Here is a 288358-nt window from a genome sequence, read left to right on the forward strand (position 1 = left end):
TATGTGATGGGAAAACTCTCAAGGCTGAGGGACTTTGTTTTCCCCTCAGACTCTCAATGCTCATCTGTATCGCACTTTGGATGGTAATAGCTGCATTTGTGCTGAACAGTATTTTTTCTTCAATAAATAAAAAATGGCAGGGATAAATTTCTTTCTTTTTATTTTTGCTAATGAAACATGAACATTTGGTTCCCCATTGTATTGCTATTATCCATGATCCTTAATCTTTTATTTCATGTGCATCCATGTCTTCATGTGTGAAAAACTCGAGGGTCACAGACTAGCAGAAACAGAAAGAATATTTAACATTTAAACGTTTCATGCAGTATAATGTCAGAGTTGTTATAATGGCCATTTTCTGTTTTCAACACACATTGCATTTGTTGTAGCTTTCTCTGACATATAAAAGCATCAGAGAGGATGCTTCTCCCTCCTATACCTCTTTTGACCTTTAAAAAAGGTTAGATATCTTACTAGTATACATGCTATTTGCAAATACATTTTAAGAAATGATATCAGGTGAAACAGATCCTACTACTTACAGCAATAGAAAGAAGAGTTGAGGTTGGCTTAAGTGAACAAAAAAATACCGTGCCTTATTTGAGATTCAGGATCCTGAATACGATGGGCTTCTTTTTCAGGTGTTGTAAATCTATTGTGATTTTCCTTTTTATGAATGGCATTTGACAACCATTTGACGATTCTTATAATAGAACCCAGTGTGAATATGAACACAAAAGTCTTTGGAATTCTTGCAAGTGCAGGAAAGTAATGTACATCTTCTAGGTAGCAGAGTTATCACACAAATAATCAACTCATGAAAAGAACAGAGCAAAACCAAATATCTACCTGGGAAAACAAGAAGTCTGAAAAAAAAAGTATAATGGCCAATGTCTGTGGTAGAGAGCTTCCATGACGACCCCAATGATCCCGCCTCCCAGTATTTGTGCTGTGCATATAGATGGTCCCTGACTTACGATGGTTTGACTTAAAATTTTTTGACTTTACGATGGTGTGAAGGGATAAGCATTCGGTAGAAACCGTACTTCGAATTTCAAATTCCGATCTTTTACCAGGCTAGGAATACGCAGTATGATACTCTCTGGTGATGCTGGGTAGTGGTGGCATGCCCATAGTTCCCAGTCCACCCTGTGATCACGAGGGTAAACAACTGATACAATTACAACCATTGTGTACCCATACAACCATACAAAAGTTTTTCACTTTTGGTACAGTATTCAATAAATTACATGAGATATTCAACACTTTATTATAAAATGCTCTGTGTTAGTTGATTTTGCCCAACTATAGGCTAATGTAAGTGTTCTGAGCACATTTAAGGAAAGCTAGGCTAAGCTATGATGTTTGGTAGGTTAGATGTATTAAATACATTTTCAATTTAACAATATTTTCAACTTACAATGGGTTTATCAGGGCATAACCCCATTGTAAGTCGAAAAGGTCTGTAGTCTTCATCCACACTGAATAGGGCTGACTGGTGTAATCAATAGGATAGTGGTGTAATGATGGTTTGTGACTTCCAAGGTGAGGTCATAAAAGACATGTTTTTGGGACTTCCCTGGTGGCACAGTGGTTAAGAATCCGCCTGCCAATGCAGGGCACATGGGTTCGAACCCTGATCCAGGAAGATCCCACATGCCGCAGAGCAACTAAGCCCGTACACCACAACTACTGAGCCTGCGCTCTAGAGCCCAGGAGCCACAACTACTGAAGCCTGTGTGCCACAACTACTGAAGCTCACACACCTAGAGCCCGTGCTCCACAACAAGAGAAGCCACCGAAATGAGAAGCCCATGCACCACAATGAAGAGTAGCCCCCGCTCGCCGCAACTAGAGAAAGCCCACGCACAGCAACAAAGACCCAACGCAGCCAAAAATAAATAAATAAATTTATATATATACATATAAAAGGACATATGTTTTCTGCTTTGCTTTCTCTTGGATCACTCACTCTGGGAGAAGCCAGATGCCATATTGTGAGACCACTCAAGCAGCCCTATGGTATGAGAATTTTCACTGCAGCATGTTTCTGGTAGTGGGTAGCTGGAGGTAGCCCGGGTGTCAGTTTGTGGGAAAGTGATGGGTGAAATGTGATGATTGCATAACAGTAAGCTCCATGATTAAATGCAAGAGGTTGGACCTGCATACATCAACATACGTAGGTATTAAAAATAGTGCTTCCCAAGAAATAATATTATTTATGCAAATAAAAATCCCTCAAACAACAATACACATTTCGCAAGAACACATTCAGGTAAAAAGATATACAAAAATACATTAAAATGCAGATCATGGCAAGGAGGAGAAAATGAATGGAATGTGTAGATAAAAATAAATAACAAATGAATTAAGCAAGAGAGGGAGTCTTAATGCGCCTTGGACTGAGGAATGTGATTTACTCAATCTTCTGTACTAGAAGTTGAGAACTAGAATTAAAGAAAAAAAACTACTGGAAAAAAATCCAGACTTTCAAAATGAAGGGCACGTGAAAAAGTGATAGAAAAAGAGGAGTAGCATCCAATGACACCTCAGACCAGTTTCAAAACAAAAAGACACCTGTGATCCAGGACTAGGTTGTTCTGGGCATAAAAGCAGGTAATTAATAGGGTGAGGGGAGGATGATTTAAGCTGCCAATCAAGGCGAGTTTTGCCTTCTACCTTAGGGTCCTTGTGTCTTTATCCAGGGAATGCATTGTAATGTAAAGTTTCTTATGAATGAAGAACGGTTATGAAAAAGAGGCTCAGAAAATAATGTCTTTATTTTAAAAGACTTTTAAAAAATACTGTGCCACTGTGGAGAACTGTATGGAGGTTCCTTAAAAAACTAAAAATAGAACTACCATATGACCCAGCAATCCCACTACTGGGCATATACCCTGAGAAAACCATAATTCAAAAAGAGACATGTACCACAATGTTCATTACAGCACTATTTATAATAGCCAGGACATGGAAGCAACCTAAGTGTCCATCGACAGATGAATGGATAAAGAAGATGTGGCACGTATATACAATGGAATACTACTCAGTCATAAAAAGGAACGAAACTGAGTTATTTGTAGTGAGGTGGATGGACCTAGAATCTGTCATACAGAGTGAAGTAAGTCAAAAAGAGAAAAACAAATACCATATGCTAATGCATATATATGGAATTTTAAAAAGCGGTACTGATGAACCTAGTGGCAGGGCAGGAATAAAGACACAGATGTAGAGAACAGACTTGAGGGCATAGGGGGAAGGGGAAGCTGGGATGAAGTGAGAGAGTGGCATGGCCATATATAAACTACCAAATGTAAAATAGATAGCTAGTGGGAAGCAGCTGCATAGCGCAGGGAGGTCAGCTCGGAGCTTTGTGACCACCTAAAGGGGTGGGATAGGGAGGGTGGGAGGGAGGGAGATGCAAGAGGGAGGAGATATGGGGTTATATGTGTATGTATAGCTGATTCACTTTGTTGTACAGCAGAAACTAACACAACATTGTAAAGCATTTATACTACAATAAAAATGTAAAAAAAACAAATTATATGCTTCTAGAATAAGAATTACTACATCGTGAAAAAGAAAAATCACAGGCCCATTCTAGGGGGTGTTGTTGACGCCCCATCACACAGGCTGTCCACCCACCTCTGAGCTCAACTGTAGTTGCAGAGGGCAGTTCCCCAAGCTGCAGCTTTGCCCCGATGGGCTTCTCTCTGTCTCTCCACCGGCTCTCGGACCCACAGCAGCTTGCTGAGTCCTTGTGTAGGGAAGTTCCAGAAGTGCCAGGGATTTGACTCCCCCAGGGCCAATATTTAACCAACGAGAAATGGAAATTTGTGGATAAAGATACTTTATTGCTGTAAAGAAGAGTGGCAAACTGGGAGTGATTCAGCTGGATAGTTAAGGAGGGGTGGGTCCATAAAGAGCCTTATAAAACCTTATGAGGACTTTACTGTGAAAACAAAAGCTCTTAAAGGGATTTAAGCTAGAAGAGACATGATCAGATCTGCTTAAAAATTATCTCTAATTGTAGTGAATGGATTTGGGAGGGACCAGACCTGACAGTGAGACTAGTTAATCCAGATGAGGTGATGGTGAACAAGGTCAAGTAGGAAGTAGCATTAGGAGGAGAAATAAGTGACAGGACCTGGGAGACATTTAGTTGTGGAACTAGCAGACTTGATGGCTGATTGGAAGTGGGGGAGGTGAGAGAAAGGGAGGAATCGAGAATGATTATTTCTCCAATTTGGATAATATTTGGTGGTTAGTGGGGCTGTTCCCTAATATGGGGAACAACAGAAGGAGCATTGGGGGAGCATTTGAGAGTGCTGGTGATGGCTGCCATTTTGGACAAGCTGTATTGTTGACTTTGAGGTGCATGTGGGAAAAGCAAGTAGAGATATCTATTGCTCAGACATCTAATGTGTCTGGAGCTTAGGAGAGAGACCTGGGCTGCAGGTGAGCACAGAGATGGCAGTGAAGCCATGGGAGTCGATGGGATCACCTGAGCATTGAGTAGAATGAGAAGAACAAGCCAGATCTTGAAGAAGTGAAATGGAGAGCCCACCACCGATTCTACAAACTAAGCAGCCACCTGGAAGACAAAGAAAGCTTCAGAGATGCCTAGTTGAGATAAAGGCTGAGGGTGTCCTTGTTGAAAAAGCCAGTGGGGTACAAAAGTAGGCAAAAGTAATCTCTGTTTCAAGAACTGGGGAAAGCGATTGCCCTTCAGGGAATAGGTAGTTACTAGTGGAGGAAGGGGCAAAAGGGGACTTCTGTTTCTTTCTCTTTCTGGGTGCTGCTGAGATGTGTGCATGAAGCTTGTGAGAAGACTGGGGACGCTGGGGCTCTGACATCTGCTCCAGAGGCGCAGGTTACTGTCTCGAGCTCAGACCTACAGTGTGCTGGCTGTAAAAACCCCATGTGAGGAATGAGGAATCTTCTTTTCAAGTAGAGGGACACGGCCAATTTCACACTTTTAATTGTTTAATTAATGAATATTTACATTAAAAAAAGCAGTTAAGGGACTTGGCATCAAAAGCATTGACTGTGAGGCAGAGGATGGATACACGTATCATTTCCAAGGCTTCGTAGAAGGAAAATCCAGGGAGACTGAGTTTCTTGAGTTCACAATTGTCATTCTGAATACAAATCGTTAGGCCTATCTATCCTCATTTAACACTTTAGTTACAAACATTATCAACCATGCTTCCATATGAGTGCTCAGCTGGGAGAAGATTGCTTTAGTTGACAAAAACTCTTTCAGAACAAAAAAACATGTGATTTTTCATTCTTGAAAGGACTTGACCTTGTTAGAATAAATCTATTGTAGAATGCTGGGCTCTGGGATATGGACAGTTGAAAACCTTGCTTATGGAAGAGATTAGAACTCACCCAAATCTGCTTGGTTGAGGTACCCTAATTGGACATTCTTTGCTCTCTCTAGAGGAAGGATCAGTAAACGTTTCTTAAGGATGGCAAGTATTCTCAGATTCGCAGATCATTTGGTCATGAGGCATGTAAACAAATGGACATGGCTACATTCAAATAAAACTTTATTTACAAAAACAGGAGGCCCAGCCTTAGTTTGCCAAAGCCTGCCATAAGGGTGAGGCTAGGGCCTGAGCTCTGTCCAGAATATCTGAATATTCTGAATGGATGGATGTTCACCAGCAAGTATCTGGTTTTTGCATCAGAAACATGTGCTCCAACTGCAATACTTTGGTATGAATTTTTAGAATGGTTGAGGAGGATATCAGTACCTTTGGCTCAGACAATTTTATGTGAAGAATCCAAGTGGAATATACGTTAGGAGAGCATGGTGCTACATTTCCTAGTGTTGAGCAGAAGTAGGACAACATTCACTTAAGTGCATTTATCTAGAATAAAGCAAACAATTATAGCTGCTAGGGAATAGGAAAGAGTAATTAAGTCTGCATTTTGGTTGGATTGCAATCCCAGTCTCTGATTTTAAAACTTAAAAGTTTAAAATGATTAGTGTGACAAATTTTCATTTATCTTACTTTGATTACTTCTTGTTTTTAAGTTAAAATTTAATACTGGTATAAAGGAAAAAAGAAAAAAACCTATAATAAATTAAGCCAAAGAATTTTTGTTTCCCTTAATGAATCCTTCCAATCTGCAGTCAAAGCCAATAATATATCACATGTGAATTAAATGCCACTAGGAATCATATCATGGCATCTGCCTCCCCCCAAACATAATGCGAATCCATTGATTCTTCACCTGCAACTTTTTGATAGATGGCAATGAATTCCTTTTCCAGTGAATTTCTAGATTCAACAATTTCTCAAGGCCCATGCCTGGTAAAACCCATTTTAAACCTCCAAGTTGCCAGTAGTAATTGACTGCAGAGGATCTTCCAAGGAAATAAAATTGTATTCCTAAGCACACTTAAAGTCCTTTAGCATTTGCTCACTTTTCATACATGGGAATTGAGAGGGATGAGGAGACATGAAGGGCCCTCTTTAGCCCCTCTCCAGAGGGTGACAGGCATCTGAAAATGCTCAAGTGCCACATCAGATCAGAGATGTTAAGAAGAACCATTACCTCTGTTAAAAAATGATAATATTTTGTCAATCACTTAAAAGTGTGAGTTAAACTGAAGATTTATTTTAGATGCCTAATGTTGTTTTTCCCCAGAAAGCTTTTTCTTGTCCTCTAAAATGGTTTCCATAATACAGAAGGGCTCTGGTTGGGGAAAGAGGTTGAAGGAATAAGGAATGAGGAGGGGCAGAAAGACATGCAGGATCTCCATGATGTGTACAAAATCTGTTCTGCCTGTCACCTTATATCTGCAAAAAGACTTCCTGGCTTACTGCCTTCATCTGGAAGACTGTTAATTCAGGATATGTTACAATTTCCCAAGTTATTACATAAGAGATTAACTGCTTCTGGTTTTGACTACCTAGAGACAAAATCTTCTTCTACACACGCTATTAAAATAAAACCAATGTTTTGTTTTACAACATGTCACTCAATTATCTAATGACCAGCTCTCTGTGACGCATTACAGCTGAGAATGAAGGCCATCCCACTGGAGGGTGAGTCCCTGAGTGGACACTTGCTCCACAGCAAATGCCTGAACTTGACCTGCTGTGTCTAGTATCCTCCAACCACTAAGCTTGGCCAATCTGAATAGCTTTAATAGGCCATGACCACTTTCTACACTTCACTTCTTATAATCATAGAATTTTTCCTTCTAGAAAGCAAAAATTATTACAGAGATTATCAGAGTGTCAGGTACAGCACTTATAGGCATTTCAAAAGATTATAGTCAATTTAAAATGTTGAACAGATTCATAATTGCTTTTCAAGACTGAATCACTTGCATTTTAATGTTTATATCAGACATTGCAATGTTAAAGATAAATTATCTGAACTTCTATTAGGTAGTAACGGTGTCAGAGAATGATGGGTAATTAGGCCATATGGTATATCTTGTGTCCACAGCCCATGCAATGTTTGCAGAATGCTGCTCTATGTTAACTGCTACTGCAAAGCAGGCAATTATGGCACTGAATTTTCCATAAAATCCACCCAAATAAATCTTGCAGTCCCTCTCTTTGCAGATGAGCATCTTGCCTTTAAGAGGATGCAGTAGAAAAGAAACTTGCTAACAGTTTCTTTAGCAACAGCAAGAAGATTTCTTGTCTGAGACCCCATAAGTTTTTCATTTCATTAGCTCTCTCCTCCACCTCCTTTATTCATCCGACAAACATGTACTGAGCACCTCCTATGAGCCAGGCACTGTTTCAGGATTGGGGGATACACTATGAACAAAACACAGGAAAGTCCCTGCCCCATGGAGCTTACATTCTAGTAGGGGGAGACAGACAAGCACATAAATACATAATATCACAGGGTTCAAAATAGCTTAGAGACATCCTGTCTCAAATCTATTTACTGTTATCTCCTCTTTTTGGGGCTGTGATGAGTGAAAGGAGAGGCCAGTAATGGACCAGCAATGTCACTGGTCCTAATGGGTAAACTTCAGTGAGTCCTTCAACTAACCTGGGTCTCAGTTTCCTCAGCTATAAAATGGGCAGAGGTTGGATTAAGTGACTTTTTTTTAAAGAGAAAGGGCCCTTTCAAGAGCCAGTTTGTTGACTGCTCTACCTTTTTAAAAAATTTAAAAAGAAAACATGAAAAATCCTTAGGTATTCCACATACACTCAGCACTTTAAATGCCAATCTAAACTTCATAAATAGCAAATGTCTTATTTACAACTGCTATAGAATGAAGTCATTTTACTATCTTCAGCCACCATAAAAGCATATTCATTTCCATTGTTGGTTACATAGTCCCACCTCATTTGTAAAACCCTCCTGAGTGTGACACTGTCTCTCTCCTACTAACCTAGTTCACTGACTTTGTGCTCCTGTTTAACCTTTTCCACTGGACTATCAGTTCTAGGAAAATAGGGATTGGGTCCTTACTCTTTTGGATGAGATTCTGTCCGGGTAATCCATAGAGGTGTAATCATTGCACCTACACCATGTTTTATGGCCTCACGCCTGTTGGGAACCCACATTAGTTCTTTAGGTTGTAAGAATAGTTCTGCTTAATAAAATTAGAGCTATGGGGTACCAAAGGGTATGTACACTAACATCCAAAAAGGAGAAATGGGTTTCCAGAACAATTCACAGACTAGGATAATGTGAATTAAAAAATAATCCTAACCTCTTTGGAACCCTGGTGGAATGTTAATGTATATTTAATAACACAAATGAAGTTGTATGCATTTTGCAAACAATTTTTCTTAAAGAAGGTAACATAGCTGGAGAGCTGAATGTCAAATAAGGTTAGGCTCATACCCACTAACTTGGCATGAGTTATGAAGCCCCTGATTCTCTTGAAAGACAAGTTGTATTCACTGGTTTGATTCTGAAATGTAGAAACTCAAATTTCAATCAGTCCAGCAGCTAAGGATGACCGGAAATTTTACAGGACTATAAGAAATCTTCTTTTCTTATCTGGATCAGAGTCCCACCAAAAGGTTGAAGATTGCTGAAGGCTGCATGCTGTGTCTTTGAGTTTTATCGGTTGCCGTGTAATCAAATATCCTACACGTTTTCAAATCTGATCGGGTGGGCCCTATCAAAAGGACACATCTTGTCAATGCCTTTGGAGGCAAAGTGAAATCTCTGCCTTAATAACTGAATTTAATTCCTTCCTGTTGATCTGTGGTGTCAACATCCATGCTGTCAATGTTATCAGAAGTGCCTAACATGGGCTGCTGTGTAGACTAAGGTCTGTCCTGTCCTGTCAGCCACTGGAAAGGAATAAGGACCACGTCCTTGGTTGGGTGCACACGACTACTCCAGGACCAGATGGGCAGGAGGAGAAGCATCCCGTGTAACCTTAAATAACCTTGAAGCAGCATCACAACATCTTCTAGCAATAAACAATATCCCAGACAGAGCCTGCACGGACTATGAGATGAAGGCAGGTCCAGCAGACATCAAGTGCATAAGCGAGGGTCAGAGAAAAATAAGGAGGTTCAGACAACTTTTGGCAAAGTAGATCACAGTGACAGGTAAATTCTTGTTAGCAAAGAAAATGCAGTTTGGTATACATCATGGAATTTTAGTATGTGTTTAAGCTGTTGGGTATATGCTACCTAAGAATACAGTCCTTTTTTCACAGGGATAGGCAGGAGGAATGATAAAGCCCTGCTGATTTTCACTGTCCTTATATCAGTATGACTACAGCCCTTCCCAGCCAACCCAAAGGGTCCAAGGTTGGATACAAGAGTGCACTGGGTCCGGCTTTGGCTGTTAGGTCTCCAGAAAGTCACTGTGTGACATGTACTCTTCAGGGTGGAAGTCTTTGGGTTGCAAACAAGTATGACTCTTAAGTCCAAACCTCGGTGGGCACCATGGCTTCTTTGGTTCCAACAGAAGGCAGTAGGTTTTCTTCAGACAGGAAATAAAAGGGAAACTGTACCAAGAACCCACGGATCTTTTTCAGTTCTTCCTCAGCTCTAATGGGATCTTCCTTTGCTAAGATGGGCTTGCTTATAAAGTCTCTCAGCTGAATTAAATTGTGTACTTCATCATTGGGAAGGCACCGGAACACCTGATTAAATAGGAAACTGAGTGACAGGCTTAAAAGAAAGCATATCCCCTTTACTGAAAATACTCATTCCGACGGACAAAACCTTTGTTTTATGAAACACATATTAGTTTTATGTTACAGCGCAGACCTGATTGAAGGGTTGCTTCTTTTATTTGCTACAAAGAGAGTGCTAGATTTGCTTCCATCAAAAAAAAAAAAAAAACAACACAGATCCTATATCTGATCTACATCAGTGATTGACCTCAGGATAAAGTCAAGCTAGTGGTAAGGAGTTTCATGGGTGATACCTTACTTTTTGGATAATAATCACCCCTGAATTTCACTGGAGGTTCTGGTCTAAAAGGAAAATTGTGTATTATATTTTCTCTAACTTTTTAATTTTGAAAAATGTTCATATCTGTACCTGTACTTAAAGTTATCAATTGTGTATGTATTTTGCTAACTGAAAATAAGTTTCACACATCATAACACTTCACACCTCAATATTTCAGCATGTATTTCTTAAGAATAAGGACATGTGCCTATATAACCACAATACAATTCTCACACCTCAGAAAATCAATTCTATGTTATTTAAGATATGGTCCATATTCAGATTTATCCGATTATTCCCAAAATGTCTTCTATAGCTGTTATTCCTCCCAATCCAGGATCCAAACTAGGCTGTGCCCTGCATTTAAAAAATTACATTTGAAAAGACTCCATGCACACAACCTATTTGATCATGGCCTTGAGGCCTCAGTATGAAACAAGGCTATGTAGATAGTTGTCATGTTTCATTAGAAATGATGAATTTTCTGTGCTGAAGGGACTCTGGAAGTCAGAAAAAGAATGCACTCTCTCCCAGTTTATGATAGATGGTCAGTGGATCTCAGCTTGGATATTTTCTATGATGGAATGCTGGCTACTTCATGATGTAACCTGTTTCAGTGTCGGATGACTCAACTCTTGTACACTTTTTATCATCATCAATGGACGGAACTTACCAGAAGATGCATTTGGCCTCCCTAACAAACGAAGTTGGTTTTAAAACACCTTTCCAAAATTAGAGTTGTCCAAATGAGGAAGTTTCTCATTATTAATAAGCTTCATCATTAGGATGGACACCATTTACTATATGTACTATGTGCTAAGTACATTTAAGAGACTGTTATTTATCCTCACGACCACGTAGTGAATGTTTCTCCCAGTTTATAGGAGAGGAAAGAAAGGAAGGCTCAGAACATCAAATTACTATACACATAGTTATATCGCCAGCAACTGTGTGAGCTGGGCTGAACCCAAGTCTGACTCATTTTTTGATCCCATCTGCCTCTTTCCTCTTTGTCACTAGACATGTATAAAGGCTGGGTAACCACCTGCTAAGGATGCTTATGATGGGATTCTGGAATCTGAGACCAGAATGCCACTAAAGTCTCTTCTAAACAATAATCTATGGCTCTTTTTGACTCTGTTTTTTAAATGTCTACCAAGAAGTATTTTATTACAAGTTGGAGGTGTATTGGTTTTTTACACTCATTAAGAATACTCTGTACCAATAATATGCAGAAATAATTATGTGCTTTTGTGACGTGATTCAGTTAAAAAAGGAGCAGGATATGTGAACCTCACCTTATCATAAATTGTAGCATTTCGAGCTGCCGTTGAAACCCACACCTCCTTGAAGAATTTGTCACTCACTGGATCCTGAATGTCTTCACTAGGGCCAGAAAGATAGCCGAGGACAACCCTGAAAAACAAGTGTCCTCCAAAATGAGTAACTGAGACAAAGCAGTTTGCTGCAGGCACTGTTTCTAATGGTACAGCAATTCAGACACTCAACCACAGAAGTCCTTTTCTTTTAAGGAAATCAAAGGAAGCCATTAAGACTAAGTGTGTGGGGCTTCCCTGGTGGCGTAGTGGTTGAGAATCTGCCTGCCAATGCAGGGGACACAGGTTCAAGCCCTGGTCTGGGAAGATCCCACATGCCGCGGAGCAGCTAGGCCCGTGAGCCACAACTACTGAGCCTGCGCGTCTGGAGCCTGTGCTCCGCAACAAGAGAGGCCGCGATAGTGAGAGGCCCGCGCACCGCGATGAAGAGTGGCCCCCGCTTGCCACAACTAGAGAAAGCCCTCGCACAGAAACGAAGACCCAACATAGCCAAAAATAAATAAATAAGTAAATAAATTAAAAAAAAAAAGACTAAGTGTGTGTCTGTGTGTCTATATAAAAAAAAGCCAAGTTGCAAAACAAAACCAAACAAAACAGAAAAACCTAAGTTGTTATGATGTTTGAAAGTTTTAACTCTTGGACAGAGAAACACCTTCATTTTGCTCTAAGAGAGTTCTTGTAATTTGGCCTAAGAGGGTGAGAACCTTGGAAGATAGGATTAGTATTCAAAGCATGTGCCTTTCAACGTGCTGAGCCTTTCCAAAAACGATCTCAGTAAATCCTCAACAGCCTTATGAAGAAGCAGCTATTAAAAAAAAAAAAATGTAAAAAAATAGTAAAAACAAAAGAAGCAAGTATTATTATTTTCCTTTTACTGAAAAGGGAACTAAGGGGACTTCCCTGGTGGCACAGTGGTTAAGACTCCGAGCTTCCAATGCAGGGGGTCTGGGTTCGATCCCTGGTCCAGGAACTAGATCCCATATGCATGATGCAACTAAGAGTCCACATGCCACAACTAAGGAGCCCACCTGCTACAAGACCCAGTGCAACCAAATAAATAAATAAATAAATAAATAGATCAACAGGTTAAAAAAAAAAAGAAAAGGGAACTAAGGCACAGAGAGGTCAAGTAACTCTTTCAAGGTCATACAGCTAGCAAATTGTATATCTGGGACTCCAACCAGGACCACCTGACTCCCAAACCTGTGCTCTTAACCAAGACTTGACTTTCCTTCCTCCCTCCCCACCCCTTCCTCCCTTCCTCCCTTCCTTCCTTCCTTCCTTCCTTCCTTCTTCCCTCCCTTGGGCCAAGAACTATGCTGAACTCTAGGGTACAGAAATGAATATGAAAGACACGGAGCCTCTCTGGGTGCAGTTATACTTGGTGGGTGAGATCAACAATGAATAAAGAATCACCCTCAAAAGGAATTAATTAAAATGTGGTAAATACCAGGTGTGCTTTAAGAGTGTGAGATGGTAGTAGTCCGGGAGGCTTTTCCCTCCCCTACCTGTTTGCCTAACTTACCTACCATCTTTCAGGATTCAGTACAAGGTCACCTCTATAAAACTTTTTATGGCTCCCTTTCTCCCTTCTCCCATTTCTCCCCATCAATCCTGAAAGATTTGAACTTTCTTCCTTTGTCCCCCTCACTGTGCTTCATCTGTGCTTTGTTTTTATCAGAGCACCTGCAATATTTCATGCACTTTTTGCTTTTAATAGGCCCATCTCCCACTTCTAGCATGTAAATTCTTTAAGAGAACATGACCTGGCTATTCTCATATCCTCAGAGTACCTGGCATAAAAGAAGCCATACAGTAGATTGTTTGAATTGATCAAATATAAACAGAGGACTAGAAATAATAAGAAATTCTCAAGCAAAGCAAGGCAAGTTTTAGAGGTCATATATGAAAATTACAAAAGCGCTGGTACTTACGTAAAGCCTGAGTGTTAAAAAGCACTTCCATCTTAATCCTGGGAGGTAGAGATGGTATAGGATTCCCATTTTGCAAATGGGAAACAAAAGGTTGGAGGCATTCTATTAATAGAGCTAGAATTGAAACTGAGTCCAAAGCTCTTTTCTCACATGCCTGGTAGGTTCAAGGAATACCAAAAAGGCTTGTGCTACATTGGAAATAAAAGTGGGGAGACTTCCCTGGTGGTGCAGTGGTTAAGAATCCGCCTGCCAATGCAGGGGACACGGGTTCGATCCCTGGTCTGCAAAGATCCTACATGCCGCGGAACAACTAAGCCCATGCGCCACAAATACTGAGCCTGCGCTCTAGAGCCCGTGAGCCACAACTACTGAGCCCGTGTGCCACAACTACTGAAGCCCGCACGCCTAGAGCCCGCGCTCCGCAACAAGAGAAGCCACTGCAATGAGAAGCCTGTGCACCGCAACGAAGAGTAGCCCCCGCTCGTTGCAACGGGAGAAAGCCCGCGTGCAGCAGCCAAGACCCAATGCAGCCAAAAATAAATAAATAACTAAATAAATAAATTTATTGAAAGAAAGAAAGAAAAGTGGGGAAATGGGTCTCAGATGGACTTTGGCTTTTACATTGCATGAAACTGGGACATACTGCTGACACTGGAGCAAGGAGTGACAGGATCTGACTTAAATATTAACAAACAGCTGCTGGATTGAGAATAGACCGTGCAGGGCAAGGATTGAAAACAGGGAGGTCAGTTAGGAGTCACTGCAGTGATCTCGGTGGGAGATGATGGTGGCTTGGGTGGTGGAGAGGAAGGTGGAGAGATCAGATTTCACTGATCCAGTGGACACAGGGTGTGAGAAAAAGTGAGGCATAAGGATGACTAAAAGGGCTTTGCCTTGAGCAAACAGAAGAATGTGGTTGCCATTAGCTGAGATGGGTAATTCTGTGGGTAGAGCCAGTTAGTGGGGGGAAGACCAGGAATTCAGGTTTGAACCTGTTGGGACATCTATTAAATATACAAGTGGTGATGCTGAGTAGGTAGCTGGATAAAAGAATGTGGAGTTTGGGAGAGAAGGTTTGGCTGGAGATGTACACTTGAGAATTGTCCACATATGTACACTCATAAAGCCATGTGACTTTAACTGACTTTACCGAAGTAGTGAGTATAGATAGAGAAGAGGACCAGTGCGCCTCAACAGTAGGGGAGAGAAGGAGCAGCCAGTGAGGCTGCAGAGAAGCCAGAGGATGGGTATCCCGGAACCACACGGAGTCAAATTCAGATGAGAATTGACCATTGGATTTAACAGGGTGGAGGTCATAATATTGTTACCCTCTTTGTATTTAAATGTGTAGATTTACGTCATCGTTTTCAATGGCTGCAGAATTTCCCATTATGTGAAATTTTATTTAACCAGCTATTTTATTATGACCTTTTGGGTTGTTTCCAGTTTTCCATTATTATAAACAATGCTATAATGAACATAATTTATTTATCATATATAATACTTTGTGAATTTCTATGATTATTTCACTAGGAGAAATTGAAGAATTAAAATCCTGGGTCAAACACTATGTAAAATGTACTTCAAGAAAGGCTGTTCCAACACACATGCTATTAACCATGTGTGTTCTCCCCAGTCAACTGCAATATTATCAACTCCTGAAAAGGCTCAGCCAGCTTATAGGGATAAAAGGGCATCACATTTTAGTTTGAGTCTGCACTTTTTCTACTATATAAAAATTTTCTAAAATAAATGGATCTGGCACCTGGGCTCACTAGGATTCCTAGAGTTTTATTACCTCAAAATTCTATTCCTAGAGTTTTATTACCTCAAAATTCTATTTCCACTTCAAATAAAGTCTCCCTCAGACTCTATAGGAATAACTTTCAAAAAGGTTCTATAGGATGATGTTTGCACCTAGATGCTGCCGCTCCTTAAGAACCAAAGCAAAATTTAACCGTGCCAAATTTGAAGGACAGCACAAGTTATAACAACAAGTCAATCAGAGTAATGCCTTTGATTTGAGTGGCGTCTAACCCACTGAAAACAGAGCTGAAAGAATATTTCTCTGACTTTGCTTTTAAATGAGAACAGGAGGTGAGGCAATGTGTCTATCAAGTTATCAGTTAAGAGCCTGTGTATAGAAAAAGTATTTAAATAAGTCTATAACAGACAATGTTCAGTGATAAATTATTTTCCCTGTCAGTTTTTTAATTATAAAAATTCATACAGTAAGAATAATATGAAGTACTCTGGATATCCTTTAGACGAGTAAGGTTTCAGAGAAAACAAATTTGATTTTATGTTGAAAATTGAATAATGTCAATTATTCAATGTTTAATTGTTTATGCATCAGTGGGACAGTAGGAAAACTGCAGAAAATTGTTTCTGTTCTTTCCATTCCTCATGTCTATCACTGTAAATGATTCTGAGCTCTACCTGTGTGGATAATGGTTTCTGTTGAGTGATGGTTACATCTGTAAAGTTTGGATAATTTTCTAGGACTTAATGAACTGTTTGGCACGTAGCTGTGACATTTAGTGCAGTACCCTGATGGTTGATTCTACTTAGAATTGATTTCACATTGAAATGTGTCTCTCTATTTCTATTCAAAAATAGCCCAGATGGAAAATGGATTGAAGTTGCATTTTTTTAAGGGAGAAAATGGCTCTGCGCTAGGTCACATTTATCTTTGCGAATATTTCCTAATAAAAAGAGCTAAAATCAACACAAGGTTTTCATGGTGCTTTTTTTTTTTTTTTTTTTAATTTTATAGCTACTTTATTTATTTATTTATTTATTTTTTTGGCTGTGTTGGGTCTTCGGTTCGTGCGAGGGCTTTCTCTGGTTACGGCAAGTGGGGGCCACTCTTCATTGCGGTGCGGGGACCGCTCTTCATCGCGGTGCGCGGGCCTTTCACTATCGCGGCCCTTCCCGTTGCGGGGCACAGACTCCAGACGCGCAGGCTCAGTAGTTGTGGCTCACGGGCCCAGCTGCTCCGCGGCATGTGGGATCTTCCCAGACCAGGGCTCGAACCCGTGTCCCCTGCATTAGCAGGCAGACTCTCAACCACTGCGCCACCAGGGAAGCCCTTCATGGTGCTTTTTAATGTATTATTTGTGTCTGCCATTGTGGCAAAGTGAAAATCCTTGTTCAAGAACAACTGCCTCTTCAAGACAGTTTGAAAGTTGCCAGGAAAAATAAAGCATCTAGGAATAAACTTAGCATGAAAGGCATAGGATCAGCAAAAAACCAAAAGAAGAGCAACAAAAAACTTCAGTGATCACTGAAGAACAACTTCTGCTTCCAATAATGAAAACCCTAGAGCTTTATTGAAGAACAAAAAAATGTGAATAAATTGAAGTCCATACCTTGTTCTTCAATAGGATGGCTCAATGTTATAAAGACATCAACTCTTTTTATATTAATCTATAAGTATACTGTAGTCCTGATCAGAAAACTAGTGAGAGAACTTGAATAAACAATTTTAAAGTTCGTGCGGAAGAATGACTAAGAGTAGTCAAGATTATTCTGGAAAAGAATACTAATTTGGGGAAGTGGTATGGTAGGAAGTAGTATTAAAGTGCACAGCTACGATAATTAAAGTGGTATCATAATGGCATGCAAGTCAACAGACTTTCAATAGGAAGTAGCAGAGAGTACACATAGGTCAGGATGTGTGGCAATTCGGTGCACCATAAAGAGGCACTGCAGGTTAGAGAGGCAACGAGTACTGCAGTCATGCAGTTCTGGATCAGTTGGTTTGCCTGGGAAAAAGAGTTAGAGTTCCTACCTCATTTCTTACATTAAAATAAATTGCAGATGTTGGCTTCCCTGGTGGCGCAATGGTTAAGAATCCACCTGCCAAGGCAGGGCACATGGGTTCGAGCCCTGGTCCGAGAAGATCCCACATACCGTGGAGCCCGTGCGCCACAACTACTGAGCCTGTGCTCTAGAGCCCGTGAGCCACAACTACTGAAGCCCATGTGCCACAACTACTGAAGTCCACGTGCCTAGAGCCCGTGCTCTGCAACAAGAGAAGCCACCGCAATGAGAAGCCCATGCTCTGCAACGAAGAGTGGCCCCCGCTCGCCGCAACTAGAGAAAGCCCGCGTGCAGCAACGAAGACCCAGCACAGCCAAAATAAATAAATAAATAAATAGATAAATTTATTAAAAAATTAAAAAAATAAATTGCAGATGTTAAATGTAAAAGTAATATCAAACGAGCACTAGAAGAAAATATAAGTAAATATTTTATCTTGGGGAAGCTATTCTAAGCATATTTTTAAAAAGGGGGGAAAAGAAAAAAACTGATAGATTTGATTAATAAGAATTGATGGTTCCCCCAAATACTCTAAATATGATTAAAAGGCAATTCGCAAATCAGCTTTGCAACAAATGGGAGAAAGAAATTAGGCTTTTATGTACTTAAATTACTGACAAATCATTAAAAGAAAGTGAAACATTCCAACAAAACGGGCAAAGGACATGAATAGTCTAGACAATTTGCAAAAGAACAATTACAAATGGCTAATGGATACATTTTTAAACCCTCAAATTGCAAATTAAAATAATGAAATTCCATTTGAAACCCAACAAATCGGCAAAGATAATAATAGAACTCAGAGGGCAAAGGAAATTGCACACTTTTTGGCTAGAAATCCTATAGTTAGGATTTAGTTAAGGAAACAACTAAGAAGGTAAGCAAGATACTATCTACAATCATACCCACTTTTTTATATCAGCAAAAAATCTGCCCGTCGATGAGGTTTTGGTTAAAGGAATTACGGCGGGCTCAAACAATGTAATACAATGCAGCCATTAAATGTTATAGAAGAACGCAATGACATGGAAAAGTATGTGTAATATTATTTAAATAATAAAGGACTCTGTAGAACTGCAAGATCCTAATTATGCTTAAAAAAAGAAATACAGTAGTGAATAGTTATGTATAGAAAAAAAGTGGAATGACATATATCAAATGTTAAAATTGTTAGCACTGGGTGGTGGGATTACAGATAAATTTAATTTCCTTATTGCTTTTCTGTTTGCCAAATTTTCTACAATGAAAAATATGTTGTAATCAGAACCCTCCCCCTCAATAATTATTATACATTTAGAAAGTTATAAAGGAGGCTACACCTTTAAAGAGAATACTTAAGTTCTCATGGAACTGAAAAGGTGTGACATTTATTTCTAGCTTACAGGAGGAAATATTTGTTTCCTTATATGAGCTGCAGTAGGCAATCAGTGGGTTGATTAACAGTGGGTTGCTAATCTTAAACTCTCCCCTGCTAAACAAAACAAATTAACATTAGAAGCCAATTAAAATATCAATGGTCTAAAAAAAAACAAAAACAAAAACCTTACTGACCTCCATTACAGCGGTTAACGCATTATTTACATAGCTGTAAACTCTGTGAGGGCAGGAATAGTCTTTGAATCCAGGGTCTCTGGAAGATCCAGAGAGAGAGCTTGATCTCTTCCAGTTTTTAAGTTCTTCATGTATTAAAAATGATTGAAATCCAAAGCAGAATTCTAATAATTTTGGTATATTTAAAATATTTACCTTAACAAATTCATTTTGTAATATGAAAATGACTGTATTTAGAACAAACCACACGATCATCTCAGTAGATGCAGAAAAAATATTTGACAAGTCCATGATAAAAACACTCAACAAACTAGAAGTAGAACTTCCTCAGCCTGGTAAAGGGCATCTATAAAAAACCCCATAGCTAACATTATACTTAATGGTGAAAGACAACTAAAAGCTTTCCCTCTAAGATCAAGAATAAGAGAAAGTTGGTCATTCTCAACACCATTGTGCTGGAAGTTCTAGCCAGAGCGGGTAGACAGGAAAAAGAAATAAAAGATATTCAGATTGAAAAGGAAGTAGAACTATTTGCAGATAACATGATCTTGTATATAGAAAATGCTAAGGTAGCCACAAAAAAATAAATGAGTTGAAGATTGTAGGATGCAAGATCAATGGATATAGGGTTTCTTTTAGGGGTGATAAAATATTCTGAAATTAGACTGTGGTGATGGTTGCCCAACTCTGTGAATACACTAAAAACCACTGACTTGTACCCTTTAAAAAAGTGAAATTTATAGTATGTGAATTATATGTCAAAAGAGTTGTTTGTTTGTTTTTTAATGACTACATTTATAACTTCATGTGTAAATAAGGATAAAAGGCTAATCTGAAGCCCTTTGTGATTGTCAGTCTTGGGCCAAAGATTTTCCTGTCCTTTTTTCCCCAACTTGTGAAAGACTCTATTTTCTGCTCTATATTCCTGGCATTACCAACCAGGGTTCTTGGCCTCCTTAATCAGTAGAAGTTGATCAGAGTCCAGGCAAGAAATTCAGGCAAGGTTTTATTGGGGCCCCTGCTGCAGCAGTGGGCAGTGAGAACAAACAACAGGTTCCCTTGCTTGCTGGCTCCCTGAGGCGGGGGGCGGGGGGGGGGGGAGCTTGTTCCTTATATGGGGTGAGGGTAGGGGTGTGTCCAGGGGTCGGGCCAGAGGGGTGGCTTAGGTGTTTTGCCCACCCCTTAGGTGGTGGTGTGTTGCGGGGGCATCTGCAGTACCCTGCTTTTGCTCCCCACCCCCTGCTTTTGCTCCAGGCTCTTCAAAAGTGGCAGTTGGGTTTTTTGGTCTCTTTGTATCTTTTGGGTCCAGAATTTACCCTAACTGCAGGCATGCAATTATTTTTAGTCCCAGACAGTTTCTTTGTATTTTGTTGCTGGAGGAGAGGTGTGTCCAGGTGCAAGTACTGCAGCCCTGCAGCAAAGGGTCCCAGGTCCCAGCCGGTCTCCCTGGTGCCCAGCACAATGCCAGACAAATAGTATAAGTTCAATAAATATTTGTAGAATAAATGAATAAATTATGGCAGCTGAACTGACTTTAAGCCTAGTTCAGCAAATCAGCTACATTTCTGAGGTTTTTTTTCTCTATCACCAAGGATCCATGAATTTAGTGACACTCACAGAAATTATAGACTGGCCCCATGATGAGTTTGGTTTTAGCCCTATAGAGCAACTTTTAGAGAAGACAGAATGGTCAGTTATGACTGGTACACTAGATAAAGGCCTTTCCAAAAAAAGATCTATGAACTGAGCTGAACATGAACATAAGTAAGAGTTTTTAAAATTAAGATAAATATACAAAAACAATTAAAAAATTAAACAATAATAACAAAATAAAAGAAATTTAATTCACCTGTAAAAAAAAAAAAACCTTACTGACAAAACAATTCGTAACAAAGGCGATAAATACAGCAATAAAAACTGTGAGAAGGTCTGACAGTCAAATTTTGAGGGATGGATTTGCTGAGCTCCTGGGGCAGAGGAAGCAGAAGGAATGTCTCCAGAACTGAAGCTTGGTTCTCAAGAGCCAGAGTGTGGAGTGAGGTAGGAGGTAAGGGCCGCCGGCATTTGCAGGAGGGAAGTGCTGGGTTTGTGCCCATTTGCAAGTGAGCCAGTTTTCAGAAGCGACCATTAACACTGGAAGGGTTAAAACAACAGCACCACCACAGTATCTGTGCAGTGCCTTTCATCAAATAGCTTAAAATACCACCCTTAATCGGGGACACTTGGCTCTATCTCACCAGAGGGGCCACACTGAAATCCCATCCTGGCCAATATAGCTCTAGAATCTTCTAATTGTGGACTTCCTGCAAAAGCCTACAGGTGGGAGAGTGGTCAGGGTGTGTTCCACAGACAGTGGGGAGCGCAGTGTGTCTTCAGTGGGTTGGGGGAGAGGGACAGGAGATAGATAAGAAGCCATTTGAAAAAAAAAAAAAGAGAGATAAGAAGGCATTGAGGATTGGTTGAACAGAGGAGTGATAGGACCTGAGTCAGGTTCTCGAAGGATCACTCTGACAACTGAGACTGGACTACAGGGGCTGGGGCGGGGCCAGTGAGACCCCCGCCCAGGAAAGTTCTCAGTAACACTTAACTGAATGAAGGACTCATTTAGGGACACACAACCCCTGCCACTTAGCCCAGTGCTCTCTCTGTTGGACCACAGGTTTGTTTAAAATTCACATCTTCTTGCATAAGATCAGGAATCTTCCATGTCTGGAGTCATCTTAAATCTGAGAAATGAAGTTTCCACATTTAATTTAACACCAGGAGTCACTAGCTTTCTCCTTTAGTGATTTTTATCATATCCTTGTATCGCTGGAACTATTTCGATTTCTAAAAATGGACTCACTATAAAAAACTTAAATAGACACTAGATGGTTTGACCTGGTCCTAAATCAATTAATAGATTTAAAATGCTAGTTTTCTCCATTACACATAAAAATAATAAAAGCTGTTCAAACAGGAAATTTTTATGCCCCCCACAGAGCCATTTTGTATACGACTGCTGTGGTTCACGCTGTGTTGGACAAAGAAGAACCTGGAGATGGCATGTGCGCTAAGGGCCAGAGGCTGGGCTGGGTTCCATTGCCCACTGCAGCGGGATTATGTGAGGGAGACCCAGCTTCCGAGACCCACCGAAAGCACTGCAGCCGAAGTCCTAGGGCGAAGTGGCCAGCTTGGTACTCTTTTCCATCCATTACTGAAGGGACCGTCTCCGTGTCCTGCACAATGACAGCCATTTCACTGTCCCGTTTTCCCAACATGCTTCGGTCGTTTATGTTGGCAGAGCCTATAAGGAGAAACAGTGAAACTGAACAATTTTCTTGTCCTGGCAGACACTCATTTGCCCTCCAGACTCAATTCTTCCTTGCTAAAAAACCCCTAATTTTGTTCAGGTATCAAGAGATGCTGTGCTCTAGGAAGGCAGGGCGCTCCCTAACCCAGGGGTAAATCTTGATCAGTCTAAGGCCAGTCATGGTCATTTCATTGTTTTTGCCAGTGATTAGCTTAGAAATGGGCACTTGTCATGATTCTAGTCAATGCAACATAAGGCAAATCTGCCAGGGGCTTCTGAGAAAGTTTTTCTCTTTCTTATAAATAGACACAAGAACAAGATGGTGTCACTTCCAGTCTGGATACTCTGGCTTGAAGGGTTGCATGAGGACATGATTGTGGGAGCTGCTGCAGCCACTTTGTAACCAAGGGACAAACAGACAAGTTGAAGATGGCAGAGCAGAAAGAAGAAAGACTCTGGGTCTTTAAGTCACTGAGCTAGCCAACCCTAGAACCTTCTTATTTTCTGTTATGTGAAGTAATACATTTCCCTTATTGTTTCACATACTTCTAGCTGAATTTTCTATCTTGTGGCTCAAAGGATTCTAACTGATATAGTCATTAAGCACACAAAGAAACAAGAACACTTACCAGCTCAGTGCAGTAAGGTTTCATACTTAGGAATCAAACTGTGTAGACTTTAACTCATGGTCACATAATTATAAATGTCAAAACACAAGAGGACCTTCACAAGCAATACAGTCCACTCCCAAATACAGATTATCATTAGTGGCTTTGGGTTTTCATTCTCTTGCCTCACTTGTGTGGCATGCCAACAGCTTCTGTATCAACTTCCCTCCATTCTATTTTTAAATCCAAACAAGCTGAGAATGCTGACTTTCACATGTGAAGGGCAAGTATTTGAATATTAGTTCAACCTGCACTTCCTGCGCTCCTCTGCTGTGTATTCAAAAACCTTGCTACATTTTCTGCATTAATCATCGCGGATCCACACTTTTGAATCCTTGAGGTGTCCTACAAACTACAAAAGGGGCCTGACTGACTCTTTTTTCTTCTTGCTCCTCTTGCCCTAGTCCCACACTCCACTGCTTCTGCAGACAGGGAGCAGAAGAGTTTGGTTGAACACAAGCTCGGGCTACCGTCTGTGATGGGGACCATCGGGGTGTAAGGTGTTAGCAGCCCTACCCAGAGCCCAGACGGTGGGATGTTGGACATGAGAGGAAGCTGGCTCTTCCTGAAGAGTCTTTACTGCCATTTGCTACAATATGGTCACATAGTTAATACACAACTCTATGATAACTGTGGATGGGAACGGTGTCCCATAGGGACTCTGGGTGACAGAAAGGATGGAGCACCTCACAGAAAGCTGGGAGCACTATTAGAGCACGGTAAGGTGGGTCCCCCCCTTCGAAACACTGTTTTGTTAGCAACAAATCAACCTTTATACATACACTTACATTTGAATTACACTATAAAATCTGCAGCCATGTCTTTGGGCTTAACATGTGGCCCAGCATTAATTTGGGCAAAGTCATTTAATCTTTCTCAGCTTTAATTTGATCTTTTATAAATCGAGATCATAATACAGACCTTGTAGGGTTGTCGTAAAAATGAAGTAAGACCATGTGAAAGCACTTACCGATCTATAAACTGCCCCACAAATGCTAATTATTACTGGCATTATTATCAGATACTTGTTACCTCGAGAATATCTGCACTAGAGAACACTGCCATAGGAAGGGAAGACTTGCTGGCATGTAGCGTTTGTATCAAAGAAGCCTCCTCTCTGGGTGAATCAACTGTCAGGGGCAAGGAATAAGGACTCCACAGTGCTGCTTTGGGACATCACTACCACAGGGCCCCAGCAGAGGCCGCTCTCACGCCGGGGCTGCCGAATTGGCAGGACATAGCTGCTCTTCACCGTCAGGGAGACTGGGGATGTGAGCCCCCTGGAAAGCCACACACACACACACACACACACACACTTTCACACCAGTCCTCTCAGACTCCCTCCCATCGCCAGGGGAGGAATGCATTCCTGGCATTCTGAGCTGGAATTCTTAGAGGGTGTGGTTCTTGTACTTCCAGGGCCCATCTGGAGTTTCCCAGAGCACTGACTCTCAACCACGCTGGATAAGTGAGTTGGCTACTACTTAATAGGAATGTGAAGAAAGGGAAGAGAAAATTTCAGATGAATAAATGAGATACCGAAAATGAGATATCGATGGATGTAAATGTTACCTCCCTTCTTGTTGTTAAACATTCCCATGTTCTGAAAATCAAATTCAGAACAGCAGGCATAGTATTACCCCATTTCTATAGAACATACTAGGAAGAAGAGAGGGCAAGTGACCTCTAGAAAGATGCACACTGAAGGGTAAGAGTGGTGAGTACCTTCTGGCAGAGAGAGGGATACAGTAAGTGGAATTCTGACCTTTTACTCTCTATGAGTCCTTAGAGTTTTAACTGTTTACAAGAAATATGCTCTGTATTCATGTACTACTTTTTATGGTAACTGCAATCCCTTGGTTTATTAGGACATTGCCTCGATAATTTTTGGAAAATGACCTTTTCTAAGTCCGCTATTAGGAACTTTTTAAACAGTATGTAATATAGCAAAATAGAAAACAGTATATGAAAACTTATAAGTCCAACTTAGGTAATAATTCTAGAAAATCACTGAATTTATCATCCAAGCTGAAAAACAGAACATTACCACATCCCAGAAGCCCTCAGCTGTCTTCCCATGAAAGACCTTCCCTTCCTAAGAGAGAATTTGTATAGAATTTTGTGTTCATCATGCTCTGATGATGTTTTCCTAAACAAAAAAGGTTTACTTTTGGCTTATTTTTAATTTGTATAAGTGGAATCATATAGAAGATAATCTTTGGAGATTTGCTTCTTTCATTCAAAATCATGTCTTTGGGATTTATCTGTGCATAATTGTAATGCATTATTTTCCTTGAATGAGCACTCCCAAACTTATTTTTCCATTCTACTGTTGATGGATATTTGGGTTGTTTCCAGAGTTTTGCTGTAATACACAATTATGTTCTGCATAGCTGTGTATGTTTCCTGGCGTACACATGTGGGAGTTTACCGGGGCTCTGTATGCAAGAGTGGGATCCCCGGGGTTCCTCAGTGTTGTCAATACTTGGATTGTCCAATTTTTAATTTTTGCCAATTGGTATTTTGAAAACCTGTTCTTTGTCTCATTATTATATTAATGAGGATGAACATGTTTCATATACTAATGGGCCTCAGGTATGTCCTCTTTGGGGACGTTCCTATACAATTCCTTTGCCCATCTTTCTTTGGATACTGTCTTTCCTTATTGATTTAAGGAGTTCTTTATAGTTCTGAATATTAACTGTATTGCAAATACCTTTTTTTCAGTTTGTGGTTTATCTTTTTATTCTATTTACAGCAACTTTTTTTTTTTTTTTTTTTTTTTGCTACTTTATTTATTTATTTCTTTATTTTTGGCTGTGTTGGGTCTTCAGTTCTTGCGACGGCTTTCTCTAGTTACGGCAAGTGGGGGCCACTCTTCATCGCGGTGCGCGGGCCTCTCACTATCGCGGCCCCTCCCGTTGCGGGGCACAGGCTCCAGACGCGCAGGCTCAGTAGTTGTGGCTCACGGGCCCAGCTGCTCCGTGGCATGTGGGATCTTCCCAGACCAGGGCTCGAACCCGTGTCCCCTGCATTAGCAGGCAGATTCTCAACCACTGCGCCACCAGGGAAGCCCAGCAACTTTTAATGAATAAAGTTCTGAATTTTAATGCAGTTGGATTTATCTGTCATTTCCTTTGTGGTTTTGCTTTTTTAAAATGTCCTGTTTCAGAAATTGTGAATTCTTCTGTGGTAGGCAGAATAATGGCTCCCAAAGATGACTATGGCCTAATTCCCAAAGCCTGTGAATATGTTATATTACATGGCGAAGGGGAATTAAGGCTGCAGGTGGAGGTGGAATTAAGGGTGCTAATCAGCTGACCTTAAAAATAAGGAGATTATCCTGGATTATTCAGGTGGGCCCAGTATAATCACAAGAGTCTTTAAAAGTAAAGAGTATTCAGAGAGAGATGTGGTTACAGAAGAATGGGTTGACACTTTGAGAACTTTCAGAGAGATCTAACATTGCTGCCTTCAAAGATGGAAGAAGGGAGCCATGAACCAAGGAATGTGGGCAGCCTGGAGAAGCTGGAAAAGGCAAGGAAATGGATTCACCTTTAGAGCCTCCAGAAGGGAACACAGCCCTGCTGATACCCTGATTTTAGCCCAGTGAGAGACCCATGTTGAACTTCCAACCTACAGAATGGTTAGATAATAAATTTGTGCTGATTTAAGCCAGTAAGTTTGTGGTCATTTGTTACAGCAGTAATAGACATCTAACACACAAACTCTACCCTGTTTTAGCTTATTTGTTTTAAAGGAAAACTGACTCTTCAATTGAGCCTCAGTGGGCTACTCAGTACTTTCTACCCACTTGTGTTCCCTGTGCCTCCAGTTCGGGAGTTCTCAGCTTGACTACACGGCAGCATCACCTAGGCAGCTTTCACAAGATATTGGTGCCAAAGCAAAGACAAAAAGCAAAAAAAGCTTGATGCCTGGGTCTCAAACCAGACCAATGAGTCAGAATTTCTGGAAGTAGGAACCAGGCATTAATATTTTCCCCTAATACCACTCCATCCCTTTATCTATCAATTAATCCATCTTCGGGGGTGGGGGAATCTATGTGAAAGTAAATTGCAGACATGAATAATCTTCCCCCTAAATGATAGTTTCATTTATCTGAACTGAAACTCACCTGTGTTCAAAATTGTTCTGTGGGGGCTTCCCTGGTGGCGCAGTGGTTGAGAGTCTGCCTGCCAATGCAGGGGACACGGGTTCGAGTCCTGGTCTGGGAGGATCCCACATGCCGCGGAGCAACTGGGCCCGTGAGCCACAACTACTGAGCCTGCGCGTCTGGAGCCTGTGCTCCGCAACAAGAGAGGCCGCAATAGTGAGAGGCCCATGCACCGTGATGAAGAGCGGCCCCCGCTTGCCGCAACTAGAGAAAGCCCTCGCACAGAAACGAAGACCCAACACAGCCAAAAATAAATAAATAAAATTTAAAAAAAATTGTTCTGTGGTGACAGTGAAAACATTTTAGGGGCTGATTGACTGAGTGGAGACAGGAGGACACCTGTCAGAGTGATGGAAATATTCTGTATCTTGTTCTGGGTGGTGGTTACATGAATGTAAACATGTGAATATTCATTAAGCTGTACACTTAAGGTCTGTGCAATTTACTATATATAATACCTTATTTAAAAAAGGATAGTCCACCAAAAAAAAAAGCCACCAGGCAATCCTAAGGCAGCCAGGGTTGAGACCCACGGGACTCGCTCTTTACTGGGGTGGCCTTTCAACTACAGACTCTCAACAGCTGCTCTCAAGCCTGCCCCTTAAGCACTGATATCCATTCTCTCTCCATAGGTTCCCACATACCCACCTTCGCTGACCGTCTCTAGACCTTCTCTAGACCTTCTCGTGCCAGTTCATCAATATCCATCCCGATGTTTCTGGTGTTTAGTGGAAAGAATATCTGCTTCCCCTGTAGCCCATGAGCTGTGTAGGGCAGTGGCACTGTGTGGTCATGTTTTGTATCTCCCTATTGTGTTGTGCAATGGATTAGTGAATACTAAAAAAAATCGTTTCACTTAGTCAACAGGATAGACTCAAATTCTATTTAAGGATAGTCTTGTTTTGTTTAGGAAAGCAAATAAATGTTAGTTCTGTTAAGTGCCAGTAAGATGAATTAGAAAACTAGACTTGGTCACAGATTTCAGGACCAACAGGGCCACCGGGGGTAAGAGATAATTAAAGGTACACACACAAGAGATCTCAAGGTGAGAAACCAAGTATTTCCTTGTGAGGAAAAAAAATGAGGAAAAACCATTAGTCATTTTTCTTACGTCAATTATTCAATAATTCTGGCCTAAGTCTGCCATGTTAGAAAATTTAATCACAGGTTACTTTAATTCCTTTTAAGCTCGCAACTACTTGCTTAACACCTGTAAAATATTGTCAACCTAACTTCTCAAGTTCCTCTTTGAGAATTTTAAACATTGTTCTCTGTGTTATGAAAACAGGCCAGATATCTGAGAGCAGCAATAACAAGCCTGCTTCTCATAGAGTTTCCACTGAGATAAAAAGAACAAAAGTACCTGTGGATTTTCCACGGGGGAAATGTGTTCTGCCCTTGGGGAAGGAGAAAAGGAAGTGCAGCCTCTAAAGACTAGCAAGTGAGACCTCGTCATACTCCCAAGGCCACGTCTTCAGTTTCAGTAAAGTCAGTAAGAACGATGTGCAAAATGGATCAGTTATTGCTAGCCTAAATAAACTGTAGCCTTTGAGGGGTCAGAGACCTTTCAAGAAAATAAGTCAACTAAAAAACTCTACAGATCTGTCTAACTGTTAGCTCAGATACTGAAAACTACTTTGCATTTATACTTGATGTACAGTAAAGCAGGCTGAAGGTCAAGATGACCTTTACAAGGAAAATATTTACATCTGTTAATTTTTACTTCAAGAGTTCTGAAATCTTGCTGAAGAGATCAACTGAATTTTATCTGGCTTTGTTTGTTTTTTCATTTCAGCAAAATCATATTTTTCCTTTCCTTATTGTCATTGCCAAATGTACTATAAAAATATTCTGAGATTGGCTTCTGAAGAGCAAGACCAGAACAGCTTGCGGGAAATAAGAGAAAACTTGTATATTGGGGGAAGTAAGGGAGGAAATAAATCCTTAAAGAGCTTTGATCCCTACTGAGCAAGAACTTGAAGACACAAGATATTTTTCTTAAATGCCCAGTAGGTATTAAAAGAATGTGTGCATGTGTACACACACATATATATATGTATCACCACACTGTGGTCTATACATTTTCTGGCTTCTGAACTACTTTTTCTTTTCAAATCATCTTCCAGACAAGACAGTCTCATTACTCCTAGGTATGAGATTTTTTTTTTTCTTTTCTCAGTGGAGGATAGACATGGAAAAGGCATATTTCCTGCCAAAATTTTTCAAAACACCCCATGACACTTAATTTCTTAAAGAATAGCTAAGTATCTTATTAAAGCTGAGAAACTACATTTTATTTAAAATGGATGAGTGAAATTTCCAATAGTGGGACACAGCATATCTCTAAGTAACATCCCCCCATCCTTGTCAATTCATTTATCTGGCTGGTTATTAATACTCTATTTCTCCTCCTGGCCTTTCAGTGTTTGTGTAACATGATATTAGAAGGCAAACCAATTCAATGATGGGAAAATGAAGCTTTTCAGGTGTATATAAGAATGAAGCTGCAAACCCACCCCTCTGGTCAAGATCTAATCTGGGTAGAATGTACAACCAGTAACTCTCCCGAATCTGTCAGTGGGGCAAGGACTGCAGGAACAGACTGCAGACCTTAGTCTAGGACTACATCGTATCGTTACTACACAATTTCCACCTCACCCCCGCCCCCAACAAAGCTGGTCTGCTCTGCACTCTGATTAATAACATCCAAAACATTGACTCAAGGGAAAAAATGGTAAGCACAGAGGCAGCAATATTTTAATATCCTTCCGATCCTAACTCTTGCAAAACTTCAGATCTGTGGAAATGGTTAGGTGGGTGTGATGCGCACATGTACAAATTACCACGAGGTACTCATTTGTGACACATTTCCCTCCCCACATCTCCTCCTTCCAAGCCCAGAAATCTAGGTACTTGGATTCAAAATAAAAACCAGGGAATAATAAAGAATTAATGAGAGCAGGCTTTTTATTGCACTGCTGGGTTAAATTGCTGTCTCTGGACACTGTAATTTACACGATGGCCATTTGATTGTTCTGTGCCTCTGTTACTTCATAGATAAAGGCAGGGATTAGACAGGACATAAGCAAAAAAGATTGCTTCAGAAATGTTTTAGATAACTGTGTGACTGTCCCTTTCAACTGCAAAGGAAGCTTTAGAAGAATAAAAAGAAAGATTGTTGCATGAGGTAAGTCAACTAACAAGGAATCCAATTAGAGACCAAGTACTTACCAATAATAACAGTGTTGTCATCAGCAATTAGCAACTTGCTGTGGACATAGACAAGCTCAGTGACTAGGTTTCCTTCAAGCTCTGCGTGTGTTCTAAGACCACAGAAGGATATGTAATTTATCCACTGATTGCCGACTGTAAATTCAATAAGAAATCACTAAAATTAATATGACCAAGCTCAATAATGGCACCTTAAATTTTACTGTCTTTCAAAACAAATACACCACATAAACAGGTTAAGAATAGACTGTAAAATATATGTGTGTATGTATGTGTGTGTATACATCTAGGATCTATTTTTGCTTTCTGAAGAGTTTTATATTGTTAACATGAATGGAGATACAATTTTAAAATATCATACTGAAGTGATTTCTAAGAATTCCTTATGCCGAGGTAATCCAAAGATAAATTCAAATATGAACATTTTATTTTAATGATTTGGTGAGCAACTACTGAAGAGTGATAAAGTATAGCTGCAGTAGATGACCCAAGATTTCAGTGTGACATTTGCATCTGTCTTGGTTGACACCTGCCGCTGTTTAAATCAGATGCAAGATGTGAGCCCAAACTACCTGATGTACACGTACTTTGCAGCGTATCCAGCGCAAAGCAGCAGATAAATTTTGCAGACTTTGGGTAAGTAAGAGTGTTGGCAATTAAATAACACTCCTCCTTCTAAATCATTAAAATTAGGAAAGAATCCTAAGTACATTTGACTTTGGAGAATTTTCTTCAGAGCAAGCAGTACTAGGTTTGTACTTTAAAATGTTGTCCTCTCATCATGTGAGGGTCATTTATGTGATAAGAAGAAATGCATTCCATATCAAACCAACCCATATTCATTACCCTGGCATGAGTGTTAGTCATGAGATTTTATGGTCCCTCTCCCACATAGCAATCACCCTGGATAAGCAAAGTCTGATACTAAGAATAAATGGAGTGGAACCAAACCATCTTAGATTCTTATAGAAAGAGAACATAAAGTTTTAAAAGAGAATCTGAAGCATACTAATAGAACCAATGGTAGTTCATGTTTCATTTACTGAAGTTTCCATGTATTACTGATGTTTTCTATTTTACTGCTGATGTTAGTGTATCTATTAAATTTAAGTATATTGGAAAGAAGTTTGTTCATAGGTAATATACAGAGGTTCCTCCATTTACAAATAACCCTTCCCATATTTTATATTAACACATACTATAAAGTCTGTATAATTAAAACAGTGTAGAACTGGTACATAAATAGACAGCCAAACCAGTGAATGGAATAGGAAGTCCAGAAACAGACCCAAGTAGGTATGGAAATTTTGCATATGATAAAGGCTGCATCTCTAGGAAAAGGGCTTTTTACATAAAGGAACAGAATTTTTAAATGAAAGGTGCTAGTACAATTGCATAGCTATTTGAAAAAGATAAAAATTATATACATTTCTCCCAGCAATCATAAGAACTCCAAATAAATCAGAGATGAAAATTTAAGCATATGAAACCATACAAGTGTTAGAAGAAAACAGGGTGAATTCCTGGTAACCTGAGTACAGGGAAGGCTTGTAAGTATCTAGAGCCAATAAAAGAAAAGATTAATAATGTTGGCTAAATTAAAAAAAACATATTTGCATGACACAAAACACAATAAGCAAAAACAAATGACAAAGAGGAAGAACATATTTGCAGTATATATTACAGACAAAGAACTGAGTCTGAACATATAAAGAACTCAATAACTGAAGGGAGAAAAAGATCAAAGTCTTGACAGAAAAATAGGCAAAAGACATGAACAGATAATTCACACACACGAAAAGATACATTTGAAAAGACATACATTCTCACTCATAATAACAGAAATGCAAATTAAAACCACAGTGAGAAACCATTTTTTAACCTATGAGATTGGCCAAAAAAAAAAGTAAGATAACACATTCTATTGGTGAGACTGGGTTGAAGCAAGCTCTCTCTCACATTGGTGGTGAGAATGCAAACTGGTACAAACTTGGAGGGGAATTTGGCAATATCTAACAAAACCACCTATGTGTTTACCTACTTACCTAGCATTCCCACTCTAGAAACTTATCCTAAATATACACTTCCAACAAATAAGAACATATATGCACAAAGTTATCAATTGCATAATTGTAGTCGAAAAATATTGAAAACAACCTAAATGTTCATACAGAGGAGACTGATTGAATCAACTATGGCAAATCTATACATGGGAGACTATGCAGAGCTAAAAAGGAATGAAGATCTCTATGAACTGATACGGAGTGATTTCCAGGATGTAGTGTTAAATGAAAAAACAAATGCACAAGAAAATATGTGGTATGCTATTCTTATGAAAGAGATTGGGAGAAATAAGAAAATAAACATGTATCTGCTCATTTGTACAAAAAGAAACACAACAGGAATAACTTAGAAACTGACAAAATTGGTTACCAATAGGGGATGAGTGGAATAGGGTGGAAAAGATGGGTGGGGAAGAAACTGAAAGGAAGTATAGCAGAGTGGCACTTGTCTAAGCATGCCTTTTGTATAGTTCTGACTACTGGAAGTCTGTTACACACACTTAATCAAGAAAGACAGAGAAAAAAAGAAGCCTAAAATGAAATACAAATTAAAGCAATGAACCTAACTGTATTTCAAATTAATAACATAATCCAAGTAAATTTTCAACACTGGTTTTTGAGCATATACTCTTAGGCTAAAGACAAAAAGAACTGTAAACAAATATTGAATTCTAGTGAGATTTATTTTTCATAGTAGTATGGGCTACAGATTTTCATGTATTCTAAGATTGAGGAAGTATATATATTAGAGATAATAGAAGGAATCCTGTGGCATGGGACTGGAATTATAAGTATCAGTATGGAGACAGGTAGATAATAGATAGGTAGATAGATAAATAGACAGATTGATATATAATAGATAATGTGTATACAAAAGGCCTAAAGCAGTAATATCCCAGTAGTAATGATCATATATAGCACTCAGAATTTGGTTTCTAAATGCCAATTTCCACTAAAAGAACCTAGGTTTCTTGGAGAAATGGTTGATTGCAGGGCTAGTTCTGGGAATATACAAGATGGGTCTGGAACTCTTGCGCCAGTAAGAAAAAAAGGCTGATGGGGACATGTCCAAAGCACATAGAAGCAAGCTTAAAAAGGCCCTCACTGGCCAAACCTGTGCAAGCTGATCATCAAAATTATTACCCACTGAATAACATAAGAATCCATAGGTCCACACATGAATAAATGCATAAGTGGGGAAGAAGGGAAAACTTTCTTATAGTAGAATTGCGACTAAGAAATTTAGAAGAAAGTAATAAATATAGAAGCAGCAATGGAACTCAAAAATCAACATTTGGAAATATAGTAATAATAACTGAATCATAGTGTAATAATTGATCCAGGAAGAATCATTAATATATGCTAAAACCAGTGGGTGAATGTTTGATAAGAAGCAGGATATTTACTATATAGGCTCAAAGTGTTTTCCCACGAAATATTTAATTACAAAGGGAAAAATGGTAACTTTATAGTGGAGAAACCTGGCAGATCCCACCTCCCCTAAGTGATCAAAGTTAATGCAACCAGTAATGGGGCAAATCAACACCATGTTCCTCCTGACATGCTATATGAAGGGTACACCACTTCTGTGATATTCCTGCTGAAAACGCATAACCTGACTCTAATCACGAGGAAACAATGGATATACCGAAACTGAGGGCTATTCTACAAAAAATAACTGTACTCTTCAAACATACCAAGATCATGAAAGTCCCCCCATCCTCCAAAAAAAAAAAAAAAGATTGAGGGATTATTTCAGATTAAAGGAAAATAAAGATACATACAACACATGTTGTTGACTGAAGCCTGGGCCACACACACACACACACACACACACACAAAACATTTCCCCCCCTTTTGCTATAAAGGACCTTAATTAGTGAGACAATTGGCAAAATTTCAGTAAGGTCTGCAAACAAGATAATAGTATTGTGTCAATGTTAATTTCATTAATTTCTATATTGAACTATAGCTGCTTTAAAAATGTCCTGCTTTTTCAGAAACACACATGTATTTAGGAGTAAATGAGCATCATGGCTGCAATTTATTGTCAAATGGTTCAGAGGGAAAAAACCCATCCACCTGTCTGTCTGTCTGTCTGTCTATCTATCTATCTATCCGGAGAGAATGATAAAGCAAAGAAGGCAAATTATTAACATTTGGGAAATCAGGATGAAGGGTATATGGCAGTTCTGGAAACTCTTCCATAAGTTTGAAATTATTTAAAAATATTTTTTAAAGATTAATGATACTGACTGGCTGTTAGCAGCCTGAAAGCTTAAGACATAATAACTTGTAATTTCCTAAGGCAGAGATTTGTGCCATTCCACAGCAGGTCTGGAGAGTCTCAGCAACACTCCAACTAGTGGGCGAGCCTCACAGCCCACAGTCCATACCTACTCCCATTCATCCTTGCTACAAAATAACTCTTTTTTTAAAGGATTTTTTGTTTTGTTTTGTTTTAGATTTAATTTTATTTATTTTTGGCTGCGTTGGGTCTTCGTTGCTGTGCATGGGCTTTTTCTAGTTGTGGCGAGCGGGGACTACTCTTCCTTGCTGTGCGCGGGCTTGTCATTGAGGTGGCTTCCCTTGTTGTGGAGCATGGGCTCTAGGCATGTGGGCGTCAGTAGTTGTGGCATGTGGGCTCAGCAGTTGTGGCACACAGGCTCTAGACTGCAGGCTCAGTAGTTGTGGGGCATGGGTTTAGTTGCTCCACAGCATGTGGGATCGTCCCAGACCAGGGATCAAACCCGCGTCCCCTGCATTGGCAGGCGGATTTCTGTCCACTGCACCACCAGGGAAGTCCCCAAAATAGCTCTTGTGAAGTGGTGAAAAATCTTTATTTCTTTATGAAAAATGCCTTTAAGAAGAAAGCTAAGGGTGAGTACCAGTCACAAGGACAAAAGAAAAACAAAGGTTCCAAGCCAGAAAGCAGACATTTTGATGAATTAAAGTGTGGCCTGTCAAATGAGGTGAATGGATCCACCATACACTCTAGTGAGAAGAAGACAAAGCAAATTGAGAAATTACTTTGGCCAGTACAGTTGTCCCCCAGTACCCGCAGGGTACTGGTTCCAGGACCCCCAAGGATAACAAAATCTTCCCTACTCAAGTCCCTTATATAAAATGGTACAGCATTTGCGTATGATCTACACACGTCCTCCCATACACTTTAAATCATCTCTCGATTACTTATAATACCTAATACCCTGTAAATGCTATGCAAATAGTTGCCTGCACATGGCAAATTCAAGTTTTGCCTTTTGGAACTTTCTGGTTTTTTGTTTTTTTGTTTTTTCCTTTTCAAATATTTTCGATCTGTGGTTGGTTGAATGTGTGGATGGGGAAACTGCAGATACAGAGGTCTGACTGTACTTCATTCTGTGAAGGAAACTGGCTCAACGAGTAACAGATACAAAGTTGGTGATGTTAACTTGTGGTGTGAAGATATACTGAAACAGTGCCTTCTGAAGAAAATATAAGAAAGCCAGGAGCATGACAGGTATTAATAAGAAGCAATAGATAGAAAAGAATCATGAGGGGTTCCAACTTACATGTTATGGAGGTATGTGAGAATCTGGAGGTTTATATAGGCCCCTAAGACATATCTGTTGTGAACGTTGGTGCATATATATCGATAGCTCAAAAGATGAGAAATTTGATACAATAGACTCTACGTTTATAAGGACACTTTGTGAAAGGACTTGAAGAGTTGTTACAGGCTTTTGCTGCTTAAACAAGCACTTCCTGTATGTACGTTTCTAATCCTGATTGAATACCTCTAGACCTTGTGTTAAATTATACTAAATTGGCTGCTAAAATGCCATAATTCACAACAATTATAAAAATAATAAAGAAATGCTTTAAATTAAACACTAAATCCCTGAACATTAGTGTATCAGAAAATTATACACTAATCGCAGCTGGTTTTCTTTTCAGGAATTTTAACATATTCGTAGCAGCAGTTTTGTTATTTCTAAAGAATTGAAACAGTACAAAACTACAGCTCTCTATCCAATTAGAGATTAGTTAGTTCATGTATTTAAAACCCACTATACATTTACAAAAACAAAACCAACAACACTGTACCTCAAAAAGGGGCATTATGTAATTAATCTGTTCTTCCATGTTCAATGAACATTTTCCCCACTGAGATGCGTGATTTTGACTTGTTCCCAGGGTACTTGGAACTCTTTTCATAAGAGGACTTAACATTGAAATTACTTATGTTAAATCCAATTTTTCCCCAGAATAGGCAGAGGCAGGAAAAGGGTCCAGAGCCAAAGAAAATGCTTTATAATAAGTTCAGGACATTTTTATGGTTGAGAAACTAAATAATAGGTTTGCTCTGACTTTTTATTCTCCTATAACCTCACCTTTGCATTTTTACTAGCCACTGTTATTACCGAATGGCTTTCCTGATTTTGTTTGTAATCAATATATCTTTTAGAACCCTACTCATTCACTATCAGTTTAATTTTAAACTGTTAGAAAATAGATAGGGTAATACTCTGGTAAATCTGTGTCCTGGATAAAATTAGATACACCTTTTGAAAGTACTTATTATTATTATTTTTTTAAATTTATTTATTTTCCTTAATTTTTTGGCTGTGTTGGCTCTCAGTTGTGGCACATGGAAACTTCGTTGAGGCATGCAGGATCTTTTCATTAAGGTGCGGTCTCTTTGTTGTGGTGCTTGGGCTTCTCTCTAGTTGCGACGTGTTGGGTTTTCTCTCTCTAGTTGTGGCACGTGAGTTCCAGAAGGCGTTGGGCTCTGTAGTTTGCGGCACGTGGGCTCTCTCTTTGAGGCGCGTGAGCTCAACAGTTGTGGCGTGCGGGCTTAGTTGCCCTGCAGCATGTGAGATCTTAGTTCCCAGACCAGGGATCGAACAGGTGTCCCCTGCATTGGAAGGTGGATTCTTTACCACGACCACAAGGTTAAGTCCCTGAAATTATTTATTATTGGTGATGTACATGTCTTCTGTCCAAAGTTCTTTCTAAGATATTTTAGATTGAGGAGACCATTAGTGAAAAATTATTGAATACCACACACCAATAGATAGATAAGTTTAAAATTATTTAGTCCTAAAAGCTTAATTCATTATTTCTAAACTTCCAAATCATTTAAAAATCCGTATGCCATAAAATTCACCTCTTTAAAGTATGAAATTCAGTGTTCATTTTTTTAAAGTATATTCACAAAGCTGTACAATCATCACCACTATCCAATTTTAAGATATTTTAATTATTCTGAAAAGAGATGTCATACCTATTAGAAGTCACTCCCCAGACCCTGGCAATGACTAATCTACTGTCCTGCCTCCAGGGATTTGCCTATTAAAAACATTGAATAAAAATGGAATTATACAATATGTGGCCTCTTGTGTCTTGCTTCTTTTCACATAGCATAATATTTTCAAGGTTCATCCATGTTGTAACATGGATCAGTACATTCCGTTTTAGATTTAAATAATATTCCACTGTATGGATATACATATTTTGTTTCTTCATTCACCCATTAATGGATACTTGAGTTGTTTACACCTTTTGGCTATAGTGAATAATGCTGCTAGAAACATTCATGTGCAAGTTTTTGTGTGAACATATGTTTTCAGTTCTCCTGGGTATATTCTATGGAGAATTGCTGAGTCATATGGTAACTCTATGTTTAACTTTTAGGGAATTACCAAACTGCTTTCCAAAGAGCCCACACCATTTTGAATTACCAGCAGCAACATATGAAGGTTCCAATATCGTCATATTCTCATCATTATCTTTTTTATGTTTTAATTTATTTATTTATTTATTTTATGGCTGTGTTGGGTCTTCGTTTCTGTGCGAGGGCTTTCTCTAGTTGCGGCAAGCGGGGGCCACCCCTCATCACAGTGCGCGGGCCTCTCACTATCGTGGCCTCTCTTGTTGCGGAGCACAGGCTCCAGATGCACAAGCTCAGTAATTGTGGCTCACGGGCTCAGCCGCTCCGCGGCATGTGGGATGTTCCCAGACCAGGGCCCGAACCCGCGTCCCCTGCATTGGCAGGCAGACTCTCAACCACTGCGCCACCAGGGAAGCCCTGTTTTAAATTATAACCATCTTAGTGGATATGAAGTTGTATCTTGTGACTTTTTATTTGAATTTCCCTAATGATTAATTATGTTGAGCATCTTTTTATATGCTTATTGGCCATTTGTGTATCTTCTTTGGAGAAATGTCTATTTAGATCCTTGGCCCATTTTTAAATTGGATTATTTTTTTATTGTTGACTTGTAAATGTTCTTTTGTATATTCAGGATATGAATCCCTTATCAGAGATATGATTTGCAAACATTTTCTCCCATTCTGTCATTTTTTTCTAGTTCCTTGATAGTGTCCATTGGAGCACAAAAGCTTTTATGTTTGATGAAATCCAATTTATCCATTTTTATATTTTTGTTATAAACCCAAGAAACGTGTGCTTAATCCAAGGTCATGATGCTTTTTGCCCATGTTTTCTTCTAAGAGTTTTATAGTTTCACTTTTTACATTTTAGGTCTTGATCCATTTTGACTTATTTTTTGTATGTGGCGTGAGGTAGAGGTCCATCTTCATTGTTTTGCATGTGAATATACAGTTGTTCCATCACCATTTGCTGAAAAGATTATTCTTTCTCCATTGAATTGTCCTGGAACCCTTGTTGAAATTCAAGTGACCATAATCATAAGAGTTTATTTCTGGATTCTCAGTTCTATTCCTGTGATCTGTATGTCTATCCTTATATCAGCACCACACTGGTTTTATTCCTGTAGGTTTATAGTAAGTTCTGAAATTGGGAGCATGAGTCCTCCAATTTGTTCTTTTTCAAGATTGTTTTGGCTGTTCTAAATGCCCTATTCATTTTTCTGCATTCTTTTTTCTTTCTGGTCCTCTGATTGGATAATCTCAATTGACCTATCTTCAAGTTTGTTGATTCATCTGCCTACTCCAATCTGCTACTGAGCCTTCCAATGTACATTTCATTTCAGTTATTATACTTTTCAACTACAGAATTCATATTTGGTTCTTTTTATGTAAAAAAATTAATAAAAATTTTAACTTAAAAAATTCTATTTTTTTATACTCTCTATTTGGGGAGAGATTGTTTTTAGACTTCTCTTTAGTTCTTTAGATTTGTTTCCTTTAGTTTTTTGAACATAGTTAAACTAGCCATTTTAAAGTCTTTTAAACTGTCAGACAGGTCAAATTAGGACAATTCTCTGAGAATTGTTGGGGGATGGGAGCTTCAAACCCATTTGGCTCCTTCCAGTGGCTGCTAGGCTGTTGGTTTTCTTTCACAGTGATGGGGAGCTGGTTTTCAAGGCTACTGTGGAATGAGGAGAAGGGGATGGGCATATGGCAAATTAAAAAGCTTGCTGCTTTTACCAAGATTCTGCTGCCTTTCTTGAATAAACAGATTGTTGCATGCCCTTGGTTAATTTCCAGAGTTCTGAAAAAGTTGATTTTTGACAATTTTTGTTAGTGTTTTTGTTGCTTTTATGTAGGAATGGATTTGGGGGGATCCTTACTATGCCATTTCTGCTAATGTCCTAATTCTTTATTTTTAAGGAAAAATATACATACATGGAAGGACTAATTTTTTCTCCCCACATTCTGATACATCACCCAGTGCACCACGATTAGGAGGCTCCCAGTGTAAATTAAAATTTTCAAAAACCTCAATTGAGGTGTATAGCGTATGTGAATGCCACACCACATGGCATCATATGATTGCGGTGGTTCCTCCTGACTTTTCAGACCTTCCTGTGGCAGCTCCATCCTCCTGATGAGTTGGGTTGAAACTCTTAGGATTATCTGACCCTTCCCTTACTCTTCTGCTCCCACATTCCCTCAAATGCTCCTTCACAGTTTTATCCATACATAACCTTTCTATCCATTCCCAAGGTACCATTTTCTCTCACCTGCCATCAGTCAGTGAGCGTTGATATAAACACCACTTTGATGAGTTCAATCAGTGATCAGAGGCATCCAACACCACATCTTGTCTTTTTCTGGATAAAAATCTAGTCTTTTTAATGCGACCTACAAATTTTCACAATCTTAACCCGATATGAACTGGAGGTCAGACAAATTGGGTTCTTTCTTCAGTTTAGTTCTTGTGGAATTTTCTGTACCTACTGTTCAGGGTATAAAAGATTATTGAGTACCTACTATGTGCTAAACTTAGAGCCAGTTCACAGAGATATAGGTAAGTAAACCCACAATTACAATGTACTGTAGCTAAGAACTATGTGGAAGGATCAATTAAGATATCTGAGAAAGTGCCTTTGAAAATGTGAAGAATTTCAGGAGTTAAAGGTATAACTGTGGGTTTTTTTCTTATTTACTTACCTCCAGTATAATACCCTCAAAGATTTAGTCAAGTGTTATGGTGTTAAAATGGTTATATAATTAGTTTTCCTCCCTAAATATGACAGTGTGTGAGAACCCTGGGACTTCTGCATCTGTAGGAGGCCACGTATATACATGTTGACTGTGTCCTCTTCTTTAAAGCAGGGATGACACCTTCCTGCTTACTTCCCAGGACTGTGGTGAAGGATCGCAGGAGAAGATACACGTGGGGTCATTTTGAAGTGCCTTACAAATCCCACTTCTTATCAAAACAATTATTATAAATAAATAAAAATAAATTATAAAAAATTGTAAACATACTCTCATTTTTATCACCTATGCAGCTCATGCTGTGATGTCTTCATTTGAACATCTGTTTGGACAATTTAATGAGAATAAGTAATTTATTTCTGTTAAGCATTTTGTGGGCTACCTTTTGTGAAGAGTCCTATAACCACACTGTGAAAACATTAATAATCACTGATATGTCACCAAAAACAACCATGGAGGAAAAGAAAAGCAGTTACTTACTCTCTGCTTTTAATTGTCCAAGGATGGAATTTTCTCCTCTGCACATGGTTCTGAACATATGTAAAGGAAAGAAATAATTATAGAGGTTTCAATGGTTTCAATTGCAATATCTGTGGGGTAGAGTCCTAATCCAAGTAAAAATAGAGCAAGTGCTTTTATGAGAAGATGCTACATAGATTTTTTAAAAGCCAAAAAAACATATGAATGTCACTTCTGTAATGTTATTGATGGGACAAGTTATTTTGAAGTGCGTAAATGGAAAAGTTATAAAATTGATCTTAGATTTCAGAAAGAGATGCTATTTTTAAAAGATGGGTTATGAATGAGCTTTCCCACTTAGAAAATGTGGCGACTGCAAAGATAAACTTAGAATGCCACAATAGATAAGAATACTTACAGAATCATATTACTTTCAGAGGTGAAAAGGGCAAACTTAGCAAAGTAATTCTGGAATTAAGGAAACTATTATACTGAGCTGTCTCTGTAAAGTCAGAAAACCCCTTAAAAGTGAAAAATATAGTCTCAAATAGCTGCCTCTACTAATGATTTTGCTTCTCAAGACTCTGATAATAGTCGATGAATTATAAAGACCGACAAGACAAAAAATTCTATGTTCCATCTGCTTGCTCTGTGAAAGTAATTAAAAGTACAGTTATGCCTGGGAAATGCTGATATTATTAAAGATGATGCCAGAAAATAGAGATGTTTTTGCATAATAAAAGGTTATAGTTTTGGTTGCTGAACAAAAGCGAAGCGTGTTATTTCATTCAGTTGGCTCAAACCCAAGAAAATAGTTACAGAAAATAATGACAATCGACAATATTCCAAAAATAATGTTAGCATGGCAAACGAAGTGCATAAAATTCAATTAAACATTATGTCAGTGCCTTAAATACTTGAAAAGCTTTGTTTGCCATGTTATAAATCAGATAATATTAGAAATGGGCAAATCTTCAATCCAAGTGTATAGACCAAAGCACAGTTAAAGTTTTCTCATACTGTAATGAGGCAAAATTACCCCAGATGAAACAAAACGCCTTACTTGAAACCCTGGCAGACAGAAAGATACAAGCTTAAAAAGTCGGAAAGAAGCAAGAGGATTAAAAAAAAAAGATTTCCACCACAGTGGTGCGCTCAAACTGTGCCTGGAGGACCTTAGATCTTGAGGAGGTGCCTCTAGGGAGGGGAACTCAAGCAAGAGGGCATCTAAGCCCCCAGCCCCAATTTGACCAAGGCCCTGAACCCTTATCTGCTTTACACACTGTGGGTTTGGGGCAAGACTTCATTTGTCCCTCCCCCACAAAAGAATTTGCTTAGAAAGGTGGGAAACTACAGGTGGTTCTGAAGAACAGGGGATATTAAAAGAAAATATCCAGGCACTAGTCCTTGCTTTGACTTATTAAGTGTGATCCTGAGTAGGACTCTTTTGTGCTTCAGGTCACAGAGCTTATAATTGGGACGTGGATTCATGCCAGGCCTGTCCATTTACCTCTTCTCAGCTAAGTGACCCAAAAAGAACGTCAGGGGGGCCTTTCCATCACTTTCTACAGCACCTCTCTACACCCGCCCACCAGCTAGCACTTCTCAACCCCCCTCATAATCTTCCACTGGCCAAGTCTGAAGTCTCATGTGACTTTTTGAGTGAATATGGAAACTCTGCTTTTTAGAATATTCAGAACAGGACTTACCACGTTCCCTAAAATTTTAACAAAGTGATGGTAGGGAAAACAATTAAAATTCCAGGAGACAGGAAAGAACCTTCATGCTTCACTTACTGGCAGAGACTATTATTACCAACCTTGTTGAAGGACTGCTGCCTAGAAAAATCATAAACCAATATGTGCAAATCATACCATTTTAAGCATTTAATTTTTTTCTTTCATCTACTTACTGCAAAGAATATGGAAAGCTCAATAACTATTTGGTGGCTTAAAGATAATTTTAAAATTATCTTTAAAAATTAATTATGTATAAAGGACTTCATAACTGTATCTATATAAAGTCTTTGTCTCCATTTATAATATATTAATATATATTAAAGAACAAAAATATTAGTCTTTTTTATATTCATATATATTGTGTGTATATATACATCTCATAAATGGAGACAAGCACTCTATATATGTGATAGGCAATGAGTATAAAAGAGACACTAATATTTTAGTTCTTTTATACGTGCCATGTGTCCTAGGCCTACCATTTATGATTTTAGGCTCTATTTGAATTTTATCAACTAGTAAACAGGCCAAGAGTCAAAAGTAAAATAAAGCAAAGTGTCCCATCTGTTCAATGCTCCACTGAATAGATGTGGAGAAACACTTCCATTGCTTTCGCCAGCTTACATGCATAACTGATTGAAAGCTGTAAACAGAGGATTTTAGAACTTTGGCACCTGTAGTTGAAGTGCATTATTGCCTGTAGAGCATTTCCTCCACCGGTTGAAATGTCTCCTTCAAAACCTGGCAGAAGTGGTATCACAACATAAACCCGGTATCTCTGGCTTTCCCTGCAAAAGTCAGATGGAAAGAGTTGCACAAAAAAAAAAAAAAAAAGACACAGTAACAGTTAAAAATGACAGTCAAGCAGTTCACATGGTTTTGGAGACCGAGTGAATGGCTTCCTACAATACATTCTATCACGTTCCAGGCTTTGGCAGGGAAGGGGATGCTGTTGGATTAAAGGCCAGAAACTGTTATCCAGGGTAACCGTTCATAACAACCTGAAAAATAAGCTGAACTTGGCAGTAAAGTGGGAATTGTTCCCACTATCTCTCTACAGCACAATCCTTCCTAGGACAAAATTCACTGTAAAAAAGCCTTGCTTGGATCCCATGGGAGGTGGAGGGGTTATAATAAAGTTTTGAAAAAGACGTTATCCTAACCGTTTTATGTATAACAAGTTATAGCCACAGTACCGAGCTCAGAGTCCAGCAAATAGTAGGCATTCAGTTAGTAATTACTGAGTAAATGAGCTCCCACAGCCTAAATCTCAGGGGCAAAAAAAGATATTGGACCCAGTATATTTTCCAATGCAGAAATCAGCATTGTTTAGAAACTCCGATTCATCTCTGGAAACTCTGCTTCAGATGCAAAATGTTACCCTGGGCCTGTCAAGAATTTTGAATGACTGATGTTGAGTTTTAAATCTCCTGTAGACATAACACAGTATTTCTTGGTCTGCTGTCCCAACTGATTAACAACAGCTTTTGAAAGAAAAGAAACAGAAGCAGAAAATGTGGCTCCTAATTTTGATCTGCATTCAGAAAGTCAGAAATTTGGAGAATTATGTTCAAATAGGTGTCGCCTCTTTGGAGGCTAGACTGTTAATATCCTTCTCTCTAGAAAACACACAGGAAGAAGAGAAAGTCCGGAGATGACTGTGGTATCCCTTATGGTCAGAATCTCGCCAGTTTATGTGAGAAGTCTGCATTCACACGAAGATGCTGCTACAGGTTAATTTTCAAATCGGAACCTACTTAAACTTTTCATAATACTTAATTTCTAGGGTGCACTGTCTTCTAAACAGCTACATTTTTCTTTCAGGTGAATATTATTACTACTCTCAGAGGGGTCAGATTTCATTACTGAGGTCTCTGATGCCAACATACCGTACATATCAGGGCACAGGGAAAGTGCAGTTTGAGACAGAAGCCGCGGCCAACAGGACGGAGTCTGGAGGCCTATGAGTTTAACCGCAGTGCTGAGAAATGAGGAATCTGAACCAGGGTGTTGTAATGGCATGGATTAATCGCTAGATGGCAAACACAGTTTGAGTTGGAAAAACCCCATTTTTAAAAAAAAATATAAACGGTTAAAGTTCTCTGTCAAATAAGGGTACGAAGCTCACATTCGTAGTCAGTAAACAGGATAGTGGGAAGAACAGAAAGAATACCTAAGCTATTTCCTCACAGCCAGTATTTAAAAGTCCAAATGAATTTTACAGTTGAAAATTGACACCATCTGGCTTCAACTGCCTTTACAGAATCACCTTCGTCCTGGTCCTCCCAGGCCCACACTCCAGGGACTGGACACCACTGCCCTGTGCTCAGAGGTGCACCCCCAGGTAAGGCAGGTTAGTCAACCTAACTCATCTGCCCCCTGAGCCTGGATGCCCTTCTCTGCCTCGCAGAGAGGAGCTGATAACCGGCTCCTTCCATCAAGCCGTCCTGGATGTACCAGTGAAAATTGGTTTGCTCCTGCCTCTGCACTCCCGCTGCACATGGTTGGGATGCCTACTCAGCATCTTTTTTGCTTTACACAACAGTGACAGGTACCTCTGCTAGGCGATAAGCCCTTTTGAAACACAGGACGTACGTCCACATATCTTTCTGTTTTGGGCGGTGCCCAACAGAGGACCTTTGCACTCAGTATGCACTTGGTACTATTTGCTTTGGGAGGATGGGGTCAGGTTGGAAGAATGTTTGTTTCTGGGAAGCCTCTGGTAGACAAGAGGTTAGACAGGATGTTTTTCTTTAAATTAGATTACATCTTATTTGAATTTTTTTTATTGTGGAAAAATATATGAAACATATAATTTACCATTTTCACCATTTTTAAGTGTACTGTTCAGTGTTAACAATTACCTTCACATGTTGTGAACCATCATGATCTCTATTTCCAAAACTTTTTCATGAGCCCAAACAGAAACTGTGATAATTAAGCAGTAACTTCCCATTTCCCCTCCCTGCAACCTCTGGTAACCTCTAATTTACTTTCGGTCTCTAGGAATTTGCCTGGTCTAGATATTTCAGCTAAGTGGAATCAAACAATATTTGTTCTTTTGTGGCTGACTTATTTCACTCAACATAATATCCTTAAGATTCATCTACGGTGTAGGATGGGTCAGAATTTCCTTCCTTCCTATGGCTGAATAATATTCTGTTATATATATAGACCACATTTGGTTTATCCGGTCATCTGTTGGTGGACACTTGCAATGTTTCCACGTTTAGCTATTGTGAATAATGCTGCAGTGGGCACGGGCATATAGTATCTGAGTCCCTGTTTTCAGTTATTTTGGGTATATATCCAGGAATGGTGTTGCTGGGTCATACAGTTATTCTATGTTTAGCTTTTTGAGGAACCACCAAAAAAAATTACATTTTCAAATGGATAATATATGTTCACAGGACAAACCTTCAGAGGTGGAAGATTATATGATGAAAAAACTTCTTTTTCACTCCTTTGTCCCCAGCCTTTGTTTCCCCTCCCTAAGGGCAACTTGTATTACCTTTCATGTTCTTTCAGAAATAGTCTATGAATTTATAAGCATATATATATGTATTCTCTCCTTCTACACAAATGTTAGAATACTGTAAACACTTTTCTGTTATTTTTTTGTAATTTATCAGTGTATCCTGGAAATTCTTTGATAACTGTACTTAGAGAGATGCCCATTTTTTAATAACAGTGACAGTATTCCAAATCCATGCCATAATATTTTAACCAGTTCTCTATTGCTGGGCATTGAACTGTTTCTAATTTTTTCTACCCCAAAATACCTATTTTGCTATGTGTGCCAACCCACATAAGTCATCTTTCACATTTATTAGAAGCAGTATTGCTGGTCTTGAACACCAAGTGTTTGTAATTCTGTTTGGAAAAGATGGTTTCCTTTTGCCCATGTGTTTTATGAAAGCAAAAATGACTTCAAAATGTAGACACTGGGAAATGTTCTATAAAAATCCTGTATCTTTAGATAAAGCATATTTGCAAATTTAGTTTGTAGAAATCAGAATATTCACATTTTCTTGTTCTTGGTTAGCTCTATATCAAAATCCTTGCTTTTTTATTTTTATTTTTTTAACACAATGCGGTTTTTGAATTTCCTAAATGATGAAAATTTTAAACTGTGTTCAGCAAATTAGCATAGATGACTTAGATTTTCACTGCTATAGAAAAAAAGGGCTCTGGAATTTCAAACCATAAAGTTGTGGCTAAGTTTAAGCCAATGAAGAGAAAATTCTATGTGCTAACCCGTCCAGTCTCCTTCCTTGATCTGGTCCCCAGAAAATAACAGTTCTTGGCCACTGAGGATCCTAACCTCTTCCGAAACACTGCAACCTCACAATGCTGGGGTGGTGCAAATGATAGCAATCAGCATAGGGCAAGAACCTGAGCCCCTAATGTGCAGAATTATTTATGATCTTAAAAGCAAGAGAAGAGCTAGTGGGCACCAGGCCATCATGCAGGCAATTGCTCCATCCACTTTAGTTCAGAACAATTTTATAAAATTGCATGCTCAGGCCTTTTGTTAAAATAAGTTTTTCTTTCAAAACCCACTAACTCTTATAGCGGTGTTATGTATAATAGATAAAAATTGGAAATGTCCAATAATGGGGGGATGATTAACTAAATTATGTTATAGTCACTCAATGGATGTAACTTCTTACAGCCACTAAAATGACCACTATGATGACTTACTAGCAAAGTACTTCTGGTAGTGTGTTAAAATGGCCCTAATGCAAAGTTACAATTACGAGACAATTACAGATGTGGCAGGCTGATACTATGAAATATTAAATAATTTTTCCCCTTAAATGTGTTAACTTCCCCCTCTCTGTGACTGGAGATATGAAGCAGGCATTGCTCCTAGGACGGCGCTCTCACCGAGGAACCAGGGCACAAAGATGTCAGCTTCTTAGATTTGGGGAACTGGGGAGAGATCCTTTGAGCTGAGGCGGGAGTATAAAGAAATAAGAGGAACTTCCCTGGTGGTCCGGTGGTTAAGAATCCGAGCTTCCACTGCAGGGGGTGCGGGTTCGATCCCTGGTCAGGGAACTAAGATCCCACAGGCTGGCAGTGCGCCCAAAAAAATAAATTAAAAAAAGAAAAAAGAAGAAGAAATAAGAGTCAGACTCAGTGCAGGGACCCTCTACTGGCAGCAGTAGAGGAGAAGGGACAGAAAGGCAGGTTTTAAAGGAGAAGGCTGAGGATCCCAGGTTACAGTAAGCAGATGCCAGAACAGGCTTGAGCCAGATGGATACTGAGTGTTAGAAGCCCCTTCCCAAAGATCCAGGGCCCCTTAGCGTCTATACCAAGGACGGGGGAGGGGAGGAAAGGCCAGGGGCACCCTGACGGACTGAATACGGAGCAGAAATAATGAGAAACCACTGAATCTGGCCACATTTATCAGGAAGTGACTAAACTAAATTTCCTTCTATTGTGTGGAAAAGGGACTTGAGACAGAAATCCAAGTGAGTTACAGGAAAAGGAAATAAATTACAACTCAGAAAATATGTCTGTATATTAATATGGACCAAAAAGAAAATAGGAAAACAAAAAGTAAATTGTTTAGGTGATGAGAATGTGGGATCTTTAATATTTTCAATTTTTGTGATTTGCTGAAATGCTGCTTGCCCCTTTAAAAACAAGTCCTAGTTCACCAACATAAATGGGTCTTAGCAGTGGTTTTCCTCTAGCTTCCCACCTTGTTCTCTCCGGAAGAACCCCTCCTCCTTCACCTCCTCCTTCCCCCGCATGGTGGGTAGTCAGCGGAAGAGGGGTCTTCTTCTCAGAGTGGGGTCTCAGGATCTATTAAGAAGGCCCCAAAGGAGCTCATTGTGTTTCTCCAGTGACAAGATGCTTTATTTTTTGAGAATTTGAGATTTATAGATCATGTTTCATTGCCATAAACTTCAGAAGCTGGTATAAATCCTCTCGTTGTAGATTTTGCAGCAGTGAATGCTGTCAGAAGTAAGAAGAATTGTGGTTGGGGATTAGTGGTTTTTTGTTTTTGTTTTTTTTGTGGAGAGAATTTTATTCTATAGTGGTATCAGTTATGGGAGAATTGGATCTGTAGCTTCTCAGTGGTTTGGGACACAGCCCATTTTATTTTGTGTTGGGCAAATCTTTTTAAATGCAGTAAACCTTTCTGGGTTTCAGTTTTCTCATCTGTAAATGAAGGAGTTAGTGAAAATCATTGCTAGTCCCCTAGAAATGCTGGTTCTATTTAGCACTGACTTTGCATATCATATGTGAGATTTTTATAGATTATGACATTACATATTGTGTGTGCACACAAAAACACACACACATAATTTTTTTCGTTGGTTATCTTTTGAAAACGGCAAGCTTTTAAATGTAAGAATGTTCAGGGTTAGCCCAGCATGTGTGACTTAGACTTCACTCTGGACTTGGTAACCTTTGGCAGGCATGTCCCTCAGTGTCCCTTAAATAAGATTCTACAAAACCTCTTATTAAACTGTTCCCACAATGGCCCAGCCGTTTTCATTCTCATTTTTAAAAAAAGAGTCTCTCCTTTCCTTCATGTCTCTGCCAGGGCACATGCTCAGACTCAAAATGATTTCTGGCCTCTGCCCAGTACTAATCTTTGCTCTCTCTATCTGCTGAGATTATCATTTATATAATTTTTGGAATCAAATAAAAGCAATTAAATGATCTAAATCAAAAGTTCTCCTGCCATGATCTGTCATCTCTGCCCTAATGTAACCTCTTCTCCATGAATTTCATAGAGCTTGGAGGTTATCCTACAAAATAAAATGTGAAACCAGCCATTGGCATACTTAATTTTCATATTTTTCTTCTTTTATTATAACTGCAGCTCAAATTTCGTTAAGACAGTGATTCTGAAATATACCCAACATGTCCTTTCAACTTGGTACACAAATTATAGGATGTGGTAATTATAGGATGTAGATTTTTCTTTAAACCTAAGAAATTTTTATCTATCAAGCAATTATTTTTTTTTAACATCTTTATTGGAGCATAATTGCTTTACAATGGTGTGTAGTTTCTGCTTTATAACAAAGTGAATCAGTTATACATATACATATGTTCCCATATCTCTTCCCTCTTGCATCTCCCTCCCTCCCACCCTCCCTATCCCACCCCTCTAGGTGGTCACAAAGCACAGAGCTGATCTCCCTGTGCTATGCGGCTGCTTCCCACTAGCTATCTATTTTACGTTTGGTAGTGTATATATGTCCACGCCACTCTCTCACTTTGTCACAGCATACCCTTCCCCCTCCCTGTGTCCTCAAGTCCATTCTCTAGTACTTCTGTGTCTTTATTCCCATATTACCACTAGGTTCTTCATGACCTTTTTTTTTTTTTTTCCTTAGATTCCATATATGTGTTAGCATACTGTATTTGTTTTTCTCTTTCTGACTTACTTCACTCTGTATGACAGACTCTAACTCCATCCACCTCACTACAAATACCTCCATTTCATTTCTTTTTATGGCTGAGTAATATTCCATTGTATACATGTGCCACATCTTCTTTATCCATTCATCCGATGATGGACACTTAGGTTGCTTCCATGTCCTGGCTATTGTAAATAGAGCTGCAATGAACATTTTGGTACATGACTCTTTTTGAACTATGGTTTTCTCAGGGTATATGCCCAGTAGTGGGATTGCTGGGTCGTATGGTAGTTCTACTTTTAGTTTTTTAAGGAACCTCCCTACTGTTCTCCATAGTGGCTGTATCAATTTACATTCCCACCAACAGTGCAAGAGTGTTCCCTTTTCTCCACACCCTCTCCAGCATTTATTGTTTCTAGATTTTTTGATGATGGCCATTCTGACCGGTGTGAGATGATACCTCATTGTAGTTTTGATTTGCATTTCTCTAATGATTAATGATGTTGAGCATTCTTTCATGTGTCTGTTGGCCATCTGTATATCTTCTTTGGAGAAATGTCTATTTAGGTCTTCTGCCCATTTTTGGATTGGGTTGTTTGTTTTTTTGTTATTGAGCTGCATGAGCTGCTTGTAAATTTTGGAGGTTAATCCTTTGTCAGTTGCTTCATTCAAGCAATTGCTTTAAAAAAAGAAAATGTTCATCTGATTTTTAAAAATTTTTAAATAAAGTACCTCTTCTAGATTTCTTGCAGGCTTAACATTAGAACATTTCTACTTCCCTTGAAATGAGGGAAGCTTTGTAGCTGAGCTACAAAGGTAGCACAAGGTAAAGAGCACAAGTTTAAGTCCTAAAGATGTGGTGTGAGTCCTAGTTCCACTCATTAATAGCTGCATGATGTGGGCAAGTTACCATAATCGCACTTGGCCTCAGCTGCCTCATCTGTAGAATGGAAATCATTATGCATCCACTTCATAAGGCTGATGTGAGAATTAAATGAAGGAATGCATAAAAAGCACCTTGGATGTGGAATGACTCAAAAACGATTTGATAACATTATCAATCAATTAACAACCAGTGATTTCAATTGGAAAGCTTCAAAGAATCATCAACAGTGCCTAAAATTAAAACAAAGCAAAGCAAAACTGAACACACATTATGTTTCAGAATACATTTCATTTTATATTTTGGGGGAAGGTGTAATCCAATCAATAATGGGGAATCTAAAAGTTGATTCCCATGAGCAGTCAGCTATAGCTTTCTGGCAGGACACCTCTAGACAGTGTTTTAATCATGTGCCTCTACTTGTCACAGGATGAAGAAGTGCCAGTGATAGGGAACCAAAGCAAGTTGTCCTTATCCAGCAATAGTCACCTAATAATTTAAAATGAGGCACATTAAACACCTCTTTAATTAAAACATTTGTTTCTAACATAAATATTAATTTCTAAATAGTTGATTTGATATTGTGGTTCTTTGTCCCTGCTAGAATTTACCACGAGCTAGCATATTTCCAGATGATGAATTTCCTGGAAATAACATAATTTCTTACATGAACTGGTGCTTTACGGTTTTCAAATTGCTTTCACATCTATTCATATGAGATAGGTAGGGCAGATATTATTATTCTCTTTGTTGGTGAAAAAACAGAGTACCAGAAAGGCAAAAATGATAGATTCAAAAGGTCACATACCTGTAGACACAGAGTTGGGAAGAACTCAGATCTCCAGACATCTGGTTCACAATTAATTTCAGATTCCCCAGAGGAGGTCCCTCATACCATCACCCATGGGCAAACTGCAAGTACTATCTGGCACTGTTCTACAGTTACAGGAAGCACGAAGAGTTCGAGTGATTTTCAAAATTGTGTATTTTCCAAGGCAGTTTAATTGTGTATTTTCCAGTGCAGTTTAATATTAAAATACAGAAGCATTAAATCAACTGCCTAATTTCATTGCATGTGTCAAACTTGTGGTGATAACAGTGCAAAATGCACTCTCTCCCTCCAAACTTTTTAGCAGGGCAGCAAAATTATGCATGTCAAGTTTCCATAAGCAAAACTGGTTTCACCCTCAGAAACCATACATTCATGGCACACAGTGTTTTAAAATGTTTTCTACTTGGACCATCTGGTTACGCTCTACGTTTTGGCTTATTCAAACATGGTATAAGCCAGTCAATTCTACACTGTGGATTATGATTTCTTCTCCCTGATCTCTAGTCCTATTTGAGTTGTCAAAGACAGGCTTCCAGTGGGTTGGGAGCTGGTCTCAACTCGAAGACAGTTTTACTTTTTTAGAGCAGACCTTTTGTTTTCTGCAGAGATTCCCACAGTTATTTTTAGTTCAGCTTGGGGTGAACAGTATTCTGAGGCTCTAGGTCATGAATCAGATCATGGAGGCTCGGCCTGTTTCTGTAAAGAACTATGGATGCTGGAGAGGGTGTGGAGAAAAGGGAAGCCTCCTACACTGCTGGTGGGAATGTAAATTGGTGCAGCCACTATGGAGAACAGTATGGAGGTTCCTTAAAAAACTAAAAATAGAGCTACCATATGATCCAGCAATCCCACTCCTGGGCATATACCCTCAGAAAACCATAATTCAAAAAGATACACGTACCCCAATGTTCACTGCAGCACTATTTACAATAGCCAGGACATGGAAGCAACCTAAATGTCCACTGATGGAAGAATGGATAAAGAAGATGTGGTACATATATACAATGGAATATTACTCAGCCATAAAAAAGAATGAAATAATGCCATCTGCAGCGACATGGATGGACCTAGAGATTGTCTACTGAGTAACGTTAAGTCACAGACAATATCTTATGATATCGCTTATATGTGGAATCTAAAAAAATGGTACAAAAGAACCTATTTACAAAATAGAAATAGAGTCACAGATGTAGAAAACAAACTTATGATTACCAAGGGGCAAAGTGGGGGAAAGCTAAATTGGGAAACTGGGATTGACATATACACACTACTATATACAAAATAGATAACTAATAAGAACCTACTGTATAGCACAGGGAACTCTACTCAATACTCTGTAATGACCTATATGGGAAAAGAATCTAAAAAAGAGTGTATATATGTATATGTGTAACTGACTCACTTTGCTGTACAGCAGAAACTAACACAACATTGTAAATCAATTATACTCCAATAAAAATTAATTAAAAAAAAAAGAATTACAGCTGCTGAGAAAGAATGAGGAGAAAGTGAGGGAAGCAGAGAACTCACTTTAGGGAACTGGTGTGGGACCGGATTCCAGCACTGGCGGAAAAGTAAAGGCTCAGCCCAGTTGAGAGAAGTTGGCAATTTAAAGACGCCAATCTCTCTAGGGTGGGAGGGTCCTGGGAGAGAGTCTGTGTTCCTTGGTCAGGTTGGCTGTATGCTGACTGTCATTTCCCTCCATCTGCTTTGTGCTCTATTCTATTCTTTTTCCAACAACCAAAGTTATACTTGTTGCTAGGCACGTGACTCTGGCAGGGAAGTTCTGAGTTTCAGAAGAGTGGAGAGCAGAAGAGTGGAAGGAAGAGAGAGGGGTAAGCTTGGGGATGGCACATGACGGCCCTCAGTGAGAAGGAGGGGAGCCTCTGTAGGCAGCCTGCAAGATGAGCTTTCTAATTCTACCTTCACCTTTGTCCTAAGAATACAAGCTCACAGATTTGAAATGATTCAATGAAAATATATTTTACAGTTTGGAATTAACACAGGAGATAAATGATAATGTGGAAATACAGAGAAGGGGGAAAATGTAAAATAGGTTTCCAGGATATGTGTGTGTATCCACTAAGTTTGAATGTGTGATATACATACCACTTTAAAATGTGACTGTCAAAGCAAGTGAGATTATTGAGAGATCAGAGCTAAATGACACACGGTTAATTTGAAATGTGACGAACTCATTTCCCAGTTTCTACAAAGTGAGCTTGAAATTGCCACCCTTTAAGGTGCTCTGTGAACTTCTAAGCATGAGATAAAATCTGCAACAAATGCTACCTTACCATGCTCTCTTACCGTGGATCCCAGGGTCACTGGGAAATGTTCAATCAGAAAATATCTTAACATTCCTTCCAGCCTTAAAGTGCTATGATTTTAGAAGAAGTCCAGATATTAAAAGACAAATTAATATGCTAAAGAAAAATATTCTTTCAGGCTCCTGAACACTTAAAAACAAATCTTACAGATATTTATTAAACCATGTACTAATAAGTGAATAACTGGGGTGAGTGAAGTTAGGATTCATCCTACTCTCCTAATTAGCTGTCAAAGTTCCAAAATTCACGATTCACTGCTCAGCCCAATGAGCTCATTTGTCAGTTTAATGTATTTTTGTGACATTTCAATTTCATGAAAAAATTATTCTTCTTTTTTGTCAAATGTGCTTTATAAAGGGGACACTCCTGCATCAACAAAATGCAAGAGTTGTCAGAAATATAATGCAATTTTGTAAATGAGACATAAATTGACCCAGAAAATTGGGAGACTGGAGACTGGAAAGGATGCAAGAAATCTCTGTGTGTACATATGTGTTTAACTGGAAACAAGACTGTTTTTAAGCCATCTCAGAAACAGTCCTTGGTGACTTTAATAAAAGCATATGAGAAGGCAAAGAATAAAGGTCACTTGTAAAAACACAGACCATCATTCATATTTATGGCCATATACGCTGTTCTAGATGAGTACTATATAGTCCTGGCTGTGCCTGTGGAATATTATAAAATACAGGTACTTGGGCCCTCCTCCAGAAAATTCTGATCCAGCAAGCCTGGAGTTGAGTCCAGCCCTCTGTGTTTTTGTAAAGTGGTGATTTTGATGCGTGGGAAGGGGTGAGAAACACTGGACACCCCGCAGGATGAGTGAGTATTGTGCCTTGCTGCCCAAAGGCCCTCACTGTGGGATCAAGACAGCCATTCCTCCAGCTGCTGAGAGAGCTGGCCGCTGGCTACTCACTCACAGTGAAGCCTTTCTCCAGGAACTGCCCTCCAGAGGCCAAAGGGGCCTGCCTCACCCAAGGCCATGCCCATTTCCTGAAGTCAGCCTACATCCAAAGACCAGTCAATGGGAGGAGGAGATTACAAAGGCCCAACCTACTTGCTTCAATCTGGGGCAACCCTGAAGTGGCCTCTAATCCTAACTGTCAATGCATTGGAGTTACATGGTGTGGGAGGCACTGGGTCCGAAGTCCAAAGACTTGGCTTCAAAGCTGTTTTTGCCTTTTGCTGTTAGTGGCCCAGACAAGTCACACCAACTCTTTCATCTCAGTTTAACTTTAAAAATGGGGACAAAAAAAAAAAAGATGCATATTGTAATCCCCAGACCAACCACTAAAAAGTGCAGAGGTATCTTGCTTAAATGCTAATAAAGGAATTAAGCAGAAAAAAAATAAAAATAAAAATGTACAGCAACAACAATAATAATAACAACAAAACTATATGATCTACTTTCAAGGGTAGTTGTGAAAATTCAGTAAGAGTCTGTGGATATAAACTGTGAATCATATAAAATGCTGGTAGTTGTTGTTATAAAATGTTCTTAGTCTAAAAGTCCCCACATATTTTGTGGAAAAAAGATATTAAAGTACCACAGGACACTGGAAGTCAAAAAATGTTTTAAGCCCCAAATGCATATGTACTTAGCATTCTCCACTGCATATGTTCAATGAATTAAGATAATAAAATGTAATAAGTTTGTTTGTTTATTTTGCTGTTTTTACACAGAGCTAAAATCAGCCATAAAAAGAAATAGTCCCAGGTGTCAAGACAATTCAGTAGGGAAAGAATAGACTTTTCAACAAATGGTGCTGGAACAACTGTATATCCACATGCAAAAGAATGAAGTTGGACCTCTACTTCACACCATATACAAAAAGTAACTCAAAATGAATCAAGACCTAAATGTAAGAGCTAAAACTGTAACATTCTTAGAAGAGAACAGGCATAAATCTTCATGATTTTGGATTAGGCAGTGGTTTCTCAGCTATGAAACCAAAGCACAGCAATAAAGGGGAAAAAAAAGATAAATGGAACTTCATCAGAATTTAAAACTTCTGTGTTTCAAAGGACACTACCAAGAAAGTAAAAAAGAAAACAGACTGAATGGGAGCAAATATTTGCAAATCATAAATCTGATATAAGACTTGTATCCAGAATACCTAAAGAACTCTTACAACTCAGTAATAAAAAGACAACCTAATTAAACAATGGACAAGGATAATACATGAATGGCCAATAAACAAAAAAATTCTCAACATTATTAGTCATTAGGGAAATTCAAATCAAAACCACATGAGATACCATTTCACACCTACTAGGATCGCTATAATCAAAAAGAGAGATAATAATAAGTATTAGTGATGATACAGAGAAATTGGAACCCTCATACACTATGGGAATGTACAATGGTGTTGCCACTTTTGAAAACATTCTGACAGTTTCTCAAAATGTTAAACATAGTTACCATATGATCCACTAATTCCATCCCTAGAGTAATGAAAACATGTCTCACATAAAAACTAGTACAGAATGTTTATAGCATCTTTATTCATAAGAGCCAAAAAGTAGAAACAACCCAAATATATACCAACTGATGAATGGATAAATCCATTTATATGAAGTATATCCAGATAATGAAATATTACCTGACCATAAAAATAAATGAAATACTGGTACATTCAATAACATTAAGCTAAGTGAAAGAAGCAAGTCACAAAAGATCACATATTGTATGATTTCATTTATATGAAATGACCAGACCAGGCAAATCTACAGAGAAAGAAAGTAGATTAGTGGTTGCCAGGGGCTAAGAAAAGGGGGAATGGGTAGTGACTGCTAATAAGTATGCAGTTCCTTTCTGGGGTGATGAAAACGTTCTAAAATTGATTCAGCGATGGTTGCACACAACTCTGTGAATATACTACAAATGACTAAATTGTCCACTTTGGGTGGATTGTATGGTATGTGAATTATATCTTAATAAAAGTGTTATTAAAGAAAATAATCCCTGAAAAAATACGACAGAGGGTAACAAGAATTTAAATATAACCCATGGAAAAACGTTATGACTATTTTGCTTTGAGTTTTAAGTGAACACAGCTCACTGTCTGCCTTTAAATAAATCAAATCACAAATCTAATGCGTGGGAAAGAGACTGGCCAGGAAAAAATGACTGTGCTCTGGGAGCATTCAGAGCCCCTCAAAAATGGACTCAAAAATTCTCAGCAGCTGACTCAGATTTAAGGAATCAATAACCTACTGGTAGTTGAACCAAAGTCATGCCTGTTAGAAAAAGATAGTATTTTAAAAATGGGCTTTCAAAAGTCATTTTAGCGGTAAATGCAAGAACATCTGCAGTAACAGCTCCTACCAAAATGCCAAGAACCTTACCTGTGAGCTTTCAGTATCCTCTGAGCAATGGCATCGCCAACCTTGTTGAACACAACTTTGTCATCAGCGCAGCTTATGAAAAACTGGTTCTACGCAAAACAAATGAGATTTATAATAAGTTTTTCTTATCTTAGTAGCATGCATATAAGGAAAATGTGGTATATAACAAAAAACTACATTGATATTTTTTTAAAAAATGTTTCACCTAGCAGACATGTTCTGATTCCTAAAATCACCTCGGGAAAGTAAATGACACTGGGAATAAAAGAAGTCTCATGTCACTCTGGGTCTCATGCATTTCTAAGCAATATCACCTATATCGTCTTAGTAAAGTGGAAGGCTAAACTATTATTTCATCATGCAAATTCCTTGTAGGTTACATTCTTAGAATGGCAGGAACATTCTGAACTTAATAGAGAAATCAGGTTTTTCAGATTCACACATTGTATAAATGCTTCTGATTAAAAATTCCATATTGGCAAACATTCTATCTCACAGTAAGTTTATTTTTGAACAGGGTAGGTGGCAGAATCCTGGTCTAATTTTCTCCACTATTTCCTAGTATCTGCCTTGATCTTATCTCATTTGTTTAGGTCTCTTATTATTCCTGAACTTCTATTTTAAGTAGTTACAAATCTCTTTTGTAAGTATGTTGCATTATATAAATAAACCAATAAGATGGAAAGAGAAATATTTTTATTTTTTTTTCTTTAAGTACTTCTGCTTATAGGTTCATGCAACATTCTTTAAAACTCTTACTAAAAAACCAGGGTACAACATTATTATTATAATGGTATGAAAGATTTAGCTGCTACATTACGGATTGTTGAAAATTAGGTACAAATATTATGAATATCACACGCTCTGTTTACTATACAAATAGTTATAACACACCTGTAATTTATAAGTATAATCATCACAGAGTAATCTTTGCTAGTCATCTTAGGTAAAGTGATATATAGGCAATGACTCGAAATAGGATTATCATCCTTTTGCCACATTATCATTTTTACTATTGTCCACGCTTTTAAACTTAAGTGCATAAAGCTGTAAACAGCTTCCAGAAGACAAACTTAGAGGAAGACAAAAACTCATTTGAGAATATATTTCCCTTTAGGGCATCAAACAATCAAAATCTCAGTGGCAACCAAACCATGTTTGTTCTGAATTCATATCACAGAGAAGCTTAGCATTCCTCAGCAGCTGTAACACAGACTCACATCCTTCACTTCTCCTTTTTTGGAGAGAGCAGGGTGAATGCCAACTGCTTACCTCAGCTACAGGCGTTTCAACCAAGTTTATGTCCACAGCCATGTGTATCAATATGGCATTCCTGACCTCATTTAGTACTGTGGTAGCGTTACAAAGAAAGGCTGATTTAATACTACTAAAAAGAGACAAAGCAAAAGGATGCTGGGTAATGGATGAACCAGCCAATTACATCTTACATTATTATGGTATAATTGTTGAAATTAATAACACTAATAGTATTAGTTTTATTAAACTCTAGACTTCATTCAGAATTCACTAATTTTTCCACTAATGTCCTTTTTCTGTTGCATGATTCCCATCCAGGATACCACATTGCATTAAGCCTGCTAATAGTTTTAATCAGCCTTCTCTTTCTCCAGGCCTGTAAAATAAATTAAGCTCCAATTCTTTCCCACTTGCCTTTAATTAATTGTCACTTCATGGAAGAGGATAGGGCCAGGACTCAAGGGGAAGGAAAGTAGGGCTAGAACGGTTTTCCCCAGTGACCCCATCTCTCTCCATATATATTTTTAAATTCAGTGAGAAAGAAAATACTAAAATAAAGAAGAGAGATGTGCTCTGAGTTATCTTTCCATTGTCATGGCTTTTTATTTTTTAAGGATTTTCCAAGTGCTCTGAACTAGCTTCAGATCTACTTTGAAGCACAATTAAGCTTCCCAAACTAAATCCAGTACCCGCAGGTTTTCTCCTAGTCTCTACAGACAAACTCTGAGAACTGAAAAAGCTTTATAATGAATGGTAGTTGACCCAGAATTGAAGAAGGTGGTACTTGCCCTTGCTATTCTTACATCTCCCTTTTCCATGTTCCTTTTCCTGCCCTCTCCCCACTCCAACATCCCCAAACCACAGGCATCCAGTGGTCTCTATGTTAACAGCTTACCCCTGTGTGTGCTCTCCTGAAGCAGCACATGCCTCACATTTACACCCTCCAACTCAAGCCAAATCAAAACTTACGTCTCCATGTTGGGATATTTCTGGCTAATAATATTACGAATTGATACATTTTAATAATAAGGATTTGGGAGATTCCTGTTAGAGTCCCGAGTTAATGAAAATGCAAAGTGAATGTCAGGTATGCTGGGGGAATCAAAATTCAGGTGACCTCTTCACATCTCAACATACACTTATTAATGTAGCAGGTCCTGAGTTCGGGGACCCTGCAGTCTCTGTGTGATATTTACAGGAAGGCAGGTTGTCATACCACTTTACACGAGCAAGACTTACTTCTATATAGATATAGTGCTTGCTGTTCTCTATCACATAGATGTAAGCAGCGTGGATGGACTCTTCATGGTACTTTATACCAGCAGACCAATCAGCAGCAGAACGGAGCAACTATAAGGCAGCAAGCAGAAATGAGCAAACATAAGACAATGGAGATGACACCAGAGGTATTAATAAATGAAGCCCATCTTTTTCTTCCAAACAACTAATTGATTACAGTGGCTTGTGTATCATGTGTGGGCCAAGGCAGAGTAGGTAGGTAGGGAACTGGTCCTTAAACATCATCCATAATGAAGGGGCCCAGCTGGAAATCCTGAATATATGTTCTTCCACCCAGGATTATTTTCATTCAAGATTGGAAACCAGGAGATGTGGTTTCTACAAAGAGCATTTCAGAAGGACCTCTTTTGGTGGCTGTGAGTAGAGTGACCATTTGTACTCTTTTTCTGTTATAGCCCCACAATCACACCAGAATGCCTCATGTATTAATAACACCACTTTTACTCTCAGAAGTGTCCTGGTTTGAATCATATGATACAGTCACCCTAGCTCTGACTTGATAATGTGATTACTCTTTTTCCCTCAAATAGATACTGTTCAGAATAATACATTCTAAGACAAATAGATTTATTTAGACATTTAATCTTGATTCTGGCTTTAATTAGCTGTCTGATCCTTGGTGTGTCACTTCAACTCTCAACTTTCTCATTCATACCACCTCCCTCTATTCAGACACTCACCTGCTTCCTCCTGGATTACAACAAGAGCATCCAGCTCAGACACCTGAATATATGTTAAATACACAGATGCACAGTGGGACTGCCTAGGTTCAAAGCTTAGCTCAACCACCTAGTGGCTTTGATCTTGGTCAAGTTTCTCAACCTCTTTGTGCCTCAGATTTCTGTTCTATAAAACTGAGTATCCACTTTATAGGGTTGTAGAGAGGATTAAATGAATTACTGTGCAGTGAGCCGAAGGAGACCAAGCACCTAGTAAGTGGTACATAAGTGTTTGCTGTTATTAATGAGAACTTAGAGGATGTATTTGAGCTGTGGTGGATCATGCCCGAGACACTTCAGAGCAGACTGTAGTCTGGCCAGGCTACAGTCGGGCCACATGGAAGGCCTTTTCAACACTAAGAATCCATTGGTTGTAATTTTTTTTCAGCACTCTAACTAGGGTTCCAGTATAATGTTAGTCATATAGTAGGTGGTCAATAAATGCTTATTACTGGACTTTCCTTAAGCAATAGAGTTTCATCACAGAAGAATCACTATAAAAATATATTCACTAATCCTGATTTGAAATAAATATTGAAACTGTTCCTCATGAGGTCAACTGAAATTGAAAATAAAAGAATAGCCCATACTTAGAAATTTATAAAGTGATCCAATACATAATCAGTTTTATATCTGTTATATATAAAAGGTCTGGTAAAATTCTTGCTTTAATCAATAACTTTAAAAATTGCACATATAAGGCTACTGAAATTCAAACCTAATACTTGCTAAACCTGATTGTGCCATCCTCAAAATGTTATTTCTTTATTCATTATGAGGTATTTACTACAATATAGTTCCCTCAAAGGATTTTATTTAATTTTATCAGATGAATATGTATAATGAAATTGGAAAATTTAACTGTGAACAAGAATAGTCAAATATCTCACAAGAAAAATTTAGGTAAATATAATGCACCCTTGGAAAATAGCTTGATTCACATAATCTTCAAGGACCTGCATTATTGTTCATCAGCAGAAATAACAAAGGTTGAACAAATAGAGGTTTCCATTCTTTGTCCACTCAAATTTATGTTGAATTTTGTTGCTAAGGAGCATAGCCCTAAAATGCAGGCAACCTTGAGAAGATTCTTTTGCCACCCATCCTGATCTAATTCTATATTGCTCTGGAAACAATGTATAAAACTGCAGAGTATACTGGAATGGTAGGAACTCTTGAGATATGCACTATTGCTCTGCACTTACTAGCTCTTTCACCTTGAACAAGTCATTTTAACATCACGGAGGCTCAGTTTCCTCCTCTGAACACCTGAGACTGCTCTCTCTGTCTCTGTCTCTGTCTCTCACACACACACACCTGCCCACCCACACACTCCCACACAGAGCTGTTGTAAAGAAAAAAAAAATGGCATAACAAACACAAAGCACTATGTTATGCAGCACATAGTAGATATTTGATATATGGTTGATCTACCTCTCTAAAAAGCTATGAGCAAAGTTTATACACCACCCTTGGTGGTAATGTCCTAGTCTTGCCCTCAAATCCCAAAACCTTATACTTTCTTTCCTTTCTCACTCTCAAAATTTGCTGCTTCAAAGACTTAATAAACTCATTTGCATAATACATAAATCAGGAGTGTCGAGCAAGTTTCAACTCGAAGGTCAAGACTAATTGATTCCAAGTCTTCCTGGACACCTATGTTGAAGAGCGGATTCTTGGAACTAGACACACTGGGGAAGAAATCTAAGGTTGAAGGCCAATGGCGGCCATGAAGGGAAAGCATGAAGGTCACATATCTGCCGTCTTTCTTGTGAAGGATAATGGTAAAAGTTTTCCTTTCTAAAGGCAGTTAAATGTTTATAATAAGTACATTTGTAAGCCAAAAGAAGACCATTTTGGGAGAGAGTAAGCAAAGTAGAGGGGAGCCCCCCTGATGCCGATAAAACCATAGAAGGTGGGGGGTTGCCTACATCCTAAGGGGGTTCAGCATTACCTGTCTTATTGTCTGAATCCAAATCTATATCATTTTCTCAAAATGAAAACTCACTTAACTTTAAAAAGTCGTCATTTTTGGTTAAACTTGAACATATCTTTCAAGTAATACAGAAAATACTTGGAATTATTATTCATTTACTATGATTCTGATTACTTAAAATCTGTTTATCACCACAAGATAAATTGAAAATATGAATTTCTCTTTTACCCCGAACCAGGGACCAACTCCACTGCTTAAATGCTTGATGTTCTAGGAAATTTGTAAACAAATCTAGTAAGTCAAAGACATTTTGATTGACTTAATTTTGTTTCAAATTTAAGATTTACTCACTTCTTTTTCTTAACTGACCTGGCTAACTTGTCTTGCATTTCTGTTTCAAACCAATGCAACTGAGACAAGCCTCAAACTCCTCCTTACACACACAGAAATGTGGCTTATCTTACTGCCCCAAGTAGATTGAGAATCAAATCTAACCCACACTTTTCAAACCTCAAGTTTGAATACACAATTTTAAAGTATATTTATGCCCTTTATAAAGGGCATATTTTGATTTAATGTTTTAGCCTCAAGATTGTAACTAAAACCAGTCATTTTCCTTTGTACTGTGTCCTATTTTTTGACTTCTTAAAAGATAACCTTCTCTTTATCCACAAGCTCTAATCCCCTTACATACAGTGGGCCCAAGCCAAATATGTGGCTTAAAATACAGAAATCTCTTCTTGAAGGAAAACTTTCAAAACTTTCTTAGTATTTGTCCCAAGTTCCTGTTCTCTTACTGCAATGCTTTTTATTCCCTATAAATTCAGTACATATCTTAATTCCTTTTTGTTTCTCTGAGCTCCCAAGTCGATCATGGAACAAAAGTACTATTTTTTTTTTTTTTGTCTCTCATGCAGAAGTTGACCTCCATGTTGCAGCTCACAGGTGGCATGGGTTGGGGAGAGAAAAGAAGTGCTCAAATGATTGGGCCTCATTCTTCCTGTCTGTACTGAGGAGCACTGCAGGCAAGGAACAGCAGAAATGGACTTTGTTCAAGAACCTGCCTCAGACTACCAAGCTCTTCCTTCTATTTTTTTTTTTTTTTGGCTGTGCCACATGGCTTGTGGGATCTTAGTTCCCCTGACCAGGGATCGAACACAGGCCCCCTGCCGTGGAAGTGCGGAGTCTTAACCACTGGACCACCAGGGAATTCCAAGCTCTTCCTTCTAAGAACCATTTTCCTACAGTTGACTGTCATCCATTCACAGCACAGTGTGTCATTATTCGAATAGGATGATCCTTTGGCCTGAGCAATAGGGAAAAGTTAAACTTGAGGCTGAAGGAAAGGAAGAGAATGTGCTTTTTGAAGAATAAGACTTAAGGGGAGAGACGTTCTAGGAAAAAATGTAGAGTTGAGGGCTCTTTGGAGCCAGAAAGCAAAAGGAGAGTTGGGGCTGGATTGGGCTGGATTTGGGTCTGTGGCAACAGAGGATAATATCAAAAGGCAAGCATGACATGCAGCTTTGCCTTACTGGGGCCCTTGGTGGTTACAACCATCCTGGGACTTACTGGAAACAGTATCTCTGCTGAGCAGTTATGACCTCAGCCTCTGGAAGCAGACTGCTTAGAATCCAGTCTCATCCCGTCCAATACTCACTGTGTAATAATAACCTCTCAAAGTCTTAGTTTCCTCATCTGTAGAATAAGAGGTCAAAGAAGACCATAATTTATAGACTGGTGAATATTAAATGAGATACTCCATAAAAAACTTAGTGCAATGCTGGGCACTGAGTGAACATTCTCTGTTCACGTGGCTTCAGCCAGTCAAGACCCACAGCAAGATGCACGGAAGTCTTACTGCAGGAAGACCTGGTCCGTAAACAGAAAGCAGCTTCTATGTTAAGGAACTTCCTTAGAAATAAATCAAGTGGCTTTCTTTCACCCTTCCCTACCTACTTTGTTCTATCACTATACAAAACACTTTGCTGTCCTTTGAAATCTACATTGATTCCTACATTGACATCCTTTGGAGTGTCTTTTGGACATTTTCCCCAAGTGTAGGAACAAATTTTTCCAATAGTATAATCTGAATGTCATTTACATTTGCCTTTATATAGTTTTTCTTTTCTTTTAATAGACAAAGAGATTGAAGACATGACTCCAGTGGAATATTTCCTTCAGTTTGGTAGAACTTCTTGGCAATGACTGTCTAAGAAATGACTTTTCTACTATAAGCTGCCCAATTTAATAAAAAGGATTGTTCCACGTATTGATTCCGTGTTAATGCTAATTTGGCATCAAGCACTTTCTTTTACCTTAATAGACATGTCAGATGTCCTCTGTCTTGGTCATTTATCCTAAGTGGCAACGATAGCATTCAGGAACATAGTTTGTTCTTTTTAGGGAGAAAACAAGTTCTTTTATAAACTCTGTGCCTAAGCAGTTTCAGAATCATCTTTCTTCCAACCCCCTCCCCACGTCTGTCTCCTGCTATGCCTTCTCTGAGTGTTCTTGGCAGGCTTCTGAGAATACCCAGCACTGAGGGGAAACACCCAAGATTATTTTAAAGTGTCAGTGGAAGTTGCTGAACTCAGCTCTCAGGTCTGGATGACTTTTTTAGAAGCAGAAATTCATGTTGGTGAGGGCAGGTCTCCATTCTGGCTGCTGTAGCTCTAGTCTCCTTGGCCGGCCCTGTCGGCCATAGCTTCTGCAACAGCTATGCACGTAGCTGGTGTGGAATCACCACTAGTACATGCCTAAGGGTGATCGGGCCCAGTGCTTTTGTATTAAAAAAATTAAATAACTGGGTTCCCTTCTGCAGATGAAAGAAAAACATGAATTTTTTTTCTTTAAATCTTTTTTTTTTTTTTTTTTTTGGCTGCATTGGGTCTTCATTGCTGCACGCGGGCTTTCTCTAGTTGCGGCGAGTGGGGGCTACTCTTTGTTGCGGTGCGCAGGGTTCTCATTGCGGTGGCTTCTCTTGTTGTGGAGCATGGGCTCTAGGCGCATGGGTTTCAGTAGTTGTGGCTCACAGGCTCAGTAGTTGTGGCTTGCAGGCTCTAGAGAGCAGGCTCAGTAGTTGTGGTGCACAGGCCTAGTTGCTCCGCAGCATGTGGGATCTTCCCGGACCAGGGCTCGAACCCGTGTCCCCTGCATTGGCAGGCAGATTCTTAACCACTGTGCCACCAGGGAAGCCCAAGAACAACATGAATTTTATCTATTATTTACTTTATTGTGTCCAATGCTCTTTCTCTCTCCATTTCAATATATATGGTATAAATAGTATAAAGATTTTTGTATCCAGAACTAGCCTGTGACCCATCCAGAGAAATGTCAGCTTCTTTGTTGCAAACTTTTGAAAACACTAGGGAATGCCTGAAGGTTGTAGCTAATATTGATAGAATTCAAACTAGTATCCTCTTCCAGGTGATTGGCATGGATTAATTTATTTAACTATCACCACAACCCTATGAGACAGGTACTATTGTGTTTCCTGTTTTAAAGATGAAGGAAACGCATTCAGAGAGGTGAGATAATTTTCCCAAGGTTATACAGCTCGTATGTAGTGAGACAGGAATTTGAATACAGTCCGACCCTTCCCCTGGCTACATTACATCACCCCTTTCCAGTTAATTAAGCTTGTGGTCTCTAAGTTATGTTATGAACAATAAACTATGTTAAAAACTATGTTTAAATCAATGTTAAAAAGAATAAGAAGACTTTTATTAAGTTTTATTAAATTTCTCAACCAAGAGTATTTAACAGTCATTTGGCTATTGCCACACGGTAACTGAGAGAGTGAAAGACTTGAAAATACAAAAATAAACTTTTTAAAACTTAAGTAGCCTCCTACACAGCCAGGTCCCTATCTCCCTGATGTCTTCTGGATTCTCTGGAAAACCAGGGATTGGACTAGATTATTGCTTTTACCCGCTAAGCACTATACATTTATAACTTGACAACAACAATGCCTAGAACAAGGTGAAAAATGTTTAGAGCCAGTAAGTAATGTGAAGTGAAACAATACTGTGGTCAGAATTTTACAGAAAAGGAGAAATGGAGCAGGGTAATTTCTTTCCTTTTCTTCAGTGTCTGGTCATCTCAGATTTTCCTGTCTTCAAAAAGATGCACTGCCTGGTGGTGCCCACTGTTTTCACAACTGGAGTTATTTTGGCAGTTCTGCAAAACATCTACTGGCAACCAATAGATGTTTTGTGAGGTCTAAAACTTTTTCAACTATGGGGGAGTCTTCTTTAAGAAAAAGAATACTAATTTATAAATAAAAAATTAGTGTATTCTAGAATTACTATAGCAGTCTCTTTACTTGTCTCCTTGTGTTCATTCCCTTTCTAGTCTTATAAGTTTTTCACATGTATAAACTTTAGGTCCCAAAGTGTGTTTGTTTGGAAAAACAGAAATAGGTGACAAATTGAGAGATCCTACATCAATTAAGCTTGGGAAATGCTCATAGAATATTCAGTCTTAGTAATTTCATTATGCACATAGACATAACGAAGGCACTAAGAAGTCCTATATTTTAAAAATCTGCGGGCTTCCCTGGTGGTGCAGCGGTTGAGAATTTGCCTGCCAGTGCAGGGGACGCAGGTTCGAGCCCTGGTCTGGGAGGATCCCACATGCCGCGGAGCAACTGGGCCCGTGAGCCACATCTACTAAGCCTGCATGTCTGGAGCTTGTGCTCCGCAACGGGAGAGGCCGCAACAGTGAGAGGCCCACGCACCGCGATGAGGAGTGGCCCCCGCTTGCCACAACTAGAGAAAGCCCTCGTACAGAAACGAAGACCCAACACAGCCAAAAAAATTAAATATAAATAAAAAAAATAAAAATTAAACTCTCCTGTATAAAAAAAAAATCTGCAAAAACTTATCTGTCCATGGAAACCTTTTTTTGTGGAATAGCTATTAGCATTTCACAGGCAAAACCCAATCAGAGAAACTCTGATCTAGATTAATCTTCATAAAACATTCACGTATCATGCTTCCTCTCAGATGACAAAAAAAATTCCTAAGTTCACTAATGCCTCCAGGATCAGGTCAAAATGAACCAGGCCAGCACTTCAGGGCATCCCCAATCTGGCCTTATGCTGTCTGAACCTCATCTACTACCTCTTCAAGAGCAAATGGTTTGCTGCATAAGTTGATCACTGAGTCAATTTTAATGCCATCTCAAATATTAAATTAAATTCTCTTATTTTCTTAATATCAAGGCTCCTATTTTATCTTACAGCACAGGTAATTTTTCCCTCTAAGTAGAATAAAATTAAACAGGTTCATAAAATATTCATTAACTTACATATGAATGCATATCTATCTGTGCCTCTAAGTTTACACTAGTTATCTCCTTTAGCCTGGGATGACGAAGTATTTGCTGTAGGTAATTCTCTTAAGTGATTTATCTTTTTGATTGTTCTATTATTTGATCTACGGTCTGAAATGTCTTTTTATTTCTTAGATACACACACCTCTCCTTGCACGTAGTACAAAGTAACTGATTTAGGCGTTTCATTTATATAATCATATTCACCAGAATCCATATCCAAATTAAATAAATCCATAATAGTGATGTCAGCAGCAGACTACTGGATCTTCATTTAAAAAATACTTTTTTAAAAAAAATTGATATATGTCTATATTGTGAAATGATTAGCACAGTAAGTTTAGTTAACATCCATCACTTCACATAGTTACAAATTTTTTTTCTTGTGATGAGAACTTTTAAGATCTACTCCCTTAGCAAAATTCAAATATACAACACAGTACTGTTAACTACAGTCACCATGCTCTACATTACATCCCAGGACTTATTAAGAGTAAAACGGGAAGCTGTACCTTTTGACTCCTGTCACCCATTTCTGCACCCCTACCATCCCACCCTTTGCCTCTGGCAAACACCAATCTGTTCTGTACTTAAACAATACATTTGACGCCGATAGTGATGACTTTGAACAAAAGGCAATGCAATCCTAGTTCTGTCCCTGTATGATCTCAAGACACTTGAGCTGGAGTTGGTACAGGGAGCAGATTGGGTAACAGTGGACTAGACTAGGATTTCAAGCTCCACCTCTGTTGATAACCAGCTCGATGACCCTGGGCAAGTCTCAAAGTTTCACTGGGTCTTAATTTTCTTATTTGTAATTTGAGAATGTTGTACTGGATGTGGTCAAATTTTGTTACTTTAATAAGCAAACTTCTCATTCTTTTAAAAGTGTCTCTAAAAGGCATTTGGTTAATTAGGAACTAAAATTAGATTGAACTATAACTAGCTTCCTATATGCTAAGTTTCAGCCGTATTCCTGGTACTTCACTGGTATCAGCTCCAGGTTTACTGGGTATCATGTTGCTAGAGTCACTTCAGAAGGAATTACAGGACAAGCCTCTCCTTGAGTGGCCTTTTCTAAAGATATGCATTTATTATATTTATATGAGAGTTTTAACAAGAGGATAAATTGAGTACATTTAAAATAGAAAATACAATACTAAGTTTTAAAAGGTCTATTTGGATTTGCTTTGGAGTTGTCCTTATTGCAAAACTTGAAGCCAATAGGCATTTAGTCCAGTAAGAGTGACTGTACCCACTAGTACTTCATGAAAAAGAAAAGCCAGACTTACCTGTACATTAGCATGGACAGACCCAGGCACTTGGTATTTCAACTCATGGGCTGTTGTTTGAGATTTTGGAAGCAGAAAAGGATAAGAAAGGGACCGATATTTTGGTTTCATAATCTAAAATAAAGAAAAACAGGTAAAAAAGATTCAAATGAAAAAACAGTTCCAGTCTTCCTTACTTTGTGATTATAAAAAAAATTCAGGTTCATTTGGAAAAGGAAAAGGGAAAGAGATATTAACAATGGGTGTTTCTAGGTGAAGAGGCAATAGATTATTTATTTTTGTTTTCTGTCTATTTCCCAGGGACAGAAAACTCCCTTTTTCCTTCTTTTACCTTTTGGAGTGAGCATTATTGCTTTGTATTTTTAAAGAAAACTTAAATACAACCTGGAGTTATAGAAGTATACAATTGCAAAAATGGGATTATTTTATAAACTGATTTTTTACTACGTTGTAGGTATCTTGCAACAGCAGTAAAGCACTATATATCATTTCAAAATAATTTCATAGTAAAATGGCATGGAACAATCATAATTTGTTTAACGATTTCTATTAATGAGGATGTCAGCTGTTTCTCATTTTATATGAATTATTAGATGCAATCTCAAGATAAATGACTTATTGAGTAACTTCTTTAGCTTAAATACCTGAAATAGATTTTCTGAGTCAAAGGTTACATACCTTTAAAAAGTTTTCTGCAGTTGTACCAATGCATCCTCCCAGGAGCAAGGTATAAGACCATCATAGATCCCAAACCCAATTGTAGGTATCTGCAGCGTTTTTATCTTTGTCAGTCCAATAAGTTAAAAATATTACCCTTTTGTTTATTCATTCATTTGCCTCTAAATTCTTGTTAAAAATATTTCCACTATTTCTAAGAGCTCCCACTAACTGTTTATAATGTTATTTAAATGAAAATAAGGTGACACTTTAAGTTGTTAATAAAACTAAATCTTTTTCCAAATTATCTCCAAATTATAGGGAGAAAATGCCTATAAAACCATTTTATTTATTTTATTTATTAAGATTCTATAAGTAAAATGGAATCTTAATAACACCTAGACGACAGGTACTTAACTTAGGAATGTTAGGTCAAATGCTTACAAGTAATGAAGGCATCATACTAAGGAAGACACAGACTGGAGAAAAGAAAACTGGCTCCATCTTCTCACTGTTCACTTTGCTCAGAACCGCCTCTCAGAAGCCTGTACCAATATGGGCCCAGGGCAGTGCCAGGATTGGAAGGCTTTGCAAGCTCCAGCTCTCTCACCTGAACGAGGCTCCCATCCCCCTACAGTAGCCCGACAGCCCTCCACGTGACTATCAGCCCCGGCCAGATGCTTAAACGACACTGAGTGTCCCAAGTGTTCAAAGGGTTAAACCATAGGCTGTGATAGTAGCAACATCCCTCCGCCCTCTGAATTGTCTGTGGTGTGAAAGTTCAGGAATATTTTTTTTTTCTTTTGCTCAGAGACCCAGGCACTCTGACAACCGGGCACCCAAGAGTAGATGGGTAGCACAGCTGCGGCCACTGCAGCCCCTCCTCGCCTCCTCTTCCTGGCCTGTCTCTCTTCATGTGGACTGAATCATGATAAAACCACCTATGTACCTTCGTGAAGTTCCAGCGCTGGATGAAGTGACGGGCCACGTCGCGAGCCGCCTTCCCGTGGACCGCAGAGGAGATGTCGTGCCATGGCATCCGGGGGGTGGAGTGCCTGTCAATGAAATCTGCCCGGGTGCACCAGGCAAGGTCCTCGCTAACTTCTGTGCCCAGAGGCACACAAGCCATCTGACCCCAGCTCTGACCCTGACTATGATACATATAAGAAAATGTGGTAATGCCCACCGTGTGTATATTACTTGGCTTGGATAGAACAATACCTTTATAGCCAAGAGAAACATAGATCTCACACTGGGGAACACAGTCTCCCATGCACCTCTCCCAAGTATGTTTCCACTTCACTTATTAGATAATCACTAGGCAAGGCAGATGTGAGTTGGTACAAAGTATTTAAAGCTGTGTACTTGACATTACATTTTTCTTTTTTATCCTGTTGAAATAATGTTAAGCTACGTTCCTATTTCCTGTTAGATATACAAGCACAGTGCTAATCTGAAATGTGTTGTTTTAATGTTGGAAGATGAAGACGATAAGCAGAAAAAAGGAGATGATCAAAGGAAGGGAACCATCTCCTGGAGAATTACAGATTATTACCCCCCTAAAATATGCCTATGTGGAAGCTGGAGATTTCCAACAAGTAAGCTCTATTTCATTTTCTTTTCTTACTATAAGGAAAAGCCCTAAAGTATATGACTGAATCATAGTTTCCAGTGTTTTATCAAATATTCAAAACAAAACAAAAGATATTAGATCATGCACATGCATACTTGTTGAGATACTGACAAGGAAAAGACAAAATATAAGCAGCCCCCACTACCATGGTACTTACCAGCAAAAGGTTTATCAAGTTGAACCCAATCTTTGAAGACAAAATTGCAGTAGTCCTTTCCATGCCAGAATCTGGTTTCCCCATGTAGCTCTCCCACACCTGTCTGTAAACTTCGGATGGAGCCCGTGTCTGTAAATGCAGCAAGACCCACTCAGAGACTGGTTCAGGCGGACCCCAGAGAGGGAAGCTCATCTCTTATCTATTAAACACCTAAAGACTTCTTAACTTTTCTTCTTAAGCCTCATAACTAGGACAGCATGTGTTCATGAGGCTGTGGGCTGACAAGGTTTTAAAACCCTCATGAATTTACTATTAGTGGGTAGTTGGGGCTATAATCAGGTCCATCATTTGACAGTGAAATTTAATATTCTTATTCTCACCATCTACCAGATCACTGGAGGAATAGATCACAGGGTTAACTGTGAATAAAGAACTTGCTAGGAGAGCCTATGAGAGAGCAGTAAAGTCAGGTCAGGTGGAGGAACATGAGATGCAGAGGCCATACAGAAGTCATGTCCTTCTTTTTCCTCAACCAGTATGGTGCACATCTAACGTATAATTCTTGTCTTTTGCATCTCAAAATGCAAGAACCTCAAATTTGCAGATAACCTGTGTTCCAGCCCTGGAACTGACTAGCTAAGTGACACTGAGCTTCATCTTTTTGGGTCAGAAATCCTTTATGTGTGAAAGGAAACATTTGGCCCAGATGACATCTAAGATCTTTTGGGCTTTAACATTCTATTTTTCTAAAATTATAAATGACATCCATAAAAAGTGTAACAATAGACAGAAGCTCATGACGACACAGGCGCAAAAGCAGCAATCCACTGCAATATTTCACAAAGAACTTTGTTGGGAACGTTTTACTTAAGGGTAAATATGTTGACTTAAATAGTTTGTATGTTTATGGAATATGCTGATCACAAAGACAACTAAGCAGGAAAACTAGCAGAACTACAAATCACAAAATGCAGCGCTTGGCACAAAAGAGACACTTAACAGATAGACATTGGATGCAAAAATGTTTGTTGAATGAATAAATGGTACCACGTGCAGGAGCCAGTGAGAGTACCGGACTGGTCTCCCTACCAACACGCTGCCCCAGAGCTGTCCTTCTAAAAATGCAGACTCCTTGCTTAAAAGCCTTCTAGGATGACCTACTGCCTAGAGGGGGGTCAGTCCTAAGGGTTTAGTATGCACAGAGAGCTCTTCTCAAACTGCTGACAATCTCTTTTTCTGGTCCTTGTTTTCCTCACACAACCCAGACCCCACGCACACCATACTTCTCACTGATTTTGACAGGCTTGGTTCATCATGCAGGTGGCACATTATTCCTTCTGCCTAGAATGTTCTTCCCTCCCTCTTGGTCTGAACTCCTCATCCTCCTTCAAGAGCCACGTTAGCTGTCATCTGTCCTAGAGACACCTCCCAGATCCCAGCAGGGAGAGGCAGTCCCTAGCACTGCTGTAGAACCATTAACAGTTGCACACCTCCGGGCCTCTGACTCTGTGACCCAGTTGTGTAAGGATGCTTCCTCCCTGCTCCCCACTCACTCATCTATAAACTCTGGGGTGGGGAGTGTGTCCCCTCAGTGCCTGGTATAGCTCCTGGCAATCAGTAGGCAATCAATAAGCATTTGCAGAGCAGAAGTTTTTAAACAATCACCACACATACTGCTAGTATTCTATCTCAGACTGAATAATTAACCTCCAAAGGGTATTGGAATTTTCTGTAAAAGGAAAATGTCTTAAAATGCTAACAATGAACAAAACTTAATAATGTTAAAAATAGAATTCTGTTGATTTCTCCCAGTGATTTATTTTCCTGCTCTCTAAGACTGAAAGGCCAAAGTACTGGTAGGTCTATTTGCTCACCTGTAGGCTCTTAGAGTAAGCATGGCACTTTGTTTATTAAAAAAACAGGAAAAGAAAAAAAGGGGACAAAGAACGAGGTAAATAGTGGGTCAATTCTGAAGTAAAATTAAAATATATATATATATTATATATAAAATTTGTTTTCATCAATTGAGAAACTCCAGGCTAAATCTTTATATGTATACACATATACTTGTTTAAAAATCTCACCTAATAATCAGCTTTGATAAGAAAAACAAAGCAAATTCTTAGTCTCAGATAATGATCTTGGTGCTAATTGAGTTCAACCTGCTCACAGTTCAAATTTGGTTTTGCTTTTAGTCATGGCCTAAACTAATCCAAATAAATCAGGGTCCTCCTCAGAACAAATGAAACAATATTAGGGCTAAACAGAACAAAATACTCCGACTTACTGCGATTACTGCTCAGAATTGCATGAACACGTATGAGCAGGAAAGGAGGACTTTTTACATCAGCAATGCCGATCTGAGGTGGTTCTTATTAGTCTATATCTGGCTCCCAGTTGATTTCATAATTGCATCTGCCTTGTCTTTTGGCAGCGGTTTTTCATGCCAGTTTACTGCAAGCCTCATCCATCGGTGGCCCAGACTCTGGCTGCTGAAGTTCATGAAGAGGGTATCTTTCTGCCCCTCACCCGGTGTCTTCTGACTTTGCCACATCCTCCTGTTTTTTCTCTCGTCTCTTAGCTTCCAAGGCTGCACTCCCCTACCATTACTCCAACTCACCCTTCTTGATCTTCTTTCCTAGCTCCTCCTCCCTCACAAGGTTTTCCCCAGCTTTCCCCTAAATGTACCCCTGTAGCCCTGGCTTCTCACTGGGGCTCTAGATCTACAGCCACGTCCAATGCCTCACTTGACCTCATCTACCTAGTTGTCCCACCGAACTATAAACTCATGCGTAGCACTAGAATCACCGTCATTCCCACAAAATCAAGTCTTCCCTTGAGATTTCTGCTTTCTGTTCATGGTTTCTCAAGCAAAACCTCAGAATCACCTTTGGCTCCCCTCTCTTCTTCACTGTCTTCTCCACCCACCTCCCCATCACCACTTCTCAAATCCTATTGAAATTTGCTGATTCTTTCTTCTGAAAAAATATTCTCTTATTCACTTCATTCTTGGGCCCACTGGAACAAGCTAGTCAGACCCCCCATGTCTCTAGTATGACCTTCGTAAAATACCACCCTTATTCCCCTACCCTTCCCCTCCACCCCCCACCCCCTCCAAATTCCGCCTCCCCAGGGATTCTCCAGCATTTAAGGAATGAGGGTCAATGACTCAGCCTGACTTTCAAGACTCCAGATATTGGTACAGTTATATCCCACCAGCCCAATCCATACAAATTAACTACCCATCAACAGCAATTCCAAAACCCAAAAGCTCTGAAAATCCAAATGTTTTTTCACAGCTCATTTGTTAGCAAAACCTGACGTGAACTTGAGGTTATTATCTTCCTTTATCCCACTTGATGTTGTTGCACGAATATAAACAATTTGCTTATAGGGTATTTCCTGGACTTTGCCAGGAGTGTAACATAATACAGAGTATAGGTATTGTATTACCTTTCTAAAATCCAGAATCTTCTAATTTCTTTTTTTTAATTGAGGTAACACTGGTTTATAACATTATGTAAGTTTCATGTGTATGACATTATATTTCTACTTCTATATACACTACAGCATGCTCCCCACCAAAAATTTATTCTCCATCCATCACCATACAGTTGATCCCCTTTACCCATTTCACCCTCCCTCAACCCCTTCCCTTTTGGTAACCACTACTCTGTTCTCTGCATCTACATAATGATTTCTGTTTAGTTTGCTTATTTATTTTGTTTCTGTGTTTGTTTCCTTGTCTTTTACATTCCACATATCAGTGAAATCACATAGTATTTGTCTTTCTCCATCTGACTTATTTGACTTAGTATAATACTCTCAAGGTCCATTTATGTTGTTGAATATGGCAAGATTTCATCTTGTTTTATGGCTAAGCAGCATTCCATTGTATATATTTACCACATCTTTATCCATTCATTGACTGATGGGCACTTAGGTTGTTTCCATATCTTGGCTATTGTAAATAATGCTGTAATGAACATAAAGGTGTATGTATCTTTTTGAATTAGGGTTTTTTTTTGTATTTTTTAGGTAAATACCCAGAAATGGGATAGCTGGATCATACAGTAGTTCTATTCTTAATTTTTTGAGGAATCTCCATACTGCTTTCCAAAGTGGCTGCACCAATTTACATTCCCATCAACAGTGCATGAAAGTTCCCTTTTCTCCTCGTGGTCGCCAACATTTTTTATTTTTTCCCTTTTCAGTAATAGGCATTCTAACAGGTGTGAAGTGATATGTCATTATGGTTTTGATTTGCATTTCCCTAACAATTAGCGATGCTGAATATCTTTTTGTGTGTCTGTTGGTCATCTATATGTCTTCTTTGGAAAAATGTCTCTTTAGCTTTTCTGCCCATTTTTTAATTGGGTTGTTTTTTGTTGTTGTTGAGTTATATTAATTCTTTATATATTTTGGATATTAACTGCTTATTAGATATATCATTTACAAATATCTTCTCCCATTCAGTAGGTTGTCTTTTCATTTTGCTGTTGGTTCCCCCCTTTGTTGTTGGCATTTCTCATATGTGTGTTAAGATATAATATCTACCTGGAGTGCCTGTTTCTCTCCCTTCTTAGTCTCTACCTACTGAATTTCTGCCTATATTCACGGCCAGTTCCAAAACAGGTCCCCAATGAGTTATATATATATATATTTTTAAATCTCTTGGTTCTTGAAACTTTTTGGATTTTGGCATTGTGGATCAGGTTTACAGTTGTGGAGAAGGCTTCACTGACAACTCTTGCCAGAGGATATTTCCCCCTGATGAATTACTAAGGCACTAGGTTAGTAATACCACCACTTACCTATTAGATAATAAGCTCTTTGAGAGTGAAAATAAGTGTTATACATTCTACACCACTGAAAACAGAGTTTAGAAATGACTTAACCTACTCTTCATTATCCCTTATGATTAGATATCTGAGTTTGAAACACTTGTCTCAACTAAATGGCAAGAATTATTTTCCCCATCAGCCATATATTAAATCTTGCTTAAAAGGAAAAGATTAGCAAACAATTACTAAATATAAGAAGAATAAAATTCAACCCTTTTAAAATAACTGTATCAAGGAAACAATGTGTTTGAAATTCTCCCTCTTGCAACATAATTTTAAGAGAAAAAAAATCTTGAAGATGGATGAGTGATTTTGAATTAAAATATATACTATAGAAATCTACCATAGTTACTAATCACATTTAAGATGAGCTGATTTTAGTGCAGTTTTTTCTACTTAAAAACACACAGTGATCTTGCGTGCACACTCTGTGTGCAGGAGGAAGACCCAACGCAGCCAAAAATAAAAATAAATAAATAAATAAATTTATAAAAAGAAAAAAGAGAAAACACAGACCATAAAAAAAAAAAAAAGGGATGGAAAACAAAGGAACCCATGATGAAGCATAAAAAACAAAAACAAAAACAAAAACAAACAAACAAAAAAAACGGGTCTTCTTCGCTAGGAGACCCGTTCAGCCATGGCCTTTTGCATTCAAGTGAAACATTGCAGAGAAGCTAATCCCGTTCATATCTTCAGGAAGGAAGTTATTAACTCAAGTAAACATTCAGTTTCAAACTTATAATGAAGAGTCACTCTGTGCTTAATTTGGGTTTCAAGTCCTATAAGACAATATAAGTTTAAAAGTTTACATGATTTAAATGTAGAGCTGTGCTCTTTAAACTTCCTTCATTATTAATAGTAGAACTTCCTTTTTTTTTTCCCAATACAAATTCACATGGCAGTCCAATATATAAAATAATATATGTGGGATTTTTCTGGTTGACACAGGTACCAATAGAGGTAGGAGGATCCGGGGCCCTCAGTATTATCCTCAGAGTCCCCCTGAGAAACACCAGGATCCAAGGAATAGACTTTGCAAAGCACTGCCCCAGAAGGACTCAACTATCCTTTGGCTTTCCTATTTAAGTAAACTAACTTTTTTCATATTAAAAAGTTAAAATTGTAACTTAATGTAGTTAATGGAAAGAGTCCTCTCCGTCCCCCACATCCCATATGCAGTGCATCAGCAAATGCTGTCAGCTCCACCTCAAGATGTATTCAGTACCTGCCTGGTCACTACTTGCCACCCCTGTCTGCTCTGAATTAAACGTTTGTAAAAATGCAAGTCAGACCTTGTCTGGCCTTTGCTCAAGACCATCTGATGGGCAGAAGACCTAAATAAACATTTCTCCAAAGAAGATATACAGGTTGCCAACAGACACATGAAAGAATGCTCAACATCATTAATCATTAGAGAAATGCAAATCAAAACTACAATGAGATATCATCTCACACCGGTCAGAATGGCCATCATCAAAAAATCTACAAACAGGGCTTCCCTGGTGGCGCAGTGGTTGGGAGTCTACCTGCTAATGCAGGGGACACAGGTTCGAGCCCTGGTCTGGGAAGATCCCACATGCCGCAGAGCAACTGGGCCCGTGAGCCACAGTTGCTGAGCCTGCGCGTCTGGAGCCTGTGCTCCGCAACAAGAGAGGCCGCGATAGTGAGAGGCCCACGCACCGCGATGAAGAGTGGCGCCCGCTTGCCACAACTAGAGAAAGCCCTCGCACAGAAACAAAGACCCAACACAGCCAAAAATAAATAAATAAAATAATAAAAAAAAAATCTACAAACAATAAATGCTGGAGAGGGTGTGGAGAAAAGGGAACACTCTTGCACTGTTGGTGGGAATGTAAATTGATACAGCCACTATGGAGAACAGTATGGAGGTTCCTTATAAAACTAAAAATAGAACTACCATACGACCCAGCAATCCCACTACTGGCATATACCCTGAGAAAACCATAATTCAAAAAGAGTCATGTACCACAATGTTCATTGCAGCTCTATTTACAATAGCCAGGACATGGAAGCAACCTAAGTGTCCATCATCGGATGAATGGATAAAGAAGATGTGGCACATATATACAATGGAATATTACTCAGCCATAAAAAGAAATGAAATGGAGGTATTTGTAGTGAGGTGGATGGAGTTAGAGTCTGTCATACAGAGTGAAGTAAGTCAGAAAGAGAAAAACAAATACAGTATGCTAACACATATATATGGAATCTAAGGAAAAAAAAAAAAAAGGTCATGAAGAACCTAGTGGCAAGATGGGAATAAAGACACAGACCTACTAGAGAATGGACTTGAGGATATGGGGAGGGGGAGGGGTAAGATGTGACAGGGTGAGAGAGTGGCATGGACATATATACACTACCAAATGTAAAATAGATAGCTAGTGGGAAGCAGCCGCATAGCACAGGGAGATCAGCTCGGTGCTTTGTGACCACCTAGAGGGGTGGGATAGGGATATGGGAACAAATGTATATGTATAACTGATTCACTTTGTTATAAAGCAGAAACTAACACACCATTGTAAAGCAATTATACTCCAATAAAGATGTTTAAGAAAAAAAAAAAAAAAGACCATCTGATGGCTTCCTTTTTCACTCAACGTATAAACCAAAATTCTATAATCTACCCAACCCTCTCCGACTTTGCTCCTATCATTCTCCCCTCGCCCACCCGACTTCAGCCACTCCTGGAACATACCAATCCCCTCCTGCCTCATAGTCTGCACTTGCTACTCCTCCTGGCTGGACTCCCTCCCCACAGACATTATCTTATCCTGATTCTTCTCTCCCTTTTGATCTTTCTCAAAAACTCACTTCATTGGAAAAGCATTCTCTGACCCCCTCCCCATATAAAATAGTAACTCCTCCCCTCTGCCCTTCCCCCCTTCCCCTGCTGTACTGTTTTCCATGATAATTCTTACCACCTGACACATTGTGTTTGATGATCTATTTGTATATACAATTCCCATCCTTACTCTCCTACTAGTTAACAGAATTTTGTCTGTGTTGTTCATTCCATCCCTAGTATCTAGAACAGTGATTGACATAGGAGCTCCGTAAGTACTTATTTAAAGAACAAATGAGTCGTATACATCTGTTTTTGTATCCCCACTTACAGTTTTTAATGATTGTGCAATTCCATCAAGGGAATGAACTGCTCATTATGTTCTCAACAATCCTCCATCCTCTACTCTTGGATTTTAGGTTGTTTACTTTCTCTCTTCTCTCTCTCTCAATAAAAAACACTGCACTGGACGTGTATCCAGTTTGTTAGGGAGAGGATCTCCATCAACACCTGAAAACCACCCACATTGCTGTCCCTAGTTCACCACTATGGGGATCACCCCTCGCAGCCTGCCATCAGCCTGAATTACTTAACGTATTCTGCACCCAGCTTGCATCTTCTTTTCCACTTGCCCCCAATCCTGCTGTCAGCAACACTAGCATTCAGTCCCCTTGACTTCATGTTTCACAACTTCATTCCTCCATCTCATCGTCAGTCCTAACGCAGCAAAGCCACACTCTGGGATTACAAAGCAATACCTGGACATGTTTGCAACCTTTTATCTTCAACGTCTGCCCTGGCATGCACCCCTGACCTGGCTCTCTGGACTTCCCAGTGCCCTGTCTCAGGGCTATGACGCTCTACGGAGCGCAGGAATTACTGTGAGCTATCGCTGAATCCACATAGGCATCAGGGACTAGCTGTATGCTAAATCAAGAAAATGTCTCCCCATATATGCTCTTCTCCATATTTTAATGTATATCAATGTTGTTTACGTATTTTATATCTATGTGATTTAAGACAAACAAATTTACTTAACACTTACATTGGAGCTTTAGTTCACTATATACGGTTAATCAGTTTAAAAGTTGTAGGGTCTCCAGACTACAGAATGCTGGTACCACTGCTCAAGGTCCAGCTTAACGTTCAGGGTCATTAGCTCCTGACGGCCACAAGTGACTCACAGCCAGCCATGCTAGCTGGGCTCTTTCTCAGTCATCTCCTAAATAGTACATAGAACTGTGGCCTTAAGAATTTAGCCAAAAGGTCCTGAGGACTGTCGGCATATCTGCTAAATCGCAAGTCTGAAGCATGACTTCTGGGAGACTGATGAACTAGAACTTCTCTGGGCACATCACTTATCACCTCTAACCCTGCGTTGGGTCACATGTAAAAAGGAGATAGCACTGTTATTACCGAGCCCCACAAGTGCTCGGGGCAGTGAGCGGCAGAGTCTGCACACACGATAAATGCTAGCTTACAATTTTACTGTGGTTGCTATTTATTATGATGATCACTTGTCACTAAATCTGATCCATTGCCAAATGCCTCTTCATTCCACCATATTTTAGGCCCTGATTAATTTATTCGAGAACCTAGTTCTTACAGAAACTTCTCAGATTATCAATTCTAAAAATATACGTGGGGTGAAAACTGTGAGAACAGAAAGCCAATCCAGAGACACAGTCACTCTGCTCACGCAGCAAAAGCTGAAGCCTACAGAGGTTGCGGCGCTTCACACATCACTTACCAACGTTAGGTCTAGTGAGCCCCTGCTCTGACTCACCGGAAGAGCGAAAGAGTTTCAAGTGGGGCTTTAAACCATGGATTAAATTCTGACGACTCCTACAGTGATTACAATCACCTGGAGAAAGTTGAGAGTTCTTTCTTTACAAAGAGATATGTATATATATAAATATATCAAGTTTTCTAAACTCAGAAGCAGTTTCAATCATTTTAAAAACAAGGCAAGGCTATAGAATCAGTCACAAATTCTGTGCAACAGAAAACCGTAGAGCTTTAAGACAAATCTTAAAGAATGGTAAATTTATAAGATGTAGAAAATCTGATGTTTCAGGATACAAGTTGGATGTATTTCTGGATAGAAAGAGACATGAAATCTCTTATATGAAAAGTTTATAAAGCACACCTAATACTCTTCTTTTTCCTTTATAACTTGGCATTATTTTAGAAATGCTTAGTCATTCTGCAACCATTTAGAAGCATGAATTGTGGTTGTTATGACTAGTGATGTGAATAAAACAATAAATCTGTTCTAAAATGAGTCAAACAGAGCCATGAGATGGCATGAGACTGAACAGGATGATATAATGACTTCTCAGCATTGTTCACTTTACTCCATTATAGAAGGACACGTTCTGCAAACAGGTATACGGTGTCTGGCTATGGAGGAACAGAGCATAGTTGAGATAAGTTCCAGTGCAGACGATGACTTACTGGAGGCACTGTCGAGGCTGCTGATGCTGTCTGTGCTGCGTAGGTGGTGTCTGTGCAGCTGCCTGTAGAGGCTGAATTTGGAGAACTTTCTGGGCTTTCCTATGCCTTTCAGTTTTGAATCTGCGTCATCAACAGTCTTCAGGACAGGCAGATTTTTGTTAGATTCGTTTTTATCTTTGAGGCTTAAGGATTCCATAGACTCTGTTGTTTCAGCCTGAGAAAATTATTAAAAAAAAAAAAAAGAAAGAAAGAAAAGAAAAGAAACTGCATAAGATAAGCTGCACTGTGGCCTTTTAATTCCAGTTTAAAGTTTACACACGATGGAGGCTCCCTAAGAGACACGCAATAACATGTGCGAGGTCAGCCGCAGGGCAGTGGGCGATTCTTGTGAGCTGTTTAAATACTTCCAAAGGGATACCAGGAAGTCCATTATAGTTCCTCTTTCACTGGGCCAGAAATTTCATGCCAATTAACCTGTTGGTTTCAAATACAATTACGTGAGTTATACTCACTGTTGAGCTACTGAACTTCTTCCTCTGATAAATATTAAGTAAGCAATGCTTTTTCTGTCAATCATTTTCCCCGTTACCTTTTCACTAAATCTCTGTTTTCCCAGAAAAGTCACCAACATATACAGCAGTAAAATAAGATGGAGCCCATCAAACTTTTTAATAAGCGTACTGATATTTTGGCAACCATTTGAGTTGAAATAATAAGTATACAAGTATAGGCATACAGAGATTTTGGCAGCTCTTGATTTGAAAGATACTTTGAGAAGTTATTAACCTCCTCCTTTCAAATAGAATTCCCTAAATGACTCCAGACTGACCTATCCTATTTTTGTATGTCTGTAAGAGGGAAGATTTCAAAAACCTTGGCAGCTAATTGTAATAAGGTTGCTTATTTAACTTAAAGTCCAATTTTGCCGCATATTTTTATGAACTTTTTTCCCAAATAGGAACTAAATCTTTAATTTAAATGGAAAGCAAAGGAACTGACTATGAGATAGCACATGCTCTATCAAATCTGTTTTCTCTTCTAACAAGAGAAGAGACTGAGATTAACAGATGCATAGTTACAGACTGACTAAGTGGTATTTGAAACCAGGTCTGTGTTGGACGCAATGTTCTTTACCCCTCCAGGGATATGCCACCTCTCATTCAATCCATCAGTCAACCAATCACACTATTAACACACACTTATACAAACTGTGTCTCTTATATGCAGTTCCATAAAGGTGAAATTTACTAACTGTGAGGGAACCCAGAGAAGGTCCCCCGGTGACACGCTTCACGCTGCCCACGTCCGTGAGTCTGTGTTCATTGTCATCCCACCTTCCATAGGCCAGGTCAATCCCACCCACAAAGGCCATCGACTGGTCGATGATGATGAGTTTCTCGTGATGAGCCCACAGATATACACTGGATGACACATGATCTGGGTGCCTCATCACCTTGAGAGGAAAAAAACCACACACGTAATATGCTTTCTAAAATGTCTTTTGTATCATAATAAAAGAGGTCTGTTTACTCCCCTGAACATTTCCTACAATTCAAATGCTAAAATGTGCTATCTATACATCAAAGAAAATCCCCAAACTTCTAATTTTATCCTCAGTATTTAGCAGAGTATTTATTTATTTTATCCTCAGTATTTATCCCTGGATACTTTTCAAAACTCCCCTGACCACCCTGGACCCGTCACATATGCGGGAAGCTGCCCTTTAGCTTGAAATTTGGCCGCATATTTCAGTAAAAGTCAGCTCAGTGGAATAGCAGATTCCCTTTTCCCCCAAAAGGGTTATGTTATATGTTATATAAAAAACACTAAAACTTTTTAGCCTACACCTATCTCTGACAAAATTTTTAATAAGTATATTGATATTTTGGCAGTCATTAAGTTGAACTAGTAATCATATTGATATAGGGATATAGATGTTTTGGCAGCTCTTGATTTTAAAGGTAATTTAAGAAGTTATTAACCTCCTGGTTTCAAACGGAGTTCTCTCTAAATAATCCCAGACTGACCTATTTTTGTATGTCTTTAAGTAGAAACATTCCAAAAACTTTGGAGGCAACTTTATTTTTTAATAACATGTTTTTATGGTGGTAAAATACACATAAAATTTACCGTATTAATCTTTTTAAGTGTACAGTTCAGTGGTATTAAGCATATTCATATAGTGCAACCATCACCACTATCCATCACCAGAACTTTTTATTTTGCAAAACTGGAACTCTATACCTATTAAACAAAAACTCCTTGTTCCCTCCTCCTCACAGAATCTGGCAACTACCATCTACTTTCTGTCTCTATGAATTTGACCACTCTAGGTATCTCATGTAAATGGAATCACACAATATTTGTCTTTATGACTGGCTTATTTTTACTTAGAATAATGTCTTCAAGGTTCATCCATGTTTTAACACACGTCAGAATTTCCTTCCTTTTTAAGACTGAAAAATATTCCATTGTATGTATATACCAATCCATTATTGAGAGTGTGAGATTAAAGTGTCCAACTATTATTATAGAACTGTTTTATTTCACCCTTCAATTCTGTCAATGTTTGCTTTATATATTTTGATGGTCAGTATTAGGTACGTAAATGTTTATAATTATTACATATTCTTGCTGCATTGAACCTTTTATTAATATATAATGTCCTTCTTTATCTATTGTAAACTTTATTGATTTAAAGTCTACTTTGTCCAATATTAGTAGAGCCACTCCTGCTCTTTTGGTTATTATTTACATGGAATATCTTTTTTTAATCAGGTGAAATATATAATCATTATATACTTTAAGCCTGCTGAAGATTAATTCATTGTCTTGATGTAGCTCAGTGACTGGGTGACAGTATTTACTGATAGGCTTCAGGTCTTTGGTAAAATATCAAAAGGCTTTTTTCAAATTGCTTACCATGTTTATTCACTTTACTAGTACTTTATACAAAGTGCTTTTAAGGAGAGCACTTTAAATCCTAAAGGAGTTCTCTTTGTTGCTATCAGTGTTCAAGGGACATCCCAGGGAGATCACATTTAAGAGGTTCCAGGATAACCTTAATGAGGAGTATAGGAACTTGACAGGGCTCTTAAAACAACTCTAGGAAGAATGTTCTTGGCTAAATTATCAGGGTAAGAGAAGCAGAAATGAGAACTCTGCTGACTCCATCAAGATCAGAAGTATAAGAAAGTATAATTATTTTATTTCTGAGAAGTTCACAATATTACTTATTCAAAATATACATTAGGGAATTCTAAAGATTACCACTGCTCAAAGTAAAATGTATCTGAAAAACTACAGAATAATAAAGAAGAAACATTGTTAAGCAAGATGACCTGAATACCTTTATGTTGGGGTGTAGATGCATCAAAGTCCTCTTGCTGTATTCACTATTGATTCCAAGAGCAAGTTCCACCTCTTTGTAGAGCATAATGAAGATCCGCACCCCCTGTTGCTGTCACAAGAGAAAACACAGGGAGGAATAAGAATTTCTGGAGGTAGGTTATGATTTTCTTTTTCTTCTTCATTTCCAGGGCATTGTACTTTCTAAAAATTTTTTCTATAAACAAGTATAATAAAATATTTAATGAAAAATGCAATACAAGAAGGTGAAACATAAGTGTATATTAAGACACAAATATAAAAAATAACAATTTATCGCCCTTCCATTCTATGACTTGTCATACTGAGACAGTCAATATTTGACTAATTATAGCCAGAAAGTTGAAATTGCAACTTTAAATACTAAAAGTATCTGATAGGCTTACAACTTTGAACATCTCAGAACAACTTGACATTGAGGAAAGTTTTGACCTGATTCATGTTACAGGATTAGGATTTTCTGCTTGTTTTTATTATACCACAAAGAATTGAAATAACAGTGTTTTTAAAACTCTGATGCAATAAATTATGCTAAACATGCCTTAAATGTTTCTGGGGGTATTTTCATAGAATTTTTCTTTATTAAAAAATTATTTCAGTGGAAAAAACATTTCTCGGTCTTCAGAGGTGAATGTATTGGTTCATACTCTTAACCCATAATTAAATCATTAATGTCTATTTCACCACTGAAATGACTTCTTCAGAAGTCAGCTTCTCTAACATTCAAAAATCCCCGAGTTTTAGCAGCAGCACAGAAATTAACATTGATCCATCTTTAGACCTTGGACCTAAAAGAAAGTAGACAAGGCCGTTGTGAAGGTCAAATTAAATCAAAATTGCCTCATAGCCTAATTGAAAACTTGCCCAAAGAAACTGCTATAAAGTTTCTTGCAGCAGTATGTACTTTTTAAAAGTTGGGCATGCATGTGTACACACACAAAAAGCAGATGAACTGGCATAGTCACGGTTTGTCCGGAATTACCCTCATGTAGTTTTTCTTGCTCTGATACCTTAGACACACAAACAATGGAAGAATCCCCACTTTACCATTTAGTATGTAAAAAAATCTCATCATTTAAGGATGCTCCTAACATTACTTTCCTTCTGCTCAAAAGCCTAGGGAAACCAGGAATTAGGATTACAGGAAAAAAAAAAAATTGCCTCATAAACTTTAATATGCTATACAAATAATATTTATTCTTAATATTAACCGTCAAAAAAATGTCCAACAGCTGGTAGTATAGAAAAGTACTAGTATTTTCTCTCCTAGTTCTGGGCGGTGACAAGGTTTTAGCTTAGGATAAATTGCCTGACACCTGAATGTCCTCCCCCATCCCTGTCCGCTTACACAGTTCCGCCACCAACATACAGTTCCTCCAGGAAACCCTATCTTATTTACCCCCACTTCTTATATCACTTTTTTACTTTTTAGGTTTGCATCCTCAGTGTTGCTGTGTAGTTTGCAACATTTTAATTTGCATTTACTGTACCCAGCAGCTCTGAAAGCATTCTGAACATATTACATGCATGTTGAGTACTGTAGCTACAACCTAGGCATTTAATATCCTACAGATTTAAGGCAAGAAGTTTTCCATAATCCTTTCTAGAGTATTTGAGATGCAGGCATATCTAATAAACTAGAGTGAATAATTTAGTTACAGTTTAAATGTAATCCATGGTAATTAAGTATTGTTCGTAAGGGACATTCAAGTCACAAATTTAAGAAGCCTTACTGGTTGAACACATCTAATTTACAAGAACTGGATATTTTTGCAATGCTATAAAAATGTGAAATAACATAGGAGTTACTATTTTTAGGCTGCAAGATGTAAAATCTTGGAGTAAACCAAACATATATACAGTTCCCCAATGTTGCTCTGCCAATAAAAAGCATATTTTGGCCCCTAGATCCTTATAATAACACATCACTTCAAAATACTAACTCTATCTTACTTGGTGTTAGTAATATCTGAAAAGTGTGCATATTTTTGAAGGGATACACTAGATTTACATTCTGGGCTGCATTAAAGAAATCTGAGTACTAAGAGAAGACCCATTCTTGCTCTGAAAAAAAAACAAGATTAAAAATACATATGTCATTTTATTTCTCTGGTTAACAGCTGACTTTTGGAACTTGCTTGTTACTTATTATATTACGCAACTATTGTAATCAAGTACATAAGTACAGACTTGAGTAAAGAAATAAGGAAGTGAAAGTGCAGGCAGGAAATGAACAGATTAATTTCTAATGATCTGGCCAGTGAGCACTCTAAATGAAAACTAGAACATTATTTTATTTTTCTCCTCTACTATTCAGATTTACTTTGCTATTTGAATATTTTAGGATTCAGCACTGAATAGCAGTTAAACAAATAGCCTCCCATTGAATGACATAATATAAAGTTTAAGACCCCCAATTTCAACCTAAATTATAGAACGTTACACCTGACATCTTTCATCACAGTTCATTTGTTTTAAGTGGATGAAATTCTGCTTCTTAGGCTTATGAGATTATTACCCATGAAGTACAGTAACTGAAAATTAGGAACTGGCCTGAATCTTACAATTTTCCATTTATCTGCATAACTAATGGATTTTTTAAATAACAGAGATTTTAATGCTAATGGATTATAGCATTATCCTCCATCTATTAATACCTGACATTTTCTTCTATACTGTGTCTTTTCACATTGAAATAAATAACTCTGTAGGAAATAGGATAGAGACTTTTAAGTCATTTTAGCTTAAATAGAAATGACTAATAAGGAAGTAATTAAATATAAAAAGTTCATTTTTATGTAGTCTGGTTTACAATTATTTACTTACGTCCATGTCCACAATAAACAGTTAATTAGTGACAAGATTCCTCTGATAATAAAGCAATAAATTCCTCTTCTTTTGGTCAAGGCATTACAACACTGCCATAAACTCTAAACTATAAAGGGCAAAGCAAAATACATCCCTTGGGAATGAAGGCATTTGTTGGGCCATAATAGTGCAGACTTATACAAAATATGGGAAATATTTGTGCAAAATGAAAGCCAAATTAGAAAAAAAAGGACTGATGTTAATTCTGTAATTTCAAAAATACACTTTTGAAGTATCCAATGTTTTACCAATGCCTTTTAGTGATCCCAGGGGAAATTACTTTTTGCTCAGAAGAAAAGTATTAATAGCGGAAGTAGGAAAACAAATAGCCTGGACTTGACTGTGCTTCTTACATTTCCATGCCATGTTTCTTATCTCTGCTGAAGTCAACTAACCCAAGGATTCCACAGAATAAACTTTATGACACCTGAATTTAAAAAGATAAAAGTTCTATCCTCTTTTCTGATTAGTTTTTAAGCAAGTAGAGCAGACATAATACTATTAACAGTAGGAATTTTTAGGTGCTTTACACATACAAATGCATGTGAAGAAAATGAAAAATAAACATCTTTTATAGTTGAAATCAAGAGACTTTGCTTCTGAGCCAGCTTTTTCTCTGATTGTTCAAGCACTGTGGTCAAAATATTTTCTAAATGTAGCTAAGTTTGTCCATTGCCTAAAGATAGCTTAGCTAACACATCTGCAGGATCATCACTTGTCAAGAGCTTCCCCGGTGGAGGCGGGGGATGGGAGGTGGAGGAGGTGTGCGATATTTTAGGAACATGCAAAGTAAAGGATAAAAAAAAAATCGTATCCTCACCATTTAAATGCAAGCAGCACTGGGATGTAAGAGCACACATGCTCATGTGCCTTTTTTAAAAGCCAGTTTTGTTCAAAGCACAGTCCTTAAGGTTGAAGATCCCTTCCCTCCTTCCCTGCCATGCCCCTCTAGCCCACCATTTTGGTAAGATTCCCTTTGATTTTTCTCTGCAGTGATGTGATTATTCATCTCGTTTGACAAACCTGGACATCTTTCCCTCCTGTTGGTCACTGACTGCAACTCTAGAATGTGCCTTGTGGCCCAGGACAGAAAGAAATTAACCTGACGACAAAATCCTCCCTGAGAACCTAGGTTCTGTTAAGTCTCTAGGTGGCTGCACTTGAAGAATCTTTTGGTGCAAGTCTCATCAGAAATACCACATATTTCTAAGGTTAAAATATACAAATTGGATACAGGGATGCAGTTACGATAACTATGATGCAACTTATCTCACCTCTTAGTGCAATAAATGCAGAACTGTGAAAACCCTGGGATGCTGCTTTGAGTTAAAGCAGTCTGCCTCTCAACATTGGCTTACAGTATTTTAAATGATGACATTGCATATCAGAAGGCCAGAGAAACAGGAAAATATCAACTTGGCTATTACCAGAGAAACAAAATATTGTATTTTCCCCCTAAGAAACATCCATTAAAAGAAATGTTTGCCTATATGTTGGCTATAAGGCAGAGACACTAAATTTCTCCCCAAAGATCTGCACAATCAGATAGAAGAAAAAAATAATTCATTTCAATCAACCTTGTGGACCTCTGGGACCCATTAATGCAAGAAGAAATGCTATTTTAAACCCGGTACTTTGTGAAGCTAGTGGCTTTCAGAAACTAAATTATTTATGTGAAGCAGTGTTTATGAGTGTATGAAATGTCAATCTGGAATGATCTGAATGTTAAAAATTTAATAATATTGTGTAACTGGATTAAGGAAGAGCAATTCTCTTAAATGTACCACTGAGAAATTAATATTTAATAGTATTACTATTTCCTTAGGAAATTAAAAAAACCATTTCAGGCAATTTAAAAATTACAAGTTTCAAAAAGCAGATGAAATTGAAACAAACAAAGCACGGTTATCGGGCAGCACTATTTACCTGGTCATGGTATTCACCTGGTACCTCACAGGATTCATGGGCCGTAAAAGCAAAGAGAAGCCACGATAGTGACAGAAAAGGGACCTGGACAGATATGCCGAGGGGAATAAACAAACACACGCCAGCTACCATGAAGTGGACGACGAGGTTTGCAGGACCTGCCTCCTGAGCCCTGATCTGGCAACTAGCTTTCTGGAGTGTACTTAGATGTCCTGTAGGCACCTCACACGCACGTGATCTAAAATGTAGCTCTCTGACTCTGGGTTCTTCCCACTTTCTCCTACTACCAGATTCACCGTCCCAACACACCATTTTCATCAGATCACCCTTCTTCCATCGTACCCCCCCACAGTGGTTCCCCACTGTCGTCCATAAAGTGCAAACCACTGGCTTGACTCACAAAGCCTCCACATCCCTACTGCCTTTCCACCTTGATCCCCCATCCTACCTATGCTAACACTCAGGTGTCATCAACTTTGTCACCTTGCTGTGACTGACAAGGCCTTATGAATTCCTGCATCCAGCGTGTTTCCTCATCACACTTCCTATACCTAGAAAGCTCTTCTTTTAAAATGTCTGGTTCATACCAAATGCCCTAAATCCCTCAGGTTGTGAGGAGCTTCCACATCAGACCTACCCAACGCTCTCCCTCCTGCTTTGAATCTTGCCACTGTCTCTGTACCCAGCTGACTCTTGTGTAGATTTTTAAGCTCCTTCAGGTCAAGAATCGAGTCTTTTATTTTTGTACATCCCCATGGGATTAGCCAAGTGCCCTGCACGTAAGAGGCATTCAACAAAAACATGTTAATTGAAACCTAAAAGAATAAAGTATCGGATAAGTACTATGAGGAGAGGATTTTCTGTTATGATTGATGATCGCTAGGCAAGGCTGGAAAAACTTATTAGAATGGAGTTTCTGGAGTTTACTTTTAGAGGAGAAATGGGAAAGCTGCCATTTCACGGAGAGAAACATGGAGAAAGTTATAGCCCATTCAATATGTAGAAAGATGTTTGGTAAGGCTAGGACTAAGCCCAGGATATGAATCCTTCAGCAAGCCCTCCACGGGCGGGGATGGAATACTATTCACACACATGGCATCCTTAGTAATTAGTGTAGTACCAGGCTCAGAGAAGACACAGTAACTGTATGATGGGTTATTTAATGAATATGCAAATAATGCTTTTCAAGACCAGAATTTCCAATTTTGTGAATGGAAGTCTGTTGAGACAACAGATTAGACTAGCCTTGAAAATGATGCTGTTTGGCAGAACATGTGTCTGAAATAAAGACAATCAACTTCTTTTGCCTTTAATATCAACAGTGAGGTCTACCTATACTATCCCCAGATATCCTAAACTAAAGGCATGGGGAAAAGACATTGAAAGAAGGAGGAAAGGTGAGTGGGAAAGGGGTAGTGGAATGTAGAGGATGGAAAAAAAGAAAGAAGTGATGGCTGTGAGAAATAGAAAATATTGATACTAACCCCAATTACTTAGGACCTACAAATCTGCTAGAATGTTTTAATGACAGAATTCTAAAAATTAAGACAGTTTCAAATAATAGTAAAAAGGCTACTAGAACTCCCTAATTTGGACATGATTAATAATAAGTTGAACTTAATTCAACTATTCTAATTCAACTTAATTTAACTCGGTTGAGGACCAACCACATAAAAAATTTCATTAGCAATATGAATGTAAAGTAGTTATTGGTGAGCCTATACTGCTTCAGTTGTTTACTTTTTATAACAAAAAAAGCACACTCAATGCTCACCCAGGATCTACAGGGTCACACTATTTCACACTGTTACCATGAACTGTCCCAAAACTGGAACCACCAATTCTTTATGTCCTTCCATTTGACATGCTTCAACATCAGCTTGACCCCATCTGACTGAAATCATTCTCAGATGACTCTGAATTTTGCTCAAATGACAAAATAATGAAAAATAAATAAATAAAATTCTACGTTTCATTTCATCATTTATTACTCAGTGATGAAATTTTATTACAATGTTTTGCCTAACAAATCAGCTGCCTACAACTGATTAAAAAACAAAAAATTAGAGTTGGTAATATAATCCATGCTGTGAATTAGGTAAAAATATTTATGATTCAAAAGTAATGGGAAAAAAATCAGAACCAAATGAACTTGAAAACAGTAAGTATTCTACTTTTTGTCAAGCTCTAAAGAAAAAAGTTATAAGTGTATATGAAGGGCTTTGGGGAAAAAAAGGCATTTCAGAGGCAATAAACTTTTAAAAAATTACATCAGCATTTGTTAGGAAAGTACATACTGCTTTTCGCTTAAGAATGCAGTCCAACCTCCAACGATTTCCTTCAACCACTGGACGTTTCAGGAAGATTTCTGGACTCAACCTGAAATCATGAAACCAAGATTTCAAGAAACTAAAACAAAATATAAAGTTCTGATTGTGTCATAGGAAGCAGAGGCAATTTTAGCTCAAATGCCATCACCATCCTCCACTGTGGCAGGTCATCCAAAGTTCCACTATGAGTCCACGTACAACTTCATATGGGAACAGCAGCCTTTACCCCAAAAATGTCAATTTCAATTTCTCTATCTTACTCACACATCATACATAGACACACTTGCAGATACTATTGACTGTCCACCTTCTGCTTCCCTGCTGTCAGAGCCCACCTCCCATGACTGAATGTGAATAATCTAAATAATTGCTTTCCCAGACTCCTGTGCAGCTCCAGCACAAAATAACACAATCCTGTACAATGAGATATATGAGGAGGTACACAAGGGGTTAATGGAAAAGTTCTTTCTCTGATGAGAGGAAGAGACACACGCACACACAAAAAAAAACCCCAGGAAAAGCGGCTCTAGGATGGATGTTGTATGGGGGTGTGATGCTTAGACAGGTGCAGCCAAATGGAAATTTAAGGGCAAAGCCGGAACCCTGAAATCACTGGATTACTTCACCAACTTTAGTACTGCCTAATTTTAGATTTCTCATTCAATGAGACAAATCCTCATTGTGTAAGCCACCTTTAGTTGAGAATTCTAGCAACCTAGGCCAAAAGTGTTCTAATAGATAAACATGAACACTGACTTCCTATACCAAGCAGTGTCCATGGGAACCTGGGGCTTTCTGAGCAGGGAAGAAGGCAGGCTTGCTGATAGATGAACTTTTCCCAGTGTGAGAATGGACCCCTGGGTTCTTCTCCTTAGTAGTGCCACAAGCAGCACAGTACAGGAGTCACTCTTTCCCTTGGGGGTGTGTTCAAAATTATTGCCTGAGTTAAACTGGTAAGTAGTGTACCTCCTCTATAATGGGAAAAACAAACAAACAAAAAAAAACAATAAAGAAAATTTCATCCACTGAAATGCTAGACCTGGAGGAGTCGGGTAGACTGTGTAAGGATCAAAGCCTTACAGAATACTAGGGTGGAATACTGGCTTAGCCAGGGAGTCTTCTAAGCATGTGAAAACAACAGGGTTTTAAGGAGCTAAAGAGATTAAAAGAAATGATTTTACGCTCTGTTTCATTCAGTTAAAGAAAATAAAAACCCAGAGAAAAAAAGTATCTAAAGAAACTCATAATGGGTAAGATAAATAAGAAAACAGACAAATAGAAGGGTGTGTACAGTATAAATATTAACATATTTCGTTTAGAATAGGACACAACTCAAACAAACAAAAAAAATGCAGCAACTGATAGGAAAAGATCTAAGATGAATTAAAAACAGATCTGTTTTAAATAGAAAAGTGTGTCATTGGGCACTGCTAGTTCACTGAAAGTAGGGCACACCCAACAACATATATACACTTGCAGTTTTTGATGTACACATTAATTATGGGCTCGGAGGGCTTCAGTTTTGGGGCCATTTTCAGGTCTATACTCTGCAATTAAGTCTTTATCATCTTTTTTTTTTAAATCTAAAAGCATTGTGTACCCTGTATGCAGAGTATTCTATTAGATGCTTTGGAGGATCTTAAGCAGGCTCTCAAGGAGACCTGGATTTTGAGGATAATACATGAAAAGATAAAAATAGACCTGCTATAAAAACTGACAGTCATGCTATAAACAAAGTATAAACAAAGGCAAGGAGAGAATAGCTATGACCCACAAGCATCATTATGTCAACATCTTTACTAAGTCATTATTAGCTAAGCAAAATTCAAAAGAATTGTGTAATACATTTCATTGAGTTTAGGACACCAACGACTGTAAGATGCATCATTACTGTGTGTATCACTAAGAAAGAAAAAATAATGACAGCTATAACTATAAGATGTTATTGAGTGTATGATGTATTACGACTTCAGAGATGTTGAAATGTGCTTCTAAGTAAATGCTCCTTTTAGAAGATTGTATAGCTGTAAATGCTTGTATGAGAAAAAAAGCTTAAAATCGATGATCAGAGCTTCCATCTTAAGAAGATAGAAAAAAAGAATAAATTAAGAAAAAGTAAGAAGGGACTTCCCTGGCAGTCCAGTGGTTAAGACTTCACCTTCCAATACAGCGGGTGCGGGTTCAATCCCTGGTTGGGGAGCTAAGATCCCACATGCCTTGCAGCCAAAAAAACGAAACAGAAGCAATATTGTAACAAATTCAATAAAGATTTAAAAAAATAAAAGAAAAAGTAAGAAGAAGGATGGGAATAGTAGATAAGAATGGAACTCAATGCAATATAAAACAGAACAACAGTAGACAAAATTCAATGAACCAAAATCTAGCTCTTTGAAAAGATTAATAAAATTGACAAACTAGCTAGATTAAAACAGAAAAAAGGAGTTTGACTATTTTAGATTTCTTATTTAAGTGGGAAGAAATAATATCAATCCTACCCAAACTCTTTCAGGAAACAAAGGCAGGGGAAATACCACCTCATACAATGAGGCTAGCATTATCCTAATACCAAAACCAAACAAAGACAATCCAAGAAAAGAAAAAAATTAAGTACAATATTCCTTACGATCATAGAGGTAAAAATCTTTACCAAAACATCACAACTTATAAAAAGGATAACAGATCATGACAAAGTGGGGTTATTTCTAAGACTGCAAGGTTGGTTTAAAAGTTGAAAATCAATCAATGCAATTCAGCACATTAACAGAAAAAAAGAAAAAAATGGTCATTTCAATACACGCAGAAAAAAGTCTTGACAAAATTCAATACCCATTCAGAATAAAAACTCTCAATACATTATAAATAGGAAGTAATTTCCTCAAAGTAATAACAGGCACCTATTAAAAAAAATCTACTTAAAGCATATAATAAAAGATTGAAAGCTTTTCTTCTAAGACTGAGAACAAGAAAGATGTCTGTTCTCATCACTTCTATTCAACATTTTACTGATGATGCTAGCCAATGCAATAAGGAAAAAAAAGAAAGAAAAAGAAAAAAAGAAATACAAGGCATGCAGATTATTAAGGAAAAAGGAAAACTGTCATTATTCACACATCACAAGATCATCTATGGGAAAAATCCTAGGGCATCTACAAAAAAGCTATTCACACTAGTAAGTGAACTAAGCAAGACTGCAGTAAATAAGATCAATATAAAAAAATCAGTTGCATTTCCATATGCTGGCAGTAAACAATTGGAACATGAATTTTTAAAAATACCATTTACAATAACATAAAAAAACACGAGTTACTTAGTGATAAGTGCAAGACCTGTATATGGAAAGTACAAAACACTGATGAGAAAATTTAAATAAGATCTAAAAAAATGGAGAGATATACAGTGTTTATGAATTGGAAGACTCAATACTGAGAAAGAAGAAAAAATTTGACATACTGTCTAACCAGTGGTGATTTTACCATTCTTTTCCCTGTGATTTCTCAGTTGGGAGGGAGAACCTGGAAATGGGCATTGGCACTGGTAGAGAGAGCCTCAGAAGTCCTCTAGTTCAGGCTTAAGGAGGAAGAGTGGGATTTCCTGACAGTGATAGGGGTAGCAGGGAGGGGCCCACAGGCATCAAAAATGAGGAAATGGAACTTTCCTCTCCAATGGAAGAGCTGTGGTTCCAAGAGGAAAATATAAATATCCATTGCTTGGCTCTGGACACAAAGTGTCATTGAAGAAAGTGTGTGGCAGAGCAGGGTAAATAAAGCCTCTTTCTAGCAAGAGGACTAAAAAGGGAAGCCACAGGCAACCCATAAGGAGTGGGTATACCATGGAGAGAGAGGAGCTCAGAAAAGCAATGCTATAAAGTTGTTTATGAATTTCTAGCTCACTCCTAAGCTGCCCATGCATGGGTTTGGTCCTAATATTATGCCAAAGAATTTGAAAACTGAAATAAGAAATAGACCACTGACCAAATTGGCCACTAGGTGGAGCACATTGGGGGGGGCAGATCTAAACAGCACTGCAAAGGCTTTGAAAACAAAACTGACATTAAAAACACACAGATAGAAGACTGGTTGGAACATTCTGCATGAACCCAAATGGGCCAGTTTCCTGCTAAAACAGAAATATCAACGTTCTCTATAAGATTTAAACAAGACCCAGAGTCATAATATTCAAAACTTCCAGAATACAGTAAAAAATTACTTAGCATACAAAAAATCAGAAAAATCTCCATTTGCAGGAAAGACATTCAACAAATGCCAATGCCAAAATGACATAAATGTTGGAAAGAATCAGTGAACTTAAAGACAGATAAAGAGAAATTATCCAATTTGAATAACAAAGAAAAGATTGAAAAAAATTAACAGAGCCTCAGAGACTTGTGGGACAATACTAAAAGACACAATTTGTGTCATCAGAGACTCAGCAAAAGAGGAGAAAGAGGGAAATGCAGGAAAAAAGTTTGAAGAAAAAAATGGCTGAAAATTTCTCAAATATGATGAATGATATAAACCTACAGATTCAAGAAGCTCAGTGAACTCCAAACAGGATAAATTCAAATACCATAATCAAACTGCTGAAAACGAAAGACAGGAAGAAAATGTTGAAAGCGCTCAGAAGAAAAACAATGCATTATTTAAGAGGGGAACAATGATTCAAAATGACCACGAATTTCTCATCAGAAAACATGGAGGCCAGAATGAAGTGGAGCAAATTGTAGCTAGACTGTATAAAGTTCTTCTACAGTTTAGTAATAAGAAAACAATCCAACCAAAAAAGAAGAAAAGTAAGATTTGAATATGTTTCCAAAAAAGCTAAACAAATGTCCAAAAGTCACAGGAAAATATGCTTAACATGAAAAGACATTGTTAATGCAAATTAAAAACACAGTGAGAGACTACTACATACCCTTTGGAATGGCTAACATTAAAAAAGACTAACAGTACCAAGTGCTTGCAATGATGAGGAGGGATGAAACTCTCATACATTGCTAGTACAAGCACTTTGGAAAACAGATTGACAGTTTCTCATGTTAACCATATACTTAACTCCTAGTATTGATATAATACAGTAACTTGAATCTACTTTCTAAGACAAGGGTTAGCAAACTGTGCTCCATGAGCCAAATCTGGTCCATTGCCTGTTTTAGTATGGCCCATGAGCTAAGAATGGCTGTTACATTTTTAAAGGGTTATTACACACACACACACACATACACACACACACAAAGAAGAATATACATCAGAGACTGTATGTATGTGACCTGAAAAGCCTAAAATATTTACTATCTGGCCCTTTACAGAAAAAGTTTGCCAACCCTGTTGAAAGTCAGAGGCTTTTGAACTTTTTGGGTCATAATCCACAGGAATACATTATGAATCCACCCCAATATTTTCATCTATCTATCTATCTACCTTCCTATCAATCAGTCTTCTACTGACTACTGAAATAAAAGTTTCACAAACTAATAACCCTTACTGCCACTTAAGTTGCAACTTGCCTTTCTCTTATTTCCTTCCTTTTCTTATCCTATTTCATTATTTAAATAAAATTCTGAACATAACCCACTAAATTCTTTTTTTTTAATAAATTTCTTTTATTTATTATTTTTGGCTGCATTGGATCTTCGTTGCTGAGCATGGCCTTTCTCTAGTTGCAGCGAGAGGGGGCTACTCTTTGTTGTGCTGCGTGGACTTCTCATTGCGGTGGTTTCTCTTGTTGCGGAGCACAGGCTCTAGAGCGCAGGCTCAGTAGTTGTGGCGCATGGGCTTAGTTGCTCCACGGCATGTGGGATCTTCCCGGACCAGGGCTCGAACCCGTGTCCCCTGCATTGGCAGGATTCTTAACCACTGTGCCACCAGGGAAGCCCAGTTCTTTTAAAAAATAATTACTAAAGAGTCGCAACCCACCATTTGAAAAACATAACATTAAAATCAACTTAAATGTGTCTCCTACTTAGAATAGTCTTAGCTTGTGAGCCAGTCCAAATGAAATGTTGAGTCTGTTTTTCACTTTATAGCCTTTGTCTCCAGCCCAAAGGAGACCTTGTTTCTGTTCCCCTTCCTCTGATAAACTCCCCCTTTAAATATCTTTGTTTATTGTTTTTCTTCTTTTTCTCCAGTTTTACTAATCCAGTCTGTCTCTGGCCTGTTTAATGCACAGACTCAGTACAGGCACTGTGGCAGACCCCACCTGCACCCTCACCACCGACAGGCCAGGCAGAGAACCAATCTAGGCAAAGACTCAACACACGTGCTCCAAACATCCCTGCTGACCAGTGGGAATGAGAGTCACAGTCATCCAGAGGAAAGCTGATCTACGCCACGCTTTGTACATCCGTCCTAAGTTAAAGCAACGGACTGGAAGCCACATCTTGGCACCCAGCCTCATTCTAGGACTCGCTCCAGGGAACACTGGGTAGTTCACAGGGGGACGTGAAGTAGCACCAAGCACAGAAAAGACATATGAGACATGTTCTCCTGGTAGATACAGAGAAACAAGTGAGGAATGCTCACTCATCTTTACACAGAAACTACCTCTTTTGATACCTTCAACTTCTAGCTAGGATTTACTCTTCACCTTAATTTTCAGATAGTCTGGGCTGTTTAATGAATCATTCTCTCTTCTAACCTGACAGCCTACCTTAGAATTTACCTCTTCAGAAAATTTCTTCTGACTAAATCTACCCAAATCTGATTATTACTTTATCCAGCACCTTAAAAAAATCCAATCTGCACTTAAAAAATGTCAGAGCTAAAAGGGATCTCGCACACCATGCGGTGCAGTCGGCTCCTGGGAGAGGCAGCTCCGTGACATGTGGGCACTAGAGCAGACACACTGGATCCAAGCCAGCACCAGCACGTACAGACCGTGTGGCTACGGGCAGTTTCCTAATCGGCCCCACTGAGCCTCACTTTTCTCATCTATAACACAGTCCCTGGCGTTTAGTAAGAATTCAACAAATAGTAGCTACTTAATGTTATTCAACTATGCCTTAGAAATGACCCCTTATAAAGGTGAATATGACTTGTCCCAAGTTAGTAATAGTAAGGCCCCTAAGGTGGTCTGAGCAGAGACTCTCACCATTCCTCTCCTGGACCACAGCAATAACTCGCTAGATGGTCTCTATAACCACTGTTCAATTCATCTTCTACACTATAACCAAAATGGTCCCTTTTAGAAAACAAATTTGATTAAAATTCCCATGCTTAAAAATGTTCACTGATTCCCAGTGTTCAAGGGACTGCACTGGAGTTCAAAGGACTCCAGTGTTCAAAGGATGCAAACTCTTTAGCAGCTCATGAAGGGCCCTTCACAATTTGGCCCTAACCCATCTTTTGAATGCTATCTCCACCCACCATCCCAAAGAATGCTATGCTTAAGCTGTTTACGACCTCTACCTTCCTCCAAAATTGCTGTGCCCTCTCACCCCTCTATGCCTTGGTCCTGGTTATCCCTCTGTCAAAAACATTCACTGTCTTCAACTGGACAGCTCCATCCCCCAGGACTCAGGCCAGCATTCTGTCCATTGAAGCTTCCACAGCTCCTGCAGGCTCAGTCACTGCCCTAATCCATTGTTCTACACATGACTTCCTGACTCTCTCTTGTTCCAGGGTAGGGGCTGCTTCTCTTCCATCTTTCTGTACATGTGGCCTCCTTCAGTACCCATCATAGAGGCTGCTCACTAAATAGCTCTGGAATGAATGAGTGAATAAATTAACAAATGAAAAGATGGACGGTTAAATGAATTAACAAATAAAGAAACTAAGAGCTTCTAGGTCCCAGGTTGCTTCTCATTTCACTAAATCTGCCTTTGGTTGCATACTAATTGTTTTAGAAACAGATTAACACAGTTTTCACTCATGTATATGATGTCTCTTGAATTAGACTGGAAACTTCTAAAAGTCATGTGCACCTTCTCACTATGCTTTTCACTCTCTCAGACCCAGATATATCAGGGTTTGATAAAGTTTCTGAATGCTCTCTTTTGCAACATACTTGCACAACAAGTATTTTCTTCCTTGTTATGAGGGAAGTTCCTGAAAAGGTTTTATTTCAAAGAGAGTGTTGTAATAAGATGTTATCCTAGTGCAGTCACGAAAAAGCAATAACCTCCTGATTTATTTTCTTGCTGACAGTAGAAGAAAAAACATTCAAGGTTCCATCTCTTTAGATGTTTAAATGAGTCTATATTTTAGTGTTCAGAACCTTCAAAATATATATTATTTGCTTGTGTAAAACATGAAAATATGGGCTCAGTGGAAATGCTATTTTCAGTCTCTTTCATGTCCCTGTCAAACTTTCAGAAATACTTTTTAAAGGAACATACCTACTACATTAAGCTTGAATCTACTCTCATAAGTGTTTAGAAAGTATTCAACCAAAGAGATAGCTTCTAAGTATGAAACTTTCTTTTATTCCTGGTAACTGACTGAAGAGACAAAATTTGGCAAGAATATAAAGGCCAAGATTAAGGTCCTCCATAAACATAAGAATAAACAGGTTCTCAGACATGCTGACTATCACACACCCTATCTATTGACTCTAGATCAATCGTTCTCAACCAAGAGGGACTGTGCCCTGCCAGGGGACATGTGATGACAGCTGAAGACATTTTGGTTATCAAAACTGGGAGCTTGCTACTGGCATCTAGTGGATAAAAGCCAGGGATACTGATGCTTCTAAACATCCCACAACAAACAGAACACCACCACCATAATAAAGAATTATCTGGCCCCAAAGGTCAATAGTGCCAATTGGGAAAGCATGCCCTAGAATTATAGATTTCCTCATCACTGAGGCAAAACAGTAGAAGAAGATGTGCTCACATTCCTAATTACTCTCCCCTCCCTGCAAAACCTAGAATTAGGAGGAAATGAATTATGACGATATTTTCATAGTTCAGTACAAGAGAGCATTTGGAAGGAAACAGGATAGGGAAAAACAGGGGGCATTTCAAGCATCTAAGTTCTTAGAAGGAAAACATATTTAAGACATTTTCATTTCCATTGTAGCAAATGTTAGCATCTACAATGGGTTTTAACTATCCAGGCATATGGATAATTGGAACTAAAGTCAGACTACAAAGCCTGCACCCACTCCAGGAGGAAAATTTCCCAAGAGCTAAATGAGTTTTAGGTACAAGACTTTCAGTGGCTTTAATAAACATAATAACTCTCATGGATGATTTTAAAGGGGATTAGAAAGTTGAAACCTGATGCATCTCCAAAAAAGCTAACCATTACAATGGATACTTTAATAGCAATAGGCAAATGGGAATATTCTAATTTCAAAGGGACAATTCAGAGGAAGCATATTCATTGGACCTCATGACAGACATAGCAAGATGAGGAAAGATACCCATGGAAGATTATTTTCCATTACCTCTACACCTATATTTGCATTGCAAAATAATCTTTACTAAAATGAATATTGGTTATCTGCTTCCAAATGGAAAGACAAAAACAAAACTGTTCAAACTAAATATTTTAAGAATATATATGGGTGCCAGGTTTTTTGAAAAGACCTTTTAGTGGAGGCTACTACAATTAATTAGTTGAGACTTTGGCCAAACCATCTGTGAGTACTGCTGTCTTTCCTAATGTACAATTCTATAACAGCACAACACTGTTCTATATTCCTAAACATAGAGACCGCCAAACAAACTCCCCAGGGACAAATACTAACCACCAATCTGTGATAAAAATCTCTTCTTTTGCCTCTTCCATTGCATTCGCCACATCTTCAAAATATCCTTTGGCATTAACATACCTGAAAGACAAGTTTTCTGTTTCATTTTTTTAACAACAACAACAAAAAAAGGAATCTATCGTATGACAAAAGAGAAGATGGAAGCCACTGCCTAGAGTTTCTACAAAACCACCAGTTTACTTTGTATAACTGGAAACAAGGATTGAAAACAACACCTTCTGTCTGCTATGTAGGAAGTACACTAAATAGACAGAAGTAGGCAACCTGATTCTTTTCTGGTGAGAGAATAACAAATTGATTGGTCTCATCATCGTATGGGGTCAGATGAATTCTCCCATCCTGTTGAACTCACACACAGTTGTTCTTCTGAGACTGAAAGCAGTCCAGTTTCTAATCCGTGGGCAGAAAAGCATGCTAAGCAGGATTTCATTTAAAAGAAATACCTGGCAAGTAAATTCTCTTTCTTAAATTATGGCTAATAACTTAAATAAACTTTCCATTTGCATCATTAAGAAAATGTATGAAGTTAACTTTTAAAATCAAACTTCAAAATCTAAAGCTAGCTATCTAAAGCTCTCTGTAAAAAATCATAAAAACAAAAAGTGGAAAACTAAGTGCTGCTCAGGTAGTCCTATAAAGAAAGGCCCTTGTTAAGTATAATGCATAATATCTTTTCACAGCTTCAAAAATTGATTCCAGGTGAATTTAGACCACTACAATATTAAATGCTATGACTACTGTGATTGTCTTAGAGCAAAAAGATCTTACCATTTAGCTAAAGTGTTCTCTTGGATAGCAGCATAAGACCCAAATCGATGATCTTTGAGAAAGTTGGGGCCATGTTTATGGATGAATTCTTCTATAGCCCCTCCCCACCACCGAGCATGTCTATAGCTGTTGCATTTTAAAATCAGCGTCCTTCAAAGAAAAGCAAAATGTGGAAAAGAATGCTCACTCTGTGTTCTGTCTCTTTAAACAATTTAAGAATTAAACATGTCCCATTTTGTTTTGTTACCGCAGCAAACATAAGTTGAAAATTTTAGGCAAAGAGCACCTTACCTATATCAAAAAAGCAGATTTTTAAACATTTTTGGCAGGATTTAAAACTATATTCAACGTAGCGAAAACAAACCTTCAGGTTACTTATTCCCTCATTCACTTATGCAAACTTGTGTAAAGGCACTTATTACAGGCCTTGAGCTCGCTGTGCTAGACCGTGAGGAGGACAACGGAAGAGACGTAAGGTGAGGTCCTACATTTAAGTGTTAGAGAGTTGTTGGCTCCTGTAGAGGACATTTCCCTTGGGACTGCCTGGTGTCCATTCCCTCAGCCTCCCTTCCCTACTCTGCGTCCACCAAAGCCAACAAAATGGCATCTTCCAGCCCCTGATCTCAAAGATTGGTTCAGGGATGAGGACATTAGCCAATTCCACCCAACAAGTGAGAATAAATGCAAGGACTTGCTCAGAAATGCCAGGAAGAGTCTCTTTCCCTTCCACTGAACTTGGTTTGAGTGAAAGAGGCAGACATCTTGCTACCACCAGGGGACCAGCCTGAGGATGGAGCAGATCCCAGAAGACAGAGCTGAGAAAGGCCAGGAAAACGCATCTCAGTGACATAGTTGGAAGCTTGGAATCAGCCATGGCTAACGTGGCTTATTAATGACTTCTGATGTAACCCAGATTGCCTGGATTTTTCTACTGCCAATGACTAAACTATCCTAAGTGGTTACAGATTTATAAGTGCAGAAAAAAAATTCAGAGTAGGAGATCATAAAAAGTTATTACATGACAAACGTCAGAATTGGTGAGTAACACCAAGAGGTGGGAATAAGTTATCCAAATTTGAAGTTCAGAGAAAACGAGGTGTTGGAGCCAGTGGTCTCCCTGCCATTTAGGGAGAAACCCACCTCAGTATAAAAGCCCTGTGAGTGAGGAGGGAGAGTTTGCCTTTGGGGGGAAATACAATGATCCTGATGAGAAGCAGGGGAGGGGCTATATTCACAGACCCCAAAATAATTATTTATAAAGATTAGGGACGTCCAAACATCCTAACATTGATGCTTGGCTTTTGTCTGCGGGTTGGCGAGGGGCGAGGTGAGACGTGGTGCTGGGAGCAGTGAGGCATTCTCCATCCGCCGCCGCAGGGCTGACACAGGACTCTGCGGGCAGGTCAGGAGGGCATGGAAAGTGCCTGGGCTTGAGCCAACATGCTAGTACTACTCCAACTGAGTTGAAATGCCTCTGAAAACCAGTTATGAGAAACAGATATTGTAGAAGAGATAGTGACAAACAGCGGTCTTATCACAGGATGTGAGCCAGAGTTAAGAAAAAAAAAATAACCATTCCAAACATGGAGACAGGAAGGAGAAAGGTGAAGAGGAATTTAAAAATGTGTGAGAAGGGATGGTGAAGAGAACCGTCTCCATAGAACTGAAAGGCTGTATTAGGGAGGGGTTGTCAATAAAGGCAGAGAGATAAAAGGCCTCAGATTGTAAATGGAGGAAGTTAGGCTTGTTTGATACAATGAGGAGGACCACTTAACACCAGGGAGGAAGCAGATGAAACCTGGATCTGTATGGATTCATTTGGCAAGGGTGTGCAAGTGAGTGAGGATAGGAGATGGAGATAAGATGGCCAGTAAGTAACTGTTATAGCGACCAATGAGAATTGTGGCCTGATTTCTACAGTCCCCCAGAAAACAGGAAAGTATAGTACCAGGAGAGAGGTGGGGTTTTTTTTGTTTGATTGTTTGTTTGTTTGTTGGCCATGCCACGCAGCTTGTGGGATTTTAGTTCCCTGACCAGGTATTGAACCTGGGCCCTGGGCAGTGACAGCTGAGAGCACAGAGTCCTAACCCCTGGACCACCAGGGATTCCCAGGAGGGAGGTTTATTGGCAGCACCACTACGTTTCCAATAACCAATCCTGAACCTTCTATTGTCAGAGATCAGGAAGTTCAGCACTTTTTTTCACACACACAAACACACATGCAAACATATTACTAAGTGTAGCATATTTATATAATATATATATATATTTAATGTCTGTGTATAAAGAGAGAAATTATATCTATAAGTATCTATATACATGAGGCTGAACTTTATAGAGACAGATGTATATATAAAGACACATATATTGTATAACCACAGTCTTCCACAAACAAACATTTATCAACACACACACACACTCGCTAATAAAATCTATAGTAAATGTACAGTTGAGTATCCTTCAAGGTATCTTTCTTAAAATCTGTATGTAAACAGAATTTTTGTAATCAAATCACTTTTTACATGTTTTGTTAATAAAAGGATATCAATTTATAAAGTAAAATTTTACTTTTTAAAAATATGAATTATTACTCCTTATCTGTTTGGTAAATTGGTATTATTGGGTAGTCAATTTTGTTAAAATAGGCATATATTTTATTAAAACAGGCACGTAGCAACACATGGGATCATTTATTCTGACTCGTGTACATATGTAATTCACATCTTAAAAATATACAAAAAGAAAAGTAGTTTCATCACTTTTGATTGAGAATGAGTTCTAAATAACAATTTTCTAACATCTAAATTATTTTACCATCTTCTTCACTTAAGGTTGGGAGAAAAACTCTGTTTTTAGAGAAATCTTTTAAAAATAGTTCCAATTTGTACCTTGAAAGATTATCAATTCGGAGTCCATATTTCGTCTCCGTCTCCTTCTTTCCCACCTTAACTCTGAATTCTTTATCTACCAGCAGGACGAAGGCTATAGCACCGCTGTCTGGTTTCATATATAGTAGAAAGGAATCTTTTACTATCAACCACCTGTAAGAAGGAAATAAGTATTTTTAAAATTGTACTGAATTACTGAAACAAAAAGAACAAATTATTATGACATGTCTGAAGTATAAACACTCTAGCAGACAGTAAACATAACTTTATTTTTTACACAAGGGATCTATTTTTTAAAAAATATGAAAACACTATAAAACAAAAAATAATAAAAAATCTTCCTATTATGTTTTTCTGAGAAGTACTGGCACCAAGCAATTCAAAACAATTCATTAGCTCTTTAAACACTAATGGCAAATCCTGGAAGAATGCCCCTGATATGGGCAGGCAGAGCTAATAGGATGCAAAGCAGGCACCATAGTTGTTCGAAAAGTGGAATGGGTTGGTGTTTGCTAAAATAAACTACCATAAAAGAGGCCAATGAGTCTCTGAGTAAGCAAAACCCCCCTTTCAAAAAAATCCAGTAAGCATCCAATAATCTACATATTGTTGTTCATTTGAAATTATTGGTGGCTTTAAGGACCATTAATAAATGATGCTGAGTGGAACACGGTCTCTCAAAAGTATATCTGCATTCAATCCAATATCTATTTAAGAGCCTCATGATGCAAAAGTACAGTGATAAACTGGGAGTTCGGGCAGAGGTAGAAACAACACAAAGATAAATCAGACATGTTCTCAAAGGGGCTTATTAGGCTAGTGAGGCACGATGACAATTCTAGGCTGAATGGATAGGTACTAGAGGAAAAAAGCAAAAAGTGATGTGTGTAAGGAGGAGGGAGTCCTTCGTTCTCACTAAGAGAATGAGCTAGTGGCATTCTCCCAAAGAGCTGGTGTCTGAGGGAGGCCAGGAAGAAGCCCACCACGTAGAGCCCAAAGGGTTCAAGGTGTACATCCCGTATGGAGGGAAGTTAGCAAAGGCTCTAACATGTGGGAATGCTGCCTGTATTGGAAGAAAGTCTGGGGAGGCTGGGGTTTCAGGAGGTGTAGTATGAGAAAATGGACAGTGAAGGTAGGTGGGGTGGGCGCGGGGAACAGGCAAAGGCCACACTGAGGAGGGTCTGAAGGCCATGCGAAGGAGGATGACTTTACATCATGCAACCAGTTTTTTCTAAACTTGCCTGATCATCAGAATCTCTTGAGATGCTTGTTAAAAAAACGGTAGATTCCTAGGCCCTACCACAGATCCATTAAAAAGGCCGGACAATCTGTGTTTCTAAAAAAACACCCAGATGCCTTTTAAATAAGGGAATCCTCCTGCCCTGGCAAGGCAATGGGAAAATAAATCATGGGAACTATATTTCAGAAAGAAAGGTCTGAAGGATAAAGAAGGATGTCCTGTAGCAGGTGAGCAAGCTGCCGTAGTAATAGAGAACAGTGCTTCTCACCACTTCACTGTGAATATGCATCACCAGGAGATCCTGTTAAAATGTGGAGTCTGATTCGGTAGGCCTGGGGCGGGGCCTGAGATTCTGCATTCTAACAAGACTCGAAGGGGATGCTGATGTTAGGACCTCACCTTGCGTAGTCAGGACACAGATGATAGGCGTGACACTGACAGTGGAAAGAGCAAGAGAGAGAAGGTGGGATTGATTTGAAGTGAAAACAAATGGCAACTTTGTCAAGCTGCATCTAACATCATAGCCACCTGAGATTGTATAGTGATCAAATGAATCGGTCGATAACTAAATAAAGTAACAATGGGAGTATTATATCACACATTAGGCAACGTAAAGTACATTATGAAATAGGTAAGGCCAGAACACCTGAACATAAATTAACTAATACTGTAAACGTAACATGTGAACTCAGCATTTAAAAGAAATGTATAACAAATCATTACTGAAATTGCTAACCACATTACATTTTAGTGGCTCTCTAATTTGGGATTTAATGTACACAAATCTACATTGATTTCCACATGGTTTCATTTAATTCATTTGTTTTTTAATATATAGGCCATCTCCTTTCCAATAAAAGGGCGTGGGATGGATTTAGGATAACACAGTAAAGGACATACATGTGCTATGGTTAATAAAAGGAAAAATATCAAGGTCACAGAAAGCAAACACCTAAGCACAACACTAATATAATTATGGTGATGGCATGCCAATGTGGGTTTGAGCTTCCTGGTTTTTCTTTCTTTTTTTGTAAATTTATTTATTTATTTTTGGCTGTGTTGGGTCTTTGTTGCTGCGCGTGGGCTTTCTCTAGTTGCGGCAAGCGGGGGCCATTCTTCGTTGCAGTGCGTGGGCTTCTCATTGCGGTGGCTTCTCTTGTGACAGAGCATGGGCTCTAGGCGCGCGGGCTTCAGTAGTTGTGGCTTGCGGGCTCTAGAGCGCAGGCTCAGTAGCTGTGGCGCACGGGCTTAATTGCTCCACGGCATGTGGGATCTTCCCGGACCAGGGCTCGAACCCGTGTCCCCTGCACTGGCAGGCGGATTCTTAACCACTGTGCCACCAGGAAAGTCCCTTCCTGGTTTTTCTTATCAAATGAATAAATTAAGGAAATAAAGAGGTCGCAAACCAAAAAACTAAATTCCAAAGGAAGTTTCTCACTTGGAAACTAATAAGGCAATTGAACAATATTAATGGATAACATTCTCAATAATTTTCAGCAAATGCAGAAATTTATGTTTTTTAAGAATTCTCATAACTCTGCTCAATATAAATGCCAAGGCCATGATATCACATGGTAACTCAGGCATCCTGATGGGGCTGAGTTATGAGTCCAGACATGTAGCTGCCTGTTGATAAAAAGTTGGACAAGGTTAAAAGAGAGTAGATGGATCACATATCTCGTAAAGGTCCTTCTTTAGCTACAGTCCCTTGTCCCAGCTTGACTTTCGATGCAAGCTAGAGAGCAGACAGCAGGGCACAGGCCCAGAGCACCGGTGTGCTATATTGCTGACGGGGAAGGAGCCACAGGCTTTGAAAACCACAGCTGGCAGGTTTGTCACACTGAGAAAGAAAGTCCAAGATGTGGCAGCCTGGAAATACAGAACAGTTTAGTCGTGACTGCTGGATTTTGAAAGTTGAAGGCCAAAGATATTGGCTTCCGTTTTGACAATGATGAGTTGCCCTCTACAACAGTCATTAGATATAAGGTGAATGGATGCCTGGCCTTTATTTAAAGCTCTTCTTATTTATGCCATTCATCAAACCTCTTCTGGTTTCTCCCCTTTCTCTCTGTTGTCAATAGATGTTTTTCTTTAACAGGGGAATATGCATCAAGAAAGGAATCCAGGGGCTTCCCTGGTGGCGCAGTGGTTGAGAATCTGCCTGCCAATGCAGGGGACACGGGTTCGAGCCCTGGTCTGGGAAGATCCCACATGCCGTGGAGCAACTAGGCCCGCGAGCCACAACTACTGAGCCTGCGCGTCTGGAGCCTGTGCTCCGCAACAAGAGAGGCCGCGATAGTGAGAGGCCCACGCACCGCGATGAAGAGTGGCCCCCGCTTGCCACAACTAGAGAAAGCCCTCGCGCAGAAACGAAGACCGAGCACAGCCAAAACTAAATAAATAAATAAATTAATTTAAAAAAAAAAATAAAAAAAAAATAAAGGAATCCATCAAGCAGCCTTCAGGGGGTCAGTCCCTGCTGCTCAGGGACTAAGCGTCTGCCTTGAAGTCAGCCTCCCTGGGCTCCAATTCCGGTTTTGCCACTTGTGCACTTGTGTGAACTTGGGTAACTGAGCCTGAGGTCTAAATCCATAAAACGAGGATAAAAATAATGCCCAGCTCATAAGTGTTTGTGAGGAATCACTGAGATGATTCATGGACGTTGCTTAACACAGTGCCTGGCACCAATATAACGTGAGCTTTTATGAGTACTGTTGTTCTAAAGAAGGTGAGATTATGGTCTGTTCTAACAAGATGTGACCACCTGTGCTACTACTTGCCGTGTCATTAAGATACAGAGAGACCCACATGAGCCAGACATCACCTTCTCAGCCTCGTCTCCTCCCCTTCACTCCCACCACGCTGGTCCCACTGGTCCTGAGACTTGCTAAACTTGTTCTTTGGGCTTCCACGTTTGCTATTCCTCACCCAGAAATTATTTCTTCCAGATCCTCCCATGGGCAGTCCCTTCCTATCCATCAACCTTTGGTTTAAACATTCCTCCACAGGGAGGCTTTCCTGGGCTCCCATCCCACCCACTACTCCATCCTGTTTAGCTTCTTCATAGCACTCATCACTATCTGGAACTATTTATGTCTGCTTGTTTATTGTCTCTCCTCCACTAGAAAAAGAGAGCCTTGAGAGCAGGGAATGTGTGTCACGTCCACTGGTATCTTCCCAGGGCCAAGAGCAAGTCTTCAGGCAAAGCCATCCTTTTGCCTAAATAATGGCTGTACAAATGGGCCCCAGAGAGTAAATGAAATCATTTAGACACTGTCACTGTCTAAAAATTGTAATTCTTGGTATAGCTCACAGTTCAGTGAATGCTAAATGTGTTAAAAACTATTTGTCTCTTCCTTTTAAGACATTATTTGAGATAAGAAACATCATCTAGTCCATCAATAGGATGTGCTGTTTAAGTAGATGTTTTAAATTGTGGGAAGAAACGTTTGCTGTGTTTGCCATTTTTTTTCCTTTCTACTTGTGCCTGAGACAAGGTCATTATGAGACTTGACTGAAAGTTTGATTGCCTTGTTTGCCTTATGGCAATTTGTCAATATAGAATATATAAAGCAATCAGAATGGTTTTTTATGGATACAAAAATAACACAGAGAGTTATGACCGAGTGTCGCCCTTAAAAGTAAACTCCCGTTTAGACACCAATAGCCTTCTAGTATGGGAAATTTTCGAAACAAATTTTGTCAGCTATATCTTATCATCTTTATTTGGTACTGACATTTTATACCCCACGAATGTGACTCAGGAAATACTTATTCATATGGAACCAAGGCTTCAAGCTTCATGGAAAGATTTACACAATTTAAAATGATGACACATTTCATTCCTGGGAGGATCATAGCTTTTTAGATTGTCCTGGTTGAAGTCTGATATAATCCAGACTTTAAAAGTCGGGGAGGTGTATTTCCTTTATATAACAAAGTCTTCCCCCCCAACTTTTCGGGCTGCCCCTTCTCATAGAGGTTAAACTCAAACATCAGTTCCTTGGCTCCCAGAGCTAAAGTCGCCATCTGCAGTCCTCAAGTCCCTCATTACCCCATTGCCTTCTTTTTCCTTCAAAGCTCTGATCACCACTTGCGTTGATGTCGTTCACATTGCTTCTCAGCTTCTCCACTGCCTGCATTCCCCTCCAATAGAGCTCTGTGAGGGCAGGGACCTCATCTTGTTCACCACTGTTCTCACAGCGGCTAGAATACAGCCTGGCAAACATTAGGTACTCAATAAATGACAAAAGGGACCAGATCAAGACTTCCATTTCTTGAGTAGATGTCTTAGGTTGGGTTGCTCCAGAAGTCAACTCTGAGACAAGGATGTAAGTGAAAGAAGTTTGTAAAGGGACTTATCAGGGAGCTTAATAGGAAGCACAGGAAGGGAAGGACGGGAAGGAAGAGCAGGAAGGGAGCCATCAAGGATGTGTTTTCACACACTTTACTGTGGGCAATTGGGCTGCAAATCTGCTGGGGAACTCCAGGAGAGGGTACAGAGCTTGCTGCAGAATCACCCCACCCGGGGGGTGAAGGGGCTGGACTCCTGGCAGCTCTTGGCTGAGGGCTGTTCCTGGGGGCTGCGAACACTTCCAGCCTGCTCTGTTCAGGCAGCCCAGAGTAAGACTTCAGTCAAAGTCTTGCAGTCTGAAATCCGTACTTGGCACTCAGCAGCAACCTTAGGCAAAGCTGGTGACTGAGGAGGAGTAGGCAGGAGGAATCTGTACCAGGGCCCCAGTGGGCTGGGAAGTTCTGTCTCCCAGAGAGGCATGACATGGGGCAGGAAGCAAGGGCAGAAGCAGGCTGGCTTATACTCTGCTCCTCTCCCGGCTTGGCATTTGGTGTTCCCCTGGGTTCTGTACAATTGGGGGTGGGAGAGGGTGGGAAGATAATTCAAGTGGGAGTCTCTGAATTTCCTGTGATGTTACTTATACCCCAAGTTTCCCTATATAAATTACAGAAGTTGATTTGAAAGCAAATATTTTTTAGTCTATTGTTTCCCTGTTTATTTTAGTAAAAAAATTTTTTGTAACACAGAAATTTTCTGTTTTCTCTAGCCAAATCTCTTGATCTTTGCCTTCTATCCTTTCAAAACCCAGAAAATAAGAGCTCAACTTAATGGTATTTTTTGCTGGCAGTGTATGTGAAATATGTTTAAAGGTAGATTCTAGTTTTAAGTTCGTGTATTTTTAACCCACACATAGCTCAATTTCATTTTTACACATGAGTTCATATATCTTTTTCAAGGTTAGAGAAATAACATATAGTTCTTAATATTTTTCAAAATTCCAGTAAATTATTATTGGAACAAATAGCTATTGTCTATTATGTTCAAAACATTGTGATAAATGCTTTGAGGAACAAATAAGAATCAGATAAGAATACTGCTACACAAGGAGTCTTTAGTTGGACAGGACATAGGTCTATATCACACTCACCATAATATACATTCTCACAGATATAACTAAAATTATCCCTGAACTCTGACCAATTTTTATCTTTTTAGCTTATACTTTAATATACAGCTACTCTGAATAATGCTGCTATGAACATTCACGTATAAGTTTTAATATAGACATATTTTTTCCGTTCTCTTTGGAAGTAGCTAGGAGTGGATTTGCTGGGGCATGTGGTAACTGTATGTTTAACATTTTGAGGAACTACCGCACTGTTTTCCAAAGTGGGTGCATCATTTCACGTGATGCACCAGCAATGTATGAGGGTTCCAATTTCTCTACATCCTTGTGAACACTTGCTATTTTCCATCTTTTTTTATCATAGCCATCCTAGTGGGTATGAAGTTGTATATCACTGTGGTTTTGATTTACATTACCCTAATGACTAGTGATGTTGAGCGTATTTACTTGTACTTATTGGCCACTGTCTATGTTCTTTGGCTGAGCAATTTTTGAATCCTATGGCCCACGAGGTCTTTATGTATGTAATTGGCACACTCTGCCTACAAGTCCAAGTTTGAGCAGAACGTTTAAATAGAGCTGAAACCTGGAACTTAATTTAAAATTTGCTCTGCCATGACTTTCAAAGATTTATCACTGAAAACTAGTATATAAAAACTCCCCAAATACTCAGTTTATTAAAACAAACACACAAGGGCTTCCCTGGTGGCGCAGTGGTTGAGAGTCTGCCTGCTAATGCAGGGGACACGGGTTCGAGCCCTGGTCTGGGAAGATCCCACATGCCGCGGAGCGGCTGGGCCAGTGAGCCACAGCTACTGAGCCTGCGCGTCTGGAGCCTGTGCCCCGCAACAGGAGGGGCCGCGATAGTGAAAGGCCCGCGCACCGTGATGAAGAGCGGTCCCCGCACCGCGATGAAGAGTGGCCCCCGCTTGCCGCAACTGGAGAAAGCCCTCGCACGAACCGAAGACCCAACACAGCCAAAAAATAAAAAAAATAAATAAATAAAATAAATAAATAAAAGGAATTATTCTCAGGGCCTGTCAAAAAAAAAAAAAAAAAAACAAACACACAAAACTCTCAAGTCCTACCTTTTGGACCACCGGTAGCAGGCCCTTCCCTGACCACAGCAGTTCAAGCCTGGTATTCTGTGTCCACCGGATCTTTTCATTATCATACCTTCTCTGAAAGAGACATCAAGGTAACCCATCATCTTCAAGCTTCCAGCTCACACTTAGCTGATACAGCCTCACAATTTAGGACTAAATAAACCGTTTCATTCTCCCGTGTCTTTCCTCCCCACTTTTTCCTCTTTCACTGTCAAACAGCTCAATGCTATGTTTACTAGGCTGAGTACTCCAGCAGCTAATCTTTTAAAGTACTCTGGTCAGATGTAGGCCTGTTGGCACTGGGGGGGGCAGCATAATTCTGTTGCACACACTGCAGGACCTTAAGCATTCCAGCTTCTGGCTCTAAATGCTGAGCGTTCCCTCCAGTCACTGTGACAGGTGAAAAAGACCCCACGCGTTGCTAAGTGCCTGCACGGGGAAGGTTCAGCTGCTGCTGAGACCACTGGAGATGCTCACCCACAGATTCCACAGATATATTTCTGCATCCCTTCACCTACAGTTCTGGGACAAAGCCATGCCAAAGAAGCAGAGCAAAGCTATTACCGATACTTTGGAAGGAAAAATATCCTGGTTTTGAAAGATGTGAAAAGAAAGAATAATAATAATGGCTAAACAAACAAAAATTAAAACAGCTGCTAACAACGCTCTTTACTACAAAAGTTAAGCTCTTCGCAATATCAGGCTCTCATATTATGAAGGAAAATAATCATTAAGTAAATTTCAACCCTGTTACTTGGCATACATTTTATACAGTATTATTTTTAGTATCAGTGATTAAAAGAAGGGATCTTGTATATTTGATTTTTAAGGCATTCTCCCACACATCATATTTGCCACCTCTGTTAAACACCCCTACTGTGGGGTGAGAGGAGGAGAGTGGAGCAGTTGACACCCTTGTTGAAAGTAGCAAGATACTCTGTTTTGTATAAATAGGTCTCTCAGTTGCTCTAACTCTGTTGGGAAGAAAAGCAGCTATCAGTGAAGCCAGGTGAGCTCCATCACCTTGGCAAATGTTAATAAATCAAGTGTTAATGCTCATCAACTTTTCACACTTCTCCTTAAAGATTCGACACTGGAACTTACATGCCCTTTGGTCCCAAATCATGGATGAAAGACAGCTGGCTTATATCAAGGAATTCTGCCTGAAAAGAGGCCAAAAATCCAAACTTTAGAAAGCAAAAAAAAGAGGGGGAGAAATTTATGCATTCAGAAAAATATTATTAGGTACCTTCATGTATAAACACATCTGGGGTACTCTACAGACGACACAGATCAATAATAACGGTATTGCCCTGAAAGAGTATATTTTAGAAGCATATACACAATTAATACAATCAAGAAAGTGATGTGTGCTCTAAGATGAAGAGACAAAGGCTCAAGAAGGTCATGGAAATGCTTATTCATTCAGTTCAGCAGTTCAGTTACCAGAAACTTGTGACTTTCTGTTTGAATTAAAAAAAAAAAAAATCCCACAAGGACTCAGAGGCAAAGAATATACAAATCAATTTTCACTGCAAAGTAAAGGAGCTGTTACAGTGGAGGATTACTGGACTGAATGTCAATATTATGACATAGTATGAGTGTGTTTCGTGTTTGGTAATTGCAATCATTGTTGCTTTTGTTGTGGTCATCCATTTACAATGCTTGGTGTCAGTCTATTTATCTCTTGTAAAAATAAAATACAGTGTGTGTGTGTGAAAAAAAAAAAAAAAAAAAAGAAGGTCATGGAGAGATCTGCCAATGGCAGTAAACCATGGCAATAACAGCCTTAATAGAAAATCAAAGACGAAAAAGATACACTCCTGGCATTAGGAGGCAAAGGGGAGACCAGACATGGAAAACACTCCACATCAACCAAGTTCTATGGGAAGAACCATAACAGTTACATGGAAAAGTAGTTATAAAGTTATAGAGTTACAGGGAGAGGGTGACCACTTCCTAGGTAATGTGACATCACAGAGGAAACGGCACTTGATCTGGGCTTGTAAATGGGATTAATAAAATGAAACATAACAATTTTCCTTTGAAGTTTTGTGTACATGATTGGGACTCTCTAATATTAACCTTGCAAGAAAAATTACACACCTCTCAAAGCTGTCAGTACTTGTGAAGTCCAATTAAATGCTTGGTTTTCTTTCTTAGGGTTATTTGAAGAAGTCTTTGAAATTCAAAAGGATTTAAATATCTTTAAAAACCCCAAATCAAACATATCCTCACATAGTACTTTTTATAAGGATTTTGAAAGTCAAGGTCTTTACATTTTATTTCTTATCTAAAACATGGTAATTCGGTACCATACATTTTAAAAATCTGATTTGTGGAACTGCTTTCTAATCAGAAAATACAGAAATACATAGGTTATTAGAAGTGATACCATAGACTTTAAGCCACAGAATCCAAACTGTCTCAAGATCCTAAGCCATAAGTTCTCATTTTATCTCTAAGGAGAAGAGAGAAAAATACTAACCCTAGTTTACACTGGAAGAAACTACTACAGAGGTGTAACTAAATTATGCAAAGTCAGAGACTAGTTGAATGGAAGAATAGGAAATGAAAAGCAAACTTCAGGGAAACCGCTTATCTATTACCTGGATATTTTCTTATGCACATAGCTCTTATCAAGTTGACAACAGAAATATTCTTTGAACTAATTCAGAAACTATAACTTCAGAATATCATACCAAAATTGCTAAATGTAAAGAATTAAATAAATAAAAAGGTACACATTAGCAATGCAGAAAATTTAAAGTTGTGTATTAAGATAAAATTTAAATTTATCCTAATGGTTTACTAAAGAGAAATTTGAAGGAAGAACTAGTCCTATTATATAGAAAAAAAATCTTTGGCAATAAATGTTCTAATACAGATTTATGGAATTGAAAAAAAATGTGGCAAAGCCAATTTAGAAGCAATCCTAAATAATACAATTTGAAATATAATATTGTATTGTCCAAACTTCTCCATGCATCTTCAGGGATAAGAATTCCATTCTCCATTTGGGCAGGTGATTCTCAGGAATAAGAATTTAAAGATCAATTTAGCCTGACAATAATCCATAGGGCTTATTGATCTCTGAATAATGTACTAATCAATATCTTCTTTCCAGTGGAACTCGTGAAAAGCACATTTAAATATTAGGGAAACAGGGAAGCAAAGGGTTCCCATGTCAAAGGGACAAGCAACAAACCTGAGGGGTAATAACGGACCCTAGAAATTACTGGGGGCTCGTTTCACACTTATAAAAATATAAGTTAATTACATGTGATTATATAAAAATAACTTTTAATATGTTTTTTGCAGACAGAAGTTTTAATATGTCTCACAATTATCAAAGGAGACACACAGATGCCAATCTAGTTTCTCAAATATGAGACAGAGGCCTGCAAATCTAGTCTCTGGGACAAATTATAATTAGTGTGAGAGGAAAATAACGTTAGAAAATTAAGACAGATCAAATTGTATCCCATGCTTGAAGCATTTTGGAGAATTGCGCTGTTAGGGAGAATAATCTAAGTAGCCACCAAAAAAGAGGGATTCCCTGGCAGTACAGTAGTTAGGACTCAGTGCTTTCACTGCCGTGGGCCCGGGTTCAATCCCTGGTTAGGGAACTAAGATCCTGCAAGCTGAGCAGGGCAGCAAAAAATAAAATAAAATAAAAAATAAGAAGTAACATATAGTCAGTTTAAACCAGGTTTTCCCTTCCAAAGGAAATGTTTAGAAGACACTCTGGAATATCTAAATACAATATGGCTCAACTTTTAAAAGATTTTTATAATTGGAAAAGAAATTAAAATGAACATTTTGAAAAAATGTAAAACATTTAAAAATCAACATTAGACTCCAAAATATAGAAAGGCACGCAGAAAAAGAAGACTAAACTCAGCAAGTACTGTTCAAGGGCCAAAAGAAATATTAAAGCCAAGTCACAGGCAGGCAGGAAAGTAAAACAAATGGAAAATTACTGCATGCTGGTACTAGCACGCATTTAAATAATTCTCTAAGAAAACAGCATGTCTGATTTCAGAGACTACGACAGGAAGCAGCATTTTTAGTAATAATAGAAGTAATATCCTTATTCGTTATGTTCTTTCAAAGATGCACATTCCTGAGTCCTAGAAAGGAAGAAATCCTTCCCATCAGCCTTCTCTTGAGGTTCTCTGGTTGGATCCAAATTGCTGGTTTCCCTGGGGAAACTCTTCTCCGGGATTATGAAACCACAGAAGGTCCTTTAAGTCCATGGAACATCACAGTGCAAGTTGCTGCAGAAGGTGGGCTGTGGCCCGGCCCCAGGTCATTTGTGTGTAAAGGGGACCAGCTAGGTGCATGCCCAGCATCCATTAACACACAGGCAGGCAGCAATAGGGCAGCGAGGCACCAAAAAACTCCCAAGAGTCAAGGCACTCTTGCTTCCTCTCCTAAATACAGCAGGCTTCCCTCTTTCTGTTCATGTGTGCATGCCATTCTCTAAACTAGAGGCCGAATCATAACTGCAGCTACTCTGATGTTCTGCACACATACCATACACACATATTCAACCTCCACAGCAATACGGTTTATACATACACAGGCACAGAATATAATAATGCAGTGCCCTCTCAGTTATCTGAACCTTTGGATAATTGAAGGCTAACCCTTTAACACCACCATCACACCCCTACCCCTGCCCCAGGCCTCAAGGGCCTCTAAGAAGGCGGAGCTCATTGTTTTCTGATGCCTTCTGTAAAGCCCACTTCCTCCTGCTTGCCAGCCACGTGCCTCCCATACTTAAGTTTCTGCAGCTGCTTCCAAGACTCACCACCTCTCCTCTCTTTTCTCTGAATTCTCTAGAGCTTTTTCTCTCCTTAGCTTTTCCCATGCTTCTCACTTACACGTGAAAAGACAAGCCTTTTACGGGCATCACAGGCCAATCAGATGGCAATCATGGTATGCTTTGTATAATCTTTGGGTATTCCACTCTGCTCAACTGTTTTCATCACCTACTACTCAATGTTTTTTCTTCAGCATTAGAAATGCTTTTCGGCATTATTCTGGAAGCCTGAGGAGAGAAGGAGGTTGATTTCCAGATAATCTAGCCTGTAGTGGCATTTCAAGTTCATTTAAATCTATTGTTATAGACATATTAATTAAGTTATATTTTGATATTTAAAAAACAGCATCCTCATATACTGGATCCTTGTTGACAAATCAATTTTGGATTCATTTCATTTAGTTTAACCCAAGGAACAATGCAGAAGTGAATACAAGCACTTGTGTTAATAAAATGATCCAAAATTTAGCTTTACAGTTTTATAAATTATTTCAAAATTTAAATCACTGAATAGTACTTACTGTTGCATGATAGTTTCTATACATGGGCATTTTTAGTAATTTTGTCAAGTAATCCTCTAGTTGTTTCTGTAATGCAAATATTTTACATTAGAGATATCATCGTACTTAGGGGAAAATGTAAACAGTGACAAATGACATGACTGTTCATCTTAACTTCTGTAAGTTATTTATTTATTCATGTTTTCATTGGACAAGGAACCCTGAATACATCCCTCTCAGAACATAAAAGTTTCAGATTACAAAACAGAACTGACATTTATGTGTTAGTTTTCTGGTAAAAAGTGAATTAATCTTCTGCCCTGTGCAGCACCATATCACTGAATCAGTGCGGGCAGAAGTGTCCCCCGTCCTGAGGTTTCTGTTCTACTGTTGTACGTGTCTGTACTTTGTCCTACTCTTCTGAGACTCTAACTGTCCCATCTATAGTTTGGGAATGATATTTACATATATTTAGAACAAGCCACTACAAATTCTTTTTTTATTTTTACTTATTTATTTTAATTGAAGTATAGTCGATTCACAATACTGTGTTTCAGGTGTACAGCAAAGTGATTCAGTTATACATACATACATACATATCTATTTTTCTCAGATTCTTTTCCGTTATAGGTTATTATAAAATATTGAGTATAGTTCCCTGTGCTATACAGTAGGGTTTTGTTGGTTATCTATTTTATATATAGTAGTGTGTATATGTTAATATACAAACTCTTAATTTATCCCTCCCCCCACTTTTCCCCGTGGTAACCATAAGTTTGTTTTCTATGTCTGTGAGTCTATTTCTGTTTTGTATGTAAGTTCATCTGTATCTTTTTTTTAGATTCCACATATAAGCAATATTATATGATATTTTTCTTTCTCTGGCTTACTTTGCTTAGTATGATATCTCTAAGTCCATCCATGTTGTTGCAAATGGCATTATTTCATTCTTTTTTTAAGGCTGAGTAATATTCCATAGTATGTGTATAACACATCTTTATCCATTCATCTGTCGATGGACATTTAGGTTGCTTGCATGTCTTAGCTATTTTAAATAATGCTGCAATGAACATTGGGGTGCATGTATCTTTTCTAATTACAGTTTTCTCTGGTTATATGCCCAGGAGTGGGATTGCAGGGTCATATGGTAGCTCTATTTTTAGATTTTTTAAGGAACCTCCATATTGTCCATAGTGGCCATAGAAGCCACTACAAATTCTGAAGCAAATATATGGAAATAGATTATTTTAAAAGAGTAGATCTCAAAGCCCTCAATGATGAGCTCAATCTTGCCTCACAATGAACCCCAAAAGGTTTCTGAGGGGTAGGCAGCTTCCACATAAAGTCACTCCTGACATAGAACACTCTTCCTCTTCTGGGAAAATGCAACCTCCCCAGGGCCAGAGTGGCTTGGGAAAGAAGGGTTACCTAACTAGTTCCAGAAAAGCTAAACCAGCCTGGGTGATGGACCAGCAGGTGAGAGAAGTTGCATCCAGGTCCACCTCACCCCTCAGTAGATGCCATGTTTCTATAGCACCACAGAAGTATGTTCAGAACAACAGACGAGCGAAAGGACTCACCCTTCTACCAAAGAACTGTTCTTCTTGGATCATGTTTTCAGATGAACGGGGCAAACTTGGCATCTCTCGAGGCTCTTCTTTGACATTCTGTCTTCTAAATGTGTGTCTAAAACACAGAGACACACACAGAGACACACACACACACACAATGCCAACATTTATTAGATTATTCTTTGAACCATGACTGTCATAGCATCTTTCAGGAGATAGCTTATTTTTAGAAGAGCCTATTTGATAAAAAAATATCCACCAACAATGGACTAATTAACCAATAACATGAATAAAGTATTCTTTCAATCCAACTCGTATACTGGGATAACTTTATAATTAATTCTGGAACAGTTACCTTCTGGTGGGAATGGGGATTCGGATAAAGGCTTTGTACTTGAGCAGCTCTCTGTGAAATTCTTGGAAGTGCTTGAACTTCCTCTTAACTTGCCATTTAAATTCCCCATGTGTTAATTCAATAGTGTAAAGATTGATGCTTGGTACCTATAGTGATAAATAAAAATGGTTGATAGTTTAGATAACAACAAAAATTCCAAAATCTCTCAATGAACAATAGCTAAGTAATAAGTAACATGGATGTATCTTTAAATCCAGCCTACTTATTCTGTGTAAGTACTGAAGCAAAAAGTTTTCCAAAACGACTGATGACAGAAATAATATGCTCTTAAATATTCATCTTATGATATATATAACACAAACTCTGAGTCATACCAAATGCAAACCCCCACCAGTCCTATTGTTTCACATACATAGACACACACACCCACCCTTGAAACAAGAAACCAGGTAAAAGAGACAATGAGTGAAAGCCTTAATCAGCCATCGGGGGATTGTCCAAAAGTACAAGCAGTGAACAGACAATGGAGTGGGTGAGAGGGAAGCTGGAGGAAGTGACTTCCATTGTCATTCTTAGCCCACTTCAGCTCTTCACAAAAGACACTAATGCCCTCTCCTTCTGAAATGCCTTGCAAGGTCCATCCTCGTCTATAACGTCTCCCTGTCCTGAAGCAACACCAGTGACTAGGAAGGTACAGGATGATTAGAGGGAAAAAAGCAAAAGATCTTCCTACACACAAAATATTTCCCCAACTACTTAACTAGAATGAATTTCCACTTAAAATTTTTAAAATATTTTACTAAAACACAAATATATCTTAGTGACTAGTGAATTATTTCAATCAGAAGAACTAACAGACCTGGGGAATACAAGTTTTGATTTTGTGGAAAGTGTCAGGAGATGGAGGGATATTTATAAAGCACAGGAGATTGTGGAGAAACTCCCATGGTGTGTGGAGGATAGGGGAGGGTAGTGGACACTGGACCACCTAGAGGGCACTGGCCCCTGCTGGGAGATTGAGGCGCCACAGGTATTGATAAGTGTTGGGGGTGAAAGAAAGTAAATGTCTCCTACTTTACTAGCTTATCCAGGCTTTGGTGTCAGCAACCCCACGGGTGATTCCCGGGCTGCTGCCAATCATTACTGATGTTTGGTATATTTTGCAAACTTCTAAAGCATGGACCATGCTGTGTAGATGTAGTATATAAAAATGAGCACGAGAATTAATGTAACTTGTGCTCTTAAGCCTGGAATCCAAACATATCGCTGGTAAATATTCAAATCCAGCTCTTGCTTTGCCTCTAGTTGGGATCCATGACAGTTACTATAACCAGAAGTCGAAAAAACCCAGTTCTGGGGTCTAATATTATATGCTGTCTTTCACCTTGGCCAATATTACAGGCATCATCCTGCATCATGTTTCACAGAGAAGGTTGCAGGAGAACTCAGAGTGGCCAGAAACTCTGCATTCAAGTGAAAAATGCTCAGTTTAAGACAAGCCAAATAAATAAGAAAAATTATACAAGTTAAACAAGCTGCCCCATATCCTAGGATTATATTCCCAATCTAAGAAAATTGAATACTTAAAAAACATTGCAAATGCCAAGTTTTACCCTTCACACATAAACCCAGAATTTTGGACACTAAACTTCTTAGCAATTCTAAGGTAATGTGGGGCAATGGAAACAGCCTGTCCCATCCTTTTTTTTAAAAAAATATTTATTTATTTATTTGGTTGCACCGGGTCTTAGTTGCGGCAGGCAGGCTCCTCAGCTGTGGCATGAGAACTCTTAGTTGCGGCATGCACGTGGGATCTAGTTCCCTGACCAGGGATCGAACCCCGGCCCCCTGCATTGGAAGCGCGGTGTCCTATCCACTGTGCCACAAGGGAAGTCCCTGTCCCATCCTTTTTGAAGATTTTAAAGGCTTGCAACCCTGTAATGCAGCCTACCAGCTATGAAGCCTTAGCCAAGCATCACTTCTGTCAGATAATATCCCAGCAGAATTACTGGAATTTTTTGGAACTGGAATAGTGTGAGAAGTTTTAATAAAAGGACTGCCCATGAAGGTGTGATAAGAGTAAGGAAACCACAGCGTGAGGACAGTTACCTGGGACTCATGAAGGCATCCCCAGTTCCAAAGGGACGAGAGGCAAGACCAGGTGCTGGAGTAGGAAGGAGAGAGCCATGTAAAGAGGCTGCCTTGGGGGGAGGATGCCTTTGGTCAAGGGACACAGCCAGCCCAGGGGGGCCCCAGTCTGGGCTCTCCACTGCCCGAACCCTGCCAGAAGACAAAGGCAAGGAAGCCTTGGGGGGACAGAGCACAGGGTGGAGAAGGGTGGGAGGAGCAGTGGGAGGGGCAAGTGGGAGATCTCCTGCTGGGGAGGCGGGCCGGGGGCGGGGGCAACATATGTCCCTCAGGGTTGTCATGAGAGTGAAAAGAGAAATACCTAACCATGAACCGGCACACAGAATGCATTCAGTCATTAGAAAAGTGTCATTTTTATTTACCTGGAATCACATTCAAACTGCATGAATTTAGTTCATATTTCTTAGTAAACTAAACACTAAGTAGGATAAGAAAGTTCCTTAGCTTTCCTACACAGACTAAGATTTAAAACAGAACTTGAAATTAATATAATATTGTAAATCAACTATACTTTAAAAATTAGGATCCAAAGGAAAAATTTACTATATATAAAAAAAGAACAAAACTAAACTCACTTGACTAACAGAAGAGTATGAGCAAAGAGAAGTCCCTGGTTTGGTGGCTTAAATATTTATCTTCATAAATAACATTAGCAGATATCTAGTAATAATAATAATACATAGTATTATACAGTATATACTTGTATAATACAATATATAATATTCTTATATTATGCTATGTATTATTATTATTAAATCCTTATAACAAACCTAAAAGGTGTGTTCTATGATACCTATTATTCAGATGAGGAAACTGAGAAACAGAGAGTTTAAGTAAATGGCTGAGGATCACAATGCAAAGACAGGAATTAAACCATGTGGTCTGGCTCTGGAGTCTGTGCATTTAACCTCCACATGTTATCACCTCTCAATCTAAATGCTGGTAGGCGAAATAAGAAGGCAAAGGTCATTTTAGAGACATTTCTTGGTAGGTTGTGTTCAGTGGTGCATCAGGGAGATATGGACCCAACTCACAGGAAGAGCCTGAAGGAAAGCTGAATACCGAGGTGGCTGTAAACCAGGAGTCGGGATGTGCACAGGTAGGTCAGGACAGAGCGCGAGGCAAAATCATCAGGAAGCGGGCAGCACGGGCCACCCTCCAGAGCCTGCCCCTCGGCAGAAAGATTATTCTACACTTCCCCCGAGGCAGGAGCCAATGGCGGCCTTACTCTGCCGGGGCCAGAGCTTAACCCGAACGGACAAAGACCACCAGCCTGCATCAATGTTCTCTACCCTCAGACTTGACAAGTGTGAAATCCAGTCAGTAACACAGCAAACGCAGCTACCCTAACAGCTTCTCCTAGTCCAATCCCCTTCAAAGGAATGCAGGTTTGCTTGACGAAAACTCTACTCCCAATGCCTTTCCAGAGCTTAAAGAGAAAACATGAGTGAAGCTTAAGGGATGGTGCTAGGAACAAGTCAGAGGGGCAGAGTATGCCAGCAGAATTCTCTCAGCAGCACTTCTGGGCAATGGCACTGGCCAGTGCAGCCTCCTGGCTTTGTTTCTTTCAAGAGCCAGGTAGTATCATTATTTTCTTGCTGAACAAGCATTAGGAAAGCTAAACTTTTCCTTGGCTTATATCTGGCATTCTAGGTGGAAGAGCAATGCCTCATGAGTCCACATTGAACAGAAAACTGGGGAGAGAGGAGGACGAGGAGAGGCACTTCGCAATTTATTAAATTTATAATCTGCCTTAAGTGCCTTTTCAAAAAAGCATTTCCCAGAATGGGGAAACAGATGTATAAGAATAAAGACTAAATGAGAAGGATGCAAAAACTTGAGCGGTGATGAGCCCTCAGAAGTGATAAACAAAAACACAAACCGAAAGTTGAAAGCATAGTCATAGCTAGGAGGAAGGAATATACAAGTCAATGTGTTAAATCGTATATATTGACAAATACAAGTTGAGTCCATAAATGCTCTGACCCTTTTTGTAGATGTTAAGCGCTCCACTTCCAGAACTTGAACTTTTATTGGACAGCCGGAGAGATACGTCTGTGTGTTAGGCTCCTTAAATCCTTGAGTCTTATAAACAGCAGAGAAAGGGATATACACTAAAAAATAAATAAGTAAACAAAGTTATTGCAAGAATACAATGATATTAGCATAACTTGCCTTTTACAGGCATCTTTTTTAAGAATCATAACGTGTGACACCAAGAACACAGCTAATGAAAATGAGCCCAGTGTTGTGACATCAGCAAGGATGATCAATCATCTGCTGGTTATTTCAAATCTGTGCTCTGCCAAGCAACCCTGATGAACTCTCTTCTCCTCGCTCAGACCATCAGCCTTTACCTTCCTGTATCCTGGGATCGCTGGGAGACACATCGTAGTCCACCTCCTCTCCCTCAAAGTGGAGCTCCCGCGTGTCCAGATTTTCTATCAAATTACTCATGTCAGCAGCGATTTTCTGCAGTGCAGAGGTATTTACTCTTGGCTCCTTTTTCAGTGACATGTTGGCTTGAGACAGGGTAAAAGCAAAGGAAAGAAGAAAAGGGTTACTAGACTTATTATTTTGGTCAAATAGAAAAAAGAACGAAATAATGCCATTTGCAGCGACATGGATGGACCTAGAGATTGTCACACTGAGTGAAGTAAATCAGACAGAGCAAGACAAACACATGATATTGCTAATACGTGGAATCTAAAAAAATGGTACAAATGAACTTATTTACAAAACAGAAATAGAGTCACAGATGTAGGAAACAAACTTATGGCTACCAAGGGGGAAAAGGGGAGGGAAGGGATAAATTGGGAGATTGGGATTGACGTATACACACTACTATGTATAAAATAGATAACTAATTAGGACCTACTGTATAGCACAGGGAACTCTACTCAATACTCTGTAATGACCTATATGGGAATAGAATCTAAAAAAGAGTGGCTATATGTATATGTATAACTGATTCACTTTGCTAAACACCTGAAACTAACACAGCATTGTAAATCAACTATACTCCAATAAAGATTAATTTTTTAAAAACCCAAAAACCCTATTTTACTATTTAAATCCAGGCTTAGGTATAGCATAAGGAAACAAGTCAGCTAGCTCTATGTGAGCCCCAGTTACCTCAAACAACCTTTTAATTTATTTTCCAGTTTAACATTTAAAGGATTCCTAGCTTGTAAATTAAATTGGAATGAGATACTTACTTGTATCTCAAGTAAGAAAACAAGCAAGAAAAAGACACACCACATTGACTAAATGCCAATATTATCTTTCATCCGATTTTATTAACTTGGGTAAGTGAGGAGAGATTCAAGGTAGATTGGTTTGGGAATTGTTATTCAGAGAAAAGGAATTGATTCTTGACTCTAACAAATACATGGAAAGAAAGAATACCAGCTAAAATAAGCAACTTTGAATATTTTCTACAGAAAATTTAGGGTATTTTACAATAATTTCAAGATGCAGATTTAAAAAGTATATTTATGTAGCACAACCTTTTCTACATTTCCCCTATAGGTGATATCCCCAGCAAAGCGTATACAATCTTTTTGAGATATGAGATTTGGCCATGACTTTACGTGAGTTATAGTGACGTACCTGTCCTGGAAGGTAACCAGTTAGTATACCCATTCTGAAAGATACCAGAAGCGCAAGAACTACACTTCTCTCCTTTTTTAGGAAAACTGGTTCTATTTCATTCCGACATTTAATAACACAGGTCATTGCACATCAGAACCCAGGAAAGAAGAGTCCACAGAGATTTTATTTTTCATTTAAAATACCAAGATTTAAGCCTTGAACGCTGTCACTGAAGTTGGCTGAAAAATCGGTACTGGCTGAAATAAGCTCTCCGTTACAACCAGACCCAAAAATGCGAGGGCTTCCGTACCAGTAACTCCTCCACATACGTTCATTTATTACTGCAAATCACAAACATTTACAGAGCATCCACCACCTACTCACCGTGAGATGGAATGAGTGAATATGTAAAGACACTGGTTCCCGCGATTAAGGAGTGCCTGATGGAGGTGATGGAGGTAAGCTACACAACCCCAAATACATCCCTGGCCTCCTCCACGGTCTTGGCCTTCCTGAGAATGGCATGTGCTGAGCGGAAGACACTTAGCTGCGTTCTCTCCTACAGGTGCTATCAAGAAGCAGGGGTGGGCTGGTCTCTGTGAGAAATGCTAGGACAGAGTCTTGGGCAGACTTGGGGAGCCCTATTGTAACTCAACAAGTCTCTCAAACCTATACTAACATGTGTGGTAGAAAGAGAAATTGTATGGAAATACAAAGATGGGAGTCGAGGAGGGAGGTTCTGGTTTGGCCAGGCATGTAAAATCAATATGTCTAACTTCTCTGTGAACTGTATAGTCAATCACGTTTCCTCCCCCATGTTGGCTCTAAGGAAGCTTGGAGCCAAATTTGTGGCCTCCTCTTAGCAAAATATAGGACTAGCCTCACCTATATCACTTCCCTTCAACTTTTCTCTCCCACTTCTAATTCATTTTATAATAACAGCTAATGTGTACTGATTGCTTACTATCACCTGGCTTGGTGATAGACCTTTATATACCTTATCACATTTATCATCAATAATAAATCTATGGGGCTTCCCTGGTGGCGCAGTGCTTGAGAATCTGCCTGCCAATGCAGGGGACACGGGTTCGAGCCCTGGTCTGGGAAGATCCCACATGCCGCGGAGCAACTAGGCCCGTGAGCCACAATTACTGAGCCTGCGCGTCTGGAGCCTGTGCTCCGCAACAAGAAAGGCCGTGACAGTGAGAGGCCCGCGCACCGCGATGAAGAGTGGCCCCCACTTGCCGCAACTAGAGAAAGCCCTCGCACAGAGACGAAGACCCAACACAGCCATAAGTAAGTAAGTAAATAAATAAATAAATAGTGCAATAAATAAATAAATCTATGAAGGTTTGTTATATCCATTTTGAAGAAGACAGGGCTTGTCATCCCCTCTTTATAGATAAGGAAACTGAAGCATGGAGAGATCAGGTAATTTGATGAATACTTTGGACAATCTGCCCAAGGTCACATAACTAGTAAGTGATGGAGAAGGGATTTGAAACCAGGTCTCTCTGACCCAAAAGATGATGTTCTTAACCATGGTCTTTATCTTCTGTATATTTTTTGTAGATATGTAAGTGCCCCTGGAATAGATGGAAGTTTTAGTAAAACCAGTGCCCTTGAGCAAGTCCCTTTAGAAGCTGACTCAAATGCAAAGAAAAAGAAATGAATTCTTGCAGCTCAGCCGTTTAAACTCAGGGCTCTGGTTTCCTCCTCTATAAATTAAGGAGGCTGAGCCATTTCATCTCTAGGGTCCCTTTAACACTAAAACACTAAATGTAAATAAAAGATGCTATAAATTGTTCAGCTTCCCCTTATAATGTAATCAATTTAACCCTTCTCCTATCCCAAGAAATTAACTGAAGTAGTTTTTCATATGGATTCATTCTCATGGAGCCATTGCCATAATTAAAACATTTATTTCCTTCCCTCTCAGTTCAACAAATACTTATTAGATCCCAACTGTGAGCCAGGGTTTACTTTATTTAAAATAAGGTAATGAAAAACTTAGAGGAAATGAAACAAGGAAAAACAAGTAAGAAATTACATCATGTCATTGCTACTTGTGAATTTGTCAAGACGTTAGGTATTTTCCATTGATTAAACAGTCTAATGGCTAACTCAGTTAACTTTCTCAGCATAGCAAAGGAAAACAAGGGTTACTCCAAATGACTTTCCTTTTGGACTGAGTGTTAATGTTAAAAATGCATGTTGGGGCTTCCCTGGTGGCGCAGTGGTTGAGAATCTGCCTGCCAATGCAGGGGACACGGGTTCGAGCCCTGGTCTGGGAAGATCCCACATGCCGCGGAGCAACTGGGCCCGTGAGCCACAATTACTGAGCCTGCGCATCTGGAGCCTGTGCTCCGCAACAAGAGAGGCCGCGATAGTGAGAGGCCCGCGCACCGCGATGAAGAGTGGCCCCCGCTTGCCACAACTAGAGAAAGCCCTCGCACAGAAGCGAAGACCCAACACGTCCAAAAATAAATAAATAAATAAATAAAAAATTTTTAAAAAATGCATGTTGAATTTAAGATATACAGAGAACAGAGTAATTTACACATTGCAAGCTAATTGGAATAAATAGTACAGAGTCATTGGGTCAAGCTAAAAAAAAAAATCCTATTTCAGATCAGGAGAACAGAAGGATATAAATCTGTGAAAAGCTTAAGGAAGAGTGAGAAAAGAAACAGAAAGGAATCCTCTTATCATTTATCCTCAAGTGTTTACTATGTGCTAAGCACCATTTGAGCTCAGTTATGTTATTTAGTACCCACAATGATTCTACTTGGTATTTATGATTATTCTGAATTATCTGCATTCAAAACTTTGATTATTTAGTTAAATAACTTATCCAAGGTCACTCCAGTTGTGTCAGTGTTGAATTTATAAAGCAGATTTGTCTCGCTCTGAAATCTCATGGACTTGGTTATAGAGGTTCGTAATTATTGATTTTATTTCGTGGGCTTGGATGTCTATAAATTGATCATTTATATGAAGTTGAAGTTCCATAACAATAGATCCCTTTGAAGGGATCCTACTGGCCCCACTGTCATTACAATTATGGAAACAACATATCCTGACAGCATCCTAAACTTTGTCTTAGCCTTTTATTTTTATGGTTCATAATATTTTATAAGGTTACATGGAATTTCAGTTGACCCAAAGGCTTTGCAGATTTGTTTATGCTTTTGTGAAGACCTTACCATTTTTATTAATGGGAAATGAACCAAATTATTTGTCCATCACTGCCTTCACTTGAGTGCATGGTGGCTTTGTGTTGACTTTTCATCCAACAAGTGTATTGCTGTTTCATTCTTGAATATGAAGCTGTAAGGCCTGGTTTCATTCTTGAATATGAAGCTGTAAGGCCACCAACACTCTTATGTTGTCAAATCATAATTTATTAGTCCATGTTTTCTTTCATCTAAAATAATCTATAATGGTCGGTGAGCAGCTGTCACAGTTACAGCCTATCTTAACCAGCAATGGGATAAGGCCCTTCAGTGTTTACACTTGAGATAGTGTAATTGATTTTGCTACCTCCTTATAAAATTATACTGCAAGATCATTATCTCTTTTGGTACCAAGTAGAGATGGTGCCCATGGAGCGACAACAGCAGCTGTGTTTTATTTCTATTTGCATCTGTATCCGGGAAGTAAATACGCTTTTTTTTTTTCTGGGGTTAAACACTAGAATTAAAATTCTTTGCAGGGAATATTTAATTACCTCCAGTTATTTACTGGTGAAATCAGAGAAATTTAGAATTTTCTTCCGATCTTAATTTTCAACATGATTGGGAAGCAGAACATCAAAGGGAGCAGATATTTTCCTTCCCAGATACATGCATAAACATTGCCTTAGCCAAAATACAAGAATAATAATATCAACTATAACTATTAACATTAAAATAAACATTAACATTAGCTAATATTTGCTGAATATGTACTATCTGCCAGGCACTATACAAAGAGATTAATCGCATGATCTCATTGACTCCTCACAACAACCTTAGGAGCTGGGTCTTACTGTTACCTCCATTTTCAAGATGAGAGGTTTAGAGAGGGTGGGCAACTTGTCCAGGGCCACATGGCTAGAAGTGATAGAGTTGGACCTGACCCTGCTTGATCTGACTCCAAAGTCCAGCTCTTTAACCAGCCAGAGGTGGAACTGGGGGTGGCAGGAGGGATGGACACTTTTACTTCTTACTTCACATAGTCTTAGAATAAAACAATTCAAAAAGGAACAATAATAACAAAAAAAACCCCTCAACTTTCATTTTGTGAAGATGACTGTGATTTACTTCTTGCTTCCCTTTCTAACATAAGTTAGAAAGTTTCCCCCATATTTTTTTCAATATGTGATGTTTGTTTACCAAGGGAAATAAATGCAATGGATTTCTAAACCAAAAATCATAATGTATGAATATGAAATGAATTATAATTAGATCATTTAAAACCAAACTGAGTCATGGGAATTTCTTGTCTTCCCATTTTTCATTTTGATGAAATTAATTGGCAGATCCATACTACATAACCTCCCTCAAACATATTATACAGCAGTGATTTGTACAGAACTGATTTGATGCTCCCTGAAATGCAAAAATCATAAATGTGTTTTCAAGTACTAAACTCAATATCCAGTGACACAGTAAGCCTTGGATAATTATTTTTGTAGTTCAGCTGACTTTGAATAAAGTAAATGATATTATCATATTTTACATTCCAGTTTATATATTTTGAGAAAGTAACATATCAAAAAAAAAAAAACTGACTCAATGTTTACTTGGATCTTTGAATTTTTTAAAGAGAACATCGGTTCCACAAATATCGCTGGAGGGCTTATCATGAACCTTGAATAGATAATTAAATGTCATCGGTGTAGAGGACGGGTCAGATAACCTAAGTTCATTCTTTCCTTATTATCAGCGTAACCTGGGCAACTAACAGCCTCCAGGGTTTCTCCTCTGTAAAATGCAAACAGGACAGACTTGCTATTACTTATATGGTTCCAAGAGATAGATGTTTAATTCCCAAACACTACCACCCTTTTGAGCTTCATATCTAATTTGGTCTTGAAGCCCCCAGAGCCCAGCAATCTCCCACTTTCTCATCCTTCTTTCTTGGTTTCACACGAAAGCCCCCATTTGGCCTAGCACTGACTCTGCTTTTCTCCCTGGGGTGTCGAGACTGGAGACGACAGTGCTAAATAAACTGGACTCCCTGTGTCCACAGAACAGGAGTTGGAAATCATGCTCTCTTTCTTCCCCTAGCTAAAAATAAAGCCGAATCTACAATTACAAAAGCAATTTTTAGCATGAAAATCATTTCTCAGTTCTCATGATTTTCTCTAAATCCTTTGACCTCCTTGGATGGCCTCTGTTCTCTGCCATAAGCTTGCTTAGTCATTTCCCTTGACGTGTTCTAGGGTTAAATATTACCCTCTTTGCAACAGTATCAGCTTCTTCTAGCTCATCTCAGTCATATCTTCGAATTCAAACAGATATTTCATTTCCAGAGGCGAATACAAGTGTTAAGAGAAACTGATGTCTGTTTCAAATATGAATGGATAGGAAAATATTACGTCATTTGTTGAGTACCTACTCTGAGCCAAGCACTGCAGGCACATTACATGTGTCACTTCTAATCCTCAGGACAATCTCATTGAGAATCAAAGGCACGGAGGCAGAGCAGCTCACTGAGGCTACACAGCTGTGAGTGGTGGGGCTGGTCCCAGTGCACGGGCCGCCCCCGGAAGGCTCCCTGGCCTCTGCCGCTGGCTCAGCGGAGACCCCCCCCATCGCCGCCACTCTCACCTCTTCTCCTAATGCCACCAAACCGTCTTGGCTTCCTCCCGGCTGAGGGCAGGGCTTCAGCACAGTGTCCAGGGTGCGACCCAGCAGGAGCTCTCACGGCTCCAGCAACCCAGCCCCACCCACCTCTGGCCAGACTGACAGAAGGACTGGCTCACCCTGAGGCTTCTGAGGAAGTTCAGCACCAGGGGCTGGAACCTGGCTTCCGCGGGAGTTGTGTGCGTGTGTCGGGGGGGAGGGAGAAAGAGGGGGGCGAGAGGAGCGTGGGGAATCAAGCCACACGACCTGTGAGCATGGAAGACATACCCCTGTCCCCTCTCCTCGCCTGCCTGTGCTGAGCACACTGGTCCCACACAGCCAATCTGGAAGCTGTCCCGTGCGACCAAGCCACTGTCTGATTTTTGGCCGGCCAGGTAATGCACCACCGCCCATGCTTTCCTGCCTCTCTTCTCTTCTCCCCTCCCTCTTGCTGCTCTCAGTAAAGCCTACCTTAGCTCAGGTTCTATTATCCAGGAAATGTGGGCTCAGACAGTGTTAGAACCAGCATGAACCACTGAGCCATCTCCCCTCTTGCAGAAGTCCATTTTGTGCTGAAGTTAATAGTAATAATAAAAAGTAATAGTAATGGTAATAATAAAAAGTAAACTTGAATAGTGCTTACCATGTTCCAGGCAGTGATACAGGTGCTTTGCATGCATTAACTCAATCTGCCCTCACAAAGGCCCTTTGGAGAGGGTGCTATTTTTATCCCCTTTTTTATAGACAAGGAAACTGAGGACACAGACAGCTTAAGTGACTTGCTCAAGGTCACACAGCAATCTGATGGCAGTCAGCCTGGTTTGCTCCTATTTTTGCCGTACTAACCTGGACTTTAGTACTCAGTTTCCTCATTTAAAACTGAAATTAACAAGCAACTATCTGTGTTTAGGACTTTACAACAAATACATTATTGTAAGGAAATCTCCTCTTTCAGCACCACTAAATGTCAGAGAAAACAACACATTCTAAGCAACCCCAACCAGGAAATTAAAACCTAGCCCAAATGCAAAGGGTATTTTAGGTGACGATTCTCAACCAATATCTAAGTAAGATTTCTTCCTGCCTCTATAGATCACAATGCACATATCAACATTTGTACTGAAGAGAAAAGATAAGAGGGGCCCTCTTGACCCCAAAGTTTGTTAATAAGTTTATTAGATATGATGAGTGAGAGACTTTGTACAGCCACTAAATTGACTTAAATCCAATAAGGATCCCAAAGGAAAAATTCTTCTTTATGAAAAGAAAGATAGGGTAGGGGGAAGGGTAAGCTGAGACGAAGTGAGAGAGTGGCATGGACTTATGTATACCACCAAATGTAAAATAGATAGCTAGCGGGATAGCAGCCACATAGCACAGGGAGATCAGCTCAGTGCTTTGTGACCACCTAGACGGGTGGGATAGGGAGGGTGGGAGGGAGATGCAAGAGGGAGGGGATATGCGGATATATGTATATGTATAGCTGATTCACTTTGTTATAAAGCAGAAACTAACACACCATTCTAAAGCAATTGTACTCCAATAAAGATGTTAAAAAAAATAAAAATAAAAAAAAGAAAGATAACTAACATTGCTATACACTGCGGTCAGACTTCTAAAAATAATATCCTTCAGTGTTAAATGAGTACTCAATTATTTATGGCCAAGAATAGAATATGCACGCATTGTGATGGGTCTTTAGGAGAGGAAGCTAACTGCACTTAAATTTATAGAAACACCCTTTATTCTGGCTAACAAATTATGCTAAGTGATATAAACATTTTTCTTACTAAGGGAGATTTAGAACACCAATGATTCAGTAGGTGAGCAATATATGAACAAGATAAATATTTTTCCAGGATAACCTCTATTAAAATGACTTTAAGAAAAAATTTCTTTCACTGGCTCAGAATAGTAAATAAAGATTTTTTTACTGAGCACAATGTTGCTTTTGATAAGAACACATGTTGATCAAGAATCTATAGATAGGATTTCCCTGGTGGCGCAGTGGTTAAGAATCTGCCTGCCAAAGCAGGAGACAGGGTTCGAGCCCTGGTCCGGGAAGATCCCATGTGCCACGGAGCAACTAAGCCCGTGCGCCACAACTACTGAGCCTGTGTGTCACAACTACTTAAGCCTGCGCGCCTAGAGCCTGTGCTCCACAACAAGAGAAGCCACCACAGTGAGAAGCCCACGCACCGCAACGAAGAGTAGTCCCTGCTCCCCACAACTAGAGAAAGCCCGTGCACAGCAATGAAGACCCAACGCAGCCAAAAATAAATAAATAAATAAATTTATAAAGAAAAAGAATTTACAGATAGTAATTCAAGGGTTTTAATTTAATCATTTCTACTCTTGCTTCTTTTTTTCTTAAAACTGTTCTTCGCATCTTATGATGGCCACCCCATTTAACTAGAAGAAACTGTGTTCTCACATATAGACTTTATCATTAAAATTCTGTCCAGCTGTGTAAAATTCTATGATTCCTTTTTTTCACTGTCCTCCAAAGGAATTGGCAAACAACCTCCATTAGTGTGAGTTTAGGCAGCATGGAAAGTATTTTCACTGATAACCCATGAATTTCACCTATGAAAAGAATGTAGCTGGCAAACATACATGTGTAAACTCCAGACATTTCTCCAGTGCCAAAGAGCTCTCAAATTTTGCCTTGACTGCTGGTAAACACAGCAAAATCTGAATTTTTTACTCATCTATATAATTACCAAAAAAATTTGTTGAGACAGCAGAGTACCATGGAAGGTATGTGATTCGTGAGTCAAACAGCTTGAATTCTGATTCTCTTTATGCTGAAACAAGTTACTTATAGCTCTTTAAAGTCTCTGTTCTAATGTGTAAAGTGGAGGCAATACTATTAAAGTAAGGAATTGTAAGAATTTAAGTGATATAAAGTGAGTAGCTTAGAGCTTGGGCTATAGTAGATGTTGAAATCACGTCAGTTCCTTCTACACTGTTAGCTATTCTAAGAGTTACAAGTCCTCTGTCCAAAGTCCATGTATCAATATCAGAACTCAGTCCCCTCTTGAGTACAGCAATTAGCAGCCAGAGTAGTATTCTGGGGGTGGTCTATTTGTTTCCCACTATAGAAAACACTTCTGCAAATGTCTGAAAACAAAATGGATTAAGCTAATGCAGGTACCCATTTTCCACTACAAACATGGAACTGCTGAATAAATTGTAATCATTTTTTGAAAATACTTAGTCAAGGATAAAAACAGAGGCAGCAGCAACAAAAACAATAATGAGGGAATGCTTCCAGCTTCCAAGAGTAAAGAAATAAAGTCAGGTGGGTATACTAGAACTAAAGCTAAAGGGACCCAAAGGGCTTTTTTTTTTTTTTTAATTTTTACTGAAGTATGGTTGCTTTACAATGTTGTGTTAGTTTCTGCTGTACAGCAAAGTGAATCAGCTATACGTATACACATATCCCCTCTTTTTTGGATTTCCTTCCCATTTAGGTCACCACAGAGCACTGAGTAGCATACCCTGTGCTCTACAGTAGGTTCTCATTAGTTATCTATTTTATACATAGTATCAATATCAGCTTTGCCCAAAGGGTTTTGATCGTGGATAAAGGGTCTGGGATTACTTTTCTGTCCCCAGGTGACTGTTAGGAGACATGATCCCAGGACTATGGGAGGCAGGGGCCTAAAAGTGAGACGTCTACAGAAACACGGAGCCTCAAAGAGCTGCACAATCTTGTTTCAAAGAGACTCGAAGAAGTATACCCAGCAGCTCTGGAAAGAAACTGCATGAAACTGTGGAAGCCACAAAATAAGAAACTTTATATAAAAATTATCTGGGATCACAACTTCCAGCTTTCAGTAATAGAGGTGTAGCTCCTATAAGGTCAGCCATCCCACAGATCATGACTATAAATTCTGGACAAAATGTATAAAATAGTTGACTGAAGAACAATCAAAAGCAAGCAGAAACTGGAAAGGAATCAACATTTGGAAGAAAGTAATGGCACTGTTTTTGTCTCAGGGCACACCTAGTCCATGCCAAGTGGGGTGCCTAAAACTCAGAAAGAAAATCCATAATTGTACTGGCTTGAAGACCCAGGAAACAGTTTCAGTGGCAATTACAACAGCTTAAAAGTAAATTGGGAAATCCTGGAAAGGAGAGAGCCACACAAAGGGAGCACCAAGTTCTGCTTAGGCTGATCCTTGAACCATGTAGGAATGGGGTACACTCCAAAGCACTCAGATAGTACTAAAATGACTTCAGCAGAGATTTTTGCTACTGCCCACCACAGGAAATATAGAGTTTGAAGTATGAGTCCAACCAAGTTAAGTGCCTCCTAAAACAAACAAATAAATGAACTCTTGAATAGAACATAACGGAATCCAAAGTCTCTAGACTATATCCGTTACAATATCATCTAAACTTATTTGACACAGAAGAAACAGGAAAAATGTGATCCATTCTGAGGAGAAAAGTCCATCAATGGAGGCCCATCCTGAGATGTAGAAATTAACTGACAAAGATTTTAAGGCAAATATTATAACATGCTCAAGGATGTAAAGGAAAATATGTTTTTGATGAATGAGCAAGTAGAAAATCTCAGCAGAAAAAAAGGAAAATTCACTGGATGGGCTTAACATCAAAATGGCAATGACAGAAAGAGTCAGTGAACTTGAAGACAGATCCATAGAAATTATCCAAAGTGAAGAACAAATAAAGGGGTAGAAAGATTTCTGAAAGACGAACAGAGCCTCAGTGACCTATGTGATGATATCAAAAGATCTAACATTCACGTAATTTGAGTTCCAGAGAGAAAATGAGACAGGGAAAAAGAGGTTGAAATAATGGCTAAAAAAGTTATCAAATTTGGTGAAAGACAGACATAGAGATCAGATTTGTGGTTGCCAACGGGGAGAGTGGGGGGGATTTCCAGATTATTTTTTTTATTTTTTATTTTTTTAAAACACCCTCCTTTTAAATTTATTTATTTATTTTTTAAAATTTATGGCTGTGTTGGGTCCTCGTTTCTGTGCAAGGGCTTTCTCTAGTTGTGGCAAGCAGGGGCCACTCTTCATCGCGGCACGTGGGCCTCTCACTATCGCGGCCTCTCTTGTTGCAGAGCACAGGCTCCAGACGCGCAGGCTCAGTAATCGTGGCTCACGGGCCCAGTTGCTCCGCGGCATGTGGGATCTTCCCAGACCAGGGCTCGAACCCGTGTCCCCTGCATTGGCAGGCAGACTCTCAACCACTGTGCCACCAGGGAAGCCCCAAACTTGACCTCTTTTGAGACAACTAAATTAACCTTCCAAATAGGGCCTTGATGCTCCATGGCTCTTGTCTATAAAGTTGGGGTGTCCACTATTAACGGTAGTGATGCTCAGGTAAGGGAAAAACAGTCATCAAAACTGAAGTTCTGTTTGAGTTTTCCTTCCTGGAGGAGCTATTAAAATTGCTTCAATTAAACTTTTAAAACAAGAAAGGCTTAATAAATTCATTTGAAAATTTCCCCTCCTCAGCACCGGGTATCTAACTCTCCAAATTAGGTAGTACCTTTATTTATTCTAAGAATCTAAGCATTTAAAATATAGTGAAACTCATTTCACAAGTTCTTCAAAAATATATAAGTACAGATAATATAATAATAATTATTAAAATTATAACCAACATATAGCCTTTTCCTTCTTTTAACACATTCTCCTAGACTTGATCTCATTTGAGCTTCAGAATACCCTAGACAGGAGGCATTCTTTCCTTTTCTTTTTTTTTTTCTTTTGCAATTAAAAAAAATTATTTATTTATTTGGCTGCACCAAGTCTTAGTCGCAGCATGCGGGATCTAGTTCCCTGACCAGGGATAGAACTCGGGCCCCCTGCATTGGGTGTGCGGAGTCTTAACTGCTGGACCACCAGGGAAGTCCCCAGGAGGCATTACTTTCACCTCCACAGCAGAGGTGAGTGAACTGAGACTCAGAAGAACAGAGGCGCTGTGCCCGGTCATTCAGCGACAGTGTGCAGTGGGCCAGGGCTCAAACATGAGTCCCAGCGAAATGACAAGAGAACACGTATTTCAGACTGAAAACAGATATTGGGGACCCTTCCTATTAGGAAAACACCTGAGTCACTGGCCCAGCTACCACCTGGATTCTAGCTGAGACAGTGTTGCAGAGTCATATGACTACCTGAGTTTGAATCTCCATTCTATCACTTACCAGCTGTGTAAACCTACATGAGTAACGTACCCTCTCAGTGCTTCACTCTCCCAGTCTAGAAAATGGGGAGAGTAGTAATGCCTACCACACTGGATTGTTCTGAGGATTAAATCAGTCAACACATAAAATGCTAAAAATAACATCTGGCCCAAAGTCGTGCTATGTACATGTGAGTTGCTGTTATTATAAACTGGCCTTCTTACTTTTTAAAAGTAAAACAAGGTGAATAATGAAGTCAAGAAGTTCCTCAAAACTCTAAGAAATAATACTTGTGGGTCCACTGCCCAATTTAAATTCTACTGGTGGTAGCAGTTTTTGATAAGCCATTTGGAAAAAGTATTTCTTTTAGAAATACTTAAGAATCTTAAGAAATTAAGATATCTTAAGCAGAATAGGTAATATCTCCCTCTCTTTCAACAGACAACTTTCTTAGATTTGTTCCTTTTACACCTCTTGACTTAAGATCCATGTTTCTCCCTAGACCTAGTCTTATAATATTTATAATGCTCCTCGAAAAAGTATGTATACTATGAACTTAATATTCCCTATTACATAGTTTCACTCACAAAGCATTTATAGGAAATTCTTAGCAACCTTATATCATAGTATTACAGAAAATGATAACCAACCATCTGCATATTATTTCAAGATTTCACACTCATTAGTTCACCCTTTTAACATCATGACCAACAGTCATTCCTATATAGATATGTGGCTGGAAAGGGTACTTGTGAAGATGTTGTTCCTTGACTCAAAAGCCTACAAAGTTGGCCTCCTCGAGTCTCCTCACTCCCTGCCACCTACACAAACACACACCACAGCTCAAGCTCACTATGACAGCACTCAAGGCACTTTCTGATCTGACCTCAAAATGCCTTTACAGCCCAACCTCCTACTCCAGTTCCATTCATTCACTCCTGCCTAGTCTAACAGGTCCTAGGGATTGAGGCTTCATCTGATCAGAAGACCTTTGGACGCAACTGCCAATTTACAGGACATGCAGAAGGCAGAGGGACACATTGAACTGTACCATGAGGTTGCAATCAGCAAAATCCAGATTGTGGGCAACTCTCCAAGTCAAAAGCCCTGGGGTCTTCAACAAAAAAATTATACGGAAAAGGATACAAGAGAATCTGTAGATTAAAGTGGCTCAAAATACATATCAAATAGAAAAATAATAAAATAGGCACGATTGAACTTTACTGTCTAGGGATGACACTCAGGTGATAAAACTATGAAGAAACACAAAGATAGCGATTGCTCTGGGAATCAGGGGGCTGGCACTGAGACGGGGCATGTGGAAGCGGCTTCTGGCGTGGCTGGCACGGGTCTGTTTCTTGACCTGAGTAGTGGTCATATGGGTGTCTGATTTATAATTACACACCAACCTGTACATGTGGCCTTGGCCCTTCTCCCCCCCATGCATCTTCTGTCATTTAAATACCCACCTCCTCCACTTCTCTGCCTGAGGAGACTTCCCACATTGCCTTTTACTAAAACTCTCCTGGCTCTCCCCACCCATCCCCAGAAGACAGAGGTAGCCATCTGTCTTGACTCAGCTTCCCAGTACTTGGTTTCTAAGTGTTTGGTGGCACTTGCATCTCAGAGGTTTAGGGGCATGCCTCATTTCTTCTGTGACACTGGGGATAGGAAGCTGGATCATTCCTACAGATGTAAACTGTAAGCACTCTAAACTCTTTGCTGAGTAAAAAATGCGAGTCAATTAAAAGCTAGGTGAGAACTTTGAATCCATTGGGTTCACCCTGTCACAAGATCCCCATCTTCAGCCTCCAATCTATCCTCACTCACTCCTTTGGCTTTTACCTGCAACCAAGGTACAGATCCTGAGTGCCCACCTGGGTTAAGAACATGGGCCCTTAATCCTGGTTCTGCTCTTTATTAGTCTTTCTTTTTTTAAAAAATATTTACTCATTTGGCCACGCTGGGTCTCAGTTGTGGCACTCTGAGGCACGTGGGATCTTTAGTTGCAGCATGCAGGCCCTTAGTTGCAGCAAGCGGGATCCAGTTCCCTGACCAGGGATTGAACCCCAGCCTCCTGCATTGGGAGCGTGGACTCTTAACCACTGGACCACCAGGGAAGTCCCCCTTATTAGTCTTGTAACTACATTGCTTTACTTACATTGCTTGAGTCTCTCTGAGCCTCAGTTTTCTCATCTGTAAAACGGGGCTAATCTTACTTAATAGGATGGTAGAATAGTGCATGTAAAGTAATTAACCCAGTATCTGACACAAAGTAAGATACTACTTAATACAGTCAATATTATAAATATTACTGTTACTATTAGTATCATTAATAAGAAAGGCATGTCAATCACCAAACACTGACACTCTAGCCAAGTGAAGTAAAAATGTAAAACCTAGTAACAGACATGTTTACGCAATGCCAAACAAACTGTGGGAGTAGAAAACTCCGTGTATTTGTCATTCCTTTGGTCTCCATCATACAAACCCAGCATTTTTTTGCTAAAGTGAAGTTATCTGTTCGCATTTCTTTCACTCTTACTGAGCTGTGAGCTCCTTGGGAACCCAGACTGACAATGTGTTACACTTGTGTCCAGCCTCTCCAATCACAGCCCCATGGCTAGTTTCACTTTGTGATCACAGCCCTCTTTCTTCCCTGGGCCTGGATAAAGCCTCCTAATTCTTCTGACCTCTCTATTTCAGGAGCTTTAAGCTCCTTGCCATCTCTGAAAGAAGTCAAGTCTGATCTGTCTCATATCTTTAGCATTTGTTGAGAAGAAATGAATTAAATGAACACAGTGAACTGCACCATCAGTGGGCACTATTTTACTCTAGGTGTGCATAAATGAGTGTGTGTGTGTGTGTGTGTGTGTGTGTGTCTGAGAAAAAACAGAAGCTAATGCAATCCAATTCAATAAACCTGTATGCCGCATGTATTTGATAACAGACACTGGGTAAGAAATGAGGATACAATCTTTAGACTGATGAAACCGATGGATACAAAACCTGGTCAGTGACACCTAGTACACGTGAGGATCTAGGTAATCATTTGGTTTCACCTCCTCTGATGCACTTAGAAGAAGAGGCCCGGGATCCCACACAGGAAGCAGAGATGAGACTAGAACTCAGGCCTCCTTCATGCCCTGCATGCTCACACAAGTCTGTTTCCAGGGCAGATTCGTTCCTTATAATGCAGCTCTGAACCACGTCGAAGTGTGTAAGGAGTACGACCTGACAGGCAGGATAAACCACTATCGTCTCAGCTGCAGGCAGACTCCGCTCAGTAGGTGTGGACCAGCTGCCAGCCTCACAGGGAATGAACTAGTTTGGTCCTCACTCAAGAAACTGCCACTCCCATGAATGTCACTAAGGGACAGAGCTATTCTACTGACACCTGACTCTGTGACACCCCTGATGGTCAGAAGCACATGGATTGCATCAATGCTAACAAGAAATGGCAGAGTGAAAGACAGGCTGCCAAATTTCGGTGAACTGGAGACAGGCAGCGTGTGCCAGCCAGACTGGCAAGCCATCCTGCTTTCCAGGCGTGCTGCTTTGTGGGTTTCTCAAGTGGCTCGGGATGATGTAATTCACTCAATGGGTATTTATGGAGCAACTGCAATGTGCTGAGCACCATAATAGGTGCTGGGGAAACAAAATGACCTCACGTATTTTACTTCACTGTGAAAAGAACACTCTCATTACGCCCCACCTCACCCTGTGTGTTTACCTCCTTCCCCACCAAAACCCCAGAAGAGCGCCCCTCCTCCCATCTCTCCTGTCTCCCACCTGGGCTTCTTTCCAACCCTTCTCTCATCCCTCCATTAATCAACTCCCTTATCAACCTCTCCTGCTTCCGTGGTTTTTTCCTATTGCCACTTAAAATATTCTCAAGCATCTCAGTTACATGTATGTTCCACTCAACTTCTCACTTCTCTCTCGCTGTGACTTGAGTCAAGCTTTTGAAGGATTTATATTTCTCTGCTCAGCTAGACTGAACCAAACATGCTCCATGCTCTCCGACCTCTCAGCCTTCCAACAGGCTGCTCCCTCTGGAGTTTGCCTTCCTCCAATTTCCTTCTTTGCCTGATTAACTCTTGTCATTCATTCTTTGTCCCAGGTGCCACCTCCTCCAGGAAGCCTCCTTGACCTTGCCGTCTGGTTCAGATGCCTCTCCTGACTGCTTCTACAGCATCTAGGTGAGTCCGCTGAGACATTCTTTTCCACTTGGCCTCTGTCTCCTCTAGAAGACTCTCAATTCCCTGAAGGGAGAGGCCATCTCAAGATCCACAGTTCCTAGTGTCTACTGGGCTCTCAGTAACCGTCTGTGGACCAAATGAGCAATGAATGAATATAAGACTTGGAATAGCTCACGGTATGGGCAAAACAGAGAATAACATGTGCATAAAGCTTTCCAGATTACAAAGTATTTTCCACATATATATCTTATTTGATCTTCCTAATCTTGCAGGGCAAATGGTATTATTTTTAACCCTCTTTTCAGCTGAAGAAGCAATGATCCAAAATGAGTAAGAGGTCTGATGAGGGTCATACTGTGTAAGTGGTAGATCTAAGATTCAAATTATGACCCTTGAACTTCACATTCCCTGCTTTCTCCATTCCCTATGAGCTACCGTCTTCATATTCAGATCTACACAAGACTACATAAATGTTCCTCATTGAAACCTGATATCTGGAAACTAGTCTGCTTGCCTTGTGCTTAACCAAACTACTGACTAGAAGGAACAGAAATGAATTCTGACCAATTTTAACAAAAGAAGTAAATCTAGAAAAGGAAGTAATATAGACAGAACAACACAGACACCACTTTTATCTTCCTTTGGTGGGATGAATCAACATAAATGATTTAGGCATCATATCCTCCTGCCAAACCAGCAGAACATCTCAGATTTAGGGTTCGTGCTGAAATGGCTAGAGACCTGTCCTGTGATTCACTCATTATTAAAGCCAGGAAATCACCATCCTATCTGGTGGGACAGCAGTGAAGGCAATTTTTATCCAAGAACACCTTTGATACCCAGCAACTACTGCATCTCCCACAGGCTGTTAGCACCCCCTCAGCCCCTCCCAGGCCTCACACCCATTCATCCAGCTGAGGGCACATGATCCATCACCCTAACTCCTCTCTCACTGAAAACCTCTACTCACTTACCCCATTGTCCTCTTGTAGTCACCTGGCAAGGCCCAGTCCAGGTCAATCCATCTATCTGCCTTCTTGGTCCCTACCCCAAGTTTTCTAAACATGGGTACGGAAAAAGCATCCAAATGCATGGACTAGTGTTTATGGACCCCAACCTCAGCTGGGCTACCCTGCTATCTCTCACTCCCTTTTCAAGGCCAACTTCTTAAGAAAGTTGTCTACTTGCTTCTTATATTTCTTCACTCTTCCCTCATTCTTCAGCCCACCACAACTGGCTTCCACCGCTACATTCTACTAGCCTTCACCAAAGTTCTTAACCGCCTGCATTTTGTGCAACCCAAAGGGCCCCTCCCCATTCTTATGTCACTTAACCTTTCATTGCTTGACTTCCTTCTTCTTAAGAGTCTCTTCTCTTGGCTTTCATGTTCCCACACTCTTCTAGATTTCCTCCTCTCTCTCTCACCACTGAGATGGAATCTTCTTTCAGGCTGTTCTTCTTCTGCTCAGCATTTACATGCTAGTAGTTTTCAGGATCCTAGGATCTTCCTTTCTGACTCTACTCACCTCTCAGGGTAATCTCATTCATTCTAATGGTTATAATACATGCTGCTGTTTCCTTTCCTTGGTGTTTCTATGGCTCCCAGCTGATACCACCATTGAGTACATTCCTTTCCACTTGCCCTCTGTCTCCCCTGGAAGACTGGGAGCTCCCTGAAGGCAGGGGCCATCTCTGGATTCCCAGTCACTAGTATCTATTGGGCTCTCAGTAACTCTTTCCAGCCTTATTCCTTTTACTAAGCTTCAGATCTATATGCCCAGCTACCTATGAAATTCCCTTTTAGGTGAACTTAATATTCTCAAAATAGAATTCATCATCTTCCAAATCCCAAGACATCTCCTTGTCCTGTGTTTCCTTCCTGCATGAATTGGGAACATCATCTACCCAGCTGCATAAACTGAATCCTGGAACTCATCCTCAGCAATTCTCTTTCCCTAACTCTCTATATCCAACCAATTAATAAGTCCTGTCAAATTCTAAATATCTCTTCAGCCTAGCCACTATATTTTATCTCCATAACCATGGCAGGTTTGAGGAAATGAAAAAAGGTGCAGTGTAGCTGGGCATAGGGTTAAGGGCAGGTGATGTTAAGGCATTTAGACTTCATCTCAAAGTCCCCATCCACCACCTCTCACTCCCCACTCTCGATGCTGGAGGCCTGCAGCTAAAAAGTATTCAATGACAATAATTTGGGGCTGCCCAAAATGGGATTTTGTAGGATAAGTGACATCACTTTCGATGCTTATTTTTTTTATTACCCAGATAACCAAAGGTGGTTTCCCAAATAAAAAAGATACTGGGCTAAATGGAATACTGGCTCTGCTCTCTTTATAAAGTTACTACAGACAACAATGATTTCCAGATGAGTCTCAGGTACATAAAGTAACGCCTTTGTGGAACCATCAGAGTTCAGTTCTGCCACATTTGAGAAACAACGTAATATTTAAGGTAAACAAGCTAAACTGGATGTGCGTGGAGGGTGAGGGTTAGGGGAAGGAAGGACAGGAGGGATGAGAAACAGGCCATGCCTAATGACGCATGGGCATAGTTGACAGATGATCAATTCATCATTAAAACAGCACTAATATAAAGTTAATAAAAAGCCACAAAGTAATCAGGAAGTACCTTAAGTTAGTAGTTTCTAAAAGTTCCTTGTTACTGTACATATATATCTGCCCCAAACTGTCAGTACTAACCAAATTCATTAAAAGTATGGTAATATGGAGGGAGGTTGACACACACAGTAGAAAGAGAAAAGAAAAATATACTGGTAAGAATCTACAAAAACAACTCTGTGAATATTAAAAACTTTTAAAATGTACACTTTAAATGGGTGAAAATTATGGTTTGTAAATTTTATCCCAATGAAGCTACTTTTTAAAAAAATCTGCCAAGACATAGGAATAGTAAGCAGAATTGTAACAAATCAATCAACATATATCAATACTCAAAAAAATATATCAATACTCAAAGGAAGAGCAGGTAGTTTTTCTTGATCCTATAAAGGAATAACAAGCAGCAAAAGTCATTTTTACATTTATTTTTGTTACATATAACAAAAATAGACAAACTACTACTTACAACCAAAAAGACCAGGGGAAGAAAAGACATTGTCAAAACACTTAGAGAAAGCAATCTGTCAATTCCCACCTTGAATATTGCTTTAATTCCACTGCTTTCACTACCAGAAGACTCTGCTCAGTGAGATTATTATGTTTTCACAAACACAACAGTCTCATTGGGAAGTTTCTGCCAAACTAGTATCTTTCTAAGAAATTACAAAAGTATGTATCACAAAGAGAACTATTATAAGCTCAGAAAAAGCATGCAAGTCTCAACAACTAGAGAAACAATTAGATAAAGAAAAGACAAATTCTGGATCAGTGATGATTTCCTTTTCAAGACAGGGTTCGAAAGAAAGGTACAAAAGATAGATGAAAAGTGGCAATACTCAGCACCTCATAAGCACACATGCGTTTGTGCTGGGTGCTTGTTGGGAAAGAAGCAGGGTGTAATTTTTTTAGTCTCTTAGAAAAACAAGTTAGTTCGTGCAAAGACAGAATCCTTTTGAAATCACTTCAAAAGGTAGATACCAAAGTGGAAGGCAGGTGTATGCTCAGAATATGATCCACCAGAATAGAAATTAACTATGCCCAGTCTGATCTCCGTTTCACCTAACCAAGCAAAACAATCCGGCTGATACAAAACAAAACAAAAACCTATCCTTCAGTTTTTGTCCTCAGAGATAACTCGCTCAAACCCAAGGAACCAAACAGAACTCACTTCTGGTTTTAAGTTAAAACATGTTGAATCCACGCTGACTCGGCACATTCAGGGTTTCACTTACTTAAAGTTGTCTGAAACCAGGTTAGCTTTAATATGGTTAGCCAACATAAGAAACAGCCAATGAATTAGGCACAGAATTAGGCAGGAAGAGTACTGGCCTCAAAGCCAGTTTTAGATCTAATCTCAACTTCAGGGACTTCCAAAAAACCCAATTCAATCTCTGTTGAAATTAAAGAATTGTCTTTGAATTTTTACACACCTACATGCCAGGCATATAGAAGATGTTCAAGAAATGCTTTCTGAATTATCACTACGAATAGCTAACATTTAGCAAGCACTTATTAAGTAAGTACTTCATATGCATTATATCATTTAATCATCACAATAACCCTACGAAGTAGATTTTCATATTATCTGCATGTCACAAATTCAGACACTGCGGTTTAGAGAGGTTAGTAATGTGCCCATGTGACTCAACTGCTGAGTGGCAGAGGGAGGACTGCAGGGCCCAGGGTTCTTAATCAATGCGCACTTAACGCACTACTGCCCCTCTGAACTCAACCGGGCACCGGCCAAAGTAATCGTAGTCATCAATGAACATATGAGGCTCCTCCAATTTAATGTTTGTTTCATTGCTTGCTTTTCCCCACCACCTGTCTTCCTGGGAGTATTGACTGTAAAAACCTTGGGATCCTTGTTATTCAAAACGTGGTCCATTGAGCATAGACATCACCCTGAAACTTGCTGGGAATACAGAATCTTAGCCGTATCGCAGAAACAGAATCTGTGTTTTAACAAGATACCTGGGTGATTCAGAGACATCTCAGTTTGAAAGGCACTGGTTTAGACTAGCTCCAACATGACACACGTTATGACAGGAGGAAGGAAGCTCTGAGAAGGAAAATACAACAGAAATGTTATAGTCAGTGAGAACAAAACCAGCTTGCTATGGCTGTGTCAGGACCTTAATTCACCTAGATAATGGCACACAGATATTTATAAAGGACCTATAAAGATGCCTAGGGAGTTGATGATAGAGACAATGGCTGAATGTATAGGGAGTATAACTATAGTTCCACGCCTTCTAAAATCTCCAAACCTGTGTCTTTAGAAGCACGTATCACGTAGCAAATAAAAATACATTAAATCTTCGGCAAATACGGAATCTCTCATGAGGTGAAGGGTAGAGCTGTGCTATGGACTGATAAGCTCAAGACTTGTATGATATCACCACCTTCATTCACAATCCAGGAGTCACTTCTTAACAAGGCAACTTTATCCTTTTGAATGTTAACACATTTTTTGAGCCCAACACCAAAGTCAACTTAAATTTGAGTTTAAACTTGATTTAACTTTGAGCTATTTCAATATGGTTTATGGTTTTCTTTTTAAATCACATACCTACCTACATTTCTAGTCAGAAAGTGGCCTATATTTTTAGCCAAGAAGTGCAGAACAGCAACTGTCCTCTCACAAGAGATATGAGTTATGTTGTGCTATGAATCAGAATCTAAAGAAGCATCTGAAGGACTTAGTTTTTGCTCACTATTTCTTACCCATTTAAACAGAGTTATAAAACCCCAATAACTCCACATATAAAAGCCATGCATATAAGTAAAAGTTATCTTAGTGGGAAGTGAGATGTACAGTTGACCTTTTTCTTTATTCCCACTTATAAAATAAAAAATAAATTACATTCTTTTCCAGTCGCAATTCTGTGCTTCCCAGAGCTAAGAGACTGCACTGCACACAGGTGGAAATCCGTTCTCTTCTTCATTTCTATGCTTTTAGTCATTTGAAATCTACTAGGCAGGTTCTTCTCCTTAAAGCCTTCAACTATATATTCTTGACACTTTCTACGTCCTCCCTGTCTTCATCTAGGGGGAACAAGAACAATTAGAATGGATTTCTTGCTAATTAATCATCCAGATATCTCCTAGAAGGCTTGCTTTCACCCCAATGCATCTAAAACAAGAACTGCTTTTAATTCTCAACCCATTAATTCTGTTACCATCATAAATTGTCCTTGGGATTCAGAGATTTTCTACAGGCTGCATCAAATAACCCAGGGTATTACAATAAAGGCAAGGGGAGGACTTGGATATGCTCAGAGCCAGGGGGCAAGTGGGAAGACGAGCAAAGTTTAGGGCTGTGCGGCCCCCAAGGATTCTGACTCAAGAATTGAGTCCAGAGGCCATGGAAACAGGAAGGCACATATTAACTACAAAGAAGCACTGAAGGGGCCTGAGTCAGCCTACGATGGGGACTCAGGGGCCTGAGGAGTCCCACGAGAGAATCAAATATACATAAGTTTCCCACAACAGACCCAAATTCCCATTCTCAATGAGGCCAGTGATGGACTATATTGAAAACCAGCTACAACTGTGCTAAACCAACCTCATAGCTGGTGGCATTGTTAATGAATACACCACTTTTGGGAATAATTTAGTAATATGTTTGTAGAGTCACAAAATACTTATAGTCTTTGATCTGGTAACCACACTCTAAAAATACGGATGTATGGAAAGCAGTTCACTGCCAAGGACAAATGCAGACATCTGCATTTAGGTTTAAACACTCACAAGTACAGGCTGGGATTGCCCGGATTGGCAACTGTTTTGTGAAAAAGCCCCAGGGATTTGGGATGAACCAACTTCACTTTAGGGCTCCTTAGGAGGGAGTAGCAAGAATGGTGGGAGCATACACCGAAGTCAGCAGAGCTGGGTCTGAATCGGTTCTCCCTTCTACAGACTGTAGCAAGTCACTCAAATCCTTAAGCTTGGGATCCTCATCTGCAGAATGAAGATATATTTCCTTGATTCTAAGATGTGCTTTCTGTCCCCCTTCCCCCAACACGCATTTTAACTTTTCTGAAACGGGCAGGACTATTGCATTTTATGTCTCCGTTTAATGTGATGGCATTTTCCTTCCTCTACTTCTCCCTGAAAAGCTGAAATTTAATTGATGGTGTATCTTGCCATTAACAGTGTCTTAGAATCAAGGAAATACAGTAGTAATACTGACCTCAGTACTGCTGTGAAGATTAAATAACATCACGTATATAAGGCACTTTGGCACATTGCCTTGAAAATAGTGACTGTCCCCCCAAAATGGCACATGTTAACATTATTTTTTAAGAACTGATGCACTCTTAGGATACATTATCAGAAGAGCAGTACCCAGGAAAGCAGCCAATAATCCCAGCTGCTGGTCAGACTACACTTGGAAGAACTGTATTCAGTCTGAGGGGCACAGAAAAACAAAGGCAAATCATGGATACTCAGAGAATAGGGACCAGGCTGGAGAAGTCTGAAAAACATGATATTACGAGGAATGGTTGAAATAAGCTGGAATTTTTAGGCTGCACAAAAATGAGAAGCCTTTTGAACATATCAAGACCTGTGGGTGTAAGTAGATGTTTCCTCTGTGGTTCCAGCGGACAGAGCTGGGACACAGGGATGGATATTCTAGACAGGCCCATGTCACATCAGCATAAAGGAGAACTTTCTAACACTTTGAGCTCTCTAGGAGTGAAAGAGCCTTGGTGAATGGAGGGCTTCCTAAAACAGGAAGTGCTCCGTCAGCGCCTGGATGGTGCTGCGTCAGCACCTGCCAGAAAAGCCTCCTTCTTGGTCTCACAGGCTGCACCCTGTGTCCACTTCAGCTTTAGAATACCACGCCTGCGTCTTCCTCCTCCAAACCCAGGCCAGACCTCAGGGGACCACTCTGAGCAGAGGTGGCCCCCTTGGCCTCCATGAGCTAGGGCTCCACCGTCTAGGGAAAAGCTAGCACAAAACCATGACACTGGCAGAAAGTGAAGGGAGGAGAGGACAGATTCACTGGGGTGTCTAGTATTGTGGCAATTCACATGGGAGGTAAAGATGCAGTCTGGATGAAGACTGACAGATTCGAACTCAGGCGGCAAGAGGCAGTACCAGCGCCTGACCTACTCCATGTAGAATGTTCTCGTTCGGCCCTAAATGAATCCATTTAAGGGGCAGACCAGTTTTACAAATGACAGCAAAGCCTTGGTGAGATCCACATTTTTTCCTTCAGATGTAGGCCAGCTCCCTTCTTGCCCCAGTTACATACTTCTTCTTAAATTAACCCTCTATCCATGCTTTAGGGAATAACCTTTATCCATACTCTATGAAAAACTGCTAAGATGCCAGATTAAAACAGAAGCATAACTTTGGACTGTGTCTTCTTATCAACATTTATGAACACTGGTATTATGTTTGCTATGAACTTTGTGATTCAACTACACTGTCAATGCTGCAAATGTTGTTATCTAAATCTCTCTGAGCAAAGGTGGTGGGTATCAACCTTTCCCAACAAACAAGTACCTTGTTTACATTAGGCGATTAGTGGATCCTTTTACCAGGTAAAAATGAATGGCTCAGTAACTAACTGAAGGACCTTGTCTTATTCCCCAGATGATGCTACTTTTGGTCCAAGAGAAACCATAGGCTATGGCTCAGCCCTTGGATAGTCAAGGTTTACCTACACATCTTTTGGCAAAGACATTTCTCATGACTGATACCTCTGTAAAACCAGATATAGTTAGGAATCCATATGACATAAGATCAAAATTCTCTCTTCCACAATTACCATATGCCAGGTGCTAGAATGGAGTTTAGGAGCACAAAGGTCAACAGCTCTCACAGCCCAGGGAAGGAGACAGGCTTTTAACAGCTAACTGCCACAGTGTGTCCAGAACTGCAGTAGGAGCCTGGAGGAGGAAGTGCTCAACCTGGGGTTTGGGGAAGGTTGCTGCTGGAAAGGCATACTGGAAACGAGTCTTGAAGACTGGGTAGGAGTTCACTGAGCATACTTGAAGGGAAAGCACATACCAAGAAAAAGAAACAGTTACAGTGTGTTGGAGCACCTAACCTAAAGTCCAATAAAATTATCCTCGCATGTTTGAGCAAGAGAGTGAGGCAGGGTGAGGGCCATGATAATTGTTTTCAGATATCTGGGGGACTATATGATTAGGTGTTTGCTTGTCTATGTAGAAGGTACTATGTGAATGGGAAAGGGGGGTGCCTAGGAGAGTGTACACTTCAGTTTAATGTATATAAGGCCATTCTTTAAAAAAGAACTATTTATAAAGAAACTGGTTGCCTGGAGTAGACAAGTTTACTTCATAATTATATAGTTTTGGAGTCACTTTGGGTTCTAATTCTAGCTTAGCTCATGGTAAGTGCTTAATAAATAGTGACTATCCACATTGTGAGGTGGTGAACTCACCTTCACATTGTGAGTTCCAACACCAAGCTGTCATCTCTGGCTCTGTCTCATGCACGGGGTATGAAGGTGGACCAGAGACCATCAAGGTCCCTCCCAGGTCCCAGCCTGGGGTTTCATTTCAGTGTCTCTGCCCATTTCTGATCTGGCAATATTCCCTCAGCTCACTAGGAAGGACACTGAAGAAATGTCCATTCATAACCCGCTATATAAATGTTAGCTCTCATTACTACTGTTATTATTATTTCCTCTGATACTGTCCTTCTACTAACTTTATCATCCCTGCTTTTGTTTTATTCCTGTGTGTGTGTGTGTGTGTTTAATGGTATGTAAATATTCTTGCAAGCCAACTCAAATCCTCAGTAGTACACAGATGAAGTCAGAAAGAATGAAATAAAATAACTCCTACAGTTTATTATAAATGACACTAATAACAATAGGTAACATTCACTTAACACTCATGCATCAGGCACTGTGGGAGGCGTTATATATACATTATTTCATTTAATACTCATTAGAACCCTAAAAGGTAAGTACTAGTATTATGATCCTCATTCTACAGATAAGGAAATTGAGTCTTAGAGAAGTCAAGTAAGTCACTCAAGGTCCCAGCTAATAAGCTGTGGTCTAACCTAACAATTTTGCAGCACAGCCTACAACAATCTCTTATTAATGGATATGTACTCCCATATATTTTTAAAATTTGAAAACTGAATATTTTTTATTTGAATCTTGAATACAGGGACTCCAGAAAACACAAATAAGCCACTTAATCTAGTAAATAGGTGACAACACAGAGTTCATTTGGTCTCAATCTCACAGTTCAAGACACTGTTGAGAAGAAAGGGCCCACAGAGTAACCAGGTCATGTTCACCTAAGCGGTCTTTGAGCATCAAATTAAAATTTCTAGCTTTCTCATCCAGTGTATGATTTCATTCAATGTTCAGAATGGGCAAATCTAGAGGCAGGAAGTTAGAACAGTGGTTGCCTAGGGCTGGGTAAGGAAGAGAGGGGAGTAGGGAGAGTGGGTACAAGGTTTCCTTTAGGGGGTGCCAAAAATGTTCTAAAATTAGATTATGGTGATGGTTACACAACTCTGTAAATATGCTAAAGAATACAGAATTGTACGCTTTGAAGGGGTTAACTTTGTGATGTGCAAATTATACAATAACAATAAAGTTGTTAAAAAATAATTCCCAGGGTTCAGTATCCAGTGATCTCTAGTCACTCCTTGTGGCTGCTGTCTTCCAGAACAAACATGGAAACCAGATGTGCGTTAAGTAAGCCTTTACCCGAGAACAAAATGTTCGAACAACAGTCATGAGAATAAAGACCACGCCTGTGAAGCTGGTAAGTTTTCCTTGGAAGCCATAATGAGCCTTCAGCTTCTTTCTCCAATGTCATCAGGTAAGTGCTGAATGGTATTAGCTTCTGATTTTTACCAACCCAGGAAAAATGGAAATATAATTTCATTCCTCATTACTAAAGTGTTTGTAAGTGGACAGAATGAAATATTAAAAACAGCAGCAATAGGGGAATCAAAAGACCTCAAAAGGCCCCAAAAGACTCCAGTCAAGTCGACCAGAACCTTGTGACCTTGGGGACTCAATCATTCTGGGCTTTGGGGACCTCATCTGTAAAAGAAGGAGGAGGAAGAATGAAGTCAACTACTCCAAGGTTCTCTTCCACCTTCATTATTCCAGTCAAATCATATCTTCTAAGGACTGTCTCAGTATGTTGACTTGTCCCATTCTGAACATCAGCAACTTCCCTTGGACCAACGAAGAGTTATCAAAACATCTGGACGCGGGCTTCCCTGGTGGCGCAGTGGTTGAGAGTCTGCCTGCTAGTGCAGGGGACGCGGGTTCGAGCCCTGGCCTGGGAAGATCCCACATGCCGCGAAGCGGCTGGGCCCGTGGGCCACAACTGCTGAGCCTGCGCGTCTGGAGCCTGTGCTCCGCGGCGAGAGAGGCCGCGACGGTGAGAGGCCCGCGCATCGCGATGAAGAGTGGCCCCCGCTTGCCACAGCTGGAGAGGGCCCTCGCACAGAAACGAAGACCCAACACAGCCAAAATCAATCAATCAATCAATCAATCAAATCAACCATACGCATCTGATTCAAGATCCTCATTAAAAAAAAAAAAAAAAAAAAAAAAACATCTGGACACACTGGAAATCCATGAAAGTGTCTTTCCTGGACTGTTGTTTCAAGTATTTAAGTGAGCATCTTCCCACATCCCTTATTAAATAAACTATGTATCTTATAATTTAATCAGCTATAATGTCTGATTAAGATTTTAAACCTGGTGCCTAAAAATCAAAAGGCACTTTCCTAAAATAATGCATAAATGCAGCAAAATAATTGCTCTCCAAAGTAAAAATATCCTCTCCTTTATAAAGACTGATCTGCCTCAACTCTAACCTGTCACTCTGAATCTATTTTAATTTTTATTATAAAAATAATAAATTCTTCTTAAAGGAAACCTTAAACTTACAAACTATCTGAGGAAATTAAAAGCATTCGTAGAGTTACCACCTTAAATAGATTATGGGTGATGTTAACTTACTATTAAATATTTGTATATCTTGTTTTCATTTTTCTCTCTCCATGAATAGCTTTTATGTTTTCAAATATAAGGGAATCATATTTTTAAATATTAATATGCAGAAAAGTATAAGGAGAAAATTAAAACTGCCAGAAATTCCCACCTTTAAAATAATCCCTAAACCCCAATTAACTTAAGGTGATCATCCATTCTGTTCTCTCCCTAAGCATAACACATATAGAGACAGGTATATTTTATTTTATTTTGATTTATTTATTTTTTTGATTTATTTATTTTTGGCTGCGTTGGGTCTTTGTTGCTGTGCACAGGCTTTCTCTAGTTGCGGCGAGCGGGAGCTACTCTTCTTCATGGTGCGCAGGCTTCTCATTGCGGTGGCTTCTCTTGTTGCGGAGCACGGGCTCTAGGCACATGGGCTTGGGTAGCTGTGGCACACGGGCTCAGTAGTTGTGGCTCTCAGGCTCAGTAGTTGTGGCACATGGGCTTCGTTGCTCTGCGGCATGCGGGATCTTCCCGGACCAAGGTTTGAACCCGTGTCCCCTGCATTGGCAGGCGGATTTTTAACCACTGCACCACCAGGGAAGCCCCAGGACAGGAATATTTTAAACATAACCAAGTACATGATGCACAAATAGTTTAATATCCAGTGTTTTATCTTAAATATCTATCATCACCATTTCCTCCGATTATAGTTTTTCTTAAGTAAAATTGTAGTAGTTGCATAATGATCCATTATGCAGTTTTCTTCTAGTGTATATTTTGATTATTTCCAACTTTTCATGACAATAAATAACACTTCAATGAGTATTTCTGTAGTTAAAGCTTTTGCACTCCTACCTGGAAAATTCCAATCTATTGCCCTATTCCTTTTGTGATTTCCTCTATTGGTTTTAGGAAGAGAAAGTGCTTCCCCATCCAAATAATAAAATCGTTTGATTTCTTTTCCTCTTTCTTTTTTTAAAATATAACTCCTTAACCTATGGACTGTATTTTTACCTATTTTTAAAGATTCCAACCTTATTTGTCACATGTTTAAGTTTTGGCCAAATCTAGAGTAAGTTATTTGCCCCACATTTTCAAATGCACATTTATGTTTTTAAAGGAAATACATGTCTCATATTCCTGGCTCTCCACTAAGCCTCAGAAAGCCTTCAGGACTGACAAAATAACCAGAGCTTTGATTATCAGCAGGAAATCATACTGGGCAGGAATGAAGAGGACACTCATACAGGCCAAATTAAAGCTAAACAATCAAAAGGTCCAAGTTCGAGCCTTAGTGGTTTTATCATTTTAGCCTTAAAAAGTCTCAAAAGTTCCAAGATTAGCTTGTGTAGTCAAAAGACAGTTTTCAACTGTGGGCTTATTCGCCATGTGGACTGGTCACCACTGATCTCATTTACTGACCACGAGTAAGCTCTACATCCTGCCACTGGTCACTGGGTCTTGCCACTGGTCCCCAGCAGAACACGTGAGAAAGTAGAGTACAAGCTCACCCGCACAAACACCCAGTAGGAAAAGGACACAAAGGACATGCCTTACTGGTTGACAGTGGGTCAACAGAAGCATCTTTGAGTAGGCAGAGCAGCACAGATATCAGTATTTACATGGTTGCTTCTCATTAATAATAAAGACTGGATTGTATTTCCCAAAGACATCAACCCCTCATACCATTGTTTCCCCACCAGAGCACCCCTCTGAGGCACGATACGATTACTGCTGACCAGCTGCTATGACTTGGGACAAATTATGTAACTTCCCTGGGACAGTTTCATTAACGGTAAAATGGGGGTAATAAAGACAATTGACCCCTTAGGGTTGTTGTGAGGATTAAATGAGACGCTTAGAACAGGGACTGCCTTTAGGAAATGCTTTCTGAGTGTTAGTTGTTATTATTACTATTACCACTCCCTCTGCTACTCCTGCCACAGGTACTAATATCTTCAACCCCAGAAATGCCAGAAGGTCAAACTTCAATTGGCTTCTTCAGAAGGAACCAAGGAACTGGTGAAGTCTACGGTCAGATCAGCCCTGGGAGTAGAATCTGTCCTCAGCCTTCGCAACCCCTCTGGGAAGTTAGTATGCACTGTCATTATTAAAATAGTTCACTTCTGCGGTGGGCGGCATCTCAGTCTCCCTTGCTTTCTGCCCCACTTTCTGATATGTAAACACAAGACCCTTGCACATCGGCACCTTCAGTGAGCAGGGTCAGGAGCAAGAACTCAGCGGGTTAGGCATGAAAAAGGCAGGGGTGGCTGTACATGATGAATCTGACAAGGCCAGAAACTGCAAATCAAGAACCGACAGCTCCCCAAACGGGCACCTCGAAGATGAAGACTGTGGGCAGGAAATGAGAGTGATCTGGGGTGTGAATGGAACCAGACAATAGGTGAACATTTATCATAAAGGTTCAGCAGTCAGAAAACCCACTCCTGACATCATGATTCCTCCTGGTTATTCATTTCTTTCCTCTAAGTCCTTACGTTCTACTGACATTTAACCTTCCTGATGTTTCGAGGGTGGGCCAATTCATGTTGAAATAATGGATCATCAACTATGTTCATAACCATCTGAGATTTATGAGGCATCAAGGGTACTTTTGACTGATAACAAGAAAGCATGTTGGATAAAAATTAATCGGCTCAAAGCTTAACCTGATATGGAATGGGAGAAATGTCCATCTCTACTTGATTTTAGCCAAAAAGCAGAGATGTCACAAAACTAAAGCAGTCTGGCAAGATGAGAACAAAACTGCAATGTGTGTGCCAAGCCTGGAATCAGGAATAAGATTTGCTTCCATCCCAAATTACAGATTTTGAGCACTTTATTGTACAGTCTTTTTTTTCCCCCTCATGTTTGGAGGAAGCTTATTGTAATGAATATCCTTTGGGAAAACCCTAAAATCTGGTTTTTAAGGAGTTTCCCCTCTTACTCTATCCTTTGCCACATTGTTTATTTCTGTTTCTAATCAGTACTGTTCTGTTATCATCTGTAGAAGAAAAGGCTGCAAAGCACTTGGGAACACAGAAACTGAGAGCTACCAGACCTAAATGAGCTTTAGGTGAGCTTTTTAAGACTTTTATCCATGCCAGCTAAGCGCAAACAAGTAATCAACAAGTAAAATGTCTTAACACAGTCCTTTAAATCATTGAGGAGCTACAATCAGATTGACAGAAGTCTTCTTTAAAATTTTAAGTTAATAGCATTTAATAATTAATAATAGCACATATGCAGTACTAGCATATATTAAGCAAGTCACAGCAATCTCTGCTCTTTTTTTTTTTTGGATCTACTATTGAAGAAAATATCTGCGGAGGCAGGGGTAATAATACAGCTGTACAATTGTGTCTTGAGGGGGATAAAGTACAGTCAATTTTGCAATCCTGAGATAGCATGCAGCCATAACTTTGCAACTTCAGCCTCAGCAGAGATAGGACTGGGATCTTTAAACTTTAGCAAATCACCTCAAAGATTTCTTTAAGTACCTATTTCTGCCTCCCTTCTCACTCAATTTTATATTTTTAAACACAGGAGAACCTGAGAGAACAGACCCTTTCTGAAACACTGTATTTCCCAGCGGGGGAAAAAAGAGGAGACTCAAATGGCAATAACAGAAGCATATTAGCATATTTTAAAACACCCATACTGGGACTTCCCTGGTGGCACAGTGGTTAAGAACTCGCCTGGCAGTGCAGAGGACACAGGTTCGAGCCCTGGTCTGGGAAGATCCCACATGCCGTGGAGCAACTAAGCCCGTGCGCCACAACTACTGAGCCTATGCTCTAGAGCCCGTGAACCACAACTACTGAGCCCACGAGCCACAACTACTGAAGCCCACGCGCCTAGAGCCCGTGATCCACAACAAGAGAAGCCACCGCAATGAGAAGCCCACCCATCACAACTAGAGAAGGCCCACGCACAGCAAAAAAGACCCAATGCAGCCAAAAACAAATAAATAAATAAATTTACAAAAAAAAACCCACCAGCACTTACCTTGAACTAAAGCATACATAAAGTAACATAAAAGCCAATATATTTCATAAAGTGTTGCAAACTTGAAAACATCATCAAATCGAACTACGTACTCTTGTGAAACAATTTCATGCTGGATTGCTTTGGTGACAAGTAAACAAAGGTAAAATCGCTCTCTAGATGTCGAAGTTAAGGAAGATATTCTCTTGATACTTCGCTCTATTGACTTAATTTCATTTCAATACTGTTAGCGATCCTTTCATTGTCTTACAAGGCACACTCCGTTTCGACAGTCATATTTACTCCTAGAGGAATCACTTAAGAATAAAAACAGGGGGCTTCCCTGGTGGCGCAGTGGTTGAGAATCTGCCTGCTAATGCAAGGAACACGGGTTCAAGCCCTGGTCTGGGAAGATCCCACATGCCGCGGAGCGGCTGGGCCCGTGAGCCACAATTACTGAGCCTGCGCGTCTGGAGCCTGTGCTCCGCAACAAGAGAGGCCGCGATAGTGAGAGGCCCGCGCACCGCGATGAAGAGTGGCCCCCACTTGTCGCAACTAGAGAAAGCCCTCGCACAGAAACGAGACCCAACACAGCCATAAAATAAATAAATAAATAAAATTTAAGAAAAACAAAAACAAAAAAAAACAGTGATGACTAAGGAAGGGATTCAGTCCAGCTTGATCCACCTGTACACTCTGCCCACGTCAACTGTTATGCAGGTATTTTCTGAGGCATTCTAGGAAAATGTCAGACTTTTCAAAAAGAAAATTAAAATCATATTCCGGTTCCTTGTAACTATAAGCAGTAGGCCCCAGAGAAAACCATGCATCAGGCAAGCACGCACAGGGTGTGAAGGACGACACCACTGGCTGGGGCACTACACACTACTGTCTCGTGTTCCATAAAGTAAAATCAACCATGTATAAAATCACAGTTATTCCTAGAAGATATAATGGGAAGACACAAAGAAAGGAATTCTGAAAAAGGAATTGAAAATGCATATGAACAGGTACAAATCTCTAGACTGCACATCCAACACATAAATGTCATTTCTTCTTGGCTTCCACCTGCATTTAATATTGACCAGCAATGCATACATTACAAGGAGAACCATAACCCCCAGACCTCCGTAGGATCGACGAACTCACATTATTTTCTAAAAGAACGCAGCAACAGCACAAATGCTATGCTGACTGTCATGTCATCGCCCGGTGAGGACAGAAAGAAAATCTGACACATGCAGCAGAAAGTTCAAAACCTTATTTACTAACCTGGTGCCCCTGTGAAAGTAGTCGCTTCATATTGCTTTAAAGAAAGAATCCTTACTATGAAACTAATCTCCAAAGCAGCTGATAGCCGACAGGGGAAAAAAAAACTGACTACCCCGAGAGAATCCACAGACACGGGGAAAGCAGTCTGTTCCCAAGCCCCGTTTTTGGCCAACTCCCCAAAGGCCACTTAAGTCATAGCCAAGCCCACAAAGCACTTTAGCCTATAAGCTTTAGTAATGAACTTGAAACCACTCCCATATGTTAAACTGACACTGGGCTGCTGTGAGAAATAAAACTCACATACAGAATGAGCTAAGGCTTCAGGCTTCATTTTTGTACTTGCTACCCAAGAAAACTGTAACACACCAGCTGAAACAAAGAGCGCTCTCACTCCCTTCTTGCCCCTCAGATGCTGTATTAAAGTGACGCATTCATTTTAAACAAGAGGAATACAGTCTGCCCTCCACTAGCGCCATGAAATGAGTTTTATATTGTTGCCCAAATTGGTGGTGGTGGTGATGGAACATATAGCACTATAATTTCACGTTGCCTAAGAGGGACCACATGAAGTTATTGCTTCTGAGAACCAAAGGCACATACTATCACTATTTCTAGATTTTTAAAATACATTAAATAAGCATAAAACCTCATTAATCACTAAAGTCTAAAAATTAAGTTCAAGAGGAAAACTTATGAAAGAATCTTCTAATTCTGATTCTGACTTAGTGTCTGTAACTGTGAAAATCACTCATAATTCAATTTCACCATCTACAGTTAGGTTATATTATAAAATAAAAAAGTTTTTTGGTGGTTTTTTAGTTTTTTATAGTTTAAACTGGGACTTAATATGACTCACAATGGTTTCAAAGTAAGAAATTTATTTTTCATTCTAGAAAAATGTAATTGATAATTTAAGGCATTTATATCTTAAAAAAAATAATGTTCCAGTACATCGCTTAAGAATAAAAACCCATGCACTGCTTTTTAACATGAAGTGTTCACAGTTATACACAATTTTCCCCTAATTTTCAATGTCAAGAGCAGTTTTAATTCTTGTTTCCATGATTTCTATCTTATTTAAATAAGACCTATTTAACATAATGGTCAAGGTTACCAAATTTAATGTTTCTTCTGAGCCATAAAGATGGGACCAAATATTCCGAGGAAAACTTGATTCACTTGTTGCCAAGTAGATCTACATGTACTTCCGGTAAAATTCAAGTTACTCAAAACCTATGAAACAGAAGTCATTAGCATATTAGCTCAACAAGATCAGGAATGCAAAGCCCTGAAACTCCCTCAGATCTAACACTCACCCTGCTGGCCTCTTCTACCCACTCCCAGGGTCAGGGCTGAACAGTTTCTCCAGGGGTCGCTTCAGAATGACGGGGCAAGACAGACACCTCAGTGAGAAAACCAGCCTCAAGCCCCGGCCCATGCGTTATAAAGGAGCCAGTGCCCCACCTGGTGGCAAAACCTAGAAAAGGCTGAAACAGTTAAACCTCAGGGGAAATATTGCTTCAATGTTGAAAGAAAAAGGGAAGAAAAGGATCAGTTATAAGAACACATTAATGTCACAAACAATGTGCGGTAGGAATCATGAAAAGTTACTTCCCACAGAACACAATATTTATAGAGGATATGAAAACACTCATGCAAAAAAAAAGTAATTACATTCAAAACCATCTTTTTATGTGGACCATATGATGATATGCATTCCCAGAGAAATCCTCTGATAAATAATATTGGTCTCTCTTCTACCCAAAGGGCTGCAAGAAAAAATCCTGTGAGATCAACATAATCTCTGAAATGGAAGAACCATGGATAAATCCCCAACTCAACTAGCTAACTGCTGGTGGGATGGCGTCTCCATCATTCTGTTAAGAGGTTGTATCCTCAGGAGTCTTCCTACCTTTCTTTCAAAAAGTATTTCCTTTTGTCTCACATAAATTATTTCTGCTAAAATCAACGTTCTGATATCAACCTCAATGGAGATGAAGAACAGTTAAATATTGGGTTTCGAATTACACAACAGTCTTTAATAAAACTCCAGCAAAAATAAAAGTATAGTAGCATGTGACTTTTAAACGAGCCCAAGCCACATTAATGAAACTAAAACTAATAATAATAGCTGATATTTAAGCTCTCAGTATAAGCTAGGCATGGTTCTAAAGGGCTTCAGGAGATTAACTCATTTATATCACACAAATCCATTATTATGCCAGTTTCACAGATGAGAAAACTGAGGCATCTAAAGGGTAAGTATCTTGCCAAGATCAAACAGCTAGTGGCAGAGCTGGGATTAGAACCCAGGTCATTGGGCTCTGAAGTCAGCGCTGCTAACCACATACTTTGATGATGCTGTCCTCCCGAGTGCACACCACTGGTGAAACCCTGCCAGACTCTGCTCAAATGCAAGGGAGCAGGAGTTGGCTGGACGAGAACTGCTCTATGGACAGTCCTCATGACGGCACAGGCTGGGAAAGGCTGCCAGCCAAGCAGCCGCAGAACTGAGACCTGGAGGCCATGAGGCAGGTAAGGGATCCCCAGGCAGAAGGCACTCACTCTGTCTGCCAAGGAAAAGGGGGAAGTGGGGAGTGGGCCACTGGAGGGACCATAGGGAGCTTGGTGAGGCTGGGGGACCGACAGAAGAAAACTTTGCCAGGGAGGCAGGAGTCCTCCGATGTCACATCATGGAGGTAAAGAGACATCACGAAGACATTTTAAACCACAGTGTGTACATGTTGGAAAGAGAAGTAAGAAGGAACTAAGCCCTGTAGGGTAAGCAGAAATTTAGAAGACGTTGCAGGTAAAGAAAAGGGCAGACCAGTGCTTTAAAATGTACAAGTCTACACTTCCATAAACGTTATCAAGGAGGCTAGGGTGGTAATCCTGGCCACAGCAGCGCTCACTTACTTGCTCAAGCTAGGTTTGGGGCCTGAGCCGTGTGGAGGTTGTTAGTGCTACCAACAGAACAGGGAACACAGGAGGAAGGGCAGGCTGGCAGGAGGAGCAGGGGTGGGACGGACAAGCCGAGGAGTTGGCTTTTGGAGGCCAAGTGTGAGGTCCTGTGGGTCGTCCAGGGTGGATGTGCAGTGGGCTGCAGGACATAACAGGTCTGGTGCTCCTGTCCCCTGCATGGACGGGAGGTACACATCTAGGGTGACAGCAGCTGGAGGGCAGCAGCGGGGCACACAGCGTTAAGAGGAAAGGGTGAAGTTTTAAGGCAAGGGGTATCTGAGGATTTCAGAGAGGATTCAGGACATGGGTAGGGAAATTTTTTGTTTTAATATTTACTCACCTTTAACTGAAATTTAGCATTCCCTTCAATTACAAATGTAGGCAATAATTCACAGTAAAATTAGGCGTAACTGTGACTTGTCACAAGTAGAAATCAAAGATATCTTCATATCATAGTACAGTATTGCAAGTATCTCAAAGTATCATTTCCACTCATTACTACCCCAAAATTACAGTAGTTATTAAATCTGCCACTAGCTCTTGGTAGGTAGTGCATTAATAAAGTGTGGATATTATTATATTATTACTTTTTTGGTATACTGATAACTGTATATCAGTCTAATTGGTTTCCCTGGTAACCCTATGCATACTAATTTTCATGTCTGATATTTTCGCTGTAAGAATCTTTACTGCAAGCAGTTCTGCTGCACAGCTAATTGGCCATAAGACAATTTTGCCGTAAAAGATGAAATAATGAAACTAAAATAACATAGGGACATTAAAAAGGACATAATGAAGCATGAAAAACTAATAACAAAAATTTTAAAATCTCTTCTTAGTGAAAGCAATGATACTTCCTTTCTCAAAGTCAGTCATTAAGGATTCAGGATCTCATGTTGGACATAAGTTCTTCACGGTATAAAAAAAAAATCTGCTGTAAGGCTCTTCAGATTTCCCTGGAAGTAAACCGAACAGACAAGGGATGCTGCTATTTATCTATAGGTCACGTATATAAACGTATAGGTAAAGTAGTACATATCTGGACTACATTTATATGTTCCATGACAGTCCTTATATTTCACCAAATCATCTAAGCCAGTTTCTATGCCAAATATGAAAATTTTGTCTACATCATGTTCTCCACTATCAAATAGCAAAAAAATTTCACCATTTTCATAAAACTTATCAAGAATCATGTAACCATTTCCTTCTGGGAGATGAGAAGCTTGATTCTTCCTTTGCCTCCAACTTCTAATACTGCATGATAAACTTGGTAAAGACGGCATTACAAAACAAGCTGTTGTATCTAAATGATCTAAAGAATTGATAATGAATGCTTAGACTGTCATGTATTACTAGCTGCCTCTTTTATACTTGCCATAGTTCTGTAAACTTGCTTCTGACGGGATAGAGGGATGACTGTACTCACCGAAGGATTTGCAAACTGTTATGCTATTTTCTGGTATAGTATGCAGTCTGGCTTTACACTCTCTTATTTCACACTTCAGTAAGTTTTCTTTTCACCGTATTTTCTATCAAGTTGCTATAACGTAGTCGAAACCAACGTGTCGCCTAGTTATTTTATCTTTGACGGCAAAATTGCCTTACGGCCAGTTAGTTGTGCAATGAGACTGCTCTACGGCAAAGATGTTTACGGCGAAAATACCTAGAACCTCTAATTTTATTCGTTTAAATTTATGCATTTAACTTAATGCATTAAACATTATTCTGAAAAGGGATTCATTAGCGTCACTAGGATGCCAAAGGGGGGTCCATGCACACACACAAAAAACCAAAGAACGTCTGATTTAAGGGGAGGGGGGAGAAAAACACAGGAAGACACTTAAAGGAATACAGGGCTTCCCTGGTGGCACAGTGGTTGAGAATCTGCCTGCCAATGCAGGGGACACGGGTTCGAGTCCTGGTCTGGGAGGATCCCACATGCTGTGGAGCAACTAGGCCCGTGAGCCACAACTACTGAGCCTGCGCGTCTGGAGCCTGTGCTCCGCAACAAGAGAGGCTGCGACAGTGAGAGGCCCGCGCACCACGTTGAGGAAGGGCTTGCCGCGGCTGGAGGGGGCCCTCGCACAGAAACGGAGACCCAACACAGCCAAAAATAAAATAATTAAAAAAAAAAAAAAAAGGAATACAGAAAAGGGGAGACCGAGTATGAGATGACCTGGATTCAAACCCAGGACTTCTGATTTGTGTTCTTTCCTCCACCAACCATAGAACCCCTTCATTTGTGTCAACAAAGTGCTTTCACAGGTATCAGCTCACTATCTCATCACAAAGACCCAGGGTAGGAAAAGGCAGGCGACGCCAGCCTGCCTGAAACCTCAGAGAAGCCGCTGTCCAAGAAGACACCACTCCCCGGGCCAGTCCCAGGCGTGGAACCTGGCATCTGCCGCGCCCCCCTACGGCGCCGAGCCGTAGTCCTGAGCACAGAAGAGGCGACGACGAGCCGAGCCCTCATATCACATTAGCTAGAACCTGATCAGGAGAGGACAGAAGAGTGAGTGCAGAGCCTGACGAGTAGATCCTGCTTCTCTTCAGGCTTCCGTTTGCAGGGAGGACTAACAATTTATTTGGATGTTTTGCTCAAAATTCTTTTATTTAGTTCTGATTCTTGAACGGGGTGAATTACAGGACTTACAGTACTTCAACTGTTTGATTTTCCTTTGGCTATAATCAGAACACAAGCCTATACTTAAGCAATTAGTTTGAAATTAGATAAACAGGCTGAAACAATGCGCTCTCTGTTCTCTCCGGGCTGTGCCCACCGACGGGCGTTCATTATTTAATCTGTGTCAGAGCCGTGTTGCCAGGGCTCTGTTAACGACAACGTGGCTTATTGTCTTCACATCCATTCCCTGTTCTGCCACATCTGTCATGGCTCATATCTATATTTTATCTTTTTTGTTTTATTTTGATTCTCTTACAGGGTCATTTTCTTAACTACTACAAATTGCTCTGACATCTATTCTAACGCAGCAAAAGGTAACATTTATTTTTTAACTTCTTGATAACAAAAAACTTAAGGGACACAAGGACACTCTTAGATTGCTGCAAATTTACACAAAATTATATCATTAAGGCAAGTTTTATCTCGTGGTTGGCTAGATAACCTATCTTTTTTTTTTCAAAAATCTGATCTGTTCACAGGTTACTCTGGCCTCTTCTCATATAATGTGTGTTTCCTTTTACATGATAATGAGAATGTGGCTATACATGACTCACCTAATATCCTTGTGGGGGAGGAAAACTTTTCCCTTCTTCCCTTTAGGTTCTTTGGCTGGTCTAATAATTAAATTGACATAGACAGATTAACAGGAGAAATATAAATTTAATTTTGTACATACGAGAGCCAGTGAAAATATGAGATTCAAAGAAGTGACCGAAGCAGGCAGCTTTTATACCAGTAAAAATATGAGATTCAAAGAGCTGACCAAAGCAGGCAGCTTTTATACCTTTTAGACAAAAGAAACAATAAATTTGTGAAAAAACATACGGGTTTGGGCTTGGGGTAGCAAATTAATGAAGAAGTAACAAGATTTGTTTATATAGCCTTCTTGGCCCTGAATTCCCTGTCTCTGGCAATAAGGATGCCTTCTACCCTCCTGGTACAGGGAGGATCCCTTTCACATGGGAGATTTATTTCCTGCTCTCAAGGAGACAAAGGAGATTAGAGTATCCTTCTTGCACTGGCTGTTTCTTCAGTAACTTTAATTCAGAATAATCAATATGCCAAAGTAGCATATTTTAGGGTGACATATTCTGCTTTCTTTCATGTTCTTCTGAAAAAAAGTTGAGTATTTCTTAATATGCATATTAAAATGTAAATTATTATGTTTATTGGTTGGCCTTTAATTTCGAAGTTTCTCTATCCTCTTCCTTCTTTTTTTTAAAATAAGAAGCCATAGTGAAAATTGTCCCTTGCCTTCTAGTCACAGCCACCTAGAGTGAGAATTCCTGTGGATAAAAAGAGTTCAAAATTGGCTTCCAGGCCCTGGGAACAGAAGAGCAGTGCCCTCCTGTGTCTGCTTCTCCTTGGACACATGGACACATGGACTCAGCATGCCTGTCCACTATCTGTGCATCAGAGAGTAATGCCCTGAGCCACCTGCACTGTGCGGGAGAAGGGAGTGAACCTGGCAGCAGGAAGCCTGTGAGGTGTTACCTTCTTTCCTAATTACCCATAAGCACTTCCTTCTTGCTTGCCCATTCCTAGTAAGGAAGGGCTTCCTGTCACCTAAAGCCACTTGCTTTTGTTCTTACCTTGTTTTCTTTGTGTTGCTCTCAAACTTCCTCACAAGACCTCTCCCTCCAGCCAAACGGATTCATTCCATTTTTCAACTCCCCTAGTTCTTCCCCCACTTTGGCTTTATGCCACTGTCCCACCTTTGATGCCCTTCCACCTCATGGCCAATAAAGGATTAAAATCGTCCCCAGTGTTTCAAGGGGCGACCCAAATCCATGCGCTCCACAAGGCCTTCTCATACTACCCTGGTTTAAAAAAAAAAAAAAGCTTTTATTTCTCATACCTAGAACACTCATCATCAGCAAATGCATTAGGCAACTAGTTAAGCCTGATAACATTTCTACTGTTGTCTCGATTGGTTATTTAAATAGTCTATGGCATTTAACTTTTCATATACTTATATCTGTTTCCTCCAACTAAGTTACTAATAACTGGATCACAAGTTATACCTCTGAAATCAACCACTGTAAAAAGCATATAACAGGCAAATCCCACCTTAATTAGCTATTTGTTGATTGATTATAAGAGGTTTAAATCATTTGTATTATTGAACAGTAATTACAATAACAGCCAACACTATTGCCACAAATGTCTTATTATACCCAGTATCTTATTTGACATTCACATCTGCCCTACGAGGTAGATACCATGATTTCTCCCACTTCTCAGATGAAGAAAATGAAGCCTGCAAGGTTCACTTGCCCACAGTCATTCATTCAACATATATTTTTCGAGCACCTACTATGTGACAAGCATTGTTAACAGCATTAATGATTCAAAGCAGAAAGTCCCTGTCCTCAGGGAGCTTGTACGTATTCTACTAGGGGAAATAGACTATCAACAAATAAATATCAAACCAAATAATGCTAAAGGGTAAGAAGAAAACCAAAGCAGAGTAAGGGAATGGAGAGTAATGGGGTGGGGGGGCACCCTCCTTACATAGGGTGGTCAGAAAAGGCCTCTCTGAGGAGACGACACTTAAGTAGAGACCTGAATGAAGTAAGGTAACAAGCCATGTAACTATCTGGGGAAAAGGTTCCAGGCAGAAGAAACAGAAATTGCAAAGGCCCTGAGGCCAAAAGAATCTGGGAATGTGCAAGAACAACAAAAAGGCCAATGTAGTCAGAGTATTGTGAAAGAAGGAGAAATAGAAGGGGATGAGGTCAGAGAGTGAACAGGGAAGTCTGATCATGTGAGGCTTTGTAAACCATTGCACAGGTTTTCTTCCCCCTAAATATAATGGAAAGGCCCTAGAAGGTTTTAATCAGGGAAGTGAAATGCTGTAACATTTTAAAAGGCGACTCAAGTTGTATAAAGAATAGACTGAGAGAAAGCAGATTACTTAGAAGAATATTGCAGTAAACCAGGTGGAGATGATGGTGTCTTGGAATAGAGTGATGGCTAAGAAGTAGATAGATCTAAGACAGAGCCAAGAGGGTTTTCTGATGTAGGGAGATGCAGAGTGTAAAAGAAAGAAAGGTGCCAGGGAAGACTCTAAAACTGATATATAAGCAACAAGGAAAAAAGTCCAATTACTGAGCTGGGGAACATGGTGGGTGGTGGGGAGTGAGAAGGTGCAAAACATTTCAGAGGCAAATCAAGAGTTCCATTCTGGAAGGGTTAAGTTTGAGATACGTTTTAGATATCCAAATGAAGATTGGTAAGAAGTTGAATATATAAGTCTGGAGTTTGGATATATAAGTCCGGGATTCAGGACTGAGATATAAAATTGGGAGTCTGATGGCTTTAGACATTGTGGTTGGCTTTAAGTAACATAGTCACACCATGAGACTGACTGAGAATGGATAAAGGACAGAAGTCTGAGGACTGAGGGTCGGGGTCCTCTAACATCTAAACGTTAGGAAGAGAAGGATCCAGCAAAGGAGGCCAAAAAAAGAGCTGCCAGTGAGATGGGAGGAAAAGCAGGAGAGCACAGTGAGACAGAGCCAGGTGAACAAAATGCTTCAAGGATACAGTGATCAATTATGTCAAGGCAGTTGAAAGATGAAGATAGAGGAAGACTGAACTGACCATTGGATACAGCAGCATGGAGGTCACTGGTGACCTAGACAAGAGTGGTTTCAGGGGAATTTGGGCACAAGACCTAAATGCAATGGGTTCAAATGAGACTGTGACTACAAGACATTGCTGAGAGAAATTAAAGATCTAATAAGTGGACATACCATGTTCATGGATTAAAATACTAAATATTAAGATGTAGTTCTCCACAAACTGATCTATAAGTTCAATAAACCCAATCATGATTTCACTGGGCTTCTTGTAGAAACTGACAAGCTAATTCTAAAATGTGTATAGAAATGCAAATGACCTAGAATAGCCAAACCAATTATAAAAAATAAGACCAAAGTTGGAGGACTTACACCACCTGACTTTAAGACTTTGACTAGTAAGTCTACCGTAATGAAACAGTCTGATACTGGCATGGGATCCACAAAGAGATCAATGAGACAGAACAGAGAGCTTAGAAACAGACCCACACTTATATACGATCATTTGAATTTTCACAAGTTGACAGAGAAATCCAATAGAGAAAGACAAGGCTTTATAACAAATGGTGCTAAGACAACTAAATATCTATATGGCAAAATAAATAAATCTTGACCCAAATCACATCACACACAAAAATTAATTTGAAATGGATCACAGACCTAAATGTAAAAGCTAAAACTATAAAGCTTTTAGATATGACACAGAAAGCAATAAACTTAAGAGGAAGCAAATCAGACTTAATCAAAGTTAAAATTTTCTGCTCATCAAAAGACACCATTAAGAAAATGAAGGGAATTCCCTGGTGATCCAGTGGTTAGGACTCCACATTCTCACTGCCGAGGGCCCAGGTTTGATCCCTGGTCAGGGAACTAAAATGCCACAAGCCATGCAGTGTGGCCAAAAAAAAAAAAAAAAAAAAAAGGAAAATGAATAGGTAAATCACAGTCTGGGAGGAAATGTATGCAAATCATATATCTGACAAAGAACTGATATCTAAGACATGTCATGAAGGCTTACAATTCCATAAAAAGAGAGCAAAAGATTTGACAAGAACTTCACAGGAGAAGATAAACTAATGATCAATAAGCACATGAAAAGTACTGAATGTTAATATTCATCAAAGAAATTTATATAAAAAGCACAATGAGATATCACTACATACCCACCAGAATGGATAAACATGAAAAAGACTGACAAAACCAAATGCTGAGAAGGACACAGAGCAATCCGAACTCTCATATACCATTGGTCAGAGTGTAAAACAATACTACCATTTTTTTTTAAGTTCTAGCAGTTTCTTATAGAACTAAATATACACCTACCCTATGACCTGATAATTTCACTCCTAAGTATTTAGCCAAAAGAAAAGAAAACCTATATCCGCAAAAAGACTTTCGTGTGTGTTTGTGGCAAGTTTATTCATAACAGCCCCAAACTGAAAACATCCTAGGTATCCATCAATAGGATAATGAATAAACAAACTGTTGTATAGTCAAATAATGGAATAATACTTAGCAGTAGAAAGGCATGAATAACTAATACACAGGTTATGGATGAATCTCAAAAACACTATGCTGAGTGAAAGAACATACACAAAAGAGTACATACTGTATAATTCAAATTATTACATATGGTGGGGGAAAATCAAAACAGAGGTTGCCTCCGGCAGGAGATGGGAGAGTGGACTGAAGATTGATTGCGAAGGAGCATGAGGGAACTTTTTGTGGTGATTGGTCGTGTTTCACACTTTGTAAGGGTTTGGATTGCAGAGGTGGTGTACGTATTTGTCAGAACCCTGATGATTCACTTAAGATTGGTGCGTTTCAGTGTATATAAATTTCACCTCCAAAGACAGCAGCACTAGGAACAAATACTGAACTCTAATTCATAACATGCACACTGAAGCGTTTAAGAGAGCGTGTACTGATGCCTGCAACTTGGTTTAAAATGCATCCCAAACCTAAGATGGATTGATGAAAGGATCACGGGATGAAGAGATGACAAGATATGTGTTAAAGCAAATAAAACAAAACATTAATTGTAGAGTCTAGGTGGTGGTTATATGGGTGTTCACTTTAAAATTCTTTCAACTTTTCTGTCTGTTTGAAAATGTTCATAGTAACATGTTAGGCAGGGGAGGGTGGGAAGTATGCGGTAAGTTATTGGAGACACAGAGAACAGACAACTTATTCAAAGAGTTTTGCTTTAAAGAGGAACAGTGAGGTGTGGCAAAGCTGCTGGGAGACAAAGGATTAAGGAGGGTATTTTAAAAGAATGGAGATGTTGTAGAATGTTTGAATAATAAGAATGATCCAGTAAAAAGAGGAACTCTGATGAAGCTAGTGGGAGGATAGTGTAGAAGCAAAGTTCCAAATAGGCAAGAGCAGAGGATCTGGTGGGTTGGGAGTGAGATGGACCTCAGCCAGGAGCACACACAGCTCATCCACAGCAAAGACCGGGGGTTGGGGGAGTAGAATTACGGGCCAGCGCAGGAGTATTTGGTGGTAGGGGAATGAGAGGCTTCTGTTCCAACTACTTGTAGTTTCCCACTGAAATAAGCAGCAAGATCATTGGCTGAGAGAGAGAGACAGGAGGGGACTTTGGAGGTTTGAGCAAAGAGGCAAAGGTGTGAAATAATCACCCGGGAAAGTGAGAGAACAAATTTACTAGGGAACATGGTAGGCTTGCCAGAGTGCTGAGTGTCAGTGCAGCGGGTAGATTAATCAGTTTAGTATCATCAGAACTCTGTGTGTGTGTGTGTGTGTGTGTGTGTGTGTGTGTGTGTGTGTGTGTGTGTGTGTGTGTCTGGGGGCAGCGTGTGCAGTTTTTCCTGGACAAACCTGATTTTAACCAGGGTTGGGTTTTGCAGGAGAGTGAGAAAGAGGGAGGAGAGAGGTGACACAACAGCAGACCAGGGGATGTAAGGTGAGTAGAGGGGGAATACACAGGTCATTGATGGAAAACAAAAGTGGCAGAGTCAAAGGATCAGCGATAAAATTATTAATCTAGGATATTAGAAGTGAGCAGAGAAATTGGTGGGTGGTGGAGCTGGGGTTTGAACTCAGATGTCTGATTCCTAAGTCCACCCTCCTAACCGTAACGCTCCGTAGCGTTTTCAGCACTCCTGGCCTCTATCATTCTCTGTGTTTGGACAATCTGTGTACCAATTTGATCTTTCCAAGACTCAAGGACACTCTTTGCCCTCATGTCCTTAAAAATAATTTTTATAGAAGATGTTTTTATTTTCATGAAATTGGGAAATATAAGACAAAGAGTTGGTGTGATTTTTCATCTCAACAAATTGGCTACAAAGGAAAAAATTATTCTCTTGTCTCTCAGCACATCCCTTTATGCCTTATATTTCCCACTCCTAAAAAGAACATGTTGCTACTTGGAACAAAACAAATACCACATTAGGAGGGTCTGAAAAAAACTAGACTCACAGTAATTATTTCAAGAGAATTTATTTTTAAAACATTGAAGCATTAAGTCACCTCATTATCAAAAAAAAAAAAAAAGATGCTAGCACTCTTTCAGGCATTCAGAATTTGAGAAAGACTGATAATTGTGTATTTAAGAAACCATTTTAAGGCACCACACTCTCACCGGCATTTAAGTACTACAGGAAAAAGTCCAGATTCCCCAGCCTGGCCTTCCACTATTAAAGTCCAATTCCCTCCTACTCCCCTGCACACACATCATGTCCCAGGCAAGTGAACTCTCCTTCCCCCTGCAAGACCCCTCCTGCTTCACCTCTGAGCCTTTGCTCTTGCTGTTCCCTTCACCTGGACATCCCTTCCACCTGCCCAATCTCTGGGCACACACATCCTATTATCCTTCAGGCTCCAGCCCAAGCACACACTTCAAGCCAAACAGGGACCACACTCCTCTGGAACCACCAAAGCTCTGCATCTACACCTCTTAAAATGTCTTTCAATTTGTGTCTGGTATCATAGCTATTGGGGACCTATAGAACCTGCCCCCTTAGAGAGGATCATTCTAATCTGGAACTCTCCATGCTTTACCTTTGTATTGAACTCAGAATGCCTCACATAGTGCCTGGCATAATAGCTAATCAACAAATAGCTGTTGCCAGTACAAAGATATACTTTAGAGACACTCATAAGGGAAAGTTAAACACAATGGTAGGAGTGTCTATTTTAAGCTCAGCATTCTGGGTTTAATACTAAGGTAACTAGCATAGACATCCAGACTTTAATCTCACGGGATATTGCCAAATTACCCTTCAAAAAGTTTATCCCAATTTAAATGCCCATCGTGAGGCTGGAAGAGAGCCTTTATTCTGCTCTGTTCTCTCCAAGGAGCCTTGTGAACTCACTGTGGTTTCATGGCAGATTTTCCTGATAGGAGAACATTTTACCCACCAATGAATAACATATCCTGGACTATCTGGAAATAATAATTTCTCAGAACAAATACAAGAGTATCCTGTCTTCTTCAGTCCCTAGTGAGTTTGATTTCTAGCAAATGTGAAGGGTTCATTCACCCCTAGCTGACTTAATGAAAGTGAATTTCTGAAGCTACAAAGCTGAGGAAAAGACTCAGGCAGCTAGAACCAAGGAGCGGCCAGCCCTGAACCCATCTGAAAATAGCTGGTCAGACAGATGCTCCATCCCAGAGTCCTATCTACTGAGTCAGGGTTAACAAAGCAACTGAGTTGCCTATGCAGTTGCTTGGGTCTCCAGTTCTCAAGGAACCAGAACAGGATAAAAAAATTAAGAACGCTAAAAATACATTTTAACATAGTTGAATATTATCTGAGGATTCAAAAGGCATTTCAGAATCTCTTATGCCTCAAACAACAACATTATAATCATAAATTTGCACTGGATGGTATCATAAAAATTGTAATTTGAGCATCCATGTCATTTGAGCTTCTGTGTTGTTTGATTACATACTCAAAATGCAAATGAACAAGTCTATTATACATATTATATATATAATGTATACAACACAGTATCTCAACTTGACAAAATTTCAACTAGAATAGGCCATGTGGGATTTTCCCTACATGTGCAAATGTTCGAGCCAAGCAAATATTTCTAATAATACCTGCAATGCCTTGTAGTTATATTTCATGCTAATTAGCTCCCTTCATTACTAGGTCATCACTGTTTCAAACCTTCCAGCCTTTGTCCACCCATTCTTTGCTAGATTCTTTGTACATTCACTCAATTCATCCATGATGCCATGCAGTAAACAAATATTTACTGGATACGCATCTCCAGCAGAGTGCTGGGCACCCAGCGCACAGCAACAGAGAATGAGAAAGCATAGCCTTGGCCCTGGGGAAGCTTACAGTTGAATTCTCTCACCAATCACTGTTCACTCTGTGTTTCCACTACCAGCCTCCCTCTGAGATCCCCAAGGCTACGTGCCTATGCAGAAGTCCCATTAAGAAACAGGAACCTCTCTGGGGTTTTATTGACTCTGTACAGTAAATTAGGCTGTCTGGTAAATTTCCTTCCTTAGGATATGGTCATCAGTGTTCAACACAGACCTACTTTCTGGATTAGTTATTTTGAAATGGTCTATCTGCACTGAGTATTTTTCCCCTTCTTTCTTAGGATCAAATTACTTTCCCTTGGCAATTCCTTCAGTTTCTTCATTAAATAAATACCTGGGTGCCCCCAAGTAGCTGATGCTTCTCTCACACTGCAAGAGCTGGCTGTACAAAATGCAGCACCCAAGAGAAACCTCAGGACCATAACATTAACCCTAGAGAAAATCTTACGGATTTATGCACCAGGAAAAGAATCGAAAGTATATTTGCATATGTAACAACTCAGATATCAACAGGCCCAGAAAATAAAATTAACGACATTTCCCCCCTTTTTAATGTTCTTGGCGTGGTGTTCATGTTCACGGTGTTTAATGTGCATGGTGCGGTGTGTACTGGGAGCTGGGGAGCAGGTATATACAAGTCAGGTTGATGCAAGTTAAGGGCGATGCCTCGTATGAAGCAGCAAGTCCATAGTACCTGCATTCTCATTAGGGAAAAGGAAATCTCTTTTCTCTAATAATCTAATGAAATTCAGATAATACGAGAACTTGATTTTTTAAAAAAGGAAGAAAAGTATTCTTTTAAAAAAGTATTATGATTGTCAGCCTCCAGGACAAAATGAACCTTTGTGTTTGTGAGTGCACCTGCATTTTCACTTTGTAAGAACTGAACAGAGGATATGTTGACCTGTAAACTGATGAGATGGTAGATAGAGAGAGAGAAACAGGATGATCAGTTTACTAACTGCAGAGAAAACCAGGCCAAGTTCACAAGCTGCCACCACCAGGGAGGTCGTAGAGATGAGCTTTTCCTTAACGCATAGATGCCTGGATCACCCATACTACTGACTTCAGTCAGCTAGTTTGTCAATAAGCCAAACAGCTTGTCTCTGGTTTTCTAACAGCCTGTCTCTCATTAGTTTCCCAAATAAAAACCAGAACCCACAGACAAAAACAATACAACAACAAAGGAAACAAAATAACAAAACTTTACTACACATTCCTTGAATTGTTCTAAAAACTTTTCACATCTCCTGAACACTGATCCAGGAAAGTACTTGTTAAGATGACAATGAAACTCAGTTCTGTCCTGGACAGAAGAGCTTTGACACATATGCTGATCTGGGGTTCTCCACATTTATAAAAACAAATCACTGCTGAAGATAGCTTCAGAAGGCAAAGAAGAGCTCTTGTTACAGTTCAGATATACTTCAATTGCCAAGTCCAATCATCCATTTGCACTTATAGTCTCTGCTGCCATTACAGAGGTTGGTTTGCATCTACTACTGAGATGTCTTATTTGAATTTTATTCCTTCATTCCAATATCTACAGAATACCTTCAATCTGCTAAGCACTCCGCTAGGCACTGAGGATTCAAGGATGACTAAGACAGACACGGTCTCAGAAAGCTGGCAAACTCATGGAGAAGGCAGCCTACGTGGCCCAGTAGACGTGTACAGAGCTGTGCCTGAAAATGCCGTGCAAACACGGAAGGGGGCAGACGGGAGTCAGCATGCAGGGAAAGTGGGTGGCCAAGGAAGCGTTAGGATGTTTCTATCTGGAAGTGGACAAGAGAGGAAAGGCATCCGGCTCAAAGAGCCCAAAGGCCGGAGAGCACACAGCATGCTCTGACACTGAGAATCCCTGCAGAGAGGGATACAGAGACAGAGACAGCCAGGGAGAGACGGAGGGAGAGGGAGAGAGGATGTGCGTATATATATTGGGGAAGCTGGAAACGAAGCTGAAAAGCCACAGTGACAGTCACATTGAGAAGAGTCTTGCCCGGAGTCTGAATGTTTGTGCCCCCCTACCCCTGCCAAATTCACATGTTGAAATCCGAACCCCCAAAGGTGATGGTATTAGGATGTGAGGGCTTTGGGAGGTCCTCAAATCATGAGGGTAGAGTCCTAATGAACGGGATTCGTACTGTAAGAAAGAGATTCAGAGAGATCCCTAGCCCCTTTCAACAACGTGAGGACACAGTAAGAAGGCGCTGGTTATGAACCAGGAAGAGGGCTCTCACCAGAAAGCGACCATGCTGGCACCTTGATCTTGGACTTCCAGCTTCCAGCAACATAAGCAATAAATGTCTGTTGGTTAGAAGCTACTCCGTCGGTGGTATTTTGTTACAGCAGCGTGAATGGACTGAGACGGGTCTTGAATGCCATGCTAAGGAGTTTTAGATCCAGTCTTTGGAGATGGGGAGCATAGAAGGCTTTAAGCCATCTGTGTTTTTAGAAAGAGCACTCTGTAAAGCTGGAGGCAGAGAATTAGCAGTATTCCAATAGATTCCAGGCGCCAAGAGCCCACTTGGGCAGTGGCCACAGTGGGGATGGAAAGGAGGCATCAAGGAAGAATTTAGTAATGAGCTGAGTTGGGAGGCAGGGAGGCAGGAGGTCAAAGATGACCACATTTCTTACTTAAACGAGGAGGTGTGGGCAATGCCATTGCCAGAGATGTGCAAAGCCAAAAGAGAGGGTGGAGGGAAAGCGGAGTGTCATGGAACCAACTTCAAGAGGATTGGGGGGTAAGTCAGCAGGCTCAAACAGGTGCCAATTATGGACCAGCCGAGGCCACTGGGTTAGGCAGTTCGGCATCATGGTGACCTTCCTGGGCAGTTTCAGGAGACGAGGTGGGGAGCAGGAGAGCACTGACATACGTTAGGAGGCTGCAGTAAAGGGAAGAGAAGCAAGAGAGAAGGAGGGCCCAGACAAGGTCCGGACATATGGGGGAGACTCGGGCACTCCGTAAGTTGAAGGGAAAGATTTAATAGTGTTAAATGGTTTCATATCTGAGAGGGGGCGTGTCCCGCAGGAAGTCTCCCAAAGGAACGAAAAACACACAGAGAAGAACTTCCAAGCAGTTTGACACAGATAAGAAAGAGGGAAGGGAGGATGGAAATGTTTGGAGCCTAAGGGCATTCTGAGGGAGTTCATTCCTATGGCCTGCTTTCTTGGAGAAGAAAGACACAAGGTCAGTTACTGAGAGAGGGGTGGAAGTTTATTTGCTGCCTAATGTTTGCCAGGCATTGTTCTAGGCTCTGTGAATACAAAAGAGAACAGACAAACCTCCTGCTCCCAGTAAGCTTACATTCTAAGAGAGGACCTAAGAGGTTGGAAAGCATGCTTCTTTAAATTGGACCAATAGCAAAGTCCCAGCTGTTTTCACCTTCATACTGAGGTCTAGGAACAGAAAAGGTAAGATGAATTCAAATTTCAGACTGTTATTTTGCAATGAGAAATAGCCTCATCCATTTATCATCCACAGATAAACACACACTCAAAGATCTGTCATATTTATTAAGAAAATTAATTTCTAAAAGGAATATATATATATATAACTGAATCACTTTGCTGTACACCAGAAACTAACAACATTGTAAATCAACTATACTTCAGTTAAAAAAAAGAACTTTGACTTCTGAAAGACCAAAAAAGGAAAAGAAAATTAATTTCTGCTTGCATAAGGAACCATATAAACAGAATTTTATAATTTGCATCTTTTTTAAGATCCTTCACACACACCACAAATCCTTATTAGCACTATGTGCCGGACACAGCACTAGACATTGTACTGGAGAGAGTGCTGCAAATAAAACAAAATATCTGCTCTCATGGGGCCAGGGGCAGGGTGGGGGGGTATGCAATAAAAAAATAAATGTATCAGATATGAAAGCTCAGAAGAGATAGAAAGCAGAGCAAAGTGGTAGAGCTGGAGAGCGCTCTATTTTAGAGAGACGGTGAGGGAAGACCTCTCTGATAGGTGCTATGTAAGTAGAGCTCTGGAGGGAGTGAGGATACAAACCCCACTGCAGTGGGAACCCTTCATTTCTCACTTACTGCAGCGACATTCACTGCACTTCTCAGAATCTGTGTCCACTTCTTAGAAGAGCTTAGCGATTTCCCCCATAGCTGCTGTGAAACCAGCCCCTAAGAAGACCTGGGTCTCTCAAGGAATGTTCAGATATGTTCTCAAAGCCTTCTTTACAGACATGGTCACCTCCCTCCCTCCGATAACTGTGGATGCCCGCACACGTGGATGTTAGCACAGGTGGCTTCGTGCCTTCGGAGCTCACAGTCAAGGTGACATCATAAAGGCCAAAAGAATAACTTTACCAACCTCTCCACCCACCTGACCACAAGCTTTCTAAGCAAGTCTCATTTAACTTGGGACTGCCAGTGCCTAGCACTGAGCTTGGCACAAAGTAAAGGTTCCATAAATACCGGCTAAATAAATGAATGAAAGCCCCAATTCTGAACTACATCTGAGGGAATAATATACATAAATTGGTAAAAAAATCCCATATGAAGGCCTCATGTGTATTCTTCTCACAAAATTAAGACCAAATGTTTGCAGCTCTGCCCTGAGCAAAAGTCACCAATTTCTGTTTTCACATGAATTTAAATCAGACAATAGAACTGAGTTTTTCAAATTCTTCATTTGTCTTAAAACATTCACATCTATATTTAATATAAAAGAATACAGAGGTTCTGGAATTAGTGATGATCAACGCACAACTTTGTGAATATACTAAAATTCACTGAATTGTACACTCTAAAAGGGTGAACTTCATGGTACGTGAATTATGTCTCAATAAAGCTGTTATTTGAAAAAAAAAAGAATACAGGACTCTTTCAAAAAAAGACTGATAAGCATCTGAGTCTCATCAGTAAAAACAGATTAGCAGTGCTACTTAAATTACAAAAGCTATTATTGGTTTGAATAAAGAATGAAAGGGTCCATTAGTATCTCCGTATAAAGAAGACCCCAAAAAAGGCATAAGTGAGAAAAAATATTTGTGCTATTAGAAAATTGGACATCTTAGGGGTATAATGTACTACGTGATAAATATAATGAACCCCGCTGTATGTTATATATGAAAGTTAAGAGAGTAAATCCTAAGAGTTCTCATCACAAATTTTTTTTCTGTTTCTTTAATTGTGCATCTATATGAGATGACAGATGTTCATTAAACTTATTGTGATCATCCCTTCATGACGTATGTAAGCCAAATCATCATGCTGTACACCTTGAAATTACACAGTGCTGTATGTCAATTACATCTCAATAAAACTGCAAGGAAAAAACTGGACATCTTACCATTAGTTTTAAAAGCAGATCTCAAGTTCTGTTAACTTTGATGAGTTCGCAATGGCTGATGAGCCTAAAAGCTCTTTATTTGCCTAACCAAAACATCAACAATAAAGTCTTAACTATCTATGAGAAACAGAGGAGGAAAACAAAGCAGAAATATAATTAAGATGCACAATTAATGCCAGGCCCTGGTTTTAACGACCAATCAGAGCATCAGTCCACCTTCTGCCAGAATATCAGAAACAAAGAAACACTGATTTGTTTTTGCCCCGCCCCTCTGACTCTGGTTGACAACTAATAGGATACGATGGCTTTGTGATGTGTCAACTTGCCTGAGCCGCGCTACATTCCCCAGAGTTCCCTCTCGTACATGTCCCCGGTTAGGGTTAACTGCGAGGGGTGTGGACTCCTGAGAGCTGCAGTAAATGGAGGCAGCGGCCAGGCTGCAGGTACACACACCTGTCCCCAGGTAGTCAGTCAAAGACTAATCTAGCACTGCTGTGGAGGGATTTTGCAGATGTGATTAAGAGAGTGAATCAGCTGACTTTAGTTAGTCAAAAGTATGATTTTACTAGACAGAATTGATGAAATTAGTTAAAAGCCCTTAAAAAGAGGGGTTAGGCCCTCCCTGAATGCAGAGACTCCAAGAGCTCCTGCTCCAGCCCTCCAATAATATTCTCTTCTTGACTGCTTGCCCTTTCAAGCATTCTAAGCCAGGCCCCTCAACTGAGTAAGCCACCTCCTTAATAGATTAATCCCTTAATCTATATAATCTACCAGCTCTGCCTTTAGGGTAAATGCTGGCTGATTCATGATGTTACAGTTATTACTGCTGAGAGGAAGACCTCTTCGTATGGAGTCATCCAGAAAGACCCTAAAGAATCTCACTCTTGCACAAGCTCTCTCCCAATCTCTTGTAATAACGGCCAGGAGAACAGAAGGTTAGGGGTTAATTAATTCTTCAAAAATGAGATTTATAATAATTTAGAGATATGGAGTGAATTAAACACAATGCTGGCAGCTAGTCAGGGCTATGGGCCTAAGCTCTGGCCAATGAGAGGTAAGTTAGGAATATTGGAAATCTGAGACAGATATTTGAAAAGGGAGATGGCATGCCCTTCCTCCCTCTTCATTCTCTGCCTGTAATGTAAATACAGTCACCCCTAGTATCTTTGGGGGATTGATTCCAGAATCACCCCTCACCCGTGGGTATCTGCCAAAGCTAAATTCCCTTATGTAAAATGGCATAGTATTTGCATATAAGCTATGCCCATCCTCCCATTTATTTAAATAATCTCTAGATTACTTACAATACCTAATACAATGTAAGGGAGTGCTATCCAAATAATTGTAATACAATGTGAATGCCATGCAAATAGTTGCCAGTGTTTGACAAATTCATGTTTTGCCTTTTGGAAAACGTTGCCTTTTTTTTTCCAAATATTTTCAATCCGGCTTGGACACAGAACCCACAGGTAATGGAGGACAGCCTGTATGATGGTTGGAGCTCCAAGAGCCCTCTTGGACATGGGCCACATACTGGAGATAGGAGATTGGAGAGCTAAAGAGAGCCTAATGATTCCTGCTATCGTGCCAGCTCTCAACTGCCTGCTTGCAGACTGCTTTTACTCGGGAAATAAAGCCACTATCTGGGGTCTCTGATACTTGTAGCTAAACACCTAATATCTAACCAATATAAGGACTGTTTTCCCTAGTTTTCCTACTCCCTCAGCCATAAACTAACACATCTAAGTTGCTATGTTATAAGAAATAGCTATATTTACTTTCACTGCTATGTGCATGGGGACACATTAAGTGTTAAAGAGGATTAGTAATCACAGTAAAAGCCCACCTTTATTTCTCCACTCTTCTATGCTTTGGCAAAAGAAAACAAGAAAAGTTTACACAGTCTGCGCTAAATGCCTTCAAAAAGCCACTAACTTTAATTCCCATGGAATAGAATTTCATATGGCAGGCCTGTGGTTGCATCCAAATCCACTTATTCGACAGATTTGTGCTGTAGAAAATTCACACTCCTATCTCTTTAGATAGGGTCTGTCTTTTCATGTCAGAGTCATCTAATTTCTCCCAAACCAGCAACCCTTGAACACGTCTGGGGTATATTTTTTCTTGCTAAATGCAAACCACCTGGTCATTTCAAAGCCTATAATTCACTTCAGTAGCACTGGGCTTTCAGGATGTTCGTGCACATAACCACTGAGAGTGGCAACACACTTTGGGCGGTAGCCTTGCCAGCTCAAGCTCTTAATGTGTCCCTATATCATGGTGAGAAACTGTCTGACACACCAGGCAGCTGACAACTGTGAGAGAAAAAAAAAACCCTCAAAACATCAGGTCAGTGACCAAGGGAAAAATGAAGTGATTAATGTGGAAAACACAGCAAGAAACATCAAACAGGAAACAGTTGACATTTCCTTTAGCTTAAAAACCTTTAGCTTAAAGTAAATTTGTTTTCTTCTCACCCTGACTATCAAAGCCTGGATCAAAGTATTAACATGGTACAAAAGTGTCAGATGTCTTCCTATCCCTGGGTCATTTACGATACTGCAGAGTCTTTGACTTCTTTTTTTAGAGGGAGGAAGGGAGGCAAGGTTAACACCATCATAACTCTGAATAGATAAACTTATAGGAAACTATAAGCATAAACAATGGCCCAAACTGTTCCCAAGAGAAGCCACAATCCTGCCTCCGCTCCTTTGTTCCTGCCGTTCGTTCCCTTCAGAGTTCCCTGGACATTCCTCTCTGTGTGGTTCTTGGGCTCCTAACCCACACCATCCCTTAACCACTAATGTTCCTTGAGGTTCTGAGCCCTTGCTGGTCTACCTGCCGACTCTCTCATTCTATGCCCTCATGGGGAGGGGGTCTCATAGTCATCCCCGGTTTCACCAGCTTTACTACTCTCAACACCACCATTCCTTTCCTCTCTTTCTCCTGAATGCCCAGTACCCACTGAGCTGTCCCACAGGCACCTATTTCATCAAATTCAAAACTGAGCACGATTAAACTTCTCTACTTCAAACCCCAGTTCCATCCTCTTCCCCTTCCCACAGCCCAGCCGCACATGCACCACCCTCCATATTCCATGCCTCAGTTACCAGCCCCACCACGTGCCCAGGGGCCACTTCCACCCTTTTATCTACTCCACCTCATTTTTCTACTAGGAGCAGTGGTGGCTACACAAGCCCCAGATGAGAGTCATATGCTCTGCGAGCTTGGATGGGTCAGAGGGGCTCCTGGCCATCAGGAACTCAACTGCACCAGCTGCTCTGCAAGGCGAGAGGGACCCCTCCGACAGAGACACCTCTGTGACTTCCAGGGGCCAAACCAGGAGAGGAAAGAGGGGCTGTTTCCCCGCCCAGCTCCAGACTGGCCGGGGCCGCCGCAGTGAGCAGTTACAGGGAGAAACGGAGAAGGCTGTCTTCCCCCTGCCTCTGTGAGTCACAGAAAAACAAACCCAGCAACTTCATGTTCCTGGAGATAAATTTCTGTGGGGTACACGCCAGGTACCAGCATCCTTCGAAAGCCCCCTCCCCCAGATTTGCAAACTTGGGAAAGCAAGGCCTGACACACGGCTTCCTTGGCACGGATCCCATTCTCAGCTATGGTAGGGGTGGGGCCTCACCCTCAAATCCCTTTGGCCCATAGTCATCAAGAAGAAACCCGAAGAGCAAGGGCCTCTGCAAGCACAGGTAAGATATCTCAGAGACTCCAGGAATATCTGGAGGAGACTTTTATTAAAGGTCCTACATAACCATGTTTGGACAGGAACCAGTGAAATCTGCACTATCTCTACTAACCTGACCTCATTTGAAGCCTCATGCTAGTGGGATCTGAAGACATTTCCTAAGTCTGTCTCCTACTTTTCACCCCTAACGTAGCTCAGGTATGCTTTTCAGTGGTGACTCCGGACCACTCCCCTTCAAAACGTTTCTACAGATTGCTACCAAAGTGATCTTCTGAAAATATAACTCCAGGAGTGTGCTGGGCTGGCTCATCCCAGATCCTGAGAACTGACTGGTAAATTTTTAGAAATTTTATGAATCAGTTGTTAAACGTTAACAATTATTAACAATTAAATTATATAAATTTACAATGAAATAAATTATATTAACCCCAAAGGTAATAAACACTTGAAATTCATCACTTCTTTATTGCTTTAGTACATGTCAGTAATATCTATGCTCTTGGGTTACTTAGGTCTGTTTTACTGTCTGTATAATGTATACTGTCTGTATACTGAAATGCTGTATAATGTTGTCTACTGTATGTCTCTTCCCAGTTCCCTGTAACTTGAAATCGGCCAGAATGGGAATATTTTTATATGGAAATTGACAAACCCTATGAATCATAGCTTGATTTTTGTTTTGTTGATTGTCTAGGCTTCAGCAAGTGATGCAGAAAATGTTAATGTGTGGTGCCTGTTGTAGTTCTATTGTGAATAAAACAAAAAGTTGAGGTAATATTCTTCTAGTACTATCCAATTCATAAAGAAGATGTTTAATGAGCAAGGGAATTTCTGGGATATGCCTTCATTGTTTCACTTTTATCTTACTTCATACTGTAATAGGAAAGCATCAACTGTCGTCTCTCGTCAGTTTTAACCATAGGTTGGCTACGGGTACAAGAGATCAGTGAAAACTGCCAACAGAAAACTGTCAGAATCAATTAGCCATATGGACTTTACAATAAAGAGTACTGTCTATTTTATCATTATTTGTAAATGGGGTACTACACATCTTTTATGTCAGTAAAATTTATTACTGCTACACACGCGCACACACACACACACACACATTTTTTTTTCTGGAGAGCTGGTTAAACATTTGTTAACCATTTACAAGCACACCATTGTATAAATCCGATCGGCTGGTTCCTTTGTTAAAAATCCCTCAGTAGCTCCCTGTATCGGCCACCTTTTATGCATGACTTCAAATCCTCTCAAACACACCTTGTGTTCCCGCCATTGCAATGGCAGCCAGTTCCATGAAGAATCCCGCCAGCTTCACACAAGTGTAGCCTGGCAGGGCCTCTCCATCCCAAGCTCCTTTGATGCTGTTTCATGAGGTGCCCATGGGGACCCACCTGGCAGTTGGACATGCCCAGTCTGAAAACGTGGAGCTGCCTTTAATCAATGGGAGACGAGAAGGATGAATAGAAGGTACTCCCTTTTTTTTCTCTAGCTGAACTATGCTGAGACACATTTCATAAGATTTCTCCTAAGGAGATCCCTTGGAAACAAGCAACCAATTGCTTACAGCAACAGCCAACTCAGTAAACTCCTCCTTTGTATTGGCTTTGTCTCCTTCCTTGTGTGACTCTTTCTGTTCCTTCCCTCCTGCTCCCCAGATGGCATTCCCAAGTAAACTACCTGGCACAAGACTCTCCCATTGGATAGACTCCAAGCTCCTTATCTTAGCAGTAATGGCTCTCTGAACCCGGACCTCTCCCTCCCTCTCCTGCTTCATTTCCTAGCATGTCACACCGGGTCACAAAGAATACACATACTCTTTCCCATCTCTGAGGCTTTGTTCATGCTGTTCCCTCTGCATAGACTTCTCCCCAAAGGATATGCAGAGAGGTATAAAAGTCTGTAATTTACTACAATCATAACCTTACAAATGAAAAAGACTGAGGTCCAGAGTAGAATGTCTGGCACAATGTTTTCAAGGGCTAATTTAAGACAGAGCTGAAAACTCTCCTTGTTTTTATGGGCTTCTGCTTCTGGTTCCGAAAATGTCCATGAATATCTCTAGTCTAGCCCTGAAAGTCTACTGAATTAAATGTTTCCTCTTTCAGCCTCCCAAGATACATGGATTTCCATTTCCCTTTAAACTACTACTTTTTATTGCCTGAACCATTTTGTCTCTTCCTAAGGAAGCAGATAGTAATTGACTTTTACTCAATGATTCAATCCAATCCCTCAAACTTTTGCTGGCCACTTTATACAAGCATTTATGAGGAGTGCAGTGGGGAAGACAAAAATGAATAAGACATGTTCTTACTCAAAGGAGTTTGTAATCCAGTGGGAAAGACAGGGTTGTGCACAAATATACCAATATATGGTGTGATTATTATAATGGAAGAATGACTCCAGAAGGTTTAAAATATTTGCTATACTCATTTAAAATACATATATATGTGTAGAACACATATCCAAAAGATGTTTACTTGTACAGTACATAAAATGGAGGAAGAGCAGGTCGACACACTAAGAAAACTATAAGCAAAATGAAGCAAAGCTCAAAAAGAAGTCTATTTACAGATGTAAATATTTTAGAGCTAATGATTAACCCAGACAAACTGATCAACAAATGTATGAGTACCTGTTATATATAAGCCATTTATTTTTTGTACAAATATCTTCTGTAATATTTCAGACAATCGACAACCCTCAAAACATCGATTACAGTCATACTAAAAAGAGACCTTTAAGGGCATCTGATCCAGTCCCTTCCTAAAGAAACCAAGGTCCCACTAGGTTCATTTTCTTATCCAACCTACCTCCTCCGAGAGATCCAGCCACCCTCCTTCCTCCCCAACAACTCAGACTTGAATCCTCAATCTTTCTTGACCTTTCCATCTCCTTCATCCCCAGGAACCAATCAACTAGCAAATCTGTGGCTTCTCCCAAATCCATCCCACAACGACATGCTTCCCACCTTCATGCTCTTCTTGCTTGGAATTCCTAAGCAGCCTAAACCCCAGTCATTCCTGAAATCACAATGCGGGAGCTGCCCTTTTTAAGCATGGCTGTGATCATGCTGTTCCCTTGCCGCCAAAATCCAAAAACCAAAAGCATGTTTAGTCTACATTTCCAACTCTCTCATTCTCAATTCCATCTGTTTCTGGTTGTTCCTTGCCCCACACCAACGCTCCAGCCCACCTAGGCTCGATGCTATCCCTACTTGCACATACACTCTGCACTGCCCCTCCCATCAGGAGCTTGGTGTGGCGCCAAAATGCCCTACCTGTTCAGGCTTTATCCACCTGTCAAGATCCTGCTTAACCTCTCCCTCTTCCATCAGGGCTTCTCAGATCTCCAGCTGGTCATTAATCTTTTGACCCACCTCTCCACACTCCGTTTCCCACTGCACATTACTTGTACTTATTTCACAGTATTTAATCTTTGAATCGTGGTTACAGATGTGTCAGCTAAACCATTAGATCAGTGGTTCTCAAATCGTGGTCCCCAAACCAGCAGCATCAGCAGCATCTGGGAACCTGTTAGAAATGCAAATTCTCCGCTCAGTCAACCTACTGAATCAGAAACTCTAGGGTGAAGCCCAGTACTCTGTTTTGATGAGCCCTCCAGGGGATTCTGAGGCACAGTGGTGTCTGAGAACCACTGCACTAGACGGTAAATCCCCCGAGGGCAGTGGCGAGAACTAAGATTAATTCATCCCAGCTCCAGAGGCCTGGCCTGAAACAGATAAGAGCACCAGTGGAATTTCCCGAAATAAATTTCCCAGGGTCACACTAAGTTAGCAGCTGAGACAAAACCAGAACTCAGGTAATCCTGAATATCAGACCAGAGTTCTTTGCAGCACGTCTACAGTTTGTGATAGGGAATTTAGACTGCTTAAATCCATGCATAAAAAGCTACATGGAATAGGAAATGCACTTATATTACCTAATAATGACAGATTGTACAATAAGCAAATCAGGTCATTTTCAATCTGTCGTCTTCAAAATGATGAATTAGTTGATCTGGCCAAGAAGGTTTACTTAGAGACGCCCTGTCTGCATGAAGTGAGAAATCCTACAGGAACTGAAGAATAAGCAGTCACTGAATGCATGTTCTTCAAACTTCTTATGGGACTCACTATTAACAAGTAAATTATGCACACAGAATGATTTTTAGAGGCAAACTCAGAAGCCTGTCTTTTTAAAAACACATTATACTATATTGTGGATATCTTCCTTTTGAATGCATATTTTTTAAGTAAGCAGCTTTTGACCAAAACATATGTAAATATCCTAATAATATGAAAAAACTGACATGTACCCATGTGAATGTTTTAAAATTTCTCATTTATTTTGAGCCTCCTATTGACTAAAGTTGGCTAAATTTTTGAGAGTTCATTCCTTTTCTCTCAATCTTTGGGGTTTTTAGAGGCTTATTACTCTTTAAGTGCTGTTCTTTCTTATGAGTTTTGTGATGGCTGTCATGTGAGAATAGTAAAACCCGTTCTCCATTTTTTCATGACTTATTTGTAAAATGACAAATAATAGATAAATGTAAATATCACTGACTCTTAAAATGTGAAAACTAAAGAAACTTTAAAGGGAAGGAAAAAGCACTCAGGCCACTGAATCCAGGTAATACCCACGCTTGCGTAGTAAGATTGTCCTACTGTTGTATGATCATGTGGATGAAAAATACTGCCTGCCGTATCAGTAAACAAAGGATGTGGCAACCATCGAACCAGCAGCCACTGCAGCTGCCCCCAACTGTGCACCCTGAGGGGATTCAGGAGGAGAAAAGCAGGATACTGGCCCTAGATAGTGAAGGTGTATATCAAAGGAATAATATCAACGAGCCCAGACTTTTGCATCTTCCCATACATAGAAAAGCGCTAAATTCATTAACTTGAGATGTCTGGTTTTCTTTAATTAACAGTAATCTTTTGATGTTCCGACTACCCGGTTTTTGTTGCAAACACTCCTATACATCCTGGCTCCTCCCTTACCTCTTCAGAGTAGTCCCTCAGAGCTAGCTGAGAGGCTGTCTTTGGGGCAGAAGTCCTCAGTTTTGTCCGCCAAATAAAACAGAATTCTCAGCTTTTCGGTTGTGTATTTTTTCCAGTCGACAATCAGCAATAGTAGGAAAGTGAGTTGGATTGAGATCAAAGTGGACTGATTAAAATGCTGAGGGGTGTGATGCAGAACTAAACGATGAGGGTGCTTTCAGTGAATCCCGATCACTTAAACATCCTTTACTAATATAACTCTGAACCCATTTTTGCAGCATTAAGCAATGGATCTACACTTTGAAAAAAATCAAGACACTATTTTGGGCAACAATGTCCTCCAGGCCTACCCTCTGAGGAGAAGAGGCTCCAGGGTGGCTGGTGAGCCCAGAGACCAATTCAGGACCTGCTTCCAGCTGAGGGGGTCACCATCCTCTCTGCCCCAGAGCTGTGCTATCTCTCTTGCCCTGCACCAGCTCTGGGGGCTATGGTGAAGAGGACCCCAAAGGCAAAGAAGCCCAGGCCTTATCTGAAGCCATGTCCCTCCCTCCCTGCCCCAGACCCAGAGTGGGTTGTGAGAGCCACAACAAAGAAGAGAAATTACATTCATCATTTCTAGTCATTCCTGCTCAAGGAACATATGGTCATTTTAAGTTATGGATAGCCCTGACATGTACCAATGTGAATGTTTTTAATGTCACAATGTCACATGTCACAATTTCATAGCCTTCCTGAGCCACTAGCCCTAGGAAATCAGGGTGTAAGAAAACTTTTACTGTATAGAAGTCATCAGATTAAAGGTCTATGACTCTGTGCATCAACAAATAAATTGAGAAAAAAATCCTGGATGGAATCAGGAGTAGGTGTCAACATAGGCACTGGTTTGATGGGGAAGGATTAAAATGAAATGTGTGCTCTGGTTGTGTTAAAATAATTCTAATTACAGCCAATTAAGTGAGGTGCTTATCCTTTATGCTTAACTTGTGCTTAATTACCATGCAGTATAATAATTTCTCAACATGTTTTAAATTAATACTGTATCCTTTATTTGATTGTAACAGAAAATTCTTCACACCTATCTAGCCAGATCTCAAGGTCCAGCTCTAGGCATATTACCTGATCTCCCTGGGAACTGACCCATAGGCTAGAGTTTACTTTGCCATTGACGGAGTCAGTCATGCTGGTGATAGAGGCAGAGTAAAGGGACAAAGTAGGTGATTAAATAATTAATCATATTAGGGGATTGTAAGTAGAGAAATAAGTATGGGAGACCCCTGTAAGTTAATGATCACTCAAGAAAGCAGGTTTGCTTAACCACAAAACCAAGCAGACTTACTGAGCAACAAAACCATGCAACAGAAGCATGAGACATGCCCCAAAACAATAAAACAATGGTGGAAAGAGACCCATATCCTGCCCAGTGAGGTCAGTAAGTTAATGATTCCTAGGACATGCTCCTCTGCACACACTAAAAACAAAAATATAAGGAAAAGGTGACATTATATTATACTAAAACCTGAAATGATTTACCATATTTTAATATATGTTACCGCCTTTTTGCTCATTTCCATTGCGCCATGACAGTCCCAATTTGACCATGTAGGGACAAGAAAACTCCCCTGCCCAATGCAGAGAAGGAGCTGATGACAGAAGCTTGACGTCTACTCAAGAAAGAGGAAGAAGGTGGTCTTCTCCCCCTCCCCACTTTTCCTTTGATTATAAAACTGTAGCCCACTAAGATCTGGGCCTCAGCATTCCCTTGCCCGCCCGCTTGTAAACCTCACAAGCATCCTATTCTAATAAATCATTTCTTATCTGTCACTTTGCCTCTCGCTGAATTCTTTCTGCCCTGAGACATAAAGAACCGGAGCTCCTCCTAGCCCCCCACCCTCTGAGATGCATTTCTGCAGTTTCACTGGGATGGGTCTCACACTCCATATAGGAGTACTGAGTCCCCAGTGGGGCATCAGAACAGTAGGGCTGCTTGGGGAATCCACCACACACTAAGCCACCAACCAACACCTGACTCAGAAGCATCTTCCTGGCCCAAATGATCTCCAAGTATAATTGTCTACCCACAACTTCAATTAAAAAAAAAAAAAAGAAAAGAGGCACTTGCCTGTGACTAAAAACACTCCCTAAAGTATTTCTGTGTGTATGAACTGGCACAGAAACAAGAACACTGAAAAGCACTGGACTTTAGAGCAAAATTGACTAATGAAATACAAGAGAAAATCTAAAACATTAAGAGAAGTAAAGGGAATGAAATATTTTTAGGATCTTTCTTTCCTCTACTTTAAGTCAGTTCAAGGAGCATGTTGGGGTCAGCTATACGTTAGACTTTTAAGTGCTTTAAAAAGAGGTGATACTCCCTCTTGCGAGAGCACCAGAATCACAAGTAACTGCTAAACAATCATCGACAGGAAGACACTGGAACTCGCCAAAAAAGATACCCCACATCCAAAGACAAAGGAGAAGCCACAATGAGACGGTAGGAGGGGCGCAATCACAATAAAATCAAATCCCATAACTGCTAGGTGGGTGACTCACAAACTGGAGAACACTTATACCACAGAAGTCCACCCACTGGAGTGAAGGTTCTGAGCCCCACGTCAGGCTTCAAAACCTGGGGTCCGGCAAGGGGAGGAGGAATTCCTAGAGAATCAGACTTTGAAGGCTAGCAGGATTTGATTGCAGGATTTCCACAAGACTGGGGGAAACAGAGACTCCACTCTTGGAGGGCACACACAACATAGTGTGTGCATTGGGACCCAGGGGAAGGAGCAGTGACCCCATAGGAGACTGAATCAGACCTACCTGCTAGTGTTGGAGGGTCTCTTGCAGAGTTGGGGTTGGCTGTGTCTCACCACGAGGACAAGGAAGCTGGCAGCAGAAGCTCTGGGAAGCACTCCTTGGCGTGAGCCCTCCCAGAGTCCGCCATTAGCCCCACCAAACAGCCGGGGTAGGCTCCAGGGTTGGGTCGCCTCAGGCCAAACAACTAACAGGGAGGGAACCCAGCCCCACCCATCAGCAGGCAAGCGGATTAAAGTTTTACTGAGCTCTGCCCACCAGGGGAACACCCAGCTCTACGCACCACCAGCCCCTCCCATCAGAAAACTTGCACAAGCCACTTAGATAGCCCCATCCACCAGAGGGCAGACAGCAGAAGCAAGAAGAACTACAGTCCTGCAGCCTGTGGAACAAAAACCACATTCACAGAACAATAGACAAAATGAAAAGGCAGAGGACTTTGTACCAGATGAAGGAGCAAGATAAAACCCCAGAAAAACAACTAAATGAAGTGGAGATAGGCAACCTTCCAGAAAAAGAATTCAGAATAATGATAGTAAAGATGATCCAGGACCTCGGAAAAAGAATGGAGGCAAATATCGAGAAGATGCAAGAAATGTTTAACAAAGACCTAGAAGAATTACAGAACAGACAAACAGAGATGAACAATACAATAACTGAAATGAAAAATACACTAGAAGGCATCAGTAGCAGAATAACTGAGGCAGAAGAACAGATAAGTGACCTGGAAGACAGAAAGGTGGAATTCACTGCCACAGAACAGACTAAAGAAAAAAGAATGAAAAGAAATGAAGACAGCCTAAGAGACCTCTGGGACGACACTAAACTCAAAACATTCCCATTATAGGGGTCCCAGAAGGAGAAGAGAGAGAGAAAGGACCCGAGAAAATATTTGAAGAGATTATGGTCAAAAACTTCCCTAACATGGGAAAGGAAATAGCCACCCAAGTCCACGAAGCACAGAGAGTCCTATACAGGATAAACCCAAGGAGAAACATGCTGAGACACACAGTAATCAAATTGGCAAAAATTAAAGACAAAGAAAATTACTGAAAGCAGCAAGGGAAAAATGACAACATACGAGGGAACTCCCATAAGGTTAACAGCTGATTTCTCAGCAGAAACTCTACAAGCCAGAAGGGAGTGGCATGATATATTTAAAGTGATGAGGAGGTCGGGGCAAGATGGCGGAAGAGTAAGACACAGAGATCACCTTCCTTCCCACAGATACATTAGAAATACATCTACACGTGGAACTGCTCCTACAGAACACCCACTGAACACTGGCAGAAGACACCAGACCTCCCAAAAGGCAAGAAACTCCCCACGTACTTGGGTAGGGCAAAAGAAAAAAGAAATAACAGAGACAAAAGAATAGGGATGGGACCTGCACCAGCGGGAGGGAGCCATGAAGGAGGAAAGGTTTCCACACACTAGGAAGCCCCTTCGCGGGCAGAGACTGCGGGTGGCAGAGGGGGGAAGCTTCAGAGCCACGGAGGAGAGTGCAGCAACAGGGGTGCGGAGGGCAAAGCGGAGAGATTCCCGCATGGAGGCTTGGCGCCGAGCAGCACTCACCAGCCTGAGAGGCTTGTTTGCTCACCTGCAGGGGCGGGCGGGGGCTGGGAGCTGAGGCTCGGGCTTCGGTAGGATCGCAGGGAGAGGACTGGGGTTGGCGGCGTGAACACAGCCTGAAGGGGTTAGTGCACCACAGCTAGCTGGGAGGGAGTTCGGGAAAAAGTCTGCAGCTGCCAAAGAGGCAAGAGACTTTTTCGCGGCACGCAAGGAGAGGGGATTCAGAGCGCCGCCTAAACGAACTCCAGAGATGGGCACGAGCCGCGGCTATCAGCGCGGACCCCAGAGATGGGCAGGAGACGCTAAGGCTGCTGCTGCCGCCACCAAGAAGCCTGTGTGCGAGCACAGGTCACTCTCCACACCACCCCTCCCGGGAGCCTGTGCAGCCCGCCACAGCCAGGCTCCCGTGATCCGGGGACAACTTCCCCGGGAGAACGCACGGCATGCCTCAGGCTGGTGTAACGTCACGCTGGCCTCTGCCGCGGCAGGCTCGCCCCGCATCCTCTGTACCCCTCCCTCCCCCCGGCCTGAGTGAGCCAGAGCCCCTGAAGCAGCTGCTCCTTTAACCCCGGTCTGTCTGGGCGGGGAACAGACGCCCTCAGGCGACCTACACACAGAGGCAGGTCCAAATCCAAAGCTGAACCCCAGGAGCTGTGCGAACAAAGAAGAGAAGGGGAAATCTCTCCCAGCAGCCTCAGAAGCAGCGGATTAAAGCTCCACAAACAACTCGATGTGCCTGCATCTGCTGAATACCTGAATAGACAACGAATCAGCCCAAATTCAGGAGGGGGACTTTGGGAGCAGGAGATATTAATTTTTCCCCTTTTCCTTTTTCTGTGAGTGTATATGCTTATGCTTCTGGGTGAGATTTTGTCTGTATAGCTTTGCTTTATAATAGCTTTATTTTATTTTATTTTATTTTATCTTCTTTCTTTCTATTTTTTCTCCCTTTTACTCTGAGCCGTGTGGATGAAAGGCTCTTGGTGCTCCAGCCAGGCATCAGGGCTGTGCCTCTGAGGTGGGAGAGCCAACTTCAGGACACTGCTCCACAAGAGACCTCCCAGCTCCACGTAATACCAAATGGTGAAAATCTCTCAGAGATCTCCATCTCAACATCAAGACCCAGCTTCACTCAACGACCAGCAAGCTACAGTGCTGGATACCCTATGCCAAACAACTAGCAAGACAGGAACACAGCCCCATCCATTAGCAGAGAGGCTGCCTAAAATCATAATAAGGCCACAGACACCCCAAAACAAACCACCAGACGTGGACGTGCCCATCAGAAAGACAAGATCCAGGCTCATCCACCAGAACACAGGCACTACTCCCCTCCACCAGGAAGCCTACACAACCCACTGAACCAACCTTAGCCACTGGGGAGAGATACCAAAAACAACGGGAACTACAAACCTGCAGCCTGTGAAAAGGAGACCCCAAACACAGTAAGATAAGCAAAATGAGAAGACAGAAAAACACACAGCAGATGAAGGAGCAGGGTCAAAACACACCAGACCTAACAAATGAAGAGGAAATAGGTAGTCTACATGAAAAAGAATTCAGAATAATGATAGTAAGGATGATCCAAAATCTTGGAAATAGAATAAACAAAATGCAAGAAACATTTAACAAGGACATAGAAGAACTAAACGGGAACCAAGCAACGATGAAAAACACAATAAATGAAATTAAAAATACTCTAGACGGGATCAATAGCAGAATAACTGAGGCAGAAGAACGGATAAGTGACCTGGAAGATAAAATGGTGGAAATAACTACTGCAGAGCAGAATAAAGAAAAAAGAATGAAAAGAACTGAGGACAGTCTCAGAGACCTCTGGGACAACATTAAACGCACCAACATTCGAATTATAGGGGTCCCAGAAGAAGAAGAGAAAAAGAAAGGGACTGAGAAAATATTTAAAGAGATTATAGTTGAAAACTTCCTAATATGGGAAAGGAAATAGTTAATCAAGTCCTGGAAGCACAGAGAGTCCCATACAGGATAAATCCAAGGAGAAACACACCAAGACACATATTAATCAAACTATCAAAAATTAAATATAAAGAAAACATATTAAAAGCAGCAAGGGAGAAACAACAAATAACACACAAGGGAATCCCCATAAGGTTAACAGCTGATCTTTCAGCAGAAACCCTGCAACCCAGAAGGGAGTGGCAGGATATACTTAAAGTGATGAAGGAGAAAAACCTACAACCAAGATTACTCTACCCAGCAAGGATCTCATTCAGATTTGATGGAGAAATTAAAACCTTTACAGACAAGCAAAAGCTGAGAGAGTTCAGCACCACCAAACCAGCTTTACAACAAATGCTAAAGGAACTTCTCTAGGCAAGAAACACAAGAGAAGGAAAACATCTACAATAACAAACCCAAAATATTTAAGAAAATGGGAATAGGAACATACATATCGATAATTACCTTAAATGTAAATGGATTAAATGCTCTCACCAAAAGACACAGACTGGCTGAATGGATACAAAAACAAGACCCATATATATGCTGTCTACAAGAGACCCACTTCAGACCTAGAGACACATACAGACTGAAAGTGAGGGGATGGAAAAAGATATTCCATGCAAATGGAAATCAAAAGAAAGCTGGAGTAGCGATTCTCATATCAGACAAAATAGACTTTAAAATAAAGACTCTTACAAGAGACAAAGAAGGACACTATATAATGATTAAGGGATCGATCCAAGAGGAAGGTATAACAATTATAAATATTTATGCACCCAACATAGGAGCACCTCAATACATAAGGCAAATACTAACAGCCATAAAAGGGGAAATCGACAGCAACACAATCATAGTAGGGGACTTTAACACCCCACTTTCACCAATGGACAGATCATCCAAAATGAAAATAAATAAGGAAACACAAGCTTTAAATGATACATTAAACAAGATGGACTTAATTGATATTTATAGGACATTCCACCCCAAAACAACAGAATACACATTTTTCTCAAGTGCTCATGGAACATTCTCCAGGATAGATCATATCTTGGGTCACAAATCAAGCCTTGGTAAATTTAAGAAAATTGAAATCGTATCAAGTATCTTTTCCGACCACAATGCTATGAGACTAGATATCAATTACAGGAAAAGATCTGTAAAAAATACAAACACAGGGAGGCTACACAATACACTACTTAATAACGAAGTGATCACTGAAGAAATCAAAGGGGAAATCAAAAAATACCTAGGGGCTTCCCTGGTGGCGCAGTGGTTGAGAATCTGCCTGCCAATGCAGGGGACACGGGTTCGAGCCCTGATTTGGGAAGATCCCACATGCCGCAGAGCAACTGGGCCCGTGAGCCACAAATACTGAGCCTGCGCGTCTGGAGCCTGTGCTCCGCAACAAGAGAGGCCGTGATAGTGAGAGGCCCGCGCACCGTGATGAAGAGTGGACCCCGCTTGCCGCAACTAGAGAAAGCCCTTGCACAGAAACGAAGACCGAACACAGCCAAAAATAAATAAATTAATTAAAAAAAAATACCTAGAAACAAATGACAATGGAGACACGACGACCCAAAACCTATGGGATGCAGCAAAAGCAGTGCTAAGAGGGAAGTTTATAGCAATACAAGCCTACCTCAAGAAACAGGAAACATCTCGAATAAACAACCTAACCTTGCACCTAAAGCAATTAGAGAAAGAAGAACAAAAAAACCCCAAAGCTAGCAGAAGGAAAGAAATCATAAAGGTCAGATCAGAAATAAATGAAAAAGAAATGAAGGAGACAATAGTGAAGATCAATAAAACTAAAAGCTGGTTCTTTGAGAAGATAAACAAAATTGATAAACCATTAGCCAGACTCATCAAGAGAAAAAGGGAGAAGACTCAAATCAATAGAATTAGAAATGAAAAAGGAGAAGTAACCACTGACACTACAGAAATACAAACGATCATGAGAGATTACTACAAGCAACTCTATGCCAATAAAATGGACAACCTGGAAGAAATGGACAGATTTTAGAAATGCACAACCTGCCGAGGCTGAACCAGGAAGAAATAGAAAATATGAACAGACCAATCACAAGCACTGAAATTGAAACTGTGATTATAAATCTTCCAACAAACAAAAGCCCAGGACCAGATGGCTTCACAGGCGAATTCTATCAAACATTTAGAGAAGAGATAACACCTATCCTTCTCAAACTCTTCCAAAATATTGCAGAGGGAGGAACACTCCCCGACTCATTCTACGAGGCCACCATCACCCTGATACCAAAACCAGACAAAGATGTCACAAAGAAAGAAAACTACAGGCCAATATCACTGATGAACATAGATGCAAAAATCCTCAACAAAATACTAGCAAACAGAATCCAACAGCACATTAAAAGGATCATACACCATGATCAAGTGGGGTTTATCCCAGGAATGCAAGGATTCTTCAATATACACAAATCAATCAACGTGATACATCATATTAACAAATTGAAGGAGAAAAACCATATGATCATCTCAATAGATGCAGAGAAAGCTTTCGACAAAATTCAACACCCACTTATAATCAAAGCCCTGCAGAAAGTAGGCATAGAGGGAACGTTCCTCTACATAATAAAGGCCATATATGACAAACCCACAGCCAACATTGTCCTCAATGGTGAAAAACTGAAACCATTTCCACTAAGATCAGGAACAAGACAAGGTTGCCCACTCTCACCACTATTATTCAACATAGTTTTGGAAGTGTTAGCCACAGCAATCAGAGAAGAAAAAGAAATAAAAGGAATCCAAATCGGAAAAGAAGAAGTAAAGCTGTCACTGTTTGCAGGTGACATGATACTATACATACAGAATCCTAAAGATGCTACCAGAAAACTACTAGAGCTAATCAATGAATTTGATAAAGTAGCAGGATACAAAATTAATGCACAGAAATCTCTTGCATTCCTATACACTAATGATGAAAAATCTGAAAGTGAAATTAAGAAAACACTCCCGTTTACCACTGCAACAAAAAGAATAAAATATCTAGGAATAAACCTACCTAAGGAGACAAAAGACCTGTATGCAGAAAATTATAAGACACTGATGAAAGAAATTAAAGATGATACAAATAGATGGAGAGATATACCATGTTCTTGGATTGGAAGAATCAACATTGTGAAAATGACTCTACTACCCAAAGCAATCTACAGATTCAATGCAATCCCTATCAAACTACCACTGGCATTTTTCACAGAACTAGAACAAAAAATTTCACAATTTGTATGGAAACACAAAAGACTCCGAATAGCCAAAGCAATCTTGAGAACGAAAAATGGAGCTGGAGGAATCAGGCTCCCTGACTTCAGACTATATTACAAAGCTACAGTAATCAAGACAGTTTTGTACTGGCACAAAAACAGAAACATAAATCATTGGAACAGGATAGAAAGCCCAGAGATAAACCCACACACATATGGTCACCTTATCTTTGATAAAGGAGGCAAGCATATACAGTGGAGAAAAGACAGTCTCTTCAATAAGTGGTGCTAGGAAAACTGGACAGGTACATGTAAAAGTATGAAATTAGAACACTCCCTGACACCATACACAAAAATAAACTCAAAATGGATTAAAGACCTAAGTGTAAGGCCAGACACTATCAAACTCTTAGAGGAAAACATAGGCAGAACACTCTATGACATAAATCACAGCAAGATCCTTTTTGACCCAGCTCCTAGAGAAATGGAAATAGAAACACAAATAAATAAATGGGACCTAATGAAACTTAAAAGCTTTTGCACAGCAAAGGAAACCATAAACAAGACGAAAAGACAACCCTCAGAATGGGAGAAAATATTTGCAAATGAAGCAACTGACAAAGGATTAATCTCCAAGATTTACAAGCAGGTCATGCAGCTCAATAACAAAAAAACAAACAACCCAATCCAAAAATGGGCAGAAAACCTAAACAGACATTTCTCCAAAGAAGATATACATATTGCCAACAGACACATGAAAGAATGCTCAACATCATTAATCATTAGAGAATTACAAATCAAAACTACAATGAGCTATCATCTCACACCAGTCAGAATGGCCATCATCAAAAAATCTAGAAACAATAAATGCTGGAGAGGGTGTGGAGAAAAGGGAACACTCTTGCACTGTTGGTGGGAATGTAAATTGATACAACCACTATGGAGAACAGTATGGAGGTTCCTTAAAAAACTAAAAATAGAACTACCATACGACCCAGCAATCCCACTACTGGGCATATACCCTGAGAAAACCATAATTCAAAAAGAGTCATGTACCAAAATGTTCATTGCGGCTCTATTAACAATAGCCAGGACATGGAAGCAACCTAAGTGTCCATTATCGGATGAATGGATAAAGAAGATGTGGCACATATATACAATGGAATATTACTCAGCCATAAAAAGAAATGAAATGGAGGTATTTGTACTGAGGTGGATGGAGTTAGAGTCTGTCATACAGAGTGAAGTAAGTCAGAAAGAGAAAAACAAATACAGTATGCTAACATATATATGGAATCTAAGGAAAAAAAAAAAAAAGGTCATGAAGAACCTAGTGGCAAGACGGGAATAAAAACACAGACCTACTAGAGAATGGACTTGAGGATATGGGGAGGGGGAGGGGTAAGATGTGACAGGGTGAGAGAGTGGCATGGACATATATACACTACCAAATGTAAAACAGATAGCTAGTGGGAAGCAGCCGCATAGCACAGGGAGATCAGCTCGGTGCTTTGTGATCACCTAGAGGGGTGGGATAGGGAGGGTGGGAGGGAGGGAGATGCAAGAGGGAAGAGATATGGGAACATATGTATATGTATAACTGATTCACTTTGTTATAAAGCAGAAACTAACACACCATTGTAAAACAATTATACTCCAATAAAGATGTTTAAATAAATAAATAAATAAATAAAGTGATGAAAGGGAAGAACCTACAACCAAGATTACTCTACCTGGCTAGGATCTCATTCAGATTCGATGGAGAAATCAAAAGCTTTACAGACAAGCAAAAGCTAAGAGAATTCAGCACCACCAAACCAGCCCTACAAAAAATGCTAAAGGAACTTCTCTAAGTAGGAAACACAAGAGAAGCAAAGGACCTACAAAAACAAACCCAAAACAATTAAGAAAATGGTAATACATATCGATAATTATGTTAAACATGACTGGATTAAATGCTCCAACCAAAAGACACAGGTTCACTGAATGGATACAAAAACAAGACCCATATATATGCTGTCTGCAAGAGACCCACTTGAGAACTAGGGACACATACAGACTGAAAGTGAGGGGATGGAAAAAGATATCCCATGCAAATGGAAATCAAAAGAAAGCTGGAGTAGCAATACTCATAGCAGATCAAATAGACTTTAAAATAAAGAATGTTACAAGAGACAAGGAAGGACACTACATAATGATCAAGGGATCAATCCAAGAAGAAGATATAGCAATTATAAATATATATGCACCCAACATAGGAGCACCTCAATACATAAGGCAACTGCTAACAGCTATAAAAGAGGAAATCGACAGTAACACAATAATAGTGGGGGACTTTAACACCTCACTTACACCAATGGACAGATCATCCAAACAGAAAATTAATAAGGAAACACAAGCTTTAAATGACACAATAGACCAGATAGATTTAATTGATATTTATAGGACATTCCATCCAAAAACAGCAGATAACACTTTCTTCTCAAGTGCGCATGGAACATTCTCCAGGATAGATCGCATCTTGGGTCACAAATCAAGCCTCAGCAAATTTAAGAAAACTGAAATCATATCAAGCATCTTTTCTGACCACAATGCTATGAGATTAGAAATGAATTACAGGGGAAAAACGTAAAAAACACAAACACATGGAGGCTAAACAATACGTTACTAAATAATCGAGAGATCACTGAAGAAATCAAAGAGGAAATCAAAAAATGCCTAGAGACAAATGACAATGAAAACACGACGATCCAAAACCTATGGGATGCAGCAAAAGCAGTTCCAAGAGGGAAGTTTATAGTGATACACTCCTACCTCAAGAAACAACAAACATCTCAAATAAACAATCTAGCATTACACCTAAAGGAACTAGAGAAAGAAGAACAAACAAAACCCAAAGTTAGTAGCAGGAAAGAAATCATAAAGATCAGAGCAGAAATAAATGAAATAGAAACAAAGAAAACAATAGCAAAGATCAATAAAACTAAAAGCTGGTTCTTTGAGAAGATATACAAAATTGATAAACCATTAGTCAGACTCATCAAGAAAAAGAGAGAGAGGACTCAAATCAATAATATTAGAAATGAAAATGGAGAAGTTACAACAGACACCACAGAAATACAAAGCATCCTAAGAGACTACTGCCAGCAGCTCTATGCCAATAAAATGGACAACCTGGAAGAAATGGACAAATTCTTAGAAATGCACAACCTGCCGAGACTGAACCAGGAAGAAATAGAAAATATGAACAGACCAATCACAAGTAATGAAATTGAAACTGTGATTAAAAATCTTCCAACAAACAAAACTCCAGGACCAGATGTCTTCACAGGTGATTTCTATCAAACATTTAGAGAAGAGCTAACACCCATCCTTCTCAAACACTTCCAAAAAATTGCAGAGGAAGAAACACTCCCAAACTCATTCTATGAGGCCACCATCACCCTGACACCAAAACCAGACAAAGATACTACAAAAAAAGAAAATTACCAACCAATATCACTGATGAATAAAGATGCAAAAATCCTCAACAAAATACTAGCAAACAGAATCCAACAACACATTAAAAGGATCATACACCATGATCAAGTGGGATTTATCCCAGGGATGCAAGGATTCTTCAATATATGCAAATCAATAAATGTGATCCACCATATTAACAAATTGAAGAAGAAAAATCATGTGATCATCTCAATAGATGCAGAAAAAGCTTTCGACAAAATTTAACACCCATTTATGATAAAAACTCTCCAGAAAGTGGGCGTAGAGGGAACCTACCTCAACATAATAAAGGCCATATATGACAAACCCACAGCAAACATCAGTCTCAATGGTGAAAAACTGAAAGCATTTCCTCTAAGATCAGGAACAAGACAAGGATGTCCACTCTCATCACTATTATTCAACATAGTTTTGGAAGTCTTAACCACGGCAACCTGAGAAGAAAAAGAAATAAAAGGAATACAAATTGGAAAAGAGGAAGTAAAAGTGTCACTGTTTGCAGATGACATGATACTATACATACAGAATTCTAAAGATGCCACCAGAAAACTACTAGAGCTAATCAATGAATTTGGTAAAGTAGCAGGATACAAAATTAATGCACAGAAATCTCTTGCATTCCTATACACTAATGATGAAAAATCTGAAAGTGAAATTAAGGAAACACTCCCATTTACCATTGCAACAAAAAGAATAAAATACCTAGTAATAAACCTACCTAGGGAGACAAAAGACCTGTATGCAGAAAACTATAAGACACTGATGAAAGAAATTAAAGATGATACCAACAGATGGAGTGATATAACATGTTCTTGGATTGGAAGAATCAATATTGTGAAAATGACTACAGTACCCAAAGCAATCTATAGATTCAATGCAATCCCTATCAAATTACTAATGGCATTTTTTACGGAAGTAGAACAAAAAATCTTAAAATTTGTATGGAGACACAAAAGACCCCGAATAACCAAAGCAGTCTTGAGGAAAAAAATGGAGCTGGAGGAATCAGACTCCCTGACTTCAAACTATACTACAAAGCTGCAGTAATCAAGACAATACGGTACTGGCACAAAAACAGAAATATAGATCAATGGAACAGGATAGAAAGCCCAGAGATAAACCCACACACCAATGGTCAACTAATCCATGACAAAGCAGGCAAGGATATACAATGGAGAATAGAGTCTCTTCAATAAGTGGTGCTGGGAAAACTGGACAGCTACTTGTAAAAGAATGAAATGAGAACACTCCCTAACACCATACACAAAAATAAACTCAAAATGGATTAGAGACCTAAATGAAGACCGGACACTATAAAACTCTTAGAGGAAAACATAGGAAGAACACTCTTTGACATAAATCACAGCAAGATATTTTTTGATCCACCTCCTAGAGTAATGGAAATAAAAACAGAAATAAACAAATGGGACCTAATGAAACTTAAAAGTTTTTGCAAAGCAAAGGAAACTACAAACAAGATGAAAAGACAACCCTGAGAATGGGAGAAAATATTTGCAAACGAATCAACGGACAAAAGATTTATCTCCAAAATATATAAACAGCTCATGCAGCTCAATATTAAAAAAACAAACAACCCAATCCAAAAATGGGCAGAAGACCTAAATAGACATTTCTCCATAGAAGACATACAGATGGCCAAGAAGCACATGAAAAGCTGCTCAACATCACTAGTTATTAGAGAAATGCAAATCAAAACTACAATGAGGTATCACCTCATACCAGTTAGAATGGGCATCATCAGAAAATCTACAAACAACAAATACTGGAGAGGATGTGGAGCAAAGGGAACCCTCTTGCACTGTTGGTGGGAATGTAAATTGATACAGCCAATATGGAGAACAGTATGGAGGTTCCTTAAAAAACTAAAAATAGAATTACCATATGATTCAGCTATCCAACTACTGGGCATACACCCAGAGAAAACCATAATTCAAAAAGACACACGCATCCCAATGTTCACTGCAGCACTATTTACAATACCCAGGACGTGGAAGCAACCTAAATGCCCATTGACAGACGAATGGATAAAGAAGATATGGTACATACATACAATGGAATATTACTCAGCCATAAAAAGGAATGAAATTGGGTCATTTGTAGAGATGTGGATGAATCTAGAGACTGTCATACAGAGTGAAGTAAGTCAAAAAGAGAAAAATATCATATATTAATGCATATATGTGGAACCTAGAAAAATGGTACAGATGAACCAGTTTGCAGGGCAGAAATTGAGACACAGATGTAGAGAACAAACGTATGGACACCAAGGGGGGAAAGTGGCGGGGGGGTGGGGATGGTGGTGTGCTGAATTGGGAGATTGGGATTGACATGTATACACTAATATGTATAGAATGGATAACTAATAAGAACCTGCTGTACAAAAAAATAAATAAGATAAAATTCAAAAATTCCAAAAAAAAAAGGTGAGATACAAGTTTACATACAGTTTATTAAATTATATGCTTTAGTAGAGAAAAAAACTGCACATAGGAGATTGGTTGTAGAAAACAGAAGGCATAGAAGACTGATGGGGGGGATTCCTGTAACAAATCTACCATTTTTCCAGCAGTGAGAAGAATAGTACCTTGAGTAGCTTTTTCAAAGTTTCTATTTAAGAAAAATCTGAAGAAGAAAAGGACAAAAATTATTCCTAAATCCCTGTATGTTATTATACTTCCTAAGGAGTTTTAGGAAGACAGATGAGTGTAAATCGCCATATAGGTGATCTCAGAAGTAATTCAAAGAACTGAGTGCAAACTCAGTACACTTTGGGGGGAAGAAATGCCTTTGACCTCTACCACTCCCCAAAAAACATAAATATTTATATCTTAATTTCACTCCTGCAAAAAATAATGAAAATGAAATGATTAAATCCTAAGTGGTAATTTGTATTTTATTGCCCCCAATAAATAAATGCATAAATAGGATATTTAAAAGAAAAATAGAGGGAAAGATAAATATATGTATATTTATTTTTATATAAATAGCTATTACATATAATAACATTATATAGAAAACTATATATATAACTATATATATATGAACAATATTTTTTTAACATTTTAAAACAGCAGAATGTTTTTGTTTGAATAGAATCTTTAAAAAGCCAAATATAAGTAAATAACATGGTACTAGATTATAACCCACAGTTTAAGATAAATATCCACGAGTCCATACGATATATATACATAATTGAATAAATAAACAAGTGGGGATGAAAAGACAAATCTGCCATGCAGAAGAATTCCAAATCATTTATGCAGCTGCTTGTCCCTACCGAAGAAGTTGAGCAGAACTAGCCATCTCAATAGCGTGGGCTGTGTGGAGTGACCTCCTTCCAAAGAGTACAGTATTGAGGGGGGGGGAAAGAGTACCTTCACAGTGGAGGAACCTTCCAAACACTCCCTCAGCCAGGTGATCAAAGTCAACATCACCAGTGATAAGTCATGCTGTTGGTGTGTACTCTTGACATGATGTGATGAGACCACCTCTGTGGTCTTCCTCTCAAAACTCATAACCCCAGTCTATTCATGAGAAAAACATCATGAAAATTCTAATTGAGGGACATTCTACGTGATACCTATGGGGTACCTAACCAGTACCCCTTTAAACAGTCAAGGTCATCAAAAACATGGAAAATCTGAGAAAGTGTCAAAGCCCAGAGGAGCCTAAGGAGACATGACAACTAAATGTAACATGGTATCCTGGATGGGATCCTGGAATAGAAAAAGGACATTAGAGAAAACTGAGGAAATCTGAATAAAGTATGGACTTTAATAATAATGCATTAGTATTGGTTCTTTAATTATAACAAATGTGCCATCCCAGTGTAAGCTGTTAGTAAGATAGGAAACCATAGTTTACCCTGTATACCATCTTTGCAACTTTTCTATAAACCTTAAACAAAAAGTTTATTTTTAAAAAGGTAAATATACGAAATCATGTTTTTTTAATGAGATGCTTTTATTAAAAGTGGAGTTCAGAGAAGCTCCAGAGCCCTGCTCTCTATATCTCTGACCCTAGGGACTTCCCTCGTGGTCCAGTGGTTAAGACTCCACACTCCCAATGCAGCCGGTCCGGGTTCGATCCCTAGTCAGGGAACTAGAGCCCGCATGCATACCGCAACTAAAAGATCCCTCATGCCGCAACTGAAGATCTCGAGTGCCACAAATGAGACCCGGATCAGCCAAATAAATAAATAAATAAATAAATATTTTAAAAAAAATAAATATCTCTGACCCCACCCGCTGCTCCAATCCTAGCTTGCCCCTCTGAAACCCAGAGCAGTTTGAAATCACTATCATGAAAAACTGGGACAAGTTACCATTACAAAACACCAGCCCATTTCAGGCAGCCTAGCAGCACTGAGCTGCATGACTTCAGCTGACTGTATTAGACCACGAGCTCTATGTGGGAACCCCATCTTAGCCCCACAAGCGCATGCTGAGCACTCTGTTGGCATCAAAACACTCTGCTGACAAACTCACCAGCACCAGCATGAGCGGCACCATTGCAAACACAAGGTGATGGCTTTCACTGCCAGCCCTTCTGGCCTTTCTTGGCCACAGATCTGCAAAAATTACTTCCCCATTAGTCAAGTCTGTTCCCTGTGAGATCAGACAGGACAAATCTCTCCAACATGCCCTTCTGGCCTCCTGGAGTCTTACAGAGTGGTGCACCCTCCCCCTCACCCCCATCACCCCACCCAAACACCACCTCCGGTAGAACTCAAAAAAGGAGGGAAACAGGAGATTCCGAAAATCGATCAGGTTTATTTTTATACTACTTTCATGTTTAACTGATCCATTTTATCACAGATTAATCACCCACAGGACAAACGGGTACAGCTGAATCAAGCCCTTGCACGCTCTCTGCAAATGAAAGTTAACATTCACACAGAGAGCTACAGATTTTGTTTCCCATCAGTTGAGAGTGGCCATTGTTCCAAATGGCAGTAATATCGCAGCAATGAATCACTGTCATGAAAGTAACATCTGTGGAGTCAGGAAAGAACTATTACGAAAACAGATGAATCACTTGGGAACCCAGGGTTCACACTAACATCACATTACTTATGTAGCAGTTTGGAGAGGCATTCATTTTACAAGTAATTAGTGAGCACCCACTACATGCCAGGCAAATCCCAGCTCTCATGGAGCTTATGTTCTTATGTAGGAAACTCAATATTTAAGAAAACAAGACATGAAGAAAAATTCATAGTGATAAGCGCTGGGGTGAAAATCACCCATGGTAAAATGCTAGGATGATGAGGCTGTGGGCGAGGTAATACGGACGGATCGGGGAGGCAGATTTGATGGTCGGGAAAGACTTGCCAGACAGGTAACGTTTGAACTTTTTGTCACTGACCCAAATGTCCAAGAGATGCAAGCCATGCAAAGACTTGGGAGAAGGGTGTTCCTGGCAGAGGGAACGGCACAATGCAAAGGCCCTAAAATGGAACCAGGTTGGTGTGTTCCAGAAATAAAAACCTCCTGACAATCCCCAGAGATGGGCAACTGTAGTTCAGAAAGGTGAAATCTGAGGCCAACGTGGAAATAAACCCAGCACAGCCGACTGCCCTGCTAGTCTCCAAGCACCACGCAGAGCTGTGTCCTTAGCTGGGAAGCTAGGCCCCAAAAGAACTGAGTGCGGGGAATCAGGCCCTCATCTGAGAAAGAGGTTCATGGGGCAAAGAGGCAGCCTCTGAAAGCTGTTTCACAGGAAGAGAATTTGAGGCCAGACATAAAAATCAAGACTCCTGTGCAATGTGGCCAGGGCCCAGCAGCCCAAATGACTTGATACTATACAGGGCACATGAGGCCCCAGGGCTGGGCAGCAAGGGCCCACAAGCACCAAGCAGGTGCACGGGAGGATCGTCAAAATCCCAAGGGAACTTACTATATACTGCACTGAGTCTCCCCCACCCCAAGAATCCCAGTTTAGTAGGTATGTGACAGAACCTGGGAATCTGAATTTAAATAAGTTCCCAGGTGATTCTGTTTAGCCAGACCTTAGAATGACTGTGGTTGGGAGTGAGGAGAGGGCAAGCTTGTCCTGGAGGGGAAAGTTGAGTCTGAAGAATCCTATGTCTACAAACGAATAGAATCAAGGATTGAAGTGAGTGCAGTAAAAGCATTTGGTATAACTCAGTGTCCATTCATAATTTTAAAAATTATTTTAAAAGAAAAAGGGAAGTAAAATTTTATAGTCTAACAAAGATTATCTAAAAAATGTATAGCTTATATCATTTATGGAGAATTTGAAAGTATTCTCCTAGGCATAGGAATGAAACAAGATTGTCAGCTATTACCACTTATATTCAATGCCATTATAGATGTCATATTTAATGCAATTAAACAAGAAAAAGAAAAAAATCTTATACAAGTTGGGAAGAAAAAAAATAAAGTGAATGCAGCTGAAATAAAAAAATATATATATGAAACCAAAACTGTACCAGCTAATAGGAAAATACAGTTAAGAACGTTGTGTAACTAGGTGTATTCCTTTCCCTCCAACCACATCTCCAAATTCAGGAGACATTACCTTTGTTTTCAATATCATGTATTCAGTGTAAGTTTAAAACCTAAACTTAGGCTATATGATGTTTCATAATGTCATGTTTAACATTGGCTCATGAAATTCCTGAAAATTTAAAACCAGCTCTCAGCATGAGCCAGTTGCAGCGTACCACTGGCAAAAGCTTTTAAAAAAAACAGTCCGCTGCCTTTCCTTTCCTTTCCCTCTTCAGGTCTTAGTCTTCTCTTCCCTACAATCAAGGTACAGCCTTCACATCTGCTGCTAGGAGCCCCACGGTTCCAGCTGCTGAGGGGCAGCTGGTGCCAGGAGGTGGGCAGGGAGGGGGATGGGAGGAAGCAGCTGGCTCACTGGCCCCGTCTAGGAATCGTCAAGAATGGCTGTGTTTGGGGTGTTTTACGTACTGGGATTTCACACAAGAGCTCATTCAGAAAAGCAGCTCTTGGGGGCAGGGCGGGGAACAGTAACGACAATGTTTTTCTTCAAGTGTGAAAACTGCTGGTCTAGGTTATTGACACACAGTCTACACGTCCATCCATGATCGTGCAGATATGTGTTACCCACGCCCCAATAAAGCTGGTGGTGCCAGCGATGCCCTCCTCCAATCTAATGTGAAGCTAAAGAACGTGATGGGAGGGATATGTTTCCAACACAGCACAAGCTAGTTCACTCTTAGCTTGAGAGTACACTCTATTCTCAATTCTAAATACATTTTAAAAATACACCTCGGGGCTTCCCTGGTGGCGCAGGGATTGAGAATCTGCCTGCCAATGCAGGGGACACGGGTTCGAGCCCTGGTCTGGGAGGATCCCGCATGCCGCGGAGCAACTGGGCCCGTGAGCCACAACTGCTGAGCCTGCGCGTCTGGAGCCTGTGCTCCGCAACAAGAGAGGCCGCGACAGTGAGAGGCCCGCGCACCGCGATGAGGAGTGGCCCCCTCTTGCCACAACTAGAGAAAGCCCTCGCACAGAAACGAAGACCCAACACAGCCAAAAATAAATAAATAAATAAATAAATTAGTTTAAAAAAAAAAAACTAAATGGGAAGCATCTCTTTAAAAAAAAAAAATACACCTCTATACAGATGCTCCTTGGTTAAGAGCGATGAATCCTGCTTCACCTACTAAATGCCATCCTATGCTTATAAATTAAGAAAAATCAAATTTTCTACCTAATGTCAAAACACATACCCAAAAAGTATGATTGTCAACGGCATACAGTCCATTCTCCCAAGTTGTAACCAGCTCTGCTGCCAGAAGTCTTCCTTCTACTTCTCATTACTGGGGTCTCATGGAATGCCATTCTCACTCAAGGATTCCTCCTGGGAAAAATTAATTTCTCCCTCGTCCATATTCCCATAGGGCCCCACCTCCATGTCTCCTCCAGCAGTGATTCCAGTTTGCTTGGTTATTTATGGATGTCACTCCTGCTGGGTTTGGGGTGGAGCAGGGAGGGCGATGTGAAAGAGGGGAACCTAACATTTATTGCATCATTTCTATGTTCCAGGCTCTACGCTAAATGCTTTACAGGCATCGTTTCCTGTAGTCCTCACAATAATCCTATGAGATAGGTACTATTTATTTTTAATTAATTATTTTTATTTTTTATTTTTTGGCTGTGTTGGGTCTTCGTTTCTGTGCGAGGACTTCCTCTAGTTGCGGCAAGCGGGGGCCACTCTTCATCGCGGTGCGCGGGCCTCTCACCATCGTGGCCTCTCTTGTTGCGGAGCAGAGGCTCCAGACGCACAGGCTCAGTAGTTGTGGCTCACGGGCCTAGTTGCTCCGCGGCACGCGGGATCCTCCCAGACCAGGGCTCGAACCCGTGTCCCCTGCATTGGCAGGCAGATTCTCAACCACTGCGCCACCAGGGAAGCCGAGGTACTATTTTTATCCCAATTCTACAGATAGGTATAGGGGATTTTTTTGTTACTTGGCTCAGGCTACATGGTGCTAGAGTCCTCAGGATCTGAATCCTAGCTCTCTGGCTCCTAGGATAAGGTCTGTGGTCATTATTCCTTCTAGTGAGGAACCTGTGGGGCTCAACTGTGTCTTACTGTTATTAACCTTACTTGCTTTACAAGACCCGCTTTGCTTTGTCACTGTCTCATCACCCTGCATTTCCAGCCAACACACTGGCAGCTTGGGGTTGGGACTGTGGTGAGGTGAGGGTTAGGGTTAAAAAGCTTTGCTCTGTGTTCCTAGCTTTGAAATATTTAGCATCTACAATATCCTATCAGGTGATTTTTTTTTTTCCTTAGGATAATAGGATTCTGGAACCTGCATCTCAGTCCACTGCTACCTCCCCAATATCCTTATTTCAAAGGACTCTTTCATCAGAATTTAGGTAGAAAACACTGCAGGAAAAGGACAATAAAATGAGTACAGCTGCTAATTCAAAATGCCACAGACTGTCCACTCCACATCTGTAAATTTATTTCTAAAAATGGGTAAATGGCACAGCAGAACAAATAAATAAGTAAAACATTCACTATAAAAACCTTCTTTTCGGGAAATATTTACATATTTTGAATAATGAATCACACCATCTTGCTTTATCCTTTAAATGCACCCTTTGATTCTGCTCACACTTATTGAACACTACAATGGACAGTGGCAAAAAACACAGTCTGTGACCTCTCACAAGGAAGATGGGTGATAAAATAATTGCAAACCCAGTGATTCTAATATCACGCTATATGTAAAATTCATTCATATAAAACTAGTGTAAACAAAAACAGACTAGGTTGGTATGAAGATCCTAAGCAGGGGCTAAAAGTTCCCTGGTATCTCCTTGTCCACATGCTTTGTTGATTAGCAATAGTTTTAAGCAACACTAAGATCACTTCAAGATAAAGACCTGAATGTGAGACCTGAAACTGTAAAACTCCTAGAAAAAAAACATAGGCAGTATGCTCTTTGACAATGGTCTTAGCTATATCTGTCAGGATATGTCTCCTCAGGCAAGGGCAACAAAAGCAAAAATAAACAAGTGGGACTACATCAAACCAAAAAGCTTCTGAACAGCAAAGGAAGCCATCAACAAAACAAAAAGACAACCTACTAAATGGGAGAAGATATTTGCAAATCATATATTCAATATGGGGTTAATATTCAAAATATATAAAGAACACATATAACTTAACAACAAAAAAACAAACGACCCAGTTTAAAAATGAGCAGAGGAGATGAATAAACATTTTTCCAAGAAGACATATAGATGGCCAACAGGCACATGAAAAGATGTTCAACATCACTAATTATTAGGGAAATCCAAATCAAAACCACAATGAGATATCACCTCATGCCTGTTAGAATGGCTATTATCAAAAAGGCAAGAAATAACAAGTGTTGGTGAAGATGTGGAGAAAAGGGAACCCTCAGTGCACTTTTGGTGGGACTGTAAATTGGTGCAGCCACTTTGGAAAACAGTGTGGAGGTTCCTCAAAAAATTAAGACTAGAACTAACTACCATATGATCCAGCTCTCCCATTTATGGGTATTTATCCAAAGAATACAAAACACTAATTAAAAAAGATATATGCACCCTATGTTCATTGTAGCATTATTTATAATAGCCAAGATATGAAAACAACCAAAGTGCCCATCAATGAATGAATGGATAAAAAAGATGTGGTATATACAATAGAATATAACTCAGCCATAAAAAAGATGAAATCTCACCATTTGCACAATATAAATGGACCTTGAGGGTATTATGCTAAGTGAAATAAGTCGGAGAAAAACAAATACTATATGATTTCACTCATTTGTGGAATATAAAAAAAACAAACAAAAGAGCAAAAAAAGAGAACAAACCTACCAAAGCAAACCAAACACGTAGATACAGAGAACAGAGCAGTGGTTGCCAGAGGGGAAGGGCCAGGCTTTGGTGGGGGAGGATGAAATGGGTAAAGGAGGTCAACTCTATGGAGACAGATGGAAACGAAATTTTGGTGACTGTAGTGTATACAGAAGTAGAAATATACTGTTGTACACATGAAACTTACATAACGTTATAAATCTATGTAACCTCAAAAAAAAATAATAAATAATCACTTCAAGATAAACCAAAGGAAAGATAATTCTCAACTACATTTGACATTTCAAAGGGCACTGCTAAGAGGAACCACATGGAAGCCCGGGCTTGTGTAAAGAGCTGACAAAGGTTTCAGCACCCTCTCTTCCCCGGTGCTGGCTCCTCTCTCCCTCTGCACCACCTTCCCTTTCCCATGTTTATTCCTTATTCTCCTTCATCCAAATGTAGTTACTCTCTGCAAAAGACTACTTTGAAAAAAATCACTGTTGAATATTGAACTTTGATTTTCCTGTCCTTAATACAAAGTTTGTCAGTTTATGCCCTTAGAAGTCTCTCCCTCTCTCAACAAAAGAGCCCACCAAACAAAGTTATTTTTATTTCCATGTTGCTCTTGGCTCATTTTCTTTTGTGCGTCAGAGGCTTTCAAAAGGTTCCCAACTCTAGATCCAGAAAGCTCAAAAAATGATTGAGTACAGGATAAAAGATTCCTCTCATCCAGAGGGGAGCCTGAGGTCATAGGTAGGCATCCCCAGCAGCTGGGGAAAGAATCCGGGGTTCTGAAGCCCTGAGCAGCAAGACTTTCCAGGACCCACAGTCGGCCACAAGCTTCTGCCCCATCTGCCCGGAACATAGCCCAGGACTTTATTTAGCAGATTAGCTCTGGAATGGTCATAATGATTATTAAAATGTTGAAGCGTTTCCCCCCGACTGGCAAATACTGCCCCCTACCAAAATACACACCTTGGCCGCCCCAGGCCCTCTCAGGATCCCTGTCCCAAACTCCTTACAATCAAGAGGCAAGGAGACCAGTAGAAAGTCTCCAGGACCCTGCCCCAGTGCTCACAGAGCTGGACATAACCACACTCCACTTTAATTTCCTCTACTGAAAAATAAGGGCATTGAACTGATTCTCTGGGTTGTACTTTGATTGCAATTATGTCAAATTATTTATCTCTGAGGACAAGGACAAGATAGGAATATAACAATATGAAAAAAGTTCATCTGTTAGGAGGGTGGACTCTCGGGTTATATTTTTCTGATGAGACAGCAGTGCCAAAACCCTGGGTTCAGGATGCCTGGGATGGAACCCCAGCTCTGCCATGGGCTAATTGTATAATCTCGCTGTGCCTCAAATTATCTCATCTATAAAATGGGGATGGTAGGACTATTACCTACTTCACAGGGTTGTTTTGAGAATAAAATGTACTCATGTTTGTAAAACGCTTAGAATAGTACCTAGCGCGCAGTAAGCACCTTTAAGTGTTGATTAAATAAGCAAATCATGTTATTCTGTCCCAGAATGTTTGTTCAATAAATTCAAAAATTAAGCAACTTTCACAACACAAAGGAAAAAAATAACTGTGACAGTATGAAACACTTACATATCCATATACTGTTGTTTAAAAACCCAGCACTAAAACATCTGAGATCCAGATTTTACACTGCACTGTGAATTTAGGGAAACTAACACATTGGAAGGCATTTCCACTGCAGCATGAGATATGATTTGTACCACTCCTTTTCTAATCAGCAATGTCACAGGCTTATGGGAAATTTAGGTTACAAGTTTCTCATTTTAACCCTGCAAAAACACTTACCCACACCCTGGTGGGAGAATACATTTTATTTTGTGGTGCTAAGACTTAAAGGATTATAAACATAAAACCAGGCCTCGCACAGCTACAGCTTCTCTCGCAGACACAATGACTCAAACTAAGAGTTTAAAGGGCCATATCTTATGTGCTGGGTCCTCTGGCATCAATCTTTAAAAACACCTAGAGTGGAAAAGAAACTGCTACACCTAGCAGCTAGCTTGATCAAAACTCCTTTTAGGGGACTTCCCTGGTGGCGCAGTGGTTAAGAATCCACCTGCCAATGCAGGGGACACAGGTTTGATCCCTGGTCTGGGAAGATCCCACATGCCGCAGAGCAACTAAGCCCGTGCGCCACATCTACTGAGCCTGCGCTCTAGAGCCCACGAGTCACAACTACTGAGTTCACGAGCCACAACTACTGAGCCTGCATGCCACAACTACTGAAGCCCGCACGCCTAGAGCCCAAGCTCCAAAACAAGAGAAGCCACAGCAACGAGAAGCCCGAGCACCTCAACGACGAGTAGCCCCCGCTCACCACAACTAGAGAAAGCCCGAGCGCAGCAACGAAGACCCAACTCAGCCAAAATTAAATAAATAAATTTATTTATATTAAAAAAAGAACATTAAAAAAAAAAGCAAACTCCTTTTAGTTACTAAAAGGCTGCCACAACCTGAGCTCAAGCATAATTCAGAAACATGCTACTGCACTGCTAAGGAGACAAAAGTATTTCATTTTTCTGTTAGAGGTTAAGGAGAGGAAACTATCAACAATAACTCCAGGGAATTCCCTGGTGGTCCAGTGGTTAAGACTCAGAGCTTTCACTGCCCAGGGTGTGGATTCAATCCCTGGTCCGGAAACTAAGATCCCACAAGCTGCCCGGTGTGGCCAAAAAAAACCAAAATCAAAACAAAACCAAAAACTCCCTTACCTGTTTCTCCCACTTAATAGCTAAACCTCACAGTACCTTTACACACAAATTTAAATAGCTCACGAGTTTATCCTCATAGAGTAATGTATTAGACCTTTCCTGATGGAGGTAAGATTTACTAAACACAGTCTGGCTACAGCTTTTCAATTTTCTTCTTTAAAAGTGAATTTCTCTAAAGCTATGAGAAGGAATTCAAACTTTGCTTAGTGAGAAAACTAAAGCTTGCATTACAATCATTATCATTAAAATGTTATTAAAACCCTAAAAAAAATGAAAAGGGTTTTGTGGAGGGATAGTGGTGATGGTAACACAATAATATAAAAATACTTAATGACACTGAACAGTATACCAAAAAATAGTTAAAATGAGGACTTCTCTGGTGGCGCAGTGGTTAGGAATCCACCTGCCAACGCAGGGGACACGGGTTCGAGCCCTGGTCTGGGGAGATCCCACATGTCGTGGAGCAGCTGGGCCCCTGCGTCACAACCGCTGAGACTGCACTCTGGTGCCCGCGAGCCACAACTGCCGAGCCCGTGTGCCTAGAGTCTGTGCTCCGCAACAGGAGAAGCCACCGCAGTGAAGAGTGGACCCCGCTCTCCACAACTGAGACGGCCCATGCGCAGCAATGAAGACCCAATGCAACCAAGAATAAATAAATAAATTTATTTTAAAAAAAAAAGTTAAAATGACAAATTTTATGTTATGTGTATCTTAGCACAATAAAAATAAAGTGAAATAAAATAACTAAAAAAAAACCCTGTAAGACTTAAAGGTAAATGAAATTTATAACAAATGATTTTCAATTAAGAAACACACATTTAGTAATCAGACACCTTCTAAGGAGCAGGGTCCCCCACGACCTAGTTTTAAGTGCATCAACAAGCCTAAATGAGTGTTACACAGCACTTCTCGCCATGGTTCACAAATATTCTGACATCAGGGACAAACATGGTAAAGACACACTTTCCTCAAAGCCTTAACTATTCACACTTTTTATATTGATTGTGAATTATACTAGATCCTGAGAAGACAGGCTGGGAGCTCAGACAATTAGTGAAAAGATCCTCAAACAACATTTAAAGGCTGTGTACAAATTCAAGCTAAAAGCCTGTGTACAATTCACTTGTATGTATGTTATCACAAAACATTTAATACTATTAAAAATTTAAGAAATTCTTATTCAAATAGGCAGTGTGTAATTGTGGAGTCTGTTAATAGTTCAAGCTGTAGATTCTTTCCATTCTTTACACTTTCACTGCACCACCTTAACTGGCCATTTAACACAGCACAGAGGTCTCTGGATACCTGGTCTCCCCAAAGCCCTGAGAAAGCACTCAAAGGGCGATCTAAACTGCAACAGGCAGGCCTGGCAGATAAAGTTAAGGGAACTCCTCATTCTGGGGAAAAACCTAGCGATAATCAAATGCAGAAACCCTTATGGTCAGTAAGAATCTACCTGCGTTTAGTACTTCACAGAGGAAGTAAAGAAGGCAATAATCGGAGACTAGGAGAAGGAGCAAATATAGGCGTGGCGGTAGCTCTGGACTGATTCTACAAGGGTAGTTCTGAAGGGCTTAACAAAATCCTATTCAAGGCTTGGAGCACCACGCTCTTGGATCTGAGACCTAAGTCCCACATACCTGGAGCTGGAGCGAGAAAAACAAGTCCCTTCACACTCGCCCAGCTCCTTGCCCCCCACCTTGCCCTGCCCGACCCCGGCGTCATCACTTCGTGGGCGCCGCAGCGGGCAGCTGTGTGGCCACACGCCCAGGACCGTGCATCTGGCGGGCTGGGCTCCAAGCCTCGGAACGCAGCACTTCCTGGTTGGTCCGGGATGCTGGTCCCATCGCGCCCGCCATCCCGGTCATCCCATAGCGCACGCGAACCCTCGGGCGCGCAAGATGACCTGGGGTCACCGGACACACTGTACTGGGGGCCCCCGCGGCGAGGGAGCTGGGCACATCCTGCAGAGGACGCCCCCAACTTCGGCCCGGAGCCAGCGCGGCTCCGCGCGCCTGACAGCCGCCCGCCCCGGCAAAAGTGAGCGCCGAAGTTGTCAGCATCGACTCTGCAGGAACCCGGGACGAAGGCGTGCACAGGAGGACCCCGGAGGCTGCCAGGGAGGCCGCTCCCGCGAGGCCGCACGGAGCTGGCGTCCGCCGCCGGCGCCACTGCCAAGGTTCCGTCCAAGTTGGGCGGGGAGCGGCCAGCTGCCCGGGGCCGGCGGGAGGAGGGACGGAGCGCGAGCGCACCGGAAACCGGCTCCCGCGGGAGCTCTGCGCGCCCCAGCCGCGGCGCGGCTCCTACCTGTGGGGCGAGGGCGGCCGGCCGCGGGAACCTGCGCGCTGGCGGCGAATTCTCGGGGCTCGGGCGCAGCTGGCACCGCTGGAGGCAGGGGAGGGGGTAAGGAAGGAGGGCCTGAGTGGGGACCGCGCCGTCGCCCGGAACTCGGCGCCGGGATTCGCGCTGGCCCCGGAGGGGTGGGGCGAGGCGGTGTCGGTCCGGGTGCGTCGCGGCGCAAGCTGGCCGCCATCTCTGGGCAGGAGGTCTCCGGCCGCTGGGCCTCTCTCCTGGTCCCTATTTCTGATTCTCTCTTCTCCCAGAGTTTCAGAACTCAACCGCATTAACCTAGGGAACGTTCACTAGCATTTTTATTTTTCAGGTACTCTTGAGCCTCCAAGGGCCCAGACACTGTTGTAGGAGCTTTGCCTAGATTATCTTATCCTTCTCTATCGCAGCTGGTAGCCAGAATTGGTCTATTTTACAAGTAGGGGAGAAGAGCCAAAAAGTGTAATAACTTGCCTGGGGTGACGCAATTAAGAAGTAGGAGCTTTGTTGATGTCATCCATAAGGCTTCTATCAACTCCCTGGCGGTAGGTGTTATCACTAATGTACAAGCAAAGGAAACTGAGACTCAGAAAAGTGAAGTAACCAGCCTAAGGTCACCCAGTCAAGAACGTAGGAGACTAGAATTTGTGTCTTGATGTCTTTGAAACTCAAGCTGGGTATAATTCAGGAATCTTGGTATAAAATAATAAACCAGGAGTAAAACATGGAAAATTTCCCATTCCACCCACTGAACTGTCCAAATACAGCGATTTTGATGTCCACTTAGAACAAAGTCTTAAGAAAAAAAAAGAATCAGTTGTCATGTGGCTTGACTAGCAGCCATTTTGGAATATAGTTTTGAATATAGGCCACCCTAACCTCATTACACAGTGTTGCTTTCTGCCAAAGCCAAAGGAAGTTATTGCCTCCACATACCCCAAACTGTTAATAATGATGGCTTCTTTAAAGCATTTAGTGGATACTGCGCGGCCGAGACTGGCTGAGTTACATAATGTCTTACTGCACACGTGGAACTACATGAAGTGAAAAATATAATAGTCCAGTCCAAAGTAGGGGAGGAGAAGTGAAATTATACTGTAGTCTGGAACTCTGTTTTCCTGTAACCTATAGTTGCTCAGCTCTCCCTGGACTACATTTTTCCCTCTTGAGCACATGTTTTCCTAATGATAGAAGAGTCACACTGCCTTCACTCTTTCCTTGTTGACAGAAATGATTGATGTCTTTTGAATCCTATGATACAGAATTTTACAGTTAAACACATGGCCCTCTGAGCAAGCAGAGTATTGCCTAAGAGGACTTTGGCAAGTGTAAGGCAAGCATGTTACCAAAAGGCTGAATACCCTTTCCTCCCCTTATTTCTCAAGTTTTATTAGTCACAGGTGATTTGATAAGTATTATACACACAAGTAATGCACTCTTACAAGCTTGTCTTTAGAAATTATAACACTTTTGATTGAGAACCAGCAGGCTATAAAATTGCATCCCAAATTCGAAGTGTCATCGTTAAAACATTTGGCAATAGGTTTTTCTATTAACTATAATAAGAAATAAAATTATTTAAGTGCCCTCACAGTAATTGAATTTCTGCTTCCCTGAGCTAGAGGAATAACATAGAAAAAGACCATATGTTGTTTAGAGATAAACTTAAGCTATGGACTGTCAAATATAAGTTTTATATGTAGTATGATTCTGTATGTGATTATTTCTGTTGTCCTGAGAGATTTGCTGATGGTTGGTGGTTGTTTTTCCAAATCTTGCATATCTTCAGAGATGTCAAGAAAAAAACGACTATGGAATCCTGTTATATATCCATCTGGATACATATTTGACATTTTTATCACACAAGTGGTATTCTAAATCCTCTTCAATTTTTATCTTTTCTTCTCAGTATAAAAGTAATATATGCCCATTTTATAATTTTTACATTTATAATTTACAAAAATACAAGGTTTTGGAGACTACAGAAAATAATTTTTTTAATTAAAATTACCTTTAGTCTCCCCCTCCACACACACCCATTATTAACATTTTGCTGTATTTCCTTTTTGTTTTCTATACATAAAGATTTGTTACAAAATTAACACCACCTATACAAACAATTTTGAATCCTGTTTATCTCACTGAATATTTATAAATTGAGTATTTTTTTTACCATCGCTAAATTAAAAAAATATATATAGTGGTTGAAGAATATTCTAATTATTTACTTATCTGCTCATCTATTGGTGGCTTTTAGAATGTTTCCAGACTTTCTGGAAGTTTTAAGTCATTCAGGAATGAACACTGTGAATACCCATCTTTGCTGAGACTAGGGACCTAAGAATGGAACTACTGGATCAATATTTATAAACATTTTTGAAACTCTGTGAGATGCTGCAAAAATACCTTCCAATATTAAGTATAATCTTGCTTATAATTTGGAAATGTGATGGACCAAAATTATATATTGTTTTAATCAGCATTTCTTCAATAATCAATAACGATGAAAACTTTTTTCATGTTTATTATTCGTACAATTTACTGAGAATGATCTATTCATGTCTATTGCCTGTTTTTTTCTATGTGATATTATTGCTGCTCTTGTTAATTTGCATTAATGCTTTTAATAGAAACATTATTTATATATGTATTATCTATAGAATAAATAAAATTTACATACCAATGTGCTCCCCCAGATTTTATCTTGTGGTATATTTTATATGTACGCTGCTGTCCAGATCCTCTAGGTCATTTTTGGATACCCAGCATCCCTCATCTTTTCTAATAATTCCATTTTCTTATAGAGAATTATCTCTACCCAAATGTGTATAGTCTCAGCAAAAGGGTAATTTGAGGCAGCAATCTCCGAGACAAAAGGCAGATCCTTCCTCTCTATTCCCACCACCACTTCATTTATCCTGTAGGTCAGGTGGACTGAATCCCAAGGAATGAGAGAGTGGGTAGTGTCTGGGGTTGGGCTCACTGAGCAGAGGCAGTAGCAGCTTCAGCAGCAGCTTTGCCCTGACCAGGGTGGCCCAGTCAGAGACAATTCCCCACTTCCTGATTTGTTTGTTTTTAACCTTCTGGCACTTCCTTTGTAACTGTTGGTTCCAGTCTTGTCTCCCAGCCTTGCCTTGAGTCTTTGAGTTCCTGGGGCCCTCTTCCTTCAGATAGCAAGAGTCTGCATCCATTGCTTGTCTCTCGATAACCCTCACTAACATAACCTGTGTGACTTCTGTATCATTCCATCCACCTAACAGTCCCCTGATTAGCACTTCATTTATTCGTTATGAATCCTAATTAACTAATCACAGTACACATGCTACTCTGGAAACTCAGAGTATGAAGCAGGATATTTTATCCTCGGTCACCTGCTGACATAAATCATTTTAGCCATCATAACAGTGATGGGATGAAAGATGAGAATAATGTGATTATCAAGGCTTAAAAAAAAAAAAAAAATAACAGTGGTTAGGACCAGAACTCTCAAGAGAGACCGAGGAACAGAGTGGATATTGCTAAGGTGTACAGAAGCATTGTAACTCTAGATCTTCATTTTACCTTCCTGCGGACCATTCATTCATTTCATGATTTCTCCCAACAACACTCAGTTTGTGGACTGTCTACCACGTGACTCTTTAAAAAGGGGCCGTACTGATGCCTACAACCCGAGCTGAAACATCAAAGGTAATCTTCTCAGTTACGCTTAGCCAGTCCCTTTAAAGTGTTTTCATATCCAAAGACCCAAAAGGATCCAACTGCCCTAACCGTCAGTAGGTAAGTCTAAAACCTTGTTTAAAATATCTTTATATCTTCAATGTTTATGTATCTTTTAAAATTGTATTCATTTTCATGGATTTGTACATTTATACAAAGTAGCATGATTATTAAATGAGAAAACATGCAAAATCATTTAAAAGAGTGAATATTTGTTTAGCACGATACAGTTGTATGTCAGTTGGTTGCTACAATTGTATTCAAGTAACTATAAAAGCAACTGTAATCAGTCCCCCCCAAATCCATAAATTACACAGTAAAAAAATGATATCAAGGAAGTATTGCTCTGTGACCCCATAATATAGAAAAACATTTTTTTCAAAGCTAACATGTTTTATACAAACATATCTATGTATTTTTAACTTTTAAACTTAACATCAAGTATAAGTTTTCATTCATTCATACATTATAAAAACCCACTATGTTGCAGGTACTATTTTAGTAGCTGCACCATAGTGGGTTTTTATAATGTTAAGTTTAAAAGAAGATACTACATGAATAAGACAAATGAAGCCTCTGCTTTTCTGTAGGAGGACAGACTGAAATATGTAAGAGATGAAAGGTACTATGAAGAAATATAAACCAGGGTAAAGGAAAAGACAAAGGCTTCCAGAATGAGGCTGAGGGAAGCTGACAGAGAAAAGCCTTATCAGGCTTCTCTGATAAGGTGACACTGGAGCAGAAGAAAAGAAGCAAGTCTTGCAGATGTCTGGAGGAAGAGCATCAACCTCATGGTTGTACAAAGGCCATGAAGTAGAAATATATTTGGTATTTTCCAGTGAAGAGTAAGGAGGGAAAGGTGAATTGAGTGGCGTGAGCAGGGAGAAAAGTGATAGAAAACGGAGTCAGAGGGGTGGCAGGGAGCAAGTTCCTAAGAGGAAGGGGTTTGAATTGAATGTTTTGTGTTTTATTTTATTGAAGTATAGTTGATTTACAATGTCGTGTTAGATTCAGGTGTACAGCATAGTGATTCATATATATATATATATATATATATATATATATTCTATGTATATTCAGATATATATATATATTCTACGTATATTCAGATATATATATATATATATATATATATTCTTTTTCAGATTCTTTTCTCATATAGGCCATTACAGAGTACTAAGTAGAGTTCCCTGTGCTATACAGTAGGTCCTTGTTGGTTATCTATCTTATATATAGTAGTGTGTATATGTTGCATTTAATGTTGATTGATATGAAAATCTTGAGGCAGAAGAGTGACACAATGCGACTCTTGTTTTAGAAGGAGCACACCTACTGCTATCTGGAGACTAGACTGCATGGGGGTGAGGATAGAAGCATGAAGACCAAGGAACAGTCCAAGGAAGGATGGACTGGAGTGAGAGTCATGGAGGTGTTGGAAGGGATCAGATTCTGCATCTTGGTGTAGATAGGAAAGAAACCAATATTCAGGAAAACCAAGGAAGGAAAACCAAATATTAAGGAGGAGCCTTACTCGACAAGGGCATTAGTTATTCCCTGACCATACAAAATTCCTGGGGAGATGAATTGGTGAAGGCATCAGTGGCATCCAATTAGTAGCATTATTGCTGCATTTTTTTCAGTTTATTTTATTTTTTACAAAATTTTATTAGAGTATAGTTGATTTCCAATGTTGTGTTAGTGTCAGGTGTACAGAAAAGTGATTCAGTTATTAATATATTCATTCTTTTTCATATTCTTTACCCATACAGGTTATTACAGAATATTGAGTAGAGTTCTCTGTACTGTTGCATTTTTTATCTTCACTTGGGCAAATGCCCTATTTGTTTATGAAATGTAAGTTTGATTTATTGCAGTTTTGCCCTGTAGAACTCAGTTCTACCACCCTTTAGACCAGTTCCACCATACATATTCCCATTTCAAAATTAAAGACAAATTTCTTTCCCATCAAGTTTTGACTCAGCCTTTGCCCAAATAAACATACAACAAATCCAGCTTTTCACATCATAAGTTCAGTGCTGGTTGAAATCAGATATTATACCTATAGTCTCAAAAGCATCTAGCTTCAGACTCTATAACACATTAGCATTCTTTGCATTTTCCAAGTAAATGTTTCTACAAACATTTGTTTGGTTTTACACTTTCTTAGTTCAGTTTAGATTTAGAAAGTTATGTTTGTTATACCAGCAAATGTTTTTACTTAGAGTAAAAGAATAGAAATAGAAGGACATATTATAAAAGGTTTCTTTAATGATAATAGAGTGGCAAAACTTCCCAGGATGAGAGCCACTTGGGTCCCTGCCTGTGTGCCTTCTAATCTTTTAGAACCTCCAGAGAATTATGGAAGTGTTTTCTTGGCAAACATTTGCTAACAGCTAAGGGGTTTGGAAAACATTATCATTTGCCTGCATCACTTTTCATTTTCCAGTAGAAATGTAATCATATGGACACTCACACTAAATTGTTGCTGATGTAGGCTTTCACACTTGTATAATCTGTCGCACTAAAGGTGCACTTTCAAATTCATGCCTTTGTCTAGTCTGTAAGCCTGTAGAGACTGCCCTACCCTCACACCCAGATATAGCAAAAGCACCTCTCAGAAACCTCTCAGCTCTCAGCTCAGTTGAGCTCTGGGTGTTTCCAGGATGCAGAACCCTCTGCAAGAACAAGGTGGAAAAAAAAGAAAAAATATATATTTTACACACACACACATATATACACACATATATTATTTCTTTAGTGGGACAATCTATTTGACTTACATGCTCACTTTGTATTATAGACCCTCTGCCCAAAGATGTGACTTCACTATCCTTTAACAACAAAAATTCAGGCAACAAATTTCAGAATTATCAATCCTTAACCTTACAATGAAAAAGACCCCGATATATCATCAAAACTACTTTTCAATTCTTTACTCATATTATATTCACCACTGCACATGTCCACAAGCTCCAAAACCCTTAGGACCAGATGAATTTAGGATATTCAGAATTTTATGAATTTTGGAAAATTATATATGATATAATTATGTTATATTATAATCATATATAATACCCCCAGTGAGGCTTGGGGCAGCACCCCATAATTAAATACCCTCATATTTCTGCAGCAAAAGACATGAATAGACACACTGTATGGGAAAATAAAAACTGTAAATAGCCTCGACTCAATTCAGGTCAGATTTTCCTGTGCAGTGAGTTAGGAAGAAAACTTGGTTTTCAGAACTTTTTGGATTTTAGAATTTTGGATAGGGCATCACAGACCTGAATTAAAACAAAATGGAGTAGACCCTGGAGACAAGGAAGAACACTTTAAAACCCTTTTCCCTACCCCCTCCCAATTCATTCAGTATCTTAGAGCACAACATTTTTTTGCCAACTAATCAGACGCATTGTATTTTTATATTTTTAACAACTGTATTTAGCAAGTAGATTCAAAACCCATTTGAAAGTCATTTGGGGGAAGATTTTTCAATTGAATGAAAAATCTCTATTTCCAAGCTTTTTAAGGTGGGCAGATATGAGAATTTTTATAGATGACACATATTTTCCAAAGTCAATCAGTTACTAAGGAAACACTTCCAAAGGTCTGCTGTCATTATGCCCTTCGCCATGGCCCAAGTTTCCTTCAAAAGCAGAAACTCTCCCACTTGTTATTAAAGTGACACTTCTATTATGAAGACAGTATTAATTTTAAATTCTGTTTTACTGTCACAGAATTGATAGACACTTGTTATCATAGAAAAGACAGTGTGGAACACTAATGTTTTTGGAAAATAAAGTGTGTCATTCCTTTAAAGTACTCAGCCATGATAAAACCAGCAACCTTGTCTGCGATACAAAATGTTTAATCATTACTCATCATCTCTACCAAGAACAGTGAATAGTTTGCTATAGTCTAAAGGTGTGATTTTTATACCATTATCTATGCCAGTAGATATAGTATCTATATCTATAGCAATTTGTACACTTTTAGCTTCACCTTATTTGCTGCAAGAACTTCTTGCCTCTGAATGATGCAATGAATAAATTTATCTTAAAGCTGTCTGCATTTTTATCCCAGAATCCAAATTTTATTCTGGCCAAAGCAACTCTTCCATCAGTGGTGACATTGTCACAATTTTTCCATAAAACATGGTTTTTGTTATGGAATTCATATATGCTGATAATATTTTTGTCCTTCAGTACATCTTTCCTTTATTCGGTAGCTTTCAGCCCTATAAGAGCAACACATCCTTTTTATTGTTGTAACATCCTCTTTATTATCTTGAAGTGGAATTAATTCATAATTTCACAAAATACAAATATATATTGAAAATAAAGGAGAAATAAGAGAAAGTAAATGATAAAAAAAGTAGAATATCTCTCAAGATGTAAAATTCTCAAACCACACTGGAAGACATAATAAGAGGGATAGATGTTTTTATTCCCTATAATGAATATAGGTCTTTTAAAAGACAAATTTCCACCTAATTATTGTCTACATCACTGTTTCTCAAATTTCAATGTGCATACAAGTCACCTGTGGCTTGTGTTAAAATGTGGATTCTGATTTCACATGTCTGGAGTGGGCATTTCTAGCAAGCTTGTGATTCTGAAGCTGCTGGTCTACCTAAAGCTGGACACTTTGAGTAGAGAGGGTCAACACATTTCTTTATATTGATATTTGAATGTGACAGTTAAATTGTCAGCTGATAAAGGTGTTGCCACGAGTGACTTAATTTTCCAAATACCTTCAAATCAATTCAGGTCAGGTTTTGCTGCCAAGTGAGTTAGGAACAATCTGTTCGTGATTGTTGAATGAACAAGAGTTGTTTGTGAACAACTCTTAGCAAAGTTCCAAAGAACAATTTTCCCTCAATGTACACTAGTTACATTCACCAAAAATGCAGTCTATATGAAAAAGTTTACTAACAATATTATGAACTTATATGTAAAACAGAGTTGGTTCTAGGCTCAGATACTCAGTAGAGTTTTTTACTTACATGAGTGTCCAATAAGACCTTTGGAAGTTGTGTGGGATCAGGGACAATTGTTCAGTGTACAAGACCATTCCATGAATAACAGATCTCTAGCATTGCTGGCCTCCACTTACTAAATGCCCGTAAGTGCCCCCAAGTCACTGTGTTGGTCAAAAATACACCCCGTTTCCAAAATGTTCCAGTGGGACAGTATAACCTCTGCTGTTTGCCACTGCTTAAGTGAAACAGAAAAATTACTTCTAGTGTTTAATTAAAGCAGAATCCAACATAAGCCCAGACACTGTAGAAATATTCATTCTTTCCTCCAACTGTATAGAAAGGCTCCCATGCTGAAAAACTTGTTCTAACACTTGTTTCTTAAATTCTTCCACAATATGATTTATGCATCTTCCACAATTACTTGCTGATGTTTGGTTGCCATATTTTTTTCCTCACATTATTCTAATTATTTTTACTTGACGAAAAACTTGAGGAAGGATGCCTGTGTCTACCAAAATATTTTATTGACTTAATTCCCTTCTTATTTTTAAAAATAAAAATAAATTAAAATGTAATATTTTCTCCCTGCTCTGCAGGGAATTGTAAGAGTAGTTATTTCCTCTGAGTTGTACAGTTTAATATTTGCTCTTAGAGTAAATCAATTATATTTCAATAAAAATTTTTAAAAATTAAATTAAAAATATAAATATTTTAGCCAAAAACAATTTGCTCTTAGAAATTCTGATTTGCAGGCACTAAACAAATAAATCCTAATCAGAGTGTGTCTTACATTATTCTTTTGGTTGGTCACTATAAAATGATTTCTATAGACTTGAACCCTATGAAAATATATTGATTAATATATAACATATACAGGAACTTCCCTGGTGGTCCGGTGGTTAAGAATCCACCTTCCAATGCAGGGGACACGGGTTCGATCCCTGGTCAGGGAGCTAAGATCCCACATGAGGGGTGGGGGGGGACAACTAAGCCTGTGGGTTCTAGAGCCCGTGCGCCACAACTAGAGAGAAGCCCACATGCTGCAAGGAAAGATCCTGCGTGCCACAGCTAAGACCCAACACAGCCAAATAAATAAATAAATATTTAAACATACATATATATGACATACACAAACTAAGGAATCTCTTCTCATAACTTTATTTACAAATCCAGAACTTAACAAATCTGTTAGGCTAGCACTTAAGAAAGATTGACTTTTTTGTTGTTTTTTTAATATTTATTTATGTATTTTGGCGGCTCCGGGTCTTAGTTGCAGCATGCGGGATCTTCGTTGCAGCATGTGGGATCTTTTTTTGCGGACTTCTTAGTTGCACCATGCAGGCTTCTTAGTTGCAGGATGCAGACTCTTAGCTGCGGCATGCATGCGGGATCTAGTTCCCTGACCATGGATCGAACCCAGGCCACCTGCATTGGGAGTGCAGAGTCTCACCCACTGGACCACCAGGGAAGTCCCAAGAAAGACTGACTTTTGTAATGAATATTGAAACGAAGTTGAGGTTCAATAGCTGTAAATGAGGAATATGTTACTTTCTTTTTTATCCCCTTTGGATTTTGTTGTCATGCAATTTAGCTAACTGTAGACCAATTGCCGCATATGAATAGTAAGCAATGTAATTTTATAGTTTTACACAAATTACATGTGTATCACCAAAATTTTGTATATACACATTGAAGACAAAATGAACGAGTTAAAATCTGTTCAAAGAAATAGAGGAATAGAAGGGCTAAATCTTGAGTTTTCTAAATTGAGAAATCATACACTTGTAGGAAGTAGATGAGCCAAAAGGAGGGGTTGAGGAAAAAAGAAGACAAAGATTTAAAAAGTGACAATTGTTTTAGGAATAAAGCATATAGATGGCATAGGGTTTTCCTGTCACAGATGACGGAACTGTGGCCCACAGGCAAGACAATGGCAACATCTCTGCAGTTCTCGTTCTGGTAAAAGGATGTCACCATTCTGCCTTGCTTGTGGGCCACAGTTCCGTCAGCTGTGACAGGAAAACAAACTTTCACAATTTCTTTGCAATAAAAGAAATCTGCTATTCAGGATTTAATTTTGACCCACAGGAAGAACTGATTGGTAACATAGGAATGAGGAAAATCTTGACAGAAAATGTCTAGTGTCTATTTTTTTCAATTTTTAAAATTATGAAATACATATAACATCAAATTTACCATCTTAACTATTTTTAAGTGTACAGTTCAGTGGCATTAAATACATTCATGTGGTTGTGCAACCACCACCGCCATCCATACAAATAACTCTTTTCATCTTGCAAACCTGAAAATCTACACCTATTAAACAATAACTCTCCTTTCTTTCCTTCCCTCAGCCTCTGGCAACCACCATTTCATTTTCTGACTTCATGATTTTTGACTGCTCTACATACTTTATATAAGTGGAATCACACAGCATTTTGTCTTTTTGTGTTTGGCTTATTTCACTTAGCATAATGTTCTTTAGGTTCATCCATATTGTAGCATATTGCAGAATTTCCTTCCTATTTAAGACGGAATAATATTCCACTGTATGTATATACCACATTTTGCTTATCCATTCATTAGTCAATGGACCCTTGTATTGCTCCACATTTTAGCTATTGTGAATAATGCTGCTGTGAACATGGCTCTACAAATATCTCTTCGAGACCCTTTTTCCAATTCTCTTGGGTATATACTCAGAAGTGGAATTTCTAGATCATATGATAATTCTGTTTTTAATTTTTTGAGGAAATCATAATGTTTTCCACAGTGGCTATACTATTCTACATTCCCACCAACAGTGCACAGGGTTTCAGTCTCTCCACATCCTCACCAACACTTGTTATTTTCTGTTTTTTCGAAAGTAGCCATCCTAATGGTTGTGGGTTGCTATCTGGTTGTAGTTTTGTTTTGCATTTCCCTAATGATTAGTGATGTTGAGCATCTTTCCATGTGCTTATTGGCCATTTGCATATCTTCTTTGGAGAAACGTTTGTTGAAGTTCTTTGTTTATGTTTGAATTGGGTTTGTTGTTTTTGTTGTTGTTGTGGAGTTTTAGAAGTCCTCTCTATAGTCTGGATATTATTCCCTGATCAAATATATAATTTTCAAATAATTTCTCCCAAAAGAAATAATTTTCTTTTGACATTGTTCATGTATAGAAATGCAGCTTATTTTTTTATGCTAAAAAGGTACATTTTATTTTTTTTAATTTTTATTTTATATTGGGCTATAGTTGATTTAAAATGTTGTGTTAGTTTCAGATGTACAGCAAAGTGATTCAGTTATACATACACATATGTCTATTCTTTTTCAAACTCTTTTCCCATTGTTATTACAGAATATTGAGCAAAAGGACCTATACAGCAGGTCCTTATTGGTTATCTATTTTAAATATAGTAGTATGTATACGTCAATCCCAAATTCCCAATTTATCCCTCCTCCCACCCTGCCTTTCCCCTTTGGGAACCATAAGTTTGTTTTCTATGTCTGTGAGTCTGTTTCTGTTTTGTAAATAAGTTCATTTGTATCATTTTTTTTAGATTCGTCATATAAGTGATGTCATATGATATTTGTCTTTCTCTGTCTGACTTACTTCTTAGTATGATAATCTCCAGGTCAACCCATGTTGCTGCAGATGGGAAATGCAACTTATTTTTGTGTGTTGACTTTGTACCCTATAACTTTGGTAAATACACTTATTAGTTCTAACAACTATTTTGTGGAGTCTTTAGGGTTTTCTACACGTAAGATTATATCATCTGCAAACAGAGATAATTTTACTTCTTCCTTTCCAACTTGTATGCCTTTTATTTCTTTTTCTTACCCAGTTGCTCTGGCTAAAATTTCCAGTACTGTGTTAAATAGAAGTGGTGAAAGTGGGCATCCTTGCCTTGTTCCTAATCTTAGAGGAAAAGCTTTCAGTCTTTCACCATTGTGTATGATGTTTGCTGTTTCATATATGAAACATAGCTTTTCATATACAGCTGACACTTGAACAACATGGGCTTCAACCGTGTGGGTCCACCTATACACACATTTTTTTCCAGTAAATACATACTATGATACTACACGATTCACAGTTGGTTGAATCCATGTGTGCAGAACTGCGGATGCAGAGGGTCGACTGTAAAGTTATGCACAGATTTTCAACTGTGCAGGGGGTTGGTACCCCTAACCCCCTTGCTGTTCAAGAGTCAAGTGTATAGTTTTTTTTTTTGTTGAGGTAATTTCCTTCTATTCCTATGTTGTTGTGTTTTTATGATGAAAGGGTGTCGAATTATGTCAAATGTTTTTCTGCATCAGTTGAGATGATTAAGTTGGGTTTTTCCCTTATTTTATTGATGTAGTGTATTACATTGATCAATTTTTATATGTTGAACAATCCTTGCATTCCAGGAATAAATCCCACTTGGTCATGGTGTATAATCTTTTTAATATGCTGTTGAATTCTGTTTGCTAGTATTTTGTTAAAGATTTTTGCATAAATGTTCATATGGGATATTGGTCTGTAGTTTTCTTTTCTTGTAATGCCTTTGTCTGGCTTTGGTATCAGATTTATGCTGGCCTCATAGAATGAGTTAGGAAGTGTTTCCTCTTCTTCAGTTTTCTGGAAAAGTTTGGGAAGGATTGGTATCAGCTCTTTAAATGTTTGGTAGAATTCACCAGTGAAGCCATCAGGTCCAGGACTTTTCTTTTTGGGGAGATTTTTGATTACTGATTCAATCTCCTTATTAGTCTTGGGTCTATTCAGATTTTCTACTTCTTTGTGATTTACTCTTGGTAGGTTTTGTGTTTCTAGGAATTTGTCCATTTCATCTAGGTTATCCAATTTTTTGACATGCAGTTGTTCTTAGTGCTCTCTTATCTCTGTAGAATGGATAGTAATGTCCCCACTTTCATCTCTAATTAGGTAATTTGAGTCTTCCTCTTTTTTTCTTAATCCAGCTAAAGTTTTGTCAATTTTGTTGATCTTTTCAAAGAAGCAACAATTAGTTTCATTGATTTTATCTATTGTTCTTTTATTCTCTACTTCACTTATCTCTGCTCTAATCTTTATTTCTCTCCTTCTGCTGGCTTTGGGTTTATTTTGTTATTTACTATTTCCTTAGATTTTAAAGTTATGTTGTTGATTTGAGATCAGAAATTGTCTATTTTTTTCTTAGCATTTACGGTAGCCAAAAATGAGAACCCTGAGCCTACTCACACACAAACTCTAAACATTAGAAAAGCAGATTTCAAAAAATATTTAGAGAAATTTTGACATGATTGCATAGCAAGAGACTCTGGAGTTTCCTAGCCCTCTAAAGCACAGAAAAGATAGAAAGAGGGAACCAAAATCAAAAGAGTAAGAATTTTGTTAAAAGGGCTCAAGCTTTGATTAAGTGGACACTCATGACAAATACTAAGTTCAACTTTAAAAGATTATTTTATAGGGACTTCCCTGGTGGCACAGTGGTTAAGAATCCTCCTGCCAATGCAGGGGACACAGGTTTGAACCCTGGTCTGGGAAGATCCCACATGCCGTGGAACAACTAAGCCTGTGCGCCACAACTACTGAGCCTGCACTCTAGAGCCCGCAAGCCACAACCACTGAGCCCATGCGCCGCAACTACTGACCCTGCATGCTGCAACTACTGAAGCCCACGTACCTAGAGCTTATGCTCCACAACAAGAGAAACCACCGCAATGAGAAGCCTGCGCACACTGCAACGAAGGGTAGTCCCCGCTCGCCGCAACCAGAGAAGAGAAAGCCTGTTCACAGCAACAAAGACCCAACGCAGCCAAAAAAAAAAAAAAAAAGACTATTTTATAAAGCAATGGTTGGAACAAGAAATAGGAGGAAGAAGAGATGAAGCCATTAGAGATGCAAAAAGAAAGCAGAAGTATGTAATTTCCATTTTAGCCTGTCTTTATCAAAGGGAGTAACTTTCAAGCTAAAAAATTGAGAACAACCACAAGGGTTAAGGCTAAGATAAGTGAAGAATCAGATAGGAAGAGAACTCTTAGCTCCTCTTAAGTTTTGGTTTCTAAATGCAGATGCTTGACATTCCAGTTCACTAAAAACACTGTAGATACAATTGCAGTATCTGTGCTTGGTAACATTTGCAGAGTGATGGAGAAGACAAAAATCACCAGAACACTGGAAAACAAAAACTGATATCCAAGTTTTCAGCAAGAAAGAAAATGTAACTCAGCAAAGAAAGTGTGCCTTGGCATACTGATTGTACTTGATATTATAGATTTGGGTCCCATCTAAGTCCACTACTTCCTCTTAACCATTTTAGAATATCTGCAACTGGCCCATACAAATAATATTTCTACTAGTTTAACAGATATTTATTAAGGGCTGCCTTTTATTTTTAACCTTGTAACTTTTGCATGTAATCCATACTCATAAACAGGAGGGCCACAAACATTTCTAAACTGCGGATGAAATCATTTCAAAGTGTTGTTGTCAAAAAGAGGGTAAGTCTTTATTATCTGAAGATAGTTCCCCAATCCCACAGTGGCCTCCTTCCAGCAGGCTGCACTGAATAGAGTAGCATTACAGGAGTGCAAGACACATGGTATTGTTCTGTGAGTATTTCAGGATGAGAAGTTTGTTTAGAGGGCAACAGAGCACGGTAAGGAGGCCCCAGAGGTAGGTTTAGTGTTGGAGCTAATGAGGCAAAAAGGATAAAACACAGCACAGGAGAGTATGAATGACCAGTACATTTGCAGTTGGGGAGCTGGCCAAGGGTACAGGAAAGATGGGCAGGGTTGGAGTTAATTGGCTTGAAGTGTTAATAGCTCTCTTGTGTAAAGTTATTTTCATGCAGGTGCAAACTGTTGCTCCTGGTGGTATCTTAGACCTGTGGGTGTTAGCAGATGGTAGTGGACTTTGTCAAATGTTTCAAATGTTACAAGAACAAAATTGATCAAGGTGTGAATGTGCGTAGTCAACTTCCTTACCTTTGTGACTTGTAATTAGGAGAATGAGTAGGAAGGAACTAGGCAGGAGAGGTAGATATAAAGGAAGAGAGGACTCAGGCAGAGAGGCTAAGCTATCTACAAAATAAAGATCTAGGAGGCAGTGGGGAAGAGAGAGGAAGAAAATTTGTGTGGGAAATGGAGTAGAGGGAAAGTGTCAGAGCATGGAGCCAAGAGGATCTGGTGAGGCTGCACGAAAGGGCCTGAGCTCTGTGTTGCTGGGGGTATGAATTGGAACCCTTTTTATGGTCTTTGTGATATATAAATATCAGAAATCTTCTAAAATTACTCTTTGTTGTTGTTGGACTGTAATTCTTTAACAATGACTGTGTGAACTGAGCTACATAGAACCCTAAGATTTATTAGGGTTTCATAATTTTGATGAAAAGGTTACTGAAGTGGGAATTCCAGAGGGAGTGAAGGGGAAGACATAGTTAGACTTATATATATATTTTTACTCCATGCAGGAATTAATAAGACTCTTCAGTGACTTCAGGGCAATGGAGCTCTAAAGAGATGATTTCCCAATATTTGAGAAAAGGGTTTGCTTGTAATTGGGGGGCACATAAAAGAAGACAAACAGAAAAATGAGCTACGCAAACTGTCAGTTTGCAAACGAAACTTAAAGATGGCAAATAAATAAATGAAAAAGTATTTAACCTCGCTGGACGTTTTAAAATATAAAAATAAAGCACAGTAAGATATCGGAGCTTGTGTGCACCTGAGGAGGAAAAACTCAGCGCTCTAACTCGATGCTGTTTGAGCAGATGTTGAGCTGCCAAGTGATGGGAGGGCTGAGGGCATCGGGACTCAGAACAGTGGAGAGGTTGGCCTTCAGGGGCGGAGCCTTGGAAGCGTGGGTGAGAAGGGCTTCAGTAAATTTCTAGCTGTGGGGATGGTAGCAGCACCTCAGTTTGGCAGAGACCAGGTAGCTGCAATGACAGAGCCTTGGGTTGACAAGTACCCAGAGGTATATAGGTGTAAGTGTATAGTACAGCTATAGATAAATACACATGCATATGATGATATATGTATACATGTTGAAGGGGGTTTTTGAAGGGCAGTTGGCAACGGTTTTACTTGGGCCTCAAATTCATTTTACTTGGGCCTCAAATTCAGATAGGGCTTTGAGCTGATGAAAGCTGAGTTACCTGTTCCTCCAATATCATTTGGGCCATTGAAGAAAGGGCTGTGTCACGTGTGAAAAAGCCTTGGCCACAGAGGGGTATAACTTGCAAGACAATTGACTGGCCACTACTGACTGGTGGCTTCCACTGGGCATCAGCGAGAACACCTGGGCACTGACTTGGCACCCAGGTGGCTGCCTGGTGCAGATGACCGGCTGGGGCCGTGTTCTCTTGAACTCTGGCTGCTCCTGACTATGATAAGTCCAAGTCTACACCTCAGTCTTCCTTGACTTCCTCTGACCTGTTTCAAGAATAATCACTCTACAAGTATGCACGCAGACATTTCTGTTTCAGAGTTAGTCTTGCAGCATTTGATTTTAAAGGTCAAAATTCTCTTACCCTTTTTTTTTCCAGGTTTTGTTGTACCCATATACTCTTAAAGTGCCAGGTGACTATTATCCAGTTACTTGATCTGGGGGATGGGAAGGCACAGAGTGAACATCAGAGGGGATTGAATAAGGTGTGTGCATGGAGAGGAGGGAGAGAGAGGAGTGGAGACGGAAGGAGCAAGCTGACAGGAAGTTACCAAACTGTTTACAGTGGTAGGTGGTGAGATTTCATATGGCTTTGTTTTCTTCTTTATGCATTTATTTTAAAACCCTGTTTACAAAGAGCCTCTTATTACTTTTATAAACAGAAAACTACTCATGAATATTATTTTGCTCAGATGAGGAAGCTCAGATGAGCCAGCAAGGGTTTCCTAGGAATTAGTTCTCATAAACAAGCCTGATGTAATATTTGGCTAGAGCTACTGGTAAATTAGGAGAATACATATACAGGGTATTTCTGATTATTTTATTATGTGGAACCAAAACTGACTGAATAATCACTCCCCAAAAGTGTTTCTAATAATGTGTGATTACCAGCCTGGAACAAGGCCTTTAGCAGATTGCCACAGGATTCCAGATAGCTCCATCTAATAAAGTAGATGGCAGTCACAAATTTGTCTTTATTAAGTTTGCAGCTGGAAACTGAGGGAAAATATCAGAATCAAGATTCACACTGGGCTTCCCTGGTAGCGCAGTGGTTGAGAATCTGCCTGCCAATGCAGGGGACATGGATTCGAGCCCTGGTCTGGGAAGATCCCACATGCCGTGGAGCAACTGGGCCCGTGAGCCACAACTACTGAGCCTGCGCGTCTGGAGTCTGTGCTCCGCAACAAGAGAGGCCGCGACAGTGAGAGGCCCGCGCACCGCGATGAAGAGTGGCCCCCGCTCGCCGCAACTAGAGAAAGCCCTCGCACAGAAACGAAGACCCAACACAGCCATAAATAAATAAATAAATTTTTTTAAAAAATAAAATAAAGAAAATAAAATAAAATTTACATTAAAAAGAAACAAGTGAAATTAATTTTAAAAAAAAGGATTCACACTGATTTCAATAGAATAGGAGAGTGGGTGAACACTACCAAGAAATTAAGGAACGATAAGTGTCCAGTTTGACAAATCAGTGCTGTATATATGGCATGGGAGATGCCTGAAGAGTTGGTACAGTAACACACCTGAGAGCTTCAGCTGACTGCAAGCTCAGTGAGAACTAAGAGTGCTGCCTGCCTGGCCCAAAGCTACCATGATGTTAGGCAGTGTTAATAAAAATGTCACATGTGGAACAGGTAGACAATATTCCCTCATTCTCTAATTAGATGACAACCCTTATTACTTGTATATTTGTGCCCTAATTGGCCCAGTTCCGTTGAATGGGGGAGGGTGGGGGAAGAAGAGATGTTCCTCATCCCAGAGAATTTGGGAGACATTCTTCAGTGCCAGGTGAGCAATGCTATGACCGCTGGTGTCTTTGAAGTTCACACACTTCTTCAGACCCAATACTTAGATCAGCTAAAGACTAAATACTTTATGCAATTTCCCTAACTTGCAATTTCCTCCTCTCTGAGAGTATTGGTGAAAAAATATTGCATAAGGACTTTCAAAAATCGTTAGCACTAAGCTTATTTCTGAAGTCCAGGCCACAGTTGAATTTAAAATTGATGGATAGGGATTTCCCTGGCGGTCCAGTGGTTAAGACTTCACCTTCCAATGCAGAGGGTGCAGGTTCAATCCCTGGTCAGGGAGCTAAGATCCTACATGCCTCAGGGCTGAAAAAGCAAAATATAAAACAGAAGCAATATTGTAACAAATTCAATAAAGAGTTTAAAAATGGTCCACATTAAAAAAAAATCTTAAAAAAAAACAAGATTTTTTGTCATTTACAGACAGTTCTGGGTGTACTCTGATGATTTTGCAAATATGTTCCTATAAAAGGGTTTCATCTTCAAGAAATTCATGGAAAAGACTCTGACAAGTACAGGTTTCTGGTAACTGACTGTACTGCTGAACTGAATGAATAAGCATTTTCAGAACTCTAATGAAAAACTGATGAACTCATAAAAGTGCTAACAAAAGATCAAGATGAAAAAAAAATTAATTACATGGGACTGAGTGAACTGATGAGGATGAGTATAATTTTTGTGACTTTCTGTCTGAATTAAAAAAAAAAAATCCCACAAGGACTCAGAGGCAAAGAATATACAAATCAATTTTCACTGCAAAGTAAAGGAGCTGTTACAGTGGAGGATTACTGGACTGAATGTCAATATTATGACATAGTAGGAGTGTGTTTCATGTTTGGTAATTGCAATCATTGTTGCTTTTGTTGTGGTCATCCATGTACAATGCTTGGTGTCAGTCTATTTATCTCTTGTAAAAATAAAATACAGTGTGTGTGTGTGTGTGTGTGTGTGAAAAAATAAATAAATAAATAAATAAATAAAACAAGATTGATGGATAGAAGAAGTTTTTCTCCTTTCATTTACTAAAACCATAAACTTAGAGTTGGTCCTAGGCAGAGAAGGTGTTTTTTGCAATGACATCTCCTATAAGAGGAGCTTATTGGCTGGCTTGATTGATATCGATTGTCTGTTTGCAAATAGTCTTTAAGCTGGCATCTAGATATGCCCTGATTTAGTCATCTTGTTATGAAATTTGCAGTGTATTTAGCTATGAATAATTATAACCAAGTAGATAATAAACTTCTTACAGACAGGAAACATGTACCTTTTAGATTAGAATTTTCATTTCCAGTCCTTTTCTTCATCCTTTTAAAATTTCTTTCTTTCTTCTTTTCCTTCTTTCCTCCTCCCTCCCTCCCCCCACTTCCTTCCTTCCTTCCTCTTCCCACCCTCCCTCCATCCCTTTCCTCCCATCTTTCCGTAGTGTCAAATAGTGCTAAGCACCAAGCAGTTGGTGACTGACAGTGATAGCCCCAATCTTTATATAACTGAGGGCCCCCAGGCCAGCCTAAACTGTTGCAAATTCAGACAAACCTAGGGAGGTTCCAGGGCCAGCTGTATGTGTATGAGGCTGTGGACTCCCCTGGGGAAGAAGACTCACAAGGAAGGAGAGTCAAGGCCAGAGGCCTGGTCCAAAGATAATGGACTAGATCATACTGCAGCTATCTGCCAAGGACATGCGGCAGCTGGAGCATCACCTCAGCTGCTGGGTGAAGGCACAGGGCACAGGGCCGCCTAGAGGCAGCTGGAGAAAATGAACGTAGGAGCCTCTGCTGCAAGAAGAGCAGACTGCCAGAGGGAGACAGGAAGCCTTCTTCTGCAGAATTGGGGCAGAGTCCTACAACTCTACAGGCAGGAGTGAAGTCACAGGAAAATAGTGTTGCCCAGGGATTCAGTGTTTTGAAGTATTTTGAAAAAAATCTGAAGAGGAAACTGATGCACTTCAAAGAGCATCTTTCTTTATCATTCATTATGAGGAAATGCTGATAAAAGGTAACTCACCTGTGCTATAGAGTGTCCTCTGTTTACAAACACCACATTTACCACATTAGGGAGAAACTACTGATTGCTCATTCCAAAGTTACTCTGATGTGGGTATTCAAAAGGAAGGCTTTTGCTCACTAAAAGTGCACCCCCAACATGTTGCAAACCTCTCCTTTAAGGAAATAGAGCACAAGGTTTGTCTAACTGAAATAATTACATTTTAAAAAGCATAATTAAATCTATGTTGTAAATACTTCGTTTATTTGACGAAAGTGTACGTGCTCTTTGAAATGTCTTTCTTATAATTACTGTCTTCTCTAACCAAGAATTAACAAGAAAAAAGTAAGCAGATTGGGGGGGGGGAATTTTTATTTCTATTATTATTATTAAAACACATAAAATGAATTCTTCACAGTGTGTGTGAGCTTAGCTGGTATTAAGCAAACATCTCTAGACTTTAATAATGCTAGACTTTAATAAGCTTTTTAGTAGCACCTTGTAATAATGTGGTCTACCCACATTTTCTGATTTGTGAATATCACAGCTGTACGTCAGCTTACACATCCCCAGGCTGCAGCTCAGGCCAGCTCTGTCCCTACTGTGAGCATTAAAATCCTATGCTTTATCATGGGCCTAAAAATGCATATGGTTGGATTCTATAATGTTTTCTAGATTTTTTTTCTTTTCTCTATATTAAGAAAGGAGGAAAAAATGTAAATTGCATATGGCCTGAAATGGACCTCTTCTGAGAATCAGAACTTGCATTAACTGTGCATAGCCTTGCCTCTGGTACACAGAATGTGTGCCCATTTCAATATTTACAAAAGGTATTATTAGGAAACATAGAATAATAAAACATGAAATGAGGCAAAAAGGTAGGAATTTAGCTTGTATTTTGCTTTAGATAGAGAGATTTTGTCTCAATCTTGGAATGAACTTGAACATTAGAGGTGGTTAAGCTAGGCTGGAAACAATTTTTAAGCAAGAACAGGACCCATGTTCACCTCTTTGGAATCATGCAGATGGAACCTGCTTGGAGGATTGAAAGGGATGGAAGAGTTTAGTAGGTGACGTTAGAAGAGCTCATACAGCAGAATTTTTTTTTTAAGCTTTGGTTAATTTAGCCTTAAGAAAAATGAAGGGTAAGTACTTTGTAATTTGTGTGTGTGTGTAAATGGTAAGCCTATTTTCATAGCTCTTACTGTTCTTATCCACTACACACACACCCATAGACTTACCTATAAAGGGTCCATATAGACCTGGGTCTGACTAGAGATGGCAGAAACTTCCTTGGCACCTACTGGCCTCTCCGTCCTGCCATTCACTAAACATTGATTTCCACAATGGATTCTTTCAAAAATTCTTCCCCCTCTCCCTTTTGGAGAAAATAGACAATTCTCTTAACACGTAAACATCTTCTTACCCCAGGTTTACAAGAACATGGATCAGGAGTTTGACCTATTACTTTTGAAAAATTGCCCATCTTTAATATGGAGGCTGACAAAAGAAGTGCAAAAATAATAGTGGAAACTATTTTACATTATCACTGAGGCTGTAAGGGGTGGGGAAAGGAGAACCTCTGTGAAGAGAGAATTGGGAGAAAAAGTAGAGTTTATTCTGTTTTTAAATATCCTAAGTGAATATGGTATAAAAACCATAAAGTATAGTTTTATCCTCAAAGGATGTAAAGAAAATAGAATCCTCAGAAAAGAAGAGCTGCGTTTGTGCTAGGGAGAGAGCTGAAAAGTATATTTTGTAAGAAAGTCAAATTTCAACCAAGGACTCAGTTTTTTCAGCCTGAAGCCCAAACTATAAAAATTAGAAGAAATCCTCTCTTTAGGACTAGATTGAAGGATTTATATTATGGATCCCAGCAGCTGGCTTTGCATGAACTGTTTCTCTCCCTTTGCTCTAAGCTCTGTAACGTGATTACGATTCTCCCACTCTGGGCTTCAGGCTGCCACTTTCCTTTGAGATAAAAACCTAGGGCTGTTATTAGCATCGTTGCCTGATTATTGGTCTTACAAATAGTTATTGGTAAATATCAAAACTGAGAAATAACATTTAGCAACAATATACTAGACATTCTTTTGTTACATATATCCCGAAGATTTAAATTTCAGATTAGATAAGTATAACATATGTAACTTGTAGAACTTGGAACATTTACGCTGAGGTTTATACCAAACTGACCCAAGTTGAAAGAACCAAGTAATGATGTTGAAGAGTCACACGTAACAGCTGAATTTTATACCCTTTAAAACTTACAGGTGAATTGAAAATTTGCCCTCCTCCTAAACTATAAACTTCTTGAAGCATGACCTGTCTCTCCTTGTGGTATTATCATTCAATGCTGAACAACTGAACTAATCTATGTAATGATTCATCTGTCACTAGAGGGGGTTAAAGTATTTCTGTCCTCTGTTGTCACGGAGAAAGAAATATTCTAGAAAGTTGTCCTTTCTCCCACTTAGTATGTGTGGGAGTATTAAACCTCAAATAGAACAGTGCTAAACTTTTTTTTCATATTTTGTTTTTCTATAAACAAACTTTATCTGTGGCCTTGTAGCAGATGGTCAGTTCCAGGAAACACACAGCTAACAATGTCATTCCCCTTGTATTGCACACAATATAAAAACAGAGTTTAAGTAAATATTTGAATTAGGACAATTTGAAAAAGTTAGCTTTGGAATAGCCTTTCCCTGGCATGTATTGATCACTTTTTTCCAGAGTGGCTGTTTCAGTAGATTCAGTATGCTATACCTACGTCATTTAAATGAAGCTTGTTCAACATAACATATAGTAGCAGAGTATAATCTTAGAAACAGCATTTGCAGAATGGAACTCAAATTAGGAGGTTCAATTCCTGCTGCATATCAAAGAAAAGCTGATCTATAAATAGCAGTAGAGCAACACCTAGTGCTAAACGCAGATATAGCAGAAAGATCATCGGTCACAACTGGCTTATTAAATTTAAGGTTAATGTTGCATTTGGATGGCTCTTTTTCTTGCTATTTTAACAATGGAATTATTCTGTGAAATGACAGGCATGGACCAACGGATCTCTAAGGTTCTTTTAGACTCTGTGATCCTCCAGTTGGGTTATTACCATGTACTTTTCATTCTCATTGCCCCACATTCTTCTTACTGAACTTGTCCATTAGATAAAGGAGGCTTGCTTAAGCCTAGCTTTTATCTTTTATGTCTATTAGCTTTCTGTGGATAGTGAGGAAGAACTAGAAGGGTTTATGTACTGGGACAATGCTATGCGGAAGTTCCAAGAAACTGCCTTTCTCCTCTTTAAAAAATAAATAAATAAAAAACTAGGGCAGGATATCTGCATTGTTGAAAAAGGAAAGTGTGGGCCTTTGTATACAAAAATGATACCATCATCTGCTAATAGTAGGTGATGTTTCTGCTATACTACCCAACTCCTTATGTCATAAGGATGCACTTAGTTTATTAGTTATCCTATCTCAGAAAAGATCACAATATCATCTGTATGAAAATACAATAGAAGCATAAGTTTGCGTAGCCAAATTCTCCCAAGTGAAAGTTTTATATGTCTTTGTTATTTCATTTTTCTACAGATTAGGAGAAAATACTTTTTATCTATGGAAAGTGGTCAGATAAAGAAATAGATAAAGCCTTTGAATATGCAGGGATCCATAAAAACCATTAGGTTAGATAGATCACCATGAACATGAACCAATTTAAAAGTTGGCATCATCAGTGGATTAAAAAAGTACACACGAGAGCTTTCTCTCAGAGGCGGAAGTTCTTTCTGGACTCAGGCCGTTAGTCTGTGACCTTGTGTCTTCCTCTGTTTAACACAGGGTCATGGGCAGTATGTCACGTGCTGGTTCAGCCAGGCCAAAAGAATCCCAGGGTGGGTGACTTCAGGGTGCCTCTCCCATATACCTACATACAATGCAGAAGTGTCACAGTGCAGTCTCACAGCTGGGTGAGCTAACCCAGAAGATTTTCCTTGGGTTTCTGTGTGGATTTTCATGGAGAGCAGATGGAGAGATTTAAGGTACCAAGAAATTAAATCTTTTTAAGTGAAGGCCTCAGGAGCTAGCTTTCACAGCAAAATGGTCTGGATAAACTAGCGATTGTGATAAGCAGTGACTTCATAAATTCATTCATTCATTCATTCATCAATACTTTCTAAACATCTACTGTGGGCCAGGCATTGCTCTTGGCTCTGGGATGTAGCAGTGAACAAAACAAAGTACTGGCTTCATGGAGCTTTCATTCTAGTTGGGAAGATACACAGTAAACAAGTAAGCCAGGAAGCTAGGGAGAATAAATCAGGTAGTCATAGTAAGCTCAGAAAAGAGATGGAGAAACAGATTGGTGAGGGATGGTCTGTGATGAGGGGCCCTTTGAGCAGAGACCTTGATGAAGTGAAGGAGTGAATCAGTTGTTTGTACCATGCTTAGCTCATGTTGCTTTCCTATATTTTAAAATATATAGAAAATTGAGGCTCCTGATATTTTAACTGTTGCTTGGAAAACAGAGTAGGGACTTTGTTTCCTGACCAATCAGAAACTAGTTGAGAGAGGCTCACCGTATCTAGTCACTCTTGGCCAGTGAATGGGGATTTGCATTTGAGTTTTCTGCCACATCCAGATCCTCGTTAAATTCTCATCTCTTCCACCAGGAACTCCATGCCTGAGATGTTTGTTACCAGTTCCCTCCCAGCTTTTCATCCCTTTTCAAGAAGCTGGGAAAGAAGAGTGATTAGGTTTTATGTTCCTTCAATCCTTGCCCTCCTTAGCCTCTGCTGTGTTTGTTGACAAGTTTTCATTATTTTATGACACAGTCACCAGAGCTGGGCTGAGATCACCACTTTGTTACTTGGAGTCTTTTAATTATCCAGCTGGTGGATGTTGGCCCCCAGTTACTGGTTATTTGTGTGCCACGAGGATCAAAGTGAGGCCTCCTTGGAGGAATTCTGGGGGAAATCTGTCCAGCAAGAATCCAATTAGCCGGTACACAGCATGCAGTGTTTATTACATGCCCATTGTTTGTACCAGATAGAGGGGGACCTAGTTGGAAGTTCCCAGTCCTCAAGGAGATAACATTCTTAGTGATACAGACTTCTTAAGGACAGGCATTTTGGCCACTTAGGTACTTTTGCTTCTTTGGGATTTATTTTAAGCCATGGAATCTTGGCTATGGAAGGCGTCTTAGAAATTATCTAGTCTAAGCTCCACATGTTACTGAGAAGGACACCAAGATTATGAGGTTTTGATTTACTGAAGGTCACACAGCCCTGGTCTCTGTCTACTACACCAGGCTGCTCCTCATCATATTCATTTGTTTTAGCCCACACCCCCTCAAGCAGATGTTCAGGAACATTCCATACAGCAACCATCCCAGTCCATCTCCACATCAAGGGCAAGAGCCCCGACATGAAGCACTGCAGAATGGAAAACTAGCCACAGCAATACTCTAGATAGGAATTCTGGGATTTTTACATCAATACACAGAAATGAAACTTTGGTTTTAGTTCCCTCTTTGTTCTAATTTTTAAAAAAGAAATAGCAAGGAATCTCTTTGTTCAGTTTTTTGTAACTGCGAGTAGAATCAGCAGTTCTAATAATGTCTCCTTTGTGCAGATGCAGCATCATCTCCATTCCTATTATGTCCTTGGCTTGAGTACAGCCCTATATGCTTTGGTACTTCATGGTTCAATTTTCAGTTGTACATATGTGCTTTAAAAGATGTAGTACACCTGTATACTGATCTACTAGAGAAAAACAAAAATTACAAACGTCAGAGTCAAGTATTCCTAAGTTCCAAACCAGGATTTGACACTAATTAGCTGGGTCACTTTTGTTGTTTAACACCCAAGAACCTCAGTTTTGCCATCTGTAAAATGGGAATAATGAAGACAACCATAGAGGGCTTTAGTGAACGCATCCTCACTGTTCCTCCCTCCCTTTTGCCTTTCACGTGGGTATAATTGGATCAAAAAGTGTGTTTCGTTTCTCACTGAACAATTTGGTCCTTTCCTCTTTCAAAAATGCCAAGAGAAGGATCTAAACGAATATACATTTTCCATTTAAGAGGACTTAAAAGTTTGTCCCTAAAAGCAACTTTAAAAACAAGCATAATCTGAGAACACTTCAGGATACTTAGAGCAGCTTCTTTCTCCTTCTGCTTTTTTTGCCCTTTCCCTCTATTTATTTCCCTTTTGTCCTCCCTACAAACAACTTTTGTAAAATGTACACGGACGGCCCATGGCTCCCATCACTCCTCTGTCCCGGAATCAACTCTGTCCAAACCCAGGCTTTGGATCTGAGAGTGACGCAAGAAGCTGGTTTTGGCCTCGGGAATGTTTTCCTCTGTGTTCTGACTTCTCTCTTGTTGTCCTTCTCTCCTCTCCGTCTTTTCCCCACCTCTCTTCCCCAGACACCCCCACTGTTTTCTCTCTTCCTGTTTTCTTAGTTTCTTCCCCTCTCCTTGGTGGCCAAAGCACCAATCAATCAGTGCCGCTGTCACAATCGATTCTATCTGTGGCTCCTCTATCTCCATGATAAAACAAGATAGGAGCGACCTTTCTAAAAGACAGACATCTCCACAGTAGCCTGTGGGAGGCTGCCTGGCCCGTCAAGTCTGCCAATAAGACCACTTCCTTCCAGCTGCAGGGCTTGGGAGAGCCAACCGACAGCAAGCTGCACAAGTTTGCCGGTGACACACTTGAGTTGTTTTTCTTTGTGAAAACAGAAGAAAATTCTGATAAATTCCAGATGATTTCAAAACACATCTGAGGGTCAGATATACAAAAAGGCAGATAAAATCTGAATTAGGTAAGTACACGTTGAGGCACAAATCTCTATTTAGGTCCAAACATCTTGCAGATGGAAAGCCTTTAAATTTGACAATTCCCAGTTAGGGATGATAAAAATTGAACTTTGCTCTCCTTAAACCCCAAGCCATTATGAGAAGGGAGGGTTCACTCAAAGTTGAAGCCGAACAGCTAGTAAAAAGCAGAGGGAAGTGTGCATTATGAATGAGCATTGGAAATGTTTTTAATCCAGTTAAGAACCTGGAATATTTGAAAAGACAAAAATGTATATGAAAGATACCCATTAGTGTGTCTACGTGCTGTGTCTTCATGGTATAATCAAACATATCTGTCCATCGTTCCTATGCTAGGAAGACTGGTTCATCTTGGTGTTGAAGGGGCATTCCTTACACTGTGATCTACATTCGTCAATATTCTCAAGGATTATTGAGCAGCATGGCTGGATGTCTGAGTAAAAGTTAGGCCTTTCATTTTTTGCACATTACTAAAGCCATAGATCTTTTTTTTCCCCCCCTTTTGTTCTCCCACCTTTTAATTTGAAATTTTCGAACCTACAGAAAAGCTGGAAGAAAGCATAAAGAACACTAACGTACCTAGTCACCAATTGGACATTCTCTTATGTAACTGTAATGCCAGTCTTACTCCCAAGACACTTAACATTGATGCACTAGTGTTATCTAATAGAAACTCCAGGTTTATATTTCCCCAGTTGTCCCAGTAACCTTTTTATTATCTTTCATGACATGGACAGTTTTGAAGAGTCCAGGCTAGTGCTTTGTAAAATGTCCCAGTAATCTGAGTTTGACTGTATCTTTGTGATTAGATTCAAGCTATACATTTTTACCAAAAGTGCTACACAGGTAATGGTATCATGTCAGGAGGCAATGCATCATATCAGGAGGCAGTGAGGTCGGTTTGCCCTGGTGTTGGTGATTTAAAGTTTGATCACTTGGTTAAGATGGTGACTTAACCTTTATCCTGGTTAAGATATTTTCCATTGTAAAGGTATTCATTGTGCTTGAATCAGTTGCCACACTGAGGTTAGCAGGGTATTAATTTTCTAATTTTTTCATTCCTTTTTGTATATATCAGATAGAATCCTCAGTACGGAACCCAGGTCTTTTTTTTTAAATTGAAGTATAGTTGATTTACAGTGTTGTGTTAATTTCTGCTGTACAGCAAAGTGATTCAGATAGATAGATAGATAGATAGATGGATAGATATTCTTTTCTATTATGGTTTATCACAGGATATTGAATATAGTTCCCTGTGCTATATAATAGGACCTTGTTGTTTATCCATCCTATATATAATAGTTTGCATCTGCTAATCCCAAACTCCCAATCCATCCCTCCCCCACCTCCTCTCCCCCTTGGAAACCACAAGTCTGTTCTCTATGTCTGTGTGTCTGTTTCTGTTTCATCCATATGTTCATTTGTGTTGTATTTTACATTCCACATATAAGTGATATCATATGGTATTTGTCTTTCTCTTTCTGGCTTACTTCGCTTAGTATGATAATCTCTAGGTCCATCTATGTTGCTGCAAATGGCATTATTTTATTCTTTTTTTATAACTGAGTAATATTTCATTGTATATATGTACCACATCTTCTTTATCCATTCCTCTGTCAATGGGCACTTAGGTTGTTTCCAAGTCTTGGCTATTGTAAATAGTGCTGTTATGAACATAGGGGTGCATGTATCTTTTCGAATTATAGTTTTTCCTGGGTATACGTCCAGGAGTGGGATTGCTGGATCATATGGCAACTCTATTTTTAGTTTTTTGAGGAACCTCCACACTGTTTTCCAAAGTGGCTGCACCAGTTTACATTCCCACCAGCAATGTAAGAGGCTGGAAGCCAGGTCTCTCTGATGCCAAAGCCCATGCTCTTTCTGCTAGAGGAGCTACCTCTCTAATGTGTAAACAAATGAAGGTAGTCTCCTAAAGCTCCTGGGGAAATAAAGCGTTTTCTTTCCATCTCTTGTTTAGAGCTCCATTTTCTTTTATCTTGGCAAAATGGAACCCCTTCTGTGGCTTTGAAACTTACTTTAAAAAAACCCTAAGACTTGAGCACACACAGAGCTGTTATTTCTAGGGCTCACATGAGAAGGAGTGTATCTAGAGAGGTGGAGAATGTCCAAAACAGCTTCTCCCTCCCAGCATCACTGACATTATCCCACCTCTTTGGGGGTCCAGGTTACATTTCCTTTTCTTTCTTTTTTTTGCAGGGGTTGGGTGGGTGAGTGTTGGAATCAAAATGTCAGTCTGTTTGGGACTTTTTTTTTTTTTCCAGTGGCAAAGCTGGATTGAAGAGTTTGGTAGAACTTCTACCATTCTTCCCTGTGCCAAGATGGTGAGGGGGAGGGAAGGATCTGCAAAGCAGCCTGCAAAGACCTTGACAAACACCACCTCCACCGGGGATTACAGACCGGCCTTCCAGTAAGTTAGTGCCAAATGGGAGGGAGAGGCCCTGGAGGGGCAGGGACCCTGTGAGCCTCCCTGGCTGCCAGACACTGGGAACAGGAGACGTGGCCGAGCTGAGAGGAAGCCCGGGCCAGGAGCAGAATTACATTTTCTCTTCTTTGCCGGTAGCTGCCCTTCCTGAAAGTCTTCTTGCGTTAATGAAATCAGTGTGGAAAGATTTCCTACAGCAGGGAAAACACACAGAGAAATCCCTAGTTCTCCCTCTGTCCCTTCTTTTGTTATAATAAGTGGCGACGACTTTCCTAATCACTAATAAATTCAGGTTTACAGGTCACAGTGACAGAGTCAGGGTTAGTGTTACAGTGTTACAAACACCGAAAAAGCCCCCCCAGATTAAAACAAAACATATTCCCTTTGTTTGACATCTTTGTACTGTTTAACATGAGTATTTCAACAGTCTTTATTTTCCAAACATGCAAACGGGAGAGAGTGATCTGACCCGCAGTATATTGACATACCATGTAGCTATAACCTTGAGATAAAAAGTAAAGGAAAAAGTCAAAACAGCTCAAATCAGATACTAACACAAACACGTCTTTCTTCAGTCCAGAAGGCTTGCCTCTGTAACAAGGGAACACACTGACATTAGTACACACTGACCGTGGTGCCCACACACAGATCCAGATGGCTAACCCATGGGGCCCCAAATGCGAAGCTGGGAAGTCGCATGTATTCATTAATTAATTTGACAAGTGTGTCCTAAGTATCTACTTTGGGCTAGACATGTTTCTAGGTGTTGGAGATGTCATACATCAAGGGGATTTATAAGACGTACAAGCCCTCTGCTCTTGAGGAACTTACCTAGTGGCATTGGGGAAAAAAAAATATCAGAGACTACACTCCCACAATGTTAAGAGGAGATGGAAAATAACAACTATAGCAGAAAGCCTGAGCTGATTTCCTGAATTCTGTATATCCAGGAATGCAACTTCTTCAAAATCTGGGTCACACTGTGGAAAGGTGATTAAAGACAGTAAGACAGAGAGAAAATGGCAGAGAGTCAGAGAGAAGCTTCACTCCTCACTGCACATGGGAGGGTCCTTTGGGAGCTTTTACCAGACTGATCAGGAAGAGTCAAACCTAATGTCTATAAGACGACAGATAAGAGAAACAGTGAAGACTGTGCCTTTGTCCCATGCTGAAAGAACTCCAAAGATGCAATGTCCCAACGAAATAACAGGTAGCTTCCCAAGCATCTTTGCTATTCCGAGCTCAGCGCTAAGGATTTTACGTGTATTGGCTCATTCAATGCTAACGATCACCACCTGGTGACATAAATACTAACTTTATTCCCATTTCCCATATGAAGAAACAGCCCTAGAAAAGCTAAGCAACTTTGCCCAAGGACACATACCTGGTAGAGAGTGGAACCAGAACAGGATCCTAGCTGTGTCTGACTCCAAAATCCATGTTCTAAACCACTACCTTTCCATCCATAAAATTATTTTTCTTAATTTTATTTAAGGGGAAAAAAAGGTATTAATATTGCATAGAAAATTTAATCCGATCGCTTCAGAAAGTTGTCTGTGTTTTCCAGATGTTATCTTGGAAGGACAGTCAAACATGTCCTCTGAGTCAAAAGCAAATACACACCACTTTCTCAAATGCATAAGAAACTAAGAGATGAACTTTTGTGATTGCTTCAATGTACATGAGCCTGCCATCTAAATTTTGAATTACGAGTCTAGAATGGAGATCAGTATTTTAGTCGACTAATGAATTATTCCTCAAAGTTTATTTTGCAACTGCATACATTTCCATCTTTGCCCTTTACTCGATAATTGAATTAATAATAAATTAACTGAGCTGAAGCTGGTTTAGTGAAAACAATGCAGAAGTCCATAATGAAGCTTGTGCCTATTTGGGGATAAATCTGTATCAAAAATTAAAAAATAATCGTAGTAGAATTGAACTCTGAAGCGGGGGAGAGGTCTTGTTTTTGCTTTAAATCATTGAAATTAAATGTAATGAAAAGTGATCAGAGTGCTTATTTTTACTCTGTTTTGTGGGAAATTGTGCTGGGAATGTGGGTCTATTGTGCACAAAGGATGTTGGCTTTATGCTGGAACCACCAGGCAGGTTGAGTTGAGAAACAATTAGCTCAGTCAGCAAGCCTTTGAATCTGATTAAACCAGGAAGTGGTCACTCCCCAAGACAGAGCAGAATGAAGGGAATGAAGGCGGTAGCCCAACAAGAGGAATGATTTCTCTCTCTGAGAAAAACTAGTATTAGAATTTATTGTGTCAAATTTATGTCAAGGATTATATCACTACATTTTATTATTATTTCACTGAAAACAAATATGATCTTGTTTCCAAGTAGATCAACAGTCCACATGTGTCATGGCTACTGTCTCTAAGAAACTTCTGTTTATTGAGGCTTGACATACTCTCATGTTTTGGTAACAAAACATCTTTGAGACCTAGGACCCAAGTCACAGAGGAAAATGCAGGGCTTATACAAGACTGCTGGCCGGATTCTCATTACTCTGGGGGCTCTCAGTGTATTCTCTGGAGTTATTGCTTTCTTCCCAGTCTTCTCCTACAAGTTTTGGTTCACAGGATGGAGTGTCTGGATTGCTTGTCCCATCTGGAATGGAGCTTTGGTAAGAAAATATTTTTATTACATATGTTGAGAGAATAAAGGAAAGAGAGAAGGAAAGAGGGACCAGAATAACATGTCCTTTTAAAGTTTTCCAACAATATGAAGACATCAAAATTCTACAGAAAATCAGATTTTACCTTAGAACATTGATTTCTATTAGTTATCTTTTAAATATAAGGTTTTCTTAATATCATTTAATCATATCTACAACATATCAGTATACTATAGTGAAAATGCTGTTTGAGAAATTCTTCAAAAATTATTTTATTTTAATCTTCTTTACCTGGACATTCTGAGAAATTGGAATCTATCTTTCGAAATTTGAATGTAGAAAAAAATATGAACCATGAAAAATAATTTTTAAATGAAGAACGAAGTAAAATAATTTTCAGACTAATGCTCTTATTAGAAACACCTAGGTGTGTTTATGTGACCGAAAGGTTTACAAGCCCCAAATCTTAGTTCTCCCATCTTTTTCTTTGAACACAACTGCTTAAACTGAAAATAATTGAAGAAGTTGAGTGATGGGCTTTACTAACTTCACATGTTGCCAAATTTGCATGTGTCAAATACACGTGGGTACTAAGTAACTGCTCAATGTCTGTCCGTTGAATGGTCACACAGGTGAATGATGGCACTGGTACCTCAGCTCCCTGGGTCAAAGAAACCAACGCGTGTAGTCTTGGGAGTAGGTGGCTGCCATGGAGGCATGATCGGAGAGGGGTTACAAAGGCCCAAACATCCAACAAGTCCTTCTCTCGTTGCTTCCTGGGATGCCTGGCATTCACTATTGGAGACTAGACAATTTGATTTTGAAGCTTTTTGATCGTATGGAGTTTTCTCTTAAAATGTAGCCACTCTCAGGAGGGGCAATACTTTACGTTTTTAAAAAAATCAAACTTAACAGAGATATCATCTAAAAGCAAGACCCTAGGAAATATAATTTTAATTTACTTAATAAATAAATATGTATTGATAGCCTACTACATGCTTGAGTTACAATGGAGAATAAAACAAGATCTCAATATTAAAGGAATTTGGTCTAGTGGGGTTTAATGATGGTGTGCAGATGGAGAAAAGCGGGATGGTGGGAGCGTGGAACTGAACATGGAAACGATTTGATGGTATCTTTCTTTTTTTTTATTTATGTATTCTTTTACACCACCACCCAAGTCTTGAACTTTTCCTCTTTCCCCCAACAACTACCCCAAACCACACATTCAAGGAGATGTTTATTAAACAGCTACTAGAATGCAGTGATGGCATTTATATAAATGACTACCAAACTTTTTTGTTGGTGACCCAGAGTAAGAAAAATATTTTACATCAGGACCTGGAATGTACATAAATACATCTATATATTTCTCTCAAGGTAAAAAGAGAGATACTGAAATATACATATAACTAGATTTATATAACATATGTTTCACAAAACAATACTTAACCTTCTATGTGAAGTAAATTCTGATACTTTCTATTCTAGTTAACTTTGTAAAAATTCTGACTTTACAACTGGCCCAAAATTTAACAAAACCGTGGTTATAGCTCAATCCTGTGTCCCTTTCTTATAATTCTTTGCCTATCCCTGCAGGGTCTATCATAATATAGTCAACAGATATTGGTGATTTGATTAGGTTCACAGATTACTGAATATATGCTTATTCTACACCAAACATCTGTTTGACCAATCAGACCCAGAGAAATGACATGACAAATCTCTAGCACATAGCTAATTGGTGGCTTTTTGATTTTTTGAGAGTGACAGCATGGGGAAGTAGAGTCAGAGAGTTAGGATTTGGGGAGGTGGGCCTCTGTTCAAATCCTGACTTTAACATTCTTGGTATGTAGTCAAGAGCAGTGCCCTCATTCAACCAGTCCCTCATTGCTTTTACCTGTAGAATGGGGAATTTCACAGGTAAAGAGAGCCCATGTGAAACTGTCTAACCTAAGAGGCTCAAAGAGAATGAACACAATTTGCTCAGAGACTGCATAATAAAGAGCTTTGCCAATTTTAAAGCCCTACACAAATGCTAGTTAATACGATGCCTTTCATTTATGCCCTACTCTCTGTCCAAACCCTTTGTTCCTAATCCTTTGCCACCTGCCTCACTCTCCCATTCTGTTGCCTGACGACCTGCTGAGTTCCCTATCATGTTACCTCCTGACCTCATCTCCAACCACTCTTCCCTTAGCTCTTTTCTTTCCCATCACGCTGGCTCCTTGTTTTCAAACATGGCAAGGTATGTTTCTGTCTCAGGGCCTTTGCACTGCCGGTTCTCTGCCTGAAGCCTTTTCTCACATACAGCTTGTTCCCTAACTTTCTTCAGTTCTTGGATCAAATGTCACTTTCTCACTGATGCCTTCCCTCATTACCCTGTTTAAAATTGCAGACCTTCCCCACAAATGGCATTCTCAATCTCTCATCCCCTGCTCTACTTTTCCCCTCATAACACCATCTAATATACAAAATAATTGACTGGCTTGTTGTCTGTTTGTTTGTCCTTTCCCCCCAAATGTAGATTGTACAAAGGCAGGATTGTTTTTTTCCTATTTTGTTCATTGCTATATCTCCAGCACTTGAAAGGGAGTAAGTGACATGCTAGGTATTCGTGCTAAATATTGCTTGATACCTATTGTCAAATGAGTGGTGAATGCCATGCTCTCCATTCTGACAGTACAGAATTCCTTATACAGTTGAGCTCTAATTAGGTGGTAAAGAATAAAGGTCAAGCTGGTATTTACACTAAAGCAGGAAAAAATCCTCACCAGAAGGAAAGCAATAAGAATGCTCACTCTTTCAATAATGTCTAAATTTGGAACAACATGATTTTTTTCCTAGTGAGTTTGGTAGTGAACCACAGCTCTGTCTGATCAGGGTCAACTTCAGAGGTCTCTGACTCATCCCACAACCTTCCCTGCCAATCACTTCTCAACTTGCCTGCAAAGTGTATCTTCCTCTGGTAGAAAGATAATTTGTACATTTCAAACATATTTCCTTTTGAAAATGACTCCATATCTCTTTTGAGATTGGAAGAGATAGATTTTAGAAGTGACCCATACTTTGTGTTTGTTCGGTGCCTTTCTTTCAAAGCTTTTTCTAAATTCTTCACAAATATTCCTCCTCAGACTCTCCTAGCTCAATTCTGACAGCCACACGATAAGCAGTTTTCCTAGGATTTCTGAACCAGGTTATTGAAAGTCATCAGCTGCTAGAAAGTATGTAGCAAGGAGATCATTGAGCCGTAAGGACTGAGCTCTACTTTAATCCTGGAAATCCTGGCCTGTAGATCAAGCTCTGATGACCAGACTGAAGTGCACTGAGTTTAAAAACAGGACCTAAAGTCTGTAGGGTCCAGGGACTTGGCCAACCGTGAGCAGCAGCGCTGCACCCAGAGCCCTGCTTGGAGACAGGAACTTCGGAGAAAGGTAGGGCTGGACTCACCCATGCAAGCTCCAGTTTCCTCGTTCATTAGAGAAGGGACTTGATTGCACCAATGCTCAAGTCTCTTATAGCATCAACAGTCCTGTGATTTCCAATCAGCTGATGGTCCATTTTCCACTTAGATATCCTAAGCTTCTTGAAGCTTAACTGGTCCAAAAATGTAATCATCTTACCACCGAAAGCAATTATGCCTTCTCCTGACTTCCCAGTCTTTGAACCCAATTTCAAACCCCGGAGTGACTTTTGACTCAATCCTTTCCTCTAAACTAGTGTTTGTCAAACTGAAATGTGCATATAAATCACCTAGGGATCTTCAAATGCAGGCTCTGATTCAGTGAGTCTAGGGTGAAGCTGAGATTCTGCATGTCTGACAGCTTCCCAAGGGAGGAGGTGCTACTGGTCCTTAGGACAGTGCTTAGGGCAGCAATGCCCAAAACCAGCCCATTTCAGCCCCACTCCCGCCCCACCACATCCAATCCATTGCCAACTTTTATTTTTCCTACGAGGCAAATCCCTATGCATTTTTTTCTTCTTCGTTCTCACTATGCACCACCTGTCCACCTCCTTACCACTTCCTGCCCCACTCAGGTTTTATGCCTTGAAACTTTGATAACCAACCTGTGGGAATCTATACGTTAATGGGTTATAAAATTAACCTGTTGGGTAGCTAGCATTTAAACATATAGAATATGAATAGAATAGAATAGGATGGGACAGAATGGAATGGAATATAAGAGAGAATACTACAGTGTATCACACATAATAAAGTTATTGTTATTTTGATTAGATGTAAAAATATTTGTAACTTGACCATGTTACAAAATATATTTCTTACTATGGGTAAAGGTTAAAAAAAAAAAAAGCTTGAAGACCAAGGTCCTACAGAGACCTCTAGGCCAACGCAGCAAGCATGCAATGACAGGCCCATCTTTCTAAACCTCTGCTGTGCTGGTCTAGCCCCGTCTTCGAAAATCTTTAGTGTTGCTTCATTGTCCAAACCGAGTTCAGATATATTAGCCTGGATTTTGAGGCCCTCCACGCCCTGACCTCACGTGGCTTTCAAGCCTGATTTCCTACTCCGCTCTGCCAGGAACCGACCCTCCCACCGGCTGCTACCCTGGTTGCCTGGACTGCCCTTCCCACTGCATCTCCCACTGACGTCACGTCCATCCTTCAAACCTGCTTTGAGTCATATTTCCCCCACAGTGCCTTCATTCCTTTCACACCTGGACTATAGATTCTGTTGAGAGTTGGAGCCATTATCTGTTTAATTATTGCTTGGTGAGCTTGCTTATCTTATTCAGCTTCTCTGTGCCTCATTTTAAAAATAGGAGACTATCTACATCCTAGGGTCATTCATTATGAAAATTAAATGAATTAACACATGTAAAGCATTCGGTAGAGTGCCCGGCATAGAATAAATGCTCAATAAATGTTAAACGTTATTATTATTATTCCATCGGCATAGTGCCTATCACATCCCTTGTTCCCAGTAGACCCAAAATAGATGTCCGTAAGTGAATAAATTAGCCCATGTTATAATAATTCCTCTAAAAGTTTCTATTTCTGTTGTGAAGCTCTCTGCTTCCTTCAATTCATCTGCTTCTGGGAACTGCATCCTTACTGGGGCCATTTAAAGATTTAGTGGGAGGGGTCACAATTAGCATGCAAAACATTAGCAGCAACGTTTGCAAGTAATGTCCTTGGAACTGTCCCCACAGAGCAAGTCCACAGCCTGTCAAGGAGAGCTGAGGGTGGAGAGCGCAGGGCTGGGCCTCCAGCTGTACTCCCACCCTCCCCAGGCATGGCTTCCTTTCTGCCCTTCCTCACAACCTGACCGCCCCGCTCTACCCAACTCTTCACCTCCCAGACCCTCCCACATTTCCTTTCCCCACTTGACTTCTCTTCCCTCAGACCTCTTCCTTTTTAAAAAAATTTTTTGGCTGCATGGAACAGCATGTGGGATCTTAGTTCCCCGACCAGGGATCAAACCCATGCCCCCTGCACTGGAAGCATAGAGCCTTAACCACTGGACCACCAGACAAGTCCCAAATCTCTTCCTTTTTTATTCTATTCCCCTTCCCTGTCTAAAAATAAATTTTTTTAAAAAGTGAAAGGAAGAAAAGGAAAGCCTGTGAGTCTTGGGGGAATACCCGCACTCCATCTCCCACACACAGCCGGGCACCAGGAAAGATGGGTGTGCTTGGCTCCTGAGCCACAGTTCTCAGGGTGGATTTGCCAAGTTACTGAACGGCATTCATATACCAGCTTCCCCCATGAAAGATCTTTTTCAAAGTTTTGTGTAAACAAAGCAAAATTGAAGCTGGCAGCTACAACAGAAATAACAGGCAACTGCAATTCTGCAGGATTTTTCAACTTTTGAAAGGAAAGAAACAGTTTGTGCCAAAGTAGTTAAGGCAACCTGGAATCTAAGCATCTGATAATGTCAGCTATCTACTTGGACTTCAACCAGCAGAGACATCTCCTTTGCTTTTTATCTCATTCGCTTTAGTGTTTCTCTGACACAGAGGAGTGACGTGTCAGTTGAGCGCTTTGCCTCTGAAAGCAGAGACTAGCCCCAGGCTTAGCATCAGTGCTACAGTTGCTCTTAATAATTCTCCTGTTTTGTTGTACTGTTTATGCTGGCTCAACCTCCATAGGGTCCCTTGGAAACTTTCCTCTTGCAGAATCAAGCCAGCCTCTTTTGATTGCAGATGGTTCTGTTTTTATCCATGGGAGTTTTATGGTATGGCGATGCCAAAGTCTGGAATGTCAGGCTTAGCTACATGAGAAGTTTTGTGTGAGTGTATGTGTGCGTGCTTTTTTTCCCTCGCTCTCAGATTCTCTAAATCCAATATTCAAAATAGAATATGCCAGGAAAATGAAAAGCTAGGTCTCAAAACAATAAATATGCCAGACCTGGAGCTACAAAAAGCAACATCCCACAAGACCATATTGGTAAAAGCTCTGATTTTTTTCCCCTGTTGATACTATACATACAGTCATGTTTATTTCTCTGTCAAAACCCTAAATTGTAACTCTTTTTAAACCTGTCCTCATTCTGTATCTTATTTCAGGCACATCTCTTCCTGGTTTTCTCTCCCAACCTCAAAACATTCCCTGACCAGGAACAAATGATTTATGGGTTGGGAATAAGCAATTTCCAGACTCTGATTAACCATCAAACCCGGTGCCGAAGCGAAGATGAGCCCAGAATTTGTTTTCATTATCTATTGCTCAGTTCTGGTGACACTATTCCCTCCTTTGTGGAACTATTTTCATTCTGCATTTGGGGGCTTTTTCTTCAACGGAGACTATGAAGAACTTTCTTTTGAAAAGCTGGACACCACTACCCCCAGAACAATAAATGCCCCATCATGCATTCATTCTAATGATAATCTTTGTTACTTGAGAGACAGGGCTCACCAGCAGGCTGAGGCCGCAGAATCTCAAAAGAAAGCAAAGAGTAAAAGATATACCGCTGCCGGGAGGGTTTGGGGGGTGGGTGCGGTTCTGTGACACGTTTCCTTTTCAGTTCCTCCCATTTGTAAATTTAGCAATTTGGAAAAAGATGAACAATAGACAATTAATCAAAATAAAACATATGGCAAGGGTTTTAAAGCCAAGCTTTCATTGCAGTGACATCTTACAGTAGTAAAGGTTATAATTGTGATGGCAACGGCAACATAGAAAATCAAAAAAATGAGCTAGTGTGAATCATGTCTCTGTGACACTGATGGCTTCTTTTCCTCATTGTCATCGCGGATGAGGAGGTGATCAGAGCCATAAATCCATTTAGCCATTTGCTATTCCTTCTGGTTTATGATAAAGTTGTCAAACCGTGAAGCAAACTGAACTCTTTCCAGAGGTACCTTCTCTCACGGGATGTTGTTTTTCCATTTTCCTTTCACAGGCCATCATGACTGGTATACTCCTCCTGTTGGCTCACAAAGAGTGGACTCAGAGACACCTGGTAAATGTATAGACATCGAGTAGGTTGGCAGAGAAAGTTTGAAGGTCAAGTCTCTACTAGTTCAGGATGGAACACAGAGAATGATTTCTGATTATAATTGAATCCTATCTAATAGATGCCTTACTATGATGAATTTCAGTAATAAATGATGTTTTAAATGCATAATTTTTATCTGATACCTGCTCCAAACATTTTCTACCAGTTCCTGTGATTATTGTATTTAGATAGGGTAGTCTGGGGAGGACAGAATCAGTGTTAGTCTTCCTGAATTTCATTCTGAAAAAGTGGATCTATAGGATCCTCTGTTTTTAATAATGTATTTTCAAGTCTCAATTCCTCAATTTGGTATCTCCTTCCAATCTCCCTGTTACTTCTTCCTCTAAAAAAGGATGAAAAGTCTGTGATATCTTGCATTTCAACAGTATAGAGCCAAGTAAATCCCAAGGTACAGAAAGACTACCTTGATTTGATTATAGCTCCTCTTCCCATGGCTACAGCAGGGCTTCTCAAACTTTAATATATGTGTGAATCACCTGGGGATCTGGTTAAAATGCAGATTTTGATTCAGTACATCTGAGTGAGGCCTGAGATTCTACATCTCTAATAAGTTCCCAGGGGATATTAGTGCTCCTGGACCATAGACCACACTCTGAATAACAAGGTCCTAGGGTAAGGCAGGGATTCTGTTCACTCATCTTTGTTTTCCCGCCCAGACTGGTTCTCAACACATGATAGGAGGTAAGTAAATAAATGTGTTGAGCGGAGTTGATTTCATTTTTGCTCCAGTGGGTTGATATGTTATTCTCCCATAGTGAAGGTTCAAGAGGAAGGCAAAAGGGCCTAAAGAGATGGTTGTAACCCATTTCTCCTTCATTTCCCAGTAGGAAAGATTAATAGCCAGCATCTCTTTCTTTCCACATATTGCTAAAAAGCTTCGAAAAATCTAGTTCCCAAAGTAACAATTTGTTTCTGCTTTATTTTCAGTGGGAAGCTAGTTTCACCTTTGTGATTCTGAGCATCCTGGGATGTCCACTTCATTTTACTGTAGCCTTGGCATCTGCTCTCCTTGGCCCGTATTGCTTCTACTCGTTTTGGGGGATTGCAGGGACCAATTACCTTGGTTATGCAGTTGCCTTTCCTTTTCCATATGCAAAATTCCCATCAGTTTGTGTAGACCCACCACACTATGAAGAGTACCACCTGACACTTCAAGCTTTAGACCTGTGCCTGAGCTTTGCCATGCTCTGTGTGTCCCTGACAGCGTTCATCACACTTTCTGCAAGACTTATCCGGAATGGACACATAAATGTAAGTTTCCAGAAAGGGGCAACCAGTTCCTGTTCCATCCTAAATGCTAAAATGGAAAGTTTGGTATATTAATACTTAATCTGTCTCTCTTTTTTACCCCTGTATCTTGTGTAACCAAAATTCTCCTACTCTTTCTACTTCTACTCCAGCTAAGAGGCTGATATATAATACATCAACATCAGATTTAGCTTTCTAACTTTTTCCAAAAGGGCTGATAATAATTTTAATATGATAATAATAGAATTATGAACTGAATATTTAGTATGTGTTGGTGTACTTCCCATTTCACAGATAGTAAACGGAGGCTAAAGAGTTTGTATAACTTGCCCAAGGTCACACAGCTTAATGACTAGTAGGACCAGATTCAGAACCCAGAGCTATTTCTCTTCATCAGGCCAGATTTGTCCTGGGCTCCCTCATCCCCCTCCTTGCCTCCTCTGCTCCTCTGCCAGACCATTAAGATGCAAGGCTCTGGCCTCCAGGAGGGTTAGAGCGGGGTCACTGGGAAAACAGCACAAGTGATTTCTGATTCCAAATTCCTACAGTTGTTACTGGGTCCCTCCTTTGTGGGTTGAACAACCTCCCTCTGAAAAGAGGTATTTCTCACTGCAAACTCTTATACTGGCTTTATGATTCAAGTTAGGATTATGTCAGGGTCAAGTGAATTTGGGTTATGTTAGCCAATTTTTTTCCAGTTTCATCCTATCAGCACCAACCAGTAAAGCTGGAAGACAAGAATTTGGCACTCTCAATGCTTTTTGTGGTCAGTCTTGTCCTCTTCAACTTCTTCATAAATCTGCAAAGGAAATCCTGTACATTCTTAGGAACAGAGTTGATTTTACAAGGAACTTGCCGAGAAACAAGGCAAGCAGACCCAAATCACCGCCCCCGCTGTACTGCCAGGGCATGTAGAAGTTTAGTATTTGAGAATTCTCCCTTGTGGCAAATGTCCTAACTTTCTAGACTATTTACTAAGGAACATATGCGTAGGAGAACCACACGTTAAAAGTTGACAGTCATAACCCCTTAGCATGCATAGCTAATCAGACATCTGGCTGTCATTTTAAGCATGACCCTCACAACACTGAGGTTTAATGTAGGGTGGAGGATAGGGAGAAAAGAATGAAAAAAATATACGCCGAGCTTGGTAAGCCAACAGCGCCTTACCATGGAAACCCAACAGTGAGACCACCTAAAGTGCCTGGAGAGAGAGAAAATTAATTGAAAGCAGAGCAAAGTTCTGTGACTTCAGGGTTTTGCCTTTGCCCATCTTGCTCAGAACAGTTTCTTGCTGTGTGATTTCTGAGCTAGGTACAGGACCCAATGCAACTACAACGCGTTCCTCAAAGGGAATCAGTGACATCAGAAACACCCAGGGTTTTTGTGAAACTAGATTTCTGCATCCCTTCCAGGTCCATTCCCACTATGTCAGAAATTCTGGGGTTGGAGGCAGGGAACGTGCGTTTTTAACACATGCCCCCAAGAGATCCTGATGAAAATTCTCTTCCTAGCACACAATGCACTAAGTATCAATTCTGGACAGAATCTCAGTTTTCCCATTTGCATAAAATGCAGCACTGGTTTGGGTGAGAGTTCTAGATAAATTTAACAAGCATGTCTTTGTTGAACATTCTTGGATGACTTGACACCACTTAATCCATAGGGGTGGCAGATCACGTTTCGTTAGCGAGGATGAGTGGCTGACATAATGGGATATGATGTCCTGTATTAATAAATACACCACTGTTGCCCCGAGACCAAAAGGAGCTCAGGAAGCCTGAACAAACCTTTGTTACCATGCAGAAATCTCAGCTACATTAGGCACAATTTCTAGCAGTGAAATAAATGCATTGTTTATCAAAATTCTAGAAAACACATAACTTTCTTAGAAAGAAAGGTGGATCGTTTGCTGGGGTACAGAATTCTATGTAGTGATTCTACTTTTAATGAACCTCTGTGTAGTTATGTTGCTAGATTCTCTACAGTGCTGAAAGGGATAAGTAATATTTTTAAATGTTTATTTAAAACTATTAATAAGCACTGTGAAATATGCTGCTGATTCACACATTTTTCATATAAACAGAACACTGAAAGTGCTTTTAAAACCTGCCCACTTTTAAGTGTCTGCCTGAAAAGTAAAATTCTTTTATGTAAATATAGTACATAGCAGGAAACTCAAGAGCTATGAAAATTTGTAAAAAAGAAAAAAGTGATGGTTTGAAGGAGGATTTGGGGGAAATTGTGGTTGTACTGTAAAACAAAATCAATTTTTTCAGATCTATATGTAACAGTCAATATTATGATGAAAAATATTCCCTCATAAGGGTTTGTTTCTGCAAGTTTAAAAACATGTTTTCAAAAATGAATCAAGCACCCCTTTAGGAATCACCACATTCATTATTTCTTCCTTCCTGTGCCTTTTCAGTTTAGTAGAATTGAAGTCATCTTGTGTCCCAGTCAGCTCAAGCTGCTATTGAAAAATGCCATAGACTGGGTGGCTCAACCAACACACATTTATTTCTCACAGTTCCAGGGACTGGAAGTCCAAGATCAAAGTGCCAGCATGGTTGGTTTTTGGTGAGGCCTTTCTTCCTGGCTTGTGGATGGCTGCCTGCTCACTGTGTGCTCTCAAGGCCTGTCCTGGGCTTGCTCCTAGAGAGAGGAGCAATCTCTCTGTCTCCTATTTTTTATAGACACTAATCTCATCATGGGGACCCCACACTTATGACCTCATCTAAACTTAATTACCTCCCAAATGACTTACTTCAAAATACCATCACAGTGGGGATTGGGATTTCAACATATGGATTTAGGAGGGGACATAAACAGTTGATAGCATCTAATTGAAGGTAACACAGTGAGTGTATGAGCATGCAGTCAACTGGTACCCAACTAAAACCAGAAGTCTAATGCTTGAAAGAGGCATGAAGGGTTTGATGATTTTGACAAACACTCACAAAAGCATGGTGTGACTGATACAGACTGAATGTTTGTGTCACCCCCAAAATCTACACTGAAGCACTAACCCCCACTGTGATGGTGGTAATTAGATTTGGATGAGGTCATGAGGGCAGAGCCCCCGTGATGGGGTTAGTGCCCTTATAAGAAAAATGAAGAGACCAGCGTGCTCTGTCCCTCTCCACCGTGATAGTATACAGCAAGAAGGGGACCATTTACAAACTAGGAAGTGGGCTCCCACCAGACACTGAATCTTCTGACACCTTGATCTTGGACTTCCAGCCTCCGGAACTGTGAGAAATGTCTGTTGCTTAAGCCATCCAGTCTATGGTAGTGTGTTATAGCAGCCCAGGCTGACTAAGGCAGTGAGTCCTTCCAAATTTCAAGGGCCTCGTGGGAAGGGGTGGAGCTGGGAGAGAACTAAGAGACCCCTGTTTGCGTGGTTCCTTGCAACACCCTGAAGTGACGCTGTGGGCTTAGGACTCAGTGCAGAGGGCAAATGAGCACCACACAGAATTAAGTTGAAAAACTAAAATGCATAACAACCGTAGCTGAAATTGTCTACATTCTTGGTCCAGTAAGTAATAAAGTGACGAGAAAGGAAAGAATTGGGACGCCAGACGCGCTGCAGCTGTCCCCTGCAGCTACTCTGCCCCTCCTCCTCCATGGAATGGAATGGCTTCGTTTGTTTTCCTTTCATTATTCATTGTTATGTTTGGGGTTGTTTTTTTTTTAATGAAAGGGGGAAAGAAAATATTTTCTCCTTCTCATGTGATACAACGGTTTTATTTTTTTTTTCAATGAACTGAGAAATATTTGCCATAAAAGATGTAGGTAAACCCTCTAAATGCAGTTTAAAACATGGGGACAGATTATTTATCAGTGGAGGACAAACAAATGGCAAATTAACAGCAATATACTGGTTCCAAATCTTTCAGCAGACGTACTCTGCATCATTAGCAATAGAAATGTGTTTTGAAAGAAATTCTTCCATGACTCTTATTCTAAAGTTCTGAGGTCCCACATTGGGCTATAGCAAGGTGTTTCTGGTGCTTCTGAGAAATAATCCCCTTGGGTAGATCCAGTAAAACTCAAGCAGTATCGTGCAACTGTAAGAATCCACTGTATTTCTTCCTCACAAATTCTATTATGTGGTCACCTCAAAGTGGTCAGTCGAAAAATCAGAATCTAGAAAAATAATTGCAATTCAGGGCATTACTATTCCTTCTATCTCATAATTTTCTCTGGAATAATAATAATGGTGACATAAAACTGGGTGATAGAAGAATAATTGTAGGTGTTATTTATTGGATAGTTACTATTTGCCTACTTTTTTCCTGACAGCACTCCAAAGCTCATTGACCCCATTTCACAGATGAGGATGTCAAGGTGGCCATGTAGGGTCAGGGTTCTCTCCCAGGTCTTGAAGGGCCTAGAGACCAGGCTCCTCACTACTGGACCACACCTCTTAGGTGGTGCATCTCCAGTCTTACGTACTCCAGGTGACTTGGCATAGTCATGATTTTCATGGACAATTTTTCTTATGTTTCTCACAGACAAAAATTAACTCATATTTTAGAAATGGAAGCTATTTTCTCCAGGATATTTTCATTCTATTAAATCAGTGGGACCATGCCAAGGGTGATAGCAAGTTACTAAGAGAGGAAAAGTGTCCATTGTAATGTATTAAAAAAAGCTTGATATTTTGTCAAAGAGGGAGCAATAGGTGGGGTGGGGTTAGTAACCAGAGAACTGCTTTTTGTCCATTTTTACTTTATAAATTATTGTGAGCTTCAACATATTTTCCTTTTGACATTATCTTTTAATATAAAATATCCTAGTAGACTTTTTTCCTTGCCCCTTACTCTTAATCTAAAATGTTCTTACTATGAATATAATTTTTAACAAATTTTAAATGTTTTAAATGTCATATTTTTAAAAATTAGAAAGAGATTTAAAAGAAAGAAGAAATTTTTGTTTCATAACAGGGCAGAAACTTGAGTAGAAATCAGAAGCCTCCATCCTCTACAATCAGTTAAAGTCAGTTTTCAACAAAGAAAACTGAATTTATACTAGTGAATATTTCAGAATGACTGTAATGGTGCTAATCTGTGAGTACAAAACCATTTAGGAGTGCAACAATGTTGGTTGGGTACTTTAAATTTTATTAATTAAAGAGGAGAATACGTGACAGCTACTATTGGATGCCTGAGTTCCCGCCTCAGATGAAAAAAGGGAGAGAAATAGAGGAAATAATGAGGGTGAAACACAATGGGAGCCGTGGGGGGGTGAGGAATGACACGAGGACACGTCCCCTCTCAGACCGAGCCTAGGAACCAGAGAGGACGGTGGACGAGGCAGCAGTGCACCCTGCACACATCAGTAGTCGTGCACCTGAGCTTCCTCATCTCTGAGACCACAGGGCTTGGCAGCCGACCTCCAAAGACCTTGCCAGATCTTTCTCAGTCTGTGATTTTGAAAGAAAACTTTATTTCACTTGAGAAGATTACCATTCAGAAGGGAGGACTGTCAGCAGCAATGCGTGGCTCTCTAGCTGTCCTAAGCCACACTGATGTGTCACTGGGGTGCACCACATGGCCTTGCTATGGCAGCTCAGGAAGTGATAGACACCAGCAACGGTGCTCGAGCGAGGCTTGAGAGTTGTCACAGATCCACAGCGCACTGTAACCACTTGAGTAAAGCACCTTTCTTTGCTCCATGTTCAATCTGTCATATCAAACCAACCAGAATTATCTTGTTGCTTGCCTTTTTAAAAACTTAGTATTATATATTGTTCAGCCATAAAAAAGAATGAAATATTGCCATTTGCGGCAACATGGATGGACCTAGAGATTATCAAACTAAGTGAAGTAAGTCAGAAGAAGAAAGACAAATGTGAGATCACTTATATGTGGGATCTAAACAATAATACAAATGAATCTATATACAAAACAGAAACAGACTCACAGACATAGAAAACAAACTTATGGTTACCAAAGAGGAAAGGTTAGGGAGGGGTAAATTAGGAGTATGGGATTAATAGATACAAACTACTACACATAAAATAGATAAGCAACAAGGATTTACTGTCTAACACAGGGAACAATATTGCATATCTTGTAATAACCTATAATGGAAAATAATCTGAAAAAATATATATATATATAACTGAATCACTTTTCTGTACACCTAAAACTAACACAATATTGTAAGTCAACTACACTTCAATTTAAAAAATTAGAAAAAAAAAAACCCCAAAACTTAGCAGTATATAATTGAATAAGTAAGACGCTTATGACTCCACTTTATTTTATCTGCAAAAAGATTGTTCTTAAATGTATTTATTCTCTTACATCATATAATTAACCTAGAGTCCTGGATGAAACAGAAAGTTCCTGTTAAAGCAATAGAATTACTAGGTTCTGGACAGTAATTAGTACCTATTTGACAAGAGGAGTATCTTCTGTTCACCAGAGATGACTTCTCTCTTGTCACATATCAAGAATTATGAACCTAAAGCCCTAAATATAATATTCATTATTTATCCTTGCTCCTCAACATTTATTGAGCATGTACTATGAGCCATGCTAAAGTACAGAAAAATGAGCAAAACACATTCTGGCGCTCCATGGACTTATAAGGACTGAGGGGAAATGAGACTTGGGCCAGGAGGATCAAGAGTCCAGATGAGGGATAACAAGACCTGAGTTAGGTAGTGATAGTGGGCATGAGAAGAGGTGATACATTTGAGAGATACTTAGGAAGTAGAATCAATAGACTTCATAACAGGTAGCATGTGGGACAAAGGAGGAGTCCAGGAAGACGCAAAGGGGTTCTGGACCATTAGAGGCACGACAGAGTGATTGGATTTAGTGTGTGAGTCCCACTCTTGTCACTTAAGGTAAATATTCAGTTTCACATCTCATCATTAAAAAATTATTGTAAGAACTTAATAGAAGAAATCAGAGGACTTCTACCTGGGATTCTAGCCAATGAGGTACTAAAATTTGCCATTGGACACTCCATCAAGTTGTTTGCATACCAAAAATCAATGATGCCTTGCTTTGAGTTTATAATAAACCTAATGCAGAAGGGCATGGGCTATAAGACAGTTTCAATCTAGGCTGAATTAATTTAACAATGTATCTCTTCTTTTCTTCTACTGAATCTCCCATGGCAAAGATTGGCCATGAATGACCTATAGATAGCCAAGCCCAATGGACTCTTTTCAATCCACATCTTCCTTGACTGCTGTCTTCATGAAATTATCTCCCTTGACTTCCATGCACCATTCTCTTTGGTTCTCTTCCTTCTCCATGGCTTTTCCTCCTCAGTCTCCTCCAAAAGGTCCTCTGCTCTGCTCACCACTTAAAGACTGGTACCCTCACCACTTTTGGGCTGGCGCCTCACACATCCGCATCTGTAGCCCAGTCCCCTCTCCTGCTCTAATGAGCTCTACATCTGACTGTTTTCTAGACACTCTCTCGGTGTCCCTCAGATACATCAAACTCCAGGTGTTCGTCGTGGAGTGCATCATCTCTTCGTCCTCAACACCTGCTCCTCTTCCTGTCTCTGCAGCTCAGTTGCCAACACTCATGATACTCAGGACAAGCCTGAGACCTGGAGTCACCCTTGACTCCTTACACCTGAGTCCATCACCATATCCTGACAACTGTACGTCTCAAGTATTTCTCTAATGTGTCCTCCGTTCTCTGTACCAACAGTGACGACCCTGGTTTGGCTCCCATATTCTCTCACTCAGACTGCTTTGCTTCCAGTCTGTCTTTCTTAAAAAGTATCCCCCACGCAGACTCTAGAAGGAGCTCTCAGGTTCAAATCTGTGCTTATCATTCCCCTGCTTTAAATCCTTCTGCGGCTCCCCTTCACTCTCAGGATACAGCCCAGCTCCTTTGCATGACATCATGTGTACTCAGCTCCTCTCTGAGCACGTGAGTTCCTCGAGGACAGACACTGTCTAAGGTGACCAAGAAAGGTGGGACTGGGAGTGTGAGAATCAAAAGAGGAAAAGAGAAGCAGGTCGCGATACTGGATGTCATTTTTATGTCTTCCTAGCCATAGCTAAAATCTTACCTAAACCTACAGCAGGAATATTTTAAATTTAAAGACAATTCACATGTCATGGGGAAATTTACTATGGTCATGGAACCCAAAAAGAATATCCAGAAAGGAATACATAGAAAAAGCAGATTTGAATTTCCATACCAAGGAGCAGTGGTTTAATGAAGAATTGCTTTCAGCATTATGAAACATAGAGAACCTGATATGGTACTTTTGAAATCAGACAGTTTGAGGGGTAATTGCTTCTTCTGTCACGTACTATCTGAGTAGCCTTGAACAAATGAATACTAAATCTCTCTGAGCCTAAGGTCCTTGTTGGTAAAATGGAGATAACACCTACCTCACATGTTGCAAAATGAAATGATATAATTACTATTAAGAGCCTTTACACTGAGCATGGTACTTGATAGGCCTCAAGAAATGTTTGCTATCTTCCCCTCACTGATAATCAAATTTAAATTCTTGACTCAGTCAAAGATTTCAGAAAGTGCCCTTTAGCCTTCTGTAAGTTTTGAAAAACCCCAAACCAGTCCAAACCAGACAAAACAAACAGCAAACCACCAAAAGAGATAGTCAACAGAGAGACTCCCTACTCTTTAGGCAGCCCCTCCACAAAAGTAATGGTTCTTCTGGACCGTTTCACGCTTATGCCAGAAATTTTATTACACATGTATTTCTTTTTTTATATCTCTCTGCCATCCCCCTCCACCAGTATCACCAATTTTGTTCTCTCTGGTGATTCCTCTTAAATCCTTAAGAGGTACCATGATGCTGTTACTTGAGTCATTCTTCACTGGGCTCCTGTGACATAAAAAAGGCTAAATTAAATGTCAGAAATGACACTCTATTTTCTCTGATAAATTGTGGAAATAAACACTATTGTATTTTTTTTCTTCCTAGGGTCAAAAGAATGGACAATAAATTTGAAGCAATGTTCCTCTTAAATTTGTCATCTTTGTGACCATTATTTTGAAATATTTCTAAAATAATTTTGATCTTTAAACATTTTTCTTCTATGTTCTTATAAAATAAAAAATTGAAGTAGTTGTACACTTTAGCCCTTTTTGATGGTTAACCTTGTTTTTTCTGATTTACATGCTATGATACAAAAATTGAAATTATGTCAGTGTTGTCATAGAATTTTAAAATCTGAAATATAAGTTGGAAGTGAATGAATGTTTTCTTTAAATTCCTCTTGTTCCCTGTGTGATGTTTCATTGAACTGTAATTTCATATTACCCAAATTAAGGAAACGCTTTCACACCCTTTCTTCATTGCCATTACCAAAGTGACTCTAAATCTTCAAAACACAATTAAAACTTTGAATTGTGGGGATAATGAGAACGCTGTCCTGCAGGGGGACTGTGGTCCTCCCTCCTGACCTCTCTATAGCTTGTCTTTGGCACTTAAGACAAACTACTTAATTAATTGGAAGAGACCTTATTAGAGGCACTTTAGATGAATTTTTCATCAAATGTCCCAAGATTCATATGCCCCTGACAGCTCAGCCATTCCTAAGTGGCAACTCCAGTCAGCTGTTGAGTGGTTCTAAATGTAAAATGTCTTTCTTGTCTTGGCTAGAGACCTGCTTCTTATAGCCTCTGTGTCTCTGTGTCTTGGTCCTGCATCTGTAGCCCCTGAGAGCACAGTACAGAGGTTCTCAAATGTAGTTCCAAGGTCAGCAGCATCAGCAGCATCTGGGAACCTGTAAGAACTAGACACTCTGGGGTTGGGTCCACCAATCTGCTTTCGGAAGCCCTCCTCCAGGTGAGGGCTAAAGTTTGAGATGCACTGGTGTAGCGTAGCACAAAGTGGGTGCAACTTTGGAATGAAAAATACCTGGATTCAGATCCTGGCCCTCTGTCATTTTAGGCAATAGCCTCCGTTTCCTCTCTGATCAAATGGAGCTGATGGGCATAGCTAATTCCCAGACTTGCTGAGAGAATTCAATGATACTATATGGGTCAAGCACACAGCAGAAAGTCTAACACACCCTTAGCGCTCAAAATTAGTGTCTAGTGATATTGGTTCATTCAACACATTTATTAGATGCCTTTGATATGAGTCTATATAAAGCCCTTTCTTTTGAAAATGGAGAAGTACAGAAAATTTTAGACATGACACCTTAGACATAATAGTATTTAATACCTTCATTTTACAAATGGAAAGCATAACATTCAGAGAGGCGAAGTGACATGTTCAAGGACACACAGCTCAATTGCTGGTGTATGGAAGCCCTTTAGGTGCCTCCCAGTGCTCAGCCCTTCAATCAACACGTTTATCTGTCACTTAATACAGCAATAAGATATGTATTCCCAGGCCTGGTGATTACACAAGTAGGGACTTCGAATTTATCAGTATACTGTCTGAATTAATTTTAATATTAATTGAGCATTCCCAGCTAGAATTGGACACCATTGTTACTTATTTACTTACATTTTGCTTTCTTATTTATATCCTATTCTGTTCCAAAAGGATTTAAGGTGACTCTTGGGCATTTTATCAATGGTTGGAGTTCCAGCCACTATAGCACTAACTGTTGAACCAGTGAATTCCAATAGTTGCTTCCTGGAACTTTTGCAAGAGGCTCTCAGCAAAATGTGCACAATTCTGAGGATCCCAAATGGATACATAAGAGAAGTAGACCACTACCAAGTGCTTTAGGTTAACTGGAATCCCTAGTATAAATTGTTAATCAGATATCAAGGAATATGTGTGGTTCTTTCTTGGTCTTGCATGTACAAAGACATGGGCAGACATTTTGCTATGCCCTTGTCTGGGGAAACTAAATGGTTAATGCTCACCATCACACGCCCAGAAAAAGTCCGATTTACCGACTGGAAGGAATAAGGCACTTTTACTTTAAACAGCCTGTTCTCAGTTTTGCGGGGCTGTTGATATTACTGGGCTAATGACAGATGCCAAGGCGGGAAAATAGGCTGGGTTACTTATGATTCTTTGAATGTGGACACATCAGCTTGTGGGAAGGAAACTATTTAAAATGGGGCTTAGGGAAAGCAAAAAAAAATCCCCTTTCCCCATATGAGATTCTTCCACAGTGTTGTCATGGAATCTTGAAAACCTCTATACAGCGGATCACTCTCGTTGGATATATGCAAATTTTCTGAGATCCAGCGGTTTCCTGCCAGGGAAAAACTTATAATAACAGAGCAAGAATGCAATCCGAGCCCTTGCTCTCTGAAACCCTGAAAGAACAGAGTCGTTCTTGACAGGGCAATTTCAACCCTTGACATTCCAGGAAATAGCTTAATAATGTCATTTAGTCTGGAGTTGTAACCAGTCCTAAGACGTGGAGACACAAATTCAGTGTAAAATTTTAAATATCAGTTCGGGGACCATTACTCATTTTCACACAGAGCTTAACAGCAAAGACCACCAACACAAAGCAAAAACTAAGCAAGCCTTCCTAATTAAATTTAATATTGTCCCCACTAATTAAACACAATATAGGAAAGGTTTCTGCCAAGAAATTACAGACACATCCTGAAGACTATTTACTTTCCTGGGTCCTGGGCCCGTGCCATATCCAGGACGTGACCCCCAAACAAAACTGTACTTTGGTCATTAATATATATGCAGAAGTTACCCCCATCCTGGGCCCTCAGAGGCCTTAATGAGACACACTGGCCTTTACATTCAATGTGTTTCATTTTTTCTGGGTACAGTGCAGCTGAAAAAGGTTACAAGACTCAGGTTAAAAGTCAGGAAATGGATCAGGACCCCACACTATGACATCATTTTCTTGCAATGCAATGAAGCAATGACATTTCCTGCAGGAAAAATGATTAGAGCTGACAAACTGCCATAGTTAGCTGCAGCGTTTGCCATGGAAGTTGTCAGGCCTGCCTCGTTCCAGCTCCTGCCACCCTCCCTCCTGTTCCTTGGCTGGGGCTTCCCAGGGGTCAGTGAGAGAGAGTGAAAGAGACCCAGTCCACTTCTATTTAGTGACAGTCCTGATATATTTAAGATAAAGATGTGTTAAAACATTGTTACAAAAATTGTGGAATTTTTTAGTTATTAGAGCATTTAGTACTTCAGACAAAAAATATATATATAATTTTGCCACTTGCAAAGTGATTTCCAGATTATTTTTTTTATTTTTTATTTTTTTTAAACACCCTTCCTTTAAATTTATTTATTTTTATTTATGGCCGTGTAGGGTCTTCGTTTCTGTGCGAGGGCTTTCTCTAGTCGTGGCAAGCGGGGGCCACTCTTCATCGCGGTGCACGGGGCTCTCACTATCGTGACCTCTCTTGTTGCAGAGCACAGGCTCCAGACGCGCAGGCTCAGTAATTGTGGCTCACGGGCCTAGTTGCTCCGCGACATGTGGGATCTTCCCAGACCAGGGCTCAAACCCGTGTCCCCTGCATTGGCAGGCAGATTCTCAACCACTGCGCCACTAGGGAAGCCCCCAGATTATTTTTAAAACTGATACATAGGCAGAGCCACCAGGGGTGATTGTGCAGGTTGGCCAAAGGCAGAGCGGGATTCAAAGCTAGCTCACTCTCCGATTATCAAACCATGGTTGCTGGTTCAGGACTAGATCTGCCTTTTTCGGATTCACACAGACGTCTCACAACCAGTGACAGATGGTCTTGCAGTGGGACACAGTTTGAAGGTGAATGATGAACCAGTCTTCTCCTTTCAATCCTGGGTGTCTCTGTAACTGTAGGCATAACATCTTGGGGCATACCTCTAGAAGTGTGAATTCGAGGACCTGCCTAATTGTGAGTTCTGGGCCAAATCTGCCTCCTGGCTGGGTCACCTCAGCAATAGGGAGTCCTTTGGGGATTTATGAACAGGTGCTTCCAATATGCCAACACAGGGGGTGTGAGGCACCTAGCTTGGCGAGTGCGAGCTCTGGGCTAGGTTTCAGCCTGGCCAGGTGCTCTCGTGTGCAAATCGCATAACTATAGTGGCCCTACTGTTCCCCAGATGGTAGACTCTGCTCTGGACTCCACATGCAGACAGACCTGCTCCAGTCCTTCAGACCAATTTGGAGACACGACTGAGGCAAGAATTATTTAAGAGCTGGGGCCAACCCCCTGGGACTCCACACCAAATCACCCTTGCTTGTCCATGTGTGGCCTTGTGACTTGGTTCAATAACTGGGTTTCTGCCTTGGACACGGGATCCAGTGGCTGAGTAGCTGGTGAGTACTGCCTGGGAACAAGTGTATATTCCCTCGCCTTATCATTACCATGCCCCTTCTGGAAACCACAGGTGTGCTCATAAACAACGAAGGGAGGGGTCCAGCCTTATCATCTTCTGTCATTTTTCTTCTCTTTATCTTCCTTCTGGACCCTCCTGGGAGGTAGTGGAATCTACCAAGCAAAGACTGCAGATATGACAGAAAAAAACAGCTTCCTGATGCTTCTTTTGTCCATTTCAAAACAGAATTTATACTAACTCACTTGTATGTCAGTGGGGGAGAGAGATCAGGAGTGACAAGTTTCTACTCCCAAAAAATCAAACACTTATCATCTCAGAAATGAAAAGTCCTAGAGCCAGGATGGATTTCTACATTAGAAGCAATGTTTCTAGGTATTATGCTAGGTTTGCCAAACAGATTTAAGCTCTCTACAGCAGTTGAGTGGGTAGATGTCAGAGATGCTCTGAGACACAGTTTACACAGCATTTACATCTATAAGTCATTACATAGTAACTGGATGGACCTTGTAGTGACAAATATGCTATCTCTGGAAAAATGTGCAAGTATCTGTAGGGCTTATACATTTCCCCAGGATGAGTCAAAACAAGCATAGCTGTCACACCTTTCTTTCATTATCCTGTGGGTGTTCTCTCAAATGTGTGGGTCTTCATAAATGAGTCACTGTTTCCAAGGTCTGTCAAAAGTATCAGTGGTCACAAGCCTAGGAAGCATAACAAGCCTAGAAAAAAGTACAGAACTTTAAATCATGGGCAATAATGTAAAATGTCTGAAATTACTGGGGTTTTATTACTCTGCCAAATTTGCAGTCTTATACTATCTAATCACTCCCTTTTGAGGACTCACTATTTCCTATAGTAAACCTATGAGGAATAAAAAGGAATTTATTTCACATTTGGTGAATTTGTAGAGTCACCAGGTCTAGAGCCGGTACTTTTTGCCATTTGAGTAACCCTTCTGCTTGCTTGCCCATACATGTTGAAACTATCATTTAACTTAAATACACAGATCAGACTTGTTTAAGACTCTACCCTTTCACCTTGCTCTAGGCAGGGAAAAAGATCAAAGCTTCCTGTGTTTTTTAAGGATGACCCCTTCTTTGTTCTGAACACATCTCACATCTCCTATTTGTAGAAGCTTATGCACAGGCTGAATTGTTTTTCTTTTCTCTAAATCTACTTATCATAAACAAGACCCTCACTGCCCATTTGGCATCCTCAAAAAGGAAATTTACCCATCGGATAGGTTGTTTACCTAATAATGATGGCTTTTTAAATTCATAGTATTAAAACAGATATTTTTAGTACAAAGTGTTGTCAGAACTGATAGGTGAAAAAAGGTGTTTGTAATCAATATGCTATAATGATGAGACTGATGTAGAACAGTGAAAAAACTCACCTGTTATCAGTTCTGCCTTGAAATAACCAAATGACAAAGTTTTTATGTATTTTATTTTTACTTTAAAGTGACCCTAATTTATTTATTAATGCATTAATTATTTTCAGGTTGAAGTAAAATATAAATAAATGGTGATGATATCATTTCACTTAGTTCATGAATTTATTATCGATTAAGAATATGCAGGGTACTGGCCAGAAGAAAAGGTGCAAAGAATTGGAAAATGAAATCTCCTAGTCCACAAAACAGAGAGGATATAGAAAATAAACACCACAAAGAAGTTTTAATGGGTTCAATACTTACCAGGCTAAGGACTGAAAAGAAAACCATTTCATCTTTTGGGGCCTCCTAAGTTTTCTCATCTATAAGACCAAGGAGGCAAAATTAATTGTAAGGTCCATTTAGCCCCTAAATTCTGGGACTAAAAGAAATATGTGCCAGGCCTAAAAATGAATTTAAAGTTGCAAACCCTCACATGCTTTGTTTGGCAAATATCATAAAGAAGATAAGCTCAAAGGTGAATTATGGCTGCAGATAGCGAGATGGACGCTATTATGGAGATAGTGAACAACACGAGGCAAAATATGGAGCTTGGCTGTAAACAGGAGAAAATATCTAAGTGGAATGGACAGACTGAGTGGGAGGGAGCAGAGAGCTGTAAAGCAAAACTGGGCTGAGTGCACTGCAAGTCTCAGATCAATCAATCAACAAGGATTTTATTCTGCTCAGGTTACTTTATTTGTTAAGGGATTCTTAAGGGGGCGCCTGAGATAACATGGTCAAGGATTATAAGCCGTGCTAAGTATAGTACTGCAAAAATACCCTAGCATCCAGGTCCACAAGACTAGTGTAGGAAGGGCATCTGTAAGTAGAGAGGGCTTAGAAAGTATTTTAAGAATGCTCTGAGGTTCAGCTTCAAACAGTAGGTCCTGGCTGAGGACTGTGAAGAACCAGCAGTTACAGGCGGCCAGGGGATGGTAAGCAAAATGGAGTTACTCTCTTTAAGCAGAGACTTTGGACGACCACCACTTGGGAGGAGGATTACCAAACTGTTGCCAAAACAACCATTTTGGCTGCTAACCAAAGAAGGATCTTCACATTTCCTCAAGACATAAATGACACTTCGGTGTAGTAGAAAGATTTCTCACACGACATTTTCCCCAAGAGATAGAGAAGTGAGGAAAACTTGATGCTCTGGAATGACTTATGCTTTTCCACAATAAGAACTAGGTGAAGCCCACTGCATTGCCATTTTGCCTTGATTGTCAGTAAACTGGAAACAAAATTTAGATTTAATTCCAGGACTTACACTTAAATATCTAACCCCCTATTTAAAAAGTTTTAACTTCTCACTTGATCTTTTGCTCATAATTTTGCCACATTCATTTCTTTCATTACATGCCACCTCATTCATTCACTCATTTATTTTAGATATTTATTAAGCATTTACTATGTGCTGGGCACATCAAGTTCTTTCGGAGGCAGGTGGAATGTGGCTCTGGCCTGGCAGGCAGGAGACTCTGTCTCTGGCTTGTGTTGTGTTTAGGTCTTAGGGCTTGATGTTTATATATGGGTTACAATTCAGGCATTTTCCAGACGAACAAGGGTTCCGGGGTATATAGCTGGTTTTCCTAATAACTCATCCCATCTCCATCTCGGTTAGAGTGGATTTTTCCCTTGAGGGTCTTTGATCCTACAGCTGCAGACATTCTGGCACCAGGGAGGCTTAAAGGTCAAGGCTCCGAGACACACAGAGGTCGATGAAATCAGGGGACATCTTAGCAACTGCTGAGAAGCCGTGGGGGTGAGCACTATGGCTTCCAAGATGGATGGATGATGTCATTTGTGGTATAAATAAGTGTGTGCTTACTAAGCTCTGACTGGGATCCAACAGGTGTGTTCTGGAACAGTGCTGTTTGGATGAGACCATGGAGAAAAAACAGTCAATAAACTTTTGGCTTCCTTTAATCTGTGAAGTCCCCTTCTTTAACTTCTGACTCCCCAAAGTTGAGCATCGTGGGATACAAAGGCAAGAGTGTGAACTTGAACCTCAGTTGCTTCTCCTGTAGAATAAAGGAGCTGGACTCACTAGTCTTCTAGCCCCTTCTAGCTCTAATCATCTGTCACTTTATGACCATCAATTCTACTTCCAGCTTTTTGGCTTCACAGCTCCACACAGATAGTCATCATTTTCATCCTCTTCAAATACAATGAAAAACAATATGGGAGCAAGTACAGTGGCAACATGTGTATAATGGCAATACTGAAGGACAAGATTGAGACCTAGTTAAGGATTATTGAGTTATTATAGCAAAGAATTACTAGAAGTGGTTATAACTTTTCAGGATAGATTACTTCCTTCATAGCATATCCAAATCCATGGCAAACTGTGTTTACCCAGAGTTCTAATATCTATGTATATATACACCCATATTCGCTCATTGCTTAGCAGAGTGATATGTATATAATAAACATGAAAACTATCTGAATAACTTTTGAACTTAAGAAATGGTTTATAAACACTTATATTTCATATCAGTGATTTGTATATAAAACAATATCTTAGAGTATAAAATACACAGATATAGAGAAGACACAACTCCTGTCTCAAAGAATTTATAATTTAGTGTTAAGTGCTTAAAGATGTATTCAGGTTTGTGTGCAAAACATTTTAATAGATTCAGTGGTTTTTAAAATATGTACATATGAAAGCTCTAAGCTTATCTACAGTGAAATATCAATATTGGGTACCACCTACTATGCTAAATGCTGAATGTACAAAAAGGTAGCAAAGGTCCCTGCACATTGTATCCCTATAACCTGATCACAATGATGCATATTCATTCATTCATTCTGCAATTATTGAATGCTTGCCTTGGGGAAAGTACTGTGATAGGCTATTTGGAGGGCAGAGGCATGATTTCTGAATGGTTCCTGTCTTTAAGGATCTTAAAATTTAATGGAGTCAGAAAAGAGCTAATAAAGCAGAATGGAAAAGAAGTATCAGTAAAGAGCTATAGAGAACACTTAGAGGATAGAGTAACTATGCCCAGAGATTAGGAAAGTCTTCATAATGGAGATCACCTTAGAGCAAGACCTGGCAAGATGAATAGTATTTTAATGGTGGAGACAAGGGGGGAAGTTCACCTCAGAAAGAGACCAGTGAGAACAAAAGCACAGAGGCATGAAAATTAATGCATGCTCTGGGAATAGCAAGTAGGCTGGTATGGCTGGAGCACAGGATACAAAAAGGGCAGGGGGAGATGAGGCCAGGAAGTTAGGTTGGAGCCAGCACATGGAGGGCCTCCAATGCCATATTAAATCTACTCATTCTATCCAGCTAATAGTAGGGAGCCAGTAGAGGTTCTGGGGACAAGAACAAATAAGAGGTTGGGTACATATTCAATTTCAAACATGTAACTTCTGAAATAAACTACTGCTAAGGAGCAATCAAGTAGGGTAGAAAGAAAGGGTCTTCTGAGTTAGGAGACCAAGATTTAGGGGCAACGTGGCAACAAGAGGAAGTCTTGTGTGATGACGTATTTATACCCGTCACATAGCCAACTCCAACACGTTCTTTAGATCTCAAAGTGAACATTCTTTCCTCAGGGGAGCCTCCCAGCACCTTGATTGTACCATTCTCTCTGTTGTGGAACCACAGAGATTCTTGTATCTTACCTTTGCAGCACGTAGCAGAGTTTGTAATTATATACTTACCTGCCTTCTATTAATGTGTGTGCCCCTCATTGGACTATAAGCTCCATAAAGGCAGGAATCATCTTTCTGTTTTGCTCTTCAATTTTACTGTAGGCTACCCAATATGTCTGACCCAGAGTAGGGACTAATATATGTGATGAATGAATTTTAAAAATACGGGGATGGAGACACTGTTGGAGAAGAATAATGAAAAATAATATTTGGGACTGTATAAGTAGGTGTGGTGGTTTTAAAATATAGCTGCCAAATTCTTTGACCTTGCTCTCATCAAAAGGTAGGATCTATATCCTTTGCTCTTAAATCTGGGCAGCCTTGTGATAAATAGGGTGCAGTGAAGATGATGGTGTGTCATTTCCATGGCTAGTTGGAACTACGTGGTTCTCTTATTAGCTCATTCTGGGAGAAGCCAGCTACCATATAAGAAGTTTGACCACCCTGAGACCACCAGGCCAGAGAAGTTACCATGCTGGACAAGCCATGTGCAGCTGTTCCATTCTACAGATTGAGCTCATCTCTACCAAGAAATGTGAGTGAGGCTGTCTTGAGCCTTCAAGACTATCTCATCTGCCAGCTGAGCACCTTTGAGTGACCTCAGTAATTGCCTTGAAAAGCAAAAGAATTGCCCACCTGAGCATTGCCTGAATATCTGACCCAAACAGTCTGTTTGTACAATAAAATGGTTGTTGATTTAGGCCAGTCAATTTGGGATAATTTGTTACATAGCAGTAGTAACTAAGACATCAACCAATGTCTCAAGAGAATCCTCCCCAATAACCCCTTGTTAACAGCTGGGAAAACTGAGATCCAGAGAGATTAACGGATTTGTCCATGGTTCTAAATTGGTAACAGTAAAGCAGGGCCTAGGAATCAGTCTTCTGACCCACAGCCATTGCCTCTTTCTTTCTCATATATAATAATGCATTAAGAAAATTTATGTATAATTATATGCAGGGTCCAAAGAACCACTCTTTGTCATACCATAGTTTTATCCTCATTGATGCTTTATTCCCACTGATAATTAAATGGATTAGTCAAACTCCTTGACATATAAACAAAAAGAAAACTGTGGTCTTCAGTGTGCGGAGCTTACAAATGCTGTAGATGATTCGGACATTTGAATGCAACTACCTCCCAATTAGAGGAAGACACATGTTCAAGTATATAAAACACAATAACATTTCTCCCTAAATTTATGGCATTCAAAATCTCAGGTGACTAGGTCTTCAATGCTGTCAGTTTCAAATTCACTGAAAGATCGTTTCTGCTGAAAGAAAAATGCCGCCTCTATTAATATCAACGTTTTCCTCCTCAGAACACTTTCTTGCTGGTGATTTATTGTCGACAAGCTGCTTCCTGCTCCTTTTGAAAGTTAGATTTTTTTTTTTTTTTTTAATTCTGCAGGTGGAGGAGGAATTCCTCATCTCTTGTCCCCAGGGCAATTTAGTTTAGGCTAATCTTCAGGAGAGAGTTTGGGTATTTGCAACTCACAAACTGATGCTGCCTGATGCCACACAAAAGAGAAAAGGGTCTTGCAGCTGTGTCTGATGTCACTTGGGAACTAATCCAAAAACAAATAAGGAAGACCAGCTCATGCAGTGTGTGTAGGGAAAGAGTCTTTTTAGATTTTTGAACCTTGAGATTGCATCATAGAGATGGAAAGTTTTTCCTTAAAAAAGATCAAAGATACTACCTTTTTGTTACTGGCAATGCCATTTTTTTTTTTAAAGTTTTCATTTGAGGAAAACAACAACTTAGTAATCTGATGCATTTGCATTCCATAACTATATCTCAAAGAAAACTATGTACACTGATGACTCAAAAGTTAATGTTTATCTCATTACATTCTTCCTATTCCTACAGTGAAACCCATCAACAATCTAAGGAAAGACAAATGTTAAATTCAGTTCTATTCAGAAGTTCTCATAATCACAGCTGCACAGATTTTAACAGATGTTAATTTCTGTAATGTGGAAGGTACCTGTGGAGAGTGTGTGTACCTAGCTTTTGGTGATGTTGTACTATATTAGGGCTTTCTCAGTTGCAACAGCAGAATACCCGATACAAATTAGTTTTAACAAAAAGTGGGGTTGAGTGGCTTACATACCAGAAAAGTACAGACATAGAACAGGCACAGCTAAAAGGGGGGCACACTGGGGCCAGGCTTCTATCTCAGACTCTGTCTCTCTGTCTCTCTCTCTCTGTTTTCCTCAGTGTTGGCACTTTCTCAGACAGGCTCAACCCATGTAATGGAAAAGATGGCCGTTGGCTGTGCTCAGCTTACATTCGGCCGGCTTCCAAACCCAGCAGAAGAATTTCTGGATCACTCCAGACACAGTCCTTGGGTTCATTCTGTCTGGTCCCTCTTGAGTCACATGCCCACCCTTGTGGAATTCTCCTTGGCCACACCTATAAAGTACTGATGATGTATTTTAGAATTTACCAAGAATTATAGTTAGATTTTTAGCATAACTTATTTTTAACTAAAACCTTTGCCCTAAAGAAAGTATATAGGATGGCATGCCAAGATATACAGTTAAGCTTTCCAGAAACTCTGCCTTTCTCCTAAGCTTTCCCACACATCACTCACCTTCTTTTCAATTCCAAAGTTACACAAAGTGTAATCTATATTTGCTTATTTCCCCTTCTTGCCCTAACCCTCCTGCCATCTAATGCCACTTCTCTATAAAATGGCTTTCCCAGCGTCACTCATCACGTCTCTACAGCCACATCCAACGGCATCTTTGTTGATGCTCCTCCTGTGTGTCCTCTCGGCAGCATCAGACACTGTGAGTCATTCCCCCTTTGCTCAGCTCTCTATTCCTGCAGCATGTGCTCCTTCTTTGTGTGATAGGTTCTTCTTGGCTTTCTTTACTAACGTCTGTTGTATTCATCATACTCCCTAAATGTAGATGTGCTCCAAAGTTCAGTCTTCTCTTCTAACTTCACAGTCTCTCTTTGGGCAACCTCATCCAGTTCCCTGGCCTCAACATCTCCTATCTGATGTGGACTTTAGAATCTAGAAGTCCAGTCTTCTTTCTTTTTTTATGTGCTAGACAATAGTTTTTGAGTGTTTCTCTACATTTGGATGTCTGTCTTAATCCATTCAGGCTACTATAACAGAATACCATAGATTTGGTGGCTTAGAAACAACAGTTCTGGATGATGGACTGTCCAAGATCAAGGCGCTGGCAGATTCTGTGTCTGGTGGAGACCCACTTCCTGGTTCATAAACAGCCATCTTCTCTCTGTGTCCTCACATGGCAGAAGGGGTGAAGGAACTCTCTGGGATCTCTTTTATAAAGGTACTAATCCCATTCATGAAGACTCCACCCTCATGACCTAATCACCTCCCAAAGGCCCTACCTCTTAATACTATCACATTGGGCGTTAGAATTTCAACATATAAATTTTGGGGGGAGGACACAAACAGTCTATAGTAATGTCCTTCCATCATATTAAACTTGGCATTTTCAGAAGCAAGTATATTAATTCACCCCCACGTTGTCCTCTGTGCCCTAGACATGTCTCCACCATTCTTCCATTCATCCAGGATAGAAGAAAATGGAATAATTTTCACTATTTATTCTCACCTCATAACCAGGTGGACCTCCCAAGACCCCAGCCTCCACTTTTCTATCCCTACTGCCGCTGTCCTAGTTCAGACCTTGATCTACTCTTCTCTATTACAATAACTTCCTGACTTCTTATTTATGTAAATTATCTTACTGAAAATACATGTTCAATATTCTCAAAATTGTTCATTCCGTCCAATGCTAGAAGTCCAAAATACTTCATTTCCAAGGCTTTCTATTACTAAACTGAACACTTCTTTCCAAACTCATCTCCCACATGTTCATTTTAGGCATTCTCTTGTTGGGCCACACCATTCACCCTTCCACATCTCTGCTCATGTTATTCCTTCAGTTTTGACACTGTTCTTTCTTCACCTATCAATACCCTACTCATCCTTTAAGAACCACCTGTGGGAGACAACAGTGTAGCTCATCAAGTGTTCCTGGTTGTCCTCCTGTTAAACACATGGTAGATTGCACTCTTCTTACCCCTTGGCATCCAGCAGAGTCATATGACTTGCTTTGACCAATGAAATATAAGTACAAGTGACATATGTCACTTTCCAGCAGAAGCTTTACAAAGTAATGTGAGATTGGCTTTATTTTTTTTCTTTCCACTAAAGTGATTAGCAATGTTCCAGATAATTTTTGCCCTGACAGTCTAGAGTAAACATGTCATGAACCAGAGGCCCTACTCAAACCCTGATGGACAAGCAGCATGAGCAAGAAATAAATGTAGGTTGTCTTCATGTAATAAAAAGCCTGACTCCGGTTTTTGATGTTGGACTACTGACATATTTTAAGTCTCACCCCGCCCGCTTCTCTTCTGTCCCACATCTGTACAAGCTGACAAAAAAAAACCTTGGGTGCTCCTTTCTTTGACGTTGGTGGGAGGTTCAAACCATTCAGGCCCCTTCTCACATGAAGGAACACTCTCTTTGGCCCCATCCTCTGACTACCATAAAAATCTCAGGCCAGTCTCCTTTTCTTGATCACTCAAGCCAGTTTTAGACCAACTTGGGAGGTGTTCCCTAGTCTCCCCAGAAAGCTTCAGTATGTAAGAAACTTTCTCATATCATCTTGGTATATGTGCAACATTATTAATCTTGACATCTGAACAAAATTTGGGGGGTGGGGGTGTGAGTACATCCTCCCTCTGAGAAATAGCCATAATGGTCTGTGATTTGGGGGTTTGGTTACCTTTGGAAAGGTAATAACTGGGGTGCTAAAAAAAGTGCTATTTCTTGATCTGTGAGTTTATTACATGGGATTGTTCACTCTGTGAAAATTAATTGATATTTATAATTATGATTTGTGCACTTTTTTACATGTATGTTATACTTCAGTAAAAATATTATTTTAAAAAATTTATTAGGAGTATCCTTAAGAAACTCAACCTTATCTTCTTTATCACTATCTGAGTATACCTATTGAAATGAGGTAGTGTGTGAGTATATATGTATACAATGGGATGGGGATTAGTGATAGAAGAAGAAAACAGACATTAAAAGAAAACAGACATTGCTAATTATTAGGCAAGGCAGAATGATATAAATTCTAAATAGAAACACAAGCAATATTCTCTCGGATTGCAGGAGAATATTGGGTAAAGCTTCAGAGAGAAGGTAGTGTATCAGTCAAGGCAGAAGAGATTATGCTGCATAATGACTACCTTGAGTTCTATTACCATTGCCATCAGTAAGTCTTGCCTGTCTTTGAACTTCTTATAAATAAAAGCTTACTGTATGTATTCTTTTGTGTCTAGTTTCTCGTAATCAGCATTACACTTACAAGATTCATCCACTTTGCTGCATGTGTTGGCAGTACATTCCATTTCATTGCTCTCAAGTATACCATCATACGAATATACACACAATTCATTTCTCCAGTTTCTTGCTGTTTAGTAATTGGGTTGTTCTCGGGTTTTGGCTATTATGAATAATGTGCCTATGAACATGTCTTGTGTAAATATATGAATGCATTTCTGTTGGGTTGGCCAAAATGTTCATTTGGGTTTTTTGGTAACATGGTACCGAAAAACCCAAACGAACTTTTCAGCCCACCCAATATTATGTATGTACCTAGGAGTGAAATAATTTGGCATAGGATATACATACTTTCTACTTTAGGAGATACTGCCAAGCTGTCGTCTAGAGTGATTGTACCAACTTACATTCCTACCAGCAGTGTGTGTTTCTCTACGTCTTTGCCAGCTCTTAGTATTTTCAGTCCTTCTAATTTTAGTCATTCTGGTAAAGGCATAGTGGAATTACATTTGTAGTTCCCTGAAGGTTAATAATATTTATAGGCCATTTGAGTATCTTCTTTTGTGACATCTCTGTTTCAGCCTTTTGCACATTTTTCTACTGGATTGTCTGGTTTATTTCTTATTGATTAATAGTTGTTCTTTAAATATTTTGGCTATGAGTCATTTGTGAGTTCTATGCATTGCAAATATATTCTTCTCTTTTGTGGTGTGCCTTTTTGTTCACTTAATGGTGTCTTTTGATAACAGAAGCTCTTAATTTTATCCAAGTCCAATATGCCAATCTTTTCTTTTATTGTTAGTATTTTCTGTCTTGTTAAAGAAATATTTTTCTACTCCAAAGCCACAAAGATATTTTCCTATGTTATTTCCTAGAATCTTTACTGTTTTTCCTTTCACATTTAGTTCTATAATCCATCTGGAATTGCTTTTTTAGTATGATGTGAGGTAAGGGGGTTAAGATTCATTTTTCACACGTATATATCCAATATATGTATGTCTATTGATTCTCAGTGTAATTTCACCCATTAAACACATTAATTATTTCTCCAATCCCAACTTCCCTAAGATTATTATATTACTCTTGAGGTTCCTAAATCACTGACTATCAGATGGCAGCCTTTGTTAAAAACTCTTCCTGGTTTCCTGAAATCATTTTACTGGTAGTGGGTGGGGAGGGACCATTACACTTCCTTATCACTAATCCTAGAGATTGGCAGGCTGGCACTTCCTCCCTAACCAGCAATTTCAAGGCTTTGAGGAAATAACAATAATTTTTGTCCACCAAAATAAAGTAACTCTGTCCTTCTCTTTTGGTCCTTTCAGCCCATCAGCATACATATATTCTTTATCATAAATTAAGTTTCATTCCCTTCCACAGTGTTGTGTGGACATAATACTTTCTTAAGTTTATGTGTTTTGGTACTCAACATAGAGCAACAGAGAGCCTATTAGCTACGGGAAGATGTTCCTCTACTTCTCCAGGTGCCGACCCACAAAAAGCAGCTAGATGCAGCTCTTGGAAGGACCAAGGACATGGCTCTGAATAAAACTGCCCAGATTCTTGTTCCATTTTTATTTCCCATGAGCGGTGTGACCACATGCAATTCCCTTAACCATCCTAAGCTTAGTCTCATCCATCTTCTCACTCAGGATAATAATACCCTAGTATTGCTTTGTATTAGTATTATCATAAGATTGTTGTGTAGCGTGTTACATGCAAAGTGGTTGTCTCACTGCCTGTCACATAGCACCTAATAAATGTCATCTATTATTATTTTCTGCTATTAATGCAGAAGCTCAACTAAGGCTTATCCTAGGGGTTCTCCATAAAAAGGGAGTTTTAAAAAACTGATACAAGGAGGTGAAAATGCTGACTCTTATTAGGGTACACATACCCAAATACTCCACCATAAGTTCCCATGTTTCTTCCTCACAGTCCAAAGAAATACTTTGAAAAAAGGAAAAATATCTTTAATGTCAAGCTTTTTTCCAGAGATAGATAGAATGAAATAAATTGGTAATAAACATGCCAGCAGTGAAATGGAAAAGATATATATTCTATGGTTAAATTCTCCTTGGATTATCATAGTGACATTGCTTCAGAGTGTTTACTGCCAAAATGACTTATTCATTTAACTCTAAATCTCCTGGGGCAGGAAAGCCCTGCTCTTAATGATATGTAGGGCGGTGGTGGGGGGGGGGAAGAATAATTATGGTCATCAAAAAATAAGTCAATATTAACACTATAAAGACTTTTAGACTTTAACTGATATATTAACAGGGACTGAAGGCCGTATTTCTAAAGACTTGGCTTTATGTAGGCATAAGACGACTGTAGCTATCAGAGGGGCTGAAGTTGATTCCTTTTACTTCTCCTTCCATGAAAATTCTAAGAATTACTGTGAACTAAGGTAACCAAAAAGTTTTCTCTCAGAGAATGAAGGAGATTGGCTACTTCAAATAAGAACACTTTTCTCTTCCTTAGAAGTAACTTTTGAATGACTTTGTGGTTTGCTTGCTTTGATCTTTTTTGTCTCCGAATATATCAGGGTTCCTCACCTCTATTTGATGAGTGGTTTCAAAGATGAAGCTAAGAACATCTGAGCTGTGGAGACCTTCCTAGGTATGCAAATCTCTCTTCCTTCTAAAGCATTTCTTGAGACACAGAGAAGCAGAGGGAGGATATGAGTTACTCTCCATTGAGATTTTCCAGAGCCCCACCAAAGAGGGCATTCTTTCGAAGCCTGGTCAAGGTGATTCCTGGCTAGTGGGCCTAAAAAGAGGTGGATTCCTTAGCTCTGTACTTAAATACTGACAGAAGCTTGATATTTCGCTTCATTAATGATGTTTGAGTTAGAAGCATATAGCCCTGCTCCACATGCAGGTGAGCACCAAACTGAAAAACATGCATATATGAGCAGACGTAGCAATTAACTCGGGTAAAAATATATATTATTAACAGTTGCACCTCTGCATTTGCAGTCCATCTCCCAAGAGGAAAACTAATCACAACCGAAGAGGCCTACTCAGAACAAAATAGCACCCCCAAATGGCTTTCTTTGGTTGTGTGCAAAGAAGCGTCTATGATTCACCTAGATGGATCTAGAGAAGAAAAATAATCTAGGGCACCAGGTCATTCCAGGTCACTCACTGAATTCAGGAGTGATAAGTCAATAGGATGGGGTCTTGGTATAGGCCTCTGGAAACTGATGTCAAGGGAGAGCCAACCACCATCAACAATTACCTCCACCCCATGACAGCAGTCTGACCTCATCCTCCTTCTCTCAATGCATAAAATTATCTCAAATAAAATAGAAAGAAACTTTTAAATGTTTAGTAAAGGAGAATTTTACAGTTAGCATTTAGCTTCAACTTTTAACTATTTGGCTACCAAAGTAAAAAAAAAAAAAGTCCTATATAGCGTTATATACACCTCTATACCACAAAATTATTTTCTTCATTACTAAGTTACTTAAAAGTTCTTTAATCAGTCTTATTTTGTTAAAGCTCCTTCTAATCTCTTAGCAAATAAAAACCAGGAAACAAATACTTCTACCATCCTACAAATCAGTGTCTAAGGGATAGCTCTAGGGTTCTATTTCCGTTCAAAATTAGAAAGGAAACGTGGATAACATTTTTCACTCAGGAATTGTGAAGCATTAATACTGCAGCACTACTAGTAACTTACTATTAAATTTCAGGCAAACCACTTAACCTCTCTGCCCTTTCTCCATCTGGAAATTCAGAAGATAAGCAGCCCACATCCACAATACTATTTCAAAGGCAAACTGGTAAAAGATTGGAAAACACTTTACAAATATTAAATGCTCTGTAATTGCTGCTTGTTGTGACAAAGTCTATTTTCAGACCTGTCCAGGATACAATAAATAAATAAATACCCCCCTGACTTCTAATCTAAGCTGAACAGTTTGATCTGGACAAAAATACAGTAAGAAGGAAAATTAGTCCTATGTAGGTCTTTGGCCACCATGAAAAATGGTGCTTCTGGAGAGAAATATGAAGAAGGAAATTTTAATATATTGAGAGGGGGTTGTGAAAGCACAAATAATGCTCCTCCAGCAACTGATTCCTTTCTTTCCTTCTAACCAGTTCAACACAGATCTCCTCAAAATTTCTCTTTTGTTAAAATATATAACTTGAAATGGATACTATAACTGGGTGGATATTTTGTCTGTTAAATGTGAGGCATTACTACAAGAGCAGAAATGGAATTAGCCTCAACCTGAAGTCACTCGAATTTGAAACTTGAAGGAGCTCAGTTCTCCATAAAGAAAACTTTCCTGCTCATGAAGATTATTAAACCTTTGTTGTTCTTTTAGCCAACAAGGTGGTCTTGAAAAATATGTTATTTTCTCAACTGTTTAATTGCTCAATCAACAAATATTTGTTGGTCACCTACTACAATGTGTAAAGCACTGTGCTAAGCTCCTGTATGAAACAATTAAAAAAACAAGATAGTAGCTCTTGCACCTGAGACCCCTGAATCTAATTGGACAGATAAGACATACACATGGATCGAGATAAGTGGCACCCCAGCCTGTCATTGATATGGGCCAAATGGCTAGTTCAAATAGTAAGTGAGAGACCAAGGGAGCAGACTGCCCTGGGCTGGGTGGTCAGGGAAGGCTTCTGAGGACAAGCAGGATGAGTGCTGGATCTTAGTGTATTGGGGCAGGCAGCAGGGGTTGGGGGGGGGGTGGGCGCAGGTGGTGGTTGGCACACGGGTAAGGGGCTGGGGATGGGTTGAGAAGAACTAATTTAAAGATGGCTAGTGAAGTAAGTGAAATGAAGATTAAAATAGAAGCCAATCGTACCCATTCTCTTCGTCCTTCCTCTCCTCTCTTCTCCTCTCTCTCACACACATGCACATAAAATATAACAGGAGAAAGTGCTCAGAAGTAAGTACACCATATTTGTTGGCCTTTAAATATTAAACAAATTTCTGTTGTCCTTGTTTTTCCTCCCTCTTCTCTTCCTCCCTCCCCTTTCTTTCTCTCTTCTTCTGTTCCTTCCTTCTTTCCTTTAGCCATGTCTCCTTAAGAATTGGAGTCTTGGTCCCTTTCAATTGTCCTGGGACACTGTGAAAAAATGTAGAGATTCTTGTGCCTGCTTTGGAGGAATTCCAAGGCTTCCGGGTCTCAGAACCACAGAATCCTATCAACAAAGGAGCTCACACCCCTCTGACACAATCCCAACACTGGACCCTTAAAACAACTAGCATGACTTTCTGGCCCCCTCCTGTATGGCTTTGGTGTTGTTAGGAGAAAAAACCTGGGGACCCTTCAACTTACTCTGTTCAGAAATTGGGTCTAAGTCTCTCTGATTGTGATTGATTTTTTTTTTTTGCCATTCATTGTTTATATTAAATGAGTTATTACACATCAGTGAAGTATTTTGGTAAAATGCAGATAGCACCAGTTTGAAGATCTAATTTCGTATTCAAGAGCAGGCTGCAGGTCAGCAGAAACTAGCTGCACACATTGTACTGTCTTCCTCATCATCTCCATTGGACATCACGGAAGAACAGGAAGGGGATGGGAAAATGAAAGAGGGAAATGCCTTTAATCAAGGACTCCCCTAGGAAACTCCCCAAGAAGTGAGTTAAGGTGCCAAAGAGTCCACATGCATTATTTTAGATTCATGCTATCTTATGCTTACAAATACAAGCATACTTCATTTTATTGCACTTTGCTTAACTGTGCTGCGCAGATACAGTGTTTTATACAAATTGAGGGTTTGTGGCAACCCTGGGCCCAGCAAGTCTATGGGTACCATTTTTCCAACAACATTTGCTCACTTTGTGTCTGGGTCACATTTTGGTAATTCTCGCAATATTTCAAACCTTCTCATTATTATTATACGTGTGTTACAGTGATCTGTGATCAGTGATCTTTGATGTTACTATTGTCATTGTTTTGGAACTGCACTCATATGACAGTGAACTTAATCCATAAATGTGTGTACTCTGAGTGCTCCACCCACAAGGAGTTCTCCTGTCTCTCTCCCTCTCCTTGGGCCTCCCTGTACCCTGCAGACACAATAATATTTAAATTAGGCTAATTAATAACCTCACCCTGATCAGTCAGCAGCCATCAGCATAGAGGCAATCTCCTCTACCAGCAATACTGAAGTCTCAGATGATGGTTAGCATTTTTAGCAATAAAGAATTTTTTAATTAAGCTACGTACATTTTTTTTAGACATAATGCTATTGCACAGTTAATAGACTACAGTATAGTGTAAACATAACTTGTATATGCACTGGGAAACCAAGAAATTCGTGTGACTCGCTTTATTGTGA

At 39.8% G+C, this 288358-nt stretch overlaps 2 protein-coding genes across 9 annotated transcripts; one reads left to right on the top strand and one right to left on the bottom strand.

Moving 5' to 3' along the window:
• Window positions 1–4968: 4968 nt before the first annotated feature.
• Window positions 4969–217204, bottom strand: PLD1 (phospholipase D1). 8 transcript variants are annotated; one of them, XM_057545301.1, is made up of 28 exons: window positions 159984–160144; window positions 147734–147821; window positions 125682–125846; window positions 125311–125438; window positions 121177–121322; window positions 120831–120936; window positions 119272–119337; window positions 115027–115085; window positions 113905–113997; window positions 106157–106309; window positions 103269–103418; window positions 102477–102560; window positions 92754–92835; window positions 85625–85735; window positions 83528–83728; window positions 82276–82489; window positions 81569–81682; window positions 72169–72297; window positions 71328–71446; window positions 69722–69835; window positions 60381–60491; window positions 57885–57973; window positions 43778–43891; window positions 41386–41435; window positions 30428–30562; window positions 22195–22348; window positions 11714–11831; window positions 4969–10102 (listed from the first exon to the last, which is right to left on the bottom strand). In XM_057545301.1, exons 2-28 carry the CDS (start codon window positions 147750–147752, stop codon window positions 9878–9880), a joined length of 3249 nt encoding a protein of 1082 aa, XP_057401284.1. In that variant the 5' UTR covers window positions 147753–147821; window positions 159984–160144; the 3' UTR covers window positions 4969–9877. The 8 variants fall into 8 exon arrangements, with proteins under 8 accessions (XP_057401284.1, XP_057401281.1, XP_057401280.1 ...); XM_057545298.1 differs by lacking the exons at window positions 147734–147821; window positions 159984–160144 and adding an exon at window positions 217071–217204 and having other exon boundaries at window positions 81605–81682; XM_057545297.1 differs by lacking the exons at window positions 147734–147821; window positions 159984–160144 and adding an exon at window positions 217071–217204.
• A 32269-nt stretch (window positions 217205–249473) lies between these two features.
• Window positions 249474–267500, top strand: TMEM212 (transmembrane protein 212). The gene is made up of 4 exons (XM_007197504.2): window positions 249474–249632; window positions 256987–257046; window positions 258031–258354; window positions 267292–267500. The coding sequence occupies exons 1-4, from the start codon at window positions 249474–249476 to the stop codon at window positions 267310–267312; spliced, it is 564 nt and encodes a 187-aa protein (XP_007197566.1). The 3' UTR covers window positions 267313–267500.
• Window positions 267501–288358: the final 20858 nt, after the last annotated feature.

This window comes from Balaenoptera acutorostrata, chromosome 4 (assembly GCF_949987535.1).
Source record: "Balaenoptera acutorostrata chromosome 4, mBalAcu1.1, whole genome shotgun sequence".
Taxonomy (NCBI): domain Eukaryota; kingdom Metazoa; phylum Chordata; class Mammalia; order Artiodactyla; family Balaenopteridae; genus Balaenoptera; species Balaenoptera acutorostrata.

Bases quoted from the DNA above. Each gene is read 5' to 3' on its own strand.
- TMEM212 (XM_007197504.2), top strand. From the start codon at position 249,474: ATGCAGGGCTTATACAAGACTGCTGGCCGGATTCTCATTACTCTGGGG. The intron at 249,633-256,986 runs GTAAGAAAATAT...TTCCTTTCACAG, and splicing joins CCATCTGGAATGGAGCTTTG to GCCATCATGACTGGTATACT. The intron at 257,047-258,030 runs GTAAATGTATAG...CTTTATTTTCAG, and splicing joins AGTGGACTCAGAGACACCTG to TGGGAAGCTAGTTTCACCTT.
- PLD1 (XM_057545301.1), bottom strand. The intron at 69,836-71,327 runs GTACATAGGTGG...TCTTTATTTTAG, and splicing joins AGCGCTGGAACTTCACGAAG to ATTATGAAACCAAAATATCG. The intron at 30,563-41,385 runs GTAAGTAACTGC...TTGAATTTACAG, and splicing joins TGGACAATTAAAAGCAGAGA to TCGGCAATCAGTGGATAAAT.